Here is a 245777-nt window from a genome sequence, read left to right as displayed (position 1 = left end):
AACTCATATTGACTGAAGAACTTGGTAATTACTGAAAAATATTTCATTGACTGTCTCTTCTAGATGTACGTTAGAGATATATTTATGCTTACTTGTCTTCTAGTGTCTAGTACCTGCCTCCAAATACTGCTACTAGATAGACAAGTTACAATACTGTGCTAGGGTGGGTAGACCGGGCTATTGCTACTTTGTCCACATTTTGATAATATCTTCGGTATTTTTGCTAGCAGACTATTGGGATATTTGATTTTAGACCAGCAAATTTTTTAAATTTATTCATGAATGAACCCACTAACTTCAGAGAGGCTGCTTAGATTATATGAAGTTAGACGCAGTGGACCTGAACAGTTTAAGTGTTCTTATTAAGATTTTACATACTTTTATACATCTTTAGGGAATCATAGGATTCTTTTTCAGAAAGATAACTTAGGCTGGAAAAAGTCAAAGCATTCATCTCACTATGGACAATCTGTATCTTGTTTATGGGGAACGTTGCCTGGTGCTCCCTAAGATCTGGTGCTGCTGAACATCATCGCTTATATTTTGCTATAAATTTACCGCCATAGCTGCAGTGACAGACAGGGGGCTTTTAGGTCGGCTGAATTTTAAATGAAAGCATTTCAAAATTATAAGCAATTTTGGGGGGGGATTTTCAAAAGTTACAGTAGAAATGACCTTTTCAGATATACTTTAAGGGTTTTATTATTCATATGAGATTATAAAATATCAAGGAATAATAACTTGCTTTTACTGTAAATTTTTGAGACTTACTTAGGTCTGTTTGAGTGTACCATAGAGATTCATGCATATTTTGCATGACAAGTTGTTCATAAAACCACAATTCAAGTATTATGTACCTCATATTCATGGGACAAGATTTTTTTAAAATGTCTTAATTTCTAAAATTTCAGGCCAATGTCTGCAGATTAAAATCTCCATTCTCACAGTAGATTTTCTGAGTATCATACCTCTGGAAAAGTTTGTAGAAATGAGTATTATAATAACTTCCTTGTACTGCTGTGATGACTGAAAGGACACATGAGATTCATTCTCTCCCCCATCTGTCACAACATAAAGCACAAACCAAGTAAACCATATCATCTCCATTCTAAATATCTCCATAGATATTTAGAAAAGGCTGGCAGAAATTTTTAGAACGTTATTCCCTCCCACCTGTACATTTAGTTCAGTCATTTGTTCCTTTTGAATTCTCTTTCCTCAGGTGCGTAAGTATTTCTGGCACTGGTGGAAATAAACATCTGCAGTTTCACTTTTTTCCCACATGGGAAGTACATTTACTCTCTAATGGGGAACTGAAACAAGACTGTCACCATCCTAACTAATGGCAACACAGAAAAAATAGGAAACACTTCGATGGAAATACAAAAATATCATACACAAATACATAAGAAGCTTTCATATTACAAATGAATACTTGTAAGTAATAATATTTTACCAACATTCACAAGCAGGAAGGGAGTCAAAATCAGCTGGATTAGGAAACACCTGTTAAGAATTTTTCATTAAGTTGCACTTAATGCAAGTAATTGTGCATGGCAACTATAACTATGAGCTGTGTATGTATTTTATATGCAGAATCTATGTCTCTAACATAGGTGACAATAACAATTAGTAAATTTTTTCACAGGAATTAATGGTTGAAACAACGCTGACTCATGCTGGAAGTCTAAAATACGCAATACTTCCTGCATCCACTCGTTATTTCAGCATCAGTTACTATACCACTCACCTACTGTACAGCAATGTTGTCACAGGGCTTTTCAGGTTAGAAACTGGGTGCTTCATATCTCCCAGTTTATTACTGTTGCAGAAGATAGCTGACAAAAAGAAATTCTTAATTTAAGGAAGAATTAAAAAAAAAATTAAACAAAATCTTGATGTCTTGATTGTCCATGGCAAATAAAGAATTCCCACTTAAAGGACTGGACAAAGCAAAAAGTTACAAGTGCCATTTGTCTCTTATTTTTTCATAGGTATCTCAATAGAAAAAAAAGCTCATCTATTCTGACAGTTGTGTCATGCCAGTGAAGATCACCATTATATCACAACCGAACCCCTTTCATATACATAGCAGTATCTGTTTACTGTACATAAGCATTACACAACAGAGTAAGCGTTTGTACAAAGTAAAAGTCACTCTGCTTAGGGCTTGTCTGAAACCAGGATAGGATCAAGCATGATATCCAATGGTAAAGGTGTTTAAATTCCAACACCGAACTTTATATCTCACTTTCTGTAAAATGAAAATCTGTGTTTGGGTTTTGGCAGTCTGACTCAAGATCTTGTTTCTGAAATCACAGACTTTAATGGAAACATAAAGGTGATACACAAAACAACATCTGAAAACAGCTAAAATGGATTGTAAATGACAGGAGCAAGCTTTGGTAGAACTGGATTATTTGGAATAACCGTCACAATGCTAACAATGGGTCACTCAGGATTTACATCCCAACATTTGCAGCAAACAGTTACCTTTAACGATATTAGATTACAAATAAAGACAAAAGTAGTGCTGATCGTTTACTCTTCCATATAGAACACGACCCACAGTCTGATAATTCTCCCAAATATCAAGTCAGTGTTGTAAGCACAACATTTTTATACTTCACCTTAATAAATTCCAATGACATTTTCCTTGTATAGTTTCATTAACTGTAGAGTTTTACACTGATTTTGCTTTTTGCAAGTGTTGTTTACTCATGACTTCCAAGGTAATAGGCTTATTTGAAGTTATGTCATGGCAGTGTCCTGTGCATGGCAGTGTATCCAATTTGGAGCTGAGAAGAGGACTCCAACCCTCTGAACATGACTGCAAACAAAATCTGTTTACTTGAATTCAATCTAAAAATCCTGTACAGTCTATTTTGAACTTATAAGAGGAATTATGATTGTACAAGATTGTACATTTTAACATTAGTAAGGTGTAGGTGATAGAAAGTAAATTGTCTCAGGTGAACACTCTTGATTGCCATCAGTTTATACAGCTTATCTTGTATCAAATTTATCTCCATTGTGCTAAAGGTAAGAGAAGTTAAGACTAATAAATTTTCATTAAGACAACACATTTTACAAGATTTCAAATGTTGAATCTCAAGTCCTCTATTGAGTTACTTCATGTTTGCTTCCAAACCAAGATAGAGGCTTCATTACACTTCTCATTTGCTAGCAAGCTCAGTAATTTGGGAGCCTATTTCCCCCCTCCCTTCCATATATTGTTTGTGCTTCCTGCTTAGATCAAGTGGTCATATGCTAACAGCCACTATAAAAGTAGCAGTTCAAGTACATTTTCGCATACAAGAAAGCTGTGACACAGGATGGTTAGTCTAAAAAACAGCGAGAATGAAGTGCAAGGCCATTTCCAGTAAGAAGTTGCCAAATGGAACCATCTGCAAAATGGCAATCTAGAAAGAAGTACTGGAACTACAACTCTTATCCAGCTTGATATGTTTTCTGAATGGGGAAATCACCAATTATAGTCTTTAGCATGAATAACACACTTTAGAAACTACCAATAAAAGGTTTTGCCAATTTAAAAGTTGGCTGTTAATTGTACAAAGAACGAGCCAATGGACTTTCCATTCTTTGCATCTTTGTTCCCCTCAGGAGTCCATTACCTTTCACAAAGAAAATTTTAGCTATCAAACTTGTCCATAAATTTTGCCGCTGAGTGTGAAACCATCCAGTTAGCATATACACTATCATTTGCATATCTTGAAAACACAGAGTTAGTGCCATCGAATCTTGTGAGTGGAACGGGGCTCTCCTCAGGCCAGTTCGGGTATGACATGCCTAAAAATGAAAACAGATAATTTTTTCTGCACTGAAGAACCATAACTTCATGTGCAGACAGTAAGGCCCTTGGCAAAACTCCCTTCAACATTTTAAGCCAGTCCACTGGATTTTGTCCCAAATCAATTCATATAAATGATGTTTCAAAATCCCTGGAGCACAAATTCAAATGTAGGCAAAAACCCTGAAAAAATAAAGTGCTTTACTTGATAAAAAATTGTGTGCATGCATGGACATGCGCATAATGAAAAGCTAGTAATTTCTCTTCTGATAAGCCTCCAACTTTCCATTATTTTCTTTTTTAACAATCATGTAGCAATATACTGCTTTGCAAGAGGAAGTTCTTGCTGTACAGGAAGTGCTCCAAGAATTAATAAAACCTATTTGGGACAGGATCCAAAGTCTATTCCAATGGCTGAGAGTATTTCTATTTACTTAAATGGGCACCTTTCCTTTGGCTTCAGTGAGGTTCTGGGGACACTCTCATACCCTCACTAGGGATCCCCTGCTTAATTTTAGGAAAGCCCAGTAGCACAGCTGAGTAAAGTTCAACAAAGTCCTGAGCACTCTTGTCTTGATTCAGCTTTTAAACCTGTATTTCAGGCATGTAACTATTTGCATTGAGTCCAGTAATTCCCTTTCAGTTTAAGCACAAGTGATCACCAACATGGAAGCAGAGTGCTTAGCACCATGTTGATCCAGCTGTACAAGCAGAGAACCACACCAGGGTCAAGATTTTCAAAAACAGGAATCTGATTTTGTTGCTTATTAAGCATTCAGCATCTGCCATCGGCCTTGGTGGCAACGTTTCCTGTTACTGCATTCTTTTAACAATCTGGCCACTAAGTGCCCCAAAGTGAACGTGAGTTGGGGGAACCTATTAAAGAAAATTAAAACTAGGGTACAGATCAAAAATAGAGCCAAAGCCATGTATTAATGGCAACTTTTAAGCTAAAAGATCCAACTTTTCAAAAGTCATACTGCTTGAAGAATGAAAAAAATATCTGTGATGTTAGTGAGTATCTAAAAACATGTACAGTATTTAATCAGGAGACAAAATGTAGGAGTTTTGGCAAGAACCATTTTTACTGTCCATCTCACCATCACAATATGAAAGCATATGCTCTTTTTAAAAACACTTGCTACATCTTTCAATCAAGGTTTAGTACGGACATTTTCATAATAAATCAAAGGACGTGAAAACAGCTGAGTGTATTTTCAAAATGACAATTGTTAATTCAATATTCAAAGGACTTTACATGTCAATTTAGTCTGTATATAATACTTATATACAGTATTTCTACTTTCTGTATATATAATCTGGTTTCATTCTATGATACATTAAATAGACATTTCAGCTTATGGATCCAGAACACATTAACAGCAGCTGAAATTTAGAAATCCATCTTGATAAACAAAAAATATTGCAGATGGGTCCTGTAACTGAGCTATGGCAAAAAACAGTATTTAAAAAAAAAAAATCTACTGCTTAAATTAGACGTGCAGAATCTAACATATTTCCAATGTTCCTAGCCTCCCCCAATAGGACAGTTGAATTAGATACTCATTAGCATTTTATATTTCCCCTGAGATTACGTCCCTGATCTTTTTTTTTTCTTTCACTGTATGATATCTAGTCATTTTACTTATTTTCACATCCTTTTAAAAACATTTATTTTAAACACAGCTGCAAAATGACTAAAGGATGATCCTGATGCAAACTTTGACATTTACCAAAATTAAAAACAAACAAAAGAACCCAAAAAGAAGCTTCCAAGCAAACTTTGATTGGCTTCATTCAGACAAGAAACACTGTAATGGGGTTACAGAGTCTGAGAACAGTGCAGAAGAAAAATCTTTTTTTTTTTTTTTTCTGTTGCTAGAATCTAGTAAATGCATGTGAAATTCTACCATAGAGTTTGTTTTCAATCCATGTGGAAGGGAGGGTTCGAGGGAGGGGAGCATTATTACAGTCCACGAGAGGTGTCTCCTCTTCTGACAGCCCATCATCATAAAGTAAGGAATCAGAAGGTGTGGAAGCTGCAAGATCTAAGTAGTCCTAAGAAGTGAACACAGAAAAAGCTGGGTTAACATACGTGGCAGTATTGCTGGCTGGGTATAAAGGCTATTATGTGCATGTGATACCTTTAACACAAGAAACTACAGACCTCACTGCATTTGTCTTTTGATAGTACCTCTGGCACCTGAATAGGCTTTTCCTTTCTGCAACCATAGCATCTTTGGAAGTATCTGATTTGCCAGAACACTAGACAGGCTGGAGATATATTAATACTTGCCTTACTTAATTCTGCACATCAGTAAAATAAGCAAGAAGTTAAAGTGCTGTGCTAACTGATTTGTTTGACCTTCAGGTTGTTACGCCTAATACATATGCATGCCTGAAATATATAGATACATATGTGTGATTAAAGGAGAAGGTACTCAGATCTTCTCATCATTTTTACAAAAGCTATTACATAATCATGTATAAAATTAGCTGTGTAAATATTGCCAAATAAAAATTCTGATGCCGTTGTTCTAAAACTAAATATTTAGGTCAACCACATGAATTTGTAGGTTTTCATCAATGCTGCTAAATTGCTTTGATGCAAAAAGCAAATATGAAGCATTTTGAACTAATCTAAAATACACTTTTTCCTTTTAAAATAGCTTTCCCTTGGAAATTTACCGAAATGAAACTTTAAAAAGGTAAAGTTACCCAATTTTATAAATTGAAGAATCTTCAGAATTTTTCATTCAGAAAGGCAAGAAGAATGACTAATTTCTCAAGCTCTGTTTTGGATTTGCTTTGTTTTAATTGTGGTGAGAATTTCAGAAAACTTCCCAGGCTCTGTATTACATGTCTGCCACTGGACATGCAGATCGTTTGCAGACTGGTTCTCCGCAGCTATAAGTTAGCAGTGCAAGTCAGACTGATTTGACGTATAGCCTAGACCTTTCATCCTGCCATTTTTAATTTAGAACTTATTTTTACATTCACATTCTGAGCAAAAGTGTTCCCATTTGTTTATTGGTCTTTTTTGCAACCAATGTAAATGCCATCGCATTCTCAAATTTGGTATTTCCTGTTTCTCATTTGTAACTGTCTCCCTTCCTGTAACTACTAGATTAAAAATAATTAAATGTGTTTATGTGCAAGTAGGTATGTATATATTTTATCGATATATGTAACTTGGACTTATTTTTAGACCTCAGCATCCATTCATTCAAAGAAAGTCTATACAGGATTATAATAGTTTTAAAGTAACTCAAGTGGAATCATAAAGCTTTTGTATCTCTGTTGCTACCATCATATAACTAAATCAGGCTCGAGGAAATACCACATTTTTCTAGTTCTAGGCTTCTACAGTTATTTAAGACAGATAAAGCGATTAAGGATAACTCATGTGCATTTAGGGCTGAAGTTACTGAAGCCACTATACAAACTAGTACTGCTCTCAAAAAGCTGGATGCATTTGGAAGAAACTAGGTATGTGCTTCAAAAATTGAGGAAAAGTAAACTACTCAGCTTTTTTAATAAATAAATAAATATATCATTATTTCTACACATTCAAGCTCAGATGATCACAAAAACTTTCAAAACCTCATGCCTTCCCACACTTACCCTACTCTTCACCATCATTTTCTCTAGTTCCTTGCTGATCTCAGCAAATGTTGGCCTTTTATCAGGTTCTTGCTTCCAACAGCGTAACATCAGGTTGTACCTGTGACCCGCCACAAAGTAAAAAAACAAAAAACAAAAATCAAATAGGTATTCTTAAAAGTGGGTCATGCTTCTGCTCAAATAATTTAGAGTACTGAAGTTGAACTGTGGTATGAAGGCTATTCACAAGTACATCAATCTTTGTTGTGTGTTCTGTCAAACATTCCCTTGAACCAACAACTGACATTCACAAGAATGGGCTTTTTCTTTCATGCGTGCCTACGAGTTTAAATGATGATCCACTTGGGCTGTCCTTAAAGGACTCTAGTCTTAGATTTCTTTCATTATTTTCACTTCCTCAAAAGGACCGCCTCATGTAGGCAGTGTGCCAGATTCCCAATTGATTTGTTTTGCATGTGACTTTGAAGAAATTTGTATATCATCACTGATGTGCATCCCTCAAACCTGAAAAACTCTGCTGTTATATCTGAAAGTAGAATTTTGTACTTCATCTGTTTAAATTCTGAAAAGTTTCTGTAAACGTTTCTTCAAAGCAAAGACTAACCTATTTGCACAAAATAACATTATTTTGATTACTGTTCTTATTGTTATTTTGATTATATCTATTCTTATTCTATCTTCAACTACCTTCTACAGCATACAGTGTGGAAACTGAAGGAAGCAGAATTAAAGTCCTGGAGTTGAGTGACTATCAGACAGACATTGGCCAAGTTCTGGATGTGTAATTCTCCAATCTGTGCCATTCATATTACTTTTTCTAGCTCAAGTGTTTTCAGGACTAAGTGATCTAGTCACAAAATTGCTCTAATTGAGGAAATAGTTAGCTACAAGAACCACAGCAAGGTATTGAAAAGCACTGCATTTTTCGCCCTCATCCATGATCTCTTTCTTACTTGACTGGGTAAAGCAGAGAATGCAGTTTAAGAAAAACGGTCCTTAAAGTGGGCTCTCAAAGGCTGTCAGAAAAATTTCTGAGTAAAACAGAAAAAATCTCAACCAGTCGGAAAACCGTGATATGGCTTGAATAAGAAAAAGAAACTGTCATGGTCAGCTTGCCTAACATAATAATTATCAAAGATGTAATATATATTTGAGGAATGAAGTCTTATTCCCTGTTGAAATGAAACAAACAAACAAAAAATATTAAGTATTTGCTAAAGGATATTTGCCAGTGACATTTGTAAACTTCTACCCTGCCCTAAACTCAGAAACCCTTAATGATTTTTCTCTGCATATAGTATTAAAAAAATAATAATTATATTATTTATACTGTATTTTCTCAGCCTAGATGTGGACAAAGCATCCTTCATGTGTAAAGTCAGTCAAGAGATATCACAGTGATTATAGGCTGGTAACTTTCTAAAAACAAAGTGACCGTGACCAGATTTGCAGACTGAACATAAAATCATGCTTCATCTTCAGATGCCATGGAGGAACCACAGAGAGAAGATATTTCACATTGAGTGTTTTGGTAATCAGCCAACAAAATACAAACGGTCTCCAAAAAGAAAAGAAGTTGCCATGGGCTTACCAAATCACCAAAAATTTGTGTCTTCCAGGGTATAGATTTCTTGGTTAAGGTATCATTTCTTCTATGTAATGCCAGGACAACTAATAGACTATGACTGTGGATGGAACATCTATTGCATTTGTAGAAAAGCAGTGAAACATCTTCTTGAATATTTCAGCTACCACTGTGTTTTATTAAATTCTTCTCCTCCCCATCCCTGAAAAGTTTTGAATATTCAAACTCTTTTAATTGTTTGGCCAGTGTGTTATTCAATATCCTACAAATATTTTGGGTGTAGCTAAAAGCATTCTGTTGGCAATTTTTTTCCTGCACTTTACTGTACACTAATTTCGTTACATTGTTTTGAGCACTACATATTTTGATTATACCTCTGAGATAGACAGAATAGTATTTATATGGTATTTATTTAAACCTTTTTTTTTAAAATATATTTATTCAAGAGATGTTTATAAATCAATCAGATCAAGAGCTACTTACATTTCCTCACTGCAGTTTTCTGGTCTCTCCATTCTATAGCCTGTTTTTAGGAGGTTAAAGAGTCTTTCAGGAGCAATACCTGGGTAGGGATTGCCTCCCAAAGTTACAATCTCCCATAGCAGAACTCCAAATGACCATCTGAAAAAGAAGAAATGAGCTTTTATTTAGAGTGGTAGATTTCAAGAGCTTAGTGTGGCTTTCACCCAACAAATCTTTAGTGTTTTGAGAACCCAACCAAATTCAAGACATTGCTGAGCCAGAGGGGCTGTACAGATGCATACAGGGCCATCTTTGTTCCCAAATATCATTCATTAAAAAGGCTAGCAACCAAGACAGTAGAGATAAGGGATACCCCTCTTTTATCCATTGACAAAAGCTAACTGTATCCTGGGAAGGTCCATCTTCTCTAGACAGCAGAAAGAGAAAGTCCCTCCCATGGTTGTCCAGTCCAAAGGCTGTTAGTCTTCCATACAGTGCTCCTGGAGATGCCTCCCTTGGCAACTAAGGGAGTCTAACCTCCCTAATTGGCTCTTACAGTCCTATTAAGAAATGTGTCTAAATTTACATAGGCTGGCTCATTCAGTTACCAAGGAACTGGTTTGTTGTCTTGACTATGAGGTTGTGCTTCTTTATATGTTCATTTCAACCATAATCAGCACCTTTAATTTCAGTTGCTCTGTTAGGCCATTTCAATGGTTCAGGACTTCATTTTCTTCCCAGAGTTGATGAAGAAGAGGAAATAATTTATTCTGCAAATACCAAATGCCTAAAATATAGTTTAACATAGAACAGAAGACATTGATTTCTGAAATGAACACAAGAAATAAAGACTTTTTTTTAACCTACATTATTGATGAGCTCAAACTAAAAGACCTTACTCAATGGGTTGGAAATATTTAGATAGATTAGTCTGTTTTTGGAGGGCAGGCCAGGAGAAGAGATGCAAAAATATTTTTCTTTCTTTAGTGGAAGGCTTTTTTGAGACACAAAGAAGCTACAAATTACTCCAAATCTGCTCAACTGACAGAATTGCTGAAATTTGGATGTTCAAAATTAAGGAAACTAGATAGCACTGTTTCACTCAAACAGAATACACACTGGGATGCATCTGCAAGCAAAATTATATACAGTTCATGACAAATTGTATCTTTTGTGTTCTCATCACTGGGTAATTTCTGTCAAAACTCCACTTCTAAGATTTTAGGAAGTGTTACACACCTACTGCCAAACCAAACAGCAGTGTGTTATTCCCTTTGAAAATTCCATCTCAAAAAGCTAGCCACAAACCTCATCCCCTGCCTGACTACATTCCACTTTTGCTTCTCACATTTTAAAGAACAATGGTAACCCCAAAAGTACAGCAATAAAACTTCCAAAATGGGCAGAGAAGCCAAAGTGAGTCTTATTCACTCCTAAGTGGTATGCTGCTGGTTTCCTCCCTAATGCCATTCATTGAATTAATTTTTAATCACTCTGCACATTCTTGAAAGCTAATGAATATTTATAGCATTTTCATATACTTTATTAATATACCTCCTCATACCCTTTTTGAAGCCAATTATGCTCTGCCATCAGGTTGTAATCTGTCCATGATTAATTCAAATAAACTTTGTAGCATGGCAGATTTTTAAAATACTCCTGCTTAAGAGGAATTTTACAGAACATGAAAGGATGGATCAAATGAATAATTTCTTCATTAATGTTGTTTAGTGAAACAACATATTAGTATATAATGCTGTAGAATGCTGCAATGCTTCCAAATCATTATACAAATTAAGAACTATGGGAGGAGGAAAGGGAGATGAAAAATTTCCCATTGTGCTATGTATTTTGCTGAATAAAAATGTGATCAAAAAAAGCCAGGAAAGAAAAATATGTGAAAAGGAAGACAGTAGGCTAGCTTTCCACTGATGTCATTGACATCTGAAGCAAAAATGGGATTTTGTAAATGCTGGCAATTGGTACTGCTGTTAGGCACTGCTAACCACTAACTACATAGAAAGGCTTTAGAAGGAAGAGACTGGAAAACAGAAACTGAGAGTATCAGAAAAAAAGACCATATTGGAATTGTATATTTCTATATACATTCTCCTAAAATATAACTGCAGCACTACAAAAAAACCCAAAGAATATTCATAAAATAGTATTTTCAGTGACTTTATCTAATGATCTAATCAGTGCTGCAAAAAAAAAAAATTTACTTCATTTACCAGTTTGCTGCTGTTCAAATGGCATTCATAGAACCTAGCACTGCAGAGGATTTGCTTTGCAACTCTGTCTCAGTACTGTCCTGTAGGGACTTGGCTAAATTAGGAGCTGCTATATAACACTCCCAGATTACTTCATGTATAATGACACAAACAGCGAAGGTGACCTCACCAGTGAGTCAAAGGCATCATGTAAGTGTGGTAGATATTTAGACCTTTTCATACCACTCTAGTGAAGCAGACCTACAAAGCACAATGCAGTGCTCTGTTAAGAAAACCTGATGCATCTCCAAGAAATCTGGTAAATCAGCATGGCTTTACACAGAGATACTAATCCAGATCTGGGAATCAGTAAAGCTACACAGCACCAGCATGCTGCCCAGGGCTCTGAGCTATCTTTCTTGATGCCAGCCAGCTGGGCAATCTCTGCATGGTGGTGTATCACACACACAAGAGATGGGCTCCTGGGCTTAATAGCAGCCAATCAAGAAAACAAACAGAGAGGAACGGTACTGGATCCAGAAGATCAATCAACAATCAAAGAAGGGGCAGTTACATGGCAATACAATCTGTTCTGGCCCCAAACCACAGTGACAAAACTGTTTTGCAGAAAATGAAGAAATGAAAAAATATGCTAAGAAGTTTTTTAAAGAATTGTAACAATTCTCTGGGAAAAGTCATTCTAGAGAAGCAGGTCAGCACACAGATACTCTGAGGAGGATAAAAAGAGACCCAGGAAAACCTGTAAACAGACCTAAGTAAAAGTGACATTTTCGCAACAATTACCCCAATTTGTTTTGTTTTCTTACTCTAAGTGAAACAAAATAAATGAAAATATTTTAGAAATTAATTTTGTAAGGAATTTCCAAGGCAAGTGAAATATTCTATTTCACTAGAACTGCTCTGACCTGCAGAGAAAAGTGTAAAACGTGAATATAAATGATTTTGGAAGTACAAATCAAAAGGTTCCTATTTGCGCATATTGTTATTATCAAAGTGTTTTTTCCCCAAAGTGAAATGTCATTGTGACTGGTATGTCCTATATTTGAGTTTAATGAAAACCTTAATTTTGCCAGATCCTCCTTCAAAGGGAAACATGGAAGGTATCAAACTGCTACCCAAAATGCTACCTAGCAGAAAATCAGGCATAAGTACTGCTGCTTTTGCCGTTTCCTAAAGGTTTTCCTCCTAAATAAATAATATTTAGTTTTAGTGTCTACCTGGTGATCAGTCACAAGCATCATTCATCCCAGAGAGAAAGAAATGAAAGTATCTGATCCTGAGTTAAATTTATACATACACATCTTCTGCCTGGCTCCTTGCTTATCAGATGAGAAAACAGCTTAGCTGCCACCTAATCATCCCAGGTGGAGATAGGAGCATATCTATCTTCAGGATCTCTGTTTTCCTAATCATGCAAATGAACTTGCATCTTGGCACTGGAACCAGACTATTCCCCTAATGTCTGAGGTAGCTATCATTAAAATTAATTGAAGTTCTGTCACTGATTTCGACAGAAGTTAGGGCAGGCATTAAATAATTCTTCCTTTCTTGCCAACCCATTCCTCATCTGCCAGCAAGTGTTACAGACAAGTGATGAACAGGAACTGGATGTTCAGGTATGAACATTACCTTTAGCAAAGAATAATAATTTGTGTGAATTCAAGGGCAACCATGTCACATGAACAGATCCAACCCTTGTACCTAAATTGTACCTGATTGTACTTAAATACCTCTGTTGAGCGTACTTAAATGTCTCTGATAATATTTTCTTCAGATTTAATTCAACAGCAAAAATTTTGCATTTCATTGCCACCTAATGGTGCCATCCAGGCTGTGTTCATGTCTCTTTGTAAGAATAACAGCTTTGGCTCCTATGTACCTTGTGTTTCCTCCCTCATCTCCCTAAACAAGTACATAAACCATGAAGAATGCAAGAATTTACACTTACACATCACTTTGTGTTGTATAGATATGATCAAATAGGGACTCTATGGCCATCCACTTAACAGGTATTCGACCCTAGGAGAAAAAAAGACAACAATGCCATTACTGGTCAGAAAATTAAGTTTCCAAGTGGAAAACCGAGGTGTTTATCTTCAAAACTGTAACAGATACTCTGTATTCTAGTATTTTGCAATCAACTGAATGATTTGGCATTTCATAAGAAAAACAGTGAGGAGAATAATTGTAAGAGTTTTTAAATTCACTCATTCATTTCATTCTGCACACTTCAGTAATCTAATTATGTGCAATAAGGTGTTGTGGTTTTTTTCCAGGTAGTCACCAGTTTACACCAGACAAACTCAACTCTCCTCAACAAAGAGCTTCATCCAAAGAGTTAAATTCTTCAAACATGAGTGTCTGCCTTCCCATTCCTTTTGGGAAATACATAAATGCAAAAATGATGGGGAATGATGATTAAAGACGAAGAGCTGTCTTTTTTTGTATCGGGGATGATGCATAAATGGAAGCACCTATATGTCAAGATATCTTTAGTTTCACAACTGTACCTGGATAGTCATATTTGGTTACTTGTTACTAAATTGAATCTACAAGTTGGTAGTTTCCGCTAGCAGAAAGTCACTGATAAAATCTGAGAAATCTGCCCCAGATATTAATAAAAATCTAGCTTTGCTAGATTATCCAGGATGTTTCATAACCTTCACAACATCAGTAGGATTCATGACTTACTTTTTCTCATTAAATTCATATATATATACACATATATGCAACAATTGTTTCAGAGGGATTTGAAACTTATCTTTTTTCCTTCCTCGTTATTTTTTTCGTTTCCGTATTTCCCTATGCAAGCAGACAGATGCTTGTTAGGCTCTGAAAAATACTACAGTGACAAGTGTCTCAGAAGTAAAGAGAAAATACCCATTCAGTGCGTTAACACCTGCCAAATAAAATGAAACTGCCTTATCATTCTTAAAATACAGAGCAACTGGTATAGATCAATGTGCAGCACATACATCACAAGATAGCTAAATGAACGTGGCAAAGCCCTTTTACATATGATCATGTCTTCCAAAAGTTTTTTTCCCTTTCCAACTTACTTCGACTTACGAAACATTCACAAAAAACTGGCCTGAAAAAAACAAGGAAAGCTAAACTGAAAATTCACAGTATTTATGGAAATCTTTTCATAAAATTCTAACATTTTCACACTCACACACAAAAAAATCTGTTGGCAACTCTTTCATGTTAAGTCACAGAGGGAGCTGAACCAACAGTATTCATCTTAGGAAGAGTCAATAGAAAGTAGTGTCTGGCCTGGGTCTGACTTGTAAAAGTTCTGCTGATGTCAGTGACAGGTGGACACAAACAGGCAGAAAGTAGGATTTGGCTCCTACTTTTTACAAGTATTTTTCACAAGAATAAATAAATGACAAGTCTTAACTTCGTAATCTCAAAGTTATTATGCTCAAGTGTTTCTTTTCAGGGAGGTAGCAATGTGACTCAACAACTCATCTTTCCATCATATTTCCTTTGCAGAGAGCTACAGATGAAGTGTTATCATATCCTGAATCCTGCCGTGAGCACTGAGCAGACAGAACTGTATCTAAGCACCTGACAACAATTTACTGTGGCAAGGAACGTGGAATTGCTTTAAATAACCTCTGGCAGGTATCATTAGCTCCTCATCTACCCCAACGTGTGATTTTGAACCATTTTGATTAAGACTCAGTATCTTTCATACTTTTGGAAGTACTTATAGGAGGGCTTCAAGTCTTCTGCATAGATGTGGTAATTCCTGAAATTAAGATCTTTATAGAAATTGTCTGCCCTTTTTTTTTTCCAACTCCTTAGGAATTGTTGATGTTTTCAATTATAAATAGGGAAAGAGCCAGAGAAAAATGGTGGTGGTTTTTATTTGTGTTTTCAAGCAGTGTGATGAGGAACTCAATAAACCTCATTTAAAATTGGGCTACCCTTTGCCTGTAAAAAGGTTAAGTTAAAAGCTCCCGCAATGAAAAAAGGTGTCATTCTTCAGTATTTATGTTAACAAAACATGCTATTTTTAATCATCCTGTGTGAACTCTCTAGCCTTAAGAAAAAGAAACAATTTATTAGCAAAAAGCACATGGCTTTTGAAAAAAATAACAGATCTCATCCTGCTCTTTACATATTGTCTTGCAACTCTGCACAGTATCACAGAACCGCTGAGGCGGACAGGGACCTCAGAGCAGGGTCAGTCACAGCACATTTCTTGACACTATTTCCACCAAGGTTTTGAGCATCTTCAGGCATGGAGATTCTCTGGCCAGCCTGTTCTAATGTTCGATCACTGTTAGTGTAAAAATGGTTTTTTTTCTTCTCTTTAAATGGAATTATTCATATTTAAAACAGCTCCAGTGCCTCTTGTTCTGTCACTGGGCTATAGTGAGAAGGGCCTGGCTTTGTTGGCTTTATTCCCTCTCATCAAGTTTCCCCTGAGCCCTCTTTTCTCCAGGCTAAACAAACACAGCTGTATCAGCCTCTCCTTGCATGTCAGATGCTCCAAGGCCTTAATCATCATAGTGACCCTCCTTTAACTTTTAACTTCTACATACTAGGAATAAATTGGTTTTGTTGGAAAGTCAACAAAAAGAGTTGGAGGAGGTAATGGTGACTTAAATATAATACATCTTTTACATATATATATTACTGTCCCACTGACTAAGCTCATAATTTTGCTTCAACGTCGTTTTAATTCTTTTAAAATAGAGCAATTAATCTAAGTTAATAAAAAATAGCTATTACTTTTTTCTTCTGTGCTCAAATCCTGCAGTATAAATTCATTCTCTTGATTAGGTAATAATTCCCACTACTGTTTTTAATATGCACTGTACCTTGCTCCTCTTGACATATGAATCTTCTTCATATACATCACGGGAGAGGCCAAAATCAGAAATCTTCATTTTGCGCCCTTCTGCCACCAGTACATTCCTGGCTGCTAAATCACGATGGACAAGCTTTTGGAAGAAACCAAGAATAGTGTTTATGCTTCTTGTGGAGGATCCGACTGCTGACATGTCTCTCTATCAAAAGGACAAACTCAGATCATTAATACACTGCCCTACCTTCATTTCTGCAAGGTACTGCATCCCTCGTGATATCTGCCATGCAAACGAGATCAGATCTCCCATCGTTAAGGCTCTCTCATCAGGGTTATCCAAGTAACTTGAATTTCTGTTGCCATCACTACCCACATAGCTTGGTCCTACTTTTCGACTTTCCCTGAGAAAACTGCGCAAGGAGCCATATTTAGCATATTCCACAATTAAATACAGTGGGCCTGAAATAAACAAACACACTAGTAAGTAAACAATTAACAGATAACCATGTTTTTTCCACCCCTGAAAAAGCCTCTTCTAATCAACACATTGTTCTTAACAGTCCAGACACCTCTGGCCTTTACATAAAAGGCAGAGAATCAACCATGGAATCATAGAATATATTTAGCTTACATCCTCTAAACAAAGTGAGTGAACTTCAGCCTAAATCTAAGCAGAATTCAGGCTCTTGCCTACATTCCCTCATATAGATAATTTGAGACTAAAGAAGAGACAACCCTCTTACAAATCAGATCTGTGAAACAGCCTAACTTAGAGAAACTTAAAAAACCCCATTTCTGGAGTGTGCAACACCGAGCTCACAAATCATCTGCTAATTCCAGTGTTGTATTTAAGGTGCCTTTTCAGAGCACTTAGAAACATTCTGACATTTCAATCCATTAGTTTCTCCTCCTCATTACCCACATGAATAATACCCGCTCAGTGCTTTAATGCTAAATACATTTGTCTGCTGTATCAAAGCCCTCCCCACCTCATACGCTAATGAACTAATGTTATATTTATTAAAAGCCTGTGACTCAGAAACAAGATTCACTTCCTTTGGGATGAAAAAATACATTGTACTGGAAAGAAAAAAAAAAAAAATCCCACCCCACTGGTTCATTACCTTACTAAGACACAGAGATGACCCAGTCCTGAATTATATTCTCTATCCTCAACTAAAAGTGACAATTTCAACAGAACTGGGGGGGGGAAAGAAGGCAGGCCTGTGCTCAGTATGCATACAGTGCAACATGCATACTGTGATTTTAGGCTGCATAATTACAGATGCAAAAGGAAGAGGATGTTGCCATGCAACTTCATTTAAAATGAATAGAAATTATTCATATCAGTTCCTACGCATAACAATGAAAATTTGCTTCATTGGCAGTTTATAATACACGAGTCTGAAACTTTTCCCCCCTTAAAATATACCTTTCAATGACTGTAGCTTTTAGCAACTATTTTACAACAAGAGGCAGACAATAGTTTTGTGACAGAGAAGGAAAACTGAGTATCAATCTAACTATCCATCTATATTCTAATAAAAGGATCTGTAGTTATCTTTTGTTTGTTTAACTGATTGTGGGGTTTTTTTTCCCCAAAAGGAGATCTCACTTCCTGGATCAGGCAACAAAGCATTGGTTTAGTATGAATAATAACAACAATAATGAAAACTCAAACTTTAAATATTATGCACATTTAAAAACACTTAATGAGCATCAACATAATATGAAAATATACATTGGAAGAGAATTGGTAGTAGATTGGTTAAATTTAAATCAAAACATGTATTGAAGAAAACCACAGGAAGAACGCTTACACTGAATTAGCATTTCCCCTTCCCTTCAAACATCACTTTTCTTATATATCCCTCATTTTTTCAGCCAGCAGCAAATTTAAAAGATGCTCAGCAATCATTAAGCAGTACTCCAAACCCATCAATGAACTATTCTTTAATTCATCTTAATAAAGAGCTTCCAATATTTACCATCTTGACTGCAGGCTCCATACAGTTTGATGACATGAGGATGGTTCACCTGTTTCAAAAGGTTGAACTCTGAAAGCAGGTCTCGCAGCTCACTCTGGGAAGCATTTTCTGCAGAAAGTGTCCAAACACACAGTTGTGGTTAGGAAAGCATTACTCAAGAGTTTTCTACATACCGTCTGAAGTATGAGATCAACTGTTTATCCTGGAATTAGCAAGAGTCTGGAAAACTCTGTACTTCCCCACAGGAAAGAAATTTTCCCATCTCCACTGTCCCACAGTCATTCATATCAGAATCAAGTGAATGGGACTGCTGCTGTTCTGGCTTGGTAACCTGCTCTAATCATCATTACTCTGCCCTGATACAAATGGTGATAGAACCAGTAGGTCAGTCAAGAATCGACCAGAGTCTCTAATGTCTTGCAGATGCCATGAAATTGTTACAGACCTTTTCTAGTGTTTTAAAGGAACTTTCCAGGGTGAATCAGTGCAGTCGAAGCTTCAGAAACATATGAAACCCAAGATTTTATGTTGATCAAACAAAAAAGACAAAAATATATTTTCTGACAATGTAAAAATCCACTAACCTACTAGCTTACACTTGTAGCACACATCCAGATTTAGAGTTCAGAGGCTAAATGCACAGTTCAGATTGATTTTACTGGGAGACATGTAAGCAGGCTTCTTTGGTGTCAGTGGGAATCGTATGACAACGTACTGCTCCTAGAGGCTTTCTTAGCCTTTCAAGCCTTACATTTTTGCAGAATTCTTCTGACTTAACAAGCTTTCTCTTAGAATGCAGTAGGGCTTGAAGTAGATTCCTAATTATAAAGACACCACAGGTCAGAAATAACCCTTTTTCTACCTTATCCTTAATCTCTCTGACACACAGAACCTGCCAGACAGTTCCTAGAGTATTATTACTGGGTAGCTGACAAATACGTGGTCACATTTACTTAAGGCTAATAAAATGCAAGCTCACCTTCTGCTCTTTGGTACTGTACTGCATGTTTTTCCATAAAGGCTGTAACCACCAAAGGATTTATTTACATATCTATTTAAAGTATGTGTGCTAATAGTTTTCCCTGGTCGTGATATTTTTTTTATTTTCTGTTCTACTGTATGTTTGCATCAGCGGTATACGTTTGTATGTGCCATATATTATCTTATAGTCTGAACCTCCACTCAGACTTCAGTCTTTTATTTCAGGGAGTGCAATACGAGATGGTCTCCCACTACTGATAAGGACTACAAAAAAATATGTATTTATCTAAACCAAAAATGAACAACATCAACTTAATGCCTGTGAGAAAGTCCTATTTTTGTAGTTCTGGAACGGTGTAGCATGTGCAGGAACAGAACTAAGTTCCTCCTGTACCATGCCTGTTTGTCTGCTGGAAAAACTAACTTCAGTGGTGCACAAATGGAGACAATTAGCTCTGAAGCTTTATGCCCCTTCTTTTTAAAAATTGTGAATCATGTCTATTGATGTATTTTTTGTTTGTTTGTTTGTTTGTTTTCCCCTTTAATTTTATTGTAATGAGGGCATTTGCATCATGCAGGAGATCAGATTTAATTCATATGAAAAAAGCAGTCATAGAGGGCTGAAAAAAATATGCCTCTGTTCCTTTAAACCTCCATTTATAGCTCCGAGACTATTTTGGTTCAGCTGTTACTTACTGCTCCTTGTTCCCTCCCCAGTGCATAACACCAAGTCAACAAAGTAGGGAGAGTCTTACCATAGTCTGTTCTTAACCACAGATTGTGTCCATCTGCAAAGCTCAGACAGGAGATGACTTTCATGCAATAAGCAAGAGGCTTTCTCCATTAACATACTGGTATACATACCATTCCCTTTTAAAGACTGGGCAGCACAGAGTCCCTAATACTTGGACAAATCACCCCCTTTGCATCTCTTATAGGGAAAGAATGGTGATGTTGGCCTGATCCAAAGTAACTGTCCTTTATACTTCCTGACAGCATTATAAAGACCACTGTGGGCTGATGCAGCGTTTCTCATACTTCAGTTGTCATGTGTTAACAGTAAAGTTAAACCAATAACAACAGATAAATATTTGCAGAATGACATATGTTCTCTGCAGTCAAGTTGGGAAATGGAATTTCAGGTGACTATCTGCATTGTAATTTACATTACAAAGTGATTCATTAGAACCTGAAGTATTACTCTAAATGTCAGATCAATTTATTAAAATAAGGTGCTTAAAATAAAGGATTACTCCTTCACATTATCAATTCTGCCAATTTTCCTTTGTAATAGCTAGGGAAAGCTGAATGTCTTGGAATCTTAACTCAGTCACATGTTGTTGGTAAAAATGTGCTAGAATAAGCAGTGACACTGAATGCATAAATATATATGAAATGAAATAATAACTAAGACTATTCTATTGATAATTGCATACAGGTTGTTATTTGACTATTACAAGTAACAGTTAATTAGTCTTCTGAAAAACTTAGTTCCTAGACTTCCTCCATATGACCTGTTTTCCATTGAACCTTTTGCAATGCAGACATGCACTTCATAATGAATTTACTTATTTGGTAACATGATGGGACATACGGCATCTTTGCTCTCAAGTAGCAGCAGATGTAGTTTTGGGTTGGTTTTTTGGGTTTTTTTTTTTTTTTTTAATTGCATATAATAGAAATGGTAATAAGAAGTATAACATTTTCTTATAATGACATGTTTTTACTTATAAGCAGCAGTGAATGGTTGAGCTCAAGGTCTCATGCTATCATCTTAACATTATCTAGGCATACTTTGTTTTCCTCAGCTTTAGAGTCTTAGGGAAAACTGAAGATGCCAGGAGACAGCACTGGGCTATTCATGCCAGTTTGGCAGAGCTTCTAGTAATTGAAAAGCAGATCAGAAAGTATAAAAGTAGATAGAATTCTCAAACAGAAAAGTACTTTCATAGGTCTGTTCTGTCTCTTGATGCAATTATAACATGATTTATTTTAAAAGCTCTGTCAAAGAAAACTGGGTAGAGGAAAAAAAATATCAGGAAACTGTAACAAACCCTCGCAATATTTCCATCAATGCCAAACAAAATTAAATATATTTTCTATGTTAAGACAGAGGCTCCTTGGACATCACAAATTAGAATTACTCGTGGAAATTACCTGGATCAATGTGATGCTAGCTCTTAAAGTCAGAAATCTTCCAGCATATAACAGAATGCTGGAAGAAATATAGCCTGTGACACTGGTTGGTTTTAGCTAACATTTACTTTCAAGCTACTCCCTTCTAAAATCCATTCAGAGGTTACAACAAAAGGTTTTCAAATAATTTCAGACCCAGATGGAAATGTACCTTTTAACATTTTCACTGCGACAGTGGTATAGCCAGCCCTTCCCTTGAGTCGGAATGCTGTTGCCTTGACAACCTTTCCAAATTCTCCTTCTCCGAGAGTCTTGCCCAAAACTAGGTTCTTCCGAGGGAACTCCCATTTTGGGTCTTCCTGCAGGAGAGAAAAGGAACCCTATAAGATGAAGCAAGAAAAGGAATGGCTAGCCACATGCGAAGCATTAATGTTCAATAGGAAACCATTCTTTAGGAATAGGTATGCTTTAGTATACAATGTTTGGCTGCTCTTTTTATCAATCTCAGTGTAATCTGATAAAAGCTTCTGAAACTCTAGGTATTTTGCAACAGTTTTCCATTACCTTGAAAACACCTCCTTCGAAACAGGGTGCACATGTAGTCTATGGAAAATGGATTGTATTTTCAGGTCTGGAAAATTGGGTACACATGAAAGATGAACTGATGCAGCATAAATGCTTGCCTTCAGAGTAACTAGGAGTATGTGACCTTGGACTTCACAGAGAAATAAATCAGTTTTACTCAGGGAATAAGGCTCCCCCTTAAGAATTCATCAGAGGCAACAATCCTCCTCTTACAAAATTAGTGTTATTAAGCCTTAGAGTTGCAAAATGATGACAGATGTATAAACCAGACAAGAAATTAAAACAAACTGAGCACAAGTTCTGTGAAGACCTCACTATCTAAAATTCATACAGATTTTATGTTGCTATGTGTCATATAAAGTGGCAGTATTTCTCTACTAGCTGGCAGGCATCCCGGGTAGTATGTGATCCAACAAAGAAGAAACTAGATTAAAGGTATGATAGTATGAAGCGCAAAAAAACTTCAAATGTGGGTAAAACTGACACCTACAGTCTGTGTATCAGAAATCAGGAACAGATTGAACAGATCTCAGCAGGGTTTTTGGTTTTGTTTTAAACTTAACCTTGTTGTAGTACTGTGGCTTATCAGAGAGACTACGAACCTGTGTATGTATGAACCTATTAATATGTAATTGGACAATGTTAAAGTAAAACCCCACTACTGTCAAATGCAGAGTTACATTTAGGAAAAAAACATCAGCTCAAATTAGACCTAAAATGTCTAAGATGATATATTAAAACATAACGAAAGTGGAAGAACACACTGGCCTCATAGACTAGATTATATGGTTTATCCAATTACTCATCAAGTATCTTCAGTTCCCTGCCTGTTCACGTGATTGCCAATTTAGTTTTTTGAGTTGGGTATTTCTATGAACAGACTGCATTTCTGTAACATTTTCTGCACGCATAAACAGCATTCTTTAGAAACAAGACAGACATCAAAAGAAACCATGCAAAATGACATCAGGCTTACTGGTATTTTAAAGGTGTCTACCGACACCTGGTTCTCCATAGAATCTAAAGAAGGCCGGCGGACATTAGTGGAAGAATAACTGATGGGGTAGGACTGGGCTGGGCGCCGGAACGTCATTTCTGCAGAGGCAATAGGTGGCTTCGGAGAATTCTTGTGGTAACGATGGATGAAATAGGAAGAAAGCAGCACAGAGATGATGAAGGACAGCAGCACTGCCCCTGCTATCACAGTCTTGCACACATCATCACATAGTGGCTCTGTAGACCAAGAACAGCTTCTTAGAACTTTCCTTGTCTCCTTCTTCTGATTAGGCAGTGCATATAATGCACATAGGTGTGACAGAAACGTAACTCAAAATCATTTAAAAACCTAAAGGAAAAACTTACCAATTCTTTTTTTTTATTTTGGACACCAGCAGGTGTTTGCCTAACTGCCTGCGTAAATGTAAGGACAGCTAGCTTGATCTGGTGTTCTGTATCTTCATAGATGTAGGCTACTTGTGACACTCTTCTTTAAGACCCAGCCTGCTAAACATTCATCTTCTAATACCACTTATCTCCTTGAAGATCTATGACTGAATTTTGTTTGTGGACAACAGTTTATGCCAGGGTAGTTCAACCCATCAAATAAAACTTTCAAATATGCATTTAATTTATTATGTCAATTATTAGCTATTACAGAATATTTCTCTTTGTCTTTTTAGATTATACAATGACAGAACATTTTTACTTTGTATTTAACTAAATAATTTTTTCTGAAAAAACACTGCCTAATGCTGCAACTGCTTCTAAAGTAATCTGCTTTTTTCTCCTCCCCACTTACTACCTCCCCTTTTGCAGAAGCACTTTACTGTCTTTCTTTGGAAACTAAGTTTCTTTAACTCTAAGGGTCCCTGGACAGCACCCCTAGGGGGTCACTCCCCAAAGAAACTGTGAGATCCAAAATACTGTCCTTTGCTCATCAGATAATCCTGACTTCAGATACATAATTAATTTAGCTACATCTGCAAGCTGTACCTCAGAAATAAGTGGAAATAAATGGAAACAACATCTTTCTAGAACAGGGAGTGAAAAAAGACAAGAAAAAAAGGAAGAAAAAAAAATACAGCAGGAAACTTTATTTTCTTTGGCTTACGCCTGAGAAAATTTACTCAAAAAAGCAAATCAAGATATATTCGAAACAATTTGGTTTTCAAGATGCAAAATATTTTATGTTATCTTTATTAATAATAAAAACAATTTAAAAAAACCCCATTTTTTAATCCCCATCAATCTCTTTCTAACAACTGCGTAGAGGCTTTCTGTCTAAACAAAGGTCAATGAAAAAAGTAATCCACTCCTCCTCCTAACACAATGGGTGCTGGTTACCTCTGACATTTTGAAGTCCAGATTTTCAGAAATGATTAGGAAGCTAGAATTACTTGAAAGTAATCGAAGTCATTATTCTAATTCTCCTAGCTGTCTTTGCAAATAGCAGGTGAGTCTCACTGAAATGCAAATGCTGCTGGAAATGAAAGGAGAACCAACCTGTTTGTCATGTAGTAATGGCTAAAAAAGAATCTTTAACCAAGGCTAGATATAACCCCCTCTGGAAATTTTCAGGCTCCAGAGAAGTCAAGGTGACAGTTCTTAAGTAATTTTATATTAGCAGGATCTGACCAAAGACAATGCTTATTAACACGCCCACAAGTTTCAATCATTGGTAAATACAGAGGAAAGATCGGTATAAGAACAGCAGATAATGTTTAGACTTACCCTTGATATCATCTTTCTCACAGTAACAGTTCTGTCTTGGGAAGCAGTAACAAATGCCATGTCCTGACTTAATTCCAAGATTTCCAATGCCCTTCCCATGACCACCAATAATGTTTCCACCTAATCAAATACAGACACAACCTAAGATTCTGACATACAGTTAAAGGGGAAAAAAAATGAGGGGGGTTCAAAGTTTCTCATGCGTTTATTCTAGCATGCATTTGAAATTTGACAAGGCACAGCACAGTGCAGTGATAAAGACAGGGAATCCTAAGACTTAAGGGCGACTTCCAATGCCTTTCCCATGACCACCAATAATGTTTCCACCTAATAAAATACAGACACAACCTAAGATTCTGATATATAGTTAAAGAGAAAAAAAACGGGGGGGCCCTCAAAGTTTCGCATGCATTTATCGTAGTAGGCATTTAAAATTTGACAGGGCACAGCACAGTGCAGTGATAAAGACGGGGAATCCTAAGAATTAAGGGAGAGTCTAAATTCTGAATAAGGGGACCTTGGACTGCTTTAACATCAGCCCTGATTAGCAGTTATTCCCATTATGGAAGACCCTGGATCAAAATTTATCTCTAATAAAAATATAATAGTTCTCTTTGTATTTGCATAGTTGGGATACTTGCCTAATTTCATATGCCCCTTGAAACTTTGTACAGAACCCCACTATTTAATGCCAAACATTTACTTCAAACGACCGTCTCATGGCTGCCCTGACTCAGTCTCCTGATAAAATATTATTGTTCTGTATCAGTGAGGTCATCTTACATTTTAAAATTTTCCCTAAAATATCTGCTCTAGTCTATTCTAGTTTCTCTCCACCATTGTTTTCAGTACTTTTTCATGCATGAGATGATGTCCAGTGGTTTAGACCAGCAGTCTACAGGCTTGAGTTCTGTTCCTGGTTCTGAAGCCAATTTCCTCTTACCTTGGAAAAGCCAGCACACTGTTCTAGAAATCATTTGTTCCATTGTCAAACTGAGATAATGATACTTAATCACATCTGTAAAATGCCATGGGATAGTCTAGCGATAGCACTAAGAGTAAGTGCCAAAGGTAAGTGATAAAAAATAAATCTTTCATTATCTAAAAAGACATTGTTTAATTTTAGGGAAAAAGTGCAGAACCTTACGCACAACTACCCTTGATTTCAAGCAGGAGTTCTTTATGCAGAATAATTGCAACTTTGTTTCCAATTAAATAATTTTTTTTCTGCATATATTATAAAAATGACCTTTAGTTGTGACACTTTTTATTTATAGACTGCCTTTAATCACAAACAGCATTTATAGACAGAAGCCAATCAAGTTCTGCAAGTTTAGCTGCCTTTCAGAAAAATTGGCTAAACTATAAAGGAATTCAAAAGATGAATGAGTTTTTTTCAAGATAGTCTTGATTTTATTTTAACTCATTTTCCTCCATCACATCTAAGTCAACAGTACAGTGAACGACTCTCTTACATTCTTTACATGTGTAACACGAATTGAGGAAAAGGATATTTTTTGGCAACCTATAGGCAAACATCCTTCTTTAGAAAAAGTGAAATGGGAACTTGAGTATTTAAGCAAAACAGATTTTGACCATTTTTCTAGAGAGGCCACACCTACCAAACTGTATGCAGCTCAGCTGGTTAATTCTGGAAGAGACTCTGCTGAGTCACTGCTCTGAGCTGACACTTCTTTGAAGCAGCACTGGCGTTCCCAAAACTTCTTGATTATCCCCTCACCAGCTAACTTTCTCTATCGTGAAAAGGTGATGAAGTAAAATTTCCATTAGACTCAGAAAAACACTACATATTTCTCTATATCTGCGTATGTTTGAGGGCTCGGAGGAAGGGAAAGCAGGGGATGAGCAGGTCCTACCTAAACTGTTCTTGAGCAAGGTATTTGAAGACAAAGGGGTTTTACACAGCAAGGAAATGAGTACATTGTCACTGCAGGTGTGTATTGGAAAAATGGAACTTCCTATATGCATTCCAGAGACTCAAAAATATATTTTTACCAATGCATTGCTGGTAAGGAAATTCCAAAATTTTTTAGTAGCGTTTTGAATTGTGTGGTGTTTCACATGCTTTTGTTGAAATCATCAGCTGTTTCCATTGCTCTGTGGTAGCAAAGAGCTTTCCCTGCTTCAGGGTCATTATGAAAAAGGAAAAAATGTGGCTCTATCCTACATCACACAGAAACTCCGGAAATTCAGAAGGTAAAAACATGGATTGTTGGACAAAACCAAAGATGACATCTGACTACCTGAAAACAAAGACACACAAAGCAAGGTAGAAGCCTAGGCACTATAGATCTTCTCCATTATCAGAAAGCCAAAGTTCAGAGGAACTTACTAAGATCTGTCACTTATGAATGCTTAACCAGATTCACACACTGCAACCAGCTCAGCAGCAGTTACTTACTATAAGAAAGTCTCTTGCTTAGAATGCAATTAGGTTGCCTCTATTTGACAGGCACAACCACAGCACCAGTTGTTTCAGCTGAGTGCCCTTGAATGTAATACTCACAGTGTTAGTGTGAGAAAGAAAATTTGAGACTCCAGTACACAGCCATCATAATGACACATGAATTACAAAAAAAAAAAAAAAAAAAAAAAAAAAAGTATTTTAGCAACTGTCTGTACTTAAAGAATACCCTTGGTCTAAATGCAACTGGTGCTTTCTATTTACTTCTTGCCAATCCCTTAAGAAACATCCCCTGCCAGTAAAAGCTGATATAATGGTACTCCTGCACCTCTAAGTTCCTAAAACACACTAATTTCTTTGTCTGTAAACATACGGCTTTTGGACACCAGCCCAGGTTCTGAACTGCATTAAATTATGAATAAAATTATCCAACTCAGGCATTAAAAAGGCATACATAACATCTTGAAAGCTTGTCTTAGTTGCCTGCTTCTATTATCTAATAAGACACTATTTCTTTCAGGCTTCTGTTGAGCAAAACATCTGATGCTGTATATATTGCACATTGCATGTTTCAGCATCACAGCCTCTGGCACAAATATTTCAACTTTTGGAATGACAACTGATTCTGGTTATTACCAACAAAGAATTCTTTTCAGATGATTAGAGAAGTTACTTGCATTCACTTCAAGCATTTCTGCCACTCAAAGGATTGGTTTTATGCACTCTAATCAAATAATTATCTTTCAATAAGTCATTTACAATACACAGTCCCATTCTTGCATGTAAAAAATACAAAGATGCCTCTTTATTAATTCCTTTTATAGAAGATCATAAGTCTTAGCCTGTAAGTAAATGCTAATTGCTCTCTCAATTTTAAAATGTAAACTTGGAGCATACTATGTCAGAGACAGAAGAATTATTCAAGAAACATCTATGTATTTATTACTGAATAAGATACTGATAGATAAAAAGATCCACTTAAAAATTATAATCTTATGAAAGACTGAAATTGCTCAAGTGCAATATACTGTTTTTCTAACCTTTGTATCTTCAGGGTGATTTGCAAACTTGCAGGTATGAGCAGGTATGTATATGAGTGGAATGCAGAAATATGTGCTCAAGAAAAAACACAAATGCTTTTCAACTCTTCCTTCATAAATTCTGCTCATATAAATCTGTCTGTATCTTCAAATAGATAAGGCATTGGATTATTTTGATGGCCACCTGTCAAACAAGGCCAGATGCATTTCCCCAAATGATCCTCTGTAAGCACATTTATTTTAAAAGGAAATTTTTTTCTTCTTACTTATTTAAATTGCAGTTCAAATAGGCATGGTTTCTACCATATTATGCTAAAGTTTGGAAATAGGGCATTAACTTGCCTAACACCTATACCTGTTTCAGCAAATACCTCCACTAAAAAACCACTACCTGCAAATTAACAAGGGATAGGAATGAGAATTATTGAGAAAACATTATCTTTCCATTTCTGCCAGCCAATAGGTGCTGGCTGACTGGCTTAAAAAAGAACAAGATTAGTCCTCATAACCTTAACTCTCTTGTATGACCCAAATGCAAGCATGATAATGCAGAGATGCTAAATATGTTGAGCTTGTAAAAGAATCTGTTACCAGGAAATCGGAACTTGAACAGTGATCAGCAGTGACATAGAAAAGCCCATCCTAAAACATTTTCATACTTGTGCAATCTTGGGGACACACAGCCGGATCTTTGCTCTCAATCACATCACAGATGCCATCCGGACAAGTCTTGATACTTGGGGTGCACGTGGAATAGTTTGTGGTGATCCCTGTTAACACAGAAATAGACAGCTGCACAAATACCGCAAAGCTTTAAAGGAAAGCTTATTCCATCTTCCTAGTGCACCTTGACACACAGGTTACTTTTCTTTTTAAAATAAACATCTATGAAAATAAATATCACCTGCTAAAGTAACAGGCAAGACAACTGCTAAAAGCAACTGGAAGAAATCTATTTTTTACTATGTTTTCTACTTTCAACAACCCTTTGGGCATGTCACTTGCAGTTACGGTGAGTATTACTTGAAAAAGCAGTACTTGACCATTTTGAGACTGAGGAGTTGCTTTCACAACTAGGGATGTCTCTGCACAATTTCACGCATAACTGAATATGAAGGTTACAGGTAGTCGAAGAGAACTTGTGATATTCATGCAGTTTGAAAGTATAAACCATCAGCACAGAAGCATTGCTCTGGAAGAGTCAAGAGTGCTGTCACCTGTCAGATCTGTGCTACAGACTACAGAAAACAGAGACAACAGAGACACAGCTTCTGTGCTCACTAACTACCTGCTGGGGCATACCTGCTCACAGGCTTACGTTTGCTATGTTCCAAGCTCAAGTCATAGTTGCAGAGATTATCTTGCGAGTCATAAGTCATCTGTTCCAGTTACACTGCTGCAAATGCAATCCACTACCTGTGTTCAACATCACACCAGTGACAAGATCAAGAATTACTATTCCAACTTCACCTCCTTTTCCTTCTTAGTGTACACCAAAGGAAGTGATCCTGCCCCTCTACTCTGCCCTTGTGAGACCTCACTTGGAGTACTGTGTACAGTTCTGGTGTCCTCAACATAAGAAGGACATGGAGCTGTTGGAGCAAGTCTACACGAAGGCCATGAGAATGGTAAGAGGACTTGAGCACCTCCCATATGAAGACAGGCTGAGAGAGTTGGGGCTGTTCAGCCTGAAGAGAAGGCTGCGTGGAGACCTCATAGCAACCCTCCAGTATCTGAAGGGGGCCTACAAGGATGCTGGGGAGCGACTCTTCATCAGGGACTGTAGCGATAGGACAAGGGGTAATGGGTTTAAATTTAAACAGGGGAAGTTCCCATTAGATGTAAGGAAGAAGTTCTTTACTGTGAGGGTGGTGAGGCACTGGAACAGGCTGCCCAAACAAGTGGTAAATGCTCCATCCCTGGCAGTGTTCAAGGCCAGGCTGGACAGAGCCTTGGGCAACATGGCCTAGGGTGAGGCGTCCCTGCCCATGGCAGGGGACTTGGAACTAGATGATCTTAAGGTACTTTCCAACCCTGACCATTCTATGATTCTATGTTTAATTTGGGTATTATGATAAAGTTTTTTTAGCCCCAGCTTCTATGTAGTTTTCTGTACCATGTTGTCCAGCCAGAATAAATCATTTTATATCTATAAAAGTCAAATGCACAATTACAACTAAACAGAAGCTTGATTTCACACAACAGAAATGTACCTTTTCCACTCCCCTGTCTCCACTGGCATCTTCCTGTTAGCACCCCCAGGCCACCACATTCTTCACATTCAGCATGGTGCTTACTCACAGCACAAGAGTCAGGACAGTCCTCCTCTTTCTTTAAAACTGTTGGGAAAAGAGTTTGCTGTCAGTTCAGTACAAGGGAGATGAATACACAAGCAAGTCAGCTCAAATCAGAAAGAAAATTCCATTTTTAGGGACAGATAGGAAGGACAGAAAGATGGAAAAAGGAGTGAAAGACTGAACACTGACCCAACTCTTAGTAAACTTAGATAACAGTTAAAAGAGAAGTCCAGGTTTTCTCTTCTGTGAAATGAAAGATAAACAGCAAGATCATGACAGCATAGTTATCTTTGCTTAACAGCACACTGTCAATGCCTAGAACTGTAGAAATGTGGTAACATACTGATAAAAGGAAAACAGAGACCACAGGTACTTATAGCTTCATACAAAACTTTTTAATTAAGGGAAAACACCTAGTACTTGGGCTAATGCAGTAGCTGCCCAAAGAGCACCAGCTAGAAATGTGTGATTTCAGACAGCATAAGGCTTTTGCAAAAAGAGATCTCCACTGCAGGCTTTTGTTTCTTCCTCCTCAAGCCATTTGCTCTTGGCATAGGAGTTCTGATGTGATAGAATGGAACAGTGGCAATTATTAGGTAGAACTGTAAGGTTTTGCATAAAGTGTGATATAGTTTGGAGAGAAATGATTGTTTCCAGTGTAGTCCTCCTCTGCTGTGATTGTTACAGAATATCTCTAACATTCTGCCCTTATAAACTTTTCAGTAAAACAAAGCCAGTGCAATTACTACATGAATGTTAAGCTTTTTTTAAATTTTTGTTTGTTTATTTTTTGTTTTTGAAAAAGGAAAAATTAGAGAGAGAAGTGGGGAGAAAGATGATTGAATAAATATACCTAGGCCAGAGATTTGTGATTTCATATACATATAAACACTTTTTTTTTCTTCCTTTTCTTCATATATGAAATATGAATTAAAGGTCAGACACACAAAAAAGATTCTTCTAAGTCAAATGTCATCATGAACATTAGGAATTGCATATATTAAACCACCTTTCTGTGAATTAGTTCTTCAAACAAATATCTGCTACAGGCAGGTCTAAATCAAAACTCAAAAGTCAACCTTTGTGATCTGTATCTTGTAGCCCAGAGTCATTTTCATTGTTAGTGCCATCGCTTTATAGATCACCCTACTAACACATCACCCAATACCAGTAACACTCGTGAATAAGTAAATAGTTCTAATTGACTTGGGTACTTACGAGTTCCTTCCAATACAACAGTGAGAAGGGTTTTGGTATGTTTCCTGCTCTGCTTGTCTGTAGCTTGAATAGTGTATTGTATTTCCTTGCATTCAGGTCTGTGCAGCACAGAGGAATCATTCACATAAAGGCTTCCATATTTGTCTTCTCGGCCTTGAAGTATGCTGACAGCATAGCAGCTTGTGTTGGGGGACAGTAACTTGTAGGTGATGTTCACACCACGGAATTTCATACAGTTTTCAATGCAGATTTTTCCTATCTAGACTCAAACACCAAAAAAGAAATCACAGACAACAGAAAAAACAACCCCAAACAAAAAATAACTATACATCAAAAATATTCTGTGCTTCCCAAAAACATCTGAAAGACAATTAAGCATATAATATCTGGCAGAGTTCACCATTTATCTTGGGTTTACAACAGATTTGATATTTTACTACCGATGCAGTATGTAAATGCTTCAAATACAATATACCCTCAGTAAAAATGAGAGATAAAGTATTACCATTGTCTTGAGGCTAGCAGTGGACATGCAAAAAGCCTTGACCCAGAGACTCAGGGATATTTGGAGCCTACGGCTGATGGTCAGCAGCGTCCAGTGAGAACCAGACCCTGTGATTTGGGAAAGTCTGAGTTCAGTCTCCGCTCTGTCCCAGGCTGATCAGTGAGAAACACTTTGGTCTTGCTTGAAGAAGCAAAGAGCTCAGTGTGAATACAGCTGAGACTCTTTTAAAATAAGATAGAAATTGCTAATACATAATTTTCATAATATTACAGTCAAAAAGTTTCTGGCCAGCAGAGTTCTCGGAAAGCCTTAAAAGGAATAAGGACCTCATCGTTATCCATTTGCAATTTCTAAAACATTTTAATCTAAAAATGAAATATGCTCGTTTGCCATATTTGAACTTCTGCCTGCCAAAATATCTGCCCTAGAACACTCTTCAGTCTGAAACAATTTATTTAAGAAGCACAGGAATGTAAAGCCCCATCTCTTGTCCAGCTCCTACAGGAACTGATCCAAAGCTCACTTTGGATTTTCCATTTACAAGAGTGGGATTCAGATCAGGCCCAGAGGCGTTGGCTTTTCTTGCACGGAAAACCACAATGTGAAGGGTGGAGTGTTATTGAAGGGAACTGGGTGATGGATCCTTTTCAATTGCTGCAGTTAAGATGTGTTTTCAAGTAACACCACCACTGGTAAAAGCATATCTGTACATGGTCTACTGTGAGGTGTCCCTGCCCATAGGAGGGGGGCAGATGCCTCTAGTTCCAGGGGGGTTGGAACTAGATGATCATAAGGTCCTTTCCAACCCAAACCATTCTATGATCTTGGGTTTAGCATTCTTATTAAAGAATGGGGGGGGGGGGGGGGGGGGGGGGGGGGGAAACGAGAAAAAAATTCTACTATGACCTCTTCCTATGAACCTGGACTATTTAAAGTCAGAGAGGAAGCTTTTGCAGCCCTTGAAGCCATACTTTGTCATAGGATAGTCCCACTTAATTTAACTTATTCCCATTCACTTCACTGGTCATTTGGCACCATTTTTGCTGATTCGTTTTTTGTTTTGTTTTGTTTGTTTGTTGGCTTGGGGTTTTGTTAGGGTTTGTTTTTTGTTTGCTTGCTTGCTTGCTTTTTTTCTGGCAGGATAACATACAAAGACTTAAAGCAATCAGAAACTAAACCATTTCTTCCACGCCATCTCCTCTCCACAGCATGCTTGGACTGGCAGGAAGAAAAAGACAAGATTTCAACTGTTCATAAACTCTGTCTAGACACAAGGTCTAGACAGGTCCCTTCCAGAACCATGTCATCTTCATTTTTGTACTGTATTGCAACTGGCACAGTTTTGCAATTGCTTAGGTGGTGTTTCTTTAAGGCAGCACAAGAACATAGCCATGTTCCCTGGCATTAACCTTTATAGAGACTAAACTGTCCTTTCTGCCCACTCTGTCCTAATTGCTTTTTCCAGGCACCTTTTTGATCAACAGAAATTTTCTGCAAAAGGGATGGAGAATATCCTGCAAATATGGGGTCCCTGAAGAGCAGATTATCCTTAAGAGAGCATATGGGCCAGTTTTCCTTTCTCTGCATAATTTGAGAAGCTAAAAATGCCCTCCTCAAGACATTTCTGCAAGAAAGATAGGCTTTCTCTTCTTGCCCAACTCCATTAGAGAAAGCCCAAGCTTTAAACTTTGCTCTGAGCCACAGGTTCTGGAGTCAGCAACAGCTCCCAGATGCAGCAGAGCACAGCTCCAAGGAAAGGAGGTAGAAGCATCTAGTTCCTCTGTCTCATAAGGATGGTGAAAAATAGCCTGGTAATCAGGATTAACATCAACATACAGGGGAGGAACCTACAAAGGCGCTTGTTGCAAGACTCTGAATAGTTAACATAGAAATACCATTATCAGAAATAGGAACAGAAAAACCCATCTTTTGAGCTCCAGAGTTTAATAAAGTCTGGATAATGATAATGTACCTCTTCACTGAATTCCAGGGACATTTTGGACATATAACCTCTCTAAAAATCTCAGCCAATGTTATTCATCATTTGTCTCAGTAAATGTCAATAGAGCTTTAAGTTCTTTGATAAGTTAAATGCCACTGGGCAAGCCTGTACCATCAGGCCATGCTTCTGTTATTCAATTCATTTAGCTGCTCAAACAGACAAATGGCATCAGCTCAGCAGTTAATCATTTCTTCATGCTCTGTGTTTTCCTTAGGGCAAGAGACAGTTCAGCCTTCATACTGATTTGGCCCAGTACTTTTCCTCACTGCTCTGGCACATCACGGCTAATTATGCAGACAACTTTAATAATGTGAAGTGCTGCGGACTAAGCTGCTTACACTGACTTGTGCTCCAAGCCGAGCACACTGTAAATTCAAACCTCGTCTTGGAAATAAGTGGATGGCACTTTAACTGATTGAGAACACCATCTCCAGAGCGAGGATGAGTTTTGCACTTCGCTGGTCAAGAATCAGAACAAATCTCTTTGTGAATTTGTGTTGAAGCAGCACAAAGAGCAAGCTCTTCCCACCGACTTGGAGTTCTGGCCTGGAACACTTTTCCCTGCTACTACTGCCACCCAGTGAAACTGTACAGTTAGTGGGAAACGCCACTGTTTCCAGAAACCCTAAAATTCCCTTTCAGATGTTTGACTGTCCTGACAACATGCAAAACCAGCAGCTTTAAAAGTTAAATGGTTGGCTGGTTTGTTTTTTTTATTTTGCATTCTCACACTAGAAAACTATATACCCCCAAACTTCAAAACAAATGTGTTTAAGCAATCTAGGGTATGCATAGACAAACACAGTTTACCCAAATTTAATTTGGAACTCATTAATTCATATTATTATGGGATGCATACACCTATATATAAAATTTGTGTGCACATGTACATATATACACACATGCACACACAAAAAACCGCAATAAATTAAGCTATATTTTTATCTACCTAATAGTTAAGTTTCCACACTTCTTACAATTACAGTTATGTCATGACGTACATGCAGCTGGGGTCTATTTCTAGATGCTAAGAGCTAGGCCATAAGTATCTTGCGCACCTATGCTATTATTTCTTTTAACGGGAAACCCACTGGTTTCACCCTATCTAGGCAAGAGGTTTTTTTACGCTACTGAGAATAAAGCTTTCACAATCTGGTGCTACAAAAATACCCAAACTGAACATCAAAAATATTGTGATCTGCACAAAAAGCACATAATATGTGCTGAGGTTTTTATCAGACTGCAAATTTAATAGTTGCAGCTGCAAGTCATCACAAAATGATATAAAGAAGTAGCTTTCTGTAAGGAGCCCACTACGTGAGCACAGCAATAATATCTTTCTCTTATTTAGTATATTCAGTGCAGACTATGGGTAAAATATCTCTTGATGAAGCAATTGCATTATTATTGGTTGTGTGAGGCCCGTTCCGTACTCTGAAGAGCTATCAAGCCATAATACATTTCATCAGATTGAATGTAAGAACACACAATATATCTAACTTTCTTCTTTCTTTTACAACTAGCCAGAGGCTTGAAGATTAATAAAACTGAATTCTTCCTTAGAAGTCTTCTAATGAATTGGGTTTCTCTGCAATTGGGATGATCATATCATATTTTAGCCTCAGTCCTCCTCTCTGCTGTAAATACAGTGTCAGTTTTATAACTTTATTTCATTTTTAGGTATATTTTCCAGCAGCTCTCAAAAAATGGCTCATCACTGATGTTTTTAATATTCACTTTCACAATATTAATGACATTAAACTAGTTCCTTATTAAGGTACATGTTCCATAGAAATTACATTGTAATTTTTACCTGATTAATGTCAACCTGTTAGAAAGTGTTTCTGGAAGGCGTTATTAATGGCCATGGTGGTGATTAAGCTAAAATGAGTGTTAAATTAGGAAATGCATTAATTACTAACTAGCCATTATCTAGAGAAAAGCCATTAACATACTGCAATATGTAGAGCTGTGACTCCAATAGCTGGGACAAATTTCCTTTTTTTGCCCTTGATATTTTTCCAGTTATTTATGCCTAAGGGTTGCAAGTCCTCCTGTCTATAACACATTATTTTCATGTGTGGCTCCTCCTCTGTTGTTATGTGATGGGAGAGCTAGTGTCCAGTCTACCTGCTATCCACTGCATCCAGCAACAATCATATTGATATCACATTTCTCACTGCTTCTACTGAAAACAGCTAAAACCAATGCTTCCACGCATCTCACCACAGTGATCTATCTACTGAGCTCTCTCTGAAGTGAAAGTATAACCAACACAGTTCTTACTTGTGCAAAGCGTTCAGCATTTCTGTTCACTGTAAACTGGTAAGTCGTGTTTGGAAATTGAATGCTGACAGGGAGGATGGAGACATTGAAATGAAGCATCACCGATCTTTCTGGGCCATGAAACTCTGTGTCATTCACCAAAACATCCAACTGGAAGGAACGATGCTCTGTGACTGAAATGCTTTTATTCAGTACCAGTTCTGCAAAGGAAAAGATTAGTCCATTACCAACCCACGCTATCCACAAACGTATATTTCTATACAATTCCAATAAAATGATACATATCAAAATCATATGTATCAAAGTTATTCCTAACAGGAAACAGAAGGCAAGTTAAATATGAAAATATGCTCCTACACAGTTATGCTCTATGCCATTCAAGATGTTTGAAGAAGTCCTCTTTCCCTTCTACCTGCAGTGCTGAGAACCCCACAATCAGAACCTCTTGCCTATCAGCACCCACAACATCACGCCATAAGCTCCCTATCCCAGAGATGAATAAACTCCATTTTCTCAGTACATTTTTAAAACTCAGTGTTTGCTTAACTAGAAATTTCTCGGCTTTTTTTTGCTCAGTATTTACTTGGAAAAGTTCAAGAACTTATTGGTCAATTACTACCAAGCAACTTCTTTATTTGAAGAAAGAGACCTTACTGTACTCATGTCGAGTTCCCCTCACTTGGCTGCCATTTGGGCTGAAGTGGATTTCATCAAAGATGTGCTCTACCCGAAATGTTTCACTCATCCAGGGATCATCAGTAATGATGGTTCCTGTGTATTTCTTTCTGCTGCTTTCGAGGGGATAAATAGGTGTGGTGTCTGCATCGTATACAGTTAGCGTTGCAAGAACAGTTCCCTAGAAGGAAATAATAAATGACATTGCTGAACGACCTGAAGCTTTCTTTCTCTGATATGTGTTTGGGAGATTGAAATATTGGTCAAATAAAACCTTAAAACTTTCTCTCAAGCCTACTTTCATTCAAATTAATTTTAAGCTTCAGGTTATCACTATTTCACACCTATGGGGATCTGAGTTAGAAGAACAGAAGAAGACAGCAGTGAAAAAGAACTTGTCATCTTGTCGTATCACCATTTCAGTCTGTATCTAAATACAGTGCAAACTTTTGAGGTACGAAATGAGTGCACACGAAAACTCTTGATGTTTTTTAATTTTTAAAAATCAACATTATTCTACAATATTAAAAAATAGCAGGTAAGTAATATGCACACTTAATAGGCATGAAATATATTCAGACAGGTCAAACTCATTACCCAAATGACAAAAGTGACCTGGGTTGTCTGTCTTCTGCTTAGGCTTCTAGATTGCTGTTCTCTACTGGGACACTGAAGCCACAAGGCCTTTAAGATTTCTGTTAGCCATTCTGTTGTTTCAAGTTCATTTAGGTATTAGAAAAAAAATGAAATTTTACAAATATAATGCTTTTTTTTTTCCCCACTGCAAAATGCCAGTGAAATTCACTGCATTCCAAACACTTTGCAGGCATGTAATTTTAAAGAAAATACTTACTTTATAAAACAGTTTCAGGAGATCTTCAATTTCTGCCATCCAGAGCTAAACGGAACTCCCAAACCTCAGATTTTTCAGACGTAAAAAGGAATTACTTTATACCCAGGCAAATGTGATGTGTTTACAGGTGTGTTAACACTTGTTCTAGTCGGGAGGTGGCAGCAAACTCCCAAAATCATTCTTACCCCTTCCAGATACAAATATGAGCAAAATGCACTTTGAAGTGAAACCTGACTACAAAAAACCCAGATGTTGATATTAAACAGATGTTTGCTCAAGAAAAATGCATCACTGAGGCCCCCAAAGTGCCTTCTCTATACCACTGACTTATAAAGTGTTGTTGCTCCTATGAAAGAGCCAAAGAACTCACCTGTATACTTTTCTACTGAAGCAAGGGGTATACATGTTCAGGGGGCACACGCAAAGACACCCAGTGGTTAAGACCTCTTGAAAGACCTCTTGAAAGATCACCAGGAAAGATTGGCATGGTAAGGGAAAAGTGGGAAAGCACCATTAAAGTAAGATCCTGGAGCTCTCCTTTAACAGCTTGGCCCCGGAAACTTTACCACCACTACAGGTGCAGTGTTTGTCTGCAGAAAGCAACTGCTTCTTTTAACTGTCTGTTAATGGTACAGCATCCTAACAAATGTTCTGAATAAAGTTCTGATATCTTATATAGATTTGCATTTATGGGAAGCACACACACATACACTTGCCCTAACACTCAGTTTGGTCACCTGGGGAAACAACCCTGTAACAAATACAGAGCAGAGCTCAGTATAGGGAGATACAGTGATCCCCACCACAGTCTCAGCAATGGTCCATCTTGACCTCAGGAACTGCTGACATTTCCTTACAGTGTTTAATTGTCTTCTTTCTTTGGGGTCCGAGTAAGATACAACTCACGAGAGAGGAATCCTAAAAACTCAGCATTTTACAATCACAGGTCTGTAGAGTATGGTGCAGCGATGTGCTTGTTGCCAAGATCTACTACCCAGAGTACGGATCTATTTCCCACTGCTATGGTCCTACTTCATGGACTAGATAAAAAAAGAGAATTACCTCTTTCCTGTTGAACTCAACAACAGCATCTGCCGTGTCAGTGCCATTGGGCAGGAAGGGTGGAGAGTCATCCTCATCTAACACATTCACCAGGAAGGGCACCTCCACCTGCATCTCCCTGAAGCCCTCTCTCACGGTACATTTGGCAATCAGCTCATATCTCTCTCTCTCTTCTCGATCTAGGCGCAGTGTCACACTCACACCAGTGGTGTTCTCATTGTATCGAAAGGGCATACCTTCAGCTGAAAAACATAGCCACAGTATAAATAGGTACAGTCACTTCCTATTGTAGGACTCTGATGGTTTTCTTCTTTAATACTCTTTTGCAATCCAGTAAATCCATTTTGGACAGCATGATAAAAGGCAGACTTGCAAGTAAGTTGTCTGGTTATATTAGTACCCCACTGGGAGTACTGAGTTCAGCTCTGGGACTCCCAGCAGAAGTGGGACACCCTTCCTATGAACACAGGCTGAGACACTTGGGCTTGTTCAGCCTGGAGAAGAGAGGGCTCAGAGGAGACCTTAAAGCAGCTTCCAGGGCCTAAAGGGGGCCTACAAGAAATCTGGAGAGGGACTTGTTTACAAGGGCATGCAGGGACAGGACAAGGGGGATGGTTTTAAACTGAAAGAGGGGAGATTTAGATTACATATTAGGAAGAAGTTTTTGACTGTAAGAGTGGTGAGGCACTGAAACAGGTTGCCCAGAGAAGTTGTGGATGCTTCATTCCTAGAAGTGTTTGACACCAGGCTGGATGGGCCTTTGAGCAACCTGGTGTAGTGGAAGGTGTCCCTGCCCATGGGAAGGGGGTTGGAACCAGACGATCTTTGAGGTCCCTTTCAACCCAAACCATTCTATGATCTATAAGCAGCACAATTTAAAACCCAGGATATTCAGTCCATTCTTAGCTTGTGCAAACTTCTAAATTCAACCTTCTTCCTCAGGGAAGGGGATAGTCCTTCTTCCCATCCTCTCTATATATCTCAAAGGCAAAAATCTTCAGGCTGAGTTCACACTTGCAATGGAATTTCCTTTACAGGATCAATCTAGAGGATCTACTACAAAAGAGATCTTAAGAGTGCAGCTGTGTTACATCTATTGCTGGTACACGAGTGGCTCAGTTCCAGTTTTACCTGCCAGCAGTTTGTAGGAAACGCTGAGATTCTGACACAGATGATGAATTGAAGGTAACTGGAGCTGATGAAATGTGCCGGGTGGTTTATTCTCCTTGATGTGAAAGGAGAGATCCATTTCTGTGAAGCAAAGCTGCCTTGCTGTCAGGGAACTGCAAGCTGGTGCAGTAGCATTCATCAAGGAGAGGAAAACTGTGGTGCGTGTAGCTGAGTCACATTCCTTCTCTTGAAAAGGGTGGGATGAAAGGAAGACATACAGCATCACCTTTGATAATGGCATCCAGTTTCCTACAGCTTCAGGGGAAAAGGAAAAAAAAAAAAAACCCAAAACAAAATGAACAAACTGCCAGAAGAAATATTTTACAGGTGACAAACCATGATTTGTATTCTAATCCATTATTCCACAAGCAACCATATAGTCCTATTATGTAGAAACAATTCTTCAGTGAGTTTTTTGTTGGTGGGAAGACTTTAAATCTTAATCTTAATAACCCCAGTAAGACAAAAAACTGTAGGTGTTAGCACCAGTTTTACATTATTAGAACCTTGCAGAATGATATATTATGTCTGTAAGACACTGACATAAACCAGGTCACTACTAGTAGTCAGCTTATTGATAGGACTGGTTTTTGGAAGGACTAGAATAAAGTGGGGTGGCAGCAGGGAAAAAAAGTGCATGAAATGGAACAGATATTCAGGACAGATCCATAACTACTGCCATTTAAGTCTGATAGTTCATACCAGTTGAGGATATGGGCCAAACTACTTACATCTAGAGGACAAATTGCTTTATCATTTTGAAATATAAAGAGCTGGTCAAAAGATAACATTAAAATCAACTTCTGGCATCTACAAATACAACCTCAAGCCTTATTTATTTTTATTAGCTTGGTTTGACTACAAATGGAATAATAGTATCTTTGTAACAGATCTAATTCACTTTAAAAGATGTTCTAGGTCGCTTTGACCCATATGAACAAAACAGAGCTCTCAAGTTCTGGATAGCTGTTCTTCCTTTGTTCAGTTACAAATAGCTATGTGATATTGATGAACACTGAGTACCAAAAATGCAGCAAAAATAGGTAAGATATCAGGCACTCAGCCCTTAAAAAATATAACAGTGAGTGTCTGAAGTTGAACATTTCAACATTAAGGCACCTAAGTCAAAGGGCAGTGTCGATATATGGCTCTTACAAACTCAAGACAGCTACTACAGACTCTCTCCAACAGCAGAATTTCTGCAACTGATCACAGTGGTATGCCATTAACTCCTCACTCATTTCCTCCTCCACCATCTAATGATACCTAATTTCCTCATAGATCAAAATCACCAAAACCAATTTACTGCTAAAGTATAAAAGAAGGAGGGGGGAAAAAAAAAAAGAGATAATTCGTTTCTGTAGTTCAGTGGTAAGCTTCTTTAACAAAGCCAAATAAGAGGTACAAGTAAGAGGTACACTTAACCATTTCTTCCAAGGGTGGCTGCTTGGTGTTACACTCAAAGGTACTTTGTGAATCCATGTTATGAATGTTCAAGGACCTTTTAGGTAAGAATTTAACTAATCTAACTACATTGGTCTGGGCATTAAGTGCCCAGCATTTGCACAGTGGAATTGGCTTAATTTGCACCAGTAGATGAACAAACTGTAAATTTCAATGTAAGGCTGTGACTTATATAGCTGTGAAAAGCAGAAAAAGTATTTCAAGTAATGCAACTTTCCCACCATATTGGAGTCCACAGTGCGAGCAGCTGGATCTGTTCCAGGGCAGTGTTAGCTTTGGTATATGGTTTCCCGCATTTGCTGTGGGTTTCATTGGCTCTGCTTTCTGATTTTAAAAGGGCAAATAGGTTTTTTTCCAAATTTGATGCTCATATGCTAATGGATAGATCTCATGATCTGATTGTAATTTGTTTTAACAAGAAATACTTTAACAAGAAAAGATAGTCTTCTCATACTTACACAGCATGTTAAAGTCTTCTCTATCCAGGCTTTTACTGAGGTAGAGAAGTCCTGTTTTTTCTCTGATTTGAAACCAATTATTTTCATGTGATCTTGCTCGAGAAATGATAAGATTCTGGCAGAGATGAAAGTGGGCCACTTCTCCATGTGAATCCCTCAAGGTGTGGATGCGCAGGAGTGGTGTACCTGCTGGCTCATCAATGTAAACATTTTCCAAGTACTCTTTCCTGGGGAAGTAGAGACCAAAGGCAGCTGCAAAGGAAGGCACACAAGAGGACAGGTGCTCCCAGTTAAATGATTTTTGTGCTGGCATTTTCTTAAAAGATGCATTTCCAATAACCAAAGACTTTATTCTCTAAGGATTAAAGAAGTGTTAAAAAGATGTGGAAGAAGGCAGATCCTCATCTGGTGTACACAAACACAGTTGTACAGCACTCAAACCATGGGCACAGTCACCAAAAGTTTGGCCTATGGTTTATGTTCAAGTTACAAAATCATCTGAAAACTAAACTGCTTTGCTGTAAACATCGCCCGGTTTAAGCAGAATGCTTAATCACAGAATCATAGAATGGTTTGGGCTGGAAGGGACCTTAAAGATCATCTAGTTCCAACCCCCCTGCCATGGGCAGGGACACCCTCCACTAGACCAGGTTGCTCAAAACCCCATCAATGAAGCTCTGCTTGTCAAATTGTACTTAAATTCATATCTGGAGCTCTCAGCTGTAATTCCATTATCTCACAGATTATATGCAAAGAAGGAAAAACATTTTGTTTACATCACATACTTTAAAAGCCTAAATGCACTCTCTGTTGAGAGAAAACACAGAAATATAGCAATGTCTTGCACACTTTTCCTTGGATTACATAAAACCTCTCTTACATAAGAGTCCTTTTGTGGCTCCCTCCCTTTCTAAACAGCATGATACTTTTGCTTCAGAAAATGGGAAATGTTTAAATAAAATTGATATGAAAGTGTTATAGGTATTTTAAATATGACAGAGGGGAAGGCTGAGAACTGACTTGTCTGAACTGGGGAGGGAAACATACATTTACTTTTAACACATTGGCTGTGACTGACCCATTGTTCCTCTTCAATTCCGTCCACCCTCTCACATTTACATCTAGTAGGGCTTAACTATGACTTGATGCCTGTTTCCCCAGATGATCTCATCTTACCAGGTCACTTTCAATCACCTCTCTCTCCTTTTCCAGTACTTTCCTTCCAATTCTACTGCTTGCAAATATGATCACAGTGGAATGCTTAATAAGCAAGAAAGGTACAAAGGGATGCTCGCTGCACTCAGGCACACTGAAATACTGGAACTCTTGCTCTTGTGCTTCACCTGCACTGTCAGTACTCACTCCCATAGAAAAGAATACTTGCCTAGTGTAGAATTTTGAATCATTTAATCTTATTTGATAAGGAGTAAGGCATATAGAAGATTTAAGCATCTGCTGAACAAATGAAAATAATAACAATTTTCATATGTTACTAATACATCATAAATCAAGCCAGATACAACTGGAAATGATGGTAATACAGCAGTAAAATTAGGAATGCCAAAACTTCTTCAAAATAGCATCAGGCTATAGCACATATTTATTTTTTTTTATTATTGGATCCATACACTGGTCTACTGAATGGATAGGACCACAAACAAACTGTAAACAAGAGACCTCTAATTTCATTTGGAAATACCACAGAAACCACTGTACCTTGTAATGATTCATGACATTGTCAGTATCCTTGGATGCAATTATATCCATAAGATTTACAGAGGCCCATTATTTTTTCTACATATATTTTGCAAAGTATGAATAAAGTGGTCAAGTAACACAGTAGGTGAATTTGCTCCAAATTAATTAATTCAAAGGGAAGCCAACAGTAATCTTCTGGGGAGTTTTAGAAAAGCATTAAGTCCTGATGTCCCCTGTCTTGAAGAAAACTATTACTTCTGATTCTGGTGCTATCACCATATTTTTTTGCAAGTTAAGTTTCCTGAACATCCATAAAAAAATTCCAAATATTTTCCCAGTCTCTCTGTCTTTTTTTGAAGCGCATGAAAACCTGGCAAATATTCAGTGCTAGAAGTCCTAACAAACTGTTTTGTTAACAAGAGGGGTAAGGCAATACCCAAATAGCAAGCCCAGTCCCAGTGCAAGCAAATAAATTTCCTTGAACTATTTTCCATAAAAACCTGATTTTAGAATTATGAAAACTTCCTCACAACAAATCCAGCACTGAAAATTCACTGCTCAAAACTAAAAAATTACTTTTAACCCACTGATGCAAAGAAATTAGGCTTATACAAAGTTAGTTACAGGACAGGGAAATATTTCCTTATTTCTAAGGCTGGGGTGAACAGTTCTAATGCCAGCGATGTTGTGTGCTCAGCATCACAAACACATCACGCAATGCAAAAACTGGCACCACAGCAGAGACATGAAATCACCTCCAGTAAAAGGAGCAAATAGAATGCAGAGTATATATAAATAGTATGGATAGGTAAAGTGTGAAATTGGAAAAGAGAAACCCAGGATATTTTAAGGTGGAATTAATTTATTTCTTCATCTTACAAAAGTGTGTTGATTTTTATATGCTTTGCTTTACAAATGTGGGCCCACATTGCATGTTATTACGTACACAGTCATGTTCAATGAAGTACATGCATAATTATGACAGGCATTGCCACCTGAATGTCTGAAACTCTGCATATAGCTACACCTCAGCAGAGGCCAGCATCCTGATTGCTCTGCATCAGAAAGAATAAGGTTAGTATTTATGCTGCAGACTCTGAAATTCTCTGACATTAGTTTACCGGAGCAGTCTTCTCTGTTCTCAGGAAAAAAAAAAGGGGAAAAAAATCCTATAATATAAAAATCCAATTTCTCTGTAGGTAATAGAAATGCAAAATAATGATTTATATTTTGAAAAAGGAGAAGGATTCCTTCATAAAATAACTTAGAATGTGCATCACTGATTAACCAGAAATGTTCTTCACAAATAGAAAAGCCACTTTAAGAAATTTAAAGTAGAAGCATGATCCTTTTCTCCCCAATTCAAACCTGAAAGCTGATGAAACTGAATTCTGTCTATCAAAAGTGATAGTTTTTACTACAGAGCATATTTCTACATTGAGGATAACACCTAAGGATAATTTTAAGTGACACCAGTGGATATGAAATACTTCCATATTTTACTTAGAAAACGAGCATTTGAAGAGACTTTACAACACTGTAGAAACTTAGATGGTAAAAGAAAAAAATATAAATTGGATTTAGCCATGTAACAAGATTCGCCCAGTGCTGCTGATCTTGAAATTGCGGAAATTTTGTACCAAGGTTCACCCAGTGCTGCTGGTCTTGAAATCACTGGGATTTTCTAATGTGGTTTGTGTCACACTCTATTTCAAGCACTGAAAGAGATGAGAGGTATGCAACAGACTGCCCAGGTCAAAACCACACTCTGCCTGTAAATCTTTGGAGGCTGATTTTGTAGGAGAACTTTGAAGTAGAAACGTAGCACCCACTTCTCTGAGTTGTGTTCATTCCTTTAAGCCATAGTAAGTTAAAACCAGATTCAATAAACTTGTCATCTGGCAAGTATGCTGCAGGAGGAAGAGGTTCTAATCCTGGCCATGGTTCCTTGTGTCCTGAAAAAAAATTAAAAAGGACTTGTGCAAGCTTCCTATGGAAGCCAGATGGAGTTTTTTATTGAATCTGCCATTTAAATAAAGAGGAATTGAGCTGGTTACGCTCAAAATTGATGGCTAAAGTACTTTGGCTTAGGAATTAAAAGCAGAGAAACCTTTCACGTTACAACCTTGAAATACACCACAAGAAGGTTGTCTTCTGTAACATACATGAGTTACACGAGAGAAATAGAGGGTTACTGAAATATTTTGGGATCTCTTAACTTTCTTCAAGAGGACACTTCAGTGCTTTGTCCTACAATGAGCACAGAGAACTCAGCAACCTCTGATGGATGAAAAGAATTATGTGATAATAGCGTATCAGTAACATACACAAAAGTGATCATGTTTAGGCGGATGTAATGCTACTGACTAATAGCTCCTACAGGAAATGGATACAGCTATGACAGCAGTTTGCTAGTTCAGGGAGAGAAAGCAGATAAAATGAGAGTGAAGAAACGAGATTATATATTCTTTGAAGACTTCACTGCCTTTTGAAATAAGGCAATTTTTCATGTGCTTTTTTTCAGTCATGGATGATTAGGTAAATAACGCCTGTTTTGATACCTTTTCTTTTTTTAATTAGATTTGTTGTAGAAAACTTCATATGTTTTTAGTGCTTTTTACCCTTGCTACCATAGTCTTGAGTAGCATTGGTGGAGTACTCTTGATGAAAACTGTTAAACTGACTATAGGAACATTGTACTCCTACCATCAACCACAATGATGAAAAACGTAGTTTAGCTTTTTAGTCACAAAATGAAGTGACATGAAATTTTTTGTTAGTGTAGAGGAAGACACCACTGTAAAACCTCCCAATCAATTTTTGTAACCATCCTTCAAGGTACAATTGCAGACTTAAGAAAAAACGTTTTGAAGTGAATTATCCCAGTCAGAAGATTTGCTCTGGGAAAGGACATGCTTAGATAACTGGAAAACCACCTCACGTCCACGTGGATCACTTGCAGAGTCTCAAAGCACATTAGAGGTGGTGAGCAGAGAGGACAACTAGCACATATCAAGGTCACTGGTCAGAAGCATCCCATCACCCTGGTCCACAAGACAAAAGATCCATCCATGACATTCTCTTCTGAAGAGAAGACGGTGCAGGTTGTAGCAGTAAGTGAACTGCTGGTCAGTAAAATGCAGCAGCTAGCTCACTCTCGAACCTGGAATTGAAAACCTAAGAGCTAAACACACAGAAACAGTGAAAGCAGTGCACTGTTCAAGTTCAAGGTTCTCTACTTAGCCAAATCATTTGCCTCTAGCTAAGTAAACAGATGTCTTATGTAGTTCATAGTGAAAATTCAAAGCTTAAATGACCACTGCTTGATTTAAGGCACATCACGTATTTGAAGAAAAGGCTTGCTGTTGATTTAAAGACTTCAACTGGCTGAAATCTAACATATCTCTGTAAAGTTCTTTTGGGTTTCATTACTCATGTAATCTGAAAACTCTCTCTCTAGCCTGAGTGCTTGCTACCTTCCACCTTCTTTTTACCAGTTCATGCCAAAAGTTACACTTTTTTCCAGTAAATGAAAAATCTTTACAGATCTCTCAGTGCCTGCCAGATGAACGTGCATTTAAAAAACACAAGGACTGCTTTGTGGGTTTAAGAGAGCATAAGGGAAAAAAAAAAAATCAGAACCATGGAAATGGAATAAGGGTTGTTTTTCATTCAACAAGTAATATACGCCTATATAAACCACATCTGACAAAATTTACTCGGAGCTTTCCAGCATTTTGAACGACAACACAATGATTTATTAAGGACAGAACAGCTCTCACGCAATCTAAAATCCTTCCTCAAGAATTGACATGCATCTCCCAGAAAAGGGGTATAGCTTTTAATGCAATGATATCCCTATCGTAACATACAGGATTTAATGACATTATAGATGAACATGGTAGTCTGATGTTAACAATCCCCCATTTGTTGCACCGCATCAGATTTCAACAAGCAATTATCTGTCAAGGTTAGTTTTGTATTCCTGAAATAATCATCTTCACTTTTGATGAGTAGCCATTATGTTCAATTACTAGTATCAATATACCCAATGTTTGATTCATCAGAAAACAAGGCTGGCAATGCAATCGTATATTCTAAATTAAAGGATTTGCCCAATTAATGCCCTTCTATAGCCCCAACAGAATTAAGAAATAAACTCGCCTTCATAAACCAAAAAGTCAGTAATTTAGAAAAACACACTACCACTTAATGGAAAGGTAGCATGAAACAGCATGGCTGGAAACAACACTCTGTGGATTGAACAACCTGCAAAGTATTCAGAACAATACCCACCATCTAACACAGGCTGACCCGTCCCATAAGAATAAAAATGGTTTTGCCGGCATTTACATGAATGCTTCTTCAGTCAGAGATGGTTTAACAGAGGGAACAACCTCCACATTACACAAGGAATCACTCCAACCTTTCCTTTGGTTCAGCTGCAGAATTTTAAATGAAGAACTTCTCACTGCACTAGCCACCATTACACTGTGACTCATATACAAGGTAATAACATAAGAACTATTTCCAATAGATCTGGTTGCACATCATTTGACACATCCACTCAGAGAACTAAAATTCACCAAGGCAAAACAACCATGGTTTAAACAACGCACCCTGAAAAGCTATTTGGACATCTCGTCAACAAGGAATGGCTCTGGAGCTCAGCTTGTACCTGCAGTTCATGGCAGAGCACAAGCTGACAGTTTGCTTTTCCAAACTAGGGCAAGAGTTCAGTGTCAGAAACGGCAGGCTGGAGAAGAGCTTGTGCTACGCAGCACCGCTCAGTCACCACCTCTCTCCAAGGGAGCTCCTTGGCTGACCACACAGTCATGGCATGAGACGGCCTGTATCAGACAGGGACACAGCACCGGTGGTTGTGGTACCCTACATCCACTATACCCCCTCCACATGCCTGCAACAGCCAGGCATGAAGGCCTGCCAGCCTCCCCGACTGTCCTAAATAGAAGACAAATAGAAGAACTGGCACATGCTAATTAATTAGCAAGCCATTAACACAGCTCAGCAGCATGACGTTATTTATTTTTAGGTGTGTTACTTTTAAGCTGATCATTACAGAAATTGTAGCAGATGTGACCAGAGAGCTGTATTAAGGTGAAAATGAAATTAATTCCTTTTTTTTATAAAGCTGCTTGTCTGGACCCTAGGTTAGAGTGGATTGGGGAAAGATCGCTGTAGAGCTTCATTCCAGAATTTTCTGAAAACATGCTCGAACTTTATGGAACTGGGTAATTGCTAAATTTTACCTGTTGTGTAGCACAGTTGATAGAGAATTATAGAATGAATTTCAATAGCAGCAGTATCAGTGAAGTACATATGTTTAACAGAATAGGATACTTCCAGAGGGAACAGGTCCTTACGAAGTGATGGTAAGCAGAAACGATACTTAACTAGAATATATTCCAGACCTGTTACACTGGTCAGCTTTAATTGCCTCTCTTGTGATTTTGCTCACCAGATTCCCATGCTCATATTGAAAACAACCCTGAATTTTAGACTGAAAATACAGAAATTAAGTAGATACAAATATTGGGGGGTGGGGGGATGGGGGCAACTCAGTCAACAACCTGTATTAACCTGCTGGAAAGGAAAATGAGAATGAATTCCACAAGACATTAATAAGATAGACTTCGTAAAGCCAAAAGATGGATTAAAAAGTGTAGGTGAGGCCCTTAGTGACATGGTTTAGTGGTGGTCTTGGCAGTCCTGGGTTAATGGTTGGACTTGATGATCTTAAAGGTCTTTTCCAATCTCGTTGATTCTATGATTCTAGAAGACAAAAAGTTTGCTTCCTGTATCAGGCATTTTGAACATAGATTTTAAAAATGTCAGGATCAAAGAGAGACCCTAAATTTGTCAAAAAGAAAATATTTCAATTGGATTTGTGATATTTTCATTTTTGTCCTGATTCAAGAATGATAAAAATCTGTACAGTATCTACCAGAGAATGAACGGGACAACGTTTCTACTAGAACTCCTAGTTCACTGATGCCCAGTTCAGACCAAGGTCGAACCTGTGCCTACAACTTTCCTTTCAGAGCCCATACTTCTTAGAAAATCTTCCTTTCTCTTACTTTCTTATGGTTTGTTGTTAGTTTTTTTTTTTTTCACTTTAGCAAGAGGCCAGATTTTGATGCTTCATTGTTCTAAATACCAGTGTTACTAAACTTAAACGATCCCTCACAGAAATTAACGTGCATGGAAAGCTTTTATAAGAGACTGCAGGTGTTTGTGAAAATTCTTCAGATCCTGATTCTGTCACTCCTCCTTACTTATGTGATTAGGACTCCTTTTTTAAATTATGGCTTAATTGCTTGAGAATAACCGGATACAATTTTGCTCTGTAGGAGTGCAGAGCTGAAATGTAAGAGAAGGAAAATGACTATTGTATTGCAGCACAAATTAAATTAATAAATATTTAATAGAATTTATTTACATCTGGGTGGAATTTAGGGTGTTTACAAGGCAGCATAAAAGACATGACGTTTCATTTTTATACCACTCCAATTTATATCTGTACTGATATGATTAATCATGTTCCATACGTCTGTATTTCCAATGACCTCTCCTTATTTTGCTCCTACAACTAATCCTGAGTTTACAAGCATCGGAGAAATGATCTCACAAAGAGTACCCATGCTAAAAGCTGCAAAACTTGAGGGTTTGTTTGGGCTTGCTTACAGTGGGTGACAGCTAAAAATCTTCACTTGAAACATGGGAAGTTTGAGAGTGTGTATGTACATAGTTACTTATGTATCAAGACTAAAATAAGATCCTAAGAAAGATGTTAGTTGGAGCAATAATTTAAGAACATACACATGCATATGCACATGTATACATGTGTATACAAAGATATGTGTATACAAAATACAACTGTATTTTCAATTGCTTCTTTTCTTTAAATAGTTCAGCTAGAACAACTACCAGGACTACGTGGAGGTGACTCAGTCTGCTTATACAGAAGCAAAAGGAAACACTACAATGTCCATATAAAAGGCTTTCCATACTTCTCAGATCAAGTCATCTGCAGGATCATAAAGCCCATGGTTGTAAACATGAAAGAAACATCAATCCACAAATCCGTAACATCAAGACATCTATATAAGTGTCTAACAATTATACAAACAATAAAAGAAACAGGATTAATGATAGGTTCAAATTGAGACCCTGAGCATAAACTATGCAGTCTTTTCCAAATTTAATATGGAAGTTTAATTGGAAATTTTCTTTACAATGATTTTTTAATTTTTACATGAGATAGTGCAAATCACATTTTTGTTACTAAACAGCACCTTATTCAGTGTGAATCTATCTAAAGCAAAAGGAACACTAAGAATAAGATAAATTAATTTTAAAAAATAGCAGCTCAATCTTTGGAGATAGACAAAGGTTTCAGCAGTTTCACCATCAGAAGCCAGGAAGCATCTCTACTGAGATTGCTATAAGTACTTCCTTATCACTGGAAGCATCTTGTACAATCCTCGGTACCATTTTTAGTATTTTTTTTTTAAAGGTAAATTGGAATAGTAATGGTTTATAACATGCATTCTCTCAACATATTTTCCCCTATCAGAAACTGGATAGGACTAAAAGCTAACCTAGCACTGCTGAAGACCCAAATAAGAGATTGAAGTAATCAAAGGTTCATTTTACATTTTAAATGGTCCTCTCCTTTCTTGCATTATATAGGTTTTTAGAAAATGGATGAGATTATCAAGCAGAAAGGCAAAATTGAGTGTAAGTGTTGCAATACCATCATTATAAAACTCCCAGCTGTCACAGACAGGCTCTGCAACCACTGGGTCACCATTATCTACCACTTTTTTAGTAATTTTCTTTTACTTTCACTCGTTTCAATGAACCCTGACAACCCAACACATTCAAGGTTCATTCACGTTGCTTGTACTTCTGGCAAGTGGAATTATTCTGCATTACATGACAAGAGATACCAAGACAAGAAGGTGAACTCAGTCTGCTGTTTTATTTCTAATTTTTAAAGTAAATGATTGTTTTTCTATTTGCTGTCTGTGCACAATCTCTATGTGCCTTCTAGAATGTGTTTAAGTGGTATGTATATGCAGAAATTGTGATAATGAGAAGCCAGAAAAGACCATCAATGTATGTATCCAACCAACACACTAGTTGCAAATCTCAAAACCATAAAATCCTCAATTAATAATGCAGTGACATAAGCGCTCAAAACTCTTGTTATACCTTAATTAGCTTTCACATATATTTACTCCTACAGCACTGAGCTCATATGCAAGGTAAACATTATAGCAGTAATTTGGAGAACAATGTACTGACAACTAAATACATTTGTTTCACAAAAAAATTAATCACAAGACATTCACCTGCAGAATTTTTTCTGCATACTTGATAAGATGAAAGGATCCTTAAAGGTAAAGACAAATAAGTTTAAATTCATTATTTTAGTCAAAGTGATGATCAGCATCATAATGCATTTCCTTAATAAAGTACTAAATTTTCACAATCCCAAGTCATGAAAATGAATGAAAACCAATTAACTGTTGATTTATGACAAAGGTTTGTATATGCACTAACTCCTATGTTCCATTACTACTTTGTCTCAAGTTTCCCCATTTCCTTCCTCCAGCTGCACTTGATTCTGCATCATCAAAATGAAAACGAGTCTTCCTGTCAATTATAAATAGATTCAGTCAGACATCGCGGATCACTTTCTGACAACTCAGTGCAATCCTAATGCTAATGACCAAACACCTCCGTCTACTTCCTATGCTTGAGCCATCTTCATAGGGCAAATACATTCAAGTGAAGTATGTAGTGATTATTTCTCACAGATAGCTTTTTTCTCCCCTCACCATTCACCGGATTGCAACAACTGACAAAATGGTAACCCTAGATCCAATAGTAACAGTATTGGTTTGGGATAATTGCACAATGTCTTCTTGACCAACAACAGCAGCCCCTCTACCGGGGTCATCGCAAGAGGGGTTTGATTTTCAGAGAAAAGGTGCTCACAGCTCATTCTTGCTTTCTAGTGAGTAGACAACTCTACAGCATCTTGATCGATTTTACTTAGGATTCTCCACTGTTCAACTGGAAAACCTATTTTCTATATTTAGTGCAGATGTACAAAAATTAGCCTGCTAGACCTCATGTAGTGACATAGGAAATAGCTCAGCCTGAATTGTGTTCCCTGAATCGAGCTTCCCTCATTTTCTCCAATTCCTGCAGTTCATTAAAGAAAGAGACAGCAGTATCATTGCTAACTTACTGTAGGAGGCAATCAATGAAAACTTTTTCTGCTGGTGGTTGAAAAGTGGCCAGAAAAATGGTAATGACATGTACATCCACCTCTCACAGGAAAGTGTTCTGTTATTAAGAGCTGCTATTCTCTTTCCAAACACTCCAGGGAGCTATGAGCCTGCAATTCAATTTTTCAATCCAGGAAGTGAAATCTCAGTGTAATTGTGAGCTTGCTTATTTATTTATTTAAAGTTCTGTCTTTAATTAACAAAGCATTTTGTCTTAGATTATTATCTTAGACTATCTATGAAAAAATGTTATTTTTAATTTTTGATTTGTTATCTAATATACATGCATACTTCAAATGAAAATATATGAGAAGACCTAAAATACTGTTATGACACATCTGCATTTGAACCTCCAATTCTTGAAGACACCCTGGCAGAGAATACATTTTCTTAAGTGCTTGTACAATACAGACTTGCTTTTAAAATAGTTTCATAAAAATCTATATTACACCTGCCATCATTTAAATAAATAGATAGATGAATGAAAAGACAAGAAACCTCCGCATTCCAGCTGTGAACATCACTATTTAATAAAACAGAAAAACTTCTCCTCTGGGGACTTCTAGTCATCACCGCATAGTAGCTAGTCATTATGCTGTTGTCTTAAAGCATAAATGTTGTCAGCAAAAGGGCAGAAATTGTACTGACAAGGCTTGGACATGGGCTGACATAACACTAATTATGCGTTTTGACACTGATGGCTTTTTTAGACAGCTCTTCTCAACTACCTTTAAGAAAGACACAAACTACATTGTATTCCTGACAAGTTATAGGAATGAACTAGAGAAGTCTAAAAAAAAAAACAAAAACCACCAAACAACCCAGTAATAAAAGCAGCAGTAAAATCTGGAATAGCAGGGGCCCTTACAGGAGTTTACAAAAGCTTTATTTTCCTTTAAGTGAACTTCTGGGTTCTAGCCCAGTCCCCTGCTACAGGGCATGCCAAACAATCAGATTGCCAAACAATCACAGATACAAAACAATTCTCCTCTGCTTACTAAAGACTGAATTTGATTAATATATTTGATAGCTATTTCAATGCCTTTTTTACGTTAAAAATGTTTTTACTATGAGGTTAAATCTTTGTCCCGTGTATATATCCTCCACTGCCAATAGAAGAGAAGGCAATTCCTCTCTCTCTCACGGTCACTTTTGATGAAGGTTTCACTAATTGTGAAGCAGCAGCACTTCTATTGGGTAACTTCTGATCACTCGCTATCTTTAACTATTAGCAATTTCTACTACATTGAGGACTGTATGGAGCCCTGGGTTGCACTGATGCGCACAGATAGTCCTTGATGTTAACATTTATTCTGAACTGTTAGACTATCAGAGTAGTCATTCTCATCACACCTTTTTATGTACAAACAGAGTCTAAGTGACAGTCCCAGAGTCAAAGGAAGTACTATAGTCATACAGCAACCAGCCCTTGGGCAACCCAATCAAAAAAGAATATTGAAGCACAAAGTTTATACATTTACATCTTTCTCAGATGGAGAAATTGATGCTTTCTGCTCTGTTCATAAGCTGAAAATGCCTCCAGTGGCATCTCCAATCACAAAGAAGTAATCAGGTCAGTATCAGCATGGAGGTACCAGTCCAGTATCTCCATGCACACTTTATCAAGGCATTTTGATTTTCAGCTCCTCTGCAAAGGTGTTTGCTTCGCCATTTTATCAAAAGCTCATGTTTTAAATTTAACTGTCAGCAAAAAACCTCATTTTCTTGCTTTCCCTCTTTCCTTATTGAGGCAGTAATATTCACAAGCTAAAAGACTATAAAGCATAATGAAAATAGAAGTTCAGATTTCAACTGAATGCCACCAAAACGTAGATTTGAAATTGCAAGCTGTCTCTCTGTTCAGAAACTCTGCCCTGTGCAAGGAAAAAACACAACAACAAAAAAACCCACAAACCACCACCACAAACACATCGACATCAACAAACCAAGCAGGGTTTTGTGTCATGGCTAAGACTCAAGTGCATTGACCTTTCCATGAATGCTTTTCGTGAAATACAGTTTCCCTGATTAGGAATAAATAGCTGCTTGGCTTCATGCTATTTGTTGTAAAAACTTAACAAAGCTTAAACTTTAGGCATACACTTATTTATGCCTATTTTAGCATTAATGATAACTGTTACATTTCATGCCAAAAAGAGACCACAACACACAAACCTTTATAACTTCCGGATTTCTTTCTATGCTACAGCTACTAGTAAAATACTCACAGTAGGATGTACTCTTCCTTTCACAAATCTTCTCTGTTGACAGGTTCAGGACTCAAGGTTGAAACTAAACTTTCCTTGAATTTGACAGTGTGACAGAAAGAAAAGAAATGGGAAAAATAGCAACCTGGTGGACTAAACTCCTGGGATTCTCATGCTACATGGCATAAAGAAAAATACTGGATTACGAAATTTCAGATCAAGGTTCCAATTTTCAGTTGGAATTACAAAAAAAAAGAAAGAAAGAGAGAGGGAGAGAAAGGGAAGAAGAAGGAAATACAACCTGATCTCTGTAACATAATGAAATGTCCATAACAAAATGCATTCAAATCTTGAGATCTTGAGCAGAACTCTAGAGATGATTCTTCTGAGGGAAAAAGGTGACCTAAGGCATTGCTTGGTAACCCAGGCCTCACTGAAAGTAAGAAACTCAGCTCCAGTTTTAACATAAATCCACACTGACTCTAAACACTGACACTTCGTGTACAACACAAAATGCATTCAACAATCAACTAAGCTGGGTACTTTGCAACATTCTTGAATAATACTCTCCTAGTTTTAGGCTGCAGAATAAGATGTCCAGCATATAAATCAATCTTCATGTCTCAGAGATTCACTGATGAGCACTAATGCTATTTCCCAGAGCATTAACCAACCACAGGTGTCAGTTTTTATGTACATTTGGTGCACATTTCTTTTGCTGATGCACTAATATTTTTCTAACTGAAGGACAGCAAAAGGTACCAGACAATTGCTCGCTTTTCTGATGAGGCTTCAGTATGAGAAAAGTGACAGCAGAGTTGCTTAAAAGTATTTTGTGGCTTTCCTGTTGCTCTGCTCTGGAATGAATATTGACAAGTTCTGCTGGGAGTTCCCACACACCGGCTGGCAAAGATGATAGTGGTTGGAAAGAGAGTGTCAGTCCCTTGCATATTTCTCCATTTTTAAAGCAATTACCAATTTAATAAACATTGATTTCAAGGAAAGAGATAAGATTCCAGCTTTAGGCTTTCATGAACCAGTCCAAAAGCACTGCTGTTTCCAGTGACTATTCCACAGTTTTCCTATTTTATTAGAAAGGGTCTGATCTCCCATATTGTTCTATGCACTGGAGAAGACTTCGCTCAGCTAGCTAACCCAAGTGACTTGTGTATTTGGAACACAATGTTTAATTAAAAAAACCCCTTGGTTTCTGGTACAAAGGAACTGCCAGTGAAGCCTGGCACCTCATGCCACTCTGCCCATTCCTCTGGAGGTACTCTACGTAGGTCTGTCTCCAAGTGCGTCAGCATAACAGTTCAATTTAATCCTGCAAATAACAGTAGTCCATTGAGAGACACAAAGCGATTGTGAGAAGCAATTCAGATGAAGGTTGTCTGATCTGCTCCAAATGTGTCCTCTTCACTAACATTTTTAGGGATAGCTTCACACATACAATATTTTCATACTGTATAAAATTAAAAATGAAATGTCAAGAGCACTATTGGCATTCAGCTTACAGCCCCACTTCCCGTGATGCAAACACAATCTACCTCCCTTACAATGTGGCCTTTCACATGTGCATATTACATATGTGTCTATAAAACTGAGTGCTTCAGAAAGATGTAAAATGACTAATAGGCATCAGATGCTTAGTTACATGGATTATAGTTAGCATTGAACTAAGGATGGAAATTCAGGTAGCATTATATAAGGGTAAGATCCACGGGAGTACACCTACTGTTTGCTAACACTTCTGACTAATTTTCAAGCTCACCATCTCACCAGCCACGCTAGAACAGGAGAATCTTGAAAACCACAGACTAAAGACTATGTCTCATTAAAGGATGCACAGTGGGCTCAAATGTTTACTGAAACACTCGAAATTTTAAGGATCAGATATTTTGGCAGTCTTGGCTCTTAGACTGGAAATAGTTTGAGAAATGCTGGGTGGAAGGTCTAGGTTAACTGCTTGGGAGATATCACAGTCGGCATTGCTGTGCCAAGCCTGTTCAAACTTCACAAAGGAGAGCCTGGACATACAGCACTTCAGCTTTCCTTCTCAGAGACCCCAAGTTAAATGCACATGTGAGTTCATGCTACTGTGTAAATAATGCCGAGCCTGTACTGGACTATAGAATCAGATAACTGACAGTGCAGGCACACCTTATGAAAATATCTATTTTTAATACAATTACTGGCCTCATCCAAACTTGATGAGATCAAGAACCCTACACACTTCAGCAGGTTTGAGACTACACACAACACTTTGCAAATACTTGCAGACAGGATAAGATGACAAATTTTAGTGTATCCACAATGACATAAATGTGTGAAAGGATGGGTTACACCTAAGGAGAGAAAGATGTATGCTTGTGGAACTGTTGCATAAAAATGTTTAGTCAAAAAGAATGAGAAAGTACCATGTTTTAAGAACTTAGATAAGGAAAATACATTTAAAAGTCCCAGCTCCTACTCCCTGGGAAATGATATATGTTGTTTTAAACTTCTTGGTCCAGAATTTAGGTTCAAAATGGTATTTGGACTATTACCACTATTCTAAGAGTTTAATGTGTTTCTCTGTAGCTTTAATTCAGTGATATTCTGTTTTTAAGGTTGGCCAATATTCCATTTTGAACCAAAATTAATGTAGCACATTAACTATAATTCTTCAACGATCCCCATCCATTTGAATGAATGCTACTTCACAAAAAAGCCCAGTGGAGTCAGTCAGTCTACATATCATTAAACCTACTATTTTTCATTGGATGCCTTACGGACTTTGTGGACCTGCTCGACTCAAAGCTTTTTGGCTGACCCAGTTTCATTAAAATACCACTTTTTACAAAGATCACATTGCTCTGGCTCTCAAAATGGGAATGCCTAGCTTCATATATTTTACTTTGTATTGTACTTCAGACATTTGATTGGTGAACCTCAGAAAGGATTTCGCATGTTGCTGCAGTGATGATCAACAATGTAATTTTAAAATCAGATTTATTCATTACAGGTTTAATTCACTTTTCTCTGAATAAAGGCAAAGTAAATCAACTTATACAGCTGTATGAGCAAAATATAACTCTCTTCTGGAGTAAGCGACAGAGAGTAGAGTTATACAGCAGACCTCCATGGTCATAAGGCTGAGGTCCAGAATAGAATGGGCAATCTCTGTGGCCATACAGCTTTGAGGCTTGCTCATCTGCAGAGTATATTTCTGTTTCCTCAGTATTACCCTAGTCATGGAGATTGGTTCATTTCTGAGACATCTTGTCCTTTTCTCAAGCCTATTCAGTCATCAATATCTTTTCCACTTTTACAGGAAAATTAAAAAGGCACAAACAGATGGCACTTGTTCAGAAACCACTGTCTTGTGCTATAGATTTTTTTAAAACAGCACATCAGAGAATCACGGAATACTTGAGGTTGTCAGGGACCTCTGGAGATCATATTGTCCAACACCCCTCTCAAGCATGGCCACCTCGAGCCATTTGCCCTGTTACTTAAGATAATCTCTTCTACACTGAGCCCAAAAGAATGCTAGCCAAAAGACATTTTGATCACACAGAGATATTTACAGTCCCAATATTATTTCCTAGATTTTACCTTTGATTCAAGATAATTAAAAAAGTTATATGCAAATGAAAGATGACCTTCTTAGAAATGTTTCATTTTACAAAATGAGAACCATCTGCCAAAGATGTAGCATTATGCTAAATGATTAAATGTAACAACTTTTTAATGCAGCTATGGATTTGATATTTATAAAAGCAAACATACATAAATAAAATCCACACTTAATAAATACATATGCTAATACAAACAGCACCGCATAGATCTTAATTATAATCAGAAAAAAAAAAATAAATTGCTTCTTCAAACTAATCATGTTTCTTGTGGGGCAATTTGGATTAAATCTGTCTCTCCTTAAGTATGCAGAATACCCTGTTTTCAAAAACAATTCATATATCCGGGAAAGCTTATAAGTGAAGCTGCTGGCTAACATTCAGCATATCAATCATTACAGAGTCCAATGTTTAACATACAGAAGCAAAGCAAGGACAACATTAATATTGCTCATTTTTCTATTGCGATTGAAACAATTTACATCTTACCTACAGACTAGACTATGTACTAGTTCACGTTTGTTCATAAGCATGAACACACATCTAGAAAAAAACAAACAACAAAAATAGTAGTAATACACATACACACAAACAGACTTCGAACTCTGATCTTACAGCTACAGTCAAGACCCATTTAGCATAAGTGCTCACGTGCCTTTTTCTAGATATTTAGCATATGCAGATTTCGTATCTGAATACATTACTACATCCAGTGGACTGTATAAAATTGTAACTAGTTTTTCCAATGTTAACTTTATAGAAGCCTTACTGTTCTTATAGTTTCACACCCCTCCTAACCTCATGCACAGTTTTATTTCTCAAGTTTTCTCTGAATTGTCACACAATTGGCACCCACAGCACTCCAGAGCTCAGGCAAACAGAAAGCCTTCTATTTCCATCTGAACCAGGCTTCTAGTTATTGACAGATGAGTGAATGAAACTGGATTCTTTCATAAAATAATGCACTGCAACAAAGCTTTCAACCCTTGAAACACGGTTCATGTGACCAAATATAAGCACATGAGTGATTCCCCTGAAGCAAAGGAAGTTACTCATACGCTCTGTGTTGAGCTTGTGCCTCAAGGCTCTGGGACCTTAGTGCCACAAACCTTTACCAGCAAAACCAATACCAGCAAAAGCAGTTCTCACTCACATTTCATCTTTCCCCTTCCCACCCTGCCACCTCAGCTGTGCTGATACATTGCAGAACGAACGGTGTGTGACTAAAGGAGAGAGCCGGGTTTAAATCAATTCTGCCCAAAAGAAAGGCTGTATGGAAAACCCAGATCTGTGGTGTCTGGCCCTGTGCAAAGGCACTCCAGTGCAAGTGAGGAGAGTAGTTACCCATCCTTTCTTTTCTCCTGTTCTCTCCAACAGAGGTTGCTAGTCAAAGCGCGGAAAACTTAACAGGTCTTTAAAAGCTGATGTTTACAATCCAGTCTATTACAATAAGCCAACATACCCTGAGTTGAAGATGATCATAACTCAAGGGTATTTTCCAGAAGTTTTTCACTTGCCCTCAAAGTGCCAGATGTTCCCTGGGAGAGGAAGGGCCAGCAGCTGGGGGAAGCAAGGGGAGCACTACAAGGCACTGCCAACTAACTGCGAGTTGGAACTTTATGGTTTCAGATCAAGCTCTCTGGTTGCAGCGTACTGAGGCTGCAACCAAGGGACTCCAGCTCCTTGGCACGACTGACAGGATTGATGAGATAGCAGCACCAAGCTATTTGTTTGGGAGATACATGTGACTTGCCTATCTGCACGAAAAGCATATGTTTAAGGTCTTTCAATGAGGACTACATGCAATGTCTGATAAGAGAACAGATTGCTGTATTACCTCTTCCACTACAATCCAGACAGATTGTTGAGCACAGACTGGGTCAATTGCATGTATTTGTATTTTTATTTTCTGCAAGTCCTCTGAAAACTGACAAAAGAAACACAGAAAAAATCCCAATGAAAGAGTTGATGGCTTTTGTATTTTGACATTACTCTACTCTGCCTTTAGGATGATGAACTTTCTCGCACATTTGATTGATGTAACTAGCTTAACTGACTAATCACTTTGCCTCCTAGCAGTTCCTTCCTGCTTATATCCAAGGAAACAGTCAATTAGGGCTATAATTAATTCTTCCTCTCATGATGGGGTAAATTTGGAAGGTTGTGACCACATGAACACAGGCAGTGCAGCTGGTTAATCTGCAACCATGAGCCTCATGCTCCTAATGAACGAACTACAGCTTTTGTACTTAAAACAACAGACACAACACCCAAATCCTCTACAGGCTGTTTGGATACATACAAAATAGCACATGGAGGATATGCAACATTTAATCAGGCAGTTGCACTGAAAAAATATGAATGTGCTTTTACACCAAAGATGTATTAATGGGTAACTCAACTTTCCATCGTGACTTTTTTTAACATCTAAACTAGTGTTCTTCTAAAACAAACTCCACTGTGACAATAGACCTTAAAAAGCAGACATTCATCCAGGGAAACTACACAAGTTAGGCTACACAGCTACCACACACCTTTCTCACCCTAAAGTAAAAGTGTTCACCAAACATCTAAGGAGGAATTCAGAGAATATTTTAGTACATTGACTGCACTCTTACAATTTCCAATTATTTATCTGCATTACAGCCCAATAACATTGACTCCACAAAAGAGACCTCCTCCTCCAAGGTATTGTGAGTTTGGAGATCGTTAAGTTATTTTAGTGAAGTAGTTTTTGAAAACATGTTCTAAGCATCTAAAAATTATTCTGGCTGGTCAGATCATGTGAAATTTATAATACTTCAAATTATTTATTTTTATATTATATGAGCATAGTTTGCTACATAAATCTGGTAAAGGCAAGAAACAGAGGCAGATTAGCAAACTAGTGGGAATAAGCTTCTGAGTTTACAAGTGATCTAAAAAAAGATGCCTTAATTAAAAATTTTTGCAATGAGTAAAGAGTTGATACTGAGTTCCATGTATACAAATTTGCTCTCAGTTACAGATCTGGATCAGACTTCAGACTGAGATATTTGGTCTCCCGCCCAGATCAGCTGCAGAGCAATTTCATAAAATTACCACAATTCAAGAGAGAGACATGAAAAATCTTAACCCCTGTTTTGCTTCAGCCTTAAAAAAGGCTGAATTTACATACAGTTTAACTTAAGTCTGTACTTCACTCCTTTGAATATTCCAAATGGAAATATTCATTATTAACTTAATCCAAGTCAGCATTACTTTCAGATATTCATCTCTTCCCCCCTCCTTTTGATTGTTGGTTTGGTTTGGAGGTTTTTTGGGGGTGGTGGTTTTGGTGTTTTTTCCAGTGAAAGTTAAAAACTATTAACAAATGTGCAAAGTAGCATAGTGGTTCCCTATTGCTCATCATCATTTACATGGAAACAGCAAATGGCTATTTAAAATAATGGTAATAGTGGGTTAGCAATTTGATCACAGATTCCAGATGATTTCCAATGTTTAAGGCATTAACCACAATAAAGTTTGATTCATTATTACATTTTCTCTATTTATTCTCCCATGAATGGAATAAAATTGTGTCACGAAGGAGCAGCTAAGTAAGGCAACAATGACCTTTGATTACCCTGCATGTGTATAAACATGTGCACCCAGAAAAGCACTGAATGTACTTTTAATTAAAATCCAAAATATTTATTTTCAATCAAATAATATTTTAAATAACCATCTGAAATAAAAAAAAAAAATCAAGTTAACTTCATGCAGGTTTTTTTGGGGTTTTGGGGTTTTTTTTCAAATAACCAAACAGATGTCCCAATGAAAATTGCCATTATTCTTTCCAGGAGAAGCCACAATTTTTCCAGTAACATTAATGGAATTCATTCCAATTCTGTTTTCCTGGACAAAGTACTAGGAAAAAATGGGAAATTGCTTTCCTGAGTACTTCTTATGAGGAAAATACAGTTAAATCAATCTTCATTGATACTACACCACCAGATTGAACAGGCAAGCACCATATTCGGTATGCTGTTCTACTAAATGAAATTGTTCTTTACTTTTCTTAAAAATCTTAGGTGATTGCAAAGATTACAGTTTTAGCAGGGTATTATACAAAAGATACTGTTGTATAGCTAGGTTGCCACAAATACAAATCATCAGTAAGTATGCCTAAATAGAAATGCATGTGTCTGTCCAATTAGTATGTACTACTTCAGCATAACTGTTTTCCAATTTTTCTGTCTGTATTTTCCTATACATTCTTAAAAACATGGATAAAATACTGCCAAACTCTTCCCCTTTTTTAGGTTTCAAACTCTAAACTAAATCTGTAATGACTACAAATTTGACAGTTTTCCATGTAAGGACAACTACTACAGCTCTTCACAGAATTGGGAGAAAAAAACCCCACCAAAACAACAAAATGAACCAACAGTGAAACTGAAGTATTAAAATAAAAATTGCTATTGCTTAGATATTACTAATGGGAAAAATAAAGAAAGAAGGTCAAAGTTAAATGAATAGCTCATTAGAATTTTTGTCAAGACGATATGCAAGGTGCAGTGGAGACACTCTTAATATCAACCTAATCACCTCAGAAAACAAAGGCATCCTACTAATACATAGCTGACACGGATGTATGCTGGGAACCTAGCAATTGAGCCCTGATTTTATCGGCACTTAGAAATAAAGGAAATCTACCTCCTGTCAGGAAACCATGCAAACGAGAAGCCTGCTGCACTGATCATTGTTCCAAGTCACTGATCTAACAGAGAAAGCTTCAATAGCTCGGGAAGCAAAGCTTGGACTGGGAGGTCTAACAAGTGGTTGAAAAAACACCCGCTCAGAGCGGCCGCCTGGATCATCCTGCATTGTTGGCACTATTGGCTAGATCATTTCAGTTTCCTTTGGTTGTGTGCATTGTCAGGTGGTTGTAAAAAAAGGCAAATCTGACCTTAAGTGTTGTTCCTGCCCCAAGAATCCCCTGTAAGTATTCAGTATGTTACTTCTGTTCTCAAAGAAGTAATATTCATTGAAAGGTGGCTTTAAGGTTACTGAAAAATTAAGGTTTCTGACAAGTGTCTGATGACGTACTGCCACTTTGAGGACCAAAACATCCACAAAGAATCTCACTGTCCAGGATCATCCAGTCGGCATGTCCTCCTGCCCAAACCCCAACAGCATAAAATTACCTAATACTTTTCATGCTGACTGGATGAGTACTCCTATGGTTTAATAACTTAGGAAGAAAAAAGGTAGCCATGTTTGCTTATGTATTCATATTTGTTTGGTAGTGTAAACAAAGTTCTTAAATCCCCAGCATATTTCTTTCATCCCTTTTCACATACCTTATGTTTTTTCCACAACATCTGACTTAGGACAAGAAAAAGCATTTTCACACTAGGTTGATAAATATTTACTTGCCCCATCAGAAAAGTACACAACAGTTTAAATGCAAAGTTCTGCAACAGCTATAAGCTATTCCAAGATGCAATATGTTTCTTCCTCACAGAAGGTTTTCATAGAATAATGAACACAAATTGCAGAGTGTGGTTTATGTGTGGATCAGTGCTCCCAAACCCTTAAAACATGAATGTGAAATAATATCTCCTTGTTACAGAATCCCTCCTGATTACTAACCGCTAAGTGGTCTTACCATGTTTTAATGTATTCCCACTTCCTTCTTGAGTTGTCAAGAATCTTATCCCTATTTTCACTTGGAGAACTGGGGTAAAGGTTAAGGACCAAATCTGGATGGGTTATTCCCATTTCCTTCTTTAGTTGTCAAGAATCTTATCCCTATTTTCACCTGGAGAACTGGGGTACAGAAAGGTTAAGGACCACATCTAAAAGGGTTTTGCTGACAAAACTGTGTCCATCAGGTAAAGTCTCTAACACGGATGTGTTTCCAGTACAGACCTAATCTATCTACAATTTGTGCCTTTAAGGATATAATTTCCTTTGCAAAGAGGAGCTGGAAGTAGTAAGGGAGATTATGATCCAAATACAAAGTCCTTTTAAGAGCACTTTGCACTGACAGTCCTAATACGCTGCATACTAGCGGACGCAGGGGACTTAACCAAAACCACACACCCTGCTTTGTCACAGGCACCTCATTTAACTGAGGTCTAATAAATAATAGATTAAAGCTCTGGCCACAATATCATCTCTTTTGCTGTGATTCTTGTAAAATTGTACAAAAAGGATTTTCAAAAAAAAAACAAAAAACCACAAAGAAAAAAAAAAAACCATGAAAACCCAAGAAGTCTCTTTATGAAAGCGAATACAAAGATTTTAAAATTACAACAAAAAATCAAAGCATTAGAGCAGAACCATGCTCAGATGTTATCTGCTAATGGCCAAGGCACGCTTCACAGTGAGTGCCGCAGGCATCTCCTGAGCGGCTGGAGGAGATGTGAGCACGCTGCTCCCACGCAGCGCCTGAAAGTAACCTGGGGTCTGCAGGGTGCTGCGGAGCCCCAGAGCCTCCTCTGGGCTAAGTGAGCTGAGACCAGGGTTTGAAGCAAGGCATACTCAAGGGACAAGGACTGCAGGGCATGCTGCACAGTTCTATCATGTAGGGAACATCATCCAATGTTGACTTAAATTGAAAATGGATTAAGGCAATGCAACACAGGTGTGACTGAAATAGTTTTGAATTTGGCTCTTACGAGTCCTTGAGTTCCAAGATTTTAACTACTTTTTTTGATGCTTATCCACTAAAATAAGAAGGGTCTGATGGGAAATGATCATCACAAACATCAGCAGCTGCTACGCATAGATGCTACTGATATGGAGACAGCTGGGTACACATTTCTGCGGTCATTTCCTTGATGAATAGAGTGCACTGTTGCACATAAAAATGGCATTGTCAGCCTCTCTGGAAATGCTATAGGTTCGATCCTGATCTGAATCACTTAAGACTTGTCTTTAAGAGACAGAAAGACTCCAAAATCTGTCTGTCCTTATCTTGCTGGTATCTCATTCCTAGGAAGATGACAGCTTCCACCAGCAACTCTCAAACCTGTAAGACATGCATCTGATTCTGCAAAAGGTCAGAAATAATACATAAGTGCACAGAGAACAGAGGTTTTAAAAACCATACCCATTCAGCTAGCTAGGTTCATGCTCCAGCAGGAGCCAGAAAAACATGTTACAAGCCCTCTGAGAAAACTGAACTGCTAAGCGCTCTGGGCAGGCAATCCAGGACAGTTGGCAAAACAACGTATGAAAGAAAGAGGAAATCTCCTCAAAGGCTTAACAGGGAAAGGGGCAAAATATGGGCATGTTGAAGCCTGCTCCTAAATGTCATTACTGAAGAGGAAGTTAATGACTTACCCTCATCCACAGGATATGTTCTCCCCCCATAAGCTATCATTTAAAAAATCAGCTAGTGCTAACCAAGTAAGCTATTAGCAGTTGATATTTAATAATACAAGAACAGAAGCTACAGCCCTGGCCTTGCCAGGCCTCTTGATTAAGGGCAGGATTGTAACTAACAGGGCCTTTGGAACTTCGACAGTTTCAAGAGGTTAGTGCAAATATCTGACAGGATTTGCACATCACTGCTTTAGTGAATCACCAACCAAACATTCTGGACCAAAAAAAAAAAAAAAAAAAAAAACCCAAAAAAATTCCTGTGGTTTCAGAAATAAATTATCAAATTTTCTCACAAGGTGTTGCTCCTGACCTTTAGATGTGGAAAAGTGCAGGACAAATCTTGGACAGTTGAATTTGTCCCTTATGTCAGCAAAATGACTATTCAGTAATTGATATACTGGTGCCCCAATCAACCCCCCCCCAAGAATGACTGATACCCCAGTACCCCATGGCACAATGAAGGAAACTGACAATAACACAGAGGCTGATGAAGAAAAACTTAGAGGCACTTCTGTATTAAAGCAATCTAGGTCAGTAAATAGAAAAATCTCAGAGCAAAGACACAGCAATTTCATTCTGCAGAAGCCACATTTACACCCTGCACCACACTCTGGATACTTAAATCATTTATGGATGTCTTGGCCCTCAGAAAACAAATCTAAACAAAATTAAAAACAACAACAAAAAAAACCCCACAACCAAACAAAAGACCCCAAAAGCCCCCAGCACAACCCTACAAAACCATTTCCACAAAAGCAATAATCCAAGCTACAAAAATTTGAAAGAAGATACCATATGCATTAACCAACTACAAGCTTTTAAAGGCTGTAAAAATACAAGTGCAGATATGCAAGCAAATGTATAAGCAGATGCAAAACCAAGACCCAAACCTAGGAAAATAGTTTTCCAAGCTTCCTTCTAATGAGATGAATTAGCCTGCGGAATAGTCCCCGCTGCTTGGGCAGGCTGAACCTAGTTGGACAGAACCCTGGAAATGCATACTGCAGGGAAACTTTGAAACCAGATGCTTTCAAAGGTCCTTTCCATCTTTCACATTTATTATTCTATTATTATTCTACAACTAGCAGGTCTAAACTGTTATACAAAGATATAGTTTCCACATTTTCACTAAACCAAGGATATCTGTCATTGCAAATCTGCTTCTAACAGGCAAGCCACAGTAGCTCAAAGAAACAAAATAAAACAGACAGATGTCAGAGCTCTCCTGCTGAGTGTTTTAGTCTGAGCGCTCAGTTTAGCAACATGAAGATGTTTATGCTGGCTGCAAAAGGACTTCAAATGGCTTGTCTACAGAAATTAGAGGAATATTATACATGACATCATCCAACTACATTAAGTCAGTTCAATTACTGCTAATCAACTTAGAATATATCTGTGTAGTTATTTTTAGAGGTTTTACTGAGGTTTATTAGGAGAACATATTCTAGCACTCCCTTTATTAAGATGCCATGATGTTCAGCTATTTTGAAAACAGACAATTTGATTTTTATGTCTTTTGTGTAACATTCAGATTTCTCAGCAGTTTTACCCTTTCTTGCACTCCTCCGGGTTAGTTTCTTCTGAGGACAAATGTCCATTGATTAACAATGAAAACACACTGGTTGCAGAGAACTTAATTAGGGGATAAACTACAGACTGCCAGGTCTAACTATATGGGAATTTGCTTCTCCCTTCTCATTTGAAGCTCAAGGAAAACACTCAAAACCTTGACAGCATCCAAAGCAGTTATGTTTCTTGTTTTCAGAGTTCAAAATAACACATATGGTGCTAAGAAAGAATGTAAGTTCCCAACAAATATACTGGGATAGACAGTTTTACATTTTGGATGCTGAATGCTACTGGGATGCAGGTCTGCTGGTTTGTTTTGCTGAAGAGAATCTTTACCTTTTCATTTGTGACGTACACAGGCAGAGCAGTGCTCTGGTCTAGGTCAAGGCAGGAAGTCCAGTCCTCAGGCACTGCAATTGCTGAGGACATGCAGGGTCTTTCCCTGCAGCCAGCATACCTGCGCCAGTGTGGGTTACTCAGCTGCACAGGGGGTCTAGGCACCGCTGCCAGTGCTGGGGTGAGGATGGCTACACACAGAGCATTGCCACTACGGGCTCAGTGCTACTATTTGCTACTGTGCAAAAGATATTTAGCAGCACATCGGTATGGCGGACTCATCTACCGTACAACCACTACATGGGAAAACTGCTCTTCGAATTCTTCTGGGAGCAGGGAAGGGAAAACCTTCTCCAGCCTTTTTAGTTTTCCCTCTCTTTACAGCAAGTGTATTTTAATAAGATATCTTCTGCTTACCTATTCCACATGGATCTCATCTCGCTTCTTATACCATAACAACTCAGGAGTGAATCCATAAAAATAGTATTAAGCTAACATTAGTGGAGTGAGGATAAGTTAAAGAGCAGGCAAGTGAAAAAAAAAAAGAGTCACCTCCCCACTCCCTACTTCCACACTCTCTTTAGACTAGCTTTTATTACTTGACCAACATTTTTTAAGGGTCTGTTTTGCTTTCTGTACACATGTAACTCCCATTACTGTCAGTGGAAATTATGTATGCACATCAGTAGCAAACCAGACTGCAGGATATTTAGCTCTCTAAGGTATCCATGTCCCTGTTACAGTCATGTTTCAGGAGAAAAGCCAACAAATGTATTTGGAATTCTGCCTTTAAACACCATATTACAACAGGCACAAATACTGCCTGATTCTTCCAAATGGAAGAAATACCCAAGAGAGAATCCTACTTAAACCAACAAAAGAGTGAATTAACAGCATTTATCTTTTGCCGCCATTCCCACAGCGTTGCAGTGTCTCACATGAGGAAATTGGTAAGAACTATCTCTATAAGAGAAATAAATAAAGACAAGTTTTTCCACTAAGCTGTACACTGAAATGGTTAAAAAAAATTACAGCAATGCTTGAAAATAGCAAACAAGAAAACCGTAGTATTTAGTTACTAGAACTAAGAGTACTTTTCCATTCACAGACCACAAAGAGCTTTTACAATATTGGATCTCTGTCGCCATAAATTGGAGAAGGAAATAAAGGGTGAAATGGAAGAGATTTGGCCAAGAATTGAAATGACAAGGAAACCACTTTTCCTAACACCTCATCTGACATTTTGTCCTCTGCAGCCTGCCAAGCACTTCTTGACAGGCCAGTGTGATGCCCTCTCAGCAGCCAGAATCCCATGAGATCACGTAGGTTATTCTTTTTCACATAAAAAATCCTGATTTGCAAAAGCTCTCACAATAACCTGTTCATTCAAGTTCTTATTATTTTCCAAAGTATGAACAAATATCCCTTCAGATACCTACACTTGTTTTCATTCCAACGCGTTTATATTCACATGGCTCTTAAGCGCTCCTCTACTTCTAAGGCTAAGAGTGAAAAATGCACATTAGGAGCATCATATTCACCATTGTATGCCTTAAAATCAGATGAAAGTGCTTGATTTCCAGTAAGCGCATGTATTTTCATTCCACCACTAATCAGCTGACACTGCAGTGCTTTCCCTAAACCATGCTTAATGTTTTTATTAAGAAGTTAAATCTAATTACGAACACAGGGATATGAACTACAGCGTCTTTGGGCACAGGCACTTATCCTGCCAGGTTACATACCACAGGACTATAATAGCAATCATGGTTTCTCAAACTCTCCATTTCCTCAGCAAACTCTCTCTGTGCCAAATGAAACTCTGACAGGGTCTCAAAACCAACACAAAAGGTGAAATTGAACTTAATGAGAGTTTTGCAGCTGAAATCCACAAAGCTTGATCCTATTCAAACTTATTTCACTTCTATCACAAGGGGAAAATTCATAAGAGACCTTAAGATCCCTTTGAACACCTCTGCTTGTAAAAAACAGACACATATTAGCAGTGTATTAGCAGTCACAAATGCTAGTCTAGACATCACAGCTACAGCCTCCTTCTTTTATCTTTTCTGACTCATATATATCTGCATGCGCCAGGTTGTGTTTGTCCACATGCTTTTTTGGTAAATCTGAATACCTCAAAAACCCTGGCCTGAAAATTGCTATATAAATACCCAGTGCATCAGTTTTACTTATAAAAGTGATTAACTGAAGAATCTGAGCCATTACTACCTTGAATAGAAAACAAAATGTCACTTGGCAAGCCATAAATCATGAGAGCTACCAATAAAAAACACCTGAGCCATACTACAAGTCAGAAGCATGCAAGCGTGCTATCTGGAAAAAAAACAAGTACATCCTTGCAACAAAAATAGACCAAACACTTTTTTTATTAAACAGGTACAAACTTTTCAGACAACTGACAACTTCGCACAAAATATCCTTCCCCGATATACATTGGGTAATGAGTGTGAGGATGCAAATATTCAGAACATTCAGGGATTTTTTATTTTTGTTAAACGGGGTGAGTTGTAAGGACTGATCCAAGCCCTGTGAAGGCAGCAGAGCTTGTCTTGTTTGGGCGAAACTTAAACTCTTTTTGGTGGATGGCTATCTTATTTCCTCCTAGTTCATTTATTTACTTTCCTCTCTGCCCCTTAATCATTTAACATACTGGCATTAACAAATGGCTGGATTCTCAAGTAACATATTGCCTTTGCAAGGAATAAGTGAAAAAAATTAATTCACATAGTAAAATTTACTTATAATGGAAATACATCTATCATAACAAGATGAACTTTATCAAGCACACTGTCAATTAGTTTGTAAAAAAATACTACAAAATAAAAGCAGCCTCACTGGAATATTGTATTGTTTTCCATAAGGTGTTTGTTAAACAGTGTAGCTGTATTGTGATAATGGTTTTCACTGTAAATCTGTTTATTTCATTAGTGTTTTTTTCCTCTATTTTCAATAAATCTCTTTTGCATGTGGTAGCATAGGAAGAAAGACCATTTTAATAAGGCAACTCGTACTCTGCTTTACAATTACTGTGGAAGATTGGCATTGAATATTTGCTTTATTTATCTTTGGCAGAGCTTATATAGAGAGATATATAGGATGTTAAAATGTACGTTCACATTTTAACACACAGAAGCTACCATGTTTCTCACTTTTTCACAGTAGGAATGATACACAACAATCATTAACAGTTTCGATACATGGATCCAGCAGTTCACTAATAAATCAAACATCCTCATGAAGAAAGATATTTTAAGTTGCATTATTCTCAGGAAATTAAAAATAGTTCACCATACACATCAAGATACATATCAAGAGTTGCAATTATAATCATAGCCTAGCAAAAACACTCCACTTCATAATTTTTTATGGTGTTTGTGACTGTCGTACCTAAATGCTGTCTAATTAACTTCTATACTCAAAGATTAAGAGCAGCTGTAACAGTAGAATCTGGTCTTTGCCCCGTCTGCAAACAGAGCCTTTCAGAACAGGTGGCTGTCTTTAGATTTGTCTTGGGCACAGCATTTTTCTAAGGTTTTCTGGAGTGTTTAAAGAGGGAGTTTCTCCAATCTCAGTCTTTTTACTGTCCAGTTTCCCCACGAGCAAGCAGTCAGATGCTGAGTTTTCATGTGCTTTGCTTAAGGCCTTGCAAGATGCTGTGCTGCAGAAGGGGTAATGCTCTTGATCTAGACTGAGGCAAACTTAACAGGACCATTTTCTTGATCCCAGCCCCACATCCACAGTAAATAACATAATTTCTCTGAAGGAGCAGCAACAACCTTGCTGTCAAACAAACCAACTAGCTTTTGTGTATCGGAAGCAGGTGATGAACAAGGAAGTATGGATGGAACTGCCACACCAAGAGAGGTAGATACAGCTTGTTTCTAAAAAAAATTACTGCTCTGAAACGGCTGTTATTACATGAGATTTTCTTGTTCCTTTGCCACAGGTGTCTTTAAAAAGAAAATGTCAAAAAAGCAAACACAGGTGTTTACTCAAGGATCAATTCACCTGCTGTCCTGCAGCTCCACCTGCCCCTGTTGCCTCACTACCTGCTCCAGCCGTACAGCTGAGGTGACTCATCTCTGCACGAGCACAATTTTAAATGATGTATTTCCAGGGGTTTGTTTCTGCAAAATGAGAAGGAAGGACAAAGACCTTTCTTTAACACCACATCACTTATCTACTTTGCGTCTCTCTCTTTTAGCCTTCTGAACCAGCAAAAGCGCAGTGGTTGAATCCTACAGGCTTCTGAATGCCAGGCTAATGTGCAATTCACCCCTTCGTGATGAAAGGCATCGTAAGTCAAGGGCATCTGCATCATTCTCCCCCAGATAACAATTTACTGAAGCAGCGAAAGGGAAAGAGCTTTCAAAGTTTGTTGCAAAATTTCAGATCTGTGTTTGAATGGAGTTGATGGATTTCCAGCAGCAGAGTGATCTGCTTTGAATTAGCCATTATCTTTTACATCCCTCCATGTTTCCTGTCATCACAAAAGAAGATGAGTTACCCTTTAACTTACTGTAGAATAATCTCTGACTACCAGCAAAGGGGTAGTTAATGCTATTGGGCAAGGATGATTTAGGAGACAGTTTCAATGCTCAGTTAACTATAAAAACAGAAGTTGTACTGAAACAGCCCCATTCATTCTGCATACCAAGTGTGAGGGAAGCAGGGCTTAATACCACAACTGTAGGGAGAAGTCACAGGATGACAAGAAATGGTAGTTTCTCACTTTCTCTCTTGACAAATGTATCCAGCTTTACTGACAAGAAGAGGTGTTAATCAATCATTGCTAAAATACAATATATTAAGTATGACATCAGTGCCCAGAACTGGCCTGGACCAGCTCTGACAGGCCTAAGTGTATGAAGAGGAAATCCCTACCTTACAGATCAAGCAGATTAATCTTTACTTCAGAGATTTCTGATTTAAACAAACCAGGAAATCTGACAGCTGCCAACAGACCAGACAAACCTGTAATATTTGGAAGAAGGCTTGATTCTAAATTTAAATATATTTTTAAGGCTACTATAAGGAAAATGACCATTGTTTCAGAAAGTCACTCTATAGTCCTTTCTGTATGCCTTAAGAATAGCAGCAAACAAATGCCCTCAAGTCATATGACAGAGATTTTTGTTTGTTGACTTTTTTCTGCTACTGGCTTTTTTGACACAAAACCAACCTAGTCTCCCAAAGAAAAAAAAAAGAGGAGGGACAGCTCTGTATTCAAAATTGTTTGACAAAAATGTTGTTATGGAGTATCATCACCTGTAACAGGGGTTCCCAGCATTTTATATTGCCATATGTCCCTCAATCCTCATCCTCTCTTTTACGACAACATGCATGTTTATCATCAAGGTTTATTATGGCATCCTGGATGTTTACTATGGTTGACAGACTATCAGGAGCAGTGATCAAAACATAACACATTTTGCCAGGGATATGCAGTGGCTGGAGGCACAATATAGAAACACCAACATCAAGAGAAAGACCATCAACATCTCTGGATCACGTATTGAACTAAATCATAATTTTAGAAGCACCACTCCCGAGAGAGTAAAACCAAATAAGCTTGCACATATTTATCTGTGTACTTGAACAGTGGATTCAATTTTATAACGAGAAATCCAGACTCCTGCAAATGCTAAGCACCTTAAATGCACCTGGTCCTCCTCCAGTATTTTCAAAACAACAGTAACATTATTCAGTGAGATAAAAATCAGCAAAACAGTCCATGTGGTCTATTTAATTTCTCATTTTATGTCAGTCTGCAACCTCTCACTTCATATATTACAATACAATATCTTATTATTGAAATATAACCATAGATATTTAAAATAGAGAGCCCACTGCCAAATCTCTGTGTCTTAGTCCATTGGTAGCATTGCTGGATGGTCTTTGCCAAGGGCTTGAAGACCCTGTTAAATATTCACTTAACTCTGGCAGTGATCATGGTGTCCATCAGTGACCATTTGTTTCCCACAACAATTCAGTGGGATTAACTTGTTTATCTGGACAGCTCTACTAAAATGATCAGCAAAATCAACAAGCAAAAATGTAGCCTTGCCAATGACCACATTTAAATGACTTTTGAAGACTTCAAGACTTCAGGGTTAATGTCTCATTGAAATAAATGGAGCAATCCCTCCCTTTTACAGCTTTTAATCCAAAGTAATTTTCAAACTCTGGAAATTGTCACCAAACTTGGCCTTCATTCATTACTTGACGTTGGGAGAAGTTACCATGGCAAAAAGAATGGAAACTTGTCTCAGTGTGCTGTTCTCCAGAAGCAAATACAGCATCTTTAAAAGAAAAAGAAGGAAAAAAAGAAAAAAAAAAAAGGGGGGGGGGGGGGTGGGGAAAGGAAGAAAAAGAAAAGGGGGGGGGGAACATGACCCAAACACCCACAAACAAACAAAAACCCCCACTATTAATAATAGTGTCAATTTCATTCTTGTTTTAATCATTTTACAGTCTACAGGTTACCTGAAATCTAGGGGGAAAAAACACTCTTCATTAAGTGCTGATAGAAAAGACTACGACCCCATTATATGCACTAGCGAACCATTATATGAAAATCTTGCCCATACTGCTTTCGACATTACGTTCTGCATTGACAGTTTCCTGATTTTCCCTACACTTGGTCATTTTTTCCTCATTAAGTAGATCTGGCATTAGCAACAGATAAGAAACACACATTTTAACACCAACTTTGCTGGAATTTCCCCAAGCAAGTAAGATAGGCACAGACACTGGAGTATAGTACCTGAATTAACTTACTATGGAGTTTTTTAAATTCTTAATTTCTTCTCTCATTTACAACGTTTATTAAGCTCATTCTTTCTAAGCAAGGCTACATTTTGGGGCTCTGGTCTACTCTAACTATGTATAGGCTTCTAACAAAATAGGTACAAGCAGTTCTCTGCACAAAAAACTTCAACATTGTTAATGGTTTAGGCAATACGCTCCATGACACAGGGCCAGGCTTGATGGGGCTTTAAGCAACCTGATATAGCAGAAGGTGTCCACGCCTGTGGCAGGTGGGTTGGAACTAGATGATCCTTAAGGTCCCCTCCAACCCAAACCATTCTATGATTCTATCTATCTGCATCTATTATCTAGTGATATCTAAGGGCAGTCATAGTTAAAGTTGCTAAAAGAGGGTATCTGTTGTAAAAAGACAAAGATGAGGTGTTCAGCAATTTCTCCAAGTCAACTGTGTGACAATAATGCTTCTTCCTATCTTTTTAATTAATGAAAAAAGAATTAAGGCTCAAGGTTTTGATTGTGAGATTGATGGTATTTACGAACTATTCAAAAGCTAGATGTGGAAAAAAAAAATCCATACAAAATCACATCTAAAAAAATCACAGATGCTGTGACAGCGCCTGCACTCTTTATCAGGACATTTGGAAAGGTAATCATGTAGCCCAGTGCAATTTCACTTTCAACAGCAGTTCCACACATTTGTAGATTTCTGTCCAAATGCCAGAAAAGGTGACAAGGTAACAATTCTGCTTTAAATCAAGACTAACTAGGATTGAATTCGGTCCTTGCATAGGAGGAATAATAATCTTTCTTTTCTTCATAGTGATTTCCTGTCTCTATCTTGCATTCAGAATGGGGTACAACCTATTGTTATACTATGCTGGCACATAAAGGGTGAACGAAAATCTTCTCAGAATGGGAAACAGGATAACATTATAGGATTGCACCATACTCTTCCATAGTTTTATTTTGTAAAACACCTTATTGGTTCCTTCAATGCGACCCATACTGGCAACCAATAGCAGTTAAGTAGCTCATGTCCCAGACTCCTTTCTAAATTAAGCACATTTAAACATAAACACTTTTTTATTTGAAAATGTTGTGGAATACAATGAAGCATTACTGCAGTGAAACAGAACCAAGAATGGAAAAACACGAGCTGTAGTTCTTCAAAGAATAAAATCTAGCAAAACACCGCACTGATAAAAGGGAAAACTAGAGGCGAGTTCTCAGCAGCGGAAGTCAAAGACAGATAAATGGTCCTGGCAATTGCAATTTAGGATTCAGGGTGGAAAATATTGACAATAGAATTATAATCCCAGGGCTGTTTTTTTTTTTCATGGTCTTTCTGCTGTCATTAAAATCTCATTTAACAAGACCTGTCTCCCAAACCATAAATCCAGTTTAACTCTTAAGAAAATGGATTCTCAAATCCTGTGTCTACTTCAACACAGTGATAATATTCAACAAATATTATCACTCCAATGCATTTCCTTTTCTGTCTGAAGAAAACAGAATTCTCTCTATTCTTCTGGGTGACTAGGTTAGTCCATACACATATCAGCTTTTTCAAGGCCCTAACTGGAAATATTCAATGCCACTGTGAGGTCCCCAACTCATTGTCTGCGATTTGAGAACACTGAGCATGGTATGAGAACTTGATTTTTAAAAATACAAAGAGCTCCACAAATCAAATACATCCCTGAGGATATTCTGGAAACCAGAAACTCCAGAAGCTTGTCTTCACATCAAAGGCATCTAGCTCTTGTCTATTCAGCTGTTAATGATTAAGAATATAAGTATTTTGATATCAACTCTCAAATCGCATTGACCACAAACTTAAGTTATCTTAAAGAATCCTGATTGATCAAACACCAGGCATTAACTTCAGTAGACCTACAAAGGCTGCATTGGTCCTATTTCTTACACCCTAAGCATAAAACCATAAGATGAAGTTTCCAGCAGAGGTCATATAACTCACCCAAGGTAGGACCTGTTATACGTTACCATATCAATACATTGCTGTCCCACCTGTTCTTAAGATACTCCCAGTAACAAAAATCCTCCAGTGAATGCAGACAACTGATTCCTGTGGCTGCCTGTTACCAAAATGCTTCCTGAATCTTACTTGCTGTAACTCCCATGTCTTGTTTCCACCATTAGTCCATTTTCAGCATTACATCCATCTTTATAATACTTCTGCATGAACTGACAAATTTTAACTATGTGCTTTCTCAGTTCTCATCTTTGTCACTAAATATTACCAATTGTTTCTATTTTTCTTCAAAAACAGTATTTCCTAAACTTCTTGTTATTATCCTTCATGTTCCAAGAAGTATGAAGGCCAAAATGCACCATTCAAAACTGGATAGTGCCAGTCGTCATCAAGAAATAGGCTACTGAGCCAGATGGAGTTTTAGCGTGACTCCATGTGGTAATCCTGACATTATCACCACCACCAGCAAGGGGAAAAGAAAAAAAGAAAAAAAAAAAAGAAAAATATTGGCAGAGGGATTTTTTTAGCAACAGAACATTTTCTAAAATAAGTTCTTGTCACCAGTCTCCTTATTACTCTGACACTACTATATTCAAGCTAAGCTGAGTTTGTGATTACCAACATAAATACTTAAATAACTTGCTTTTTCCTTACTGTCTCCTAGAAGTCATGTTGTGGACACACAGATTCTGAGAGACTAAAGTAGAGACTTGTACAGATTCTTCTAATTTGCTTTCTGATATTCAGTTACTTAGGATATCTTGGCTGTGATGCCAAGATTTCCTGTGCAGAGACAAAGGACAGAATTTTTTCAATAAAGGGAAAGATTCACACCTAACTGCATGATGCCAGGAGACAAAGCTTTAATAAACGATTGGAAACATTATGAAAATACAAATAACAATAGAGTCTGTGGCAGCCAGATTTAAAAAAAAAAGGGGGGGGAGGGGGAGGAAGGCAAAAAGTAAAACCTTGGGCTTTCTGTTCTTACCTGTTTTCTTTAGGCATTTACCACCCTGAAACTTTTGGTCCAATTTTAATTTAAAATTTTATTAAAGTTTAAGAAGAGAAAGAGCTAAATAAATACCCTTTCCCCAACAGTAACAGGCTCGCTTAAATGCCTGAATGTTATAAGAAAAAATAATTTTATAAATGTTTCTGATTTTTATAGACAGTATATGGGTGATCTATCACAGTGCCTTAAGATGATCCTGCCTGTTGTTGAATTTACAGAAATGGTTTCAAATGCTTGGGTTGTTTTCTCTCTCCCTCTCTCTTGTTTTAAAATACAACAGGATCTGGAAAATGTATGTTATAAAATCTTAGTATCCAAAAAGTCCTTAGCAAAGCAATTTAGGACAACTCTTTAGATCTTCACAAAGGCAAAAGTTTATCAAAGCAATAAAACTGCTTAAATGCTTTCTCATTCAGAGCATGTTAGCAATGCTCAACTGAAATGTGCAATAAAATTTATATTGCAGCCATATTGTTCCTCCCTCATCACTTTAAAACCTGTATGTTCAAACTCAAAATTTAAATGCTCTCATCACTTTTTCATTTCATAGCTGGGATTGTGATGAGCCACTCTAGAGAAATCATTTTCCTTGGTCCTTTTTATCTCAAGGATATTCACGGGTTCAACTAGAGAAACCTCTATCCTGAATCGCTCAAAAGCAGTAACAGGCAATCATAATTTCTTTACATTTATTTCTGGGTTTCTTTCCACAGACACTGTGACTATCAAAATACAAAGGGATTAGCTAGTACCCCACAATAACTCACAGTTCAAAACCAGCACCAGTGATCCAAGGCAGCGGAGCACCAGAAACCGTTGTCAAATGCCTACAGTTCAAGCAGACAGGCCTACAAAAAGATTTAAAGGCAGATCTTACCTGGTCTAAATCAGGAAAGTTAGTTAGACTATTAAGAAGGCTACTCAGTAAAACTAAATAAATAAATTAATACACATACATACATGCACAGAACTTTTTCCATGCTGTCAGTGATCTCAAATGTTTATCTTAGTCACATTGAGAAACTGGTCAGGAGCACTGTATGTAACTCTCAGATGAAAAGGTAGGCTAAAGATATCTAAATTAGCTCTAAACATACTAGCCTAGATACTGTAAACTAAGAAAACGTGGAGCTCAGCGCAAGCTAGCCTCACCTACGCTCCTGTGTTATAACATAAGCTGCTTCCAAACTACCAGAGTCATTTGTGTTCTGCAGACAGCAGGAGAAGTTTGAGATGCTACATTTACTTGTAATGTGTTGCTTGCACAAGAGTAAAACCTGCATTTCATGACAAGTGTTAGTCTAGGTACACGACAGGAAAGGGAATTTTACATCAAAGGGTAGCAAAGAAATTTGACACCTGAATATACTGCCACAGTTTTAACTTAGGGAATTCTGTGCAACTATTTATAGGGCTTTTATTCAGCAGTCGCAGTCTAAAATGCTTTGTCGATATGGGTTAAACCTAAGCATATGCCCAAGTACTTCCGAGATGCAAGAAGGCTCTGTTAAACTGCTTTACAAAATGATGTTCTTCATATTGGAGGTGCCAATGCAGCACTCTGTTGTTGTTAAAAATGAGCATTGGATACTTTCCCCAAAGGTCCTGTCAGAACTTCCCAGTTATCACACTGCAATTTCACAAGACAGTATCAAAATAGTCAAAGCCCTCTACCAAAATCTACTCTCATTCCCCTACTCCCAATTTGAATTTTTAGTATTTTTCCCCTGGAAAATAAACTGCTTCTTTTCCTAGTAAAATCAAAACTTTAAGCCTTCTCCTAATGAGAGTTTTGAATTCTCTCCTTTCCCATCCCTGTTACTTAGATTTCATGAACAGCACCCTTTTGTCTCACAGTTTTGCAGACCACAAAGCAATGTCAATATAAGTTTGAAATATTTTCATACAACTTGCCAGTGTCTGGTTTTATTCTTTGCAAAAGAAAGCCTGATTGCAGCCCTAGAGTACATGCATATTTCAAACCCTCTCCTACACTGAGATGACTGACTGTCATAAATGTACGTATTAATCATTCTATACTGGGTATTCCAAATAGACATAATTCATTTTATATATATATATTTAAAAAAAATAATATCAGATGTTTAAAGCCATAGATGACTGTTATGGACTAAATTTCAGTAAGCCCTAGCTTCTCTTTGGCTTTCTCTTCCATCTTATTCATATTAATCCGAATTCTTTCTCCCCTCACCCCGCTGTGCAAAACAGCAGGAACACTGGTCATCCTTATCTTCCTCCCAAATGCACAGCAGCAACAGAAAGAGCTACTTTCAACCTCATAGGTAATTTCTGAAGAACACAGTGGTAGGGGGTGGAGAAGATAACCTAGAGAATCAAATCCATTCTCACCAACATTTTGTAAATGATTCACATTTCTTACATTTTCATTTCTATTTGCACGGAAATAACTCTCAATATCTACTTTTAGGTAACAGGATATGGAAGGCCACCTTACCAACAAAGGCAAAAAACTCCAGAAACAAATCAGTGTAGAAGTCTTTGACTCTTAAGGGAGTCAAAGGGAACTGCTCTGCAACATCTTCGTTAGGGACCAATCTGAAAGCCTCAGATATTGATGCAGGAATGGTGTGGTAAAGAACTACCCACATTTATTCATCTACTCTTTACAAAACCAGAGAAATTTCTCTGTGTCTTTAAGCCACTGGGAGATTTAAGTCACAGCTTCAAGTCAGCTCTGGAATGACACCGATAGGACTATTGGATACCCGCTCTAATTGAGTAGCAAAACTAGTCTTTAAGGGGCTTCAGAGTTATGTGACATTCTAGTCTGCTGATGTCCACATGAGTTTTGCCATTTCGCACATGAAAGAACAGATAATGGAATTTTCAATGTAAGAAAACTTGGTGTCTCTGAATAAGGAAAAAACCCTTGATTTAATTTTATTATCCGAGATTGAAGTTTATGTCATTTAGAAGAAAGCCATAATGGACACTAAAAAAACCCACCCATTATAGCAACACAAGCAACTTTGTTATATCAGTTAAATATAATGTTTAATTAGTTTTCTAAATGCATACACTGAAAAACCATTAGACAGCCATTAGGAGTAATATGCCCATTTTCTTTTTTACAATCACCTGATTTAGTTAGCCAAATTTCTAAAGTAATTCAGTCAAACAACATTTTTGGCACTATTATCCCCGAAAAGTTTCCAATTTCTTGTTTTGACTGTGATTTTCCCTTAAGCTCTAAAGCACTGATGATCATCTTCATTTCAGCAGATTTACAGAGCATCTCTTTTAGGTAAAAATGCACCAGGTATTTTTATGGTCCCATTTCAAGATCCAGAAATTTTAAACTATTTAGCTGTTTTCATGAAGCAATCTTTAAGAAAACCAGTTTTGTGTTCTCCTTATGTGGGGCAAAGAGACAAAACACCTGAAGAATAAGATGGCTTTAGGCACTTTAAAAAAAAAAAAAAAAAAAAAAAGAAAAAAAGAAAAAAAAAGGGGAGCTCCAAAAAGAGCGAATTCCATCTGGCTGTTCACACCTCAGCTGACTCGCTATTTCATTAACGCAAACTTTCTCCATAAACTTATTAACAAGCAAATTATCTATATGAAAACTTGTCAAAAGGCTTCACCAAAAACATTGTGGAAGTGGCCAATGCATTTCATTGATGAAAGAAAAGATCCCACTGTAGAAATAAAGCTTCTGAACAGATTTTATTCTATAGCTACCTACAACTTCTCTGATACTGCTTTTTTATTGATGCATCACCACACTAGAAATTCCGTAAAATTTTCCAGTGTATTTTCCCCACTTTGTGTCAGCTCCAATATGCCCCAATATGGGGTTATGTGATGGGCAATCAACAGTGCATGTGGCATGCAAAGGAGAATGTCAGTGATGGTGGTCTTTTACAGAAAACTGAGTGTGAGACAACAAGCAAATCTGTAGCACAGCTGTTAACTGAAAAACTTGAATCCTGATCTAACCAAACTAATATGCAAACCTCAAATCTATCCTTCTCCTACAGTAACTGCTTTATTTATCCTTGCCATGCTTCAGTTGTTTGCTTTCCAAAATGTAAGAGTTAAAAAAAAAAAAAAAAAATCATTTGGAGAAATAATAATTCCAAAGTTTCTTTTGAATAATTTGGTGAATTTTTAAGGTCTGCTTCTGCCAAACAAAACAAAAGTAGAAAGGAAGAGCTAAGAACAGATTCTGCACTATGAACGTGCCTCAATCCTGAAGGAGCAGGCTCTTAACATACACACCTTTGTCGTGCAGGGAATCACCATCTGTGTTCAAGTAAGTTTCACAACCTTACTCATACAAATGCCAGCACCCAATAAGCAGCATCCAGCAATTTATTACATTTCAAAACCAAGAGACAATTCCAGTCAGTCACCAGCTGGCACCACTTTTGGTTCTACCGGAAAGCTGAAGGATGCTGACTTATGAATAAAGCAAACCCTCTCCCCGCCGCAGACGGACTCTAGGTGACCTTTACACAAAAAGGCTCTCTAGAGCTCCGAGCAGCATGGATTTTTTCCAACCTGTGGCATATTTGCATTTGCTATTATATTTGCATTATGGGGGAGACCAGGAGGAGTGGGAGCTATGAATTCTTGTTTACTGTATGTCTCCTTTAAATACGCAGTATGCATAAATTGGTACAGTTGCTAAACAAGGTACTGAGGAGAGAGCTACTATTTAGCTTCCCTCAAACCAGTTACCTCAGTTCAAATCCAAAAGAGACTAGAATTAGTACTCGCCTCGTTACCAGCCTCAGCAGCGGTGCCAAGAATGTGAGTACAGCAACAAGCAAATGAATCCTTTCCCTCCTGCCAGGGGCCAAAGTGGGAGAGAAACTGAGATTGGGGGAAAAAAAAAAAAAAAAAAAAAAAAAAAAAAAAAAAAAATGTACTATGACATGCAAATGGAAAACTGAACGTGGGCATACTACTCTATGTGCATCTTGTATTCAGGTGCTGAACCAATGCTGTCACACAAACTGACTGCTTCTGTTAATACTACAAGAAATCTTGTCTGTTAATCATAGCCTAATGAAGGGTTTTAGCATTAAAATGCTGGGGTTTTGTAATGTTCATATTAATTTCCTTTGCACTGTCTTTATGATAGTAACAAAACACATGAATGAAGCCAAAGACCAAGACGCCAGCAAACTGACTAGCGGAACTAATCAAGCCAATACTGCACAGTGACCTGACACACACCCTGAGAAGACAGGCAGATAGGCAAATACAGGCACCTGAGGGACAGACAGTACAGCAATGAGAAGGAAATTAAATATACACAAATATGGATCCTATTAGAACAAGTTAAAAAAAACAACACGGTACATTGATGTTTGTGAAATGGAAAATGCTTCAGGTTGTGAACTTCAGTGCCAAATTTCATTTGTGGAGAAAGTGGAAGGTGAAGGACCTGGGAATGGGAGTAAAGTGAGGAGAGACACTGAGCCTAGAGGGCCACAGAGGGCCCAGGCACCTTCCGTGGAAGTGAGCAGGAGTGCTGGGATGAGCCTGCAGTCAGTGCGGGTGAGGCAGCAGTTTCATGGTCCATGCAGGCAGAATCAGGTGACAGGAGCGAGGAGCAGCACTGGCACCACCAGTGGGCTGTGAGGTGCCTGGGGAAGAGCCAGCGTGTAAAATGCTGAACCTCTGAGCAGAGAAAAATAACAAAGTAGGAAAGAGCCAATGTGTCATATTTAACACTCTTTTTTCCTACCAAAAAGAGCAGTGAGGTTTGAAATTTACTCACAGCTCTTATATATTGTCCAAATAAGACACGCAAGATCTAAGGAAGTGCCTCTCACGTTCCTCCACAGATTATTTTTGCCCTTGCCCTACTGTCAGGATTATAATCTAAACAAAATAGAATCAGAATCACATATTGTCTGACCAGATCACTGCCAAAATGACAGGCACACAAACAAATTTATATCTGTCTTTAACACGGTCCCTGACTCAAGGCAGTGGTCTGTGCTCCACCATTTGATCTGATAAGCACTGTTTTATTTATCTAAAGATTGCACAGGCAATCTTTTTAGGTTGGTTTATTGTTTGTTTGTGGGGTTTTTTTGTGTGGTTTTTTGGTTTTTTTTTGTTTGGTTTTTTTTTTTTTGTTTGTTTTTTTTTTTTAAGAATCACATAGGTGTCCTTTTCCTAGGGAAAACATTCGTTTTCTATTATGAAATACAAATATTACTCAAAATATCTAAACTTTGGGGAGAAGAATGTCAATATTTGCACAGTTGGTTTCTAAAGTCTGTCCTTGATCTGGATGCATAAGTTGAGCCAGGAGTTCTTGTAAACTGTAACCAGTCAAAATAAAATATTAACTGTAACCCCAGCAGTATGAGAATTGATCTCAAACAGTGCTTAAATGAGTATCAGAATTAATACGTTCATGAGTAGTTTCATATCACAGTCAATAAAAAAAGTCTGAATAATCTGTATTCAAAAGCACATTTGTTGAAGTAGCACCTGTATTATTTCCGTGTAGATGCAGGTTTCCCTTCCAATTTTACAACACATGCATAGTGTAATGCTTACAAACTTCATTTTATCCACTGAAGATAGATTAGCTCTTCAAAAGTATTCCCTTTAATAATAAAAATTACTTTCCAGACAAGACAATCCTACCAAGTCTTTCCCACAGGCACTTTTTTTCTACACTTAACTCAGCAAAGTCCTTCTCTTCTATCAATGGGCTTTCTGAAATGAATCAAAACTCCAGTGCCAAACAGCCATGCAGCACAACCTGCGCGTAAACACCCTGAAGCCCTAAAACTAACAAGACGTAAAACTTTTGAAGAATACATGTGCACACTCCATAACAAAAACCTGGTTTTCTTTGAATTGATACTGATGAAAGAGACAGAAGTCTTAATTACAGAAGAAACATTCCTTTCATTTCCTCTATTTCTAGGCTGCTGCACGTTAATACCAGTGCCTGTAGGAGACTCACACGTAGCTTATGGTGCAAAAGCAGCAGGATGCAACCTTTCTGCTTCAGGACAAATGGTCCAGTCTACTTTCTGAAGCCCACCAATACAAAAGAACCAGATCTAATCCTTTCAACTAACAGCATGCTCACAAGACTAATTAATCCAGCTCTTGGTAAAACGCAATCCCGTTCCAAGTTAGAGAAATCCTTTGGGTTAGTTGTGAGCACAAACACAGTAGTTTTAAGAACTACTGCAGTTTTAAGCTTTCCAAAACCCCCAGACTTAGATAAGCCCAAGATGTACCAACAGGAGACAAGTGCAAGGGTACCACTCCATGTTAACTTTGGGTGGGAATCCTCTATGATAAGGTCCTGCCCAGCTGAGAAAGATGCCTTCACAACACCTGGCAAGAGCACAAAAGAGTTACCATTGGTGAATCTCTGGCTCTCCCCTAGGATGGAGCCTACGGAAGTTTTACTGTGTCCCTCCTCCTCCTCCTGCCAGGGGACTGCAGCATCACACATAAGATAGCTCTGTTTCTGAGCCAGAACTCTACACATGCAGGGATTTTGCTGATACCTCCAAGACATAACGACTCATCTTACCCCTGTTGTCAACTCAGCTTTTATTGGATAAATAGGAATTAGTGTCACACATCTCAACAATGTGAAACAGTGCTGCTCCAGCAACAGACACCCATACAACATTGCTAATACGCTAGACTTCTTGAAACAACTATGAATACAATCACCCTAAAGTGTGATCCTAAACGTATACAACTTTTCTTCCCCATAGTTTTAGTGAAAATTAAGGGGAATCAAGCAATTACACCTCACCAGTCAAAGCTGAGCACATAAACAAAATTAATATTTAAAATTACAAGCAAGCAGCATTAAAAAAAAAAAAGTCTACTTGACAATCTATTGTACTCAAATAAATTAAATTCCTATAATATTCCTCCAAGCTATGGACAGATGCAGGAGTTAACAAGTTACAGTCACATTTAATAATAAAGAGTCTTTTAAACTGATTTCCAACTGCTTAGGTCTGATACTTAGAGAGAAAACATTCAGATATCTATCTGGAGTGGGGAGAACACAAAGACAACTCCCTTTCCTGCCCGTGATTTACCGAATGAAATTCATCTAAAGTTATACAACTAAGTGTAAAATCAAATGACAGTCCAACTGAAAGGGAAACAATGAAGAAAAGCAAACAAACAAATGTATAAGAGAGCAGCTCGGCAGTTCCAAGCACCAGCTAGTTCCGCGCATACAATATTCTGGGGCATCATAGCATGAACAGAAGCTCATCTGCCCAGCTTAAGTGGAAATCATTTTCAAGCAAATGCATGTGAATCATTTTCACTAATGAAAACATACCCCTCAAACTGAACAATTTAGGTAAATTACATTTCCCCTAATTCTGCCAAAAACATTAAAGAAAATGGATTTGCCAAAGATAAAAGCAAAGTAGGCGTGACAGATCATTCATTAGCAATACAAGTATGGCTAATTCTTCCTGACGGTGAAATGACTTGGGATAGAACCCATTCTATTTTTTAAAATAAGTTTAGACATAATCTGTCCCACACATCTGATGTTTGAGTACCGCTGAGTTTTTATGAAGGTCAGGCCTTAACAATACTGTACTAGGAAGGGAAGGAATAAGGACAACTTGAAGCATTTTAGCATACTAAGCAAAAAGTGCAATAAAGAGGCTTTATAATCTCTGCAAGTTACAGAAAGTAGTTTAAGATGGTGTGAACTAATACAATGAATTTGAAACAATAACAAGAAAGACCAAGTTGCATATTTTACAGAGAATCACAAGTACAGAATTAAAATTGCACTTTACTCTGTTGTACCAACAAGCAAACTACAGGGCTGGTGTGGGGTTTGCTTTTTTTCATAAACGCATTTTTGGTGTGCAAGGTTATACTGCATTCTCTAGCACACAACAACTTTGATTTATTCATGTAAACATCAGAAATGTATTGGCAAACAAAGCCATATGGAAGAAAAAGAGATATAATGGATTTTCCGTTTGCTTCAGTAACTTAACATCTGTGGGATAGCATCATCTAAGTTACTATCAAATAACTTTTCATATTTTGGTCATTTTCATTTATCAATCCAAACCCCATTTAGTTTGATGATGGACAAAGCTCTGGGAGGGGGGCAGCAGAGAAGGCATAATGTTTTAGAAACTTAAAACAGGAATACACTTGAATATTCTTCTCCTTCGCATCATAAATTTAAAGAACAAGTAAATTCACATCTGTTCTAACTTAGCCTTAGAGCTTAAAAACCAAAGAGAAAGTATTAGGGTTATTTATATCTTGTTTGTATTTTGGGTAAGCATCGGTCACCTAAGCCCCAAAGCTTTCCGCAGGGCCGGCTCGGCGGTACTTACCCCCGCAGAGGAGGAGGAAGCCAGCCGTCCGCGCCGCGGCGGGCATCTTCCCCTGTGCCAGGACTCCCGCGGCGCGGCCCCGCCTCGGCGGACAGCGCTCCGAGCAGCACCAGGCGGGCTGCGGACCGGTCTCCGCGGGCTCTCAGTCGGGCCGGCCCATGGCCTGAGGCGGCGGCAGCGGGCCGCGGTGGGACGCGCCGAGCCAGGCAGGGACGGGACGGACCGCGCCGGGATGCCTCTTCGGGATGCTTCGCCGCCGGCTCCTTCCGTCGGCCCTCCTGGGTCCCGACCCACTGCCACCGGCCGGGAAAAAGCGTCCTTGTCCCCTCAACGGTGCCGACACCTCTCGGGCTCTGCGGGGAGAAGCCGAAGTCACAGGCGAAGCCCCGCGCCGCGCCTGCCGCCGAGCCCCCCGCGCTGCCCGGGCGGCGGCACCGCCCGGCTCGGGCCAGCCCCCAGCCCCTCCTCCGCGCCCGGACGAGGCCGCCGGTCCGCGCTCCCCGGGCCGCTCGGGGCCGCCCCGCACTTGCCGCCCCGCCCGGCGGGCAGCCCCCTCCCGACCTCCGCTCCCCCCCCCCGCCCCGCCCGCGGAGCCGCCGCCGAGGGGAGCGGAGGGAGCGCGGTGACGGCTCCGCCCCGAGCATCCCCGCGGGCAAAGTGCGGGGAGCCGGGCGGCTCCGAGCGGGGTCCGGTGCACCGGCTCCCAGCTCCGCAGGGGGGGAGCGGGGAGCGGGCGGGAGGAGGCTGGGGGGGAAAGGAAGGCGGGCGAGCCGCGCAAACACACCAGGTGCGAGACAAAGCAGGGACAGGCGCTGCGGCACCAGGATGTATCCGAGTGGCCGCCTCCCCGCCCCAAACACATTAAACGTGTTGAATAATTAATCCTTGAGAGAAGAGACAATTTTTGCTTGATGGTAGGAAGATGCAGTAAGAGATAAGCTCTACCTGGCAGGCAACCAAAGTAACCCGGAACGCGAGCATCCCGCTTAGCGGCCAAGCGCCACTTTTAAAACGCTGGCGGGGGAGGGGAAAAAAAATAAATAATAATAAAAAAACAGCCAAGTCAAATTAAAAATATGCTTTAACAGCAGGCCGGGCTCGCCGAGAAACGCAGTCCGAAAAAGCCGCCGCTAACAAACACCGCCCAGAGCGCTGGACGCGCCGCTGCCGGACCTGCCTCTGCCGGCAAACCCTCGCCGCAGCGCCCGCGATCGCCCCTCGCCTCGCCAGCGCCCCCGGCCACCGCGCCGGACCCCGCCGGGCAGCCCCGCGACGGGACGGGGCGGGTGCAGCCCCGCAACGCCCACCGCGTCCGCGCAGACTCGGCGCTCTCCAGCGCTGGGCAGCGGCCCCCGCACCGGCTGCCCGGAGGGGCCACGGCGAGCTCCCGGCTGAACGAAACCCCTGCCCCTTTCCCTTCACCTTTCCTCCCAGGTCATCGTCAGCCTGCCGGGGAAACATTTTCTGCCCCCTCCTCCTCCCCAAAGCTGATGTTGCCTCGCCACAGCCGCGCCGCTCTGGAGATTTGGGCGTCAGGATTCGGGCAGAGATCCCAGGTACAACTCTGACCCTTCCCAGCCTTCACACTTTGAAATGCCCGAGCAAGAGCAAGGAGGCACACGCAGTAGAGTGATAGTCGGTGCAATTTCCCTGAGCAGGAACTGCTATAGATTACTTACATACAAATCAAATAGGAAATTTTCCCTCTAGCCTGGTAAGGACTCTGCTTAAAATACCCAACACTGCAAGAGGCAAAATACAAGAAATTACCCTGTAGAACTGATAAAAGAACTAGCCTATTTTAACTCTTCTGTTAGATCCCCATCAAGCATTCCCATGGTCTTCATCAAGCTTGGGAAAACAAGAGGCCAAATGCAAATAATGAACTTGAGATGAACACTAGCAACCACCATAAATTAATTGCATTTGAAACTGCCTGACAGATAGTATAAACTTTTGAATATTTACTCATTGTGCAAGTGTTTGCGAGGCTTTCACAAATGCCTGGAAGGGGGAACTGTGAAACATATTTAGGATGTCTCCATAAACCAAGGGAAAGGCAATAGCAAAGAAAGCAACATATAAAACATTAACATTAAATCAATGCTTTGTGGAGAAAGCATTGTCTTACGTTAAGCTGAGCTTTATCTTAAATCATATTTAAAAGCTCACACAGTATACAAATCAATATTGAAGCCATCTAAAATGCACCACTATCATCTGCACTGATAAATGCCAGTTTCCATCCAGGACAAAGTGACTTCTTGGAAGAATGTCAAGGACTTCCAATCTCTTCTGGCATCTCAGCAATTGAAGCCAAAGCTGTACTCTTCTGCCAACTTCAGGCTCTGCTCCAGCGCATTAAAACCGATTTTAGATGCCATCATTTTCGTCATACAAGGAGCAGAAGTAAGGTCACCAGAATAATTTTTTCATTTGATTTCAGGCTTTTAAGTTAAGCAGATTTATACGTTTTCAGAGGATCATAGCTTATGCACAGCACACATGGGAAAAAGGTTGCCAACTTGGATGAGAAAGGGACCAAATACTAACGTCTTTGGTGTTCCAGCTACTGTGATCATCACTCCAATGTTGATGTAGTCACCATCCCTCCTGGAGCTGTTTTCCTTTACGGTCTCCAGTTTGCTGCAAGCCTTCGACAAGGAAAAGTGATGGTACATTGAGGAAACATAGTTCATCCAGGAAACATAGCTTACCATACGGAAGACAAAAATAACTTAACTGTAGCACCTCATGAAACCTTGTAAAAACCTATCAAAATGGGGGCATTTTGAATTTTCACTCAGAATTCAAAGTTCAGGGAGAAAAATGAAACTCTTCCTGCCCAGTCTAGTTTTCAGACCCCTAAAGAGGTCCCAACACAGACTGTGAAACATCTGCCCTTGAGTTTACTGGGGGAATACAAGCCTACAACCACCATCTCCTTCCAACAGCTAACTTCTGCTCCAATATGCATAAAATACACATTCATGTCATTCACTTGGTTTCTTTATCTGAAGGCCCCGTGAAAATTGAATGAAAATCAGTGCTAGAAAATGGGGAATAAAAAGCTAGGTGTCCTTAAATCTCCAGATGAGCTCAAGCTTTACAAGGACATGTCCCATCACTCTCCTAGTAAAAATACTTTGGAAATAAATCCACGCTTCCTTGCAGGCTGGTGCAATTGTGAAACTAAGGTGCATATTTTTTTCCCCTCCTGCTTTGAGTCATTCATTTGGCACAGCAGACTAAGCTATTAAATTATTGGGTTTTTTTTTTCCTTTTATAAAGGCACCCTGAGATATTTTGATACGATAATGCTTCTTGAAACTGATGCTAATTGATAACTGTTTCTTGGTTTCATCAGAAGTCTTAGGTCATGCTCATTTAGCATCAGGACACTTGAGGACTGTTCTACCCTTCCACATTAACCAAACATTCATGCATGAACACAGAAACATTTTCATAGATGAAACTCCTTCTAGAACATTGTGTTTGAAATATAATTCTTGATCAGTTCAGGATTGAAACATTTTTTTTCCCAAGCTATGAGGCGGGTTTAAAACAACCAGCCTCATAGCTTGGGAAAAAAAATGTTTAAATAGCTTGGGAAAGCTATTTAGTTCCCATAGCTTGGGAAAAAAAATGAGTTTCAGTCTGACATGCTATTGTTGATCATGTTAGGATAAAATGATTTTAAAATTATAAAAAGTGCTTATTAACACTTAACACTACTTTGTGACCAAACCGGAAGTATATACAGTTACAACCAGGGTGACAATGAACAGATATTCTTCGTGAGGTAAATCTAATGGTAAAAGGGCAGATCAAATTTTGATCCTGACGCGACAAAAAATTTTTCTGTATGCTGCTTCATTCAAGTTGTTATATACATGTTTTCCACAATCCTTCTGTCTACCCCTTTCTTCCCTACTTGTTACATACAGCTAACACTTAAACTGTGCAATAACCACACCATCTATTTAATTTTTGTTTTGAGACCCTTCTTTCAAGAGAGCAGTATGTTTTCCTGGAGTACTCATCCAAAAGTGCTATGAAATGGTCAGAAACACCCATTATCATGAGAAAGCAGCAAATCTCTGCTAAGGGGTGTCTCCATCACAGCACCCAGAGAAGGGAACCAAGAGTATACTTCTTTCAAGTCAGGAGGAAATAAATCATTCTTGTGGAGAAGGAATGCCACCAACTGTCCTGATCACAAGCCATTTAAGCAAGGGCTCAGCATTGTCCAGTACATAGATTTCATGGCAAAACCAGGATTCTTGTGAAAACAGTGACAAGGGACAGGCATAAGTGAAGGTGCTGTGTGAGGGAAAACAGAACAGCAGATCACGAGCCTGGGCTAGACCAGGAAGAACCAAAATCCTTTGACGACCTGACAAAGCTATCCCTCCCATGAGCTGGCCGCCCTCGTCAGACCCCACTGCTTCTTCTTCTGTAAGTTCCTCTAACAAAGGGTAGTTCAGGTCACTATAAATATAACATAGAGCTTTTGAAACTACATTAATCCACAACAATGCCTGTTTCTCTGGCCGTCGGATTGTTTCACTAAAAGCATAAACTTATCTATTAAAACCATCATGAAATCATAAATCACAGCCATCTGTTTTCTTGGGCCAAACAGACCTCAATGTCTGATGCCACCACAAATCAGTAATGAAATAGTTCTGAAACCATTCATTCATCTGAAATTTTCACTCGCTTGACTTTATTGCTGCAGGCTTTTGTGAAGCACAGAGTGACTATGTTAGGACATTTTAATGCAAAGAAGAAACAAGTTCTCCCAATACTTGTGAACAATGGGTGTTTTCTTGTTTCATTTCCACTAAGAATCTCATGTCTTGCACCTGTCTGGTTACTTGAGCCCTGAAAATTGACAGAAAAATATAGCTCAGTTTTCGTATCATTGTTCTAAGGATAGTCCTGGGAGTGCCATGAATGCTACCTGTTATATAAATTAAGAGGCATAGGGAATCAGATGCACACTGACATTCAACTCATATTTTTCAATAGCATAAGTTTCAAAACTGAGAATGAAATCCAGAACTGCATTTTGTATACTACTGTGGGCCAGCAGGATTGCAGGAGTGTGATTAAAACAGAATGCAAGCCTCTCACTGTGATGATGCCCACTGGTCCATGCAGGAGAGCCCACAAGATTGCAAAGCAGATGTGCATGTTGCAGGGCATCCAGCAGAGCTGTGCTGGCTGCTGCCATTCCATCTCCATGGGAATATACCCTGGATAGTATGAGGGACAGCAACAGGGCTGATGACTCATGATTATCTCATTTGCACAGACAATCCTTTTTGCCTGGAACCATACTATAACACAATCCCAACAGTTGTAACCCACAGGCACCTTGGCATTGAGGCCTAATATTTATTCCATTACTCAAGAGACACTAGTTTCCCCGAGGTATTAACAAACATAAGTATGATAAATCTGTCCACATCAGTATGAGCAGTAAAGTTCTTCTGAACTTTGAAGACCGGATTTTTCTAGCTTTTAAACAAACATTTTGAATCTGCCTGGAAACCCTATGAACACGCACAAGCACATTCACACATCCTGCATCAGAATTTGAATGGTAGGGGGTAGATATTTTTCCAGAGGTTACAGTACAACTAGTTAGAGAAATATATTGAAACTGGCAGCTGATAAATTAAAACCAGCTAACAAAATATAAAACATTCTTTGTTGACTCTTCTCCAGGTCTGTTTCCAGTAGATAATGTACTACTATGATGATAACAATAAAAAGTTATTTCATCCTTGTTTCTTAGAATTTGGTGTCAAATGTAATAGCCCACCTGAGAGACATGAAACCTCAATTCCCTAGTTATTCATAAGGAACTTACAGCCTGGGTTATGGCCAAGGCAAGCTTCCTGCTCACTGCCCGGCGAAAGTACCCTTACAGTGACCTGGGGGAAGTGAACATGTTGGAAGGTGATTCTGTTCAATCTACCCACCATGTTTTATAACTCACCAAAACTATTTCTGGAGTTTGTTGATGATCCTAAAAAGTACTCCATTAAAAAAAATAACAGCCAGATAAAGCCGTTATACTTTCTAAACGCCCAGTAAATATTTGTGAACCTCAGGTTTCATTTTATTTCTTCATTAAAGAGCATGCTTGGCTGCAGAGAACTTGAAAACATGACCACAGCATACTCTAGAGGTTTCAAATGTGGAAAGCAAATCTAAGGAGTTTCAAATGTGATAAGTTTAAAAATAACTTGTAATGTAGGAAAACTAACTAAAAATACACATCTGCTTGGGGTTCAATATGAAATGTAGTTAAATGGACTGACAAACTCATATCTTCCTTGAGCACTATAGAATCTGATTTGCTTTAAGTTCAACAACTAAACTCTGAAATCTTTTCAGCTTTGCCTTTACCACACTGCTCCCGAGAAGAGGCCTCACTCTCCTGGTACAGACATCTCTGTGTGGGGGAGCCAAGAGGACTTGCCACTCATGCTACTCTTTCTGCCAGTTCCTGTAACCTGCAGTAAGGTTTGGTAAATGCCATAATGCCATTGGCAATGTCACCCACAGTCACAGGTGGAGTTCTGCCACAGTCAGCAGTCTTCAGTCCTAACAGGATACCATGGTGGGAAACAGGGGTTGGAAAAGCATGGTAGCTGCTGACTCACTGCCTTACAGAGTTTCCACACAAATCGAAATTAGAGGTTCTACAGCGCCCAGGGCCAAGGGTGCGAGGCATGAACTCTCAAATCATTCTGTCGTCTACAAAAGAAGCCACTGGCAGCAGAAGCGATAAACCCTGTTACTCCTATGTATGATCTAGTACTAGAAGAAAAAAAAAAATACCTTCTTTGTAACATAACAGCTTTATGGTAATAACAGGTAAAGTCCTCAGTTGTTGTAAACTTTCATAGGTTCAGAATAGAGTTACAATAACTTATGCTACTGGGGGATTTGTCTCAATACCATAAGGGGAAACAGTGACCTGATAGCTTTCATCAGGTCAAATTCTGCCAGGGAAGAGCTGACAAAATCACGACCGTTATTTGGTTACGAATATAAGCATGAAGGCACACTAAAGTCAATGAAGAAAAGATCACATTCAATGGAATAACAATCGATTTTGTCACTATAGGAATTAGTATAAAATGTCAGATTCCGGACTTATAAGGGACTTCACCTCTAAGTTAACCTGTATTGGGTTAAATGATCTACATAATCTGATTTACTTTCAACACCATATGTTACTAAATTGTAATCATTAGAAACCAGGAAATATGATCCTAGACTATTTCAAGAGATCTGGATTCACACTAAAATGTATCTTTAAATATATAGTATCATGGTCATAAAAGAAAGCACTCAGATAGTCAGGTCACACATCTTCATTCGTGCCATGGTTTATAGAGGCACATTTGCCCCTGCATTCTATCGATCTAACAGGATGTGTTTTTCTATTACACATGCACACAGTCTTTACATTTAAAGAACATTACATTAAAAATGAAATCAAGAGCTTGCCTGTGAGGAAATGCAAGCAGGGAGATTGCCCCATATATTTTTTATTTGCTCACTCATATGCCTTATAAGTCTCATTCAGGAACTCCTAGAAGTCAGCGTCAGTACTAGTGCTGGAACTTGTAAATTCCTGGGGTCCAACCCAAAGATGTAACCTCAAAATAACATGCCTGAGACTAACAGAGGACACTGCTTTGTTCTTCCTGTGCATTGAGTAAGCCAGAGTCCTGTAAATGCAAGAATATACAATTACACATACAAATACTCTGATTTCAGATTGAAAAGATAAACTCTGCTCCTGTTTTTAGTGCCTAATACTATAATACTGTCTTTGAATGTAAGCTGTTCCAGTATTTCATTTCCTAAAATCTTTTTTAAATCAAAATTTCATAATTGCACTATATGGAGCCACACTGAGTGCTGCATGTGTTACCACAGAAGTTTAAATGGCTGAAAACAACCATTCTGAAGGAAAACAGCAGTCTGTTGGACTCTACTGTAGGTAGACACAGTATATTATAAATATACAAGATGCCAAGCATAATAATACAACCTGGTTTTCATCAGGAAAAATAAACAAAACCCCAACAACAAAAAAACCCCCAAGCCCCACAAACACCAAAAAACCAGCAACAACAACAAACCAAACAAAAAACCCTACAAAGCCACCCACAAAAAACAAAAACCCCAAACAAAAAAGTGCATGACTCATATCTGCCCCTTAACTTTGGAATTTGATCACAATTTGAACTTAAAAAGGACTAGAAAGTTCTCAAAATTGTCATGACCAGTAAGAGAAATGGATGCTAAGTATTGGCCAGCCCAGTAAAGATTCACCCTAAGGCAAGAGATCCCTGACCTCCAACATCCTGCACGGCCCTAAGGCTCTGTAGAGTGGAGAACACATTATGGACAAATCGACCACTCCGGGATTTTAGCAGAAAGTCTTCAGAAAATGCCAAGTGTGCAAGTTCCTTTAGTTAGAGGCTTAACAGGGAGGCAGATGTGGGTTGACTTTCAAGGACATGGGAAAAACACAATCTTCTCTTCCCTTAGGTCCGTGTTCAAAATGCCAGGTCACAACAGCTTTTAAAGTATACACTGACAGAGCATTTCCTACCATTTCTTTTTGAAGAGACACACTTGCCTATGTGAAAGCACAAAACACTGCATATGTATATTTTGGGGAGAAGAAATACGGTCTCTGTAGCAATTACCCATTATCTAGCACATGGCTCCGACTGCAGTTTCTCTAGTACAAACAGCAATGACAGCAACTTTGAACTAGTCTCTGCCTGTAACACACATAATAAAAAATATTACAAACCAATAAGGTTTTATTTTGTCTTGGTGTTGCAAATCAAATCACTGAGGACAGTTTCATGTTTATTTTTTCCAATTTCCAAATAGAAACATTTCTGTTTTAGTGAAACTACACCTTCCTTCACACACACGCATAGAAATAATATAAAGCCTTAGAAATTCATTCTACTATTCCTTTGTATCTTGACTTCCATGAACTTGAAGAGTAGAAATCAGAGCCCAGGGGAGACAGAGAAGAGGAACGAGGAACTTTAAATGCCTAAAGCAGATAACCAAAAGTAGGTTACCGTCATATTTTTAATTAATGCATGTTATGAGATGAGATGACAGTCATATATATGTCTCCTATTATCAATGGCTAGGCAGTTTCTCTTTTAAGTTAGTGCAGTCAGTTCAGCTACTTAAAGGCTATTTCTTTTTGTGTGGGCTGTGGAGTATCCTGTATTTTAGCTCAGAGAAATTTGTCTTGCTTGGATTTTCAATTTCTCTGAAGCAGCATATATGAAAGAAAGAGTTTCTCGTTTCTGACTCCCAACTACCTGGTAACTCAGAGCAATTCAATACAGCTGTTTCAGTTTTGTTAGCAGGTACAGCTCCGTTCAACTAAAACTAAGAACTCAGTGAACACAAGCAAGGCCACACAGGTGGTGTTTGATGTGCAGCAATGGAGCTATGGAGCAGGCACACCACTCATTAATTTGAAGCAAAAATTTTGGAACATTCACTACTGTCCCTTAGATCTGACAAACATAGTTCACGATATGACCTGAAATTATCTTTTATCCATTACACTTACTACACTGAAACATTGCTCAGTAAACACCTGAGAGAAACTGGTTTGACTGATTCAGGTAAACAGAAATCAGGTAAATCAATGCTCTATCAAATCAAGTAACTCAATGCTCTGTCAACTTGCAATCAACATTTTTTACAGCTCCAACATTTCTAAGTTAAACCAGACTTTTTTAGCCCTTCTATAATACATCTCATACCAACTAGGCACAGCTGGTCTCTCCACCAATAAATCAACCATTGAAGGAGTAACAAAATATACACAACTAAGGCACAGACAGGACAGAAGACTGTGATTGAAAGAGAAACCTTGCAGCGAACCTAAGTCGTCAATTTAGAGAGTCTTGACATATTTCATCAACACATACCAAGGAAGTGCTCCCATTGGGAAGGTGGTTTTGTCTTAATTTTTTTATGTTGGTTCCTCAGCAAATGCTTTGCATAAGGCATCTCTGAATGAAAGGGATGTCTGGTTTATAAAAAAAGCTGCAGCCTGTTGAACTACTGATGACAGAGACTGTAAGAAATAAAATCCTAGAGCAGAAAGTTGTAGGGATGTTGACATACAGGATATTGACTTCTGCAGCCAGGGAATGCAGTCTCCTGTCTCACTGGCAGGCTGGTTCTCCTGAAGATGCCCCAAGTAGCGGTGGGGCCACGGAAACAGCCTGAACTGATAAGGAGTCCCTGTGTGTCACAGTTCAACTCCCTATATATTTCTGTATTATTTTGGAGAGAATTTTAACTGCACTCTGCTGGCCACAATGCCAGCTCTATTGGGAAAAAATCGTAGAGATGTTGTACTTGTTTTTTCAAGGGGTGCTGTATGTCCACATTGAAAAAAATTCTTAATGTCAAACCAAATTAAACAAAAAATTGTATGTTGATGGCACATAAAAAAATTGCCTGTCTGAAACACATATCTTTCTATGCCAGTGGTCAGAAAAAAGAAAAGCACTGGCTAAATGCACTTCAGACTGGCTTGAGAGTCTTCTAAGAAGCTAGACAGGAAACTGCCTTTGGTGAATCTACTTTTGTTATTTTGCATGCCTAACACCATAATTCTTAATAAGATTCCACAGATAAGATGAAATGAATTTAAGCCATTTGCATTAAGTGCAATGTTAGACATTAAGCTGACAGTCCTCAATACCCACCATCTAAGAAGCTAGTGGGAAATGGTGTCAGAATAATAAGACATTCACAAGAAAGGGCCTTAGATTAAGATTCCTTAACCTTGTTAACTCCATTAAGGAAACACTGGTTGTCACCTGTGGACATGTTGTTCATCAGAAAACTGAAACCAAAAATGTGTGCTCTGTCAGAACTGATTTCTGAATCACTGGGGACTTGAACTTTAAATAGATGGAAAATGACAAGAGGCTCTAGCACAAACCAACTGGAACCACACTATCAGAGCATGAAGGTAATGTTCAGTGCTGATGAGTTTCTTCTAAGCTATTAAGCAAAACCCCCAAATCACAACCCAGAAATCATCTTAAATGACCTACTACCTTCAACATCTTCCATCTTGGATTTCAAGACTTTACCATCACCTAACAATATCCCACAGATCCTGAATTTGTTTGTGTTAGCTTAGGAGTCTTGCTGTAGAACATGAATCAAACTATTTGCTGGATATTTTCAGATAAAGTTATTTTGCTCTGTGCATTCATTGTGAATCCAATCCAGTCTTTCTAAATACATCCTGAAATGCCGCTGGACCTGGGTCAGCAATATGCTTATCCCTTTAAACCTTCTGTGATTACCCATGAGATGGAACTCCTGAGAATAGTTTTCCCCCAAGTAAATGCTTGAAATAAGACTGAAAATAAGTTTCTATTGATTATTACCATAAGAAACCTGCAGTGACTTCATAAAGATGATTCAGAGCTTAGCTTAGGCAGGGTGACTTAATGTCGCTACAAAATCCTACATGAATAGGAATTCAAAATATCTCCACTATGTGATCACAATAAAAATTTGTCCTCTGAACTTTTTCATTGTGTGTTTTCAGCTTTCTCCCTGAACTCTGAGGTACTCTTTCTGCTCTTATTGCACTTCTCTGTGTAATTCCTCTCACTGCTAGATGAGTCTTCTGCTAGCAACTCTTCAAGTGCTTCCCTGAAGACTAATACAGACACAAAGCCACTAAGGCTAACACAAGGCGCAACGAAGGAACCTGAAATAAGGACATGCATGGCTGCATAATGGAGCAGTGAACGTCATCCAGCAGGACACCCTCACGTAGGACAAGCTCCTTCCTTGTCGATGCTCTGTCTAGCAGCCACATTCCCAGAACCAATATTGAGCGAAACATCAGGATTGACTTTAAGCTTCTTACCTGTATAGGGCCCACAGGATCAGCTTCCTGATGAAGTTAGAGTCCCAGGTCCACGTTGTCTCCTAGACTTCAGTACTGGGTGGCCACAGACTGGCTGCGAGTCACAGAGCAGTGACAAAGTGGCCCAGAGCCTGCTGACAGAGTCCACAAGAGTGACCTTGTTGCTCCAAGATGCTCAAGAAACCTAGGAAAGTGGATTTGCTGCCACCCATGACCCCATACAAATTGGCAAGCAGCTCACATATGGCTCAAATCAGCCTGCAATCTACACAGTCAGCACCTAAAGCTAGCCCCAGGTGTTAGAGCCTGCAATATTTGGGACAGGAATGATGATTGAGTTTAAAGGCAAAGGCAATAGGGACTGGAAATTTCTTTCTGAAACAGAATGTTTCACCTGTTCAGATGTTTATTCCCTAGTATAGTGATGCCAACTCCACAGCTAGGAGTAGAAGGGCTTTATCAACTGCACTGGACTCCAGGGAATAAACCCTGCAAGTTTGTCACCAGTCAGTTGAGACTTAGAGCCTGTCTGGGGCAGCTGTGCTGCATCTCCGCTGTGTGAGTTGGAATGCTCTGAAATGCTGGATCTGGGAATGACAGTTTTCCCTTTTGCACATCATCTGCTTTACTGCTGTTGCATAAAGGTGATCTAAAGCTTAGCAAAGACTTGTAGCTGGAAATGTTACACATGCAAAGTTATTATGGTAATACTCTTCATTTGCAGAAAGCAGATTATTCATTAGCTATCCAAAACAGCTGAATGGCTTGAGAAACTACAGCTAACAATAGGCATTTTAACCATCAGGTAGCAAAAAGCAGAGCTACAGTGCCTTAGCAAGGGTGGAGAATTTCTCATTTACATAGTTGCTGTGGCAAAAACATTACCATTACTTCCTACCTAAATGCCAGCAAAAGAGCTCACTACAAGTATTAGAATAACATATTTTGCTTTTGTTGCTCCTACGCGAGAAAAGTTATAATGTATCTTTCTGGAGTACAAATACAAGTTTTTTCATGGAAATAACTCACATGTCCATTGGTTTTAGTATTGCATGAACTTTAACCTCATGCTCTCTGTTCTCAGAATTGTATTTCCCATCTTGAAAGGGATTCAGTGAAAAACACATTTACTATCAGAGACCACAAAGGTGGACTGTGATATATAAAGTGAGTTCCCCAGAGTCAATAGCATAGCTGGGAACAGAGCTCAGAGTCAGTATCTGCAGGCCTGTTTAGGAGAGAAAGGAAAGCTTCGCTTTGCTGGAAGTTTGTGGGGAGCCCCAGGTAAGCTTAGCTGTGTACATTCCTCATTCCCTGTGACTTACAGTCCGCACAAAGCACCCACTAATTGACATGGTTGAAAATCAGTTATTAGGCTGCTTCATCTTGAGTCAGTTTGATATTTTCTTCTTAAGCCTTCATCCCTTGAAAATCGTAAAGATGTAATTCACTCTGAATCTGCAGGGGTTAGTCGGATTGCTAGGCCTGTGGATGAACTGATGACAGTCTTTGGAGGACTTCAGTCATATTACTGTGTTAATGTTCTGGGTCACTAGTCTAATGAAATTAGTATCTCAAGATGGAAACAAGCATGAACATTTTCTCAATCAAGAGAAACAACCAGTGTGGTCAGTGACAGACACTGGAACATAAAATAAAGAAGTATTCAATGCTAGAACAGTATAAGCCACTGAGATGAAGAAAAATAAAACTGAATCTGGTCCATATGCCAGCAGAAATAGCTTTGCATATCTGAGTTGCTTAGGCTCAGTTTTATTCAAGGCTCACACTCTAAAGCCTCACATCCAAAAGAGCTACAAGCCTTTATGTAGTACAGCTCAGTCCATTCTCCAGGGAAGACTCAGTTTAACAGCTTACTAAGTATGCATTTAGATTGCTAATATTAAGGGCAGCTTAACTGCTCAATGCAACATGGGTGGTTGCTCTTTCAGTATTTCCAGGCAGTCTGCAAACTCATTTCTGGGATATATTTATATAACATGTTTGCCACTCTATAGATACTAGCACAAGATATAATGATATACATGTGTGGAGAATCAGGATCTTATGAGCCAACTCAATGTCATCACTTGTTTACTGTGATGGTTCCTGCTAGTTGCAGCAAAGCCTGCCTCAGATTTATGATGAGTAAGTTCACATGCACATCACTACCCACGATAACACAGGTTGCCTATTCAAAGAAGTGAGAAAGGTTGTGTATGTATATACAACTATGTTTGAGTTGAGATGCTAAGAAAACTGTAAATAAGCATTAGGTTTATTGTTCAGTACATATAAGAGCATTTATGGATGATGATCAGCGTTATTACAGAGCACAGGAGAAGTGCTATAATGTTAAACCCTATTCCTTTCATCATTACAAAAAAGGTTGATTTGTGGCAAATGGCAGTAGATTAAAAAAAAAGTGTGGATCCTCACAGTTATTTCACAGAGCCTCCAAATAATTTTTATCAGACTAACATTGATCAATAGTACCTTTAATATCTTTTTCCCTGACAGATGTCAGTATTCCTTCCCCTCTGCACTCTTTTAATCCTTCATTCCATCAGAAGTGGTAAAAACTCTTTGCATTTTGAGAATGAAGGATTTCATTCAAATGAAAAATCACCTCATAATAAAGCAAGTGTTAGCCAGATCAAGAAAAATCAATTAATCAGTGGGAATTTTTATTAGTCAATCATGTAACTAATTAAAAACATTGATTGATAACAGACAACACTGCAACAAAGTTATCTTACTCCTAGCCCAGCAAAATGATCTGCCTGCTACACATATAGATAGTATGGGATGACCTGCTTACAGATAAGTTTGCAACTGCTGACCAATCTATTTTTACTTAGTGGTAGTATTTCCCCAGCTCAGCAGTTCTGACAGATCACAGCTTTGAGTCTGAGACATTTGTGAACCATCTCTTTGTTAGTGACAAATAGCAAAGTGCACATCGATAAATCATACCCTTTGTCTCTTTCTTTTCCCTCCCCCCCACAGTTGCTGCTTTTTCTTGTCAAACCAACCCAGGCTGAACACTCCTGAATCATCCTTATTAACCTGTAAGAAATTCTGAAGAACAGATCCTATGTAATAGAAAATGACCTCAAATAATTAACATTTTTGAAGTGGTTTTTATCTGAATTTTGTCCAAGGTACATAAGTCATCATTCATCTTTCCTCTTCCTGGCAGTGCACTTAGACATAGTAAGTCTTAAAATGATGACATCACCATCCCATGATCCTTCATTATAAGTAATTAAAGCAGTAATATGGCTCTTCTCATGCACTAGTCATCAAGCAGACTTACTCATATGAAATCTCAACCATAGTGCACCTGAGGTGAATCGAAAGAGCACAGGACTCAATGTTTTTGGTGAACTGCTGGTACTTTTGTGTGAATTTATTGGTGCTGAGAGAGTAGTGCATGTTAACATGCAGGGAGACTAAATTCTGCTATTAATCCATGAGACAGGCACTGCAGAGGTAATATTAGGTTTCTTATCCACGTATAGTATCAAGGCCTTGACAAGGAAGGAAGGAAGAAGGAAAGGATTTAGTTTAGTCTGTGCCTCTTCAGATTTTGGCCTTTCTCATAAACACACTGGCAAAGCTATCAACATTAATGTCTGGATAATATGTTCAGTGACGGGGACAGTACCCAACAGGAACTCTGTTAGACACTCAAACACCTTTCTGCAAAGACTAATGGTCTTTGCAGAAAGAAAAACTTTCTTATGCTGCTCAACAAGCTTTGGTCTAAAATCAGTAAGCTAGATCAGCTACTCAGTAGCAGAATACCTATCTAACAAAGTAGCCATTACAGGTTTTTAATTACGTGAATTTCAGATTATTATTTTAATTCATTAAGAGTTTCAAAATATGCACTACTATTTTCTACATAGCAAACAATAAAGCATTTGTCTTCCGTGGTCAATTGCAGCACAACACACCATATAATATTATAATTCACATCCCACTGGGTGATCTCATCTATGTATTTATTTTTAATGGTGACTTTAAAATATGGTCTGATTTGTGGGACTCCTTGAAAAGCTCCATTGCAGCTTTAGTTGCTTCCATATACACAAGAGTTTACAAATCCCACTGCCACAGCTGCATTCATGCTACAGACTGATCTGTGTATCTGTTTTTTCTGACACATTCCAGATTCCACTGTCCTGGCATCATCAACGCTATATATGTTATTGAGCTTCGTTAGGTGACTGCTACAGTTAGATCAACAGTTTCTTGCAAGTAGACCAACCTGCACTGACGTTTACAATAAGCATGATAGATATGCAAGAAAATAAGGCATCTAGGAAAAGAGAAGAATACTGTCAAAAAACTGTTCTTTATCTATTGTTTTGCTTGTGACACAAATTCTGTATTACAATTAAATATTTTTGTTGCTTCCACAATTTACTGGATTAAATGATGCTCAGTCTCCAAGAAATTATGGAGGGCTGGCTATTCAGAACCTGGTAATCTAGAATAACACCTTAATTTCTTTAGCTGTGGTGATTCAAACTACTTGCACACCTGCCTCATACCTACTTTTATCTTTCAAGCCTATCTTCTGCCTCCACCCATCCTGAATCCACCCATCCTGAATCCACATGATGGCACTACACCGCACCTGTGCCAAAAACTGCCCAAACACCAGAGCTTAGAGCTCAGCATATAAAAGAGGAGAAGCCTCACCAAAACTAAATGTCAGTTGGAATTTACCTTGCATCGCTAAATGTAAATCTTCATTTTAACCTTCGCTGTAGCTGGGCAATACAAATAGAGGCAAATCTGAGAGTACAGGAAGGATCCGGAGGCTGTGGTCATGGTTCTAACAGGTATAATCAACTTTGGCAAGGTCTATGGTATGCTTTTAGGAAAACCTGTTCCATTTCATTTGGAAACAATAAAAAGACAGGTGAAAAAGAAAAAGGGGTCGGGGGAGGGCAGCAGAAACAATCCCATATGGTGAAAAATGATGAGGTGTGTACTGACTTTCTCATCGTTCTTATTAGATAGGTATCACACAATTTCTTCCACACTCATTCTTCTACAAAGGTTACACAGCCTATCCCCTGTTACAGGCAAAGATTGGACATGACTGTCATTCCTAACTAATATTTGTTGTCTAACTGTTTATTTGAAGAATGGAATTTACAGGGCCTGGCTAGGTTTTCTATACTAATGCTTCATATCCTCAATAGTAGAGGATAGAAAATGTTTTACCAAATGTGAATTTTCCTTGCTGCAATTAAATCTATCTTGCTTTACCAACTGTACTCCCACCTAGCTGCAGTTGACAAAGAGTATAGTTTTCTTGTATTTATACCTACATTCCACTGACTAGAGGATCTGCCATTATTTTGACTTTCTCAGGTAAGCAAACCAGAGAAAAATTTACTACAGTATTTTATTTTTAGAGGAGAGAGAGAAGTCTTATAAGAAGAGCAAGCAGCAAACCAACTTGTCAGCCAGTTTTCATATTGAAAAGAAAAAAAAAACCCAAACAAAAAGCAAGCCATAACACCCCCCCCCCCCAACCCCTTCAAAGCCCTCCTAGAAGAATATCATAGGAACAATACTATCCCAAGAGATAATAGGTTATATCTAATTTAGGATTCAAGATACAAGAATGGGATCTTTTGAGAGCAGGTCCTTCAGTGTCATCATCCAGTATTCAGAAAAATGTATTTCCATGTATAGTTTTATTTTATCACTACCTGCAAGAAAAGGTTGGCTAAAGAGCATTTTATATTTCTGACCCAAAAGATATATGATTGACTTTTTGCCTTGATACAAAAACTATCTTTTTTTTTTCCTCCTATCATGATTATGTCTTAAATAATACAATACAAAGGGTTGCTTAATTAGTTAATTCTTCCATTTGTTTAATCTATTTACCAAGCAACATTTTTCATTAGAAATTTTGGACTGCAGGCCTTAAAGTGTGATCATGTCTGCAAGATTCATGTGTAATGCATATTCAAGTATGTACTGAAGCTTATAGGCAATATTTAGAAAATACATATTTTCTAATTATAATTCTCATCTATTTTGTCTCTGTGTGAAGAACATTAATAAAAAAAGGAGTTATATTTCATTGTTTGAGTGAACATTCAGTTACAGCTCTGGTTTATTTGTTCAGACTGCTGACATTTCCATGGTCTTTTATTAAAGACCTGATTAACCTGCAGAAAGAGCACGATGTTTGTACAAAGCTTAGGTTCTCTAAGCCTACTTCACACCCACATATTGCCTTCTGCTAGGGGAACATCGGTAATGTCAGCATCCCCTATCATATGACAACACCTTCAGAGAACTGACCCCTCTGTCAATACAGCATGATTTATAATGCCAGGAACCAGAATATGACTAACATCAGAGTGTTAGCTTGAGCCTTTGGTCAGCCATGGTGCTGCTACTAGGCTCTGGGCATGCAGGAAATAACTAACCATGCAGTTCTGATAACACATTTATCCACATTGCCGTCCACTGTGCCGGCATCCACTTGCTGTAATAATCAACTTTCTCACAGTAGGTTTGCTATTTCTAGACTAAAGTATTGGCTTAAAATAACTGAAGCCCTCTGCATGTGACTCTCTCAGATGTGCCGAGGATAATATTCTTCCCAAGGTGATCACGCTTTCCCTGGTTTAGGATTCTTTGAAAGTTAAAGTGCTCTCTGCATGAACATGGGGAAAATGAATATAACTAAGAAAATTTAACTATGTGCATTTTAAAATAAGCTGTCAGAAAGATCTTGCATTAATTAATAATAAAAAATACCCAGTGGCATCTAAGAAGTTTAATGAAACCAAATTCAGTATCCATTTTCCTGTTACCTGATAACTCAAGTTATGATACTCAACCAACAGATCAGCAATTCCTCTGTTATCTAAGCCAAGCACTAAATATTTAGAGATTTTAAATTCAAAGTGAATTAATTAACAATGAACTACCATGATGTCCACACTTGAGATGCAAAATTACTAACAGGTTATAAAATGCAAGATACAACCCTACCAAAGTTATTATCAACTAATAATGGTGACACTAAAAGGAAATAAAGTGATTGTGAAGGGATGCGAGAGGTAGAAGGATCCAGTTATGAATTACTGAGTCAAAGACAATTACAAACCTGAACTGATTAAGCTTTCACTGAACAGTATCTTTTCAATGTATTGATCTATTTCGCGCAGGCTAAACCACCACAAATATCTCATAATTAAACAAGATTATCACAGTAAGGAGTGCCATATTTTCTGGGCTGGCTGCATGCTGTTTGCCTTTCACTTGTGGATCATGTTTATATTATTTCCCAACTTTATACTTTCTAGAAAAATTAAGCTGATGACATACTCAATCCCAAAATAAAATTTGCAGATGTAAAAAATATATATCAAGGTTTATGCTCCTCCTGTGCATCTTCTTTCACTGCTTCCTTGTACACACACAGGACTTAGTATGCAGTAACTTAGCCAGGTATTCAAGGCAGGTATGGACTTGCATACCTTGTGCAAGCCTTTTCTGTGTTAGAATCTCTGCTCAATGTGATATCGTTTGTAGAGAAAATCTCTATGAAAATCTTTGTGGAAATCTCTCTTATGCTATGGGAATATAAACATGAAATTCTGCTTGTATATCCACACCTACCCTTTAAGGTACACTGCAAATTCATGCTTCAGTAAGCTCTGGCTCTTTTTTGGCTCAGATAAATTAACATTATTCCTCTATTCTTGCCAGATAGCTATGGGTTCCACTAAAGGGCCTGCCAAATCCATACAGCAAAGGCTCCATGTGACAGAAACATACAACTTGGAGGATGAGAAGACATTTTAATGTGTTTTCTGTCTCTCTGTACAATTCCTCTTTAAACTCCTGTTATTTCCTTTTATTTCCTCTGTCTGTTAGCACCTCAGCTCAGCCTGCTTCCTGAGTGTTAGCAGTCCAAGAAGGCAGGAGACAGCATTTTCCAACCAGCAAGGTACATATTGACAATCCAAATCTTCACAGTGTTCTGAGTGTGAAGATTATACACACTGAAAATAGCAGAGTAGAAAGAGAAGGTTTGTCTTTGAGGATCAGCAGGATAGCAACCTATATTACCATGCAATTTTTTACAGACTAGTGAGTGCTGGAGTACTTGGGGCCAATTTTTTAAAGGTAAAGCGTTCAACTTCCAGTAAATACATACACCTAAAGTAATTTCAGAAGCTGAATCCTAGATCTTTAATAGTATGCAACACCTCCCATAAAAAAGAGTTAGTGGAAATTACATGTCATTTTTTTTAATGCATGACCCCTGAAAGTGCTTGATGTAAGATATATCAGATATTAAACCAGAGCTAAAGTTGATCTTAGCCAAAAGGGTGCTTGCCTGTGTTCAGTTTTGAGTAACATCTGTATCAGACTGGCACTCGTAGCCCACACAATGACCTTTTAAAAATTCATTTTTAACATTTGGTTTTATAAAAGCAGGAGAAAACTTCAGCGCAGATGCTCCCTTTAAAGGAATGCATTTGTACTATAGAAGGGAGGAAGAATCTCATGAGGCCATAGTTGTTATTCAAAAGAAAACAGAGCATCTATGTTCTTTAAAAGGTATAAAAATATCTCTAGGATATCAAAAGCAAGTTCTTTTCACAGCGAATTAACCTTAAAGAAACAGCTGGATGTAAACTAGGGCACCATGGTATGTTGCATACATGTGGAATTTGGGATAAAAGTATTAGAGTTTAGTGGAGTTTATTACTGAAAAGGTTTTTGGTTTTATTATGGAAAGAACATGTGCCCCTAGTCCTGAGTGGCAACTGAGAAGTATAGAAATAGCAGAGCAGCTATCATTGATGTCTATACTAGGGCAGAATATTTTGTGGCATTTTGAAATTGCTTTTCTTGCCCAGCTGGTTTTAAATGATACCAACTACAAAGTCCTTTGGACTTCAATGGTTCCAGCAAAAAAGAGAAGGGTTGGAAGAGTTTAATACCTAACTCTTAATTTAGTTGCTCTCTGTTCTAAGGTTGCAGGGAAATAACTGTTTCAATCTAATAACTTTTCCATTTTTAAATTCTGCCTCTCAAGGCAACAGAACAACAGCGTTGTTCCGCTCAATCACGAAAAGAGACTTTAAGAAATGCAATAGCAAATCTTAGAGGGTGAATATTAAAGCTACCTTCTTCTGTACAGGCAGAGCTGCAGTCAAACGTGTATGAGTTCTGCTGACAGTGCCTTCATTCTGGCTCCGAGTGACAGCAAGTGAAATAACTTAAGAAATATCTGTAGGCTTGTCATGTACTAATATCCTTTTGATAATGCAAACTGTTAATCCTAACCCAGGTAAGGAGAAGAAAAGAAATTGGGTTCTTATCTTAAAGAGTCCACATTGGCCAGATGAACACTTCAAGGTCATCCAGTATCGCTATAAACAAAACAAACCTATCAGCTCTATTATGTTGCTAAAATCCCATCTGGCTGACGATGTTTTCACCAAACATAACCAATTTATTTTTGTTTTAAGCTTTAATTAAGTATTATAGATTGAAGTGAAGTAATTAATAATTTTAAAGTACACTGACCCACAGAGAGCCAATACCTTAATCAGGTGAAGCCTGGGGAAAGAAAATGCATGAAATAAAATAAAAAATTCCATCCCTTCAGTCTCTCCTAGTAAATCAAAGACAGGAATTTTTATATTAATTGGCAATGAGTCTATGTCTAGTCTGACTGCTGACACAGTTAGCCATAATAATAAAAAACATTTCTGTGGGAAGTGAAAATGCAGTTTGAATGTTAATAACGCCTTCATTTTCTGTCCTGATTGATTAGGTTGAATAAAATTCAAGCAGCAAAGTGTCTGCTCCAGTTGCTTATCTTGAGGAAAATCACAGAAATTAAATAACATATGAGTTAGTAATGCATATAGATGACTGTCTATGTAGAAGTTCCATTTCGGAGTTCTCGAAAAAACTTAGTGGTCATTCGGTGGGAAATCGTTGCAGAACAAGTTTAAATTCTGACCGTTTTTCCATTTGACATTGCTTACATTTATCACAGGTAGAATTTGCTTAGCAAATACAGTCTGGAAAATGCTATTTATTGCAATCTGTACAGTAAAACAAATTATTTGCCCTGTGTCCTAAAAAATTTAAAGTATTCAGACGACATTTGAAAATTCTGACTCTTCTCCCAAAACCAATGCTCAAAATCTCAAAGGAATAAGCATAAATTAGTTAAATCTGTCCAAAATTTGACTCAGCTTGCTGACACATGCAAAAGCCAATATTGGTGAACAGTCTGTGTATTAGGTTTGTATTTCATTATAAAACTTGGTGTAGCACATCTTTCAGAGACGTGAACCACATCTTTTAAATATGTTTAATATATTACATTCCCATTTTCCAAACAGTTGAGGAGACATTCCATTATTAAAAGCAGTATTTTTAATCTTCTGACACTGAAAACCCCAATTTCAATGTTTTCCCCATATGTTAAATGTGAATGACCGCTGCTTATGGAGTCCAGAGCATTTAACTTGTGCTTATACATTTGCTAAAGGCCTCATAAGTCATTTGGTTTCTTATTAATATGGAATAAAAGAGCTTAACTTCATCCATAACCCACTAATAATTCCTATTATATTAACTGAGTCATTGTTTCCAAATGTTTTCAAACACTGAAGCCTAAAAGTCAAAATAAATCATTGAGTATTTGCTGTTTATTCTCCTCTATAAGAAGAAATAGTTCTTCACAATATAACTGCATCTGACAGAGATGCACCCAGTAGGTTTGGAAAGAGCAACTGAGTATGTAAAACAAAAATTTCACTTCCTAGTCAAAAGGTAAGTAGATGCCCCAAGTGACAGCATTCATAACTTAAAACTATGAAAATCAACCACTTTGCTCTTCCTTAGGATTAAATAACACTGCACATACAAACACCATAGATGAAAAATCTGAAAGGATACAGATCTTTAGAAATTGAAACATGAAAGGATTGCATGTGGCAATATGCAGATAAAGCCCCATTTCCCATATAGGAAAATAAGATTTAAAAGGGAAGCACTCCTTGTTGTGAAAGACATGAAAACTGATAGATTATTTACATTTCCCTTTGCTGAAATCAGTGCTAGAAATCAGACTTTCGAATATTTTACCCACCCCATCTCCTGGGGTTGAGCATCAATAGTATGCTGCTGTGTATTTGGAGTGTTGAATTATGGCCTACTGCAGAAACAGCACATTTGGCATCACAACATCATAAAGTACAAATTGATATCCCTGAACAAATATACAATTAAGTAGAGTTTTTCCAAATGTGTCCAGGGGAGATTTTGGATTAAGCAAAAATGATGAGTGATTTATCCCTGATTTCCCTTGGAAATATACACAATATTTTCTAAGTAGTTTATGTTAATAAGCACTTAAAATACATCAAAGAACAGCCTTTTCACTTATTTGGATGGATATTGTGACATATTAGACAAGGAACAGCGGTTTGTTCAAACAGCACTTGTTTTTCAGTAAGCCAAACTGTTCTGGGAAAAATCCGAGGGTCCTCACTGCTGAGCAACTCCTGCATAATTCCTTTACTTCAGCAATAGAGTAATGATTTAGTTCCAGCATCCTTCCCAAGATAAATGAAAGGCTGGCCACTCTTTTTTCAAATCAACATCACATAATGTTAGTCTCAGACAGACAGAAAAGAAACAAATCACTGTAGTCACAGAGGGCAGAGATGTGACAAACAAAAAACCTCCACCAGATTGATAGCAGAGAACGCTGATATGCCACCACCATTTACAGGGAACATTTAGATTTATGTTTTCCACAGCAGGAGAGAAAATTGTGGAAAACAATCAAAGCTCACTGTAACAAAAGCATTTTGCATTGACATTAAAAAGATCAGCAAAATCCATGCGCCTGGACCTTCAAGTGGATGTACCACAGCAATGCTGCAGTTAAGCAAAAGGAGTTGTGTTGTCTTCACGCTTGCTAAGAAGTTGTCCTTGGAGCTGAGTGCTTTAGCTGTAGGAAGAGATACGTTCTTAGCTTTAATCTCTGCCATTAACAAAGACCAGCAAGCTTTCTGATGTGTGACGCAAGCAAAAGTACCAAAATTCAGGCAGCTAGCTGAAAACACAGCAGCTTTGTAGCTGGTTGTCACTGAAGACAAGAAAAGTGAGACATATTCCATGCTGAGAAACCATGAGCAAAAATATTCATACAACTTTACTAGAAGCAGAAATACTCAAAATACTTTAAAATTCTCAAACAGTGCTTTATTCCAATTTCCAAATGAAAGTGATATAAGGTGTTCCAAGAAAGTTTCAAAAAACATTTTACCAATTTGGGTGCCTATTTCAACCACACCAACTCTCTCAGATCTTGGTAAGTCCATAACTTTATAACCACTCGCAAAACAACAAGAAGTTTCAATGCATTGAAGTTTGGATAGACTTTTAAGTATCCAACAAAGACAGAAAGGCAACAAGAACAGTTTGATTCTTACTGATTTTTATTCAGGATTAATGTGTTTGGTTCAGAAGTATCGTGGTATTAGAATAATTTTGCCAAAGACATACCCAAAATTATAGCTGGATGTTTTGCAATATTGTCATCTTATCCTAGAGGTCTTATGCAGAATTGCTCTGAACAATAAATAAATAAATACATACCTGAACAGATAAACAAATAAACCCACACTTTGGGTTGAGACTTGCATAATAAAAGTATTCTGGACAAAGCACAACTTTCAGGTGACATTCAGGAGGCATCAGGGCAGAAAGACTTAAGTCTGTAGCACTCTCTGAGGCCATGGGGCATTCAATGATCTGCAAGGATTGACACAGGTGCTGAGCTATATCCCTGGGTCTGATCTCAGGTTTCTTACAGCAACATAGCCTTTTGTTTTCCCTTGTATGCTGAAGACTGCTTTCTAAAAGATTTTTTAATTTTCTGGGCCAAAATCAATGCATGAAATCCTGTGATCTTTAGTAAGTTACAATTATCTAAAAAAGTCCTGAACATTTAGACAAGAGTAGCTGAATTTGCTTAAGTCACGCTGAAATGTCACTTTTCATTGTGTTTTTAATTAAAACAAAATTCAATTCCACATTTTTCTCCTGCTACTACAATATTCACAATTTTAAAATGTAGAAATAGATAAACAGTAAAAACATTGAGCTGTTACACTGTCATGAAAATTAACATGTTTACTTTTTCTGCTTGTAACTGATCTAAGCAACAGTCAAGAAGGTACTTTTTCTCTGTTAGGATCTGTAATACTTTGGGAATCAAACCAAGATGTGTACTCTCCAGATCACTGCTTCCCATGCTTATACTGTTTGTTTCCCTAGATTTTCTAGCTATCAATTTCAAACTTAAATATTGCCCTTACCAAAATGCACAGGACTTCCTATGATATAAATTAATTTTTAGTATTACAAACAGTAGCTGATTTCTCATCTGATTTTGACAGTGGACTTGAAGAGTAAGGAAATGCTAGTGTTTACTCATATAAAGCAGCAGGAGAATTTGGGGAGAATGAGAAATCTTATTATTCAAAGATGATTCACAGTCTGGACCTAAACCTTTCTGGGCAGCTTTTACTAAAAATAAATTTCTTTTTTTTTTTTTTTTTTTTTTTTAATTTTTTAATTTTAAAACATTTTCCCCAATACACACGTTAGGGAAGGTCAAACCACCACACCTGCAGTGCTGTCAAGGCTAGCTCCAGCATGAGATCCATGGGACCAAGTTTCAAAGGCTTGAGTGTGCAGGGCCAGGGAAAGAGCAATCACTCACGTATCAACATACATGTGTCTAAGTCATGGACAAGGAAGGCAGCAGCTACAGGTATCCTGAAAGCTTTCTGAAGGCAATGTTCAGGAGCCAGTTATGTTAAGATCAGTTCAAGTTATGTTAATATCTGTTTTGACTGATCCAAATCAGGCAGTCACTAGTGTTATATTCATCCTCAGTATATATATTAAAAGACAAGAAAAAATCAGGAAGACAACTATCAGATGATCCCAAAAAATAAGAAACCAGAAGTCTGACAGACTATTCGACCTTCCAGACACAAGCATGAGGACAGATGATCACTTGAAGTTCTTCAAAGGATTACCCAAAAACTTCCTAGAAGCCAGCATTCCCAGCAAAGCTAGAATATTCACAGAAGCATTCGTCTTTTACATCTGGAATTACTATTTTGTCCCCACTCGGTGCTTGGAAAGCCTGAGGGCTAGGTTCTTGTCACTACCCCATTTCAAAAGCTGAATAAATAGCCAGGTATGCAATGAGTTATTTTCTTAAGGCATAAAGAGTGGGTACTTAAAACTCTTACTCCTCACCACATCCTTTCTTTAGTATAACGAAATAACTTATTCATTCCTTCAACACTCCTAAGTGTAATGCAGTTATCCAGGACACATGCCAATATAATCCTTATAGCATACACTTAAGAAGCTATGATACACAAAATATTTCAAATCTTTTGCATTGAAATATTATTCGTCACATTTAAAATACTTCTTTGTATACAGACATTTAAATTCTATGCAATTAAAAAACACCAACTATTATTCTTTTGATGCACCCCGTGGAAATGAAGCCTTTCTCAAAGCATTAGTTTTGTATTGGTAGAGGGCTGCATTTCACACAAACAGACCACATCAATTCCATGCCTTTTTTTCTGAAGTAGTTATTGCTAGGAATTCTTGTGCAAAGTATTTGAACACAGTAAATAACTGAAGCAGGCTCTTGTCAACAAGCATTAACAACTTCAACTGCTTCGTTTATAAGCGGCATTTTTCCTCTCTCCCTCCACAGCATTTGTATTGAAGTTCATTGTTCTATAAGTTGTATTGATGTTGCTGTGCAAAGTTCAGACTTAGCAAAGCTGCTTATCTGCATACTGCAATACTGTAAGTAGCTGCCTATTGATTTTTACTGCTCCTTTAAAACCATCATGGATGCTTCCAATATTTTTCTTAAACAACCAATATAAAGGATGGGAAGATAGTACATAGACACAGATTTTCAAAGAAAGTCGTAAAGTCTTAACACTAGTTAACTCTCCATTAAGAGAAATGCATTTCCTTGTGCTTCATAAAGAATATAAAATAAATTCAATATCTTAAATGAAATTCCCTTTACTCATTAAAGAAATAAAAACTCAGAAGGACAATGTGAATTAATACATCGTATTGTAATCAATATCACATAAAAACAGTTGATTTTTTTTTTTCACATTTAAGGAACTTCTAGAAGTACAGTACCCTTTTGACAATTTCTGAACATAGGCATTTTAAAAGGCACATATTAGAACTATTCAATTATGAAGACAGACAGCACTACTTTTAGCAAGACCTTTCTAGCAACCCATTTAAGATATATTACATATGAGTGCCCGGAGACCTGTCATATATCTTAAGCATGGATGATATGTCTGCAAGAATGCTGTAGTTTCATGACAATTTCTCAAATTCAATTCATGGTTTTAATAATTTCACCTTTTTTAAAAGATATCAGCTATTTTGGCCTTCAGAGTCCTGTCATTTTATTAAAAAGTTAATTTTTAAAAATGGCAGCATGGCTCTTAGCAGACAGAAATCTTTAGAATTATGCTTTCTTTAATGCTTATCTCAATACTGATCAAAAAGACATGAACATTTGGACAGATGAATGCCAGCCTTTTACAGTGTCTGATAATTCTATAGGCAAGCATTTCTTCAACACATAACAATAGTCTACTATCTTTTCTCAGTTATCAGACAACTGCTCCTAATCTGACATCTCATAGTGAATTTAGTATCTTCTGGTAGACTAGGCACCTTTTTACATTATAAAATATGTGCTCTGTTTAGTAACTTTCTGAAAGCTTTTAATCTGGCTGATTTTTGTGTTGTTAGACTAGATAGATTGCCAGAATTCTAATCTTGAGCACCACAAGATGATTGCATTCAGCTCTGAGGCCCATAACAGAAGAGGGACATGGGCCTGCTGGAGTGAGTCCAAAGGATGGCCACAAAGGTGGTCAGAGGGCTAGAGCATCCCCTTCTATGAAGGCAGCTGAGGGAGCTTGGGCTTGTTCAGCTTGGAGAAGAGAAGGCTCAGAGGAGACCTTAGAGCAGCTTCCAGTGCCTAAAGGGAGCCTACGAGACCTCTGGAGAGGGACTTTTTACAAGGGCATGTAGAGACAGGACAAGGGGGAATGGCAGGAAGGTTGGAACTAGGTGATCTTTAAGGTCCCTTCCAACCCAAACCATTCATTCTATGACATTCTCTGTCCAGAAAAAGACCAGTGGTGAACATTACTATCATTTTTTTTCCACGATCAGTAGGCAAAATTTATGTCGTTTTTCTGGTGATTGAATGATTCAGTCTTGAATTGTCTTTTGGCTAGTTTCTCAGTTTCATGAACGCTTTTGAAAAAGAACTGTACAAATTGTTTATAATGAAATCCAAGCCTGCTGACAGGTTTTATTATGAAACCTACATTTGGGCCCTTTAAAAACTTTCTCCATGATCCTAGGCTGAGTGACTGTGAGCAGATTAACGATTTCGGGTGGAAATGATGCTGAACTTCGAGGTTTTGTATCATTTAATGTGAAACCAGGCAAATCTTAGCAATTTTGGATGACTTTTATTCTGTACTCTTGCAAAGGTTCAAACATGAAAGTCAAAGGAAAGCCAGAGAAAGTAAAAAGAGACAAAAGCCTGCATGAATTTCTGGAAACAAAGTGGTATTTTTGCCTTTCTTGACAAATGAGTAGAAGGACTTGCACAGCTGGAATGCTAAAGAGTTGCCAATATTATGTAGTTTGCAATTTTCACAGCATTTACTCTTAATTTTGGTTAGAGGGTATTTTTGCTCATGGTCTCCTGTTCATCTGCTTCAAATGACCAGAATAGTCGCTTGTTTTCTTCTGTTATCAATGTGATGCACAGACTCCTTTTGCTTAAGCGCATCACACTTGCAGCCAAGCATGGAAGGATATTACTGTTTCAGATGGCCACAGAACATTAAAGCTGTACTTTTCTAAGGAAAGATGATGGCCTCTTCACCACTGATATGTAACCAGCCATGGAATTAAAATGTATGACACAGGAGATGAGATTTTTGAGGGCAGAAAGAAAACGGAGTGATTACACAGTGCAGAAGCAAACACTGAAAAGAAAGGCTATGGGGCATAAAATGCAGAAGGAGTAGGAAGACTACCATAAAGAGTACACAAGGCAGGAAAATTCTATGAGTAGAAAAAGGAGTCTAACCTGAGTGCTGAGGATGACCACAAATGATGGTTGGAAAGAGGTAAGTACTGCTAGAAAAGGCAAACTAAATAGCTCAAACAGTGATCAGCAAGAACCTTGTCTTAAGCACGTACTTTAGAGGAGGCTGGCAAGAAGTGGTGTAGTATGCATGCATGGTGCCATTTACTTCAGATTAGATCTTACTGTAACCAAGGTCTTAATCTGCCACCTAATTAGATGCTAGCTCTCATGAATGAGTAGTGGTTTCAAACATTTCCTGATTCTCAGTAATAGTCTCTGCAGTGATTCTAGGCATTTTTCTTAGCTTTGTATATGTCTAGTCTTCTGCTGGAATAGCTACACTAATTCTCGGTTTTGAAGTAGAAGCAATTTACTATTCCTTTCTCATCAAACAGCAAGTAATGAACCCTGCAGAGAAATCTTTGAAGTTTTTTCTGTATAAGCTCCTCCAGTGGTTTAGCATAGAAAAATTGGAATCTTTGAATGTGTCTAACAGATGACATTTTGATTTGTCCACAAAAAGTCTTATTTTGTCCAGTGTAAGGATAAATAAATGAATTTTTTCTTAGTCAGTTTTTTTTCTGCTGGCTAGAGACAATAATACATTTCCCACCATTAATCAATTGACCAAATCATGTACAGTTTGATGAAGATATCTGGGATGACTACTATTGCTACTAGTAAAAGCAAATTAATAATAAAGTAATAATAATACATTTCTTTAAAGGACTAAAGGATAGTATTGAGGCTCTTTTTAAAGGTTGATACGTTAGACTTCTGATGGATTTGTTTGATTTCTGTGAACTGCTTGATGTCACAGGTTCATACATGTTTCTTTAGTTTGAGAGGAGGGGATAATTTTTTTGTTAGCTTCTTAGTAATGTTGAGAGAATCCATATGGAGATCAGACTTCTGATTCAGAAGCATTTCATTTTCACTTCCTAGGCAAACCACAGTTTGGTCTGGAATTGATGTGGGTGGTGCCAGTTTTCAACTTTAACACTAGCAGGAAAAAGAAAAGAAAAAAAAATTAAAGCTGAAAAAAGACTGAACACAGCCCTGAAGGGATCTGCCAAATGTGATATAAGCATAAAAATCAACCTCCCATTCAACACTAATAGATAGAATTCCTGGCTAAACGTAATATTTTTCACTATATTTCCAAAAAAGCTATCAACTCGCATGTTGCTTTGGATTTGAAAGCACTTGCCAGAGATTTTCTGTTTTTTTACAAGAATGAATCCTTGAATTTGCATGCACTCAGCTAGGGCAGACAAAATAATCCCCTTAGGGAGATCCACCAGGACATGGTCCATGACAAGCAATATCTAGTGTAGAAATCACTGAAAATAAAAAGTGAGAGAAGAAGAAAGGCATGAGCACCCATACCAAGTTGTAAGTGTTCTTATTGATTGGGTAATCAAAAGGTGAATTACTCAATAAGAACAACAGTTAATCTATACAGTAGTGACAGGGAACCATCTCTGATTTTAGGCATGGTTCTGTTGCAACATGAGAGTTACAAAACCTCTTTTTTTGGTGGGGAATTTTAGTACCTCAGGTAAACAAGCTACACTGATGTGGAAAGCAAATCTAATTTGATTGTGGCACAAATACATACATTTAGCTGTAGTCATCAGGTAAAAATTATTAAGAAATGGGTATTATAAAAATAGATCTTCTGTGTAATTTAATCTTAGCTCATGATTCTGTACTACTGAACAGTCTATGCTGTTTTTGCCTCTCATCTCTACTTTTTGATTTTGAAGTTAATAAGCTTCCAAAAAGTCTAAGCAAGTCTGTATTCTCAATGACATTATCAACTTCTAATTACCCAGGTTGCTTTGGAAATTAAGATATAGTTCCTACAATTTTTGATTCATTTTTTCCAAACTACCATGTGATAAATTCTTTTATAATGACCTAACACATTAAATTGTTGGGGTTTGCCCCAGTTTTATTTTTTGAGCACTGCCTAGAATTCTGGAGTCACAATCAGAATTCTAACACTGTGGAAACAAGCCCAGTTTCTTGTAATAACATTTTTCCCTTTGTACTGATTTTATCCAGTATTGTGAAATCAGAACAGCCAACAATACAGAACATTGAAGGTTTTCAGATGAAGCACATACATTTTTAACAGAGCTGTTATTTACAGTTTTTTGACTAGTGAAAAAAAATTTATTTCTGTGGTCTCATTCCATAGAAATAAGCTATGTTTTTAGAAGATATTCATTTGTAGGAAAATAAACCACAAAATACAGTTCAGAAGATCAAATATTTTTCAGGACTACGTAAAACGCAGCAAGACAAATAGAAATGAAACACAATATTTCTACCATCTCTGGCTTCATAAAGCCTAGTGCATTTTTCAGGGGCACACAAAAGATTCTCAGACCAAGTCTACGTACACATTGTAACAAATATTCAGTGCTTTCTGACTGCTTGCATTCTCTCTTTCACTAAAGAGAGTTTTTTTTATTTCCTCATAAATGAGAATCACTGAATTCTTATGGCTTATAACTGCAGCACAATCAATTCTACAAAACGTGTGTTACAAATGTAGATATTTTACATTGACTTAGTTAAAATGTGCTTGATATTTTACTGGGATTACTCAGCATTGCCTTTGCCCCGTTTTAAGCAAGCACTGGAGAAATATTGAGAGAAAAAATTTTGAAACTGCGACTTCCTCTGGATTCTCAGATTTATGTCCACCCAGCCAAGAAGCATAATTAAACACCTCTCTCTTGCTCTATTTCTCACTTGCACACACATATGTATGTACATCAAAATATATTCAATTTGGAATACTTTCGTTCCATTAACTAATTTTGTCTATTTGTTATGAAGTTCTTCAGCACAGGAATCATGACTTCATATATCTGCATACAGCTGCTACCAAATACCATGTCCTAATTTTCCTATATCTGCATTACATATTAACATAGTATAAATTCAGTATTATTATTGAAACCATCACCAGGAAAGAATCGCTTATTTTTGCAACCAGCATGACACCAAATCGCAAGTGTGGATTTGTGTTGCTACTGATTTTATCTATTAGCACTCATAGACTTCGCTGTTCCACACAATCAAAATAAAAAAGGGTGATCTATGCTGTTTCAAGATCATATCCGAGAAGGATATTCAAGAAACGTATTGTTAACACCCCAGGTAATAATTTGACCACAGGTGCATCCATACTTCTACATGAAATGTTGCGCAGATTCAAGGGTCATAAGGGATGCATCAGTGTGATAGATATTTCTTTGGTGGAGAGAATATATGGCTGTTTTAACTCTAGCATCATAACACAAGATTGAAGCTGCCAGTTCTGTTCTGTTCCATGGCAGCACTGTTGGTTAAGCAGCTTTAGGTCCGATCAGATATTCAAACTCTCTCGACTGCTGCTTGAAAAGAACAAGGGAGGACACAGTGAGGCAGAGGATACTTAAAATAAATCTTGGCTGGTGCGGTGGCCAAGGAAAGAGTTACACCACTTTATCACATACCCTTTGTACAATGTTAAATCTAAATTAATTAAATAAATCAGTTGATGAAATCACCCTATAAATGTGACAGCACATCATAATTCACTGCAGCTGCAAGAGCAGGGAGCAGATGGAAGACGCTGGATTTTTCTTTGAGCTGAAGTGACATTTTGCTGGTCCCATTCTATTTCTTTTAAGATTACTACAAGTGCATGTGTACAAAGGGCCTGATTCTGCAGCTGCTTCTTGCACAGTACTTCACTGTCAGGAAACTTTCCACGAGAACAAAGCAGCTGCAGAACTGTACCTTTCACATTTCTTTCACTCATAGGAGGAAAATCCTGGCCTGTGTTACACTGGTGGAAGCGAGGACAAAAGTTGGCTTTAAGTTTAATTGTAGTTCATTAAGAAGTGAAATGATCCTCCCTGTTGTCCTCTCATTATGCACTATACATTAAACAGTGTTCTTTTAACAGGGGTGATTGTTTCCTCTGAAGTTCAAGCTTCAGTACTAACAAGCAACTGGATTTGGCTCATCACAGGCAGCACCTCAAACAGAAAACTACATGGTTTAGGCTAGCCAGAACTGTTACTGTCTTCATTCACTTTTACACTATGCAAAGTGAACAAGGAGGAAGGTAAAATCTTAAATAAAAATTAAATACAGTGAATAGGCAATGTCCCAGATGAAGATGAAGGTGACTTGGAAATAGTTTCTGAAACAATTTACAGCTCTACATAAGGTGGAGCTGCCCAGCCAGGCTCCCAGGAGCAGGCTGGCTGCCTCAGCCAAGAGCCTGTGCAAGGGAGGTGATTTACCACATGTGGAGCTGCATGCAAGCTGCCAGAGCTGCTTTGCTCCATGCTTTATTCTTTAACTCATGATACAGTGATGTGGGACAACAGGAGGGTGATAAGCAGCTCTTGGTGTCTATTTTCAACTTCAGGTTCCCAGGGTAAAAATGGCACAGTGTAGAGGTGTAGATGTGCATTGTCCTCATTGCAGGACATGCATACTGCTCCCTGTCCTGTGTGGAGACATTAGTGCTGAAGAATCAAATAAGATTGATTTGCAGCAACTTGTAGTCTCACCAAAAAGTGTACCAAAGCCAATACAAATCCTTCTACACACTTTGCTAGATGTGAGTTCATGTTTTGGGGTTGGGGTTTTTTTGCAAGTGTCACTCAAAATTTTCACCAAGCTTTGATGAGCAGTAAAGGTTGTAGCCAAAATGTAAATCAGATGGGAAAGGAAGACCAGGGAATTTAGGTACCATGCTCTGACAGGTGGGAATTATTCCATTAAAGTCAGGCTGCTAGAAGACTGAGACTCATTTTCCCCGCTCACTTAAAGCAGGCCATGAAAAGGATTAACAATGGTAACATACTAAACATTCTTATGAGTACCTGCCCAAATACTAACTACTGAAGACAATGAAAGACAGAGAAAGCCACCCTTATTTTACTGACAGCACTGCTTGATGGTGGTGGTATGCATGGACAGAGCTCAAGCTGTAGGGGAGAGATGGGCATTTCTTTCTCCACTGAGGTGCCTGGACATGATAACTGTATTGTGCATCTCAAATTCCCAGTCTTCATCCTCACCATTTAAAGACAAAAAATATGCAAAGAGATGTAACGCATCTGTCCCGAGGTGAACAGTAATCATGACCAGAGTCTGTCTTAAAATTTGAGAGTTTCCAGAAGCCTAATAGAACAGGGTTAGTATAGACCTGAAAAAGTTATGTGAAGGTGTAACATCATATTTTGTCAACTACCATACTTTTAAACTAGATCTTGAAGGTTTAAGGATTCTGTACACCATTACACCCGCCACTCATTAGTTTATCATTCTTTCTTCCTATTCTGTAATTTATTAGGCATATTTGAAAACTTAGACTTATTTGACCAATCCTTAAGCACTTAAAGAGTGAATTTTAATCAATACTAACATTACAACCTCAGAACTACAAACCACAGATCCAGAACATTTGCTTTAATATTAATTTTCAGATCTTATAAACTTACTATATAATTGCAACCTATTTATATTGGAAGTTTAATAGTTATTTTGTTTCTCTTTGTGGTAGTCAACAGCCTGTTTGCCAAGTACATTCAAGAGAAAGTGAAACTGGTTAGCAAAACCATCTGTTATGCAGTCTAGATAAAAAAACCCTTAATGATTGCTTCTATAAAAGAATTCTAAACTTGATCAGTTTCAGAAAAATGCAATAAAAATTTTCCTTCCCAGTGTGATTTTGTTTTTGTTTTTTGGGGGGGTGGTTTTTTGGGTCTTTTGGGGGGGGGGGGAGTGTGTTTGGTTTTTCCCCCCACCCTCCTTTTTTGGGTGTGTGGAGACTAATGCTAATTTTTATTTGCAGCAATAACCTAAAAAGAAGAATGGGTTGCTATTGAAAAGGTTGATACTGGCCTGTTGAGATTATATGCTTTCATGTTCTGAGAATAGTTGCAGTAGTTTTGAAATCAAACTTTTGGAGTGGGATATACTGAGAGGGAAGAGGACAGATGTTCTATAACAAGCGAATTAACGGAAACAATTGTTTCCAAGAGTTCTATGTTTCAGCCACTAACCTGCAAATGAAGATGCTCAGAGGGCTGGAACACCTCTCCCATGGAGACAGGCTGAGAGAGTTGTGCTTGTTCAGCCTGGAGAAGAGAAGGCTCAAGGGAGACCTTAGAGCAGCTTCCAGTGCCTAAAGGGGGCCTACCAGACCTCTGGAGAGGGACTTTTTACAAGGGCCTGTAGTGACAGAACAAGGGGGAATGGCTTTAAACTGGAAGAGGTTAGATTTAGATAAGACATTACGAAGAGGTTCTTTACTGTGAGGGTGGTGAGGCACTGGAACAGGTTGCCCAGAGAAGCTGTAGCTGCCGCATCCCTGGAAGTGTTCAAGGCCAGGTTGGATGGGGCTTGGAGCAACCTGCTCTAGTGGAAGGCGTCCCTGCCCATGGCAGGGGGATTTGAACTAGATGATCTTAAGGTCCTTTCCAACCCTTACTATTCTATGATTCTGTGATCTTTAAGGTCCCTTCAGACCCAAACCATTCTGAGATTCTATGATACGATTCTATGAGCAGTCTCACAAGAATGGACTTACAAGGTGAATAATTTAATAAAGCGGTAAAATTAGTGGGTTTTTGTTGCTGTTGGTTTGGGGGTTTTGGGGGGGAGGTGGTTTGTGGGGATTGGGTGGATTGTTGGGGTTTTTTTTGTTTGTTGGGGTGTTTTTTTGGGGGGGTCGTGTGTGTGGTGGGGTTTTTATTTTATTTGAGGGTTTTATTGTTTGGTTTTGGTTTTTTGGGGTTTGGTTTTAGTTTTTTTCTATTCTATTAAATTATTCTCTATTTTAAAATGTCAACTAAAGTTAGCTATTTGCAGTGTTAGAAAAATAAGCCACCTTCTTTGAAAAATCTATTATTCTTAGTAAAAGCATGGAATATTTAAACAGGTAACTGTGGTCCTCAGTGCAATATTGTCTTAGTGTCCAGTCACAAACTGGTTAAACACTAAATGTGTAAATATAGGGCAGACTTCTGATCTTGGTTTCCTAAACTTAAGCGTGAGCTCACACCACTGATACAGACAGCATTACTCTAGAGACATGGTATGGAAAAGCTGAGATAATACTAATGCTATTATTTAAAAAAACCCCAGTATCATTCACAAAGTCCAAAGGCACATGAGTGAACCAAAAAAATCCTTCTGACTTAGGTGAGTACTGTGTGGCTATGGCAACAATGCACATACATTCAAAACAATGCAAAGTTAACAGCTGATCTATGTATGTGCCACAATGTTTTGCATTGATCGTGGGGTCAGAAGTAGATATAATGATAATTAACCCAAAAAGAGCAATAAAAATAATACCACATACAATTAACGAAGACATTACCTTCAAGGAAAAAAAGCAGCAAAAATGGATCTGCTTCCATTAGAGTCCAAGCAGCCTAACTTAGGTGTGAGTTCAAGACTAGTTCTCAAAAGCACGTTGAAATAATAGGGGGATTCAGATTTGACTGGCTGCCTTGTGTTAATTTCTGAATTACTTACTATTAACAACTGTCATGCAGCATGTGAAAGCAAGTTTTTCACAGAAAAAGCAAGACTTTCTCTTGTAGATTTATTAAAGAAATAAAGAAAAATTGATGGCCAGCTGTGACTGTGGGATCCTGGGAGCAGTCGCTCATTAACTTTCTGTCCCTCTCTAGACTACACTATGACATAGTAATACATCCAGTGATGACAGCAGATTTCAGAAATGGATAAACTACTTTGACAACTGGGAGGATAAATTCTGTTTATTATGTTTCAATGGTGATTTTATCCAAGAGTAGTAGGTAATATGAGATCTCTCCCTCTAAACCTTTCAGTTGCTTATGCTGCTGTTGTGACATGTGACAATCACAGAGCACCATGTCTTTATTTTACAAGAGTACTGAAAAAATAACTGAAGCGAACAGATAAATCCTGTGCATGACTTTTTTTTTTTCCAGAGATGTCCTCCTAGTCTGGTGCAGAAAAGCTTTATAGTAGGCTTCCTTCATGACCCATAATATTGATTTTAGTTTTTTTTAAACACCTAATCCAACAGTTTCAAATTAAGCAAAGAACACTGCACCTGATTTGTGAACTGTTTTAATATGATGGTTAGAAATATCTGTATCAGCCTTTTTATATAAACTCTAAGCTTTACAAAATGCAGCTTGAACTCTATCTCACCTATCATTGCTAGAAAAGCTATCTTATTAACATTACATATGTCTACTCATCATTATGACAGAAAAACAACATGATCATATTTACAGCAAGAGTCACAGCTGTGGGTGTCCCTTACAAAATGAAATTAGTTTTGATTTTGTGTCATGACAATGTTCATTAATGACATGTACTCTAAAAGGGCGAGATCAGACAGATCCATGAATCATTGCAACAGCAAAACTGACTATCTTAGTGAGAGTCCACATGCCTCTCTCCTCTATCTGACTTCTCACATATATTAGACCGTCTTCGTGTAAAACTGCTGGAATCTGACTCTCTCTGCCCCTCTGGGAAGAAATCCATGGAATACAAAGATGATATAATAAATACATATGTAAAACCTCCTACAAAGGCTGAACAGGACCTGTTGACCACCTGAATAAAAGTGCTACTCAGATGGATAATATAAAACCTAAAAAAACCCAACAAAACCTACACATGATCCTGTACCTCCCTATTTTTTTTAACTCATGCTAGAAATAATTCTACTATCAGAAATCAGCTAGCTCTGAGAAAGCCCTTAGCTGAATTTGCAACACAAGTTTAAAATGCTTTATTTTGGAAAAATAATTTCAATATTTTGTGAGAAGCTTACCTCTGAAAATAAAGTTACCTAGTTTATAAGATATTTGAGGTAAGGAGCAGCTTTGCTTTGCATCTGCAAAATGTCTAATAAATTCTTTGGAAACATAAATAATAAAAATTACTATGATTTCTTAGCTTCTCAAGCAAATGTTTTAAAATCCAGGTGATTCTACTTATCTATATGAAGCTGCAACACAAAAATTACAAAATTTGTAAAGAGCACAAATTGCTATGTGAACCGGCAGTACTGGAAACACTGAAATAGTACTAAAACTGATCTTTATAGGAGTGTTGAAGGCTACAGGCTAGAGATGTGCACAAATAAGTTTCAGTTTAGTTGCGTATAAAAAAAGAGAGAAGATAAACTTTAACTAAAATAATTATAAGGAACTCGTTTGGTGTCTAGTTGATTTTCTATCAAGATTATAAATTGCAGTAAATCTTTAGATTTGAAAGCACAACCCTTCTCCCTCCATGTGTAAGAATATGAGTACAGCCAGTACACAATGTAGGGAAGGAAATATCACAGCTTTCTTCACCAAAGGCTCTTTCTCCTTTTCTTATTTTAATATATATTAAAATAAGAAATTAACTAGTTGAATGAAGAAGTGCATTTAAAGGATATCTTAATTGCTTTTTAATAAAAAAAAGAAAAATTCATCATTTAAATAAAATAACAATATTTGCTTTTCAGAGCAAACTTTAGACACAAGCTGTATTGGCCTAATTCTTGAAAAACTAGTTTTAATGTGCCCTAGATAAGCATTAAAGGGAAAATGAGACATTAGGTCATAATTTTCTAGATTTTTCTGGTTAATTACTTTGCTTCTGAGAGTACAGAATATTTACAAGGCTAACAGTTTAAAAGCACTTGCCCTCAGCAATCAAAAGTAGGGAAACCCAGAAGAGATGAAAAGCCACATGTGCTTATGAAATCCTTCTCTCTTTAATTCTTACCAAAATAACATCAGAGTTCATTAGTTTCCTTTTAGATCACCTAACTCTCTAAACTGCCAGGTGAGATAGAATTCTAGTTTATTTCTCACTGTCTCAGAAAGAAGTGGAAGGTCTTTAACTGTACTTTATTCACAAATCTGGGTAAAGTGAAATAGGCCCTACAGGAATGATCTGTCTCTTTAGTGAGGTTCACAGAAAACCTTTCATTTTAAATATCCTGTATAATTACCATTACTGACATCATACGTGTAGTAAAGCTGTTTTATTTTCCTTGAGAGACAGACACCACTAAATAATAGTTTGTGAAATGTATGTACATATCTATGCATACTGAAACACCTGTTTCTCTAATTACATATAGCTCAAAAAAAAAGAAAACTTATGGTCAAGAAGCATTACTTCAGTTTTATGCTGAAAAAGAACAAAAATGCCAAACTTTGTATGCTAAAAGACTTTGGTAGAAGATGAAGATGTAGTGCAAAAGATAATCTCCCAAGCTTGAAGAGGATCACAAGCATAAAAATGCAGTCAAGTGTCCAACCAGCCATCACTTCCTCCTCCATATATACAGGAGGGATGGTAATATTACAGTTTCTGAATAGCTAGTGTTCACTTCATAACCAGTAAGACAAAAAACTTCAGACAAGAGGTAACTGTTACTGTACAGTAGGAGTGGATGGACTAAACAGGAAAGTAGTTGTGCTGAAATGTTGTGCTGTCCCAGCCCAGCTGCCTTATTTTATACATTCTTTTGGCAAATAAGTCAGAAAAGTCCACTCAGTGGGTGAGAAACTACTTCAAGCCGGTATGCTGCAGGCTCCAACAAACTTTTCAGAGCCACTAGGAAACCTTTGATAGGAAATATAGTACTGGCGCAGTAATAACCTTTCAACAAGAGGGAAGAATGACAGAAGAGGAATATATGACAGTCTCTGGGGCTGTTTCACACATGTGCTAATCAGAAATAATTCCACTGAAGTCAACTGATATTTATAAGCATTATATGAAAGTAAATGGGAAAAGTATTAGATTTCTCCAAAGGATGTAGTTACATGGTCATTTATCTTGGTGACATTACAGGTTAAATGGATCTTGGCACTCTTTCTTGTCCTGCCGAATGTTATTTCTACCATTCAGAAATATAATGCAAAATAATTCTTAGTGCTGGCCTCCAAAAAGCATTTATGTGAACAAATACATATGTATATGTGCTTACACATAAAGCTACATGACATGAAAAAGAAACTTGCCTACTAAAGATATTTTAAAAGGAAAAACTGCAAGCCTTACCAGAAGGAAATAATTCAAAACAAAACAAAACAAAAAGCAACAAAACAGTCCCCAGGAAAAAGGAAAAACGAAAAATGAAAAAGGAAAGCAGAAAAGGAAAAAGGAAAAGGAAAGAAGAAAAGAAAAAAAGAAACAAGAAACCCCCAAAACCAAAGAATGTTTTCTATTGAGCAATGGTTAAGGATAGTTTTTTGGATGATAATCTAAAAATACATGGCTAGCTCCCTCTGACAGGCTACATTTTCAATTTCACACTTTATGTGGGCTTGTGGATCAATGACTCAGAAATTTTCCTGTTCGCTCTAGTCAATTGTGCCCTGCAGTCTTGTTCTGCTATGGCTGGGCAGGCACCCAATTCCCAGCTTGCCACCTCCCTGACAGATGTTATTTCCAGGGATGTTGATAGCTTCTAAAGAAAATGCCAAATTAAGAGCACTCAGTAGTGGCCATCTTGCTCAAGACAAGTTTGACTGAAGGAAGCTGAAACCAAAGTGATCCAGCAGTCAATCCAGAACCAATAAAGCATGTGAGAAGAGAGAAATGCTTTTCCAGCAGCTGAGGTGGGCAACAGGCATCCTATAGAGGCCAGGCCCTATGGGGTACATTACAGGAGCAGCTCCTCACCCCTCCTTGGAGACATGGATCGCTCCCCAGTCCGAGGAGTATTTAGAAGGAGAGGATCTCCAGGGAAAATTATAGCCTCCTTCTTGCTCCAGAGAACTGTGCCAAAGCAGAAGCCTTCAGCCTGTGGCCCTGAAAGCGTGTTAGAGTGTTGAGATAAGAGACAAGTACTTGTAATGGATATGACACAATCCAGAGTAGGTAGATCCTTGTTACTGGTACTTCAGTGCTTTATACCACTATGCTCAAAAATCACTGACGAATAAAAGCAAGAAGGATAAAATAAGTGAAAACTGATATAATAACCAACTTTCATAAAGACCCAAACAAAACTTCATCATATAACTATAGATAACTGCAGTCATGAGCCAAAGAGGTTTAGGATTTTTTTCCCTTTTGTTCAATACACCAGGAATTAGACTTTAAAGACTGTTACGCCAACTGATTGACATTCAACTGATTTTTTAAAATTGATACGTCATTTGTTTGGGTGTCCTTTCGCTAAATGACCTGAAAGACATTGTCATCACTTCCCTTCTGATGAATCATCTCAAGTTCAGGAGGAAAAGCTTTCCAGGAGTTCATCTTTGTGACACCAATGAGACAAGGAAAGGCAATTTTCGAAAAGAGGACATGGAGCAAATTCTCTCACATGGAAATGCCTGGCAATGTATAGTCATGATGGATTACATACTGAGGAGGAGCCACACTTTGTAATTTTAAATCCAGAGTCAGAAGTCCATACTCTGAATTACTTTCTCTCTGATACCACTGTACACCCTACTGCATTAGGTAAATCTATCAGACTGTCATTGGAAAGTCACTTCAAACACGGTATACAAATGCAGCAGAGAGGTCCTGGATCGCAGCAGCAGACCACACAACAGCTGGCTGTGGAGATACAACCAGAGTTACAGGCTCTTTAAAACTTCTTTCAGACTCTGTCCAGCCCTTTAGAAAGGAGCACCATATGTGCAAGTTATGTCTTTTTTTTTCTGCTGAGGTGACTACTATGTTTGCCAGCTTGCAGGGATGCAGTGAAATTAATTTTAGTTTCATGCTTAATGACCGTGACACAAGTGGCACCTGCACACCACAGAGCAGAGCTCCCCTGGCGCTGACCTTTGGCCACAGCACTCACGGCTCTAAATAGATCTCGGCAACCTACTATTTAGTGGAACAGATTATTAGATGATTACTATGGAAATACAGGACACTAGCAGAATATTAGCATAATAAAATATAGGTCAATAAATACAGCAGTTGCTTGTTGAAATATAATTTCCAGTCAGGCAACTATACAGCAATACAAACAAAACAAAACAGACAGTCTCTTTCCCCTTTTAAATATTTAGCTTTTGAATCTTCTGGAAAATTACATTAGAGTTTTTGGTTGGATTTGGGATTTTTTGCAAGGTTGTTTTTTTCCCTAGAATATTGCCAACTTGCTTCGTTTCCCCGCCTCCACTCCAGGCTCATAGCTTTTATTTCTCCCTGGCAGGCTACTAGCTGAATATCAAACAATCAGTGTTGATTAAGTTTATAAAAATGGAGTTCCTCATCTTCCAATCAATATTTTTCTGGAGTTGCAACACTATAAATTTTCTTGGCCATTTACTTTATTCCCCTTCCCATACAAGCTAACCCTTCCCAACTAGTAGTTAGGAATGTAACCTATTCATACATTAAAATGATCTATTACCCAAATCCCCAGTGTGCTGTTTTCTGTAATAGATGTTTAAGTACCATACCTTATATGCACACACAATGCACATGAATGGATAAATCACTGAAATCTTTTTTGAGCATCATCCCATGGAAACTATACATATTCCTTAATCCCTCCCAAAATAGTGACCTTTAATTGACCTGGGCCACAAATGAACATGCAAATCTCTATTTAAATTGCTTTCTTCTGAAATAAGGATGCTCTTAAAACCACCTAAACACCCCAAAGCCTAGAAGAAAAATTGCAGAAGCAAAGGAATGAGTGAATATTCATGTATTGCAGTGACTTTTTTTTTCTGATTAATATACATTGCATTTTTGTCTCTATGCTATTTCCAGTACTTTTCTGTTTACAATACAGAATACAACTTTCTAAAATTTACCCCAACTTGCCATAGTTGTATTCAGCTGTGACATGAATGGGAATGCTATCGAACTGACAGTGTTGCTAATTTCCCAGAAGCACGTACCACATGAAGTACTAAAATTTTACCTGCTCTCCCTGCTCCTCCCTCCTCCATGTAAATGGACTCCAATCCATATTATGTATCACGAAGCTTTCTCACAAACACAGGATTTCAACTGTGCCCACAGTAGTATGCCTGTGCACCGTGAAGTGCGTGACAGATAATGACATACCTAGTCTTGAATGCTGTGACAAGTACATCAGCAGACCACAAGTTTTAGCACACGGTTAACTGAACAAAGATTGATTCTCCAAATGACTTTTGTCCTATGTTAAACCTATTCTTCAAAAGGTGCTTATATTACTGTCTTCATTGCCACTGCCACATCTGCCCAGTGCCATGACCTCTTTGTAGCTACATCAGTCAGGAAAAGTTATATTAACTCTTCTTCTGAATATGCTTTAAGAGCCATATACTAAAAAAAGAATAATAAAGAAATCAAATATTTATCTCACACAGCTACAAAACCAGCTTCTTAAAAAAAAAAAAAAAAAAAAAGGCTAAGGCTTGAGCACTCTGATACCCATTATCCTTTAATTACGTGGAATACACTCATTCAGTCCTTATAGAGCCTCACAGAGATCTCCACACAATATCTTGGGTGGCATTTTGGTAGCAGTTCTGGTGTGTATACAATAAATCAACAACTACTCAGTTAAAATATGCAGAGCAGTATAAGGAATATGTTGGAAATATGCAGAATAGTGTTTACAGAGCTTAGAGAAAACCATGATCAACTTTTACAGAGGATATATTTAGCTTAGTACTCTTGATTTTTTCTGTTTTTAGACTACTGGGTTTTAAGATTAACTCACACCCAGCTAACTATAATTTTCTAAATTACAGAGTACTATCACACGAGAAAATGACATATTTTGTTTCTATAGATAAGAAAATGCTCTAAAATACATATGATTTAAAGGATCTAAAATACATTAAAATTCTTATCACAGACCTCAATTCTTCGCAAATGTCTGTAACACTTATGATACCAGAGTAAATGTGGACACCAGAGAACAGAAGTTGTTATTGCAAGGGATGTTTTATACCATGTAGAGAGGGATTCTTAATTGAGAACTTTTAATCCCTTTAAAACATTTAAAAAAAAAAAAAAAGGCAATGGTGGGAGGCATGGAATTGGGTACCTTCAAATGTATTTCAAAAAGTATTCACAAACTTAACTGTGCGTACTGTCCATCTGCCTAATTTCAAAGTTTGTGGAGCTTGTATATCCTCAGATGAATTTGTCAAATAATTATATCTCAGATTAAGATATCTGGGTAAAAAGAAATCTGATTCTTCTTCCAGCTCCTCCACTAACTTTTTTGTGATCATTGTCCTGTTACTGAAATGGGACTTGTAATGGAGCCTAAAGGAATTCCACAAGGAAATTCCACTGAAATTCTTTGACAAAAGGGCATTTCACTTCTTTACACTTTAAAAGTCTCAACTGTAATATTCCAGGGCATCACTTTCATCATCTGTGGACGAATTTAGTTATTTGACTCACAAGACTCCTGTGGCAGAATTAATATTCAAAAATTACTTCTGTATTTAATCCTAGGAAGAGGATAATACAGTTGAATAAAAATGTACATGTCTTTGAATGCATATATAAATAAAATTATTCTTCACTCTAATAAACCTATTTCAGCATATATGTAGAAATTTACTATAAAAGATTATAATCTCCCTAGTGCATTTCACTGGTGTCTAAAGGAGTTCAACATTAGGATATGAAGCTCACTTGTGCTAATGAAAACACAATATCTTTCTCAAATGTTTGTGATTTTGACCATGGAAAATAATAGCAGAGGCGCATAGACCAAGAAAGAGATATCTGAGAGGTGAAGCAGGTCAGTTTGCTAAGCTTACACAAGTAGCAGTCTACTTCAAACTGAAGAGCTGCCTGCAAAATGTGCATTAGCAGTCAAGTACTCTCTCTATCCATGTATGGTTCTGGGATGAACAAGAGAAAACTTACATTATTGTGCCCTTATATACACACATAGTATTCCATGTAAATGAGAGCTAGTCACAATTAGACAGACAAGAAACAGAAAAAAAATATAAACATGCTGAGTTATGTGTTAAAAAGTTAGAAAGCACCAGAGCTATTGTGATTTGTAACGGAAGTTTGGGCCTGTGTAGAAATATACTGTGATCCCGTCTTTGATTATACGATTCTTCTATACATTTTCTTCCACAAGACCTGCCTAATTTAGGCTGTGGGTGTGTAGGCTGTATGTCAAAATGCTTTCCATTTATACCATAATACATACAATTAAAAACCCTACCAACATTCAAATTGTAGAAAAATTTACTGTGTCAGTGAAAAATAAAAATAAATGTCATCTTTCTGTGCATGTCACAGTTTGTTCCATCAAATAGGATTTCTAATTCTAAAGAATGTAGTGTCTGATGCCACTGGTTAAAGCAGGTTTATCGACTACTAATAGTTAAAGGTCAACCTTTAATGGTCCATATGGTTTTAACTCCCATTTACTGCACAGGAAGATCAAGACAGACTTGACTTTCCTCTTCCACCACGTACCCTCTGTCAGTGATTCTTTGGAGCAAGGTGGGTGCCAGGGAGGGGAGGAACCGCTGCATCATATTGGAGAGTTACTGGAAGAGCACAAGGTCTGAGGCAGCACCTGCCCCAATGCCGTTGGGCACACAGCAACATGTCATGGCTCTCAAGAAGCATTGCTGGCACTGAGCAGGCGAAATGCTTTCACTTGTGTTTTAACCCCATGTCCAAAATCACAAGCAAAATAATTTCTTAAAAAAACCAAACCAAAACAAAAAAACCCAAAACAAACAAACAAAAAAACCCCAAACCCTGAAACAAACAAACAAACAAAACCACGCAAAAAAATAAAAAAACCAAAGACAAATAAACAAACAAAAAAACCCACAAAAACCAGACTGTTAGATTGTACAGTCTCCTAGGAAGAAAACGAATGGGGAAACTGTGTGAAGAAAGAATTGAATGTGACCTGAAACATTTCAGTTCTAAATTCTGCCTGTTTCAGTTCTAAAACTACTTTCTCCTTTGCACTCCAGATGTATGTACTGACTGCATATATGGCTGGCATAGACATAAGTCTAATAACATTTTTATACAGTTACTTGCACTGCAGTTCCCATTAGGGTAATGGTCACTTTGGTTTTAGGTTTTTAAACAAACTTCCCTAATTATAAAAGTTTACTTGGATGAAGTATGGCACTCAAACCAGACAAAATAGCGTGTCAGAGTGAAAAGCACAGAAACTGCATATTTAAATGACAGCACACACAAGTGTAGTTAGAAAAGCAGAGTCAAGCAAGGTTTGGCTGTTCTGAGTTTATATGTCCATTGTTAAGAGGAATGTTTGCATGACCAGTTACGACGCATAAGTAAATGGGCTAAGGTTTAGCATTATTTTTAAATGCAAAATATGGCCCCAGAGTCACATCAATTAAACTACAACATAATTATTTGGAAATATGCAGTACAGAGTGTGCCCTTTTTGACTTCCATACACAGGCAACAGAATTAGACTTCTCCCAGTAGTATCTTCTTTTCATTGACTGCCAAAGAAAGGCTTCTGATTTACATGTACAAATATGCACATGCATAAACATGTGTGCAAACACTCACCCACATACACATATGCTTAGGAAAAACATAGCGGAGGTAAGCCTTCTCTTGCTGTCATAAATTAAGACAGATCTTGAATACTCCTGAGCCATGAATGTTTGAACTAGAACCACGTTATCATCCTCAGAAGTATGTCTTATGGAAACTCTTATTGCATGCTTAACCAGTGTCTAAATCCCTGAAGGGAAGCAAAACAATTATTCTTAACCATAGCACAGTTACTGTATTTGTATTAATGGCAGGGAAGAAGAGAACCATCTGCAGAGATTTCTAATAGACGGCTGCAATAAAAAAAGTACCCCAACCATTTAAACAAGTGCATTTTTTTGCTCTCTTAGAAACTGAAATCCCTGCTTTGGACACTGCAAGACATGCGAGCAAGACAGTCTAAGTATGGACTAATTCTGCTTTTGCTTTTGGCACTGTATGCCTAAAGCAGCAATACCAATTTCACAGGGGGAAATTAGAAAAATGAGAAACACACAGCTCAGTAGCTATCAGATAAACCCTGAAAGAGCAGGGCAGATACTTATAGGATGAAAAGAAACGTAACTTCCAAGGCCAGGCTGGATGAGGCTTTGAGCAACCTGTAAGATGTCCCTGCCCATGGCAGGGGGGTTGAATTAGAGGATCTTTAAGGTCCCTTCCAACCCAAACCATTTTATGATTCTATGAATGGAAAACACGGCACAGAACATTGGTCCTCAGCCCCAGTGCATTGTACCTGAAAATTCAATGACTGTTTCAGAACTATTTAAAGCATATAAAAATAACAAAATCATTTATACTGGATTGTTTATGCTTAAAATCATTGAGTTCAACCATTAACCTAGCACTGCCAAGTCCACCACTAAACCATATCACTAGAATCACAGAAGAGAGCTGTGGAGGTCAACCCCTCTGCTAAAGGCAGATTCGCCTAGATTATGTTTCACGGGGTTGTGTCTGGGTGGCTTTTGAGTATCTCCAGAGAGGGAGACCCAACAACCTCTCAGGACAGCTGCTCCAGTGCTCTGTCACCCTCAAAGTAGTTTTTCCTCATATTCAGATGCGACTTCCTGTGTTACAGTTTTTGCCCATTCCCCCTTATCCTGTTACTGGGCACCACTGAAAAGAGTCTGGCCACATCCTCTTGACACCCACCCTAAAGATATTTGTATGGATTGATAAGATCCCCTTATAAATGTCTCTCCTTCATGCAAAACAGGCACAGCTCTCTCAGCCTTTGCTCATAAGAGAGATGGTCTAGCCACCTAATCATCTTCATAGCCTTCCACTGGACCCTCTCCATTAGTTTCTTCTCTTTCTTGTACTCAGGAGCCCAGAACTGGACACAGTACTCCAGATGTAGTCTCATCAGGGCGGAGTAAAGGGGGAGAATATTGTTCATACAAATAAAAAGGCAAACAGTATTTCAACATAGTAGGTGGTCCATTATCAACTCTGATGTATAACTGCTTCAAAGCTGTTTGAAACGCAGCTGCTCATTACTTATTTGTGGAGAAACATCTTATTATTAAAGATAGAATAAAAAGAATGTAAACAGATATGCATATAAACTTAGCCTACATAGAGCTAGGTTGCTACAATTTAAAACTGTATTTGATGTTGCTTAATTAGAAATATTGATTAAAATGAAGCCAGCTCACTGGAAGGATGATGATAATAGGCTAATAATAACAATTGATTTTACTTTGATAAATGAACCAAAATGCAAGCTAAAGGTACTTAGATTTTGACCTATTTATGACCACATTCCCTTTTCTTCTTTGCTTTGTTGACTTTCTGATATTTGTCCAGAATATTATTAGAACTATAAATCTGAAAACATATAATTTACAGAAGGATTTCACAACAGCCACTTCTCTGATGGCCCATTTTGAAACACGCAGTTGTTGGATGTGTGTACCCCCCTCCACTCCAGCTTTACTGAATTATATGTAGTGTGTGAGCAGCAATAATAGTAATTAAAAATAATGAGGCCTGCTAGGTCTGCTAATTCTATTATCTTTATAGCATCAGGCTTCAAGCGACTCACCAGCAAAACAGCCCAGATGAGAAATCTCTTCAGAAGGTTCACTGGTTGTTTACAATGCAACAGAATAATCTTTCTAGCCTGGAAATAAATAAATAAATAAAATCAGAAAACCAAATCAAAAGCAGACATTAGTAGACATGGTTCAGGAAAAAGAAAAGGTTAATTGGTTGATAATTGGCATAAAACTATTCCTTTTCTTTTTTTTTTCTTCCCGCAAGAAAGCCTGGGAAAATTGAATAATGTGTTTGTTTTGTTGGAGTTTTTTTTATTATTTCTTTACAAAAACTGTTATTTCTTTACGGAGTAAAATGTAGAGAATAGAATTTTGCATAGTCTGACTTTCTGTGTACTCTATTAACTCAGTGTAAAACCCACAAAATTTTTCAGGAACCTTCTGCTACTTTCAGCTTCAGTGGAACTGACAACACTGTTCTAACTTGCAGGGTGTTAAAAAGTGGTCTAAAACAGGACTATAACACTGTAGGCCCTTTGTCTCTCCAAAACTATTAAACACTGAATTTTATTTTATTGCTGCTACACTCAGATACTGTGTCTGAGCTCCACAAGCTACAAACGGTCATTAGAGATGTTTTTTGCACCTCACTGACACTTAATTCCATACATGACAAGTGGAACAGCAGAATTTCAGTTCCTAGGTTTAACATTTGCAAAACAACATTCAGAAAATGATTAAACATTGTGCGATCTTCCTGCTTCTGCAGGCAACCAAAACTAATAGCCTTCTGGAAAGCTACGGATAGACACCCTCTGACTCCAGAGTCTCATTCAGCAGCTCATTTGCGTTCGCTGCAACACCAGTTCTCAAGTAATGTCTTTATCCACCATGACTGAAGGCTCATTTGCAGTGTCAGAGGTGAAATGCACGTTTGTGTCTGTGTGCATATATGTGCACACACGCAGGAGGCTGATGGAGGGTAACTTGCAGTAGTTAGAGTACCAGTATCTTTTGTATCCTGTATCACAAGTTTTATCAAGGGACCACAGCATAGCAGTGTTCTCAGCGTTTGGCCTTACTACAAGCATCCTTAAATCTCCTTTGAATCACAGAAGTGACTGATGTCATTAAGAAACTAAAAAAGTAGTGATTTAAGAGGATAATCACAGTGCAACACAGTTTAAGCACATGGAAACTACAATTAATATGTATAAATGTTTCCCCAAAATCTGATCCTCTCGCAGCAGAGTTTAGGAGGTAATCCAAACTGGCAGGCACTGCAGTAGCAGGTATCACTTGCAGACTTGAGGTAGAAAATAAAATTCAACATAAAAGCATTTAAGAAATGGAACCTGTATTTGCATGAGAATTACTAATGCATCTCTGTCCTGTGTAATGCAGTAAAAAAGTTAAAAGAAACAAACAATAAGATAAAAATTCAAAGCTTTGCATGAGAAATATAGAAAAAGACACACACTTAACTATTCAATATACAAAATAATGGACATCAGCCTCAATAAAATTTTTCCCATATTTCTTATTTCCTACAGCAACAGAAATATCTGAATAATAATGCAGATTATATTTATTTCAATAAACAATGTCCTTTTCTTGAGTTGCTTTCTCTATGATTTGCTACTATTCTTTCAGTGTGTACATCTTGTTCTCGTATTTCCAGTATTTGTATAAAATCATCAAATTCTATACCACATCTTTTTGGTACATCCAAGTATGCATGTGGTCTCTTCAGAAAACGTGCCTGTATGCCTGAGTCATGTTACCATCTGTCTGTGGATTCCACCACATCAGAAGTCACAAGGAGGTAACAGCAAAAGCAAAGGTCAGAAGCCAACAACAGAAATTGAGAAATGTCTCATTTATGTTTCTATTAAATAAGTAAGAAAAATCTTGAAATTCAGCACAAATGAAAGCAAGAAGTACTGCCTATCTGAAATTGCTAATCAACCCTCTGGGATCTGTGCATCACTTGCCAGAAAGCAGCTGGAGCTGAGAGGGACCTGCAGAAGATGCTTAACAGCGCCTTTTGTGTCTAGAAAACACAGTATCATGAGGCTCTTCCAATTAACCTGGACTCTTTACTTCCTTTCCTTCAGAGTGCACAGCCCTGTTTTTCCCAGGGCTCAGGCAGAAATCCACTATCCCTTCTCTCTCATATCCCTACTATCAAAACAAAGGTTATCTAATGTGGATGTTGTTATGTTAGGACATATTCACACAAGTATCCTCATGTGGTTCTCACACCTCTATATGAACATGGACTTCATTTCCATCCGTTTGGAAAAAATAGGCTGTCCTCGGTTCCCACATGCAGAAGAACGACAACAATTCAGCACTGTCTTTTTCAAATACCTTAACAGACTGAGATAAGTTCTCAAACTTCCAAGAACAAAGATCAAAGCACTGGACATGCAAGCATAGAAGCAGAATTCTCAACGATTTTAATGGGAGTTTTGAAGAGAGTCTAAGTTCAGACCTCTCATGCATTTGATTTAGCAGTGGTTGTTAAGTTTACCATATCATTTTTTTTATCCTCCGTACTCCCTTCCAGCTGTCTCATATAGTGTACTCATAATTGGTGTGGATTGGAGAGTTTGTGGATTCTGTGGATTGAGTGGAAATGGAAAGCATAGCAGGAAAGTCACAGATAATTACACTAGTTAGCATTAGTCAGAGTCCAAGGTAGTACTGGCAGAGAAATGCAAGGAAATATGAAATTGCTTTTCAGCCCATTGCTGGAGAGTTGCCGTATGGAATCACAGGGAAGGCACTCTGGGAAAAATGTATTAAAACCCAAGCAGTATGTTCCAAAGAGAGGCAGCCTTTCCCTGCTTCCTTTCAGGGATTCTAATGGAGCACTGGAACTTCTAACGGAAAAAGTTGGTAATTTGAGCTATAACCTCCAAAAAAACATATAAACAACTTCAATGGAATTTAAAAAAATAAGGAAAAAACCCACAAACAAACAAAAAATGCAAACCAAAAAGAGAGCGATAGGCCCTACCGAATATGTGGGTTTAGGCAACGGAAGCAATCGATCTCACCAGTGCAAGAAAAGAGCACAGGGGAAATATGAGACTCCAGCGAAGCAGATCATATATCCACTCTCATTGGGAACTTTCACAGCAATCACCTGCATCATTGTTACTTTTAATTAAATGCACATTAACACAATCATGATAAAAAGCTTTTGTGAGATATGAGCAAAATGACATCTTACAGTACTAAACATGGTTCGTTCGTAAGGAAGCATAAAAATAATAATTAGGAAGTTAATTATAAAATCATCGTAATCAAACATCATTACAAGCTGCCATGTAAAGTGTGGCCTTGCCTTCTGTTCCCAGTTCTTTGCCCCTACCTTAGGCTGACACTAACAATCATAGTACTGTAATGTGCACTGGATCAGGAGCCGGATGTAACCAAAAACTTACCAAGTAAGTTCTCAGGTTGGATCAAGTCCCTTGTTCCAGGTTCAGGACATGATCACACAGACACTTAAGCATGTAAGAGGAACAGGGTGAGCAGCTGGCAGTGATAGGGAAGGAGCGTGGGATGGTCCCTTTCAACAACACTGCAGAATTCCACCAAACAGAGCTGGCTGTATAACCTCAGCCTGAGCATCTCTGAGGCTACAGTCAGACAAATAGCACTGTTAAACAAGTACTGCTGAACCAAATATGCTCCAACATACATGCATCAACTGTACAAAAAGCACTTCTGAAATCTACAGAGACAATGACTACTGTCCCTATCACCAGAAAAAGCAAAACCGGTCTTTTCATATTTGTGAAAAATTAGAGAGAGAGGAAATGGCTAGGCAAGAACAATTAACACATTTCTCAATTTTGCCTTGATAAAAGTTCATGCCACACACACACACAATCTACTTACTTTCCAGATGGAAATAGTTTAAATTAATTGGGTTAAGCATGTTTTGTTAATGGCACTACAGAAAGGGTATCCACAAACCTACAGTGCACATTTACAGCAGCTAAGCAAGTGAACTACCTTGGCAAAAGACTACAGAAAGCCCCTTTTTTTATATATATCAATTCCTTATAGCTCATTCATATAAAGGACAGAAAGGGAATATTTTTAAAATGGCAACAGCTTCTCATAAGCTCTTGGCATATATTATTATAGCCAGCCTCTTTCTGCCATTATCGGCTTTGCAAAGCCAGAATTTGTCGCTTTGGTGTGGAGAGTCTCAGCTTTGCAAACAGACTGCTATTATAATTGCTTTCTGGCTCTTATTAGTGGAAATTTTAATTTGCTGAGGTTAAATATGCCAGAACTGGTCATTCTAAAAGTAATCATATCCAATGTTCCCCAAATCCTACAGTAATAGATGGCTCAGAAATTCATGCAGTTAGGAGAGTCCTACTGAAGACAGTGATAGAAAGAGAGGCCAGATTCCAGAGTTTAGTTCTCAGCATTGCCCAATGGTGTTTAGTCATGATCCTTTCAAATGGGTCACCAGGAGACATTCCTACAGTTTAAAATAAATCAAAGTATCATTGACTAGTGTTTCCTATTGACTCTAAGACTAGGAACATGCTTTCTCTGATCATGTGCCTAAAATGCTTTCTTTTCATGCTAAAGAGATTGAAAGTGGCTTCTTTAAATATGATGGGTGTATCTGCATGCCTACTTTGATATCTGTTAAGTAGAATTAAAGCTTCTTTGTTTTGTCTGAACAACTTCATGTAGTTGAAATAGCTCTGCCACTGAGAACAACAGATGCTGGAGTTGGCCTTCCTAAACTCAAGACAAAGTCAACCATGAAAAATAATAATGTATTTGTTTGTTTTGTTTTTGTACCACTGTCCCCTAAATCTATACCATTTGCAAAAACAACAGTAGTATCACAAAATGCATTTGCTATACTACTTGCTAAAAATTACTTACTGTATGTCAGACTGAACACTTTAATCTGTCTTCAACATAAACATGGAAATCATAAAAATAAACCTATACTCGTGTTCTTTCTCTTAGTATGCCTTCCAAATTTTACAGAATCTTACAAGATTCCAAAATTTGGAAACATGTAGAACAAACACTGACATTAATATATAGCGTGCTACCAGAGCAGAACTGAGAAGATGAGAGTGCTCACAAAAGTCATCTTCACAAGTGAAAACAAATTCAACTGTTCAGCCTGGTGAGTGTGCTTCACTGAAAGCATCATTCTGGCCCTGGCTTGACATGATCCAAGTCCTGACTATGCCAGTCCTTTTCTCCTCCCTCCTATTCATTCCTACTTTTCCCTTTTGCTATCAAAGGCACATACAGATAGCCGTTGCCAAGAACCATGGTTCAGGGAACTGATTCAACTGAAAATTAGCTGAGGAGGAGGAGAAAGAGGGACAATAAGGGTCAACAGGAGCAGCCTGAAATTAGATTGGCTTAAACTAATCTTGAAACAATACCCTTAGTACCCAAAGAGGCTGTTCCTCTCTGTATCTATCAAGATGTGCGGAGAGTCAGCTACTCTATTTAATTGCATAGGCATAGCTAAAAGCTATGAATGAGAAAGGAAGGAGATAGCCTTGTCTGAAACTTTATAATGCAACCTGGTACACTGTAGACATAATAAAATTATTTGCTAAGCCAGTCCACACATTAGAAGAGCAGCTGCCTAGTGCCTAACTATGAAATTACTCTGTAAATGAAAAGCAGGAATAAAGAGTAGCCAAATGGAAAAATACTTCCTGACCCAGCCAAAGAAAATAATTTACAGCAGTTTCCCAGCACAGAGAAAGAAAAAAGGGTGCATGCACAGCACTAAGATATAGAAACTGAAATTTAGGGTAGTCAGGAAATAATTAAGTATTTGAATGGCTGTTTCAAAGACAAAAGAAATATGGGGGAAAAGAGGTAAATCTTTTTTTACTATATAGTTTGATGAAGGAGGATATTCAAGATCTAAAATTTGACATGTAAGAACATGTAAGCAAATGATACTGTCTTTATATTAATGTAAAATCATCTGCATCTCCATATCATCTTTCATCCAGTGATCACCAAATTCTTTACATAAGCCATACAACTTCTGCAAAACAAGGTTAATTCTCTAAAGTCCATAAAGGGACTATTTTATAAAGTTATTCCCTCCCTAAATGGAACTTATAGCATTTTATAGGCAAGGAAACAATCACAAATTTGCCCCATAGCATGGCAAACAAAAAACTCTCAGGTCTTTCCCCAGTGAAATAAATGGCAAAAAATCATATTGGCCTTCCCTTGTGTTTTTTACCATGTAGTTAGATTCTCTGCAAGTTTAAATTATCTTCATTTAAATTAAATTAATGGATCTATAGCAATTTACTCTCACAAATGATGTGCTTTCTGATGTACCCATTCAGCTATAACTAGGAGAATTTAATTCTAATTATTACCCTCAGTTTGCTTTTGGTTTTGTTTTAGGGTTTTTTCCCAGAAGCTAGTTTTATACTTTTGCTCATAACAGCTGTGGGACTAGTAAGTAAAAATAAGTGCCTGCCTTCTTAATCTTGTCATCACATGGCTAATTAAAAACATGTCTCCATTTTGGAGGCGCAAGTCTTGGAAAAACATAAGCTTTGGCAGACTCATTCTAGTTGCTAGTATATATTTATTCATGGTATGCAGTTTTGGATTGATAGCTTTCTGAACACAAGAGGAAGAAGAGACGTATTTTCAACAGATACACATGGAGAGAGCTGGGAGCATAATTTGCTTGCTTTGTACCTTTAACAAGAAAAATGCTGTTATAAAAATTCTGTACCTGGCTACCATCAGGTTTCTTTCTTTATTTTTTTCAGCAACTATATCAATTTAATAGAAGCCTCACATCTTTCAGGTGAATGCTAAATATATGCAGATTGAAATAAGCAAACATAGGGACCACATGTGGTCTGTTGATCCACTGGTTCTCTTCCATGCTGCAACCAAATAAGTGTTACTGAACATTATCCCTGAATCACCATGGGACCACCAAGAAAAATTTGTCAGAGTCCTATTTTAAGGTCACAGCAGAGGTAGGGGTGGAAGCCAATTCACCCAAACTTCTAGTCTGCACCTTAAACTTTTGAGAGCTGTGTATTTTTGAAAAGAGAGTTTCAAAGGAACAACAAATACACTTGAACTGCTGATCTGCTCCAGATCTCCCCACCTTCCACATCCAGTTAATGGATGTGTCAAGGCTTTTTAATTGCTTAAGTTTCACAAGGTGTGCAAAGCTTGTCTCGGCTTTCCATGTGAACACTGAAAAAATTATATCTGTGAGCAAGGGGGCTTCAGTGACTCAGTAGGTGATAATCTTCCCTGTGCAAAATCTACAAAGAACTTCATCCACAGAAATAAAAAAATAAATAAAAATCTTTCATTACCTTTTAAACATAAGAGGGAAAAAACCAAACACATTGAAGTACTAAACCCATTCTTATTTGTGCATATTTTCTCAGAATAAAAAAAGAGCTAGCGCTCTTATCTATGCAAATTTTAGAATTTGTCTGTGACATTTACATGCCTCCCATCATATTGCAGCATAAACCAATCCAGCAGTTTATTTGGATTTCCCATGTAATAAAAAAATCATGTCATAGCACTACCGGTAATGAAATAGTTGGTATTATGAAGGACTATGACAAGTATGGATGAAGGCACACATTCCCAGGACTAGATAGAACAAAATACTGGGAAGCAACAAAGATGCTTAAAAGCCAGTAATAAAAATTAGTTGATATACACTGACACAAGAAGGTCACATCTGTTTCCCATGGCATATAGTGTTTCTTTCCTCTCTTCCATTATAAGCCAGGGAAAACATTGACACACAAAAAACCCACAGTCATGCATAAGAAAAAATGAATTCTTACTTTAACCTTTTGACTGCTTTAGATGTCTGTCTGGAAAGGTGAATGTTTAGTAACTACATCTACTGTGAAGCAGATGAAACAGAGACAAAATCTTTTCCTACAGAGTGAGATGGAATGAAAATGAGTGCTATAAGCTCAGCTGCAGATCACATACCCCAAAACTGACTCAATTTCCTTCTACAGTTAACAAATTTAATCAAAACCCTGTCACCAACTGACTTTCTGAGGAGACTTCTGAGATTTAATGAGCTCAACTTAGAAGTGCCAATGGACCAATATGGATGTGAGAATTAGTCAAGACTTCTGCAAAACAAAAAAAAAAAAAAAAAAAAAAAAATTACAGAAAGCGTACTGTTTGGCAGAAAATGAATTAAAATTTATCTGGGAATATGGTGCTCTCTTTACAGAAAGTAATAAAGAAAGCATTACATTTTGCCAGTTCTGCTGAAAAACTGCCAAGTAGAGACATTAATGTAAATAATGATTAAATGTAAGTTTTAAAAGAAAAGATAAAAATGCATTTCTTAATGGCAATGTCTTCTGATATTCTCTAAAATTTGCAAACAACAATGGATGTTTCTTCCACCACAATCAGAGAGAGGTGGAGGGACTCCATATACATCTGGCATACTAACTTCTAGTCCTCTTCATACAAATATCTTTTTACACATCAGCAATGTTCTACTTTACTTGTTTATGAATTCAACATATAAACTTCTCTGAAATGTTTCTGAGTACATCAGATTTTTGCAGCACTGATTCATAATAATAATGGATTCTTGCTATTTTTACTCAGAGACAAGGTACAATCACAAAATTTGAGAAGATTCTATTCTTAACAAATGATACAATTGAAAATTTATATAGGATATTCCATCAGGAAATTTTTACTGGGATACAACTGATTATGACTCTTCAACAGGAACAGAATTCATATTATAAATTCTAGATACATTAAAGAAAAGACTCTGTAAAAATAAATTGGAGGGAGTAAAGAAACAGCACATGAAGGATTAATGAAATGAGGATGACTGATACAGTTAAAGCTGAATAAAATATTGAATTTACAAGGAAAAAGAATTAAGAAATATGACCCCTTTAAGAGATACTTCAAACCTGTTTGAGTTTCCACAGCATGTGGGAGTCCAGTCACAAACCAGCCCTGTTATAAACTGGGCAAAGTCTAAGCAAAGAAACAGTCACCTAGCTGGAGTATTCAGTGTAAGCAGAAGATGATGGACACAGAAGGACCAAGATGTGGCTTGAAGGCATTTCAGTACTTTCACGCTTTCTAGAAGAGATGATTACTGTAATAACTGGTTGTTTTGGTGGATATTACCAGATGAAACATTACGGTACTTGGCTAATTTTTACTCAGCTGAGTTGCCAACTGAGTGTATGGTAGTCATCCAGTATTAATTCAGTTTTGGCCTAGGCTTTTTGTTACTGAATTTCTGTTTGGATAGTCTCAAATGTGGTGAGAATGTCAGTATGCTAAGGTTTCTGTTGGAAGGGTTTTTGTATACGCTTATGTGAGCTTTCATGTTTGTGACTTCAAGCAGAGTATCATATAGTGCTACAGTGAGCATAATCAAAATGCATGAGTTAAAGTTCAGGGGTTTGGGTTTTTTGGTTTTTGGTTTTTTTTTTGGGGGGGGGGGGTTGGGGTTTTTTTTTTTTTTTTGTTAAACAAAAATAAGGCTTACCAGTTAGTAATGCAAAACATAAATAACAGGGTTCATAGTTCTGGAAAAACCTACATTAAACCCAGACAAGACTATAGTGCCACTCACCTCTGTCTGGCATGCAGCAACCTAGCTCTTGCTGCTCACTTTCTACTGAGGCGGGAGCACACTCTGCCAGCCTGTCACTGTGTATTGGACTCCTCTGAAGGCCAAAATCAAAATCATCAATCAGTAGGAGCCTTTTGGCACTCTGTGAAGCTGAGGCAGGAACCAAAACAGCCGTTAGTCATTGCTTAATAGGCTTTTTAGTACAAGTGTGGTGAATGATATTTTTCAGCCTGTTTCTGACTCCTCTCACCAGCTTTCCTCATCTCTTAGAGAAAGAAACCAGAGGAAAAAAAGAGAAAAACAGTAAGGTACAACACATGCTAGCTGATATCCCATTATTGAAAATAAACTGGCACTTCAAAATGGTGCCTCTGGTTGTTAACTGCAAAGTCCCTACAAAACTGCTGCAGTGAGAGACCAAGGCGTGAAACAAAAGGAGCAACATTTTTTCACTTCCTGGTAACACAGAAATTTTAGGTCTTTTCTGTCTCTTCTATGCCTTTTTTCCCATTAAGACTATCTCTCCAAGAGAATGTCATCTTACTTTTTTTAGCATACTTGTAGCAATAAAGTGGCTGAGAAAGACAACTTCATCATGTATTTAGAGTAAGAATTTTTACTTACATCCAACAGCCAGCTATAACCATTTTAACATTGATTTGAAAAGCAAGCAAAGTTTTTCATTCTTCCACTATCACCACTGAGAGACATGCAGGTTTACTGTGTATTAACAACTTTGATGACCACCTCTATCTCCAAATAGGTACCGCAGATGTGAGATTTGTGTGCAGTCTCATATTTTCAGTTTGTAAAATTGTTTGGGGCTTTTTTTGGTTTTGTTTTGGTGTTTGGGTTTGTTGGTTTTTTGGTTTTTTTTTTAATTCAAAACAACTGCTAAACCGAGCTGCACATGCAATTGCTAGATCAAGCGCATGCGAACTGCATTTATATGTCAAGCAGTATGCACTATCACAATCAGAGTAACTGACAATGAAAAGCCAAGATTTTGATAAATACCTAGAAGTCTCCTTGAAAAGAAACCAAAGGCTGATTATTCAGGTATGTAACAGTCCTGCACATTCACCTACAAAAGGAGCTTTTGTTTAGAAGGGCCCCTGTAAATAAATTATTATAACTTTCTTGAGGGTATTCTAAACTTAGAATTTTTTTGGCTGAGTTTGATTACAGATTAATTCTGTTGACCTGCTTTAAAGCACACGTTCCCAAATACTGCCAATAAATGTGCCAATAACTTCATTAAGGAGGTTAAAACTGTGTTTTGTATACACCAAAATCGATCCTTCTATGAAAACAAAAGGAATAGGCAGCTTTGTTTTAAACAAAAGACAATTCATCCTGCAGACTGTTCTTTGCAGATATTAGATAACAGATTTTTCCAAGTTTAACTCATGATAACTTATGTCTCATAGACATTGTAAAGTAAAAATCAGCACAAAATTAAGTCCACACCAATGGGTAACAAAAGGAGCCAGTTTTTCTCCTCCCTAGATTTCTTTTTACATTGCGCTACAGTTTCTGTGCACCTTCCATATCCAACGGAAAGAAATAATGAAATTCCTAGTGAGGGTCCATTTTCCAAGGTGAATATATTGGTAGAGAAAGGCATTGGAAGGATTTAGAACCTTGCTCTAAACTGGGCAACTGGTAAAAAGCTGGTGGCCAGAGGCAGATAAAAACTCAAGAAGTTGGGTAGGAGCAGGCATAGCTCAGAAGACTGGGAAGTAATATAAATGACAAGAGATGGTCCCTGCTCCTGGGTCTTTGGATCTTTAGAAGATATGTGCCTTTCCAGGGAGGTTGCTCCCTGTACAGTACCACAATCACACAGTAAATTTTTCAATTGCAGGTTTTCAAATATAATGTGCATTGTAATGTGACTGATATTTCCTCACAGCAATAAAAAATGAAAATGCATTATTTACACTACAGTGGTAGGACACAAAAAGATCACAGTGAGAACATAGCAGAAAAGTGAACAAATGCATACTATGTGAAGACTTTAATTTCATCATCTGAGACTTCAGATGACTAAGATTTTAACCAGACTTAATGCCTTCCTAAAAGCCTAAGAGAAGACTTTGCAAATACATACACTACAGATAGAATGGAAAGTAGAGCCAGTCTCTACTTTCTTGTAGGCTAGTCAAAAAACAGTAGCAGTAAAATAAGTACAAAGTGGAGTTACTTTAGGAGAAAGCTTAATAGATTAACTAGTCACTCACGTGAAGTTTAACACTGTCCCAGGGAAAAGAGACAGAGACAAAAACTGCTGCTTCAATTTAAATGGAAATCCTAACCACTTCTTCGGCGAATGCTTTGCACATAAGTTCCTGCCAATAACAAATTTCAAAACAAATACTCTGTTGGGTTACAAAAATGCTGTGAAGACAATATAAAATCAACTGTTCTTCCTATTGGACCACCAAAATCAGTAACAGTGACTGAACTAATTTAATATCACACTCAACATCATCATGCTCATATATATAACAAGACTTTTTTTTCTTTTTTTTTTTTTTTTTTTTAAAGAAATGTGACTAAACAAGTCAATATTAAAAGACATTGGTGGGGGGAATCCTCTCTCAAAAATTGATTAACAAAATAATTTACAATTAAAATTACTTTTTAAATTTAATGAAAATGAATTTTAAACTCAATATTATGTAATTAAAACATTAAATAAATTTGTCAAATGATTAGCAACCAGTAAGTTAAATCAAAGCACCTGTTGCAGAAACAGTTAAGAATGACAGATTCATTAATTACCTTAATAGTTACCATGAAAAGTAACACATTCAGAGATGAGATTAATTAATTAAACAAACAAGTTTAGGAACAAAATGGTGGAATAAACCTTTCATTAAAAACTGAACCAGTTAAATCTGGATGAAGTATTACAGGTCCAGTTTGGCAGAAGAGTTAAAAATGTATTTTTAGTTAAATTTGAATCTACTTATTGCAACTCTATGTTTTCTATTTCTACATTGTGAAGGAAGGCTTAAGAAGTTATTTTCACAGGTGTAGGAAAAGTTATTTTGCTTTCTCAAAAGAAGGAGACAGGTGCAAAACAACTGAGTTAAAAAGAATGCTGATTCACCTCCTGGGTTAGAGCTGATATTGAAAGATCAGGAACATTTTCATTAAAAACAAAGTTAAAAAAAAAATCTCTACTGATAGTTAAAGTGTGGATAAACCACACTGCCCCAAGAAGTGTGACTGCATAAATGCAATATTTGGTAAAAATAATAAAAGAAACAAAATTCTTCATACATTTTTAAAAAGTTCTTAATGAAATATAGCAGCTCCCTGTCTGGATCTAGTGATGCCACAGCACACAACTCAGAGACTCTAATCTTAGACTAGCTGTTTTTCCAAATGAGGCAGATACACACAAATCAATTACTTCAAGTCCAAAATACACGTATTCTTCTTAGTGTCCTCTACTAAAATTAGTACTGTACCTTTTAATGGGCATGAAAAGTGCTTACAAGCACCTGCATTAGGGTGTAAAGTTAGTTTTAAATGTGTGTGCCTGGTCCCTTATCAGTGAGTTGCAGCAGGCAGCTGGTGGTTAATGTCTCATCTCCTGATGAGAACTCAGGGTGATCAGTATCAGAACCACTGCAAAACAGCTTATCATTGAACCATCACCCTCTCATCTCAGTTTACAAAATACAAGTCTTTTTTCATGCAGGGAGGAGAAAAACAGAAGCGATTGACAACACATATGGATGGGAGAAAGCAGTCATTTAGATTCACTTCAAAAAATGAATCCAGTTGGCTAAAGAAATAACATTTAAAAAAAAAATAAAATAGTTGTAGGGTAGAGAGAGACACTGCCACTAGTAAGCTCTGTATAACTTTTCTTTAAAGCTGATATGTCCATATAATCTTATACTATGCATTCCCTTGCCTGTTAATGCAAATGTCTAAAGCTCTAGAAAGAAGCATGAAGCCATAAATAAGTAAGTGATATTTAACTAATAAGACATGACACACAAATAATTTCTGGACCATTAATGAATGTCTCAGGTGCATTGTAAAACATGGGGCGAAAGGTCTTGATTGCCTTATCTTTCTCACAAAACAGAAATTATGAAAAATCCAGGAATAGGTCATCAGAGAAGAGTCATACTTCTGTGTTTCCAAAATGGAAATATGGCTCATAGCCAAGATGAGAGCTCTATTTTTGGTCTAACACTAATTAATTTCATGGATATGAAAGGTGACTGTATCTTGGTTTAGGCTTAAATTTAAAAGTTTACCTTTCACCAGTCACTAAAGTAATTTATAACTTCTTATGTAGTCTGGCACAGGGATTTGAGAGCTTTCCACTCTCATTCATATTTACCAACAAACCAGAACAACCTAAACTATTTGAAGAAACATGTACGGAAACTAGAAGTCAATAACCTTTTACAAACCTACGCCAAGGGCAGTTGCCCAGGATAGCAAGGAAGAAAGACACCAATCTTCATCAGCATAACCTTCTCAAGTTTTTGATTAAATATATAGTCAGCATCTGCATTTTTTTTCTCAATAGCCAAATCTGTCACTGGGTTTTGTAAGCTAATCCTTTTTGATAATCCTCAGGGTTCTTTGTGTCTTTCCCCTTTGCACAGTTGCTACCTGCAGTGAAGCCTTTCCCCCCCTCTACTCTTGTAGCTACACAACAAAGGTGGGCGTTTGCAACTCCAGCATTACAAACAAAATCTAAAAGAAACCTTAAAAACTATACCCTCCAACTTCTAAATCTTCAGGTGGACTGATTCCACTTACATGTTTATTTCAGTGATGCAAATCAATAGCGGGGAGGGGGACAGGAAATAATTTTGCCCTTTTATTTGGGCAACAATCGTTTTCACATCTCAACATCTGTATCACTTTTTATTTACCATTATGCCATGCAGTCAGATAATTATTAGAATTAGCACATGATTAGGATTATCAATTTGCCTGTTAAAAAAAAATTTACAGTTTATACTAATTTTTTAACAGGGCAACTAAAAAAAGTAGGAATCTTTATAGGTAATTCAACCCACAGAGCATTTAGATTTCCAGGAGATGCTCTGTTATTCAGATTGCTAATACGTTCATTGTATATAGAAGGTAATTTTGTTTGACAGCAATGTTTAATTTCTAGTAACTGTGTAGCTGTAAAGAGCTGTGAGAAAAACCTGAAAGTAAAAGATATCCTTATATGTTTGTCTTTAATTTCAGCTACAACAAACTACCCAAAGGATTTTATCTGGCACTTTAATCTCAATATTGATTAAGGGAGATGAAGGAATTTATTGAGCTAGTTGTTTTTAAACTGTGATTTTCTACATCAACATTGTGACTCTCATTTGTTGGCTGTCTCAGATACAGATCAACAAAGAAATACTTGGTTGCAACAAAACGACCAACTTGCACAGGCAAAAAGCCAGAAAGTTAACATCAGTCCTCAGCCAATTCTCCAAGTAAGATGTGAACAGAGCACTTTATTAAATAGACGTGACTGAGGTTAGACATGAATAACCCTTGTTCTGATTTCTTTGTAGGTGGAAAGCCTTTTATTATCCAAATGTATCCACTCCATGAAGAGAAAAAAAAAAACAAACCCAAAAAACCCAACCAAACCAAAACCCCCCCACAAACAAAAACCTAGCCAAGAAGCGTGTTCTTTCAATTCCACTTTTCCTAAAGTTCCACATTGAAGCAATATTTTACCAAAGACCAGTAATTTAGGAGCACATAAAATAGTACATTGATCAAGTAGCTTTGAAAAATACTACATAGCCCATTTACCACAGGTTTTTGCATCTACTAAATATTTCATATTTTCTAGTCTTTAAAGAGCAACAAAATAGTTAAAAGTATAAAGCTGACACCAGGGTGGATTAAATAATTTCCCAGCAAATTACCCAGCAAAAGTCTGTGGGGATTTCTAGCTCACACCATGATGTCACACAGCAGCTGTATGGGAGGGAGCTTTGCTGAAAGGCCACTGACAACACAAGAGGCACACTGGGGAGAATGTTCTTTCTGACTTGCTTCCTAATCCTCCTTCTCACAGCTGACAGCCCTGACACCTCAGACAAGGCTGAAAATTAACTGTCATTATAAAACGAGTGAACAAAAGTCTCAAAGTAGTTCACAAGCTTTCAGCTTGTGAATTCTGCTGGCAACTCGTCTTTGAGCAAGGGACTCAAAAACTTTTTTAGAAATGCAACATTTCTAAGATTTAGTGTCTCTTTTTCAGAATTTTTCAACAGAGGTTACAAGTCTTTTTCTTTTGTTTCACACTCTCAAGTGAAACAAGTCATCTGCTAAACAGCTTAAAATGCCTGAAAGCAGAAAGAACACACACATTTCCCTTCTAAAAGACCCAACACAGTATATTTTAGGATTATTCCAAATTGTGTTGAATTTTCCTATTTTGAGAAAGAAAAAATTATTTGTAAACAGCGTCTGTGGGACTGAAGGTAATTGCTCCTTTGTCAGAGCCTTATAAAAGAAAAACAACAGAAACAGTAGAAGTCTGGGTAGACAAGTGGCCTCATAAGGAAGGTTGGTGGGTACTATTCTACTACAGAAGCTACACATGCTTTGTTAGAATTGTGTTAGAAAACAGATTTGTTACATAAATAGTCTGAAAGTTGTCCTGGAGGTACTAGAAGGCAGAGGAAAGAGGGTGATGGCTAATGAACTGTGGAATTACAAAAGGTGGAAATGAAAGTGACATATTAGGTTAATATTGAGTTGTGTAATAGCTGCACATAGTTCCCTAGAGTACATTTTCCTGACATTTTTCTCAGTTTCTTTTAAATGTCTGAACCTAGCAAGTTTCCATCTCTTCTCTTGATATGTAGTTCCACTCTCTGATAAAACTTCCTGTCAGGAAACTTTTCTTGATGTTCAGCCTAAATTTCTCCTTTTCTCAAAGACAATGCATTGTTCCAGGTAACAACATCTTGTTCTTTTGCGAGAAGATAAATTATTCTAAACTTTTAATGTTTATCCTTCACAAATAATTATTAGCAATTATGTTCTTAACTCTCTGGCAATTGGCCAGGCTTTAAAAACATAGATGCCGTAAATAAGCCATGGTGCTCCTTTTTTCTCTGCAGTCCCTTTAAATTTCATGAAATTTTTTAATGCTGAGATTCCCATACAAGGTGGGGAGATAGACGGGTGACTCATAGACTGGGTTTTGCCCCAAAATTTTATTTTTTCCTGAAAAAAAATTCCACAGCTACTTTGTCAGGATTCTGGTTTCTCAGTTTCTGCTTTAAACCAATTTCTTCTACATTATGGAAGATAATTCAGATTACAACAGCCTTTCCACTGGATGACCATGGAATAAAAGGAACTGGCTGATAATATTTCAGTCTTTAGTCATTCTGAGTTTCCTAGCATTGTCAGCATAACTGCAATACAAAAGAGCTGTAGCATGCTGCATGAATATACACTGTATAAACTGTCAAAACTATTAGCAGTGTATCAAGTGTATACACAGGTCTTGGCAGAAGGCAAGAAATCCAGCACACAAACACACACTTAATAGAAAGTCTCTCAGAACTGATCTACTGCAAATGCAGTTTAATGGAACTAGATTCAAGGGCTTTTTTGAAACGAGTTCTGTATTTTTGTATGTTCTTTGCCAATATTCATTCAAATCCAAATTCAAATCATGTTCTATCACAATATTTAATTGTCTAATTTCTGACATACTCTTGGCATAATCAAAATAGAGCACAGGTTGAGATACACTATTTGAAGCAGCAAAAACAATTTTTTAATTTTCATTTGCAAAGTACTTTTTCTTTGCCAGCTTAGGTAATGTCATTGTTTCAGTCACCTACATAATAATAATCTGTCATGGATGTTGATATTTTTAAGCAATAAAATTTAACATCTGCCAAAACCATGGTCTTTGTTAAAGGGAAAATAGACTATAGTGTACGAAGAAACCTTCAAACATATTAACTAACTAAAGATCAAAAATATTATGAAATCTAACAGGTTTTTCAGATGTCTAATCTCTTTTTGTTTTCTTATTTATTCCTAGAGATTATAAACTACAGATATTCGTGAATTATTTGTTCCTATAAATTGTGAACACTGTAAACAGTACTATATGGACACTGTCAAGTTTATAGTGGTTTTCTACTTCAAACTGAAGCTTGAAAAATAAATTAGAAAGCTATCTTCTACCACAGATACCCTGCTTTTGTTTTCTTCTCATATATCTGGTGAGAGTCAAGACAGAGAAAGCATTAGGGGAAAAAACACCAGCGAAATCTGTATGCAGTTATTGTTGCTCAGTAACAACCACACAGAAGACCAACAGACAAAAATTTGGAAGAAGTCTGAACCAGCTGGAAAGGGAGGGGATCAAGAGTTGCAAGTTGCAACTGCTCAAGAGGCCAGGTGCATTACAAGCTTGCTTTGTCTTGTTTTAATGCTGCAAACAGGATACTTAGCCATCAGTATTTTTCAGTATGACTCTATGACTTTTTTCCAAATCTTTACCTTATTTCCCATTAGACTTACAGTATTAAATAACAATTTCATATTATATATAAGACTATGAAAGTAAAGAAAGAACAACCATCATTGCAATTGCCTAAAAAAGGGTTATAAATGACAATGAGAAATCTGATGGTTTCATTTACCTGCCACAAAAACTGAGTTGATTCTACCTAAAACACCTCCAGGGTCAAAAGGCTCTGCAGTTTTAGTTAGTTCCCACAATGAAGAAAAGAGCACATCGCTTGCATTGAGCCAACACAATAATGCACTTGCAGTGGAAATCTGAAACAATGACAAAATAAGACATTAGGAAATATTTAGCCCAGCCACCTTTACAAGAGAAATCTGTATACAAATTTTCAATGAAGAGGTTTAAATGAAAGCTTATTTAAAGCCTCTTTCTGCTAACACCATTGCCTGAACATACGCTTTCTTCATTCTTCATTCTTCTTTCTCCCATACTGATTCTACTACTTTACTGGAATATAAACATATTTTAATTTACATTTAGCTAACATTAACTTTCTTGGTAGTTGGAAGCATTTACACAGTAGAAAGGAAACAGAAATCATATGCAAGCATCTGAACAGTTTCCAGCTTTTTTACCTTCTGTACTTTCCGCTCCCTCTATACAAACACACAGATTTAAATATCAACTTACCTTCTGTACTTCCTGCTCTCTCTGTACACACACACTTAAATACAAATTTTTATATTTAATAATCTCCGGTTTAAAGACCTTATGTAATTACAAAGGCCAAATTGTTACAGCAGCAGCTACAGCCAATTTGGTTAATTAGGCTTGCGTGAATTTATAATGAACTAGTTTTAAGGGTAGGTAAAACTGCCTCAAAGAGAGTCTAAATATATAATCTTATATAGCAATGTCCAAATGTATAATGGAAAAAAGCATACAATAATACAAATATATTTAAAATTTAAACTTGCTCTTCAACTGAATGTTGGGAGAAAAGGTGGCATTATAATTATTTGTAACGGATGGGATTGTTCACCTACCAGATGATGTGTACATGATACATGATGAGACCCTGAAAATCATTAGTAGGATACTGAGGTCATGTTTGCTGTGTTTCTCTGACAGATCTGCACAAACTCATTTCCTGCTCTATATTTTGGGGAGTTCAAGCCCAGGCTGCACGCTGGCTGTCCTAGCTGCAGTCTCAGAGGCAAGGCAGGCTGGCAGCCAGCAAGCATTTGGAAACTTGCAGGACAGACATGGGCCAAATTTCTCTGAGTACAAGCAAGCCTATAGCTGTTATTGGCTATTAGTGTACCAATGACTGCTGCCCCCCTGCCCCTTTTAAATTAGAAACACGCTCACAAGAATTCTCTCAGACAAACATCTGAAGGGCAAAATAGGAGCCAGAAATGTAGTTCTAACCATGCCTAACCCTAAATCCAATTGTAATTAAGATCTAGCTCTCTGTTTTTTTCCTACTTTTTGACACAGTTTATTGACGAATATCCATCTTCATGGATCACTGGAAGAACTCGGTGGCTGAGTAAAGCTGGAAGGCACAGATTATTCTTTGCTTCCAGTCCTGCAGTATTAAGTGTCATTGTATACAGTTAAAAGCTACTGACCATTATTTTTTGCTTTGGAAAACAAAATACAAAGGCCTGCTCCAAACCCCATTGTACGTCTGGATTTGTATTCATTTGACATTACACTACTTTTGAATTGGGCTTTACATTCATAAATATCAGAGAGTATTGCTGAAGAAGTAATGCATGTGAAGTGGCCTGCAATCCTTGAACAAAGCAGACCTTGCTCTCCCCTATCATCATTATTCACCAGGCATGGCAGAATGAAGGGCTGAAAGGATCAAAGAGCAGAGCAGCACCAGTATCTACTAATAATTGACAGTGTAAGCAACACCACTAATCAAGGCCAAAATATAGGACATCGTAAAGGACGTTTGGGTTCTCTGGCTTAGCTGACATCATTTAAACCGGGACCAGCTGAATGAAATGAAGGAAAGTCCTTAAATTATTAGAGAAGTTTTAAGTAAAATATGAAAGAACAAAGTTGCAACTGCTCAAATTAAAACTGAACATGAAGCAATTTCAGCTGATGTTATTTTGTACTGATATTTTCTAAACCTTCTTCAATAATAGATAACTGATTTAATATTTAAAAATAGGTGTACCTTGGACAAATTAACACCACCATTCACACTTTACATTTTAGATTTTGCATTTCCTGACGCATTCTTTAAGTACAACACCACAGAATAGTGCCTTTAAAAATAAGAATTAAAAGTGGGGAGAGAAGTGCCAGTAGGTAGGAAGGAGATGAAAGAAGTCCACTGGTACTCTCCTTGATTGTCAAAGGAAATGGTTGGGGGAAAGCGTTGGCTGCTGTCCTAACCAATATTGACTTTCATAATCACTTTTTCCTGAACGGAAGCATGCTTGTGAATTCAACCATTTCCACAGAAGCAAAATGTGACTACATTTTAGCTCCTAATTACTTTTTACCCTAAGACAACAATGGATTTACTCTAGCTGTAGTCAGCATTCATTATCTTTAATGTTGAACAAGGAAAACAGTTATCCAAGTGACTAGTACAAGGCTGGCAAACTATGAAGAATTGTGTTTTCCTCCAAGGAACAACTAAGTCATTTAAATATATCAACATACTTTGACTTGACATAGGAAATTCAGCTCTAGCACAGAAGTAACTTAGTTTCTACAGCTTATCCATGGACTGATGTCTTTACCTGAAGCATCAAAAATGTCTTCCAGTAGCGAGAGCTAGAACAGACAATTAAATAGCAAGAACCTTGTGCCTTTTGCCTACCAACTAATACACAGAGGTTAGCAGAAATACAGCATACAATATTTTGAATTTACTGAACTAAAGCTTTCTAGCCATCATAAAAATATCCACATTTTGCAGTAAGCTTGCTGAATAGTACAGTTCATTTTCCAGGAATAGAGCCAGTGTCCCCAAAGCCAGTTCCTATAACTGCTAAACACTTGCAGATACATTTCAATATTTTTACTAAACAAAGTACCATGGGATAGTCTGAAACTTCAAAGGGATTTTGGCTGAATGGACTAAACCAAAATATTCATGGTCTCAGTTTCAAGCATATTCTATTATTTAATTATTTTGTACAACTCTAAAAGTAATTAAAGCAGCAAATATCTGAAGTCTACAGATTACTATGTTTCACAGCCAGGAACAATAGACGGAGAACAATTTGTCATTTTCATGGTTGCCTGCATCCATTGTAGGAAGTCATGCTATGTTCCCAAACCTAGTTGAGATCGATAATTGTTTATAATAATTCTATGCAATATTCCTGATAATGGAAAACATCCTGATACAGACAAAAAAAAGCTGAGAGATAGATTTCAGTGAAAATACTTTAACCAAAAGCAAGAACTACCTGTTCCAAATGTATCTGGCAGAAACGCAAATAGCAAATGTACCTGGCAGATAGCAACAGGTAGTTTAAAATATCAAGACCTTCAATTAAATATTTAGAATGATAAATGAAGTATCATGCTAAACACTTAGCATTCATGTAGAAAATGAAGTTCCCTATGACTGGAAGAAGGGCAATATAACCCCCATTTTCAAGAAGGGGAAGGTGGAAGACCCGGGGAACTACAGACCAGTCAGCCTCACCTCTGTGCCTGGCAAAATCTTGGAACAGTTTCTCCTGGAAAACATGCTAAGGCACATGAAAAACAACGAGGTGGTTGGTGACAGCCAACATGGCTTCACTAAGGGGAAATCCTGCCTGACCAATTTGGTGGCCTTCTATGATGGAGCCACGGAACTGATGGACATGGGCAGAGCAGTTGATGTCATCTACCTGGACTTGTGCAAAGCGTTCGACACTGTCCCGCATGACATCCTTGTCTCTAAATTGGAGAGACATCAATTTGATAGATGGACCACTCGGTGGATAAAGAACTGGCTCGATGGCCGCACGCAAAGAGTTGTGGTAAATGGCTCGATGTCCAGTTGGAAACCTGTAACGAGTGGTGTCCCTCAGGGATCGGTGTTGGGACCGGTCCTGTTCAACATCTTTGTCAGCGACATGGACAGTGGGATTGAGTGCGCCCTCAGCAAGTTTGCCGACAACACCAAGCTGTGTGGTTCGGTTGATAACGCTGGAGGGAAGGGATGCCATCCAGGGGGACCTTGACACGCTTGTGAGGTGGGCCGATGCCAATCTTATGAAGTTTAACCAAGCCAAGTGTAAGGTCCTACACCTGGGTAGGGGCAATCCCAGGCATTGCTACAGGCTGGGCAGAGAAGAGATTCAGAGCAGCCCTGCAGAAAAGGACTTGGGGGTGTTGGTTGACGAGAACCTTAACATGAGCCGGCAGTGTGGGCTTGCAGCCCAGAAAGCCAACCGTATCCTGGGCTGCATCAAAAGAAGTGTGACCAGCAGGTCAAAGGAGGTGATCCTGCCCCTCTACTCTGCTCTCGTGAGACCTCACTTGGAGTACTGTGTACAGTTCTGGTGTCCTCAACATAAAAAGGACATGGAGCTGTTGGAGCGAGTCCAGAGGAGGGCCACGAGGATGATAAGAGGGCTAAAGCACCTCCCGTATGAAGACAGGCTGAGAGAGTTGGGGCTGTTCAGCCTGGAGAAGAGAAGGCTGCGTGGTGACCTCATAGCAGCCTTCCAGTATCTGAAGGGGGTCTACAAGGATGCTGGGGAGGGACTCTTCCTTAGGGACTGTAGTGGTAGGACAAGGGGTAATGGGTTCAAACTTAAACAGGGGAAGTTTAGACTAGGTATAAGGAAGAAGTTCTTTACAGTGAGGGTGGTGAAGCACTGGAATGGGTTGCCCAGGGAGGTTGTGGATGCTCCATCCCTGGTGGTGTTCAAGGCCAGGTTGGACAGAGCCTTGAGCCACGTGGTTTAGGGCAAGGTGTCCCTGCCCATGGCAGGGGGGTTGGAACTGGATGATCTTAAGGTCCTTTCCAACCCTTACGATTCTATGATTCTATGATTCTATGACTAAGAAAACCATTTTTGCCCATTTGTGGTTATTTGAAAGAAGGTCAGCTTCATCTTAAATGTAAGGCAAAACTCATTTTTTGTTCAATTCATTATCCATTGACAAAGAGGTTGCAACAGGAATAAATGTGACCCATTTCATTTAGAATCCCTCAAACTCCTTTGCATTTTTTCCAGAATACAACAGAATAGCTTTCCAAGCAGCAAAATGCAAGCACTACCGCCACTAATTAAGGATCTCTTCCAAACGTAAGGAGTGTCAAGAAAGTACATGTTTCTCCAAGGAAACATCACAACTTAGTAACGCAAACATTTTTCTGTTTCTGCTTCTTCAGTAGAAACTGAGAAATCAAAGATTATTTAATCCCTTTTCTTATAATTCTAAGGCTACCCAAGTAATTGATGTATAATCAGTGTTAATGGTAGCACTTAACATTATATCCCTCAAGTTACTTGGCTGAAAGGGCTTAGCCAAGTTAAATCCTACTATTCTGTTTTCTCAGCCAGCCTCTAGTTTGCAATGAAATATTATTTCACTTTACATCCTTTTATCTAAAGGTATTAATGCAATTTACAAAAAACTGTATTCCACATGATAGCATCTTGGGATTGAATGGAATAGAAGTAAGCATACCTCCTCAATTTAGTTTTGTAGTCCTGGTACTATTTCTTTTGTAAAATAAGCAGACACAACAAGAAGTTAATATTTTTATGTTTGATTACTGTTCTTTTCATGATAGTGTGCCTGCCAGATCTGGTAGTGAGCTAAGAAGTTTTGCTATACCAACAAGGTATTTCTCAAAATTAGAGGCAAACCAAATTTCATCCTGTAATGCTCACAGTCAGATAATCCCTTCTACGACCTGTTGCCGTTCATGTAGTGATAGATACCATCACCTCCTGAACAACCTGCTGCTTCTCTTGCGCAACTGATGTGTTTTCCCTCATCCCTTCACTTCCCAGGTAACTCCTTTGCAAATAAAACTCAATTAATTTCAGCTACCAGGTTCCAGTTCTTAACATATTTTGTTACATCATCATACTGATGTTATGGTGGGGAAAAAATAAACAGAATAAGCAGCTTTGTTTGACATTCATGGTTGCTACTTAATGTAATATATTACTATTTATTTCAATACCCAGCCTGATGATAAAAGAACCAGAAGAAAATCCTTTGTTTTGTTATGTTTGATCTTCCACTCAAACTGAATTCAATTTCAAAGTATAATAAGCCAACAGAAAATATTTTTCCGTAATTGAAATGTACCATCTGCTGCAGTAATAAGCAAAACACATCTCAACTCATTTGGATGTTTGATGCACTGTTTTTGTACAACTGACAACAGGAAATATGATCATGATTAGAACACAAAGTAATTTTTGTCTTAGCAGTATTTGTTTTATATATGCATTCAGTGGAGCTGCTTCTGGTAAAGCTAGCTTGTCCTGCTCGTCTTCTACCCAAATATGTGCATTCTCAGAGAAACTAAAATAGGGATTTCATCTGCTGCCATTGAAAAAATTAATTTAAGTAAATTTTAGATGGGGGATTTCCTGAAAGCAGGTATTTGATGCTCAGTTTTCATGCAGATTACCTGTGCTTATGGCTCTCAGAAAGCTCCATTCTAAATTTCTTCTCTGTAGTTTGAAATGTTTTCCTTCCCCCCTCCCCCCCCCAACTGCTCTTCTTAGGTAAAATATTTAAAATTTGGAAGCAGATATGCTAGTTTGAAATAAGACTCATTCAACTCCACATACCAAACCAAATGTGGTTCTGAGGTGTGAGTTTGAGGTCCATGCAATTTTAGCTCAAATTAGCCTGTCAATATTGATCAAGCCTTGAAACTATATTAGCCCATATAGAGCACAGTATTTCATCCAGAAAGATAGTCTGCACCCTGAAAAGTGTATTAGTTGCAAGAGGAGGAGGTTTTCAGAACAACCCACATCTGAGATTTCTCTACTAGAGAATCATTTTAAAACTGAAGGCAAGCCAGCTGAAGGAGTAACATTAAAGAGAATATTTTGAAGCTGTTGTACATAAATTGTCTCTTGTAGGAGGATTAACTTGCAGTGAATCAATGGCATTTTGTCTTAATTGCCTTGCGTTACTCTTATAAGAGAATGATACTGTCTTACAGGACAAGAGAGGGACATTTAAATGTCATACAAACAAAATTTTCCCTTCACTGACTGTATGAACCGTATATGAAAAAGAATCTTCCTTTTCTCTTAATCACTAAAGGAACACTGGTGATCAAGACAATCAATAGGCATTTTCTGTTTTATAAGAGAGTTTGAGGTTCTCAAGGTCTACTTTTTCTGCGAAATACAAATTTTAGCTCAACTGAATCATTGATTTACTTGGACCAGTTTGAATGTAAAGTTCTTATTTTAAGTGTACTTTTCTGTGAGACTATTCTAGATGTACAGTGAAAAAAAGCTTTTGATTTTGCACAGTTAGTTTTCATGTTCTTGTCATGAAAGAGGAACCAAAGGCTGTCAGTGTTTCCAAGGATGGAAAGTGGACGAATAATAGTTTTTCAAGCACTGGAAAAGCTATGCAATGACCAAATTTATGTTTTAATTTTCTATAACACAAGATGATCAAGAGACAGATAAAAAGATATGTACAAATTTCCTAAAATTTCAGATTTCTGTAAATTGTCTACTCTAGTTTGTAATTCTTATTTAGCTGTGAGCATTTAGTATTTTTTCTGATTTCTGGAGGATGAAATCAGGATCAAATTCTTAACTTCAGAAACATACAGTGGCCAAAAAAAAAAAAAAAAAAAAAAAAAAAAAGGAAAGTCACTATATTTCAGTATTTTTTAAAGTGTTTGAAAGAATAATTAATTCCAGCTTCACAAACTCCAACTTCCAATACAAACAAAGGCACACAAATAAAACTGTATCGGAATGAAGATTTTGTTTCTTAATCTTCAATTGTAATTTAAACAAAGCAAAAATGCTTCCATTTAACTAGCTGTTTATATGTAGATTAACAAAAGAGGGAATTTTAGATTTTTTTCCAACTGCCTAAGTTTACTCCTATATTCTGTCCTGTATTCTATCACTAGGAAAAAAAGAGCATTGTTAGGGGTTTTTTTTCTAAATGCAGGTATAGTTACTAGAACTATCACAACTTCTTATCTACTCTTCTACTTTTCTTTTTGCTTTCAAAGCTTCCTGCCAAGTTGATTTAGCTCCAATAAGTGAAAAATTGCAAAACATGGAGCTAATATTTGGACCTCTTCTTCTTCTTTCTATGAGGAAACTTAAGTGTATTGGCTGTGCATAAAACCTTGCACATTGTCATCATACAAGATATTTGATTCTGATTAAATCAAGGCTATTAATTTTCTTCTGCTATTGATGTAATTCTTTCAAAGAGTATGGGATAGCTTAATCTCCTTCACAGTTATGCAGCAAAAATCCTCATAGATTATGGACATATTTCTCTCACACTTTTTTGTTCTGCTGTTCCCAGTCTGGATTCCTTCAAATATTAACTATGGGAAGAAAAGTAAGCCTGAAGTGAATATTTTGTTAGAGCTTATATGTGCTTTTGTATGTCATATAAGCTTCTCAAAAGAAAAAGCAGGTTTTCTGTGTCACTCTCAGAATCAATGAGGCTGGGCAAAGGAAGTGCCAGAAGAAAGAAATCCACCATTGATGTCTCATGTATGAGCACCAGTTCCAACTTGAAAACTCTCTGTGGAAGCACGGGAATCTAACCATAAAACAAACAATATTTCCAGAACCTGAGTTCTAGACTTCTATGGGTTATATGGGTTCAAATAATTGATGTTGAATTATACACAAACATCACATCTTCCATAGTTTTCTTATTAATCTTTACATACATTAACTAACAAGCAGGCTAAAAGTCTTGTATTTGCAGTATGTTGAGCTCTCAGCTGTCTCCCCAGACAACCTATGGACACAAAATACACAAAAACTATTGTCACCCAGGGGTGAATGCTAGCCTTGATTTCAGCATTTCAGGGTCCTAACTTGGATCCTATTAGCAAGAAGGCATACTGCTTTATTATTTGAAAAGCTGTTCACTGTGATTTATGGCCTTGTATTAGCCTTCTCATCCTGAGATATTAGACAATCATACTTTGTCACGGACAATCTGAGGTGGGGAAAACATACAGCATTCATCTTCTCTTGCCATCTAGGACACTTCATCTATTGTTTTTTCCTCTGGCATACCATTTCCTTGTAATCAATTTAAATTGGAAACTTTAATGACCTTCCCTGAGTCTTGCACTGTCTTTTCATCTACTCTAGGGGTTTTTCTGCAAAGAAATTAAAACCCCAAAACCTTTTAGTGTTTGCAGCGTTTTCTCCACAAAAAGACATGCAAGTCTCATTGGTGATTATCAAAGTGTTTTAGCTAATTATCAATTAGGCAGATCCAAAATACTTTGTGTAAATATTTCTACATCTTAAGTTATTAAAAAGAAAAAATGTTTTATCTGCTATAAAAGAGAGGCGTAATATTTTTTTAAAAGTTCTAAGAATTTACACACACACACAAAAAAGGAAAAACAGAGTAAAAAGAGGTTTTAGAAATTAAGAGTAAAGGTTTCTAAAACCATACCTTCAGAAATAACGTTGCCTTGGACTCCAAGAGCAGGTACAGTTCTATGGGAATTATTGCCAACTTGTCGTGGGGATGTTGTTCAGTCTTCTGTTTGTTTGGGGGGTTTTTGTTGTTGTTGTGGGAGTGTTTTGTTTTGGTTTTTTAAGCCACTCATTAAAACAAAAATAATAAAAAATAACAATCATACATTGTTGTTTTGATTCCCTAGACAGGAACAGGTGCCAGTAAAATGGTACATACAAAGATGTTCCTGCACTACATTTTAGAATCTCCCATTATGTTTTAAAACCTCCAAGTTGAAAAGAATGAATCGATAGGTTTAGTAAGTCAGGTGAAGAAAGTCAGATGTATGAACAAAATCAGAATATTCATACAGAAGAAATGTAACTTAATCCAAGGGGCATACAGCAACTGAAGGGAAGAGAGCTCCACAGACCTACACTCTCTAGCTGTGTGTTTGAATGCATTCTTCTCTGGTTTAAGGGTTTAAGCATTCTCCAGACAGATGAATTTACATGTTAGTAATACAGTTATCTGTAGAAAAATAATTACTTCTGGCAGGAAAACAGAAGATCAATGAAAAATAATAATTTGAGGACTCTGTTGGGGGAAAACAAAAGAAAAAAAACCAAACCCAGAACACTCCCCAACCATTTCCCCATTGGAAACAACAGATTTTTTTAAGGTGGAGCCAGCCAACAAGGTTTTTGCCATCTCTGTCTATCAAAAGAAATGTCCGCATTATGCTGTATCCTAAGCTAACAAACAACTGCATGCAAAATACATGCAGAATGAAAACAGATACTGACATTTGAAACTGTTATGCCACAAAGCAACTGCACACCTCAGGCAGAGTCTGCTGCAGGTCATTTAAAATGATAAACCAAAAGGTCACATAGGGTATAATAACTGATCTTTACAATTGCCTTTCTGAAGGATGTATCACCTGAGGACAAACAAAATTGTTGAACGGCAGTAGTGGAGTCACAGCAATGAAAACTCAGTGAAAAAGTGATGGTGGAATACAGAAGTATAAAGACATTATGGATGTTTTTATAAAACCTTGGAAATAAAGAGTATGGCTTTTCTGTGTGAAGGGGTAGATGGATATAGGTTAGCATATTATCTCCATACCATTAAAGTACAAGAGGCATTTCATTAGGAACCCCAATATAATTCTTGGTACTAGGAGAAGAATAGGAGGCAAAAATCTGGTGTTTATGGATTAAAATATATATATATATGTATATATAAAAGAAGGGCTACCATAAAAGCAGAGTCTTCTTGGAATCACATTTTTCCTCTCCTCCCATCCCCAAATAAAAAAAAGAATAACACCCTCTCCCCACCCAGACTGTTACAGCAACAGTCACCACCGTACAGACACAGTCCCCAAACCAAGTGCTCTGTGATGAAAGTATTTGCCCTCAACAGTAGGAAAGCTGGGCTGCTTGCCTTGAGGAAGAGCATCTGATTGAACCGAGGACTCCCACTGCTATCTGAGTGTCCTAGTAACAGGCCATCGTACAACTTCACGTGCTCCCACTTTTCATAAAAAATTCTCTGTTGACACCTCAGAAACGTCTCCAACAGTATCTGAATAGACTGGTCAGTTTGGAAAAATAAAATACATTTCAAGCAATCTTAACTGCCCTAACTTTGCACGGGATTAGGATTTAGGTTTTCACATCTAAAATACATGAGCTGAACTCAGAGCAAAGGAGGTAAATAATACTGAGCATTTAAACATCCTAGAAGTTCAAGTGCCACTTACTCAGAAAACCTGGGCATTTAGGGCCTGAGGTCCAGGCAAATATCAATACGATTTCGGTCTGAAGGTACCACTGATATTTTTGAAATTACACTTCTCTCTTCTTTGCACTTTGTTTTGCCAATTATATCAGACTCATATGATTCATACAGCAAACATTCATCTTCAAGCTGTGTTAGAAAACAATACATAACATTGTCAAAATAATTTAGAGACCAAAAAAGGCTAAACCAAAGGAGTGTTAAAACTTAACCAGTGAATTTACAAGGCTTACATTTGCATTATTATTTTGGGTGATGACATACATGCAATAAACACCTTGGTGATATCATCAAACCAGAGGAAGACGTCAGCAATTCTATGAGTACCTTATTTTTGAAAACAAGGCTAAAACTCGTAATCCCTTTAGTCATTTTGAGACTGCTATTGCTTATCAGCCAAAAGGTGCCATGTAAATTGTGCCGTTATAGATATTCTTACATCACCATAAATTTTTCTGCAGGCAGAAATAGATAACAAGATTACTTTTGAGATTTGCTCTTCTGTTCATATTAAATCATACCCACTGAAATCTCAGATACAGAAATAGCCTTCCTCTTGTCCTGTGTGTTAACCCTTTGAACTTATTTTAAATGTCTTTACTCCAAGAAGCCTTGGGGTGGCTGTCTTGCTGAAATCACATGGTTAGAGAGTTGGGCAGTTTGAGAGGAGGAAAGGTGGCTAGTGTGTTCACACAAAGTGGTCTTGGGCTGACAAACACAGTTGTAACTCCAAGATTAAAAATTTTAAAAAAATTAAAAAAAAAAAAAATAGTCTGTATTTTCAGTTGTAAAACCTTTAAAAAAATTGTAAAACTGAAATAATAGACTTCAAACACTTTGATGATTCTTTTTGTTTCAGTTACCTTCAAAAACTCAGTTGCTGGGCATCTTCATGGTTTAAAAATAAAATGCTTTTGCGTGGCTCAAATGAAATATTTAATATTCAATATTTCAATAAAAGACTTAAAAAAAAAAAAAATTATACATTCTGGTTTTATGTTAGTGACACACCTGAAGTACTCCGGTGCCAGTAGGAAGAACAGACAGCTGCACTGCTTCAGGAGGTCAGGAGAGATGGCGGCCCTGACTGGAGCCCAGTGGCTGCCATTCAGAAAAAACACAACAAACATTATCAGAGAAACACAGTTGGAGATGTCCATCTGGGCACTTTAGAAAGTCTTCACATGCACATCAATATTTAAAACGTTTTCTTCTTTCATGTGAATCAGCAGGAAAATCTGTTTTAAACAGACTACAGGCTCCCTGAGAAAGCAGCAATTAAAATCTGTTATCCACATCCTATCACTTCCACTTCAGGGATTTCTTTTCCCCCCACTCTCCACAAAACTAACAGCAATACAAGGTTTTGCCTTTATGATTTCACGTTGCAGGGAGCAAAGTGCAGCCTGTCTATTGTCACCATTATGGCTGCAGTTAGGTCACAGTTACAGGGATGGACTGAGGATGTAGTGAAAAAAATCCCTGTTGGGACAGTTTCAAACTTGCGTATACACAGGCACACAGCACAGTACTCAAAGTTATGTGGGTGAATAGAAACCTTTAGAAGCTCGGTCCTGTATTACTATCACCTTGGTTCCATGAGACTGTCAAAGAAATTAAGGACACATCATATTGATAATTTGCTTAGCAATGGGTTTAGAGGATCTAATGACAACATGGAGGATGAACAGCAAGAAGAAGAGCCCTTGTGCAGTACAAACCATCACAAAGCATACAGAGAGGGCTGCTGACTACCACACATTTAACCTGGAATTCATAGTCGGCACCAAAGGACAGCTAGTTTCAATCACGTCTGTATGTGGATATAACGTACGGGCTAAGATCATACTGTCCCAACTTGAAGCGCTCTTGATACAGTGCTATACCTAAAGTAAAATAGAAGTGTGCTCCTGAGAGGCTGCAGTTGCTTAAGCAAAGAGCTGCTCTGGCACAAAGTTTGGCTTACTAGACAAACAGGCAAGAGCTGAAAACACACCCATACGAAGCATTTTCCTGCACTCAGCAGAGCTGGCTGATATCCTCTAAGAAAAATTCTGTTAAAAAAATTGCCAACTGCTGAGCTGTTTGAACCTCTCCAATTTGACAAACTTTCAGTAAATCAATAGCAAATTTCTGAAGGATTTTAGTTAAAGTTTGCAGCCTTCTTCATTCTAATACCTTCATACTATTACAATAAGCATAGTGCCCAAGAAAAAAAAAGATTATTGATCCAAGTGCTTTGAGACATAACTGATTATTAACGGGAGCCAGTAAGAAATATTGCCCTTTGGTTCAGCGCAGTGTAATTAAGGATATTAATCAAATCCACGTGTTTTCTTGTGCAGATTCTTGTCTTCTCTATGAATAGTAGCTTGGGATCCAAAAGGGTAACAAATACCGTAGCTAGTACAGGAATAACTACATAGAATATAGAAAAATACAGCCATCAATTATCAAATCCTGGTAGGTTCAATCATTTAATTTTCTTCAAAGAAAATGTCATTATCTTTGAAAGGCAGCAAGTTGTCAGCACTGGGAAAGGCAATGGTAAAAAGCAAAAGATCCTGGTAGCCAACAGCATTTCTACAGATGAATACAAGTTGCTAGAAATGTTTTAACAAATTGTACAATAGTGTCAAAATTGCAAATATTATCTCCTTGGAAAAAGAAACAAACACCGAAAACCAGATGACACATCTAAGAGGAAAAGAAAGAAAAAAGAAAAAAAAAGGGGGTGGGGTGGTGACAGGGCAGAGCAGAGGTAAAGCTCTCAGATTCTGGAAGAAGTTCCCCAGCAAAGCAAAAAGGATAATGCTGAATTTTTGGCCCAGCTTTGTTCCCATATTCCCAAAACTTCTCAGAAAGCTTTTCTTCAGGATGCATTTTCTTAGCATCTCTCCTTGAATGCCAGAAAGTTATTTCATATGTTAGTATGTCCTGGTACTTGTCACTTTCCTACCTGCAAATACACACCTTTTGATAAATCTTTGTTGCATAAGAGCTACCATCATTTTCAAACTACCTTCCTAGACTTTCAAGTGCATACAATGTTACATATGAGAAAGAGAACCTAAGGATTAATCAACCGGCTTCATACTCTTAAGTGCCGGGTTTCATGCAGCCAGTATTGTCCACTTTAAATGAAAGTATTCCCATCAGTACAGTATTGCCATTTATTCTTAACATACTCTTAAGCTTTTGTTGTGCAAGCATAAAGGGGACAAAGACAGACAACGATGATCTTTCAGAGCATTCTGCTTTGTAGTTTTTCCCCATACAGAAGAATCTCTCTGCATAAAGTAAGGAGTAAGAATGTTAAGGATATCTGACTAGACAAGAAATCTTACTTACAACAACCCAGACTTCCCCTATTCTTTTCTGTGTAGCTTTATCCTCAAGTATTCATGCATTCATTAGAAAACCCCTTTCAGACTTCATTGAGCATTAAATGAAGTTTCCAGGTGAAAAGACATGCCAATATTTTGGTACAAAAGAAAATAAAATGCCACTATCTTTTGCACAAAATTCTGTTGTTCCTGTACGAGATACCAAATATTTCAGACACAGTTTCAGACACAGACACATAACTTTTCAATATGTGCAGGGAGCTCCAGTTTCTCTGCACGTAATCTCTGAGAAGCTGATGTCTGATTTCCATCATCCCATACCAGGACTTCTCAAACCGTGGCCTGCAGGCCAGGGTAGCAGGTGACCTGTCGTCAGCACCAGTTGGATTACCTTTGCATATGACCCATACATAAATCTCTGTAGCATAGGATCAAAGGTAGGTGGATGATATGCAGCTGGCTGCAGTCTTAACTATATACAGGTTTTATCTTATCTGCCCACTTAATAAATATGAATTGAGAAAAATTCCCCATATGACCTCAGTATAGTCTAATTTTAAATGAAAAGGAACAAAACAAATGAAAAAAAAATAAAAAATACCCCCCCCCCAAGAAAAACAAAAACCAAAAAAAAAAGATTAAAAAAAATATCTCCTAAGGTTTGAACACTCTTAGGGTTCTCTACCTTGCAGATCATTTGGATCACTACTTAACTTCCATATTGCCACCAGATAAAAAAGGCGGAGGAAACTTCTTCAGAAAACACCTTTGGTTCAACACAGCTCCACAGTTCTCTCCCACATTGGCTGGCCTGATAAATTCAGATGAAACTTCACAATAGTACTTCCACTTGGCTATTTTTTTATGGATTCCCTGTAAGTCTAGTGATAAATAAGAGTTATATAGTTTCAGACATGTGACTACATTATGTGACATGCTGTATTACAGCAGACTGCTTGCTTGTACAAACTGAAGTTGGATTCTTCTGTGAACTTCTTTTAGCTGTAACTATGCAGAAGGCCCCATCAGATACATGGAGATTATAGCGCTCATACATTATAACATCCCTATTTAACACACAAAGTATCAGAAAAGTTATAAAATATCTTCTGTCAGTAGGTAGGTCTGTCAGTTACCTTCGCTTTGAAAACAGAAATTATTTTACATATTTATTTCTTTCCTCTTTCTGAATAGCAACATGAACATTAAAACCAACTCTATCCAAGCATGGCTCAAGGTATTGATTCTGTAATATATATATATTCTTCAAAATAAGAAAATGAGTAATTCAGATAAATTACATCATAAGATGACTCCCACTGCATCATGGAATTTCTGTTACAATATGTTCAGATGTCATTACATTAGCATTCATTTCGGGAACATGATACTTAATAGACTCCCTTTTGGGAATATGCTCAGGAGAAAAGGACAAACAGTGAGACATACCTTTTCTAGTTCATCAAGCTCATTTTTAACCAAATTCAGGAACCTGACAAGAATATGTACAAAAATTCTTGTGCCACACACCAGTGCTGTAACATTTAACACAATATTTGGGGGGCTTACCTCATTTATATACCTCCTTTTCTCTAACAGGGTTTCACCATCTCTTCTCAATACAATTTATTTCTTGATGCTTGACTTTCCTTTAAGTCTACATTGGAACACTTGGCTTTTTGGCACTTAACTGGTAGAATAACACTACTATATCTAAACATACTGCCATTTACCAGGGGATCGGCACTTCATTGCGCCAAAGTATTCCAGATGACTAAATTCACCCTGGTTTTCCCCAGTGGCAGCTAATGCCTCTGTATCAGCTGCTGGCCAGCTGGCAGCTTACTCAGAGAAGAAAGTCTTTTCCAGGACACGCTAGTAGTACAGAGTACCATAGAATTGCTGGGGAAGCAGGGTGTGCTCAAATCTGTAGAGCATGCAGCAATACTTGTATGCAATGCAGCAATATCAGGGATACTGATGCTTTTTCCTGAATCCAGCACTTTCTTCTTTCACTTGTGAGTGCTGTAATACACTGCAAGGAAAAAAGTAAATTGGCCAGTCTTTGGAAGTTTTTAGCATCCCTGTCTCCCACAGTCAAAACAACTAGGATATGTGAAACATAACAAAGTCCAATACTTCCTTATATGAGATGCCTACGAAAGTCTGGATTTTGCTATTCAACAGGGATTGTCAATACCAATTAACTGAGGCATGAAGTATCCATGCATTGCTTTGAAACTCCATTTCATATGTGGCACCATTTCAAACAGAAATCAGAGAATCGCACCACACAGGCAAAAGATACGGCAAGAGGAGAAGTTCAGTTTTCTCCTCTTCCACATCTTCTTGAGGAAACCACTTGCTACAACACTTTACTAGTTAGATGAATTATGTCCAAGGAACATAGCTAATTAAGCCCTTTATAACCTTACTTTGGACTAAGCAGATTTTTTGAACCTGCCTGTGTGTTTGTTATCACTAACCCAAGAGATCATCTTTTCTTCTTCTGGATGTATGCCCAGCTGTTCATCCCCCATAAACAAATACCTAAAACAAAGAATCCATGCTGCCTTTTTGCATATATATTCATAGCTGTCTTCATGCTAATCTGCCACAAAACCGAGGCATAAAATTGCTACCATCGCAATGAAAAGGGGGTGAAAACTCCCCATGAAGTATATCCGCTGATCATCACTGCAAGGGATTCAGAGTTTTTGACTGTTTCACAAAGCCACATGTCCCACCATCTACTGACAAATCCTCACACTGGGTTTTGCTTTTAGATGCCACATAGGGTGTAGCAAACTTCCAAAACTGTAGTAGAGGTGCAGCTCTTTTGGGGTTTATTGTAATTGAGCTTTCAGCAAAATCTATGCAGTCATCACCTACAGATCTTCAGCACAGGTCTAAATCACATTTTTTTGCAATTAAAGGACCCAGTGGTAAGGTTTCATAAACCACAATAAAAGAAAGGTTGTCAAGTAGCAAAGGATGGAGAGTCACAGGACTGATCACGATTCTAAGAACATCTTAGAAAAACTCCTCTTCTGGAAGAAAATCATGGTGGACTTTTAAAGAATTCTAACATCAGGCACTTTTTCAGATTAGTTCACCCTTAAGAACTAACCTAAAGTAGTTAATCAGTCATCTTAACATGGTAGAAGAAAGACCCACTGAGGAATGACTGATTCAGAAACAAAGGATATATGAACTCTTTCTATCACTTCAGGGCTATCAGAAAAGCACATGTGTGTGGAGCAGTTAATAACTCAAAGATTATATAGCCTTAGGGTCCATGTCTGCGCATCTTTCTAATATAATGCTTCACACAAAGTATCTTTGCCTGCACCCCTTGGATTATGTCCATATGTTCTCAGCAAGGTCTTCTGAGGTTCTCGTGGCATTAGTTGTTCTTCCACATCTTCAATATAGACCTCTCCTGCCAGTCAGGGATTGTTTGTTTCCAGTATTCAGAGATATCAATACACGAACTGCAAAGAGTCCTGTGAGAGCTACTCATCTCCCAGGTATCCTTGTCCTCTGTTGGCTGCCTCCTCATATAAAACCAGGCTGATCAAGTAGCTCTGTGTGCAGTAATGAAAGTACCCTTCTCGGGTTGGTGGGATCGCTATTGCAGCAGACTGGCATTGGTAGCTTACATAGTTGAGAACATACAGGATACACACGCACACAGAGTAGCAGAAAGTCACGTGTCACTGTATTGAGTCAGCATCTGATATGCATTGCTCTAAAGGAACTGGGATGGGACATATCTATGCCTCAGCATCAACTCATACTCCCTCAGAACAATCTCAAGTTACTTTTGAGGGACACCTAGGAAAGCTGAACTGGGACACCTAGGAAAGCTGAATTTTTGTCACTTTCTGACAGGTTTCTTCAGATACAATCTGAGACATCGTTCAGATGCTTTAGCCATTACCTTTTCCCTCAGTAGGTACCAGAGGTGACTTACAATAAATCCTGGTCATAGCTATGCTCTCAGCTACAATAACTTACCAAACCTGCTGATTTATTCATAACTGCTATAAGGCCATTGGCCTCCTATTTTCGTCAGAAACTTTGTGGTTTACATCTTACCCTAGTTATGTGCTTTCATTTCTTTTCCATAAAAAGAGTTGCTTTGTCTTGGCTGAACGACAGAAACTGAGCAAAACAGCAAAGAAAGGATTCAGTAGATAAACGAACCACTAACATTAGCAATACTATATACATTGGTTTCCCAAAACAGTTTCAATGCCTAAAGGCTTTGCCAAGGGGGCAGCAGAAATGGTACACCATAATTGTTGTTTCTGAAAGTCTCCAGATCTGATTATTGGCACTAAAAGTATCACCATATTTTACTAAACTGAATTAGTGAGCTATTCTTGCTGAAAGCAGCAAAGTGCTAATAGCTTGTTGTTACGACATTCACTGCACTAAATGCCTGGGCTTTCACAGACAATAACTAGCTGGTCTGCTGGTAAATGCAGCCCACTGTCCACTGCAGCATATGGCAATTTGCAGAGGAAAAACATTGATTATGAATTTGCCCAAAAGAATGCTTAGCAAAATGCCAGAATTTTAGTAAAATATATGCATGTAGTTAAACTTTTCCATTCCCTTAAAATATCACAACATTTCTGGCCCTCTAGCAAGCAGCAGTATCTCAGCCACAATATGAAGAAAAACAGTTTTAAGTTACTGAGAAAACAGAAACCAAAACCACAGTTAACTAAAATGAAAAAGGACACATTCTAGATAGGCGAATGGGCATGCTTACCAAGAGAATCTAATCTTTTGTTAAGATTCCTCTGCCCAAAGCTCATCACAAAACTGATTTGACCTAAAGGAACAGACACAAAATTACAGTCCTAATGTGTAAGGAAAACAATTGCCTAGACCTGCATGTTTAATGTATTCGTTAATATCTCAGTAAAACTTCCTTTCCCCGCAGAGTAGGCCCCACCAAAATGCACAGAAAAAGTGAAATGAAAGAAAACTATTCTTTAACAGAAAGCATCACTTTTCTGAGTTGATAAGACACTATCAACCTTAAATCTTTTCTAAATACTTTTGAATGCAAAACCACATTTTGATTGTTTCTGACATTATTTCTGGCCAATATACAGAGGTAAACTTGATACTGCTGAACCATCCCCACAGCATGAAGGGCTCAAAGAACTAATTAGAGGTGGATAGAAATGTGGTTTTGTACTAAAAATCTTAAGATGTTATTTTTATCTGTTTTGCATCACATTAAAACCAAGGTACTTTCAATTATCATAAAAGAATATTAGTGTGACCCCCCAACCCCCGAAGTGCCAAGGTCAAGACAATTACATAAAATGAACTTTAGGAAATCAATATTAATCCAACAAGAATAGTCCATTAAATATTCCCAGCAAACTCAATTCACATCTCCTTTAGGCAGCAGAAGGTTTAAATAGGACCAGTAATATAAAAACATTAATTCCCTCCTGCACCAGCATTCCTTTTTACCATTTCAGCTCATTTCTACTCACATTCCACTTGCCGATGAGCAACTCCATTTATAACGACAAACGAGGGAATTCAGTCACATTGAAAAACACTCTCCTTTCCAGAATTGAGTTTAAGTAAAACAAACATGAACATACACTAATTCAAACCAAGATAATTAAAAAAATATTTAAAAATTAAAAATCCTGCATACTGCAGTAGAGAAGACCATGGCTTTGTGCTCATTCTCATCTCACTCCTTCCAGTGCAGACATACAGAGTCATGGGCTTCTGTAGCCTAAACTACAGACAAGGCTCAATGCCCACAGCAGCCACCTCTGCCAGGAAGAACAACTTCGCCTGCGCTCGGAGACACTACTGTTCCCTACATCTATATACATGTTGGTCGGACTTCAATCACTTCCCATTTTGACACTGAAGATAAGCCAGAGCCAATGAAGTCTGACTGATGGAAAAAGTGAGAAAAGAAATCTGTTGGCATCAGATAGGATTTCCCATTTGTCATTTTTCTCTTCAGTTCACAGATTTCAGGTTTATGTGGTTCCCGTATTATAGAAGCAATTTGATTCTGCTGTATGGTGTATATTCACAAAGAAACAGAAGTGCTAGTGAGTTTTATTAAAATTTCATACTTCAATAAAAGACCCCCAGATGTGTGAAGACCAGTGACTAAAAAATTTGTTCAGAAACCTTTTCATTTTACAATGTTCTTAAACAAATATAAAAAATTGTAAAGTAACTTCTTTTCAATTAATGTCAAGCGTAGAGAAATTTAACCTTCCCTTCATCTGTTTTGTGCTTCAAATTTCTTAATCGTTGCCCTGCCCTATACCAGACTGGTTTTCAAGAGGCAAGTCACCTATGTTGTTCTGAAGATGAAACTTTTTTTCATTCTCTAGATCCTCTCTCTTCCTTTTGGGCAGATGGATGCCACTGGCACCCCTATTTTTATTGATTGTTTCTATAATCCTGCCGAGATAGCCTTAATGTTAGCACAGCTGCATTACTATTTGCCTTTGTTAAAAACTGACAGTTCACCACTTGTTCTTATTTTCCATGCTGCTTTTTTTTTTTCAGCAGTTGGAACCAGACCTGTTCCATAGAATCATAGAAAGGCTTGGGTTGGAAGGAACCTTACAGATCATCTAGTTCCATACCCCCACCATGGGCAGGGACACCTCCCACTAGACCAGGTTGCTCAAAGCCCCATCCAACCTAGCTGACAACTAATTTTGCTGCTGCTTTGTGTTTACTTTTACCAGTGGTATAGCTTTGCTCTGTTGTTTTTACCTCAGCTTGCAGAAAAAGTTTCTCATTTATAGCTATGTCTGCTGGCACAAGCTTTTTCATCCCTGGAGAGAGATGAAGGAACAAAGAGTATGAAAGGGATGCTTATGGAAAGAGAACCTGACACATTGCCCAGGGCTTATGGTTTGGTCTGGCACAGCCAGCCAGACATCCAGATAGAGCATGCAGGTGGTGAGGGATACAGTGCTTCAGAATAAGCAGTAACAGAAATACAGGAAAAAGTTTTCTTCCTCCCTTTCATCACTTAAAAACAAACAAAAAACAACCTCCCGAAAAAGCCCTGCTTGGAAACCACGTCACTGAAGCAGTGAACACACAGTAATGGATTTTATATGAAGGACTGAGTTGGGGCTTCCTGTATGGAAGTGACTTTCTGATTCTTGCAGCTGCACAGTGCTGGCCACCCTGCCTCCCCTTCTTTGCACAGATGTTATGATGGATATGGCAAGGAAATATGATCTAGCTCACAAACCTTATGTCACTCTCAAGTCTGGTCCTGATGGACATCCAATTCCTCCTCAGGCAGCCAAAAAGCACATTCCATTGACATGCAGAAACTGCTGAGGAGATAAGTGAGTGTTTCCTGGCAAGCGGTCAGGTCACCTGTAAATGTCTTTGAGTCAGAGCATCAGAGGCAGGTAGGAATGCCAAGCAGAAATGCTGGCAAAAGATTCCCCTCACCCTAACCTTCATAAGCTCTGTGCCAAATGTAAATAGGCCTGTAGAATAGCTTCAGACAGCCTGGAAACATTCAAATCACTGGCAGTAGAAATCTCCACAGACCACCCTATGTTAAATGCAGGTGCAGCAGCCTGATCTTTGGTTGAAGGCACTACAGTACAGAAGCAATAGAACTTGCTAAAGATCTGCTTCTGACCTAGAGATGAAAATGATGGTGACATGAACATTGTAGTATCAGCACAGCAAGGGAAGCCTCTGTGCATGTTGGCCCCAATAATCCAGTGTGTGTTCATAGCTCTGATGCAGGTGGGCTTCAGGTACCTCTGTAGCGTTCTAGCCCAGCCTTTATTATTATCTCTTCACCATCCTGACTACAGCCCACAAATACAGTACTCTCACATTTATAGCATGGTCATCCTCAAGATCTTGGACCTCCCACAGATGTTGTGCAGACCAGACTGAGTACAAAGGTTATGACAACCAATAAAACTTGTCGGTCTGGTGCTATAGCCAGCTGCTGGATGAACTCAAAGATCAAGTGCAAATCACATGGGACGTTCCCAGCACTGGTACATGACACATAGCTGTCAGTAGCTGTAATATTAACTACAGGTGAGGATGCATGCAGAGGCCCAAGCACAGATGGGGTATTAGAAACAAAGAGGACCAGACCCACAAGTGCTGCCTTCCAATTGACCTTACTCCCCCGGGTCCTTGGAGGCAAATTTAACCACAGAGATTTCCCTCAGAAACATCTCTTTGTAAGTGAGCTTGTATCTGGCTATTTACATAAAAATTACACGGGGAAATAAACCTAATGCAATCTGGAATATCGGACAATATATTTAAAAGGTATGTCAGCATCTAGCTAAGCCAGTTGAGACAAGAAATGAGCTGATCACATGATGCCTTGCATTGGATAATACCTGATCCATGAGATGATACAGATACATGCAGATCCTGCATAATTGCTGGGGAAACTAGAGCCAGAAGTCAGTCCTCCTCTCCTGAGTTACCATCTACCTGTAATGCTGCATGTTGTAAAGGGCTCTATAGAGACCAACAGAATTTCCTCCTAACCTTGTGACATAGCATCCTATAGAATTTGCCATAGAATTTACTAGCTAATATTCAGGCTATTCAGTGAGCATGAGTGATTTTCCACACAACACACTCAGCACACTTATCCATCCACCTGCATTAATTTATATGACTGCCATCAGCATCTGCAATTTCATCAGGTAGGAATCAAGATAGGACCTTTCAATATATATGCTACAGGGCATATGCGGATCATGGGTTGTTGTCAACAAAGAACATACCCTTCTTGCACGCTATTATGCAATTACAGGTAAATGTATTATGAGGTTTTATATCTTCATTTGAAGCATCTGGTATAAATCAACATCGTGGGCAGGATACAAGATTAGAAGGGTCTTTCCTGACACAGCAAATAATTTGCTCTGCATCAAACAAAGCACTTTTTTTTCTTCCCCAATTCCAGTAACTCCATTCAACAGCTTCAATTTCACTTGAATTGCTTTCTTACAGCCTCCTCAGCGTGCCAATCACAAAGCAGAAGCTAATCATCCAAGAACATCTTTTCCACTTCCACAAACATCTACTAAATAGGACTCAGGAAAAGAGATAAAAAAGATAAACTCAGCAACCTGTTCTGACTCTCCCCACAGCATTCCAGTCACCAAGGGGGTAATTCTTTTTGTTTCAAACATAAAAAAACATTTATGATGGAGTTTATTTAGACCTTCTTGCTTTAAGTAAGCAAGTTTTTAATCTATCACATACATTCCTGTAATGTAGGTTTAATGTTAATGGGTTGTAAAGTGGGTAATAATTTTCTAACTGACCTCTTCAATCAGATTAGATCATATTATTGACCATGTTGTTTGTTTTATAACCACAATCATATTGTGGAAGAACATCTCTTGCAAGTAGCACGTTTGTAAGTGCCCATTAAGGCAAAGGATGACAGGTCTGCATGTTTGGCGCTTTTCTATTATTTCTTTTTACCTTGCTGGCAGTATTCCCATCAGCATCCTACAGCTACCCATTTGTATGTTTCTGGGTTCCTAATGTCTGGGGGGGCGGGTTGTTTTGTTTTGAAAAGATGCTGTGCTATGAAAGTGACAAAATCTATACATGGTAACTTTTAAAAAGAGCACCCAAATCTACCAGGCATTCCTCCATTTTTTGAATGGTTCTTTTGCTCACTACAATATTTCTTCTTAAGAGTAAACACTGGACATTTTTTCAGGGTGATATTTAGCAGGATTTTTTCAAGCAAACATTAGTAAGAAAATGAACATTCATGTGCGTTTTTCAACACCCATTTCTGCATTCTTTGCACTTAGCAGAAAATTTTGAGCTCTACATTTGGCAGAGATTTTTCAGCTCCTTATACTTCCCAACCAGGAATGATACCTCATGGTCAGCAACTGGACAGAGGATGATCTGGTAAGTCCCTGAGCCCTCAGGGGCAAAGTCAGCCAAAATATGCTTCAAATCTCAAGTTTCTCAGACAGCGGTTTTTATTCTTTTATCACAGTTTGCCATGTCTTCTGCGGATGCCACTGCAAATTTCTTTGAGGAGAGACTGCGATCAGACAAATACTCTGAGTACAAAATACAAATCTGAAAAACAGCAGTGGAGAGAAGCAAACAAAGCAAGCAGACTGTGAACTGGTTTTGCTGCTAGAGGAAACAGAGCATCAATTTTTGCCATCAAGCCTTCTAGTGTGGCTTTGGCAAAGAAAACTTTTCTCCTAATATGTCAACTGTTGCTCTTTAAAATGAGGATAGTATTTTCCCTCACTCCCCTCACTTGTTGTTTTGCTGAACAAGTTTTAAGATTTTTCCAGGCAAGATTTATATTCATATACTGCTCAACATAATAGGATCCCAATATTAACTGTGGATATTAAAACTGAAAATACATTTCCATAAAGATTTCAGTTCCATGACACGAGGATCCCAACTAAACCCAGCTGCAGTATTTATGACTGTCAAGCAAGAAAAAAAAAATAAATCCTGTCTTCCATTTTCATTTTATTACACTTCACTGAGTCTCCAAATTGTGTTTCAGAGTTGCAATTGAAATGATAAGCACAGAAAAGTAAAGGCAAATGCCAGAAGGAGCAGTAGTAGTGTCAGCTACACATTATTCTTTTCTAGCTGTTATTTCTAGTAATGAACCAAGCTGTTTTCCTCCAGTTCAATGAATATAAATATCCAGATATTCTCTCCCCCCTAACGTTTTTTTTTTTTTCCCCCGAGTAGGTTCACTATGAAATGACTGACTAATAGTGACTTGTAAGCTTTTTATTACAGAAGTCTTCTCTCCATATGATATAAAGATTTCTCCTACTGCAGTTGAAGTAACTTTTCCAGAATTGCCTATGCAAAATAAGACTCTAACTGTTGCTAAGTCTGTTACTAAATCCATACTGAATTTTAATGCAGAGTAATTTGAGTAATCTTTACCCTGCAGTAACTTGTTCATTAGGCTGAGCTTTTATGCACCTAAATTACCCAGTGTAATTTATTTGTGGAAAGTATTTCTTTAGTATATACACCAAGATTATTCAGTTCTTAGTCAGGAAAACATCAATTAAGAGTTAAACTGAAGAACTGGAATTCAGCCCAACAACTGCTCATTTTTATCAGTTTGCTTGAATTAGGCTGCAACATAGTTTTTAGAAAATGGAAACATGGTGCAAAATACAGATAGAAGTTCCAAAGTGAAATTCTGGCACGCCACAGCAGAAGCACCTGAGTAAGCTGTCAGTCATGTCTATAGAATCGTAGGATCATTTAGTTTGGAAAAGACACTTATTTTTACAATGAGAATGGTGGAACCCTGGAACAGGTTGCCCAGAGAAGTGGTAGATGTCCCATCATTGGAAACATTCAAGGTCAGGCTGGACAGGGCTCTGAGCAACATGATCTAGTTAAAGATGTCCCTGCTTATTGAAGGAGGGTTGGATTAGATGATGTTTAAAGGTTCTTTCCAACCCAAACAATTCTATGATCAGAGTCCAACCACAAACCTAACACTACCAAGTCCACCACTAAGTCATGTCCCTAAGTGCCACATGTGCATGTCTTTTAAATACCTCTAAGGATGGTGACTCAACCACTTCCCTGGGCAGCCAATTCCAATACTTGTAAACCCTTTTGGTGAAGAAGTTTTTCCTAATACTCAATGTAAACCTCCCCTGGCACGACTTGAGGCTGTTTTCTCTTGGCTTATCACTTGCTACTTGGGAGAAGAGACTGACATGCAGCAGCAGTCAATATAATTTCCTAGAAGCAATATATGCTATCACCATGCTAGACTTGAGTGACCCTTTGCTCTAGGATGACGATACTGTTTCTGCTGCCAGCTCAGGTAGCACCTTTTATGGGGTACCCAGAGTCTTCATTACAATGTACCATCATCCACTGTTCCTTTATATGTATTAGCTTAATGTTATAGTAAAAGAAACCAAAACCAAACAAAACTTTTTCTCTCCACCAAAACTTGTTCTCCTTGCGAACACGTCATGCCCACTCAGTGGCAGCCCACTAGAGACAGCTAAAAAAATTACCGTCTGTGCTGCAGAGTTGATGTCAAAAGGCTCTATGGCTCAGTATAAAACAAAGCATAATTATAGATTAACTATAAACATGGGAAACGGTAAGAAACTTCCACTTGAACTAAACATACTATGATGGAAAGCAAAAGAAACATAAATCTGTGCATTCAAGTATCACCTCAATACTGAAACCTTCCTGTATTACATTCTGTAGAGCTGCTTTGAGTTTTTCAGACAGAAGCTGAGGTTTCTGTCAAAAGCTATTTGGCTTTACAAAGCAAATGTTTAAGCTAACTTTTGATTTGAATTTTCAATTTTAAAAAAGTGATTTTTAAAAAAAAAATTATTTTCAAAGCTACCAATTACAAAAAAGTTGTTAAACATTCAGATTCCCCATCTCTTCCCTATGCCTTTGAATGCAGTACAGTTGTGTAATGGTTAAAGCCTCTTTTCTCTCAATCTTTTCCAAATTCTTCTAAGGCTGGAATAGCCAAATCGGATATATGAAGTAGTTCCATTTTACCAGTCAAAATCCACTTGTGAAAGTAGCAGCATTAACCTACAGATGTATGTGGTTTTTTCCAAAATTAAAATATATATGTAATTACAGTGTATGTTATGAAGATGGTGGTTTATAATCAGAATAAATTGATTTGTGAGCCTGAAGTACAGCAAGAAGCAATTATTGTACTTGGCATCTGACTTATTCATTTAAGAGACAGCTCTATACCAGGAACCCTAGTTATATGTTGCTGAGACTTTTGGTGATGGTAACTTGATCTTAAAAGCTTCTCTTTAGCTCTCACATGTCAATACACTCTTTTGAAAAGAAAAGATCAGCAAAACTGGGTGGTTACAAGCCTTGCTGAAATGTAAAGGCAGTCTTCATAGACAACACACCAAGACTATAAAATTAAAGAATGAACTCTAGCTAAATAAAGTAATGGTCCTCCAGTGGAAAGACAAAACACAATTAGAATCCACATACTTATTTTAAGATCAATATTTTTCTACTGATTTGCTGAGGAGGCTTTTATGAAATTTAAGCATAGTTCACTTTTAAATACTCTTACTGCCAAAGGGTACGGTAGGCTGTATTAATTCCTTTCCTTTTATAAATCAATAATGAGATTGCCGATTTGCTTAAAGTGCTTTGGAAAAAAAGGAAGGAAGATGGAAGCTATATTTTACCATTCTGCAGCATGTGTTGAAAAGCTCAGTAACTCATACCATCACATTTAAGAAAGATCATGACACTTGGAGATAATGTGGAAAGGGATCAAAACCAAATATGGACCATTTTCCTCACAAATTTTAATAAATAAATACATACATCAATCAAGGCTCACCATGACAGACAGAAATCAGACCTGAATACAATTCTTGGATTAAGTCCATCGTCTCAGTGTAACTTGTGCACCATAGATGCAAGCCTGAAGTCTGAAGTAAAAAGATATTAAGAGGATAACAGATTCTTGAGCGTTAAGTGGTACCAGTATGATTTCTCTTACCTAGAGGTAGGGAAGAAATGAGGTGAGAATTTCTTATCCAGCCACCAGAGAGATAAAAAATTGTGTCTTTGCATGATACTGCCCATTACCATCCATCGCTATTCACCATGCGAGACTTTGAAAAGAAATACACTACAGGATCAGCAGGACTGAACTTTCTTACAGAGAAGGATTGTGACTTGGAGAAAGAGTACAAATTGTGGAAATCTTCTGTACTTGTGGATGGATAACCAGAACAGAATCAAGCCCATAAGAATGGATGCAACTTGTGTAAAGAAGATGAAAATCCACAAGAACATTTGGAGGAATTGTTCAGGATATTTGCTAGCATTAAGCTTCCTAGAATAGTCTGACTGCTTGGGAAATCCCTAAGGAAAATTATCTGTACTATCTTTGAAAGATATCATGAGAAAAGTGAAGACACACTCCTTTCAGATCATTCCCTTCTGAAAGAGAATAAGAGACAAAAAGGTATTGACAAAAAGGAAGAAAAAAAACCCCACACTTTAATCCTTTCCATCAGTTAGCCACTGAAGTAATAGAGCATATGGGGCCAAAGACTATCTGGTTTATCTTGTAACTACCCTTAAAGACAAAAATTGGGAATCATCACATCCAGTTCTACTCTACCTTGTGGTATTTTTTAGTATTTTTTCTTTATGGGAATTTAAGAAAACCTCCCCCCCCCCCCCCCCTTTTTATTCTTTTCCTGCAACCTTAAATAATTTTGTGAGAACTTTTAAATCCTTCTTCTTCCTTCATAAGAAGGTGTATTCAAGTCTTAGCTTGATTATAACATTCGTCCTGACTTATTTTAAGTTAAAATGGATATATCTTTACTTTCTAAAGTAAAACAGGAAAAGGCTATTCCTTTAACCTTGTAGAAGGTCCTGAGTAAGTAAAAAAAACCACAAACAAAACAAAACCCCAAGTCTTTTCAAAAACATCAGAAAATTTAAACATGAACTATACAGAAAATAATTGTATTTCTGGAGCATACAATTTACTTCAGGTTTTTGCTTCAGGAATTGAGGGTTATTAAATGAAAATATTTTATTTAATTTAGGAAATCCCACTTAAAAATGACTGAAGGCTGGGAGGGTATTAAATGGAATTGTCAGAGGTATTTGCCCTGATTGTCCATTCTTCCCGAGCCATGTGGTTTTGTCCCAGTGTATAGAGGATAATGGAGCAGATGGAACTTTGTGCATGATATACTCATAAGACTGGAAATAAATTAAAAGAAAAAAAAAAAGAGAGAAAAAAACCAACAACCACCAAAAAACCCCACAAAGGACCAGTTCCTTCAAGTTAGTGTTTTGTGTCAAAACTGAGGTTGGCAACCAATAGGAAAGTTCCATAGTCAAAAATAAGGGTATTCTAATAAAAAGAGAAGATGAACACTGAAGTTTCCTTACAAATCACAAATTTTGCACTCCAAATTCATTCTGAAAAAAAACCAGTGGAATAATAAGGGAGTCATTGGTTAAAGAATGACAGGAGGAAGGCAGAAAAGACCTGGGGTTTGTTAACAATGATTTATATCATGAACATATTTGCAATATCTGAATTTCATGTTAATACCTAGTTAATGCATTCATTAAAATATTGGTGTATTAAATAGCATGTGTTCATATCTAGACAAGCCAATGATGTTGTTCATCCTTTTATTAGTAATAAAAAAAAAGTAATTATGATTCAGCATAAACTTGGTACTCAGTATGCCTGGCAGATCTCTGTACGACCTAGTGCATCTTATATGGGAAAACATACTCATTCCTTGGGAAAGATCCTGGCACTGCAGACACTGCCTTGAGGAAGGAGTCTTTTGCCCTATGTCAGTGGGTCCCACAATATTCTTAAAAATCTGAATTAGGCCAAAGAAGCACAAGTCAGTCATAAATGGCCAGGGAAATGTCTTTTATGATACACCATTGTGTGTTCTACCTTTTTTTTTCCTCTATTTCACTATTTCTAAATAAGTTTTAATGCAATAAGAAGTTATGACTCTGTCTCACCTATTACACATGGAGATTAAGCTTTCTGGGAGCATACAGCTGCCCCAAAATTGCACTAATGTGTGGGCTGGAGCAGACTGATGCTAGGGAGTCTCTCTTATGTTACACAAGACTCACAAATGACCCACTCCTGTATGAATGGCAGGTGATGGGTTGCAGATCCTTGAAGCTTTCTTGCATTCTAGCAGCAGTAAAGCAAATAATGCCCAACCTTTGCTGACGGATAGCTGTATAAACAAAACCCCAGTTAGTAATGAGCAGCAGCTTTCTGAAACAAGAGATAACAGTAGTAGCGGAAATTGATAATTTTGCAGGTTTTGTTTAGGAAGGAGGCACCAATCCACAGCTTAGTTTTAATCTGCTTTAGAGAAAAAACTGTATTGCTTTTGGCATCAGATAAATGCAAAAAGGAGACTGAGGAGATTAATTAGTTTTAGTTTACTGAATGCCCTTCATTATTATTGTTGGAAAAATGCACTTAGGCAGCTAATAAGGAAAGTATTTTAACTCTAATGGACATAAACATTGTATTAGGTTTTGGCATTAGAAAATGGAAGCAGAGTTGTCTTAAGGCTGGCTGACATATTAAATACTATTTTCTATTCTTCCACATTAGAAATGTTAATTGAACAACAAAAGACATCAATACACCAGTAAAGTTCTTCTCAAGTATTAGCAACTTTCCCTGGTGACCCGGCAATACTGGATAGGTGAACAGCTGCTCAGGAGTGCAATCATTATGAATTTTATTCCACTTAATAGCAGACGCAGGAAATGGAAGGTTATATTACAGATCAATACACAGGCTAAGGGAACCTGACAACCTTTGGTTAGAATCAGAAGAATAAATGGCATTAATTAATTCACAGAGTTGTTGAAAAAAATACTATTTTTTTGCAACTGAGACGGACTAGAAATGCTCTGCTCTGAAATACAATATCGATTAATGTGAAAGCAGCCTTGGTTATAAGCATTCTGGCCACTGTAGAACTTGGAAATTCTACTTAAGCAGCCACTCAAATGAACCTTAATTATTTCTTTTTAAAAGAATCCTCAAATATTTAAGTAACATAATAGTACCTAGCTGTACTGAATATACTTCTTATTTTAATAATAATGACATTATAATGATAATTGGTTTTTAAAACTGTATTTCACAGCATTTGCAATTGTGTTTATATATTCATAACCAACTAACTCTGACACTCTAACTTTGAAAGTCAACAGCATGTGAGAAACTACAGTTACAAACTACGTTTATAATTGGAGTATTTTTTAACTTATCACTTAAGAAGAATTGTATATCAGAAGTATTTCAGTCTGAAATAGCATTCAGACTGCTTTAGCCTCTGGATACATTCATATGATACAAGAATGTAAACAGTTATTTCTACAACAGGGGTTAGCACACATTAAATCCAAAGTGCTGCACAAAAGATGCTGAAAACAGGCTCACAGTCACAATGATTTATTAGCAGGGTCCATCACTGATGGCATACATTGAGCCTAAAAGGGAAAGCTACTTCTGGGGAAAAAAAAAAGAGAGAGAGCAAGGGAAGGAGGGAAAGACTGGACTATCTTTGATGAGGGGCAGCTGCTACGTGGCTGGCTAAGAGTAAATTTTACAGGCAAACTATCGGGCCCCCTACTGCAAAACAAAAGCCGCAATGAGGGGTAGAAAAATGAGTACAAAGGGGTGACTTGCACACCAGCATGAGCATCTGCCATAACAGCAACATCTGAGTTTATAGCTTCAAGATCATGGGAGCAACAGCACAAGAACTGCAAGGGAAAAAATACTGTCCTTTTGACAGATTGGGGACTTTGAGTGATTTAATCAGTGCTTTTATTTAGGAAAACAAAAAGGCAAAGGCTGAGTTGTTTAGACTACACATCTAAGATTAAATGTCATCTCACAATACTATCACCTACCTTGCCAGAAAAACTCTACCTCCCTTCCTCAATATATACCTTAATAAAGTCTAATCTTCTATTTCTATTGAATTTTTCTATCACTTTTTCCTACAGCCCTGGTCAATCCTTGCCCCCAGACCTTCCCAGGGTACAGGGGAATCTTCTGCATAACTAGAATTTAGCCACCAGCAAGCACTTGCTATCAGATGTGACTCAGGAAGATTGTTTTGCATCTCTGCACAGCATTTGTTACCTACCTACCAAAATCGTACCCAAAACAGCATGAGCTAGGGAGGACAGGAAAGTGAAGGGGCTTACACATCAAGCTGGTTCTTGATGAGACTAATCCCTGAAGTTGCTACTGAACTGTCTTTTCAAGGTAAATGAGGACCAATCCTGTCTTCTGTGTCATCAGTGAACAGAGATAATACCATTTGTTCCTTGGGACAGCTGTCTCTGTACCTGGATCAAAGCAGTTCCAAGCTGGAGCAGTCAGTCTTAACGGATAATGACAAGACACAAACCAAGCAAAGGAAAAATATCATGAGTCATTCTGATTTGATCTCTGTGAATTGCTGGTGGAATTCTCTGTATGCTTTATCAAAGATAGATCTAAATATGAACACCACTATTAATGCATTACCATTCAGTGGTACAACGTCATTCTAAGAAAACCTGCAGAAATTCAGTATATACACCTTGTGCTAAAAGAAGGGACATGAAATCACTGGCTGTTTAATTCACACTCCTTACACTCCATCTTACCAGCTCTTACAGTTTTCCTTTCTTCTAGCAATGACTGAAGCCAGCTGTCACAAACTGCAGACCATGTAGTCATGAATGCACAGGAAAAATATGAGTAGGAAAAATCTACATGGTCTTGTTTTCTGCACCTCATTCCTCCAGCATAAGCAGCTAAGATTGCTTGACTACCTTCTCCTAAACTGACTGTGACTAGGTCAAATGCTTCCAGGATCAATGCTTCCACTTTCCATCTCCAGACACACTAGGGCAGGATGAGAAATGGGCAGGCCAGAGCATCCTCAGTACTTTGTCCACATATTTGCCATTTTTATCTTTCTGCATAATTTTGCTCTTCTGTTCACTCACAGTAGAACCTATTCACAGCCTGAAAGAGTTGTAATGTCTTCTTTTCCAGGATGACCAACTACTCAGTTATTTACAATTTGCTAAAAAGCCTGACTCATCCTGATGTACACCACCTTCTCACTGAGCCCAATATTTTAGCCTGTTAGAAAGCTCTTTTCCTGTTGCTGTTTTCAGTCCATGTATTCTTTAAAGTCTTTCCTCTACAAATATAACTGTCCCACAAACTATTTACTCTTCTCTTCACTGCTTGACTCCTTAGCCTCCAAGTTTCCCTTCTCCTGTACTCTCCTCCCTCCTGCCCCTATTCCTGGGGTGTCATGGATTTATTTGTAGGTCTTTAAGATTACTGATAATAAGAAATCAAGTAGGCCTTCCCCCTTACTGTGTACTTGTTCTTTTTATGGTTTTGTGCCATATTCTTGGAGGGGGGAGATATTTCTGTATGCCACTAACTTTAGAAATATTGTGCATATGTGAAGGGAAATCACACGCTGAATAAAGATGGACAAGGCACCTGGTAAAGTGGAGGACTGATGCTAGAACCAGGAATAGAAGCATGCCCTTTAAATCCTCCTGGTGGAGCAGAATCATTTGTGGCTGAATACCACCTGGGAGCTCTGACCATCCTGAGCATCAGAGCCCCCATATATACTTTTAAAACGTTCCAAATCTAGAAACAATTTATAAAAGAATTGACAGTGTAGCTGTGATTCCTGGCTGGCCATTACTATGAACTCCACAAGTGATTCTGTTATACTGAACTTCTCTGTATGAACATCCTACTAGGAAATTGCTCCAGCACGCTCTCTTGGGGATGCACAGCAGGATGACCATCCAGTTAAAATCCACATGTAGTATTCCCGAAAGCCCAGTACGTTAATCTCCTGTAACTGTTAAGCAGCGGATACTACATCTGGAAGAAGTCATACAACAGTCCTTCCATAGCCATAAGTTTCCTGAAATTTTGGCTAGGTTTTCCAGACTTGCCTTTGATTTTATCGGGACCCATCTGGTGATTGTCTTTTCAAGATGCATTTTCAGTTAGATAATGGGGGATTAATGTTATTATTACTGCCTGTATCCCAAGATGACTCACAGTCACTCTAGCAAAGAATTCTTGTAGAAGTGGACACTTACTTCAAGCAGCTCCATATAATTTTACCAACTGCTGAAACTAGAGCAAGTCATCTTTTTTAGCTACAAATTCTACTATTTGAAGTCAATTGATCATTTGCTGAAGTCCTTTCTGAACTCCTAATAAAGACATTCTCTTCCAGCCACGTAATATAATGGACACGGATTTGTTCTTCAAATTAAATAGTTCTAGTACAACAGCAGGAACAGCTACAAATTCAGAGGGGGTGCTGAAGGAAATGCGTTCATCCAAAATAATAATCAGTGGCACTTAGATATCTCTGCTCTGTCTTCAACAAGTGTCGTGGTTTAATCCCAGCTGGCAACTGAGCACCAGCCAACCATGCACCTCCCTTCGTCCCCCAGCTTCATATGCTGAGCATGACACCATATGCTCTGGGATATCCCGTTGGTCAGCTGGGGTCCGCTATCCCGGCTGTGTCCTCTCCCAACTGCTAGTGCATCCCCAGCCAACTTGATGGTTTTTTGATGCAGTAATCTCTTGGAAAGTGACAATTCAACAAAGTTACTTTCCTTATTTTAAGGCTATGGGATCATTTTGGTTTGGGTTTTCATGAGACCTTGAATCAGTCTGTTTATTCTGTCTGTGACTATGTTACTAGGTATTTTCTGTAATTAAAATAAGTAAAAAATCTTAGAAGTGACTTGACTGATTGAATCTCTTGAAGTGAATCCACAAATCAAATACAAAAATTTAACACAATTCTCACAGCTTGTGTTTCTACAGTGCTACATAAACATGTGATAAGTTGAAAAGCTATGTAATTAATGTATTTTCCATACTCTTTTTTCTGCCTTACCTGCTTTCTGCCCTCTAAAGTATTTCCCACAGGACCCTTGAGTATTTTATACTCTTAAGCAATTTAAAACAGCTGCAAACTTTAAAAAATAATAATCAGCTAGTCACAGAACTGTATTTATTCAATCTGCTCTCAAAGGTGGCTTCCTTGCAAGTATCCCCCAAGACCTCAATGGGTGAACTTCAGTCATGCCGTAGTGAAATGGTTTTGTCAGCCTGCAGGTTAGTCAGGCATCATGTCTTAAGACACAGAAAAGCAAACTTTGCACTTTCTTCAACAGTAAAGAGCTAATTTCCTATACTTCTGCTTTCAACCTGAAAAATACTCTGAATAATCAGCTCAATAAACTGCGGCGCTTCTGATACTTGTACGCTATAATTTGTTTCTAACACGGTGCCCTGTGAGCTTTGCCCAATTAGGGTAATGAACAACTGAAGGATAAAACAATTTCAGCTAGTCATTTCTTAAAAACGTTTCTTCTCCCTCAAGTACAGAGAATACATTGCATCCTAGCATTCTTCTCACAGTTTAACGTGTTATTGACACCTATGGGTATAACTTCTTTGTGCCCAGTTGCAATGAAGTGTGTGTAAAATCTTCAGGATCCAGCTGTAATCCCTTGCCATTACAATAAAATAGAATAAAAAGAAACTCACCCTTTTCATCTATTTCAAGGACTACTGCAGAGTAATTTTTGAAACTATGAACAGCATAACTGTGATGTTATAACCCTCTCAAATATTATTTTAATTGCTAGGAGGAAAAAAAAGGAAAAAAAGACAAACTGTGGAGAAAGACAGGTCTAGGCAGTTGTGATCTTCGGTGGGAATTAAGAAGAAGCCCAAGTTGGAATACTCAAATTCTGACGAGTTTCTCATGCAAAGGTGGGTTAAATCTTGCAGGGAGAAAGATCAGAAAGGAGGGGAATCTCTCTTCCTCTCTCTGGCTGCTGAGGTACACAGAGGTGGTCTTAAACAGGTTGTTCTAGGGAATATTACATCCTTCCCCTCAAGTCTCTTTGTACATGTGCCTTTCTTTCTCTTTTCAAAGAGAAAAAAATTACTATTGGCAAAAGAGTATATCAATAGCACTAAATGAACTTTCAAGTAAGACTTCAGCTTATAGGCTTCCAAAGGTCTCCACATCGGTCCAATCACAGCTATGGACAGAAACTCAGGTTCTTTCTTGTGGAAAATCATGAAATCAAATCATGCCATTACAACTTATGCACAAATGAACTGGACTTTTCTAAATGCAAAATTCTATACTCAAAGGGAAAAAGTACTATACAGATGGCTTTATCCACTCTTTTTTCCAAGGTGAAGAAAAGACAACTGTGGGCGAATCAAAGCTGCCAAATATTAGTATTCTACTTAGCTTTGCCAAAATACATATGTTGCAGAGCCACTGTTTAAGTGCACAGCACAGAAAATTTTACACATGAATAGACTCCTACATTTTCTTCAACTCAACATAGTTTAACAGGAAATGACAAGGTTTCTACAGGCCAAACAGCAATACCCTTATACAGCTTTTGAAGCTGCTATCAGCTGATCCTGGTTTTACAGGCACTGTCACACCCAGATGTACTGTTTAAAATGTAAGATTAAAGGATATAATTGCAACTAAATGCCCCGACAACTGCATGAATTTCATACCAGGCATTCTCACTGCATACAGTTTCAGAGTGATTTTCACACATTGAATAGGACTGTTCAACAACAACTATCACAATCTGGCTTGCAAGTACTGAGAATTATATTCCTAATTGTTCAGAACTAATATGTTGCAGATCTATTGGTATCATTTCACTATATATGGTAAATGACATTCATTGTAACAATAAAGTATAAGCGCACAACAATTTCATTTCAGTAGGTATGCTGCAATTTTCAATAGCTAAAGATAAAAGCTTAGTTTTAGTACACAGTTTATGCACAGTTTTATTGATTTAAACTGAAATTGCTCTGGCACTTCTACTAGCTGAATTCTAATTTTTTGCACTTTTCTTTCCCTGTTCTAATTTTTCAGATTTTCTTCCCTTTCAAAATCAATTTACTCATGACCTCCATCAAATGAATACTCTCTTTTTCAAAACCATTTAACATTTTCATTTAGAAGCCCGTTTGCCTGAATTCTCTCATATTGTCTTTATCTAATTCACAAGAGACGTTAAGTGCATGAGAAACAAGAATACTTACACAAGTTGTTAACTTTCTACACTAATGCTTATGTGTAGAAGGGTGATTCATTATCTATTCTCTTGAAATTAGCAAGTATTTTTCATACTTTTCAAGGGTTTTTCTAATAAAAGTCAACTTGAAGGGAACTAACACACTTTTCCTTTAAAAACTAATAAATATCAGAGGAGTTTATCCTCATCAGAAAAGTGATTACAAATGCATATTCTGCAATGGAGGTAGATAACTAGATGGCACATAACTCCTTGGTTAGGCAAGACTACATGTAGACAGTTGCGTATGTAGAAGGGTCTCAACACCCCAGCCAGTGCCAGGAGCCCAGAATTACACTGGCGGAGTGTCCGACTTAGCTATCCTTCTGTGGAGGTTTTCAAGAAGTCTGGGATTCAGACTTGGGAAAGCCAGGTCATGCAGTTCCTCCTATACTTCACTTATGCCAGCACAATTCCCTGCAAGGTCACACTCTGAATTTCCTGTGAAATAACTGCAGCTAAGAGCAAACAATGATAGAGACATCACATACCACCGTATCAGAGTACAGCTGCAGTGCAGCTTCCCTTGGGATCTCTGGGGCAGTAAGCATATCTTTTCCTGGTGCTGTTTGTATCCTCTGCTGACCAGCACAGCTATCTGGCCAGCACATTTTACAGCAAAAACCTATGAGGGGTGAGGAATCAGATCAGTCTTTGTCCTTCCAACTTCCTGTGCCTGGTTGCCTTTCATCTGTTTCTGTAATTGCATATGCACATGACATGTGCCTTTAAGTTCCTTCCCACCTCTCTCTGACCCATGCATCACTAGGCATTTTGGAACCTACTCATCTTAGTAGACTGCTATTCCTGACTTGGAATTCCTCCTTGCATTTGCTCCTCCTTGATTTGGAGAGATCATCTTCTCCGTTGCTTGCTTTCAACTTCCCTTTTCACCCTTTAGACAGATGACAAGGTGTTGTGGAAGATGGAGAAGTGGAAACTGCATTTATATTTTGAGAACACTTTATTTTGCTCTCAATGTCCCTAATGTTGTTTTGTTAGTCTAGCTTGTTTTAGCTTTCTAAATGTTAACATAACATTTCCACAGAGATGTTTTCCACATATGTATATGTATTAAAGGTAGGAATGGAGAAATGGAAAGAGGGAAAAAACCCGAATGTCCAGAATTTATTAAAATCCCCAGCATGAAAATGCAATGCTCCCCAGATCATTTTCTGACACAGTGGCCTTTCACAAGCTAAGCAAGTTAGACTGTTTTGGTCAGACAGCCATCTACCATGATGTCCAGTAATTTCAGGCGCCTAAGAGTTCTATACTTAGGGCCCAAATGTAAATGTTTTAGTAAAGCCGTTTCTACAATCATTGTTTAGTTTTTCCTAAATTGTTTGCCAAGTTATATTAGCTATTGTGAATAAATTTTAAATGCAACTTTTTAATGCGTAAGTAATTAGTAGTCTTATAACACTAAAAGGTTTTCAGGAAAACTGCTGAATTAATCCTTTTCTGCAAAGTCTTACCTTATCTCATTGAAAACAGGCATAATGTAAGACTGGAGAGTAACTTCTAATAGCTCAGGCTCTTAATTTTCAAGCGATATTTGGTTTAAGAATTCCCTAAGACTGGAATAAAATTTCTTTGCAACAATGCTTTTAAAAACAAAGCCAAAGAATCTTTGTCATTTGGTTCATTCTATAGGATACTATACAGTAATAAATTACTCCCATTTTCAAATTAATTTGCCAAAATACATGTACTGATAAAAAAATCAAGACAAAGCAAACTAGCTATGTAACTAAGTTGTGTGATATTTCAGGCACGTCTTTTCCTACAGCTAAGTACTACTTATACTGTCACTTCCCTATTCTCCCCAGTCTTTGTCTTCAGGGTATACCACAAACGTATAGAAAAGATAGGAAAGGTAAACAAGATGGTATAGAAGGAAGATCTCAAAGGACTGATGCTTAGCTCCATACAGGTGATTGCATAAGCTTAAGTCTACACTTCCAAGATGTGAGTTTTTGCACTGTCATGCTGTATGATTACATTCTGTTTAGTTTCATCTTTAGGACCCTAAATATTAGACATGCATCAAGTTAGTAGGAAAGCACACTAAGTGCACCCTTTCTGTCTGCTCACTAAGAATTGCAATTTCTTTGGACTCCAATTCTGAATATTTTCCAACAGAGAAAATAACATATTAATTGTTCAATTTTATATTCCTCTCACTGGGGGACAACAGTACAAACTAGAAAGTATAGACCCCATCAAATTCTACATGGGCAGCAGTGACAAGCATCATGTCAAGGGCACCTACTTCGTTCCCTTCAGAACTTTTACATCTCTTTCAGAAAAATGCCCCATTTTATCATAGAGCCCGGGGTCATTATGAACCTTAAGGTTCAGCAAGCGAAGAAGGAAAAAAGTGGTTTTCACGGTTTTTGTCTAAAAATGCAGTTCAGGATACTTTATAATGTATGATCTAATTCTTAACTCTTTGCTAATTCAATATAGATTGGTGATAAGATTCCATCAAACATATTATTCTAAATCCCAGTAGAATAGCCACTGCCATTTCCAGATTATATTGCAAGTTATTATACATACACTGCTGCATTAATGAACTTAAGTATGATATCATACAGTTTTAAAGTCCAAACTGGAAGGTTTTGAAACATGAAGCAGTACCAGAAGATAAAATGTGAAGATTGAGCTTAAAGTATGGAAGCGACTTTTGGATATATTTTACTAAAATCCCATTTTAATCTTTTAGCATTATTATATGCCAGCAATTTAAAAAAGCTTTAGGCCCTCCACTTGCTATCTATATACACCCTGTTACAATTATGCCCATTAGTTGCCTTAGCAACAGAGGCAAAGGTTAAGTCATTTTCTAGAAGAGGCCCAGTGCAAATTATGGCATTATACCAACTTATTGCCAATCATTTTAATTAAAACATTTCACTTTCAACTCGGCTAACAGCAGAGATCAGTAAACAGGGCAGATCAAATTATTGATATTTAAACTCCCCTGCCTTTGGAAAGGCCCAGTGTAGCTTAATTACTGTTGGGCAGGACTGATAAAGAGAGAGCAAAGAACCAAAACCATTCAAGTATGGCTCAATATATGAAAAACACAATATCATAATTCTAAAAGTGTGCAATACCAAATAAAACTGGTATAATTTCTATATATATCTAATTAATAAAGCCATTCTTATGGCTGTAAATCCTATCTTTAGCTTCTGAAAAACATCACTTCCCTTTTCAAAGCTTGTACAGATCCCTCCATTTGATCCAGAGAAGTAAAACATACTTTTCTCATGACTAAGCATATAGCATTCAGGGTTATGTTTTGGTTTTTTTTAATAAATATATAACCAGCCCTCATTCACATAGAAATACTACAGTCTGATTAGTCAAGATGGGAAAGTCAATAAGGGAAAAGTCAGGCCTTTCTGAGGACAAGTAGGAAGGATTCCTTTCGGATCATTATTAAAGCTTGAATTTCTTCATGGTAGTTAGATATATCTGCCATTAAAAAAAGGAAAAAAAGGACAAAAAAAGAAAAAAGGGCAAAAAAAAAAGGAAAAAAAAAAGAAAAAGCTAAGCAGGAGCAAGTTTCACAAGAGAGATTTAAAATTTAAGATTTCTCATTGGCACAGTCAAATAATACCTCTTCATATGTGAGGAAAAATAACCACACTTTTAAGGCTTACTTCTACGCTTACAAGAATTTTAGAAGATAAAAGTTTTAGTTTAAAGTTTCTGGGGTTGACACAGCATTAGCTACTTTCTTCTTTAGCCAAGTGAGGAATTGTTTCTATAACACAGAACAAAGGTGGAAACACTCCCTTCTCTCTAGTAAGCTATACTTTCCAAGGTAAAAACTTCAGTTACTCTGAGAGTCTACTTAAATACTATTATAATAGAGAAAAAGGCATTTTTCTTGTTCTTGGCATCAAGTGAATAGCCAAAGAAATTATGCAGACAGACCGCCTTCTCCTAGCTCTCAAGCAGACAAATTAGTCTTTCCAACCAAAATTCTTAGGGGACTATATTTTTATCATTAAAACACAACTATAAATCTATTGCTGATTTATTCCAAACTAACACAGGGTTTGGTTTGGGGGGGGGGGGGGGGGGGGGTGTTGGTTTTTTTTTGGCTTTCTGGGTGAATAAAATTCTGAATATTTAATAGTAGTCACTCACTCGTTTACTGATGGATTTCTGAAATACACTAGCATATACCTTATGCTGGTATTATACTTCCCATTTTGAAGAAAACATTCAAAAGAAGAGGCTTAAATTAGAGTAAGAAGAAAATATCCATTAAGGAAAAGCCATTATCCTTCAGCTAATTGCAAAAGCTAATCAGAATAATTAACCTAAGAGGAATCATAAAAAGACACCTACTCTCTAAAATATACAAATGTATGTAAAAAAAACCAGGAGTATTTCTACAGACCTCTAAGGTATCTTTGTAACTACTGTTCCACTTTCATGCAATCGGAATACTGGTAATTTTTAAAGAGAAAAATGGCAGAGAAAAACTAGAAGTCTGTTCATAAAAGCTAAGTTTCCAAGGTACTTCAAGCCACCGAACATGTTAATACTTTATTTTCTCTTCCTCTACTAATCACCTACATAGTTTCATACACAGCAAGATCAACTTATATGATTATTTTGAAACCCTAAGAAGTTTGCTGCTTGTTTTGGAGAAATAGATAGTAGCTATGTAGTTTTGTCACAGATTACAAGACAGCTGAGCAGAACACCCAATGATAACAACATGAAAACCACAAAAACAAGACCTTCTGTAAAGAATACAGCATTTGGTATGATAGATCTTTTTTTTTTCTATCAAAAAAAATTCATAACACAAGCCTCTTGCAAGCTTCCGCCTAGGACTACATGTTTGAAGAACTCTTGCAGGAAGAGAAGCTCTTTTTAAAGAAAGGCTATTTTTAATCTTCCTGTCTGTCCAGAAAACTGAAAATGTAACTCCAATCGCTCAAAAGCCAAACATTAAAGAACAAAAAAAAAACCAAAATAAAAAAACAAACCAAAAATCCAAACACCACCACCACCACCACAAAAAACACCATACCCTCAATTTTGCCTTTTATTATTATTTCCACATTGACGAATTGAAATCAGAATTTTGGAGGGCTGATAGAATAAACCACAGGACTACCATGCCTTTATATGCTGAATTCATTAGCACTACTATTAGTTTAAGCAGAAAATTCAACTTACACCAGATATGATAAAACCGTTTGACTCTGTTATTTGCTCTTAACACTAACAAAGATAGCACAGTGAAATGTTGATGTGTCTGCTTTATAATTTTTGCGGTTTTTTTCATTCCCTTCTAATGAAGAAACTTCATTATCAGCTTCTCCCCAGCTCTGCAACAACAGACTGGCAAATCAAAATTTACTTTGGAAAAGTAAGGCATTTCTTCCATCTAGTCCAAAGTTTCTAAATGGCTCCCTTTCTGTTCCAATGCATGATAATATTTTGATGACTCAAATACTACTTTGTTGAGTTTTTTAAGCCATTGATTTGATTGATTGCAAGGTTTGAAGAAATTACAGAAAAACAATCAAGTGAAGCCTGATAAGGAACATTTCAAATCGAATTTTATCACAATAAAGATGCTCTTAAGCCTACTGCATGCTGTTCCAGACTGCATTTGATATTTGAACTCACTCACAACAACTGTATTACCAAAGGATTCTACTTTTAACTGACTCATGAAGTTAAAGCTTTTCTTCCTTTAGAAGAAAATGCAAACATCTGTGAATTCTATTATATTGAACACTCTGGGAGAACAGGGATAAAAAATGTTAACAAAGATTATATCCTTTCAAACCAATAATTTCCTGTATGCTTAAATTTACTAATATTTTAGTAGGTAAAAAATGACAGTTCCTTGGAAAAGCTTATTTTACTAATGAGTGAAGTGATTTACAAGAGCCGAATGGATCAATACTTAATCTCTTGAACCAAGGCAAAGCCTTTAATGGGGAAGAATTGGAAAGATAAAACAAACAAAAAAGAAAGAAAGAAACAAAACCCCAAACACCACCAACAAAAAAGCCTACCACCACACACACTCCCATCACTGGTACTTTTCAGGACAACAAGAGGCATTCTGTAAATTAACCTTGTTCCACCTTCCTCATCACCAGGCCTTCTGTCTTGTACAAGGATGTTGTATACTGATAAAACACAGACAGATGGACATATCCACAACTCTTGTATGGCTTCATTACATCAATAATTTGATCGTAATACTATAATCTCAAAAAGCCTCAGCTTTGGGCCAGCTTTCCATTGTAGAATGAACAGAAAGAACCTAGTATAGTACTGCAACATAATTTTTATCAACATACTAAGAGTTGGTAGGTCTAAAAGTAATATTGTACTAAAGAGTCAAGATGCCAACTCTAGGCACAAAAGTTGTTTGTATATTTAGATTACCGACTTCACATGATTTTACACCAAACATACAGGTTTAGTGTCTTCATTGAAGAGAGAAGCTTTACAAAGAGATTCTTGTGGATTTTTTTCAGTTCTAAATTGCTTAATTCCCATAAATTATGCTGAATTTCAGTTTCAGCTACCAAAATGCCTACCATCTATTCTCTGAAGTCTGTTCTCTAACATCACCTTTCTTTCAGAATCATAAAATGGTTAGGGTTGGAAAGGACCTTAAGATCATCTAGTTCCAACCCCCTGCCATGGGCAGGGATGCGTCACCCTAGACCATTTCACCAAAGATTCCATTCAACCTGGCTTTGAACACTGCCAGGGATGGGGCATTCACAATTTCCTTGGGCAACTTGTTCCAGGGTCTCACCACTCCCATAGTAAAGAATTTTTCCTTATATCTAACCTGAACTTTCCCTGTTTTAGTCTGAATCAATTCCCTCTTGTCCTATCGCTACAGTCCCTGATGAAGAGAGTCCCCCTCCAGCATCCTTATAGGCCTCCTTCAGATACTGGAAGGCTGCTATGAGGTCTCCACACAGCCTTCTCTTCTCCAGGCTGAACAGCCCCAACTTTCTCAGCCTGTCTTCACATAAGTCCCCTTATCATCCTCGTGGCCCTCCTCTGGACCTGCTCCAACAGCTCCATGTCCTTTTTATGTTGAGGACACCAGAACCATACACAATACTCCAAGTGGAGTCTCACAAGAGCAGAGAGGGGCAGGATCACCTCCTTTGACCTGCTGGTCACACTTCTTTTGATGCTGTAAGGTTGAAGGTTTTCTTTTTGTCAAAGCTATCTGTCTATTGAAGCTATAAACCACTACCTTGGTATAATGATTGACTTTTATATGATGATATTTTATAATCTTCATTTAGATTAGGAGATTAGTAATTTGAATTTGTGTACTGCGATTATTTTCTTTTGCATTTGCTTTTAACTTTTCCTCATGCAAAGCCCCTGACTCAATAAAACAGGGTATTTCATTCAAATAAAAGTGTTTTGGGTAAGACTAAGAACACCAGGCTGCACAAATACATTGCTCAGCGTTCCAGGGATCAAAGGATTCCAGATGGAGAAGGACGTAAGCCATGCATGCACACACACCAAACTGCTAGAAAGTTTATTACAAGATCCAGAATAGATATAAAATCCAGAGATATTACCAGCTAGAAACAGAGATACCTAAAGGCTACCAGAAACTAGGTTAGGCACAGATTCTTACCGACCCACGCACTTATACAATGACCAAGAGGCCAGCTCCGGGGTGCATCATAACGAGACGGGGTGGCTGGCACTACCTTGGAGGGCGTCCCCGCAAAGGTAGCGTCAACCATAAAAGGTAGTTGGATCTGCCTCCTTCTCGATCTCTCTCGAACCCCGGACTTTTTATATGTCAAAAGTGCAGACTCATCCTGACGCAGGGGGACAACCTGTGTCAGGAGGAGTGGCCTCGCTTGCTCTTTTTCCCCACGCACACCCGTTCTAATGCAGGGGGCCAGTCTGCACCAGCAGGAGCGGCCTTGCTGGCCCTTTGTCTTACACACTCATTCTAGATGATTGCAATGGACCACCACGGACTGATTTCACATTGTTAGAGCCATCTAACACACTCAGGGATGGTGGAGTCAGGCCAAGAGAATCCTGAAAGTCCTAAGATTCTAAATCAACCTATTAAAGAAATAAAAATAATAGAAGAAATTATAAAAAAAAACAAAAACCCCCATAAAACTGCTCAAGCACTATGAAGGCAATTCAGTCTCCTAAGAACTATATTATAGGAACATAAAATGAAGGGGAAGGAAGAAACTCCAATGGTGTGCACATATGTTGCTATGAATAATCACACCGTTAACGCAACAGTTTTTACATGGGTTTCTTTTCAGTTACATTGACAAAGAGTACCTCGTGTTGGCCTCAAAAAACTGCAGGATTTATTTTTTTTTCCCACTTATTTAGAAAACTGAAAACTCATCTAGTAACACAGTCTGGGTGGATCAAGAATTCTCTTATAGAAAATTTTAGAAATTTTCAGTGGGAAAGGGAAGGAATACAGAGCAAATGAGCCTCTCAACCTTGGGGAAGACCTTGCACACTGCTCCGCTTGTCTCACTCTCCCCCACTTAATATCATTAATAATCATTAATATGTAAATGTGGATGTAAATGAGAATCACCTCAAACCCAAGACATGCAGCATGCACCGCTCTCCAAACATTACATGGACAAACAACAGGAGACGTAAATTCACTTCCCTACCCTCAGAGGTTCAGAGAGTGAATCTGAGCTCATATTTCAGTAACTAAGGATGAACTAAGATTGACTAGACTTTATTGCATTTGATTTCTCCCCACAAGGAAATAAAGATGTCTGCTGCTAATATTAATGGACCATCTGCCAACACAAAATCTTAGCAAACTATGCAACAAAGGATACAAGAAATCACACTGAAGATCACTGGAACTCTCCAAAAAGCATAACTCCTTTCACATCTCTATCTGGTGTGAGGATGAGCCATTCTCTCATTTAGAGTTTCTTCCCTGAATACCTGCATACATCTATTGCTTACTTCTCCTTACTGCCCCTTTGGGAGCAATGCCTGTTAATTGAAATGGCCCCCCTTTGTAACAGTCAGCAGCTGGTTTGATTACTGTATTCCAATAAATAATACAGCTGTATTAATTCAGACAGTGCAATTAACACACAGGCCAGACATTTTTACTGTGTCACTTTTACTGTATACTACCAATTAGGTGTTTCTAACTGAAATACTATCCCCTATTGAAAGCCAAATAAATTCAGCTACACTTTGATGTTTCCAACAATTGTGTCCCCCATTAAGAAGCATCTGACAGCACCTTTCGAACCATTCACATTGACCCTCCCTGCCCTGAGCTTTCATCTGGATTCACACTGAATCCTTTGCCTCTTATTTTTAAGGAGCAAAAATAAATGCTGATATTTTGGATCAGATACTAAAAAATTACATTAGCAAAATGGATCCATGTTCCACTTTTTGTTATTTAGATTCACCACAAGAGTAATTCACATAGAAAGAAAATAAAATTTACTCCCTAGAAAAAAAACATTTTATCAGAGTAATGCTAAAACTTTACCAGATTTGGAAGGGTGGGGGAGAAGAAGAGGTATTTCTGTGCTGTAAAGCAGCACAGTGTTTGCATAAGAGGATCTCGTCTTCTGTCAAAGACATTGCATGACTTCTCAGAAGTTTAGTTTTCAAGGAGCACAGAAAAAACAGTAAATAGTTTGGTAAGATGTGTAACAGCTGAAACTGGAGAGCTTACAGGATAGGGTTTCTTCACTGCTTAGAGGTTTTCTGAATCAGAGAGAAGTTTGAAAATGCTCTATCATTCTTAAATGGGATGATAGATGTTTTCACATTTTTCTGTTCTTTTCATTAGTTTACCTTAAGTTGACGATAATATTACAATATTTTTGTACATGTTTAAGAATTAACAGAGTTCTTTGTATCCATATTTCTCTCATGATAAAATGGCTATACTGTTCCTTGCTTGGAGAGTTCCTTCACAGTTTACAGCATTTTCCAAAGAGCCAGTGTTGTTAGCCTAATTCAGACAGATGTAAAGCTGTTATAAAAGTATATGGTACAGAGAAACTGAAGCTGTACTCAAATGTAAGGATATTTTATGCTAACCAATCTTGCACTGGTTGTATCTCTAAAATGCAAATAAAAATTATCATAATCTATTTCCCTGTCTTATGATATTCACTTGATTCTTGGTCTAAATGGCTTTAGGAGCAATTGTTTTTCTAATTCTTCATAATTATGATTTAAAAAAAAAAAATCAACACTTTTAGGAATATTCTGAGTGCACTTTAAAGAGAATGCTAATGAAATGCTGGAAAGCGAGTCCCTTGCTTGAGAGGAGCACATTATGTACTTTTTTACATTTTAGTTTGGAGCAAACCATCATCATACAATCCCTTGGTTTTGCTTATCAATTAAATACTGAAGTTTGTTATTAAAGCTATTAAACAGAAAGAGAAGGAAGTAATAGTGGTTTCATGCTTCAGAGACCTGAACAGATCACTGATTATCCGCCTCACTCTGTTATGTGACTATGAGGATCCTTCAGCATTACACGGTGTAAAAGCAATGCAGGAACCAGGCAGCATTTTATTGCAGTATTTCTCCAGAAACAGGCTTCCCATCCTTCAATTGAATAAAAGCCAATTTGCAAAACTACTGGATAGGACACATGAGATACCAATCGTGGCACAAGATATTTGATTCTGACTGCTGTCTAAATGCTATGATTGTGTACCACAAACTGCCCTGTTCATTCAAAACATCCAAATTCTAGTTTATGACAGTTCAAAAAAGCGATGAACGCTTAACAGAATAAAATAAAAACACCACTGTGAAGTTACTGGGTACACTGCCTTTTTCCATGAACTTCTCCAATTCCTTGAAGCTTTCTTCACCTCTTCACTGCATAGCCAGATATCAGCTTTCTCCCCACAGACCCTCTGAGCTATACTGCCTCAGAGGGCAGCTGTGAAATGAAGTAGAGCCAGCAAGCACAGCAGCTTTACAAGTTTTCTTAAGGAGCCCATAGCCACTAAGTGAGGTAAGTAACACAGAAGCAATAGCTACTGCAGTGTAAAATCTGCTTCCTGGAAGCTTCACAGCAGCCGGAGAAAGAAATTTTTAGGGACAAAGAAACACATATAGACCTACTGCTATCTTGGGATATCCTGTTAACTCCTAGATCAGGCATAAGCCAATGTAGATGTTTGTTACAATTGCTTGAGAAATGAGTGCAGCCTGCTTGCATGAGTCAATCAGTCTTTATCATCTTCCTGTCACCTGACTTGTTAATCAGTTTGATATAAATAACCAAGTGTTCATATGCGGAAAAACTAATGCTGGTTTGAGATACTAAGAAAAGGTAAGTTTGATGTTATTTTAAAACCAGGTGGAGTTGCTGACAAACTGAATGTTGGCACCCTCAAGCACAAAGTTCAGGAACACGAGGAACTTCCCAGGAATAGGAGTTCCTGATCTGGAGCTGGCAGGAGGGTACTGCATTCCTAGTAAACCAAAAAACAAGCAACACAAGTCCTTGGGCAGAAAGTTAGAGGGCAATTATTAAATACCTGGTTTAGTAAGCTTCTGGGATTTTCAAAGCCTGTCTCTGAACTACGTAGAGTTACCTTCCCTTACAGCCTAGGATACAACGAAATCAAGGTGACATTGGCAAGGGTACAAACCCGCCCAAAAGCATTTTCTTCTTATGGTCTTCAAGGAGTCCCCTGACCACAGTGTACCAGTGCTGCCCACACGCCTGATCTGCTTGTATGACTGGTCTCTACCCTGTTTCTGCTAAGGTCAATACACTGCCTTGGAATGTCTAGCTTATTTCTGCTAACTGAAGTCATCTTGCAGGAGAGGATGCTTGCGGGAGTGGCTCAACAAGCAGGCTGCAGGAGAGAGCACAAAGCAGGAGGCAATTGGCATGCTCACAGTTGGAAACTCACTCAAAGTGAATTTCAGAGTCGAACTGCAGAAGTTCACGTAAATCTTTTTTGTTTTCCTTTTTTAAATTCGTCAGATAAAGGCCTTAATTTTTTTCTGTTAAATAATAGAAAATACCACATGATGACAGCTCACTGAATTAGCTCAAATAATTGGCATTTGGGTAAGTATTATGCACTGGAAACGATTTACAACCAGGTGGAGAGAAAGCCAGCATTTGCGCAGACACACCCAGTACAACAATAAAACGTGAATTCTCTGCAAGCCCTCGGAAAGTGAATTAAGAAGTGGGTTGTGGTAGATTCCTTCTTACTGCCACCACAAAAACAGGAAAAAATTCTTCAGATAAAAAACTTTTTTTTGTGTGATGGGATCTCATGTAGGCTACTCCCCTCTCAGCGCTACCTTCTTGCTCCATCACTCTTGCACACTAAAGAAACAAAATATCTTCTCACAGGTCTTCTTAGTAGCACTGGAATCACTCTCAGAATAGGCTTTATAATCCACTCACATATTCATTTCAGCACTTCTACAAAATTCATGTGAATACTCCAAGTTCTTATGTTAATTCTATTCTTCCAGTTTCCTCTATCATCACAAAAAACACCCACAAATGGAGAGCATAGCCACCTTGGCCTATGGAGACACGGAGAAATTGTAGCTCTCTAAGGACTAGAGAAATTTTCATTCACATAAAACATACATTAGTCTTCAACACATGGATGATGCCAGACTTCAATAATACCAAAAGACTTTCATGAGCATCGTGAAATATCACAGTAAGACTTACTTTACATTGCATAATGTGTTCATTACCTTCAACTCCTCTGTAAAACAGACAATAGAAATAGATGACATCAAAGAAAAAAGGTTTCTGCATAGAAAATGGATTGTAATGGTAAATAAATCCCAGTGAACAAGTAGCAGTCATAACTGTAGAAGCAGTAGTCTCCCATTGAAAGGTTGAGGAGGGTTGGGTTAAAGATCATGTAGACAAACATGATATTCAAAAGTCCATGGACCCTGACAGGATGCACCCATGAGTGTTGAGGGAGCTGGTGGATGTCATAACTAGGCCACTTTCAATCATCTTTGAAAGGTCACAGCAATCAGGATCGATGCCTGAGGACTGGAAGAAAGGAAATGTCATCCCAGTCTTCAAAAAGGGCAAGGAGGAGGACCCTAGGAAGCATGGACCAGTCAGCCTCACCTCAATCCCTGGAAAGGTGACAGAATGGCTCATCCTGAAGGCCATTTCTAAGCAGGTGGAAGGCAAGAAGGTTATCAGGAGTAGTCAGCATGGATTCATCAAAGGGAAATCACAATCAACCCAATTGCCTTCTAAGATGGAACAACTGGCTAGATAGATGGGGGAAGACCCAGACTTCAAGGCTTTCAATGTTGTCTCCCATGACATCCTCATAGGCAAGCTCAGGAAGTGTGGGATGGTGAGGTGGATTGAGAACTGACTGAATGGCAGGTCTCAGAGGGTTGTGATCAGCGGCACAAAGACTAGATGAAGACCTGTAACTAGTAGTATAGTTATGTAACTAGTATACTAGTAGTATCCCCAAGAGTCAATGTTGGCTCTGGTATTGTTTAAATTATTCATCAATGACTTGGATGAAGGGATAGAGTTGTCTCTTCAGCAAGTTGGATATGATAAAGACATAAAACTAGGAGTGACTGATACCCCAGAGTGCTGTGCTGTCATTCAGAAGGATCTAAACTAGCTGGAGAGATGAGCATAGAGGAACCTTTTGAAATTCAACAAAAGCAAGTGCAGGGTCCTGCACCTGGGAAGGAATAACCCTATGCACCAATGCAGGCTGGGGGATGATCTGCTGGAAAGCAGCTCTGCAGAGGAGGACCTGGAGGTCCTGGTGGATAGCAAGTTGCCTTGAGCCAGCAGTGTGCCCTTGTGGCCAAGGCGTAGCCCATAGTAACCTGGGCTGCATTAGGAAGAGCATTGCCAGCAGGCCAACGGAGGTAATCCTTGCCCTCTACTCAGCGCTGGTGAGGCCTCACATGGAGTCCTGTGTCCAGATCTGAGCCTCCAGTACAAGAGAGACATGGAGCTCCTAGAGCAAGTCCAGCAAAGAGCTTTAACTCCCTCATTTTTTGTCATTACCAGTCCTCTTGGACAAAGTGAGATAGCACTACATTACCTAGAGAGCATTGACTAGGGGAAGGATATGAGAACAGAAAAGGAAGAATCACAAAAAAGAAAAAAAAACAATAACCCAAACTGCTAATGACTGCTTTCTTAACTTAGTGCTGATCCAGAAAAAACATCAAAACACAAGGAATTTTGTTTCACTGATGTTTTCTCCTATGAAAAAATTAGCATCCTCAAATCAAAGCTTTTACTACCCTTGTTAGCACAGCAATATCACGGAATAAAACACAATCAACCTCATTGTTCTTTGTATTATCAGCACAAGAAACACACACCATAAAATATAGTTTCAAAGGTGCAATAAGTAGCACCCAAGAGGCATTTTTGACATGTAATCAGTCTTGACAAGCTTTGGGCTGACTTTGCTGGCCTATTGACCCTGCCCATAGGCAAAGCATGTCCCTTTGCCACAGCTAATCTTTTCTGGACACCCCTGTCACAGTGCAACTCCATTTGAAACAGCTGAAAAGGTCAAAGACTGTCTCTCCATTTTCAGACTAAATTCAAGTCAATTCATATCTAGGCATCCAAAGTGCTGTGATTAGCTACAGGATCTTTGCACGTGCACTATTATTTTTCCATTCCTTTCTGCCATGCCTCCATCCACCACTTTCTGAAAGCATCTTTGGCTTATTCAATATACTTACAAAATTGTTAATTAAAGGTTTAATTCTTGCATTTCATAAAGCTGTACATGTCCTGCAGATAACTGAGTACAAATTCAGAGTAGGCTCTTTCACCCACCCACTTTCTAACTGTCTTTCATCCAGACACAAAATAAAGAACTGTGAACGCATCCTCTTGGATTGCATTTCCCAGCCTGGGCCCTTCTGGCCATTCCAGTCACTGCAGTAATTCTCAGGCATTGGCAGTACCTAAAGAAGTGGAACTCATAGGAAATCCACTGTTCGAAGATTATCTCCTTGAAATAACTCTACTGACTGCTCCTCACAGCTCTGATAACATCTCTCCGGTGCTCTTTCTGTGTTCCTGAAAGCCAGGGCAGCCACTGGTTGTTTACTGCTGCTTCCAATTCCTCGTCACTGAGAGGAAGAGATAAAAAAAACCCTATTGCTTGGACTATAAGACCCATCTAGTAGTACAGTATTCATTACATATTTGTAGTATATTACCTACACAAAAGAACTGAAAGCTAAAAACTTTCTTGAAAGCTTATTTTGGAACTAACTGGAAGACCATGATGAAAAGTAATGGAAATCATGAAAACAGCATATATTTGCTGAAGATTCTAATCCATGAAGCACTATTTTAGTCAATCTCATCTCCTACTCAAACCTTACAGGTTGGTAAGCTTTAGGTCAGATTTCCCACAAAAAGACTTGTTTCGCCACAGAAGCAGCAGCAAAATTACCTGCGACTTAAAAGAAGGCATAAACTATTGGAAGGATAAATGAAACTTTGACTAATATAACACAAACTGGAAAAAGGTGATTTTTTCTCTTCTTATTTTTTAACTCTGGCATGAAAATTATAGAGTCCAAGGTATATCTTTCTCCCAGAAGCGAGAAAAGTTTTTAGTTAAGAGATCCTTAGTTGTACATACAGAATTTCTAAAAAAATAAGAATTTTGAGACAACAAAATTAAACGAGGTAACCATCTCCAACTGACTTTGATGAGAGCACAACAAATGCTATTTTCTAGTGTGCAACTCAGTAAAATACACTTTAACCTCCTGTTCTTAAAATGATAATAGGATGACTTCCAAACTCACAAAGCAGGTTAGGCTGTTAAGTAATGTATTTTAGCATTCTGGGAGCTCTGAGAAGATAACAGGTGCAATGAATTTAAAATTGACCACAGCAAGGATAAAGTATATCTGTTTTCTGATTTCTGTTGCTTTTCCTCCAAGCCCTCTCCCCAAAATCGAATCATGCTCTGCTGCTTAGCTTTAACCCAAAGTTCACAGATGTCAACGAAAAGGCACTTGGCTTGTCCATTTTTCCCAGCCATTTTTCTCTCTTTCATCAGAAGTGTACAAAGAGAGCAATATCAACAGAGAGATAACTTTTCATTGCACATAGCACTCCCCTCCCCAATAAAAATTGAAGCAAATTTAATATGAAAAAAAAACCAAACCCCAAAACAAAAAAAAAAAAACCCAACCCAACCAGCACCCCACCCCCCCCAAAAAACCCCCCCCAAAAAAACCAAAAAAACCCCAAACCCAATAAAAAAACCATTCCCTGAGATTATATTTCAATCAGCACAGTTTCCACTGGAGAAATCTTCAGGAAGCTGGCTCCTGTTGCACAGTCATTTTGAGCCTACCATCTAACAACTACATGCCAATAGCTTAACTAAATGCAAGTAAGCCACACAATTATCTGTTGGCATCAGTGGAAGTAAGATGTAATACAGTAGTGATAACACAAGTATAGCATTTTCATTATTCCCAGTGGAGGTACCATGCAGCACGTAAGTTTCATTATCAGGGAAAGGGGTTTGGCCTGAGTACAGATTTTGTGTCCAAGTCCAAAGCAATCGATATTATCCGTGCACATAATCAAACTATTCGAGGGTAAAATTCCCCTTTCAAATCTGTGGGGCAGATTTTACTTTAAATAAGTATTGTCTTCTCTCTGAAAATGCAACACACAAAGAAAGGCAAAAAAGAAATGTGCATGGAGAAAGGAGATGTAAGAGATGTAAGAGTAAGGTGTTTTTTGTGCAGATCTTGTCTCTTGAACCTGAGAGGAAAAAGAAAGAACACCAAAGCCGTTTACGTGTACTCCGGTTGCTTTCTCTTTTCATATTCCCTAAAAAATAATTTCTAAATAATTTTTTGACACACACAGGATCGGCCCAGTCCCAGGGCTGTTCCAGTGCTGTTGCTACACAACATCAGCACAGAATGACACTCTTGAACAAAAGTTACAGATATCTTGCAGTTTCCTGCAGTCACAAAAAGATGAAGCTACCCTTAAAATGATGGTTCTGCTCTAGTGGACATATTCCATTCTATTTGCAGCACACACAATATATAATAATATAACTTGTTCTGTATTCACGTGACACTAAGCCTTTTGGCCAACATGAATAATTTGAACTGGCAACCTCCAAACTTACACATCTGTCCTGTTTCAGTCTGAGTTTAGAGCCAAGCAGCTGAAAGTAAGCACAGTACATATCCTCTGTAGATTTACATAAAGCAGACTTAACAACCATTCACTAGGATGACACAAAAATTACTTTTTACTACCAAAAATGTGTTTATTTGATCTAGAGCCTTGTCCTTGTACCTGAAAATAAATTAAAACACATGTGAAAAATCTAAAGGCTTACAGTCAGCTCCAGATCAGTTCCAAACTCTATAGAGCATAGGCCTACTATTACATGGTCCTTTCAGATTGCTCTTATCTTCCAAAGATTTTTATACATCTGATTCTTCCTTTGAGATTTTTGGAAGTGTCCTGGGTTTAGCTGGGATAGAGTTAATTTTCTTCCCAGTAGCTGGTATGGTGCTGTGGTTTGAATTTAGGATAAGAATGATGTTGACAACGTTGAAACACAACGTTCTAGTTGTTGCTGAGCAGACACAAAGGTCAAGGACTTGTCAGCTTCTCGTGCTGCCCTGCCAGTGAGTAGGCTGGGGGTGCAAGGGAGCTGGGAGGGGACACAGCTGGGACAGCTGATCCCAACTGACCAAAGGGATATTCCATACCATATGATGTCATGCTTGGCATATAAACTATTGGGGAAGCTGGCCAGGGAGACACTGCTCAGGAACAGGCTGGGCATCAGTCAGTTGGTAGTAAGCAACTGTTTTTCATTTGCATCACATGTGTTTTTCAGGCTTTATTTCTCTCTCTTTTTGTTATTTTCCTTTTTCATTACAATTTATTATTATTGTTGTTGTAATTTTTTTATTTCATTTATTAAACTGTTCTTATCTCAAGCCATGAGTTTTCTTACTTTTAGCCTTCTAATTCTCTCTCCCATCTCACTGAAGAGGGGAATGAGTGAGTAACTGTGTGGTGCTTAGCTGCCAGCTGGGGTTAAACCACGACACGAAAAAAAAGTGAGAGAACGCTGATTAATATTTTGCTGTAAAACTACTTTCCATAGAAGATTCTGCCTTTATTAAGAATTATCTGCTCTTGCCACAATTGTAAAAGGAAAGCAAGTGAACTGTGTATGATCAACCGTAGGCACTCTAGGGTTACTTTATATATTCTAATTTAAAAATAAACAAACAAAATAAAACAACAAACAAACAACAAACTAAAACCACATTAATTGTCTGTAGTGCTGTAGGTGAGGTTCAATATGTATGCTGGCTGACATTAGGTTTCCAAAGAGTTAACATATTGCAGCCAGAGCCCTCTCTGCCAGTGATTGCTTTTCTGTTTAGTTCTATAAATGAAATTTATTAAAACCATTACATGCACAGTGATGCCACAATATCCAGAGCAAAGTTACTAAATCTAAAAGAGCTTTTATTTAATCAGGAGATAGCTAACAGATGTAATGACTGGGGGATGAGGCGGAACCTGGTTTTGCATTCAGACCCTGACAACATGGTTTTATCATTTTCAGTAATGTGGATTCCATATTTCTCTGAATCTATTACTTTAAATAAAAAGTGATCATTTCTAAAAATGTCCCATTTATTACACCCAAACCTTTCTGCTCATGTGCCCAGCTAGAATCAAATTTTTTCTTGTCTTCCAAAACACATACCCCAGTAATTTCTATGTTTTTTAAACGAGCAGTTCTATCGCCCCATCCATCTTGTCTGCATGAAGAAGGGATAACCCGCAGCTGAATTACAGAAAGCCTATTCTCCCAGTGGGATCTGAGATAAGATAGACTGCATTAACCCCAAGATTCATTTCCCAGCTAGGAATTCTCCCTAACTCTTTAAAGCAGATCACAGGAAACAGGCTCGATAATGGTAAGAGAACTATTGAGTGCACTTTCATCACCAGCTTTCATGAAGAGAGAAATGATAATAAGGTCACAGAAGCCTGAAATGTTGTGCATGGCTAGAAGACATTTCTTTAAGCACAGTGGCATTTCAGTCTTGATAACACAATGCAATATCGGCCATGACTATCCAGGCATCCGGGATACTTTGTCCATATAAGGCAGGGTTTAGATGAAAACTCTAATAGATACATCCATTTCACTGATCTTCTCCTTTTGCTGTCTAAAAGGACTTAAAAAGTTATCAGCTACATAGGATTTAGTCGTTAATAATCGCTATTTTCAAGTCAGTTATTTGAGAATGTTTAAACTTTTTTACAAAGTGTGAACATTCTAAACCACCATCTAGTACAAAGCTGCCCTCTAAACCACAAAAAACAATGAAATATTTTGCACCATACTGTCAGTGTCCAAAAGTTCCCAAATGTTTTCTTTGTATTAAAGAAGCCACACAAGTCTTAACTTATAAAAAAGGGATTTCAAAAAAAGTACTCTCTGTTTCTGTGCAAATTCTACCAAAGTACAGAGGAAAAGCGATACATAGCAGTTTAATGCAAAATCTACATTTTAGAAAGTTGTTCTACTCTCCCTCTCACTCCCTAAAAATGTATATCCCATATGAGAACACAAGCCAGATTCCACTATAGCCTACAATCCAAGGGCACTGTATATTCTACTGATTTCCTCAGCCTAGCACAATACACTCTCCCCATATTTCACATTACAATGAGAACATCAAACTGCAAAGACATCAAACCTCTTGCTTCTGTTTCCCTGATCCAGCAGCTTGGTGAAATCTCAGAACAGATGGAAAGCATTATTTTGAGAAAAGGTCTCCATTTTGAAAGCAAATAGAGGGTGAAATGATTTCCTCATTACTGTCCGTGTTGTAATTATAATTAGCCACCATCTTCTGAAAGTGAAGCCAGTTCTGTGACAGACATTTGGAAAATTCCAGTGTATTTAACTGGCTTATTTATTTCCTTCAAGCCTAGATGCTAAGATACACAAGGAAGCAAGGCTTCCAACAACTAACATTGAGATGGCTTTCATTTGTATTAATTTAAAATTAAGTAGCTATTGAAAATAATGTAAAAAGAAATAATACAGTTTTGATACAGCACAGAATTCAGAAAGGAATTAAAGACCTACTTTGTAAATACTGCTTGCACCTAGCTTTTACAACCAGTAACAAAATGGGGTTGAGACATTGGGTTATAGTTATTCTGAGCCATTCTTTCTCTCATCTCCTCAAGCTGAGACGGACAGAGTGATGGGACCAAATTTTTACCTAGCTCACTCAACAAATGCATGCTACATTCACTTGCCCATCTTCCTGTTCAGGTCTTTCAAGAGTAACACAAAACAGCTATTTAACTTGTGCACTCATTAGATAATTCACTTTGTTTGGTTATCTGTTTGAGTATACAACAAAGTAGCTTAAATTATATCAATCTTCAAACTAAAGATTTTGATTCTTAAAGTCCTCACTTCTGGTTTGCATCTGTCTTTTCTACAAAATCAATAGCACAGCTGATTTAGTGCCCTCTAGGACAGCTTCAGAAAATTCTTTTACAGTTAATGTAGATGCAATTTTTCTCTGCTCCACTTCTGGCTGAGAACACAGGAAAGGTGCAATGTCAACACAAATCCTCTGATTCGTAGTCACAGGCTGACCTCCATAAACTCAACATGAATTAGAGCAACTGCTCTCAGCAGCATGATCTGTGACAGTGTGCACAGAGGGAGTCCAGCTCCATCACGATGCATAAGTTACACAAGCCTCTCTTCTTCTGCAAAGGGAGGGTATGTCTGCAGGCAGGGATCAAAACAATGACAAATATTCTTTGTGTGGAGGTTGCTCTCCCACTACTGAGAAGTATTCACTGGGCATTATCTTTATGGAGAGTTCATAGTAGCACAGTGCTAATAAATAGGAATTAGTGAATCCTGAAGAGTCCTTGTCTCAAAACCTGTATCATGTATTTTCTCTTAAACCACCATACAAGTCACAGGCTTTAGTTTAATAAATACAAGAAAACAAGAGAACACCAAAGTGAGTGGTCTAGTTTTATTCCTATCTTGATAAAGACAAAAATAATTTTCTGGGAATTAGGCTTGCAGCAACTTGTGTATGCTTTTAAATTCAGCTGACCCTCCTCTTACTTACTTCGCTGTCCACTTCAATAAATGGAAAATACATAATCTCTCACACCTTGAAACAAACAGCAATCTGTTTTACATCATCCCAGTAAGATTCGTCTGGTAAAAGTTACAAAATTCCAACATTGCCCATGGCTAAATACTCTCAAAGGATTAGAATATAAATAATGATGTACGATGCTATTAGCAGGAAGTTCTGATTTTATTTAAAGAATATTTTTAATAAATATGCAACAAAGGTCGCCAGTGAAGAATATGAGAACACCAGACTCTCTCTCCTCTCTTAGGAACTTTAGTTTAAAAGCAGTCCAAAATATGACATGGAATAGACTTAGCAGACATACAGCGATAAAACATATCATGTTCTCACCACGCAATCTGATGCACTGTATTTGGCAGTGTCTGCCTAGCAATGGACAAGAAGTAAATTAGCACAGAGGCTAAATGACCTCAGTCTCACTCAACAAATTTAGTTCCTTTATATATGGGTCAAAGTTACTGGCAGAAATGTTTGCACTTGAAATCTGCATCCACCTGACTATGTATGTTATGTGTGTTCTGCATAGTGCAAAAGAAAAGATCCTCTCCTACAAGAAGTTACCAATTCCTAAATCTTTTGCATTTGCAATGTTATGCACTGATAACCCATTCTTTAATAATACAAAAAAACAAAAAAACAAAAACCAAACAAAAAAAAAAAGAGAAAACAAAAGAACAACCAACAAGTTAAACCTCCCAATTTGTTTACTGCTTATTCCCATAAGCAGTTTAAAGTCCCATACCACAACATGTGACTTCTACTTCTCCATATCACATGTATGAAAATTAAATTAAATGGTAAACTGCCATCCACATGTGCAGGCACTTTTAAAACATAAGAGGTGACTAGGTACTGTGTGTAAATATTTATGTTTAGAACTTATCTGACAAACTGTGCAGGCACTTTTAAAACATAAGAGGTGACTAGGTACTGTGTGTAAATATTTATGTTTAGAACTTATCTGACAAACTGGAAGGAGTCTCTACTTGCAGCTCTGAAACTGCCAGGGGAGCTACATGTAGCATGATTAAGTTTGGATACTAGCTAAGAGCTCCCAACTATTAAAGTTGGGAAGTAGCAAAATCAGGGAGTTAAGCTGTAAGGAGTTTAAATCTTATTACATATCTTCTTAAGTACCCTAAAGGCAACAAGTTTGCTAAAACTGCTCTGAAAACCACTGGGGTTGGTAAAGGGTACGTTTGGAAAGACCATTGCCTCAAGGGTTACTTTTAGGGTAGATATAATTGTAAGCACCAGCAAACTGCATCTGTCTTGTCAGGCTTTCCTGCTCCATCCATTCCCTAGAAGTCCAGTAACCACTCCTTGACTTAACAAACAGTCCTGTCTGTAAAGAGTTCCAGTGTATGGAGTAGACCATGCCACATGCACAATACTGTGCAAGTGACCATTTTGCTCCCCACTTTGCATAACCTCAATACTTATCATGAAGAAGGAGGGTCTGTTGTACTTTGGAACTCTCACGCATTTATGTTCATTTCACACTGAAAGTAAACAAGTAATGTGTCCTTCAATGACCTGCACCTTTAAGCTGGTCAAGAGTACCATGAGAGAAGAGGGCACAATTCCATGAAAGACAATCTACATCTTCTATAGCAATTCTGGTAAAAATTTTAGTTCCCTGTAGAACACACTATTTTTGCTAAATCCAGGCACCTTAACTCTGTACTTCCAAATTTTCAAAGTTATTGAATCATAAATCTTCACTTCCCAACTGGTTAGTTCAAGATGATAGGTATACTAATCCTCTTTTGCTGTCCTTTTTTCAAACAAGAAAACAAATGTCATAGAAAATTAGACATAATTTCTGCATGCTATCTTACAGCATCATTTCCAGTTCTTGTGTTAAACAGGTCAGACAGTTTGTGGATCTACAGGCTAACACTGAGCCCTGCACACAGAGTTCAGAAAAGATAGTATTGCTTTGTAAACCCAATCTGCAGGTATACGGCAGAGCCAATGTCTTCTGAGAACAGGGTTATAGGTGGGGCACTGACTGTTCTAGTGCTGCTGTAGATTTGACATACCCTAATTTTGCTGGACTACTGCTCACAGAGTTGTAAATATTGACAAAGATGCATTGTCAAAATCATTTTGCCATTAGCATCCTTGTGTCAATGTTTACCATGCTTCATTTAAAGGATTGAAAAAAAATCCACACCTGAACTATCGACATTTAGCTAGTTACTGACAAGTCTGACACCTGCTCTCAGAACCAATTCCACACAGTCTCCTGCGCATAGGATATTCTTTTAAAGTACTGCCGGGGAAGGGTGGGAAGGGAGGGAGATGGAGGGAAAGAAGCTTATTTTCTTTGCCACAGACAATCCTTTTGTTGTGAAGATTTTGACACAGATAAGGACTTTACTAGCTCTACTGGGAATTAAACAAATTGACTCTAATAGGTTTTAATGTACAATGATTAGCTCATTTATAAAAGATTCTACCTAATCCTCAATTATTCAGATATGGGTTGAGATCAAGGGAGTACATCAAAACAAATCCTGCACCTGCAGAAGAATTCAGATGTTGGTTAAATGAGAAACAGATCAATGGACTCTAACCTCATACAGAGATGTAGGAAGAAGCGTATTAGAATTCAGAAGAGTCAGGACATCACCACTTCATGTAAAGCTATTTAAAGTAGAATCAGCTGCTCATAAAGCACTTGCTGCTTTTTCCTTTACCAAGCTGCATTAAATAGAATCATGGATCCATGATTCACAGCCTGTCATAGGTGAGTGACATTTGACTCTCAAGAAAACATTAATATAAGCAGTTCGGCTATAAATTGATAAATGCATCTTACATGGAAAAACTGAAAGAAAATTAATCATGACATGTGTGTCACATGACATGTCGTTAGGTTGAGATTCACATGCTAGGTTAAGCTCGAGATTCAGCCCATGAGAAATGGTTCAACAAGTCAGAGTTTATTGGCTTTATATTAGTCTTTCACTCGTTGATGGATGTAAAGTAAAAAAATTGAAATGGAAGAATATGAATCTTGAATAGAAGAAATTTAAGCAGAAAGGAGATAGATAATAACAATACTGAAGCTCTGATCTCATTTGGTTCCTTGATAACTAAAAAAATTACCCTGAGATGCAATTTCACCTTCCGGATAGTCTGCACTTCCATTCTTTCAGCTATTTGTTTTGATTTGGAAACGACCACAGTTGTTTGTTTGGGTTGGTTTTTTTTCTAGTAAGAGACATTCTACCTAAAATCTGAATTGGCTTCCCACACAATACTAAAAAAAAAAAAAAAAAAAAATATGAAAAAAAAGGAAAACAAAGATTTCACTGATTCTGATGCAGTTGACCCATATTTTTCAAATATTTTAACAAAAGATGAAATAAGTTGTTAAAATGTGTAAATAAAGTTGCATGCAAATTAAAATTATGACTCTCTTTCAAGCCCCAGGTCATCTGTCTCTGGGCATCTGACTTGCTTATGGATGCATGCACACTAAAAAACCCCACTTAACTGGAACTAGCAATGAGCCATATGTTTTCTAAATGGCAAATTTGACATAGTTATTAATCTCAAAGAGCATTATCACATTTTAACATCTTAGTAGCAAGGTTGGGGCAGAAAAGGGATAAAAATCCTGAACAATGAGCACCACAAGCAGCTGTACAGCTGCTTCAGCCAGTTGCTGCCAGGGGTTCCTAGCTGTGAGGCCCCGGACAAGCATGCCACTCCCATGCTGAACAGCCCTGTCACAGAGACACAGCCCTGAAACAGCCAGTTTTCATGGCAGCCCACCTCAGTGCACAGCGGGAGTTTGTTGGCTGCAAAGCATTTGACCGCAGAAGCCCTGAGGCTTTGAGTATTCCAAGCTGTAGAGTAAAAAAAGAAAAATATAAAAATAAAAATAGGAGGGTCTCAAGCCTCTCATATTTAATTTTTCAGAAAACATGTTATTTGCAATATGTTTACATTTTGCAATGAAGATCTATTTGTAAAAAAAAATATATATCACAAACAAACAAAACACCCCAAACCCCAAACCTCACTGCACAAAAAAGCCAATATATGTAAGGATTTTTCCCCATGAGGCTGAATATTACCCTGAGGATCTGGAATCTCTACCTGGAGATGCTGTGACTCAGAAGAGCATGGCCAAAACAAGTCTCCTTGGAGCACCTTGTAATTCTATTAATTAGTATTGTATCATCAATAATTTTTAAAAAATAATTTAAGGCTTGTCATAAGCATAAAAGATCACTTGAGGGCATAAATTCTAAAATATACTTCAAAAATTTAGTATTCAACTTTCCTGCAATTGGCAAATGCAATCTCCCTTGTCTGGTGGATACATAACATTCCCTGGAAACATAAGTGTCTTTTGCACCATTAATTTTCACCTGTCCTAAGGTTGTACAAGTGACTTCATCTAATCATACTGGACTATTGGTCGGAATAAAGAAATAAAGGATCTGCTGCCATACATCTATGAAATAGGACAGGCTTATAAGGTAGAAAATAATCCAAGCAAAATGTCAGTGTAAATGTAAGCTTCTACTATTAACAGCATACACTGCATCTCCCTAAGAATAGAGGCATCAAGATGCCTTTGCGCCACATCCTAAGTTACACAAAGGCCATTTGTTGCACTTCAGCAACAAAAGAGGGGAGCTAGATAGAGCACTCCAGGAGTAAGAGAGAAGCAACCATCAGGCCTTGACAGTGTCTGAGCCTTGTTTCATACCAAAATGAAGCTTCACAGTGAATTCCAAAATAAAGAAGTGAGGAAAGTGGTGTTTGCAAATGCCTATCTTGTGCAAAAACACAGGTGTGATTACTTATAGTATTTCACTTATAGGATAGATATATAGCTAAAATACAGCTTAAGTTGCCTATATAATCAACAGAACTTCTAGAGATTGGTGAAGAACATGTATTGATGATATGAGAAGCATGGCTCCTAGCTCAGGTAGGTAAAATCCGGTTTTTTACTGCTCAGCAATAAAATCTGCTGTCCTGTAGTGGCTCACACCCAAAAGCCAGCTGAGATTCTCACCAAGCGCATACTCCTTGTGGGATTTTTGAGAACCATGGACATGTGAAGCTAAATGGAATTTCAGGAAATTGTCCTTTTTTTTTTTTTTCCTAGTTATATTTCACAGCAATAAGCAGCTTTTCAAGCAGTATTTTCCACATTTTAGTTTCTTAGTTGAGTAAACATTTACTCAGATGTTATTTTCAACTGGGATGCTACTTTAACTGTGATACATCTCAGATGTAAAACTTCAGTAGTGACAGGATCAACCCTGTGCATCCTGAAGTGAAACAGCATGCTATATACATCTCTGAAAATTCAATTAAGCCTCAGTGAGGCACTAGACTTTCCTAAATCATGTTTTCCTCCTTCATGTTTTACAATAGAAGATCATTGTTCCTATCGAAAGCAGACTTGTATCTCCATCAACCCAGCAGGCCTGCACAAGAAACCTAAATTGCCTCATAACCAGCCCATGACCTCAGTGCCTTTTAATTATGTGGGTTTTCCTGTAGCTTTTAGTTAACGTAGACATGTGGGGCAGGAAAGGGGGAGCCGAGAACCCACGTAGAAGAAATACAGACAGACTGTGTATTTGAACGCACAGATCTTGCATCTTACTTCTGAAACGTGAATCCTACATAAATTCAGTAGTGTTTAATTTCAAACTGCATTACTCCAATTGCTAGCCAAGAACAGCCTAATTAAACCACCCCTGCTATGACTATAGTACCCTGCACACACACCTAAACATACTTGCACCTAGGTAATCACACATCAGCAATGGAGGAAGAAACACCTGAAAGGAAAATATTTGGGCAACTATATCATGCTAAGCACTCCGGTGCTGCAGCACAGCCAGGATGCTTTCAGCATGATCGAATCCCACTTAAGTCTCCGAAGGACACCTGAGGTGTCTCTTGACTACTTTACTTCCTAATAGAAGGTGTTGATGTTTCTTTTCAGTCTTAGATTCAGACTGAACTAGCTTATTAGCTAGACAACTATGTGCATGGATAAGTAAGCTCAAACTACGTACTGTATTCAAATGAGAATACTCCCTAACTACAAAGTTTTTCTACTAAAATAGAGTAGTTTATGGCAAGTTTCACCTCTACTCTTTCCTTATCTAGATGTCTTAGGATGTGTTTATTTTTGCCGCTTTAAAATCTTTTTTTTTTCCCTCTGTATTTCCAAAGTAACATAAAGGCACACATCAAATTTACGTTTTCACTTTCCACAGCACCCTTCAGAAAAACTTCTGTTCAATGACTATTCTAGTCTAGTTTCATTGATGTATCCTTCATTCTTCCAGGATTCTTAAAACAGAAATTTAAGATTCTAGGGGTTTTTTTTTTCCCTTTCAAATTGCCTTTGGCAGCATTCTTCAAGGATATGCCTGACAAATCAACTAAGTCTAGAGGTAACTGCCTTAAAAACAGATTAACACCACAGAGCAAAATTGCTCATGTATACCTCTTGTTTATCCTTTTACAGTGGCTGAAATCTTACACCTTAACACCTTCTCTTCGTTTGCAGTGCTGTCCCATTCTATATGTATTTAACAAATTTTTTTTACCAAAAAAAAAATTAGGAAGTATCTTTACTGATCCAAGAGGTCAAATATTTTTCTCCCCTTTCAGTCCTGAGTAAGTGCATCCGTTATTCCCACCAAAATCAGTGGAACACTTCTAGATCATGTGTTTCTCCCTTTGCCCTGTGCACCACGCTGCTGTTGGGAGCGACTTCAGTTCCCCTGCTGTGTTTCAGGACTGGAGGATGTTCTGCTAAGCATGGACAGATAGCCCCCTCTGCCAGCAAGTGGTAGAACCTACCCCTATATAAAAAAAAAAAAAAAAAAAAAGGCAAACTCCACACCTATTTTTTTTATGATTTCTGAAATAAACGTCACTTCTCTCAGTCTTTCGTGGAGATCTGTTATTCCCAGAAAGTTCTAAAACATTTTGATTACATCAGTTCCCTCAGCTGTGGCAACTTCTGTTATGAAAATGTACTCACAGGATTTCAGCTGTTTGTGCAATGCAAGGTAGCCATCACAGACCACCAGTGGTGAAAACATTCTTACAGCTTTCGCTGTCCCAAAAGCAGGCATAATATTTAAACAAAGCTGCAGACGCATCAATAGTGAAAATCTGGTGAACCATTTACTCTTGACTCTTCTAGGATTGTTGAATGCAGAATATCCATTAGTTTCCTGACAACATGGATTATTTATAGGCAAGGCTGATAGCACCACTTATTATTAAGGTTGCTCAGTACTTCCTATTATATGACCCCTAGTTTCAGTCTTTTTATACCTTTGCCACCTGGGATGAATATTGTATTCTGATGTCTGCCTTTAACAATTCTTGTTGAAAGTTCAACACTTCCAGAAGCATGGTTATTGAGAAATACAATCATTTTGTCCATGTTTTACAGGAATCTGGGAACCTTACTGAAGCTTTTTATCCCTTATTCTGCAGGAACTTGAACTTTGGCAGAACAGTCTGCGTTTTGTGTTTGCATGTAAGAAAATCCCTAAATATGGCCAAGTTACAAGCACCTGAAGGAAAAAATTATAATAAAACAAACAAACCCACATCAATTTTCATATGAACATCAGGAAAAAAACAACACTCAAGATCTCACTGCCAGTGAACAGTTGCTATTTACGTATGAATCATTCCCACCTAACGACCTAATAGGCATCCATGTTCTAGCCCAAGGCAGGGAGAAGGAGGGAGGGGGGGAAAGGCTGAAAGTTTGGGGTTGTTTTCCTAGAATAGCTGTTCTGTGGTGTCCAGAAGAAACAAGTTAATGTAGTGCTGGACTTGAGCACATTGCCTGAGACAGAGAGCTGTGTTGCACTACTAATGCTGCCACTGTTTTCAGTGACAATGTCAATTTATCTACGGACAGAGATAAAAGCCCCTCTCCGTTATCTGCTGCTTGTACCCTGAGCACTTCTGGGCTTTGGGTCATTTAAGTCATTCTTCCAGTCTGGGTCTTTTGCAATTGTTGGTTTCAACTACAATAAGGAATGAAAGTGCTAACAGCAACCTAAGACATTTTCTGATCCTACCCTGAAGAAGGCTACAATAAAAATGTTCCAGATTTGATAACAAGGGTGATCCACCTCAAAGCTGCGCAGCAGGCTCTTGTGCTGGGGACATATCATCCCCAACTACAGCTTCTTTTAAAACATGTGCGTGCTTAAAAGCTGCTGCTGACATGCAGTTCTCATTGAGCCAGATTTGCATGTCAGGCATATGTAGTAACATAAGACGAAATAGTTCCTGGCATAAACACTATAGAATACAAAGCATCTAAGAGATCTAATCCATCCAGAGAAGCAAAAGGAAATGAGCTGTGATTCCTTGTGCAGTGTTTTGATAATGTGAATCATAGTTCCAATGCAACCACAGCTCTGGTGCCTTCTGTGCCTGTGAGGAAGAAGTGATCTGTATATATACACACCCCATAGACTTAACTGCTAGAAAATGCCAAGAGTCAAAGAGCACAGCACTCTAACATTTACTTCAAATTGCAAAAGCAATCTCCAAAGAAAGATCCAGCAGAGAAAACAGGTTGAAAGGTTTTCTTGTTAGCTGCTCTCTCATTCCATTACCAGAAGTCAGGCAAATAGACCTCAGTAGAAGAATTAGACAGAAAGTCAGTGCAGCCCCAAATATACCAAACTGGGTAGCTTAGTCAGTACATGCCTAAACAGGCATGAGCAGCACAGAAAACCAGGGATGCAAAGGCGCGTGGAATGATTTCTATACTACAGAAGGGTGACAGTAATCTACAGAGGAAAGACCAGCCTGCTGTTCCCATTCAGAAGAGTAATCAGGTCACTTTTGCACTGCAGTTGGCCTTTACTGGCCTGCTGCCTATGCTGGAGTCATCCAGCTGTCAGAGCACCATGCTGCTCCTGATGCAGCCTTTCATTGCTGCCAACTCCTGATTTACTGGAAAATTACTTGGCAAAACAACATGTAGATAAAAAAGAGAATCCCAGAATTTCCCACCCATCACAGATGAAAAGGAATATTCCAGTGCTGAGTTCTCTTGTAGAGAAATTCAATTAACTCACATTACCTCATTTCCGTATCACAGTGTTTAATACCTCTTATGTTAGATGAAAAAAGTGAAGCTACTGAAGACTGCCACAGGTGACCTAAAGAAATACGAAAGCTTGCACCAAATGAATGCACTAGTATGCTACACTTTATTGCTTGTGCTGTCTTCTGCCCAGTTGCAATCTAAGTGGAAACTCAGTTTTCAGCGTTTCCCAAGGATTTTGGAAACTAGTAGAGGTTAAAGTAGGGAACGGAATACATGCCTCAGGCAATATAGCCTGAACTTCTTTTTTGTAAAAAAAAAAAAAAAACTCACAGCAAAGTTTGATTCTCAAACTAAAATGGCCCAAAGACTGAGATCTGTAGGTCAGCTTGAGTTAGTTTGGTTTTAATGCTGTGCACCAATATTAAGCTTCAGTGGAAAACAAACAGTTAAATGGTATTTCTCTTAACAACGCATAACTCCTAAGAAGATTCTACCAGCCTGAGATATCAACCTTTTTATAAGGCATTCACAATTTTTTTCTAAGCATTTCTACTGTATTGTTTGTTATCATTTCCACCACGGTGCTACAGAACAGTTAGGAATATTTCTCTAGCTTTCATTACTTTTTATGTCTTCATCTTTAAAACTCTCTTGTGGAGTAAACAGATACTAACCCAAAAGACCTGATAAGAAGTTTTACCTTCTGAATGGGTCCACAGGAGGAAGTCACTAATGATTAGGCTTCTGTTCCTTAATTGATCTTTTACCAGATCCTAAACTCTACCAAAAGAAACACACTATCTTTTTTTTAAACACTGCCATTTTTATTGTCAAGATTTCACAAAATAATAAAGGCTCAAAACTATTCTCCAGAAAGATTTTAATGTTTAACAGTTTCACCCAGAAAACCCAACAGAGGTTAGCGGCCTTTTGTGACATGTTAGACAGATAAATGATAGAGACAGCTTCTACCAGAGAACTTAGAATCAAGACATCAGGCATGACACAGACAAACAAGTGTGGAAGAGAAACAAGGCAGAACAAAAAAATAAAGCCACTAAAGTCAAATGAAGATATCCTTGGTCAATGACTCTTTGCATCAGCCACTTTCGGGGAAGCTGTTAAATGCTCTATCCCAATAACTGCACCTCTAGTCTGTTAAGTAAATATGTAGCATAAACACATTCACAATTATACCAGCACTGCAAAGCAGGTATGAACCAACATTCCAGGAAGAATAGAGTATTCTAGAAAAGTTATGTGGAGTTGGGAAATTTTGAGTTCCTCCTTCACACACACATTCTCTTACATTTTTTCCTAGCATCTCTTGTGTACATACTTACTATCATTATACTTTCAAAGTAACTTATCAAGCTGGGAACATACAAAAAAGTAGAAAGAAAAAACAAAAGGCAGAATATCTGGATAGTCTTATCACAGGTCACATTCAGGATAGTACAGAAAACATTGAGTTCGTTCCCTGTACAAAAGCATATAAATAGAATTGTCACAACAAAAATCGATGAAGTCATAAGCAGACTTTTCAAATCTTCCAGACTACTGACAGCTGAGAGAAATTTTTTCACAAACTCTCTGTGGCATTTCTAAGTCTCTTTTTAGGAATGTACCTAGGCATAAGGTGGAGGTTCAGTCAGGATCTGTGGAGCAACATGGAAAGGACAAATAGAAAGGTAGCTGTGGAAGCCTACAGAGAGTGTGAAGAATCCAGTAGAAGGAGAGCTTCAGATTTAGTATACCTTGACAAATAACTCCTGTCATATACAATATGCCTTTATATCTTTGATATACATAGGAAGTTTACATATTGTTTGCATGATGGTAAATCGGAGGACTGCTTCATTAGATTTGAAGGAGCACTTCTCAGGCCAGGCCTCTGGTTTGACTCAGATTGAATTACAAAGCTAAACAGAACAGGAAGGATCTGTGCTCCTAATTCTGTTTGATAGATCTCTTTGTCATTTTCAGATGCCAGATTGAAGATAGCCGCCTCTTCCTTGGCAAAGAACAGTGCTTTTAAGCTCCAGGCTATCAGAGAGAGCAAGCGCCTACAGTACGTGCACAGACTGACAGTTGCATTAAGACGTTTCCTGCCATTTCTTTGAAAACTTATGGCACCCTGCTCATTATTAGCCTTCTGTAGTTAGAGGTGGTTAAATCGGGCAAGATGAAGTACAAGTCACACCTGAAGGTGCTCTGGGCTGTAACACAGCATAGTAACCACACACCTCTGCATATGTGCTGACTGGGGAAGCAATCCTGTGGGAATAGGAGCAAAGTTTAGTAGAGATTATGCAGAATGATTGGAAAAAGTCTTCAGGAAATTAGTTTTCGCCCATTCTTTCTGAATCTGAGGAGATTCAAAGGCATCTCATTGTCACAATTGTTTCATGTTTAGTTATGGTTATTGAAAGCTCTTCTAATTTGCCGTACAATTCTCAAATTGCTGATTAGGGAAATAGACAAAACGTGAAGGCAGATCTGAGAACATGTGGAGCCCATTAACAGAAAAATTCATGGCTTATTTTCTCTTATCCATATTTAGTGTTTTAGGGGGGTTTGCTTTTTGCTATTTAGCAGGTGCAAGCTGAATAGATTTAAAGCAGACTTAAGCCAATGTACATGTGTTCACACACAAAACTACCAGTTAAAGTAAATGCAATACCATCCTCACTATGGAACTACTGTACCTCAGACATACAGCTAAAACCACACAAATTCTCTTGCTACATCATGTTTTCTAATACACTAAGCAACAAAAACTTTGAAGTAAAAATAATGAAGGCAGAAGGTTTCAGGAGTTTTCAGGGACTTGGTAACCAACTGCTATTCTGCTTCAGCAATAAGGGAAGTCTTAGAGATTTCCAATGCTCTATGACAATAACACGTTGCTGTTGCACAGGACCTTTTGGCAAAGAGGGATACAAGGTGAGGAAGTATTAAATTTCATAGGCCCTCTAGAGCTAAACTCAGTATTACTCCCATTTGACAAGACTTGTATAATCTAAAACAATTATTGAAATAATGATACCTAGTCCTCACTAAGAGATTTTCAAGGACCTCAAAACATTTCAGAGATGAAGTCTGGTAATTCTGTAGATAGAGGGACAGAAGCAGTTTGCCTAGGCCAAAGTTGAGAACCTAGTTATGACACCCCTTTTTCAATTTTCTAGTCTTTATCCTTGACAAATCTTACTGTAAGTAAATTTATTTATTATGTCTTAATAAAGCCTTAATTTTTCTAAATATATAATTCATTAAGACAATTATCATGCAACACTGATGACCACAGAAAATAAGACTCACAATAAGCTGCTCATATTCAAGAAACTACATGTACAAGAACTAACACTAAAACATTTGCAGCTGCTGAAGAAAGCTCCTTCACTTGTTTACATCCGCTCAATCAGACTGCTAACTGGCAATCAGGTTGGGAATTTGCAGCTGGGGGGCAGAAGGAAGAAGGGATGAAAATCTTGCTGATTTGAAATAAATCATTGTCTTCTGAAGTTACTTAGGAACAGCTGGAACATGCAGCAACTCCAGTTTAAATCTGGAGGTGATATTCTATCCCTAAAAGAGAGTAGACATGCGTGAATAGACATGATGCAGGGCACATGAGTTAGACAAAAAGAAAATGAGATCACATCTACCTTCCTGCTAGTCCCACTTTTTCCAAATTCTCACCATTGCAATAGCACTTCAGAAGGCTGCTCTAAATTATGATTAATCTTTAATATATCACCTTGCCTTCAAGTTTGCTAACATATTCACTATCCAAACTGATATTGCAATGCAACTTGAGGACTTTAAGGGGGAAGGGAAAAAAAAAAAAAAAAAAGAAAGAAATTTATCCCAAGGTTTCCCTTGCTTTAGCAGCTGCAAAGTCATCAGCTCTAAAGAGGAATCTAGAAAGACTCAGTAAATAGCCAGGATATCCCCAGCTGGAACGGTCAGAAACTTGAATTGTAACTTAGTAAACAAAAAGTTAAACAAATGTAATGAAAACATTTATTTATTTGTTACCAAGAGGCACCTAAAGGACAGTACATAGAATGCCCATGAAGTGGTATAAATAACGGGAATAAATAATAATGGACAAGTAACGCAGACAGGGAATATCCAAATTTGTATCAGTGTGTGGCTGGAATTGTCCACCATCACCACCATGAGTGCCAGGGGTACTGGCAATCCTGGTGGAGGCACAGCAGCCGCAGTGGGCTCAGCTGACAGAGCTCACATGGCAGCTGGGCTTTGAGACAGAGCATGGAAGCACTGGAGAGCAAGGTTGACTGGGCAACCTCCAAAGGAAGGAAAAGATGGGCTTGTGCTCTGCAGAGTAATTTTGCTTAATGACTTCTTAATCCTTTCTTAGGCTTGAACCATTTGGGGAGGAAGTTGTTACGGGGTTTATGGTAAAGTGCAAAGAACGTATTGCAAAGGAGGTTATTATTGGGAATTCAACTTTTCCTTTCTCTACATCATTTGGTCTTTTCAAATGAGGTTAGTTGCAGAATCTGGTAAAGAGATTATTTAGATGAACCAATTTGTTCTGCTCTAATCTATTTGTGGTGATTTCAGCTCTTTTGAAACACACATAATATTCTCTTAAAGAGAAAAAAAAAAAAAAAACCACACCAAAAAAACCAAAAAAAAAACCAAAAAAACCCCCCATACAACCCAAACACAATAAAGTCTATCAGCCTCCACTACACGATCCTGACACAGTGATAGACCATCTTTTTCAGCTTTACACTTAGCTAGACCACTATAACACCCACAGTGCTGAATTTTATTTTCATAGCTTTTTTTCCTTTTAGTTGGTTTATCTGAATGGTGTTTGTAATCCAGCTGTGACCGTGTGGCCACACGTATATTGTTTCTAGCACGAAGGAATACATAGCCAGAGGCAGGGCAATAGATAAAGGCAAAGAATTACTAGTTTTCAGAAGAAAAAATATCTATTTAGATACTCCAGAGATTTGTTTTGACTCAAAATTTCCAAGAGAAATTTTTAGACGCTTATTTGTCTGAGACATCCTGGCAATTCACACTCATGGAAAGCAAAAGGCAGATCATAGCTAACTTTATCATCTACTGGGCAAGTATACGACCTTGGTCATTCGAGAAGACCAGGAAGGACTCTTAACACTTTATATAACAAGGTAAAAGGCGACGATTGTGACAATTCAGATGACATTATCCAAAGATACTTCCTACATCTCCTATTAGAAATGCTCTTCATTTATATTCAATTGAAACACTATTTTTAACAACAGAACATATAGGATATTATAGCATTGTGCTGTAGCTGGAGGTCCAAGGAACTGAATGAACATAATTCCTACAGTAACTGGCATGGAAATTAAGCATATAGAATAATGCATATAGTGCGTGGACAAGGACTAGATGAAATCATGTGCTACGTTAGTGTTATAATTTGAAAAATGTGAGGTGTTTATGTCATTCATGTCAAATAACCTGCCTTAAATATTCTTCCTGTGAATTTATTTTTGATGAAAGCAAATAAATTTGCCTTAAAGTTGTGATTTTTTTTCCATTCCTTCTTGCTGCAAAATTTCAGACTGATCAATTTTAAATTGGGCAAGCTTATTTATTCACAGCTGAAAAGCAGATAGAAATCCATCTAGTTGCTTGTGGTTTATTATTCAGATATTTTTGCAGACAAACCAGACAAGCTGTACTCCCCTGGAAAATAAAGGCTATTTGGCTGTGATTAGTAGCCATTTTCCTTAATAAATGGCTCTTATTTAAACTTGACTCCACCTACTGTGACAAGAATAACAAAGGTGCCTTGTGGCATCTGCCATTCCCTCCATAATTTCTACACCAAATATTTTATTATTACAGTGGGATTTGTATCTGATATGCAGTGTACACAGTTTCATTTCTGATCACATTTTCCATTATTGCTTTTCCAGACTGAAATAATATACGATTTTAAATTTCATTTAGCAAAAGAGTCAGGAACTGCTCTAGATGGAATTTGAGAAGTTTAATCACTTAATATATCATGAGAAAGTGAGAATTCATTGGCTATGATATTTTCAATAATTTGATAATCTGTTCTGCAAAGAGATTCAGCGAGTACTGCAGTGGAAAAGTACACATCTTTATTGCAAGTTTTCTGTAATGTGCTAGTGCACTGGGACTTGCCATGCCTGCCTTTCTCATCTAATAAAAAAAGAGATGATTCACTGATAATGGAAATTATTCCTAAAGTAAATTGCAGCCTCTGCTGTGCTTTGGTATTTGTAAACAGTAACTGGAAACTGTTGGGTTTTTTGCCATGAAAGAAGATAATAATTATATTTTAACTCAAATGTGTCTGCGCAGCACATCAGTGTTAGTGAAGGGCTTCCTGATCTATGCACAAGCAAATGCTTCACTCAAACATAATTATTGTCCTGTTAAAGCTGGCCACGGTACCACACTAATGAATGAAAAGGCAAGAAAATGCAATGTCCTGCAAGAAGGAAGTTAGCATTGGCACAGGAAGAAAGTCTGAATGGTCAGAAAGATTCTTTTTGTCACCTTTATTTGCTTCTATTTTGGTTTTCAAAACAGTCTTTGGGACAAACTATGGGGTTTGTCTATTGTTTATAGTACTACTATTGATGACTTCAAGAGAGGAATTAGAAAACCAGCTCACTGTATTAAATGGAAGGCATTAATTCGACTAAGTGTAAGTGAAATGGCTCTTGCCAGCAGGAGGGAGAGAACTCCTGCACTGTCAGATGCTACCAGAGAATCCTCTGCCAAAAACCTCCAGAAAGATATTATGTTAAAAGCACTGCATCATCAAAAGCTCACACTGGCAAATCATCACTCCCTCTTGAACCATTTCTGTCCCAAGGACACCTTCCACCCATGAGCAGTAGCTCTATATGTGTTAACCCCTTCACAGATGTCACACAGTAAGCAGGAAACAGAAATCTCTCATAATGAGATACGGCATGCCCTTAATTTCTAGATTGTGTTTTCATTGAATGAGTTTCATTTAGAAACATACAAAACTATGGGTTTACAATCAGTGCAATCTCAAAACGTACATAGTTTGCCCATTTACTTGTGATGAAGTTGGATCAGAATCAACACAACAGACTTGAGATAAAAATCTGCTACAACTCCAATCTTTACAAGTGTTATTTATTATGTTTCTTAAAGGGAAGAATGAATCAAAATTCTTGACCATTCTGCACTTGGATTTGAATTTCATGCACCTTCTACAGTTTCTAAAGAAAGGTAGTGGCTGCTGCTGGGTCTCATTATTAGCAATCACACCTTATTAAAAGAATTCTCTTCAAGATTAAGTACCTGATCTAGGGGGCATCAATTCCTTCTTCTCTTGATGAATGCTATTACTTTCTTTGTTTCAGTTTTCTATCATTACATCCACCTGATTGACTGAAGCCCATTTCAAACCAGATCATAATTGTGATCCATTTTTCTTATGGAACAGTGAGAATGAATATTATTAATTAAATTCAGGCTGCATCACACTTAAAATTAACTAAAAACTCACATCCTGCTGTTCTTATTACCTCTTTCTCCTTTTGTTTCCAACCAGTATTTTTACGAAATGTGATTTGTCACAAACTAGAAGTGTGGCATACCCAAAGTTGCCCAAAATGTACAGTGCAGTAAATCTCATCTTCCATATAAAGTATTTTTGCATTACCAGGCATGCACACCAGCTGCTGAACAGTGTGAGAGATACACAAGGCCTACCTAAAATAAAAGGCTCTTAATCCTGATCAAATTGAGTACTTGGGATTTTTTTGTCTTGTCTTTAGCGTTGATTTGGTAAAAATAAGCTCCCAAGTTAAACATTCATTATACGTATAAAAATGTATGGTTTTCCCTTTTTGCTTGAAATTATTTGTGATGACCACCAAGTGTATGTAGGAAGGTATCAAAGATTTCCCATATGACAATGCTAGTACCAAGAGGACAGAAAAAGAAAAATCAATGTAATGGAAGTCAGCCATTTGAAATGCAGAATCAGAGAACAATTTAGATTGGAAAAGGCTCCTATGTGGTGGAGTTCTGAGTATCTCCATGGATGGAAACTCTACTACCTCTGTGGGCACTGCGTTAATGGCTGGCTACTCCCACTGTAATGATTTTTTTTTCCTTAATGTCTCACAGGATTTTCCCTCATTTCCATCTGAGTCTGTTCCCTCTCATCTGGCTCCATCTTCCCTGCACCTTTCCACTGGATAGCTCCAGGCCTGCTGATGACACAGAGCCATTCCCCAGACCACCAGTAATGTCAGACAACTGGGCTGTCCACAACACCTGCACAGCTTAATCCACTTTATATCAATGCAGCAGTGGCTATGGAACACCTTGTAAGTCATATACTTTCTGCCTCTTACTGCTTTCTTTTATACACAGTCCTTACTGTCAGCACCCAACCTGGTTATAGACAGTTCAATATATTAGTCTTGAAGGAATAAGAAGAATTTATCTGGCACAGGCCCAGAAATGCAAGCGTATATCAGCTTCTGAAGCAGAACCACTCCTCTGTATTAACAACTTCTAACAGGATTTAAATTATAAAATTGGACTCTTTCCTAAGTTTCTCATAAGCTTTTTTTTTTTTCCAAAATCAGCCCTAGAACAAAGAGGCTATAATATAAATTGGTAGAAGAATGCTAAAAATCAGAACAGCAAATATTTCCTTTAATAAAACATCAAAGCCTCAATTTTTAAAATTATTTCATAAAATCTTTATTTATTATTCTTGTTCAGATTAGAGGGTCAGCTCTGACATTTTCTTTGAACTGCCTTCCCTATTTCTACCTAAAATTTCATTATATCACAGAAGACCAGATTCAGTCCAGATACTATCAGACAAAAATAGTCCAACTCTTTCAGTGAAGAAGTTATGCCTGCTTTCAATAGGACTGAATTTAGATCCATCAGCTCTCTCTGGCAAAAAAATGATGGTACCCCATCATGGCCAGACAGAACCATCCTACTGCAGAGTCGCTGAGGATCATTGGATTTCCCATAAGCAGGGGCAATCTCCCCTGGGTTCCTCATGGTCAGCAGCATGCCATTAGAGCCACTTAGGATAACAAGTGCTTTATAAACAGATTACCTAAAAGAAAATTTTTGCCAAAATTGCCTTATCTTCTGCAATATAGACTTCTAATGTTGTTTTAGTACTGTGGAAAGTGAATAAAAATCTCAAAGAAGCAAATCTAAATTGTGAATAAATAACACTTATGAAAAATAGTATTCCAATACATAACTGAGCCTTTGTAACTGTGACAGTAAGTATTTTATAGGTCTTGTACAAAATTCTTGCTTATGTTATGTCGATATTTTCATGTGCTTAGTATTTTCTTTACTATCAAACACAACAGGAATTCCTACGAATTTTTCCAGCAGAAAGAAGTTACAGCTTTCTATATGGTCTGCTTGAACTGAATCAACTCTTAGAAGCATTGCTATAAACGAACTTGATTGCTAAACAGTTTTACTTCAACTTTCACTGATACAGTTACCTAAATCAGTTGTACTGCATTTTTTATTGGCATTTTCACAATACCTCAGTGGAAAACACAAGTCTATCCACATTTGCTAAAACGCACCAGCCTTAACCCACTTTCCATGAGGCAGTGGGGAGATGCTCTCTCTTGGCAGACTATGGGGCTCAACTTGGCTCCGCCACCACTTCCAGGCCAGCTCCAATGGCCTCAATAGGGTGAGTGGCAGTAGACCTTCCCTATCAGCCAAACCTCACCTGTCCCCCTGCTAACCCAATCTGCACCAGTATAGCAGAAGAGTGGGGTTTTCCTTTTTGCATCTGAGAATATGTAAGCAAATCAACACCTTCATGCTCTATAAGTCAATCAAGCCCAGGTCCACAGAAATGGATTAACAAGCACTCATCGAAACCCTAGATAGAAGAAATCTATCCACAGCTCTAGAGAGAAAAGCATATAAACGGACTGTACCTTCAGTTCAAAGAGCAAAATAGAATCATATCTGAGCTAAAGCCTTAAAATCCTGAAAGTCATAAAATTGAAAAATAACAGTTAAAAACATAACCCTAGATTGAAATTCTCAGTTAGAACTAAGTATATCTACAATTATGGCTGTTTAAATCACTTCAAATAGTAGGTACTTGAAATATACATTGTAATGTTGATTACAGGCTGTAGAGTAACAGCATTAGAAGTTTTTTTTGGAAGCAGTTCAGACCCTCAAAACAAATGCAGATGGATTTTTCTTACCAAAAAAAAAAAAAAAAAAATCAACTTTTGACTAGCATTTTTCAAATTTGCATCCACTTTGGCAAGTTATTTTGATTCAAAAAGGGGAGGAAAAAAGGGCAAGATGTCAAAGTCTTGCTTCAACATTTTCAAAATTAAAATCTGAAACATTGGCCAAATTTACTTCAGTTTAAACACTTTCAAAGTAAAATAATATAAAATATTCATGTTTTGATAAAATATTTAAAATAAATATCTTACTAGTTTTCATTACACCTTAGATTTTAGATCCTTTCGTTCAAAAATAAAAAATGTTTTACTGGCAAGAAGGGAAATTCCCAAATGATTATTTTCTACATATAGGGAGAGGTTATTTGCAGTACACTTGGCCAAAAATGATTCTTCTTGTCCCCCACACTGCCATTCAACCAACATTTTCAACTTCCTGCACACTCAGACAATTTCTCACAAACACACCACTGAAAACATACAAAATACCTTAACGTTAGGTGTTGATACAAATATGATCTGGGTATTTCTCATAAACACACCACCAACAATGTAGATAATACCTTAATTTTAGGTGTTGATACAAATATAATCTGGATATTAAAGTATAACAAAACTAACAAAAATAGAGGAAGCATAAAGCACTCTCAGACATACTCAGTACTGTCCTTGCTTTACGGAATGGAATTAAGGCCCAGGTCTATCAACTTTCATCCAGATGATGTTTTTAAATCAAGGACGATTTTTTTTCTTTAATTTCAACAGGAACAAGCCTAGAGCTGAACAAAATTATAAATGATGGACTTAATATAGATAAAATTATCCGGCAGCTGTTATGTGGAAAATTACAACAGATTATCACAGTGGTACCCAGTGGCCTTAAAATCCTTGAATTTATTAAAACATTAAGAAAAGAATTGCAGTAAAAGCCTTGGAAATTAAATTTAGACACAGCAAACATTCAGTTGTTTGAGTCCCTACCACATGTTTTCTGCTGCTTTTCAAAATGGAGGGGGGGGCGATTTTCATTTTTATTCAAAAGCTGCAGTACAAGGTACTGTGTTGTGTGAGCAATCTTAAATGAACCAAACTTAGCCCTGTTTTTTCAGCATGAAGATGAAATGTGATATTAAGAAAAACAAAAACAAAAAACCAAATTGAATTTGAAAAAAAAAAAAAAAAAATTGCAGTGGAGTTCATACATGTCCTACTAACAAAAATCTGGGATGGAGAGAGCTCTTTTACTGCTCTCATTTCCATGCACAGCTAATAAGGAGTCCTCAGACAAAATATTTGTGTATTCCACCACTCAAAGTAGAAAATCCCATTTTGCCATCCAGACCTCTGTGTAGTATTCACCCATGTGGCAGACAGCTGTGGAGGGTAACATCTCAAACCACTGCTGCTGAATTCACTAAACCTGACAGTCCTGTGTTCACAGTATGTAAAACACAGAAGAGAATTCTTTTCCTTTGACTGTCTGCATAGATTATAAATCGTTCATGGCAGCTTTTCTCTTACTGTCTCTCTATGAAAAAAATCAGCTGTTAGAGTAGGATAAGGCCTGCAGGACTATTCAGGGTTTCTGGGCAGCAATCTACGATTACTCAGATAAGGTGTGGTTACATTCGCCTTTCTCATTTCGGATAACAAATGCAGATTCCTGTTAGACTGACCGGACATAGGCCTTTGTATATATGTACCAAACATGGGTGCTACAAGTCCCCATGAGCTGAACACAGTTCTTTGACAAAAAACTTTAGGAGTCCAAAACCAAGAATGTGCAAAGTCAACGTAACAGGCAGCTAACACCTAATGAAAAATTTGCCAGAAACACTGAAAAGTATCCAAAGCCTATTTAATCCAAGCAGTAAACTTTCCTAGGACTAGTCTAGGCCCTTATTATCTTACATAGTTTCCCTGTTACGTGCCCTGTGTCTGTGCATTTCTGTCACCATAGATAGCAGAAGCCATGTGGCACCATTCTCATTGCCACATCATTATCTGTTGCAGCAGAAATACAGCAAACAAACAAAAAACCCACACCTTTTTTCTTTGTCTTGACAACATCTCTTCTGAGGCAAAACCTACAGAAGAGCTCCAAAGCAAATTAATCAATGAATATGACTGCTATCACAGTTACTGCATTGGAAATGTTGTGGGAAGTTTCCTGGCCTGTTTGTAAATGTGTTTGTTTTTACAAGGTTCTCCTCCAAGAACAAAACACTAGCAAGCCTTGTGTCTCCTTATAGAGTTGATTATGTTAGATCATTTTATCTTACTGACGGAGGGGAGAAACAGGCTGGGCGTGATGAATGGCTATTGTTATACCCTACCTGGCCACCCTGGCGCCCACCCAGGCACGCAGTCTGATGGCAATCAGGTAGCCTGACTCATGTGATATTTGACAAAGGATAGGTCAAGATCCTCCCCATCTGTTATCAGGAAAAGCCTTCTGTCTACTTGCAGCAATTCTGCAGTGTTAAATTTACCACTGAAAACAAATGCATGGAAATAAGAAGTGCAGATTATAGGTTTCCTTGCTACTGTATTTATATAACTAAAAAAGGAAGCATTTGCATTAGAATGACCGCTTTCTTCTGTACAGCACATCCTAGAAAATACTCCTGCTTAAAACAAACAGTATTCTTTATCATCACCAACATAGCCAAATGTGAACACCTACATTTAGCCGCCCATATCCACGCTTAGCTGCCGAAATTATGAGCCTGTTATAAAACTTACATAGAACTGACTCACAAGCAAAATTTTAGAAGATACCTCAGGATTTAAAACAAATGCTGGTATTTGGCTCCATCTGATATATGTAGCTGCAACTTGAAAATTCAGAAATGGAATCATTTCTGTTGTGAGAGAAGGAATTCCAGGAACTGAAATATGGAACACGGAATTACCAATACAGTAAGTAAAAATTTTCTTCTACCTCTAATGACATGAAAAACAAATACAGAAATATAAACAGTAAATACATCTGTAAGACCAAGCAACATTTTAGTTTTGAATCTTCTAACCTGAATATCCAGGGACATCCAAAGTTTTTCAACTGCAACAATAACCCTACACCCTTGCAGAAAAAGTACTAGAGTAAGTAGTGCATTTCCATTTATTCACATAACCCGAGAGTTAAACAAATTTTAAAAAGAGTGTTTTTCATATTTAGAGGTGGAATCATTTCTAGCTCATGTGTGTTGCGGCAATATATTAATCCTATGTAGTATGGAAACTGCATCCTTCCAGGCAACTTTCCTTGCCTTCGCTAGAAAATAACGTAAACTTTTTGCAATTTTCCCTGTATAGGCTTCATTATTTTTCTATTCAAAAAATTAAGCAGAAAGCAATTTATTATAATCTTTAATATCCATTAATAATTCATAACTAAGGATTAAAATTATTTGTGTAGAAAGTTATTCTTGATAGATTAGGCAGGCACGTACTTTCCTACTCTTAAAGCTGGCCTTGTTGCTAGGCAGCAAACAAGAACACCACCTCACACTTTGGAATATCTCACCAAATAAATTTTCATCTTTTAATTTTAATTTGTTTTTGTGGGTTTTTTTTTGTTTGTTTGTTTGTTTGTTTTTTTTTTAATACCTCAGCCAAGTACTGCTATTTCTTTGTAAGAGTTTTGTGGGTGCTTTGGACTTTGTTCATTTATAACTTGAGGGTCTCATTTTCATTTTTTATTCCAGAAAGGCATATGCAACTATTTCCTGTCTCTGCAGGCTAAGGACAAAGCTGAACGGCTGCAGCGTTTTATTGCTAGTGAGCTCAGCCAACAAGCAATGTCTGTTCATCAACTGTATCATGCACAACCACATACAATGTCACTGGACAACTTTCAGCAATGCTAAAATCCCCGGTGAAAACACATGATAGGCAGCAGGCTGAAAGGTTCAAGACCAGAGCACAAAGATTGCTTCTCATACCATCGGTGGATTGCCGAGATCTTGATTCTCAAACACATGTAGTGCAGGCAGTTGAATTAAGTAAAAGTTGGGGATGAAGACTTAACCTTTTTTCAGTATATAACTGCACAGATACTTCCAGAGCTTACATATTGTAACTATACTGCACCACATAATGTAGGTGCTTACGTATGTTGTAGCAGTGACTCCGACACCGCTCCAGCACAACAAGTGGAGTAAATCTTCTCTACTATGGAACTATAACACAGCACATCCAGAGTTCTCTAACACAGCTTTACTGCCCTTATGAATTATTAGAGAGTTAAGAGACAAATAACTTCTGGCAAAGTCCATAGCGACAGTATGGCAATGGATTTCCTTCTCATTTGCTACTGACTGTCATGCAGTTTGGCTCAATGAGAAGTGGCAGTTTTAAATGAAGACCCTGAACGCACACAGTTGCTTGAACTTGGCTTTTCTTTCTTTTATTTCTCTAGTTAAAGCTGAAGCAAATCCCCATGCTACACCAACAAAAATAGTGACATACTATTGAAAAAACTTCCCCTTTTCCATGCTATGCAATTCAATGCATGGTATCACTACCAAATACTGGACAACAGTAGGTTTTGAGCACTGGTGCAATCCTTTGCATTTGTGCTGAGTAGACCATGGGCCCTCCAGATCTAAGTAGGAATGTTCTACACCTACTTTGCACTTTGTAGTTGAATGCAAATGCGTGGTGCCTAGGGCAGTGGAGAAGTTCAAACACATACAGCCAGTAAACATGCAAGACCCAAGAAATTTCAATAGTAGGATAGAGAATCACATGAAAATGGGTAAAACAACTCTTGGCAATTCAAATTACTCAATATCAGAAAGTATTTTTGTTAGAAAATTACAATTTACACACAGTCATTAAATCTGCCCTTAATTAGCATAACCCTGTGAAAAGGCAATACTGATCATGCAAACCTTTCTCCTAATATTTTCTACTATAACAAAAACCTAAGGCCCATTTTTTGTATCATAAATCATATATGTCACTTTACAAACGTCCTCATGATTTTACTGTATTCAGTATGGTGATTTCTACGCTTAGGGAAAGAAAATCACCATTTTTCAAATTATGAACCGAGGTAACAGGATTTTGTATCCATAATTACACAGAAAACAGATAACTATAACAAAGCAGGGAACCAAACATTAGTTCCTTAATGTGTAAATCATCATCAAAATCTGTATAAGTCTAGAACATAGAATACGGAATAAGAGGAAAAAAATGCTTAAGACTAAGCACCCTCCAATTTTTCCCTGGAAAAACAACACTCAGATCAGATGCAACTAGGTTTCAATCTGCCACCAGCATCGAACTGAAAAGATTGCTGCAAAAATCTGTGTGCTTCTCTCCCATTCCTTCATTTCAGAGCAGATCAATTTGGATAAAGTAAGATTTATGAGAAGTGCACATTCTTATCAGTGAAACATCACTTCTCAGGTTCAGAAAAGCGGTAGCCAAAGTTATCATCATCATCTGCTCTTGCTCTAGAAATAACAACAATCCCATGAAAGTCTATTGTGAAATTCCAACATTCAAAAATCCAGAAATTCCAAAGTAGTTAACTAGAGCATCCCACAGCAATCAAATTAAGGTATCTGAGGTCATAGTTTCCTGTTAGGGTCACTCTGGGGAAACTGCAGACTGCTGCAGAATGAGGCTGGACCCCTTTTTTCTGACCACCCGCTTCTGCTGCTTCTCTTGCATCAGATTTAACAATCAAGTAGCAGAAGGCAAATCTGTTCAACAGAAAACTGACCTGCCAGATACTATCCCACGAAAAAGCAACCATGAAAGAACAGTTTTCTCTCAATAGCATACCTCCTTGAAGTTAGACTTAACTGCTCCAGCATGAGTTGGTGAAGGAGATTGCAGGAGTACACTCAGCCTCAGCAAAAGGTTTTTCAACACAGTGGTTCAGCTGAACTCCACTCGGTGACAAAATCAAGTCAGACCATGAAGGTACAGTCACTAAGTCTGGTACGAGGGGGACAGAAGGAATGAGTTACGCAAAAATACTGCTCAGCAGAAGGCCACAGTTATAGCAGATACCGATAGAAGACTGTCTTCTGAAGTTACGTCTGTACAGCATTACAGCAATTTATACACCCAGCCTTGGCTGACTATTTCTTTGGTAACAGCAAAAAGAAATTTCTGAATCAGTGCTTCTGAAGGTGGGCTTAGTGATGAGTAAAATTGTAGCCCTCAGTTCTGTGAAAACCATTCTATTATTTCTCATTTTGATTAATAATAGGACTATGTTCTTATTGAAGTAGATGTTTATGGCTATTGCCAACATTTTTTGAAAGGCTGTAATTCTCTTTTGGTTATGCTCTGCATGAGATGTGAGATTTTATGGCCACCAAGGTAGCTAATCATGCCCAGCAAGTTGAACAGTAAAGCAGTTTTCATGTCATTCATGCTTCCTTTTGCTCAATTCAGATGGGAACAAGCCCATGGCTTGAGATAAGGCAGCATCAGCCTGGCTTGGTACAGATCCCAGACTTCAGCCGTCCCAAGAACACACACTGTAAAAATCATCAGCAGCATACTTTCAGATGGAAAGAAATACATCTTCAGCTCTGATAAAACACCTAGGTTGCTTAGAAATTAGTCTTGTGTGTCCAGTATCTATTCCACAGCTAATAAGCAAGGGGTTTACCCTTTGATTAACATGACTCTTACTAATGCTTAAAGTCATGCTTTGTACTTCATCTTATGGGATGTAATTTGCAAGGTATTTGATAACACAAGGCACAGGATGAGTAGAATGTACTATTCATATATTTTTTCTGGATATTCTACATTTAAAAATAAACAAAAAGTGAGTTATCACAAGCCTAAAACCTACACATTGCTGGCTGTAACCAAACATTCTCTCTAAGGAATTTACATGAAGAGATATGCTTTTGAAATAATATATGTATAAATAGTTGGCAGAGAGATAACAGTATAATATTCTGCCTCATTGTTTTCCATGTATTAGTTTAAGAACCTGATTTCTTAAAGAGAAAATGCAAACCTGCAAAAAACTATATTTTAAGTTGTATATTTTGATTGACTTTAACTTAAAGGTGAGAAAAAACAGGGGGAAAAGAAAAAATACAATGGTAGTCAGACTATTCCAATATAGTAAGATAGACTGATTCAGTCTGTCCACAATTCTTATCATTTGATGGCAGGCTCTTTACCAGAGCTTTAAAAAATGCTAACAATGCTATTAAGTTTATATATACGCTATCTCCCAACACAGACATTAACTTTACCTACACAAAATGCTCCTGGCAGAGTTGCATTCTGTACCTGCCTAGTGCCAAATTTCAAAGAAACTGCAGAAAAAAACCCCAAGAAATAGAGAAACAGACAGTTGTTTGCAACATGGGAAGATCCAGATGGTCCTCCTCTGTTAGGGGAGGACATCATCAAATAAGGTCATAAAATAAAAAGGCGTGTCAGCCCATGAAAGAAACAGTGCTTCTCCAATAATGTTAGGGCATAGCAGAAACAGTGGATAGAGTTAGAGGATAATTCATCAAAAAGCATTCTAAAGACGATTGGGCAGTTACAAGACAACTGGTAGCACACAGTTACCAGTGGCAGAAAACCAAAGAGGAAATAAATGGTTAAATTACTGCCAAGCAACAGCAGTGATATTTGACTGTGACCCACAGAAGTAACCAGAAGACACAACATTTAAATCAAAAAAGCCTCAAGGAGCTCAGAAGAACTAACAAAAGGATTCTAAGAAAATATCCAACAAAATGTACCATTGATGCATGCCCAGCTGCCAGAACTATGATGAAAACACTAGCTCTTCTGTGGTTCCAGGTACCTTACTGATTTCTACATTAATTTAACACCCACGAGAGAGACATTACAGCAGACTTACAGCTCAGCGAAAACCTTTCTTCTGTCTCCAGAGATAAAAGTAGGCAATATTATAAATAAGACTGGAATATCAAGCTTTGGAGAATGGAAAATTAATATTATGGTCTCCTAATGCTGAGTCCTCATGCTGCTTCAACAAGTTTCTGGCATGCCTTAGTGAGAGTAACTGCAAATATTAGTCTATGCATTTCATAGCATTTGTTCGGGAACAAAAGGATATTCAATAACGCTGAAAATACAAGAGACCCCACTGATGAAAAACACCAGCCGACCAAAAAAAAAAAAAAAAAAAAAAAGGAAAAAGAAAAATTAAAGGAATTGAAAACAAAGTTGAACTTCTAGATCTTTCAGAATGGTTACATTTAATTCACCAGTACCTGTTCTCCAGTATGCTTCATCCAATATCTTAACAAATACAAATTGTCAGTTTACTCCATGTCTCAGAGATTAGGAATAAGTACTTCTAGAACACTACTGTTATTTCTTAATGAGAATCAGTTTTACAACCACTTGAAGTTAGCCCCAGTTAACAAGATAAGCTTTCTAATTTTCAATAAATCTACCTGTCTAGAATTTCTACTGGATCAAAAATCCCCAAGGATCTTTAAGTTTCCAGCAGCTATCTCATTTGTATCTTTACTTGTTTTAAGCAGGCTCTATTATTTTTTTCATTATACTTAACTCTGCACCATCTAGAGTAGAAAAGTGTCACGAGGTGTTCAGATTATTAATTTGGACTAATATGCCCAAAATTAAGTTCTGAATGCATGTTCACAGAATATGGAGACTTTAAACAGATTAAAATGCATCCAAATTAATCATTCTTCTCTTTTTAATTATTTCTATGGCCAAAGTGTTGCCTGTTCCCTTCCTATGTATTTCCTAATCCTTTATGATCTATTTTGTCCTGATGTTTTGCTGAGATCTACTGCAAATAGGTCTCTCAAATATGAAAAAATGCTGTAAATTAGTAATTCAACATAACAAGAAAATATAGATAACACATTATAATAGCTGTTGCAGATAATAGCCAACCATAGCTCTAACGTTTTATATGAAGATAACGCAGTTACTGTATGGTTTAATGGGAAGCACATTTTAACCTCAAGGTAAGTATCCTTAACTTTTCTACCTGCTCTCTTTGTCTCGCTCTCTGCAAATAGTAGTTCCTGATTAAAATGAAGACATGCTTTTGCTACATGACTTCCAGGAGTGTCCCTAGATCAATTAGCATTCCCATTATCATTTCAGGAAGTGATATAGAACCCTGGCCACATTTTGAGCTATCTCTTGGAAAGCCTATATTCAGACCTTTTATCCTTCTGTCAATTCAAATTTGTCTGCTTGTGAAGTTACTGGAAAGGATGACTCAACATTAATTTCAATTACAGCAGAGAGAAAGCCCATTCATAAATATTACCTCTGACAGACTTAACTTTGCTTCTTGAAGCTGACCTTGATTAACCGGTATATGCACCATATTCCAAAGAAAAAGTTTCAAGACCTTGCAACATTGCTTTAACTCAATTCACTGTCTTTCAGAGGAAAAGGGAAAAAAAAAAAAAAAAAATCTTTTTCATATTAAAAAAAAAATCAAAACAAGATTTCCTTATATTAAGGCAATTTCCAGCAGTCATGCTGTCTCCCTAATAGCCTTTTGTGTAATCACCTAAAAAGTACTGGAGATGCACTAAAAGACAACATTTCATTCATTTTGAGGCACATCTGATTCAATTTTAAAAGACCAATATCAGGTTTTTTCTTTGTGAATGCTTGCAGAAATGTATCAGATCAAATTTTAAGCATTCATAAATTATTTTAATCCTAATACAAACATAGATTGATGGACGTTATTCCAAGAATTGGTTTAAAGGTATAGAGTACACTGCATCCTGAAATGTAAAAGAACTCTGAAAAGCACTACGATGCACAAAACCTGCACTATATAGACAGAAGATTTCAACAAAATGAATAAAAAGTCCTTCCATGTGCAATTAATGATGGGATAGCAGATAATGAGTAAGGAGGTTAGCTTTTCTGTACCATTAGCATCTTTTCCCCAGTTGTGACAGTGCCTCAGGGTCCTTTGGGCATTTAACAACCCAATAAGATAAGGTGAGGAACAAACAGAAAGAGACACTGAAGTCCAAGTCTGAAAGTATCTAGGAGCACAAGGACCATTGGTTAACAATGTCATGGAGGCTCAAGCTTTTAGTTGTTTTGAGAAGCAGGCCTAAACGATTTTCCAAAGTGGCAAAGAAAGTCTGAGAGAATGAACTCTCACCTCTATCTTCCATGCCAGCCTGCACAATCACCCTTTGGTTTCTTGATTCATTTTATCTTTATCTTTTGAAGTGCCACAGCTGCCAGATGATGAAGAAGCTAAGCGCACCACCTTCCAAACAGAAAATCACAAGGACAATTTTGGCGGGACTGTCAACTATAAAATTCACTCTACTCCATCCTAGTGTACAGGGCAGGATAAATACTGTTCAGATGATCTATAAAAGGCAGTTCAAAAAAAAGACACCAGCTTTGAAGACTTACCCATCTTTAAAAACAAATATATCTTCAGATACCATGTTGTCTTCGTGGACTGACTTCTCAAGTTTATTCACATCACAGTCATTTACCTGAACTGGGTTATGTATTGTAGCCCCACCCAGTGTACCCAGATTATAAAACAGGGTTTTTAATGCCAACCATGAGACAATCCCCTCTGGAGTCATGGTGGTACTATACCATACTTAGTGTCTGCCCAAAATGTTCACAGATACCTTGCAGCTGTTGAGCTGGTTTCAAAATAAATATAATATATTGGTTAATCTAATTAAAAACTGAATACAAGATGTTCTCATGAGTCTGTATGAAATCAAAACCACTGCAGTACAAGGAAAATATGCTGCTAATTACAAATAGACCTAAAAAGCAATTCGTTCTAATCTAGCAATGAAATCTATTTCCCAAGCCTCTAACTTTCAGTCAGGTGATATTTTGATATTTTCTGTGTAAAGCCAATAGCTGCTAAAAGCAATTACTGGCATTGCCAGAACAGGTAGTGACGAACAGTGGAGGAGCCTGCTCTTCAGTTCAGGTTTTCTCTCTGACCTCAGGCTCAGGGTTTACTCTGGAGGGGGTTAAGCACCGCTGCTGCAAAGAAGCTGGAACCCAGTGCATATTTTGCCTCCAGCAGCAGAGAACAGCTGTCTACCAAAAACACATAAGAACCCTGCTAATCCCAATACTACACGGCAAATTAAGCCATCAGACTGAATACAATTCTCCGCAAAAAGTTGGTGTTGGCAGCATGGGTGCTGCATCCCCCCATGGTAGTTTCTACAGCTCTAGTGGTATGTTTGTCCGCAGAGAGCTCCCACACCTGTTAGTCCTTCTCCCACAGCCTATTCTTGCATAACTGTGCTGACACGCCCCAGCCTCCCCAGCCACTCTTGTTAACAACACCCTGGTGCACCACGGGGTCAGCAGCTCCCTGGGGCCAAGGGCTCCTCAGGCTGGCACTGCCCACCAGGGATGGGGCAGCCCCAGGCCTGAGCACCTCCCCGGGGGCCCAACAAAGCTAGGCCAGTGGCTGACCAGTGGTTCAGGCTCAACAGGGCCCCTACTTCTCTATCTTGTCATCCCTCCATCGACTGTTGCCGTCCTTAATTCACTGTGACCACCTCTGCTTAGATCTAAATATTGCAGCAGAGGCACAGACTCCTGCCCAGAGCCAAGCCAAAAGCAGCCTCGTCTTGCTCTGGCTGCAATATTGCTTGCTCAAGGAAGCACTAGCTACAGAAGGCCATAAAGTTCCCTGGTGCTTCACCTTTCTTGATTGCTTCATTTGGCTGGTTCATAGCATAAGCATACACGAGTTGCGCCTATTTGTAAGGACTTGGTTAGATTTTTCCTGCCTATCCGATATCCACCATTTTCTATTCCACACAATTCCTCCATCACCTTGTCTCAATCTGAAAATGGGCACTACTACTCTACAAATAATCTTACTTTCTTACAGCCTAGGATTTAGCTCCTACACAGAATCAACTGAATGGTGTTGATATCTAAAAAACATCCTGATGGCTTGCAGAAAGCACCTTTCGCTCAAGGCAGTTTGTTGATCCAGCTGTCACAGGATGCCATTAGTTTTCTAGCATTCCTCATGCTTCTAAAATGACTATTTTATCGAGGCAGTACCCACCCCCATAAGGCGTCTTTATAATATTCGTGGGCAAAAAGACGTAACTCATTTTTCAGTAAATACTTTTTTCCTCTTTTAATTCCTAATGCAATTCCTTGCCAATTTCTCGGACACTTTGTCCATGATCTTTTCCTGCATCTATTTTATATCCATTGTGTATTCTGCTTTTTGCGGGCAGCAGAGCTACCAACATCCTTAACAGATATCTCTATCCAATTTTCACCCTCTTTGACTTTAATTGGCTTTCTACCAGCCAGCAGCCATACCACAAGAACTGACTTTTTTACCATGAAATATCTTAATTGACTTCAGATAATTCAACCTAAGAATAAAAATGCCTCTCTGAACAACTGAGCAACTACAATGAAAATATCTTAATTAGTGAATCTATAGAGGATTTTCTTTCAGTGTGTTTAAAGGAGTATGTTGAAGGTGAATCCCTTTGGCAATGTATTTTAAAAACATTGATTGATTAGCCACAATGTTTTATTCCCAAGTAATATCCAGTGACACAACTGATACTTTTGCTTGGCCACACCCCTTATGAAAAAAAGGCCATGAAGTCATTTGAATAATATAATTTTCATTTCATCTTTCCATAGAGCAGTGCATGTCTCTCCTGGAAAAACACAGATCCCCTCCCACGCAACACTGGCCTCAAG

The 245777-nt window shown here is 37.8% G+C and overlaps 1 protein-coding gene and 1 long non-coding RNA gene across 7 annotated transcripts; one reads left to right on the top strand and one right to left on the bottom strand.

Moving 5' to 3' along the window:
• Nucleotides 1-2301: 2301 nt before the first annotated feature.
• Nucleotides 2302-155010, bottom strand: RET (ret proto-oncogene). Of its 6 annotated transcripts, XM_030485495.1 has the most exons (22): nt 154898-155010; nt 136588-136665; nt 87700-88052; nt 42411-42662; nt 40450-40743; nt 39319-39560; nt 37383-37584; nt 36729-36928; nt 31936-32194; nt 30634-30759; nt 29080-29190; nt 24956-25075; nt 23202-23458; nt 21852-21999; nt 18524-18631; nt 16780-16994; nt 16549-16671; nt 13662-13732; nt 9504-9641; nt 7436-7535; nt 5722-5869; nt 2302-3810 (listed from the first exon to the last, which is right to left on the bottom strand). In XM_030485495.1, the coding sequence occupies exons 3-22, from the start codon at nt 87743-87745 to the stop codon at nt 3653-3655; spliced, it is 3318 nt and encodes a 1105-aa protein (XP_030341355.1). In that variant the 5' UTR covers nt 87746-88052; nt 136588-136665; nt 154898-155010; the 3' UTR covers nt 2302-3652. The 6 variants fall into 6 exon arrangements, with proteins under 6 accessions (XP_030341355.1, XP_030341356.1, XP_030341357.1 ...); XM_030485496.1 differs by lacking the exons at nt 136588-136665; nt 154898-155010 and adding an exon at nt 88645-88989; XM_030485497.1 differs by lacking the exons at nt 136588-136665; nt 154898-155010 and adding an exon at nt 88484-88568.
• LOC115607828 lies at nt 14365-37689 on the top strand. The gene is made up of 2 exons (XR_003991356.1): nt 14365-15343; nt 34657-37689. It is a non-coding gene; the product is annotated as an uncharacterized LOC115607828 (long non-coding RNA).
• Nucleotides 155011-245777: the final 90767 nt, after the last annotated feature.

The sequence above is a fragment of the Strigops habroptila genome, chromosome 5 (assembly GCF_004027225.2).
Source record: "Strigops habroptila isolate Jane chromosome 5, bStrHab1.2.pri, whole genome shotgun sequence".
Lineage (NCBI taxonomy): Eukaryota > Metazoa > Chordata > Aves > Psittaciformes > Psittacidae > Strigops > Strigops habroptila.
Note: the sequence above shows the minus strand (reverse complement) of the source record. Positions and strands in the feature narration are given on the sequence as shown.

Bases quoted from the DNA above. Each gene is read 5' to 3' on its own strand.
- RET (XM_030485495.1), bottom strand. From the start codon at position 87,745: ATGCCCGCCGCGGCGCGGACGGCTGGCTTCCTCCTCCTCTGCGGGG. The intron at 40,744-42,410 runs GTAAGTATGAGA...TTTCCCCTGAAG, and splicing joins AGAAGACTTTAACATGCTGT to CTGTAGGAAACTGGATGCCA. The intron at 16,672-16,779 runs GTAGGGCAGTGT...TTCTTCCAAAAG, and splicing joins AGTACCTTGCAGAAATGAAG to CTTGTCCATCGTGATTTAGC.